The following is a 276,676-nucleotide window of genomic DNA, read 5'->3' as shown; positions in this document are numbered from 1 at the left end:
CTTCCAATCCTTTCTCTCCCTTTTACCCAGGCTCTTTTGCTTACATTATACTTCCAAACAGCTTAGGGATATTTATCAGTCACCAATATTTTTATTCTAGCTTCTTCTATTGTATGAAGCCAATATGGATACACAGAAATAAATCCCCACGTGGAAACACACTTCTGGGAAAAGGGGATTTTTGATTTCTAATCCACAGTGGTAAAATAAAAAACAAACAAACAAACAAAAAAAACCCAAACCAAAACAAAACAAAACAAAAAAAACCCACCAAAACCAAACCTTCATCCTGGAGTAAGACCCTGTCTAGGGGTACGTGGTTGTAATCATATGCAGTGCCATGTCAGCACATGCTGGTGCAGCTCTTCTACCAAAAAGAGCTGCTGCATGGTTAGAAGTGCTGCTCCTGAGACTCCAGGAGGGTGAATTCCTGTGCCTGCCAGTGAAGTGGAATGGGTACGGCACTTGAGGAGTGCAGACTGGGCATCCACATTCCTGTCTGTCCACAGGCTGCACAGAAGGACCATTTCTGGGAACAGATGGAGGTTTGAGACTAAATTGCCTCCAGTAAGAAAAATGATAGCTCTGATGGAGATTTTTCTAATGGGAGTATCTACTGCCTCCAAAGTGGGATGATGTTAGCAGCTCATTTAATGCAGATCATAACGTAGCTACCTAATCTGCCTTTAGATGGTGGCCTGCCCGGTTTTGTGTTGCAGTACCATTTCCCAATTCCCTTCTGTTCTGTAAAACAAGCAGTATTAGAGCTGTAACTGAAGCTACCAATTGTGGGGTGGCCTCTTATCTTTTTAATAAACACCATAGACTATTTGCTCAGCTTACAACTGACATTTTTTCACTGCAATCCTTTTAAACATCACCTGTATTCTGGAAAGCCAGGCTGGCTTTTTGCAGTGTGTGCACATCAGTAGCTGAAAGATAGAAGGCAGCATTCAGTTTTCCTGAGGATGCAAAGGGCAGACAGAATCTGCTGCTCTCCTCTTGTGCTCTGCCTTTGTGGGGCTGGCAGATGAAGCTTTTTTGGGTAGGAAAAGTGGCTGGGTAAATCAGGAGAGATCATGTACATGCAGAATGAAAGTGCCATTTCATGAGGTTTTTTATCTTAATGGAATTTTTAAAATTACAGTTGGTTTAATCTTCTATATTGCTTTTGCTTGAAAACTGAGGGGTTACTAGTTAGATTATGGAAAACATGCACTCTCATGAGATGGTTTTCTAAGACATTCTCAGAGCTATTAGAGAAAAATACCCTTTTCTCTCAGCATCATAAGTATAGTCTGCTGTCATCTCCTGTGATCTTCAGAATGGTTACTATTTAATTATTGATGTTTACAACATGGCAGTAGTTAAATGTGGCTGCTGTTCCGAAGGTAATCTTCATATGCCTACATTCAGCTAGAAAAATATTTGTATTATGATGAGTCACAGGAACTGATTTAAAATGCTGCATGTAAACATCTAGACAACCTCTATCTGCAGCCTGAAATTCTTGGCGTAAGCAGCGGGTGCTGACTGAAGTCTGCAGGGTTTAACGTGGCTGTTGTTTCCCTTTGCTGACACGCAGGGAACTGTGTGCTTGCTCCTGCCTCTCCTTGTCTGGCAGTGGCTGTGCCTGGATCAGTGCAGCAGGGGAGCCCCTTGGCACCTCCCCTGCAGCCAAACCCTCCTGCTGCCTTCACCAGATGCATGAGACACTCCTTATGGTTGCCAAACCCACTTTGCTTTTCTGCCTCCAGATTTTGGTGTGGCTTCCCTGAGGGATTTGCTTGCAGAAAAGCTCTCTGCAGTGACAGGAAAGGCACTGCTTTCCTCCTGAAAGGCATCCCCAGCCCTGGCCTTTGCTGCTGGGATTTCTCAGGGTGCTTGTACTTCCTCTATCATGGGCATTAGCAGCAGTGCTGGAGAACAGCAGCTGAAGGCACCAAGGACAGACATGTTGCTGGATGGGGCACACATCTGGGGAAATATCAGTGGCAGCAGCTCAGCCACTGCCTCTCTTCAGAGCCAGGTGGCTCCAGCAGCAGGCACTGGGGTGAGGATGATTTTGCCCTCCCTTCTGCTGGAAGCATTCTGGCTCTGGCTGCTGACAGCTGACATTCCTCCAGTTGACATTCCTTCTCCCTGCCCATCCAGCTGGTTTAGCTTTCAGTAAAAATCAGACCAAGAGACCAATTAAACAATCTCACATTAGGGCTCAGCGGTCTGTGTAGTCCCACAGGCAGGTTAGTGATGCCAGGTTTTTACACTGGTGGATGGAAGGGGACTCATTCCCTAAAACTGCCCTGGGTACCAGTGCACAGTGGTTCATGCTCTGGAAAGAGTGGGCTGTTGTTCAGAGCCTGGTGACCTCTGCTGATTCACTGCTCTGGGGACAGGCTGATGAGGATTAATTCATCCATCTGGGGCCACCAGCTTTTTCAGCTGGTTGCCACTTCCAGAGAAACGGTATTTTCTTTCCTATCAGACTTGACTAATTGAAAGCCTTTAAAAATGGCACTTCTAAAATAGAGGGACCTGCTGAGTGAGTTATTAGTCATCCTTATCTGGGAGGGAAGCAATGGCTGCTGCAAGAGCTTCTTTATCTCCGCAGCACCATGTTCTCCAGAGAGGGGGCTGTGGGACACCAGGTGCAGGGAGCTGCCAGACACCTTCCTTCAAGGGGAACAAAGGATAGAACAATCTGTTTCTGAAGGGCTTTCTCTGCACTCTCCAGATCATGGCTTTGCTTTTAAAAGCTGCTTATTTTTAACAGATTGTAATTAATAAAGCCACCTGTATTTTTCTGTTGTGTCTGACACAGGTTGGGTTTGGGGGTTTTTTATGCAAGTAGAGGAAGCTCAGTGGATGGATGATCCAGCTCTGTGTCTCAGAGCTTGCAGCAGACTCTGAATGTCTGACTGGGAATATTCTCCCTCTGCAGAAGTGTGATGCTCTGTTTGCAGGCACAATGGAGCCCAGAACACATTCTGAAGAATGCTGTGATTGAATTCACTTTGGTACGTCCTCTGATGCCCTTCCTCTTGGGTTTAAAATGGTTTCTCACATACTTTCCAAGCTTGACTGTGTTGTGACTCCTTTTCTGTGCTGATGAAGAAGTCTCCAGAAAGCATATTGAGCATGTTATATACTACTCATATGTGCAATCCACTGCTGGGAGATGGTTAGGGCTGTACCAAACTGGTCTTGTCCTAAATGAGAATGTGAGAGCATCACTTGTGTCTTCTCTCTTTAATCCCCATATGTCTCAAGAAAGAAGAAAAGAGCCTTGTTCAAAACCTCTCAGCTATGCCCCCTCACCCTGTCCCTCCCACAGCAGCCCCAAGGAACCCCGAAGAACACTGCCACCACAGCCATTCAGTGTTACTGGGAGATGCCTTCAATGGAAGTTTTGAGTTTGGTCTGTGATTCAGAGGTTCAGTCACTGGCATTTCCTATCAATTAGCAAAATAGTTGTTCTCCAGAAAAACTGGGCAGTGATCTGCCTGTCTGAAGTAACTGAATTGCTGTCAAACTGTCTCTTCCCTCCTTTGCATAATGCACTGTGATACAGAGCCTGTTTAATACAGCAGCACTGCCTAAGAAATGACATTTGGCTTTTGCCTTGACAGGGCTTTGACAGTATCTCATCTTTCCCATTATTTTCCCATTACAAGTTTTATTCCTAATGAGGCTGAGAGCAGGGGCTGCTTTGCTTTTCTCACAGAGATTGGCACAAATGAATTTACCCCCAGTCTCTTGGAAGGATCCATCAGCACCCAGTTCACCGATTAGGCTCTGGGAGTCTAATCAGCAAATTCCTCTGGTGCAGCACAGAGATGTGTCTCTGCCAAGCCTCGGCTTCTGCAGGATGAGGAGCTGCTCTGCTGTTTTCATTAGCTGTGATATCCACATAGGCATTAATGGGTCAGGTTTTGCTCCTTATCTGTGACCTTCAGTCCTGTTTGTTAGGACACTTTTTTGTTAAAGGAGTGCACCTCCCAGGTCGATAACATGGTTTGTTTTTCATGAGACATGTACTTGCATACCAAATACACAGTATTACTTGAAAAAAATTAAAATAATTATAAATTTAGTATCTCTCTTGTGTTTAAAACATTCCAGGCAAACTCTGTATAAAAAGTATTCACAATTTCTGTTTCAGAAATTTTCTTTTTTCTTCTTCCATCAGCAGAATTGACCTCATCTGGGCACACAAAGGGGACGATGTCATTGTCACAGGCTAAGGTTAGCATAAGGCTCCTCAGGCTGTCATCCTGTATGCTCACTTTCTACTGAAAGAAAAAAAATGCATTAAACTGGTTTAAAAATCTAATATCTAATCCAATCCCTTCAAGCCCCTCACTACAAGAAAAACGTTGAAGTGCTGGAGCGAGTCCAGAGAACAGCAGAAAAGCTGTGAAGGGTCTGGAGCACAAGTCTGATCAGGAGCAGCTGAGGGAGCTGGGATGCTCAGTCTGGAGAAAAAGAGGCTCAAGGAGGACCTTACTGTTCTCTACAAGTAACTGAAAGGAGGTTGAAGCAAGTTGGGAACCAATGTCTTATCCCAGGTAACAAGAAGAAAGAGGCTCAAGTTGTTCCAGGGAAGGTTCAGACTGGATATTAGAAAAAAATTTCTTCCCCAAAAGGGCTGTCAAGCACTGGAGCAGGCCACCCAGGAAGGTCATGCAGTTACCATCCTGGAAGAATTTAGATCTCATGTAGAAGTGGCACTGAGAGACACATTTGACTGGTGACTTAGGCAGTGCTGGTTACTGGTTGGACTGGATGAAGCTGAAGGTCTCTGACAACCTAAACCATTCTATGATTCTATGAAAACTCTTCTAATTCAGAATACACCACCCACTTATTGATCATGCTACAGAGTTTATTAATTTCCATACGTTGCAAAAGGTTGTGAATAACTGATGATATAATAAATTTTGCTTCAGCACATGCTTCTGGTTAAAGTCTTATATGAAAATGCTCACAGTTTCCATTATGGTTTACAAAACAGGACAAAATGTTTAATGGAAAATTTAGAGCACTTTGCTCAGAATTTAGCTAGCTTAAGAAGTTGCTGAAAAAATACCTTTTTCATTTATACACATATAAATTCAGAGAGATTTCCATTTTAATGATAGACCAGATATGTGTCATCACAGTGACAGCTAGCTAAGTCCCCTGGCTGATACAATACTGTTTGTCAAACAAATGGCAAGGAGAGCAGGTTGCAGGAGCCCCTCTGCCAAGGAAATGCCTCCTGCCAGCACTGTAGGTGGCTGATGGACAGCTCCTTCCAAAGAGGGACAGTTATGTAATAATAACTCCACTCTGTGTCAGTGGTGATGCTAATGTAGGCAAATACTGCTATAACGAATCCAATCAGATTTCTCTGTATACAGAAATATGCCAGACTACCTGTATCTGATATCATGATAAGGAGAGAGAAGGGGACTTCAGCCCTGGGGACATCACCCCTGTCTCTGCTCCTGGAGCTGCTCTGCACTGGGTTGGGATCCTGGTACACAGCAAAACCCCCAGCTCCTGCTGAGTCCTGGTGGCTGCTGCAGCTGCCTGGGAAAAGAGGCATTGCAGCTGAGGGGATGCAGGGGCTGGCATTGCCCTCTTCACCAGGCTGCAGCAGGTTCAGAGGTACAGCTGGTGAAGGCCAACAGAGTAACAGAAACCTGTGGAGCCTGATCACCTGCTTTATATTTTCAGGACCTTGTATTTACTTCTGTTACAGAATCATAGAAGAGCCCATGCTGGAAGCAGCCACGAAAGATCTTCTGGTCCAACCACTTATGGGAAAAGGAACCCTATCTAGCACCCTGGGACTGGCCCAACTTGAAAACCTCCCGTGGTGGGGACACTACCATATCCTTGGAAAGGTTGTTCCAGTGTAAAAAATGTCTTTATTCTATCATGGATTTGTTATTGCTTTCTCTTGGTTTCATGATAAATCTCTTTGAGTGTTTCCAGCATAGTGAACAGACTGCTGTGCCAGGAGGCTGGAGGGGAAGCTGTTGGCTCAGTAGTCATGAATGAGACACTTCCAGACTTCATGAAAGAGAGGTTGTTATTTATTAAGGAAAATTTTCTTTAGGGCCTCCTGCATACTTCCTATGTTCTGGTTCCTGCTGACCAATGTTGCTGTTGTCCTGATTAATCAACTGATCTTGTGAAGAGTTTTAATCAGCTTCAATGTTCCAGGAACCAGCCCCACTTCAAGGGAAGGAAACATGACTGTCAGCAGCTGACAGGACACACAGCTGCTCATTGGGTCTGGGGTTGGATGCTTGGCATGGTACAAAGGCAGATTCTGGGAGAAGGTAAAAAGGTGTTGTGAAAGACAAGAAGAAAAAAAGGACAGGTAAAACCCCAGGAGACCATTGCTGTGAGCTGCGACTGTGGACAAGGCACTGGCACCATGAGCATGGCAACATGCAGGTAGCCAGAGGGCTGTCCAGTGAGAATATCTACTGCTTGGATTTTTAGGTCATGCAGTGAAAATGGAGCAAACACTGCATGGACTTAATTTAGCTGTATTTATGCCATTGGCCCTGATCCCTAGAGGACAGATTCACTTAAAATCACAAGATTCTCTATGTAATATATTTGTATTCCTTTTTGTTTGTTTTACAAGCTGTGGATTCACCCAAACTCATATGCTAATATTTTCCCCTTGTGATGACAGGAGCCACAGCCACAAGCACTGTGCATGTGTGAGTTTGTCCAGCTGTTCTAAATTCAGTGAACCCGTGGGCACCGCCTCAGAGAGCCAGAACATGCTGCTGCAGGCATCTGGGCAGGGCAGCTGGCTCAGAGGTGGCAGTCAGTGAGCTGTGGCCATGCTGTGCCACACAGGCCAAAGCAGTTGTGGGGCACCCAGCTGAATGCAGCCTGTGCCCCTTTAGACGGGCACTGCTTCAGTGCTTCATGTCACATTCCTGCTCCCCGTTCCCCCAACACAGACATCAGGCTCCATCTAAAAGACCTGTTAGTTTCCCTGCTCAAATGGAGGGCAACATAAACGGGATCAGGTTACCCAGGTCCGAGCTGCACCGAGCTGCTGGAAATATTTGCTCTGATCCCCACAGGTGCAGGGTTTCTGCAGCGCTTCAGGGCATGCTGGAGCTGTTCCCCTGCACTCCCACACCCACTGGAGGTTCTCACCCCATCCACTGATCCTGTCCTAGCACTGATGCTGACCTGATGGGTGCATTTGACAATAAGATTTACCTTCTTTGTGCTGGCAGAGCAAATCCACCTGGTCTGGCTGCAGCTTTCAAGGCACAGACTGTCTGCCTCACACATCTCTTCCCAGAACTTTAACTACTGGGTGGTTAAGTTTGTCTTTCAGGGTCAATGCATTTGCATCTCTGGCTGCTGGGTACCAGCCAAGGAGGTGAAGTGGTTTCTTCTCACCCTCCTGAGTAAAAAAATGCCCCTCCCAGGGCATTCTCCCCATAGGGCTGACTCCCCATACAGCCACCAGTGACAATGAATGCTGGTCACCATTAGCACTGCTCTCCCACCATCACAGGCAGCTGTGCTGGAGCCTGCCCTAAAGCCACATCTTTCTAGGACCAAACTCCCTCTGCTTTCCTGCCTTCAGCCTGGCACAGAGTTGCAGTGTAGATTTCTTACCCTGATGAGAGCAGGAAACTGATCAGCCATGAGGTGCAGCCAAGGTTCATCCCTTCTACAATCCAGTTCCCAATACATTTTTATGATTTTTCATATTCCTAAAATGCATTTTTCTAATTACTTAATTATATTATCTGTATGCTAAATATGTTCTAAGTGGGGTCCTATTGTTTACAGCTGTTGATCTGTAAACATGAGCCAAAAGGAAGGAAGTATAGGAATGCCCTCCACAGAAACATTACACTCAGAGTTGCAGATGGAAAACAGTAGAAAAAAAATTATCTGCAACTGCTAAAACAAAAGACCTTCTATAAGGCTTCAGTACTAAATTTCTGATAACAGGCCCAGGAGTGAGACTTACAGCCAGAGGTTCTGAGCCTTACCTTCAAGATCATTCACTGATAAAGAGGCCAGTTCTCAGGCAGGGGAGAATTCTTACTAGAATTTACCTGAGCTCTGAGGAAGCTCTGAAGCAGTTTGATGATAGGAATCTTCACTTGAACACGAGCTGAGATATGGGTTGATTCCTTCCTTTTACGGCTTACCTCTAATAAGAAATTATCTCTCTTTTTAAGGCCAGCAGATATCCCTCCTTGCTGTTTGCAGTCCAGCTTCTTTCTGTTAATCTGGCAGATAGGATGTCATGGCTTACCGCTCACATCTGACACTCTTTGCCTCTAATGCCTTCCTGTTAATTTATTTCCCATTAACATTAATTAGAATGATCAAAGTCAGGCTGAGGCTTGTGGTATCATTCACTCAAATTCTTCTACCTCTCCTTCTTTAAACTGCATCTAGATTGCTTACTATGACTTAACAAACCAAGGCCCACAATAATGTTGAATATTGAAATATATTGAATAATTAATATTATCATGCTGCACATCTTTTAATGCCACACGTAACCATTTCCTGGTTTGTGTGTCCTGCTCAGTGCTCATGTGCCACAGTTGGCACACCTCAGCCTCTGCCAGCTCTTTGAGGGATCACAGACAGGCACAACACCTGGGGACTGACCTGCCCCATGCTCGAGCACACCACTGCCTCAGTGGCACACGTGCAACAACAAAGCTTCACAGATTTAGGGCTTTGAGGTTTCACTTTAGCTGATCATGTAACCCTTGACCAAGGCCACCAGATGTTTCAAGTCACCACAGTGTTGAGTAGACACTAGCTAGTTTTACTCACCTGGCCACATTCTCTGCTGGAGAAGGTTTCCTTTTGAGTAGGAGGTACATAAGGCTTTAGCAAATTTGGAATTTGCCTTTTGTCATTAATGTTGGCATCTGCTCCCCAGCAGAACTGGAAGGACAGTGGCAAGAAAGGCACATTAACCTCACAAACTGAAGTTTGTGATTAAATATGTAGTTGCCACTGCATACATACTGTGGATTAATATGTACTGCCACTGCATGAGGGTTTGTAATAGAAGTTTTTAATTGAGAATAATGAATTGCTGATAGACAGATTTCCAAAACTATTTAACTTACCATCAATCTGCCAGCGTAAATGACTGACAAGGTACACAGTTGGTATAAAATTCCTTCTTATATCCCTTTTATCAGGCTTAGCTACACAATTCTGTCCATTTTCCACAGAAAATCAATAGCAATAAATAGTTGTCACATTAGGGCCATCACAGTGTCACTAATACAGATTCTTTGCAGGGTCAAAACATTGGCTGCCCTATTTTTTCTTTCACAGAGACCATGTAGGGATTTAGAAACACCAGAAATGAGAGAATTGTTCAAATTGCTTTTGGAAGATTTCTTCAAAAGAAGTCACGGCCTTTATGAGGAGCTGGGCTAATCTTCCAGAGAACAGTCCAGCAGATCAGCATCTGGTTTTGTGCAGAAATAATTTTCTATCTAGAGTCTGGCATTTCAATTATCTTGAGATTTGCCAAGAAAATTGATGATAAAATTAAATACATTAATTTTCCTGTTTTATCTATTAAATACTCAGGCTCTATAGCTAGGCTTCTTATAAACTAAAAAACATCAAAACAAGCCTTTCTTCTCTATGCCCAGTTGGGCTGTGTGGAAAAGCCCGTGGGTAGGACTGTGCATCTTGAACGTTTCAGCTATCCCTGTTCCTTGGTGGGGAATTAACCTCCCTTTGGGCCCTGGTGCTGTGGAAGCCCCATGTTGTGGCACTGCCTTCCCTCAGTGCCTCCTGTCCCAGGTCCATGGGGTGTCTGTCTGTCCTTGGAGAAAGTTGCTGCGCAGGGCTGGTTGAGCCATGAGGTGCCTGCAGCACCCTGGTACCGCCTGCTCTCGCGGTCAGCAGCTGCCACCAAGGCAGGATTTGACTTCATTTCAGTGGTGCCCCAGGAGGATCAGTGAAGGACCTGTTCTGAGCAGGAGTGTCCTGGCACCGCTCCACCGACCTGACACAGACCTGGAAAGTGTTCTGGCTCAGAGGGCTGAGAGGTTTTGTGTGGAGACAAGGAGATAAGCCAAGCAGCCGAGAAGTAAACAGTTTTCTGGAAGGAGTTGCTGTCAATTAAATTCAGATCTAAGAATAAAACCTAGAAGTAATTACAATTGTTTTGAAAAGGCTCTTTTTCAAAAGGATACTGCAGTTTTTAAGTTGGGTGATTTAAAGGCTCTCTGGAAGGCTGCACTGGAGCTACCAAAGGGTTAAAAATGAACAGTCCTCCTGGGAGACTCAGTCATATCCTCCCAAAGATCAGCTTGCTTCTAAGTGCCATTAACATGAGGCTGGTCCTGAACACCACATTAGAGAGGTCAGTGTTGAAAGATCTACAATAAAGAAATCACATATTATTGTTAGTTTTTTAAAATGCTCCTGCCCTTTTTAGAGAGCTGGCAGCAGGCAGAGAACAAAATAGGCCTTTGGCCAAGGTCATCCAGAAAAGCATCCTGACAGTGGACTGGGCAGAAGAACCATGCCTTGCCACCTCAGTCTGAGCCCTGCAAGTGCCCTCAGCTTCCACAGGGCTGGAGAGGTCTAACTACACCAACTGCCTGAATTTCACTGACACAATGAACCTCAGCATCCTAACTCCAAGCACACAAATCTTTTCTCCTTTTCCTGTTCCTTTATGTGTAGGCAGAACCACACTACAGGGTGGTTTTGATTGTGTTCATTTGACTCCATTTGATCCCTGTAAGTCTATTTTATATTCCTCAAGTAAAGCACTGTAAGGCAAGAACAGCTTTTTGTCATTTATCACCTTGCTCTTTTATAAACAGACTCTGTGTTAGTGCTAAGTGGAATAGGAACAGCTCAGGAGAAACATCTATTTTCATGAGGGATGAATCTGAGATTCTTCTAGACAGGGTCATTGGAAAGCCCAGAAGTCCCTGCCTCAGTGCAGAGATGTGCTGTGTAGACATTTAATCTCCCAACATTTCCAACTTGTGCTGCCTGTCAGTGATGCTGATGCTTCCAACTTTCCCACAAGTGTGCAAACTGCTCAAGCTATTTAATAACTGCTGCATTTCCACCCCATACTGGCTTGTATCTGTGGTGACAGGGATATTTCCTAGGACTATAAGCCTGTGATGTATTTTTGTGCCTGTGGGTCAAGGGCAGAGGTTTCAAACTGACTCTGGCTACTGATAAAGAAGGGCTCCCAGAGACACTGCCTCCTCCTTTTCCCCAGCAGCTCATAAGCACAAATTACACAAACCAAACAGATTTCCTGGGAAAATGAATGCAGGAATATCTCACTTTGCTGTCTGCCTCTCCAGCTCCTGTCCACCTTCTTAAGGGATATGGACTCTGCAGAAGAGTCTTAGTCTGTGACTTCTGCAAGGACAACAGAACTGGAGGGGAGTGAAACTCCTGGAACAGATTATGGAGAAGCAGCACATCCGTGTGGCTGTCCCTCGACTGCACTGCTCTCTCATTGCTGTGCAGATGCTACAGGACATTGGTGGTGGCCTTGCTTGTCTTGTTCCTGCCTTGTCCTTGGGAAGAAAAGAGATAAGACCTGTTTGTATGGAGCAGGAAGAAAGGATAGGAGGCTGTGAGGAGAAACTCACTGACTGCAGTGTACTGTGGAGGAGTGACCAGACATGGAACACTTTCACACTTTACAGACCAGGCAATAATTGGTAAAGCTTCTGTGGATCCTTCAGTGCCAAGGTGCCAACAAATGAGTCAAGACTACAGGTGGTGAAAATAATTAGGAAGGCAAGACACCTCACTTTGATAATCTCATTTAATAACAACAACAACCTCCATTTCATCCTAAGAGCTCTGAGGCTAATCCAGCAGTTTTATTTCTGAGCACTCTTGAGTGCGACTTTTAAAATCTCTTCTTTTAAAATTCACTGCCTTCTATTTGTGGAAAAGCCTTGTGAGGTGCTGCTAATGAAGACAAATGAAGGAAAAGGAACTTGACCCCAGAGTATGACATTTTGCTCATTAACTTGCACTTCCAGTTAGCTGATTGATATTACTTGGATATAGATGGAGTAATTAATGACAGGAAGTAATGCAGGAGGATATGAGTTGTGCAGAATGCATCTCACTAAATCTACCTTTTATTATGTCTTGCCTTATTTATGTGCAATGTATTTGTTGTGCCACTGCCTGATGTAGTTACCACCTTCATTTGGAATTTCCTTAACTTAATGGTTTTCTTCATTCTTTTATGCTATTTTGGGAAATTTTTTTGTTTATGTTTCTGTAAGTAAGAATTTCCTAGTCTGTTTTTAGTAGCATGAGGATGCATTTTCATGGTCATATGGAACATTTCAGCATGTGAAACACTTCTTACAATAGGAATTGCTATTGAGATGAACTATACTTCCTTCCTTCTTCACTGGACAGGCTATTGGGATTGCCAGTAAATTAATGGTCACAAATCTCCTGTGTACTCTCATTCACATTATTTCTCTACCCCAAAAGGAAATGAGCTAAATATTAAATTTTTAACATTTTTGAGGAGGGTGGAGGGTGAAAGAACTTTTTTTCAATGACACATTCTCCTGGGAAGAAAATTGTCTTATGGTTTAAGCCAAAGGCTTTAAAACCTGTAAAATACCACCATAGTTTTGATTTAGCTTTTTGATGTATGAACAATATATATCACCAAAGAAAAAGATGAGCTTAGAACAGTGAATGATGTGAAATGACCTCTGGTAAAGCTCTGTAAGTATTTATGCATGGGAATAATTTTACATAAATTTACTGGGGTGATAAGAGAATCTACCCCAAAAATCTAGTTGACTTTATTTTTGTCTGAATGATCAGGCTGTTGTTATGAGCATTTTAACCCAGATTTCTCAAAGGATACTATGTTTTGTATGTTTGTCTGTCCACATGTCTTTTACCACCCCAAACTGTTTTGAGTCCTTTGACATAAACCTGGTACTTCCACTTGAGATCACACAATGAAACCTTTTACATAATGAATAGCTCATAAAATTTAAAAAATTGAACAAAAATTAACATTCTTTTATGCAAGATGCATAGCAGAAGATGGAAAAAAGTGCGTGGACAGATTAAGAATCTGAAATTAAGAATTAGTGCATGTGTAAGTAGAGGTTGTATGGTCATTCAGAACATATCAGCAGAGATTCTTAGGAGACAAAACGGGAGTTAGATCTTGGGGCTACACAGCAATTGTTTGAGCCTGCCTCTGGATTAAGGGGACTGAGACTGCTTATCTGGAGCTGAAGAGGGAAAAATGACTCACACGTCCTGTCCTGCAAGGAAGAACATTCAGATGAGCAATCATCAGACAATAGCTGACACTCTGGAATTTCCTCTAGTAACAATAACTTGATTGCTTGTATATTCTCACAGGCACTGGGTAGACAGGCAGGGAGAACCAGGTACTCCAACTACTTTAGTAGTCCCCATGATTTTATTTAGGACACATTGAGATAAAAAGTTGGAAGTGGTGTTCTAGAATTGCATTTCTGCTGAGTCTGGCCGTGTGGTTCGGGTCTGTGCTGCTTTTAAATTACAAAAGTATCTTCCTCCGTGCCAGATATGCCGTGCTCCATCCTGCTCACTTAAAACATGGACATCTAGATGTCCGTGGATGATGAGCATCATCACCGACATAAAACTGAGATCTTTCCCCCTGAAGACACCCACTGTTGTATCTAGGTACAGTCCTGTACCTAGATATGGCATTTGCTTGTCATTTTGGATTATTATGCAGTGAAGGTAGTGCAAAGTTTGCATTTCACCCCAGAATTGTCTGCATTCCTCATCCTCACTTTCTATAAATTAAACACATTAGGAAGAAAAATCCCTCTTTGAAATTACTTTATTTATTGGAACATGCTCAGAATAGTTCAAGTATAGGCTCGGTAAGTGATCTTAAAGTGATCTTGTTCTTTAGTATGCTTCAAAGAACTAATTACACCTTTACAGTTCATAATAAAACATCCTAATAATGAATATTAATCCATGAGGGCTATTTTTATGACATAGTAACAATCTGAAGTGAAAGTTCATCTTGCTGGAAATATGTAACATGGCCAAGAGAAAAAAAAGCGCTCACCATCTCCAGTGAGAACTGCAGAAAGGAAAAAGCAGGCTTCTATCATTCAAAAATTACTGAAAACATGTTGAATGTTTATTTGAATTGAGAGGAATGGCCAGCCAGCTGGCAGCCTTCTGAAAGTCTGTGTGTCTCCTCTCAGCAGATGGTGCACACAGAACCCAAACACAAAGCCTCCTCCTTTTGTCTGAGGTGCTTCAAACGCGCTTCAAGGCAGAGCTGTGGGCTGCTGTGCGACCTCTGCTGCTGTCTGCAGGGGATCGTGAGGGTAGGAAGCATTTAAAGCTGAGTAAAAGACCATTTAGTGTAGAGCATCTAATTGTTTTCCTGTTGAAATAGCTTAGAGTTGGTCTTTTTGTCCCATTAAAAAAAAAAAAAAAAAAAAAAGGAACAGAGACTTAATAATTCTTCTGTGTAATACTAGCAGTCAATTGCACAGTTTGTCTCTTCCAGTCTCTCCTCCATTTCCTTCGAACATCCATCTTTGCCCTTCCACACAGCTGCTCTGCTGTGATCTGCCCACATTCATTCTCTGTAACTCAAATTCATTCCAACTCCTTTGAATCAGAACTTTTACTTTTTCTCAATTTCTTCTCTAATGATTATTTATGAAATAAATTATGCACATTACAGCTTGTATGAAAATAATAAATGTTCTTGCATAATTACTATAGTAAACTGTCTGGGTAACAAGCCCCGAAAATTGCAGGGAAAATGCCAAAACATTTCATTGTATAAGCGCCACAACCTGGGAGCGTGAAGTGCCCATGCCTAATAATTGGTCTCATTAACTAATCCGGTGGTGGATGTAAAGACAGTAATTAACTCTGCAGCATTTCTGACTTTTCAGTCAGAAGTGGTGAAACCACCGTTGGTAATTAGTCACTTTGAGGGGTGGGATTAGCTGGCGGTCAGTTTTCCTCGCAAGAAAACACCTGCAGTGAACCTGACCCTGCCGCTGAGCAGCACTCGCTGTCCTGCAGGGCGCCCGAGGTGGCCCGGATAGACGGAGCCCGACCCGCCCGCAGGCCGGCTCTGCCCTCAGCCCGGTTCCGCCTTCAGCCCTCGGCCCGGCTCCGCCCGCGGCCCGGTTCCGCCCGTAGCCCGGCCCTGCCCTCGGCCCGGCCCTGCCCTCGGCCCGGCCCTGCCCTCGGCCCGGCCCTGCCCTCGGCCCGGCCCTGCCCTCAGCCCCGCTCCGCCCGCAGCCCCGCTCTCCCCGCGCAGCGCTCCCGGCCGGGCGGGAGGAGGGCACGGAGCTCCCCCTAATGTTGTTTCCATATCCTACAGCCCGCGCTCTGCCCGCCGCTCCGCCTCTAGGGGGGGATGCTCGGGGTACTAAACCCGAACCGGGAGCCCTTCCTGGCACGCCCCAAAGGTGTTTGCTGGCTGCAGTCTTAAGACTGGGCCATATTAGTTTAATCACAGAATCATCGAGTGGTTTCTGTTGGAAGGCACCTTCCAAAAGCCATCTAATCCAACCCTCCTGCCAGGGGCAGGGACACCTTCAACTAAATCAGGTTGCTCAGAACGCCATCCAGCTTGACCTAGAACACTTCTAGGGATTTGCCTCTCTGGGCAATTAATTAATTAATTACTTGACTATTCTTGCTGGTAAACATCCTCGAAAAGCTCTTCATAGCCAAGCAGGTTGCTAACACTGAAGCAGGAACAAAGTGAAAACAAAATTTCTAGTTTAAGGATTAAAAGCAAACTCCATTGACATGTCAGAGGATTGCCATTTACTTTTGTGGGTCACCAACATTTTCTGGGCCCAGCCATCAGGATAGGTTCTACCCAGCAAAACTACTGAAAGGAGGGAAATGGACAAGTTTTAGAAAGACTTATTTGACCTTGTGTGACTTAAGAGCAAAACTTACAGATGAAGGAATTTTAAGTGGTGTTGCTCATTCTCTTGGATTTATCTGTCCCAAAAGTGGTATTTCAGATTTTCCAGTTCTCTCAGAGTAATGTCTAAACTAATTTTAAGAAGTGGAATAAACTCTCTGTTGAGATTTGCAAAAAACATAAGTGGAAAAGTTCACATTGTGACCTTAACCTACTCTGGTGTGTGTCTGTGGGTGGACATTCACCTCCAACAGCCCCTACCTATCACTCAGAGCAAATTCTTACAATTTATTTTACTGTGTTGCCCTTCAGGCTATCCTCATTTTCTACAGCACCCATCATGACCCACAAAGTTATTGTAGGGAAATTACAGGTTTAACATTAGCTGCAACCTTTGTCACAATAAGTTAGACAGGACTCTCAGAAAAATCTACCACAGGCAGCCAGCACCTCATTAGAGGAAAAATCTGTCCAAATGTGGATTTTTATATGAGCAGTTTGAGCACTTTGCCCTGAGGATAAATGCAAAAGGTGTGAATAAATCAAGGGGTAAAGTAACTGCTATAAAATCTTTTCTTGAAAACATTACACCAGGGATCCCAGATATTACTTTTCCCTACGCTTATATTTTTCATCCATCAGAGTTTTTCCAATGTGATCTAATTCTGCAAATCCTGAAAGGTCACCACTTGTAGGTGGATTTATATACTTCTGTTATTTCAAATAGAAATACAGCACTGAACTTTGTGTGTTTGGCCCTTTATATGTCTTCAGGAAATTCTAGAAATGAAATACTGATGGATAACATAAATCCCTGCCACTAACCCCTAACACCCCTGCCATTTTAGGAAAAAGAAAACTGCTAGTGAAAATGAAATGAGCTTCTCAGCAGTAAAGTCTTGCAGACTAGAGGAATAGACAGTGAAACCAAGGGTGCTCTCAGTCCAAAGTCACTGCTAAGAGAATTAAGAGTTAGGAAAAAGCAACATTCCTTTGCTGAAAGGGTGGCTGAGGAGTGAAGGAAGCATGTGCTACATGATATCAGAATGATTCCAAACGGTCCAAAATGTTTTAACAAGAATGAACTTATGTTCAGATCATATATACAAACCACAGATCTGAACATTGAGACTTCCTCTCTAATAGAGGTAGGGAGTACAACATTTACTGGGGAATGGGCAGACTAAGAGAGAGGCAAAGGCTTCTCTTCAGTAAAGCAGTGTTAGTATGTTGGTGGCAGGAATCTGACAGGACAAGAGATCCTCAGGGACCTGAGGAGAGAGCACAAGAGTGGTCAGAGCTCTAGAAAATATGACAAAAGAAGAAGATTGAAGTCCCTGTGGTAGCTCAATCCAGAGAAAAGAAACCTCGAAGTGGATGTGTGCAAAATCTAAATGGTACCTGCAAAGAGGGAGGAATGAATAGTTCACCATATCCACTGTGTTGGCACAAGAAAAATAGACTGACATTGCAGCAGGGATAAGCAAGGACAGGGAGCAAGGTTACTGGGGCAGGCATCTGGTTGCCAGGGAAGGCTGTGGAAACTCCACCACTAAGGAATTTTGAGAAATTATTTAATCCTAAAACAAGAACTATGCTTTCAGTTGCACTTTAGTGGCAAAAGTGAGTGAGTGAGAACAGTGGTGCAAAAGCTTTATGGGAATAACCCTTTTCAAAACTGGCATAAAGGTACAGACATGGAAAAAGAGAGAAACTGAGGGCCAAAACCTCTGAGCTAGAGGAAACTGATTGGCACTAACCCCAAGGATGAATGAGAACTCTTAGGGCACAAACCTTTCTCCAGTGCTCTAACTCGTCAGGATCTGGAGAGCTGTGTGCTAAATTTAACAGTGTTTGCAATCTGGTATTCTCTAAAAGAAAATGTTGAGAGAAAATTTCCTATGGAACAGAACTAGCTAACAAGGCCCTTCTGCCTCTGGGATAAAAAGGAAGGGAGTCACAGTACAGAGCAGATAAAAATGATCTGGGGAAAGCCATGAAAGACACCAGGAAAAATAGCTGAAAACTAGACTGTGCAAGTGCAGACCAGATACAAATTGAGAAGCTGGGGCACAAGAGATGACAGGTGTTGCACTGAGATTAACAGTTCCTGCAAAGATTAAGAGTGGCTGCTGCCTCTGAAAAAGAAGGGAAAAACTCCAAAGCTTGCAAAGCTGCAGAGGGAATAGCAGGGTGCTGGCGAGCTCTAAAAATGTGGGAAAGGAAAATGAAATAGCTTGGAAAGAAAGTCAATGGAGAAGATAACCAAAGAAAAAGGAATGAGGGAGGAATAAAAGAACTGTGAGATTTAAAACCTTTACCATCACATATTTTCACTTTACAATAAAATATGCCATTACAAGGATTCTGCCACCATAATCAACAGGAAAAAAATGAGAAGAAGGGTAAAAGCAAAGTAGGAAGTGTACTCTCCCTGGAAGAGTATCAGGGATTTACAAATTATTTAAAGGAAAGTGTTCAAATGACAAGAAATGGAAGATGGTAAGAGGTGGTCAACTGGCCAAACCAAACACAGGAAAGAGATCAATAAGGCAACATCGAAGGGCTGGCTGCAAGTGAGGATGCAGAGCAGGGAGGGATAAAAAGACAGAAGTATCCTATATAAAGGGGTACAGCTAAGCTTGAAATGGTTGAATTTATGGAGTGAAAATAGGAAAGACAAGAGCAAATTCAGACGAGAGTTATAGGCTGTCTCACACTACGAAACAGTCAGGGACCACTTGGAGACTGACTGGCCCAGTGCAGATTGCACCTATAGAGCTAAATAGACCAGAATGGGATGGATGTGACCAGAAAGCCTGTTGAAAATGTTCCCAGGTTGGCATTAATGCCCTAAAACTGCCATGGAAGGAGTGCTGGGGAAGGCCAGCACCCTCCCAGGGTCTGCACTACCTGTGCAAGCTGGATGGTGCTGCTCAGGCATGTGCCCTCGCTCCTCCTGTCACAGATGACTCCCACAGGGGCCAACATTTCAAGAGAGATGAAAGTTTAGGAGTCTACAGAGGGTGTTTTACCATTGCTACTGATAGGACCACACAAATTTCATTATCAAAACCAAGGTGGCTCAAACCAGAAAATACTAGGCAGCTGATAAGTATCACAAGTTAAAAGGCCTGTTCAGGTAAATACAGCATCATCATGTCCCTGCCAGAAACAAAGGTAATCATTTCAGCTGACAGGAAGATGCAGAATTGAGTCCAACTGGCATAAATGTAAAATGTATGCATAATGCATATTCTTGGAGTAGCAGAAATGAAAATAGGCTTGGTATCATTCCATTTTGATAAACATGGAGCTTATCTTCTGTTTGCAATAGGAATTTATCAAGTCTGATGGCCTAGAGCAAAGTGACAGGGGAACATCTGCAGTGTAGTGAAAAGCAGTGGAAAGCACAGCAGGAGTGGCTGCACACCTTTGTGGAGAAAAAAATAAAAGTTCTGCAAGCTTCAGTCAGAGGTTGTGCCCTGGAATTTAGCTGATTTAACCCTTGCCTCTCATCACTGCAGTCTTTGTTAGGTGCTAATCTGGACATAATAGGAATGCTGGAAGGGCTTTTCCTCCTCTCTTGCCCCTTGCTCCTTCCCAGCTGTGTGAGATGCTGCACATTCCTCTTCCTGTCCTTGAAAACACTGGCTCTGACATTGCCTCAGCTGAGCAACCGAGTGTCTCAGGGCTGAAAATGTAGATGGGGGTGTAAAGGGAACATGGTTAGGACAATCCATAGGGTTTAAAGAATGTGAATGTGCGTGTGTGTGTGTGTACATACATAGTTGAATATATAAGAGTGCAACAGAAGAGACAAAAACAGAGAACATTTGTATCAGAGAATCAGAGGATCAAAGCTATTCACCAGAACAAGAGGGCAAGGGAAGGAATTTTTCCCCCAGTTTTGGACTTTTTTTGCAGCACTTGGTCATTTAGTGGAGATACCTGATGTATTTGGTATGTGAAAGTTCACCAGCACAAAACCATTGCCATTCTCAGCAAAAACAAAAGCAATAGCAGACACATCTGCAGCAGCACTCCCAGACACCAAAGCTGAGCTTGTATCACACTGAATGGTGCTGCCTCCTCCTCCTTTAACTGTGCCTGGTTTCAGGCAGACCTTGGTGAACCCCAGGCAAGAATACACAATTCTGTGCTGGCATCAGGGTGGGGCTGCTGGGATACACACTCCTGGAGGATGGGTCCCACTGAGAGGTGGAAAGGCCACCTTGACATTGGAACACTGATCTGCAGAGAGAGGATCTGATGCACTTCAAGCAGATGATGTGAATTTTACCCAACAGGTACATCGCAATGTCAAGAGAAAATTTTTCATTTGGGCAGAAGTTGGGAAAGGAGAGTCCTCCTACCTTGAATGGCAGAGATGGAGGGACCCAATGCAGCTGCCAGGCACTGAGCTTCCCAGCATAAGCTACAGTACTGCACAGGCTCTGAAGGCACACTTCCCTTCTCTTCCCACCTTTAATGGCTTTAATGGAGCCCTAAAGCCAGCTGGTCTTCATTCTTTTGATGCCTTGTAAGGCTGACCTAGAACAGAAGCTAGACAGAGGTAAAGAATAAAGTAGGTATTTATTAGAAGGCCTCAATGGATACACCTTGGGCAGTACAAGAGCCCATCCAGGGCTACACCCCAAGATGAACCCAAAATGGTCACAAAATGGACAACCAGTCACAGGGTCTCTCACTTTTGTAAGCTCTGGTCCATTTGCATATTGGAGTTAATTGTCCAGTTTTAGTTTTAGCTTATGAAGTCCCATCCTTCTTGTTTTTTCTCTCTTTAGTCCACGTTATTTATGCTCTTGGACCTGAAATTTGGGTGGTTGTCCTCGGTCCCCAGTTAGGAAAGGAATTGTTTTGTCTACCTATTCTGTGAATAGAGCTTACCACCCCTTATTATGAAGCTCAGAACTACACACTAAAGCAGCACAGAATATGAAAAATATAAAAGCTAAAACCTTTGATCTTCATTTGTGGTGGTTATTTCTATGCAGACTTTGTGGAGATTTCAGAGCCAAAGTCATAGAATATTTTTTTGAAGAGTTAGAAGGAAAGTTATTACAGCTGCTTTTACTTTTAGGGAAAGCATGAACTCACCAAATATTGCAGCTGATTTTTATAGAGAAATGTTTTTACACAAACTAATTTAGCATATTTAATTTAAAAAAGCATGAAACCCCCTTAAGTACAATATTTCTGTCTTAAATGAAATTGCAGGAAGTCAAATGGAATGGCTGGAAGAGGAAAAAATTATCTAGTCTCATATTTGATTTCCCTGACTGCTTCTTGTTGGCTCACTGAGCACATTCACTTTTTCATCAAAATGGTCACCAAAATTTTGTTCTGCTCTGTTTGTTGCAGAGGAACACAGATCTTAGGAAAAAAAATCTATTTTCCCTCCTTCTCCCAATGTGTTTAACTGCCATCTTGTAAAATGAACTAACCTTGCAATTTGGTACTAAAATAAACTTCTATGCAAGTCATTTTTACAGCAGGATCAAAATTTAAGCAATGAATGCTGATACACCTACACAAATACACATACATGCACACACACCCACACACAGTCATCCAAAGTGAAGACTCAGTTCCAGCCTCTGTATAAATTTGATCTGGGTTGTGCTCATTTCGGATGTGGAAATCTGCAGGTTTTGTGGAAAATGCCTTGGAACAGTGTGCAGGGCAGGGATAACACATTTGAAGAAGGGCAGTATAAATAGCAGATCTGAGGTAAGATGGATGATAAGTTCTGGCTTATCAGACAGAAGATGCCTCTCCAGCTTGTGGAAGAGAATGGATGATTTACATATCTCTTAATATAATTCTTTGATATCTTTTAGGAAAAGAAAGTAGAATGTTGTGAATTTTCCAAACCTACAGAGTCCAAGTCTCACTTTCCAAAATGATTTTTAACTAAAACATTGTGATTCAGAAGAATCAGCAGTACAGAGGCTGCTTACACTTGATGAAATTATTAGCTACAAATGACTGATGCTGAAAGAAAAGCTGAAGGTTATTTATGTTCTAATCACAGCAGGATAAAATCAAACCAGATGACATTCTTTTGCAAGTAAGTGAAAAAAAGACATTGACCTGAATTGTCCTCAGCAGAGCTATCTGTGAAGGGAGGCCCCTTTCCACAAATCCTGTCCAGCAGCATGGGATTAGATGTACTTGATCTGTCTCTTATCTAGCTGCTGTTTCAAACTTTGGAACATGCACCAAGGTTGGACAGAATGAGGGATTTATAGTGTCAAAAGCTACATTAATCCATATCTGCCATTAAGTGTCTGCAAGGCACAGCATCAGTCCAGTACAAAACTTGATGGTGCCTCTCCTTTGTCAATGTAGGCTAAAATACTGACTCTGGCAAAATCTGTGAGTGGTTTACTATTGATTGCAGTGTAAATAGATTTTAGCCTTCACATCTATTTGAAAATGAAGATGGAGTTTAGACAGACCAACTGTTTAAGTTAAAAATGGTAATATTGAATAGGGAAGTAGCACTAACAACAGTGCACTTGTCAAAACAGGTCCCTGGATTATCTTACTACCATCAGTACTTTTACTGCTCTGAAAGCTGTAATTTGTTTCAATGAAATACCTAGAGCTGGCTGGCTTCTCTTACAGCTACTGGAATTCTATTTTATGTGAAGAATTGCATGTCCTTATGTAGGTTACTCAGAATCTGTAAATTTACTGTATCTCAGTAAAGGAAAAAGAAACTTATGCTTGGTGAAAATATTGTCTGTCTATGAAAACTGTCAGACTCAGTCCTGTTACTTATGCTACAATCACAGTGGGCCACAACTTACACTCTTGGAAAAGGAGGCACTGATGTGACTTCCTTGCCTTTAGGCATTTGGTGCAGCTGAGTCAGAAGAGACACTGGTTTAACAAGTGACCTAGCTCATCATTCTCTTTCTGGAGCACAGTGGGGATCAAGAAGCACACTAATCCTGGAGAGAGCTAGCATTTGAGCCTGCACTGGCAAAAGAGAGGCATCCAGCCTGCACTGGACTGTCCCTTGCAAACACTAAATTAAAGAGAGGGGAAGGTAAAGAGCAAAGCTCTTGACACTGTAAGTCTCAAGTCCCCCCCTCTGTCTGCTTTTGGTGTGTGTTCCATAGATTGAAACAACAGCTGGATAATACTGCCAAGATAACTCAAGTACACCCATCCCACACTGTTGGACAGGATTTGTGAAAAATAGGCACTTTGCAAAATTATGATTTCTAGTAAGCAAGTATCAACAGTCTATTAGATGAAAACTGGATATGAACAAGTCCTTGAAGCTACAATTTAATGTGTAACTGACATACCTTTGTTTTGATTTTACTATTTGAAAGCCTTTAAAAAGTAATTGAGATAATCAATGCAAAAACTAAACCATTAGCTATGTTATGACTTAGAGAGAGGAATTGCAGGATGAGGTTAGATGCAGAAAAAGTTATCCTTCTTTTCTATTGCTGCAAAGTAGTTTGAATTCTTTTCATAGGAAATCATCACTCTCTCTAGAGAAGGTAAATGGAAATGTTCCTCTGAAATAGCTTTCCTCCTGACAATAATGGCTGAATCCTCCCTCTATCTCATCAGTATTAGCTTTCAATCTTTTCAGTAGCCTCTGATTTCTAGAATCAGTGGGGAACAAGCAGTTTCTGCTGAATGTCATCCTTGCTCAGTTGAAACATAGATTCAAGTCTCCCCAGTTTTACAGACATGTACAAAAATTCCCTTCTGCTCTTGAACTGACATTAATTTTGAAGATAATTCTAGAGGAAAGCTGGATTGGCTGAAGAGATTATTTCTTCTATAGGGATTTTTTTCTGAGTTCAAAGACCAAAAGCTCTTAGCCCCACAAGACCTCTTTACCATCTCTATGAATGATGTAGCTCTGTGCATCTTTATTCACTACAGGTCCCAGTGATCAGGGATCCACATCAGGAAATATGAACACCACAGCTGCAAATAAAGGGCATTGGTGGTGAGAGATCTGAAAGTGAATTTGTCAGTCTGCTCCTACCCACTGTCTGCCTTATTTCTTCATGCCATGCCTCCCTCCTCAAAGCCAGAGGACTGTCCAGATCAACCTTACAGAATTCCCACCCCAACAACTGTCTCATCTCTCATCTGCTGTCCCGGCTTTATAGGGTTTGTATGACTTGTGAAGGTTTGGCCCAAAGCTTATCTGGCCTTTGCCTTCTTGTCTATTAAAACTGCTTTCCTAAGTCAAAAACTTGGCTGTTCTGGAGCCTTGGATATAGGACAAAAGGCTGTATCATTATTTTTTTTTTCTCTCTGTACAATCTCCAACACCTTACCTTTCTCCTCCAGAGTGAAGTCTGTCTGACCTACAGTAAAGCAGAGCCTCTCTTTTTACAAGTTATGAAAAAAAGATCAGAAAAATGAAATTTCTTTGCCTTCGCTTTTCCCTTCCATCTATGGTATCACTGATATGTCCCTCTCATTCATTGTTTAAAAAAAAAAAATCTACTCCATCTCACCTCTTGTTTTTCTGTTAAATGTGGAATGGGGCAGATGGAAAGGGGTAGAGAGAGGATAGTCTGGTTTTCTTCCACAAATCTTGTTTCTTCCAAGAAGAAAGAGAAAAAGCAGCATTTTAACTGAGGGTTTATTTTGAATATTTTGTCAGCATGAAATCAAGGGCTGCCTCAAACCTCAAGGTCCATGATCAGTGGCTTCTGCTATTTGCTTCTGATTTCAAGTGGACAGCTCTACATGAAACAGCAAAGCTGTTAAAAGACCCACTTAACAACACAGCATAAAGCAACTAAACAGAACTTATTTTGAGATTGTGATTTAGCTCCCAATTAATTCAAATTATTCCTCCCTTTGAAGTTTATTTCCATTAGCTGACATCTGCAAATTCTTAGAACAAAATGTAACAGGATGTAGGTTTTTGTAACATTTTAATGGGAATTCTATATTCTTCCTTCTGTATATGAGGTGAGTGGGCAAATACTTTTCTATATAAATTTATATAATATAATTGGCTTCAGTAAAGATATGCTAATCTAAATCAGATTTGTTGTTTTATGTAACAGAGAAAAGGCAAAATGATTCTTTAAAATATTTGGGGAAAAAAAAGTAATTGGTGTAATAATTGGGAGGGAGAATACTTCATCTAGACATAGAGTTAAATCCAAAGTAGTTACCATGCCATCATATTGTGGGTTACATCTTTGAAAGTTCAAAAAATATTTTTAATGCCGTAAATCCCTAAAGCAGCAAGGAAGAAAACAACAGCCAGCAATTTACTGCTGTACACACTGGATCAGGATTGTATGCATTCAAGGTTTATTGTTTGATAACAAAATTAATTTTTCTTCAGATATTGTTGGAAGTACTATGAATGTTATTCTTGTTGTAAGAGAACAAATAAGACCACCTTGCCTGTGCTCTTCTCTCAGTGATTATTCTTCCCTGATAGTTCTTGTTAAAAAGCACTGTATTAATTTGAATGCTCATTGTAATCAACTAGTTCATTACTGAAGCCAAGGTGCTCAGAAGAAATTTAGCTACTTCATATAACATGGCCTAGTAGAGATGTTATTTTCTGATGCTTATAATGATTTTTAAGCTTTCTTTTTCAGGTGATTCTTCCTTTATCTCATCTTAGTGCATTTATCTCTCATTCATTTCTAGCCTGCTTCATTCTGACTCTGACAAGGTGCTGGATGGCTGTTGGGCTGTCTCCTCAAAGCTGTGGGTTTGAAGTTCTTGTTGAGAAGAGTCTCTACCTCTCACTAGCCATAGCAATGTTCTAGGCCCTGGCTATTAATCCAAAGATAAGCACTTCTACCACCTCTGCCTGTGCTTCAGCAGACATCCATTAATCTGTACTCAAATGCGTAAGTTAGGTGGTTAGGGACAATATTTTAAAATATTTAAATATTTTTACCCCTTGAATGAATGCAGCTAAGACAGACTATCAGGGGACTGAGCACTCCTCCTCTCCACGTGTGTTCCTGCTCACCCAGGGATGGCTGAGGCTCTGAGCTCAGCAGCTTCTTTTGCTGCAGGGGCTGGCAGTTCACGTCAGCTTTTAGGCTATGTAAAACAAAGCCAGAAACACTATTGTCTCCTTTTGGATTTAGCAGTGAATCTTCTTTTACCATTATTTGGGGCATTGCCCACTTAATGTCCTTATTTAGCACTGGAAATTAAGGGGAAGTGGGATTTGCTTTTGAAGGCAGCTCAGGTACTATGCCAGTAATTTATTCCCTTTGCTGCACACTGCCTTAATTGACACAGGAGTTTCTGGTTTACATTTGTTTTAATTTCTAATAAAGGATTAGTGGAAACTGGCTCAGGGTTCTGATTGCTTTGGGTATGTGTCCTGAGCTGCAGTGCTGCTCTCAGTGCACGTTACACTGTGTGTCCTTGCCACAGAGGCACCACCAGCTCTCAGTTAATGTGCACAGTGTTTCACAACATTTACATCATGTCTGTAAAGTACAAGCAAAGTGGACTGTAGTTTTATTTGTATTTTATATGGACTATATTTAGCCCTGCATTTCAGCATCCCCCATCTTTTCCCAACTAAGAAATAAGATAAGTGAATAAGCTAACAAAGCTTTTGAATAGTATTTATTTAAACTGTAGAGTCTGCATCTGCATATTAGATACACCTGCATATGAGATGCAAGTTCTCCACAAACAATTAGGCATCGAAGTCATCAATGTGTTTTCTGACATTTTCTCCTAATCTAGAATAACATTCTCTGTTGGATGTGATCTTTCAAGCATATACTGCCACTTGCTATTTCAAGTGTTTGGGGGGGGAGATTCTAAAGTTGGAAAAAACCCCATGCTGTGTATTTTCAGAAAAAGAGATGAGAGAAATTATAAAGAAGCTAATGAAATAGATATCACCAGAAGACTCAAAAAAGAATTATTAAACCGCTTTTTAGTAATCATGTAAAAATAATAAATTGATTAAGATTAGCCATTGTGAGTTTGTCAAGAGAACTGCACATAAAACAAGCTTAATTTTCTTCTTTGACTCATAACTGACCTCAAGGATAGTGACAAAGCAGTAGACATGCTGCATATCTGCATCAGCAGCATTCACTATATATGCATCTTGAGGTTCTCATCAGTAAGCTAAGGAGCTATTGTGTAGGTGATTCATGAGTGGGTAAGAAATTGCTCCTGAACTAATTCTCAAAAGTAAGGATCAGCTGTGTACTATCAAACCAGGAAGATGTTTCTAGTAGGTTCCTAAAAGATACATTCTATAAAATAGGTTAATGGACAGATCAGCTAAGGAAATAAAAGGTCAAATCATAAGCACATGAGTACAAGAAAAAAGGAGATAGTTATAAACATTTTGAAAAATGGAATAAGAACTAAATATAATTTGAAAAAAAGAGGTTGCCTAAAATCACTGGTAAAATTCAGCAAATACAAGTACCAAAAAACTACCCAGAGGTAGCAGAGCTCAAATCCTCAAATAAAAATAGATAATAGATAACTGGGAAGCAATATGTTTTGAAAGGTTATGAGGATTACTCAGCATTACAGACTTGAGTAGTGGTCAATACTGTGATGAAGGTGAAAAAGCAGACAGACCTCAATGTGGCGTGTATTAACAGAGAATTTTACATGTTCTGGAGGTGATGCATAATGGGAGGCCTTGTCTGGGATGCCTAGAGAAACAGAATGGACAGTCAAGAAGAGAACAGCAGGGCTTTGGAAAGCAAAACACAGCTTGTTTTGTAACATAGCCTCTTAAGAAATTTGATTAATTTAGCTCAGATAAAGAAAAAAATGAGGAAGTCAAAGTGGTCTTTTGCAGACAGATACTAGTTTGTGGTGATTGTGCTCTGATAAGAAGGCAAAGAAACAAAGAAAGTAAAGAAGACTATTATGGGGTCCTCTCACCCCACACCTGGTGCTAAGGCAATGAAATGTGAAGAAGGTAGTTAGGGTGGCTCTGGGGTCTACCTGACTGGAATTCTCTGAGAGTAGGCAAGCAAGCCCCTGCCAGAGACAGTTGTGCTGTACATAGTCCTGCTGCACTGCTCTACTAGACAGCCTTTGTCAGAATCCTTCTGTCCCAATGTTTCTAAGAAAATGTCCAGTGGGTTGGAATTCCTCACTGCCAGTGAACAGTAACTGACAGGTAAGTTCAGAGGACACAGTCTCAAGCTGCGCCAAGGGAGATACAGGCTAGAATTAAGGAGGAAGTTTTTCACAGAAAGAGTGGTCAAATACTGGAATCATCTACCCAGGGAGGTGGTGCAGTCACCATCCCTTGACATGTTTAAAAAAAGACTGGATGTGGCACTTGGTGCCATGATCTAGTTGAGGTGTTAGAACATGGGTTGGACTTGATGATCTTAAAGGTCTCTTCCAACCTAGAAATTCTGTGATTCTGTGATTCTTGCTGCTTCTTTTTGTCCACTTCTAAGTAAGAATTTTAGTACTCCACATTTTGACTATTCTCTCCTGACATATTCAGCTGATGGTTTAAATTCATTTGTGAGAGAAAACAAGAGAACTAACAAAGCCTGGTTTCCAGTGGATTTGTGTTCACTCTTTCTCTCACCCTCTGCTGTAATATCAGCATTTCTCCCAGCCCCCATGGACTCTCTGCATTGTTTCCTAAAGTCTCATGGCTCTATGCCCACTGTCAACAGCACCTGCAGCTCCCCCTTGTCTTTTTGAGTTCCACCCCATCAGCCCCCTTGGCTGCTCCCTCCCTGACAGGGAGGCTGTTCCACATGTTCTAGCTGTTTTGGGGGCATATTTATGCTTATTGGCCAATATGAGTGGCCAAAGGAAAGACCAAAGAGACTATTTAACTGTTGAATTCACTCTGAAGCTTTTCCCTCAGCATGAAAATGAACATGGGTTGCTTTATTTGATCCAGCTGTAGAAGCTTGTACGTTTGTAGAAGCTTGTAGATTTCAGTCAAACTTACCTGAAATTAATTAAACAGATCAGAAGTCATTGGCAGACAGACAAAAAATATTGCTGCTAGAATGTTATACGTTTAAGTAATCAAGCTAAAAGTAGGAGTACTTTTAAGAATATTTTGCTTTTCATGTGTTTTAAAATACCAGAAGCAGCAATTTGTCTCTGTTTTTTGTGAGAGAAATACAACAATACAATATTAAAAGTTTTGGCATTTACTCTTGTGTGGATTCTCTGTACACCTCCTAAACAGTTTAGGACAAATACTAAAAAATGAGTCTTTAAATATATTTCACAGCTAAAACAGTCTTTCCTTGCTCCCAACTGGTTTAACAATGCAGTAATTGTGATGCTTTTAGCAGTTCAGACAGTTCAGATAAACCACAATCTTTTTGCATAGGCCATATTTGAAGAAAGTAGGTTACTCTAGTCTGTTAATAACAGCTAACATTTTGCACTACTGTTCTTTCTACACTGTAATTAGATTAATGTAGAGCTGACTTCAGTCCTGATAGGCAATACAGTGAATTGAGATGCTTCATGTACAAGCACATTGAGTGAAGCAATTGCAATAGTTGTAACAACTCAGAGATATTCATGACAGTGGTCAGATGCCTCCTGATTCCTTGCAGTGAATGGCATGATGCAGCACCTCTGGCAGAATTGAAGCAGGAACATAAGAAACATTATTCAGTCACAGCAATCTTGTTTCTCAGGGGTCTCCTGGTCCATTTTCACATTGTCCTGGTCAGAGCTGAACAGATTTCTGACACACTCAACTGATTACATATAAAAGTCCAGAAGTATTAATGCATTTTAATATTAAAATAAAAAAATACAAGGATCACAGGTTTCTACACCTCTCCCAGTCCTTAGTAAATAAAATATTTGGTGGATTTCCTTACTCTAGGAGGATACTTTATTTCCATATTGCCACTTCCCCAGATCTGGGCTATGAATGGTAGGTTTTGGGTCCCACAGCACAGTGTTTATAAAGCTGTAAGAAAATGCACATTTGCAATGGCTTAAAATCTGTTTGTGTTTCATTTTGGAGCTGGCTGTACACAGTAGCTGTTTGGGATCAGCTCTGAACTGACTGCAGAAGGAAGCCCTGCAGAATAAAGGAGGCCTCTTTCCACCCTGTGTGGTACAGGTGTACAAGACTCAGCCATGATCCTGGCACCTGGAATGAGAAAGTCCTCAATAAACCCCTCATCCTCTCCCTCTGACTCAGAAATGCCAGCATAGAGAACAAACACCCAGAGCAGACTGACAGGACAGGAAAAAGAGAGACTTCTAATGCTTGAGATTAAGGGAGACTTCCAGCATCTGGAGGTGTGCACTGACCCATTTGGGTCTTTGCTCCTGGCAAACCTTTGGGTTAAGAACTGCAGCTTCTGGGATGTTAGTGCCATCTGTAGAAGGGTATGAGGAAGGACCATGAGGTGATCAGGAAATACAAGGAACTTACCATACAAGTACATTAAAGGGATAGTTGATTATCCTGACAATGTGTGAATGTGGCCACTGAGCAGGCCTAGTGCAATTCAGACAGGTATTAATAGTCAGGCTAAAGTAGGGAAAGTGAATTTCCAACAGGGAACTAACCTTTCCTTTACAGCAGCCCTTGTCTGTCAATAAAGAGAATCAGCCCAGGCACAACATTTAAAAAATATGTTTATTTATGATGCCAGTGATATCTCTCCCTGTAACAGATCCCACGTTAGTTTAGCTCTGCCCTGAGAGCTGCTGCTCTCTAAAGCCCTAGTTCTCTCTTATCTACAGCAAATGATGCATCTTTAGGTATTTGCTGAGAGCAGACTTGGAAATACAGACTCCCTGTGCTGTGCTAAACTGTAACTATCAGCTTCTCAGTATAAGCGGTTTCTAAATAACCTCACAAACTATGCACTTGAGGGAAAGCTCAGTACAAGGAAATTATTCTTACGTGTTGAATATCCTCTTCAATTGCATGCAGCAAGAGACAAAAATAATTTATAACTTTCTCTCTTAACCAGCAATATTATAATTATTAAAGGTGTCCATAGATAAAGAGAAAATGCATAGCATCACTAGGATATATGGACTGCAAATGTAATTTACATTTAGCTATCTTAGAGTGACTATTCTGTCAAGTGTCATTTCAAATAATTCTAAAATAAGATTATGTTTTAAGGAGCAGATATAACTTGTCAGTGATTTAAAATTAGATAATATATTCTGCATAACTGAAATCTGCTCCTAGGATGTGCATGCACGTGTGTGTGGGGGGGGGAGAAAAGAAAAAAAAAAGGTCCTCTTTTACTACTCTTTTCATCTGCACTTTTGAATTCCAAAAGGGAATTTTATATTAAATGGGAATGGAATGTAGTTAGGAGATTTTGCCATGGACCACCTCCTCCAAAACTCACCCTTTGCTGTCTCCTGTCACAAATCCCTCATCCATTAGTAAGATATTGAGCAGGTGCATAATTCTGCCAAAGAAAATGTACAAAGTTAAACACACGTTGAAATGTTTTACCAAACTAGGTTCTTATTACTAATCATGATGGCTTATCTGGAAAATCCTAACAATGTCTCCTATGCATTTATATTATTCCAAGGGGGTTTCCACAGAGGAGGAAAGCTGAGCGATCAGCCTGTGCTGCTTCAGCTCCACACAGGTGCTCTGAAGGTCAACGTTAAAAGCCACAGGATTAAGGACTTAGTTTTGAAAACAGCGGTAGGAATTAGCACCTTGGAGTTAAAACACCAAGGGAAAAAAAGATCATAGTTACAGAAACACAACGAGGCAGCCACCGTAGCTGCAGGAGAGGGAAGGCGGCTGAGCGCCCGTTCCGGGGAGATGCGCTCCGTGCCCGGGGCCAGTGGGGCAGCCCGGGCGAGGCGCCGGCGGGCGACGGGCCCGGAGATCCCGAAGGCGCAGTTGCTCATTCCCACACAAACGTCGTTCCCTTGGCCAAACTCCTCCCTCCTGGGCAGCCCGGCCGGTCCCACGCGTCCCGGGGGCAGCCAAGGATCAGCTGCGCCCCCTCCACCCACCCGAGAAACGCTGGAAGCGGGAGCGCCTTCCCCCAGCGGCACGCAGCTCTGACAGGCATCAGCCCACGTTGCAGATCTGGCTGAACTGCCTTCCCCCGCAGCGCCGGGCTTCTCCAGCTGCCCGCAGGGAGGGGGCACACGGAGCCGGGCGTTCACGGAGCCGGGCGTTCACGGAGCCGGGCGTTCACGGAGCCGGGCGTTCGGGCCACCGCGCCCCCGCTCCCGCGCTCGCCCCCGCCGCAGAGGTGCCGCCCCACGCCCGGCCACCAGGTGTCGCTGCCACGCGCCGCGGGCGACCCCCGGGCCCGGCGGGGCCCCCGCGGATTCCCCGCCCGCACTCCCGAGCCCCGGGAAAGCGGAGCGGCTCCCACCGGGGCGGGCGCCTGCCCCGCCCTCGTCCTAGGCTGAGCCGGCTGCAGGTGAAGCCAGGTGCCTCGACGCCTCTCCGCGGCGGCAGCGCCGCCTCCCCCAGCATCGCACGGCACCGTTCTCCCGCCCCGTGAGTGGCTGCCGGCTGACTGACAGGCGAGGCGGCCACATAGGGCGGCCGCTGCCTGGCGTACACCTATAAGGGCCGGCGGTGAGCAGCGCCGCGCGGTGTGGGGCTGCCCGTGGCGGAGCCGCCCGGTGACCATCCGTCCTCCCACGGCCGGGCGCCCTCGCTCGCAGAGCCGAGCGCTGGCGGAGGCGGGCGCCTGTCCGCTGGCTCCGCGGCAGCAGCCCCGCCCGCCGATCCCCGCAGCAAGTGGCAGTCCCGCGCCACGGGCCCCCCTCTCCGGCAGCGGCGCTCGAAGGATGCGGAGCGGCGGAGCGCGGGCGGCGGCGGGGCGTCGCGGGGGGACCCGCCGCTGCGCCGGGCGCGGGCGCCGCCGCCCCTGCGCGCTGCGCCGGGCAGGAGCTCAGTGAGCGCGGTGGCCGCGGCGGGAGGAGGCGCAGGAGGGCTCGGCTCTGCTGTCGCCGGAGGGGCTGCGCGCCGCTCCGCGCCGGCGGTGGGGCTGTGCGGAGCCCCGCGCTGGGGAGGTTGCGGGCGGCACCGCCACAGGTGACTCGCGGGCCGGGGGTCGCGTTCCGCCCCGCTGCCGCTCGGCCGCCTCTGCGCGTTCGCACCCCTGCGCCGCGGCCGCCTGCGCGAAGCTCATCTTCAGCCGCCTCGCCGTGCCGGCGCCACCGGCAGCACCGGGGGACATGGCTTTGCTCCGGCTCCTTCTCCTCTTGCTCCTCGCCCAGCGCGGGCTGGGGTCTGCCGGCGACCAAGGGCAGGCAGTGCGCGGCCGGGAGCGAGCGCTCGGAGGGAAGCAGCCTATTTACAACCACATCAAGAGCCGGGAGCCTCTGCCGGCTCCGCGGAGCCGCTCTACAGAGAGCACCATCTTGGCGCAGCGGCTCGCCGAGGAGGTGCCCCAGGACGTGGCCTCGTTCCTCTACACGGGCGACTCCCGGGAGTTGCGGCGAGCCAACTGCTCCGGGCGGTACGAGCTGGCCAGCCTCGCCGGCAAGTCGCGCTTCACCTCGCACCCCTCCCTGCACGGCGCCCTGGGCACCCTCACCCACGCCACCAACTTACTCAACATGATCCTCCAGAGCAATAAGTCGCGGGAGCAGAACTTGCAGGAGGACCTGGAGTGGTACCGCGCCTTGATCAGGAGCCTGGTGGAGGAGGACCCCAACATCTCCCGGGCTGCTATCACTTTCAGCACGGAGCCTTTCTCCTCCACTCCCCAGGTTTTCCTCCAGGCCAGCAGGCACGAGAGCCAGGTCCTCCTGCAGGACTTGTCCTCCACGGCTCACCGCCTGGCTAACGCCTCTGTAGAAACGGAGTGGTTCCACAGCTTGAAGCGCAAGTGGAGGCCGCATCTGCACAGGAAGGTCTTAAACACGGGCCCCAAAACTTTGGAAAACAGTTGGAAGAGGCGGGAGAGCTTCACTGCTGATAAGAACCATATCCGGTGGTCCTCACCATACCTGGAGTGTGAGAATGGGAATTACAAACCCGGCTGGCTTGTGACTCTCTCGGCGGCTTTTTATGGGCTGCGGCCAAACCTCCTGCCCGAGTTCAGGTGAGAGGAGTGTTCCCTTTACTTTCCGTCGAGAAGGGGATGGGGGGAAGCAGGATGGGGGTTTGGTTCTGCCCCCTCCTAGGGAAGGGCATTGTGGTCTCTGGGTGACCTGATCAACCCCAGGCGCACGGGCTGCTGTCACAGCGCAGAGCAGCCTCAGGCCTTTCTGGTGAGCGGTGCCTTCGGGAGCTGTTGCTCCTTAAAAGCATCGCTGTTGTCTCCGTCTGTAAGACAGCGTTTGCTTTGCTCCCATTGGAGCAGGCGTGCATGTGGGTTACGTTCCTGGTGGGCTTGTGGGGAGAGGAGAGCGGCAGCTGCCAGTTGAAGTTTATCTGTGTCTGTAAGAGAAAAATGCTCACTGAGTTATTTCTTATTATACTGCGAAATTGAACCTAGCTAGACCTCAGCTATGCTTTTAACCTGCTGGGAAATAACATTCCCAGTAATTAATGACATTACTAGTGCTGGTAAAGTGCTGTTTCTGGTCTCCAGAGCGCATCCACTGTGGGGTGCTCGAGCCTGGTCAGTGGTAGTACACTTGTAGGTGCTGGTGACTCTTGTTCTGTCATAGTTCATGTGGCTATAAGCTGAAGTGGCAGAAGGAGAGCTTTCCTTTTGCACCTCCAGCTTTATATTTGGTACCTGGCATATGTAAAGGTTTGCTTTTTTTATTGGTTCATTTACTTTTTATTGCTTTTATGTACTTTGCCACTGAGCTGCAACTAACAGAGAGGAAGATAGAGAAAGGCTCTTTCTTGTGTCTTTGTATTTTGACCCCAAAGAGAGATTTGCTTAAATGAGAGCAACCTGTGGAGTGTGAGATGCCAGTTTTCCCCCGGCACTCTTGTAAGGGGTTCACAGGTAGCTCTGTCCAGTGGGGAATGTGCACTGCCCAGAAGCAGCTGGCGTTTCTCAGGATGAGAGAGGAGCACAGGATTTCTTTTGTGCTATCAATTAGTAGCAGGTAAAGATTGATGAGAATGTAGCAGACTCCAAGGAGATCTTGCCACACCTAGGTGGCAAGGCAATAATGTCTGCAAATGCTGTTTCTCTTGGCTTAGTCTGAAATCCAATGTAATCAAAAAGATATGAGTTCAGTAATAAATTCCTGAAAAAAACCAAAATTTGTTGAATGGATAATGGCTGCTTATTTCTCTGTTGAATTACCTTTTGCCCTGAAATTTTCACGCTTATGGGGATGATAGGGTTAAGGTAAAATGAGCTAAGCTGTAGGCTGTTTGTTGCTGAATTCCTCTTGAGACCAAAACCCAGGAATAGGTCTACTGTAGCGCTCTTCTGGACCCTAGGGAGTCCAGAGAAGTCGGGAAGCTCGTCAGAGATCATTGAAATGCAATGTTCAACGTTTGATGAACTTTGGGATGTGGATGAGAGTTAATGTAGGCTGATATTCTCTTGTTGGAGATAGAGTTTGGCAGAGCCACTAGGCTGCAGGTGTGGTGGCAGCCACAAACCAGCTCTCTGAGAATATAAATTTCGATATAAAGTTGAACTCAAAGACGCTTCAATCTTGACTTAATTGAAGAGGAAATAAACCCATGTTTTAAAGGGGAAAAGTCGAAGCTCCAATCCCAGCTCTGTGCCAAGATTCTGTGATGGCAGGAAGCATCTCAGTGGTGTAGCTTTCTGCTGTGGTAGCTTTGGCGTGCAGAACGCACCAGATCTGTTTTGGCACAACCCTGGCCAGCCACGACAACCAGTAGATGTCCTCCTGGATGCAGTACAGAGCACTGCCTTCCCTCCCTGCCTCATCTTCCCAGCCTCTGCTTGCCACCTGGGGGTCACTGCCAGGGAAGAAATGGAATAACCTGTTATGTCTCTGACACTTCAAGGGGCATTCTGAGCTCATCTGAGCTTGGAGAACCACTTCATATTTACAAGGTCATGAGATGGAGTATGCTGTGCAAGTTCAAAGTGTTGTGTTGCTGTTATACTGAACAGTTAGGGCAAAACTAACAAAGATTTGTTGTATCAACAGAGATGAGTTTGTAAGCATTTCTAAAAAAGGGGTTATGTTATTTTGCCAAACTATTAAAGAGGCAGGTAGAAGAAGTAAAATTATAAATACATACATGTTCTGGCAAGGCTGAAGGATAGTTCCTGTGTTCCTGATTTGAGGTATGCTGGATGAAAGATGGGCTTTAATACAAGGTTATGACTTGGGATATTGAGAAAGTAACTTCTCAGCGACACAGAAAATGGTATACACAAAATATGCTTCCAAGACTTGTAGTTTGTTTCAATATTTACACGATGTTTTCATTACTTAATAGGTACACAGCCTCAATGTGAATTTTTAAGAGAAAAAATGGCTTAAAGCATGAGCACATGAAAAATGTGACATCTAGTGTGGTTACTGGAAAATTAGTTGTGTGAATTACTATAAGATGCCTCTTGAAGTAAGCTTACTTCCTCTCACTGTCAGTCTTTCAGTGACACAATATTTTGACTTTAAATTCTTATTTAAAGTCCATATGAAAAAACAGTGTTCACTACTCTCCATCTTTTGGGGCAGCTATGTTGGTTCTCCCAAAAAGATATCTTTGAACTATGTGTTAGAAACTTTTTAATGAATCAGTTACCATGCTCCTCCCATTTAGTAGTCTGGTGTGATATCATTAATGGTATTTTAGTGTATGCCTCTTTAATATTATTTTAACAGTTTTTGTACTTTCTTTCCTCCCATTAGGTTTAAGGCATGGTACTTTAGGGTGGGATACATTCCAGGAGCATGCCATATCCATGAGAGAGAGCTCTTTCACATTACAGAAGGAAAAGCCCATTGCTCCTTCTTGGTATCTCTTCTGTGGCAGTAGCAGAAGGGTTTGTTCATGTGGCATGGCAATGGGAAGAGGTTAATGAGGGCAATAGTGATACTGAATAATGAAGGCAATAATGGTAACTACTGCTGGCTGTGTTCAGTGCATGCTGCTGCTGCAGTGCTGTTGTCAGTGATGCTCCCAAAGTGCAGCACAAAGCAGCAAAGTTTTCTTCTTAACATTGTGAAGAGTTACAGTGCTTTTGGCCTGAGGATGGTAGTGTTACAGGCCAGGGGGCTCCTGCCAGCAGCTCATCTGTCTTCAATTTCACCTGTCCCCTTCCCAAAAGATTGCTGCCAAACTGCCCTAAGTGAAGACCAAGGGGAGAATGTGGTTGTCTTGCCATGACCAACGCTGTAGATAAATAGTGAGATGAAGTGGAGAAACCAAAGGCAACTTGATTGTACTGATAAGTGTGCCAGAAGCTGTTCAGGGCCACATTAGCCTAGTACAATGCCAAGCTAGCAGTGCTGGCTCTCTGCAGCTCTTTGCAGTGCTTGCTCATATTGTGTTGTCTCTGTTTGCTGGTCTTTCCACCCAAAATGCATGCAGAGAGCGTTACTGTTTATAAGGTGCTGTGTAGGCTCCCGTTCAGAAATCAGGATCCACAGAGACTCAAAGTAATCACTTGATGTTACCCATCCCTCCTGTCTAAACTGATGCCATTTGCAGCTGAAATTCACAACCTAATGTGTCTAATCCCTCTACTGCTGTAGTGCTGCAGGGGGTAGAGCACAGGAGCATCTGTCACAGGTCTTCTGTGCCCCTCCTCTGCCACTCCCTATCACATGGTCAGAATGAACCATATTTTATGGCATGTGATGACCCAACTGTCCTCCTTGCAGCCCCACTGAGAAAGTGGAAAAGTTTGAGAAGTTGCATGTGGTAAATACAATTCCTTTTCTAAAAATATTTCCTTGGTGCCTGGAGGAAGAAATGAGAGGTCTTTGTTGCTTTAGCAGTCCAGGAGACAAGTGGGAAAGGTCATATCTTAATCTAGAAGAAAGATGACTAAATAGTCAGCTAATAGGAACACACAAGTTAAAAAATGTCCTCCTGGGTCACTGAGTCAGTCTTCTGCTGTCACAAGCCCACTTAATGTCATCAGTTGACAAATCTCCATCTTTTAAGTAGGTGGGTTTCCCTCTTGACTCTTCAGTCCACTGGCATGCTGGACCTAAGGGTTGGACAACTTCTCCTGATTTCTGATCTGAATTTATTCACTTGCAGTCAGTTCTCATGCATTTGTTCTGGTCCAGAACTGTCTTCCATCTGACTTAGCACCCTCAGCTGGTGTTTACTGCCCTGATTTTATAGGCAGTGGCCCCTTCACCACCTTTGTTTACTAGACTACACAAACTGGCTTTCTTAGTCTGCCATGAGCTCTCTGTTGCCATGGTCCCTCTTCTCAGGTCCTGTTCCAGAATTTCCTGAGCATGGTTAGTCAGATTCATGTGCGCTGTTTCAGGCTTGTGCAATGACATCAATTATCCCCAAACTCTGATGAATGAGTTGCTGCTTTTGCAGTTCAAAATGTTCCCTTGTGTGCTGTTCTCATTTTCTTTAACATTGTGTTGAAATACATCTACATTTTGGGAACTGGTCATTGGTCTTTCATGATTTCTCATTGTGGAGGTCAGATTTTCTTCAGGATATGAAGCACTGACTTTCTTTCCCCCTCCCACCATATTCCAGCTGGTTTTTTTGCCAAATTCAGCACAGCATTTACTATCTTTTTAAAAGGTTTTAAGGGAGAATCCAATGCAATAATGTCTGTTTTGGCAGAAAGGTACTCAATCAGCAAGCTGAGTAAGTTGGAGGTGGCTGGGGTTTTTTGTTGTTGTTTTTGTTTTGGGTTTTGGGTTTTAATTTAATTTTATTTTTGAATGGAGTCTTGTTCTGGATCATTTACAGGTGACTTGATTCTTAAGTTTGGCCAGATTTTGCCATATCTTAATATTTTCTGCCTCCCAGAGGTTTGCTCCTTCTCTCAGTTATTGGAAAGATATCCCTTGATGCAAAGATAATCTTTACTGCACAGTTAAATTGAGCTGTTTCTTCCCTAAAGGCAGGATAATGTAGTGATTTCTGCTGTACCATTAACAATTACTTGGACCACTCCAGTGTTGGACTATGATGGGACTCTTAGTTAAAGAAACATTACTAAAGGCAGATTAAACCATGGAGGTAGAAGTACTTATGACAAATAAATAATTTCTTAGGGATTGTATATGATTTATTATTCTGCTAACTATTTCACTGCTATTAAAATACTTGGTAAAAAAATCCAAACAAATGTAGACATGAAAAAAAGAATTTTAAAATTGGGTAATCTTTTTTCTTTTAGACATGGTTTAATTTCTTCCTTTACCCCCTTTTTTAGTTTCCCCCAATCTCTCTTTAGTCTGGGTACCGAGCTAAGAGAAAATTAATTTTAATTGTTTAAGGAGTCTTTTAAATTTTTTGTGCCATTGTGAAATGATGTTAGTTGTATAATGCAGAAAGTATTTTTAAATTGAGGTTGACATTTTTTATAACATGTCTTGGCCCTTGATTGAAGGTGTGGGTGGATTTAGAACAGGTTTCAAAAATGAAAAGGAATAATTTATTTTCTAGAATTTCTGAAAGTCTTGGGTTTGTGTTCCTGAAAAGAAGTTAAAGTCTCTTATTATGCTGTCTCTTTGTGGAAACCCTCAGGATATTTTAAGTATTTTCTAGGCAATTAATTATGTCCCTGCCAGCATTTTTCATATGAGGTCATGGAGAGGGATAGAAAACTGGATGTTGATGAAACATAGGAAGGGAACAATAAATATGGATTTCTCTTTCAGAACCATGATTCAGCTTCCTTCAGTATTGGAGAAACAGGAGTGGGTCTTGGAAGAAAGTTAAATATGGCCATGACAGGATTGAAACACATACTGCATTCATGTCCACAATTACCTAGCACATGCTAAGTTGCAATAAAAGCAATTTTTGGTTTTTTGGGTCAAACTTCTGTTTCCAACTCCTGTGTTTTCCACCCCCATCGCCCTTGGGCCACACTTCCAGCACAGCAGGTTATGAAAGCACTTTTGAAGGGGATGGGCATGTGGCAGTCCTTACTATCTGGGATTCAGCTCCAGGACTGTCATCTATTCTGTTTGTGAGCATGGGCTGAGATAGAAATGTTCCTGAATGTAAGAAAAAATGTATTGCTCTGTTATGTCAAATAAAAGGTTCCATGGCCCTTGCTCCAAAAGCAGCTTCTGGCAGGTACTAAAAGAAAATTGTCAAGTTCTTCTGTCCTGGTTATGTCCAATTTACCAATGATAAGCAACAAAAAGAAATTGTTTTCTTTCAGATTTCACCTGAATGACTGGATAGTAAGTATTCATGATTCCTTCATGAATACTTCCTTCATGATTCTTATCCATGTTTTAACACATTTTTGTCTTCTACTATGTAGTTTAGCATTGTTTTCCGTAATACATTTATATGTTCCATTATAGCCATCTATTCTGCGTTCCATAGTTTTCTATTTTAAACTCACTTCATGAATCTAAACTCATTGGGAGATCCCAGATTCTTGAATTAATACTTTCCAAAGTGTTTTACTGCATCTTTTCTACCTCAGCCAGGTTTAGTTGTAGGTTACATTAAACATTTTTATCACTTGCAGACTTTGTTATGGCCACTCATTTGTGAAGTCCAACTTGCTAACTTCCCTGCATGTGAAACCTGATTTTTGCTGAATTGATTCTTTCAAGATAGATGAAAAGAATTCATTTTTGTCAGAATCTGTCTCGGCTCTGAGCAATTTTTGTATCTTGGTTGTGTATTGTGTTAGAGATTCTACTTCAGCCTTCCACTTTCTGAGGTGTTTGAAATGGTTTTGGTAGAGCCTATCCTTTTAACATGTGGTTTCTAAAAATATCTTGATATCTTGGTTTTGTCTTACATTCTTGTAATTTGTATGTTCCTCCTTGCCCAGGTTTATGCCTTTCAATTTTTTTTTTTTTTTTTTTTTTTTTTTTTTGAGGTTGGCTTCCACTTTTGAGTTTTAAAATGACCTTGTTACCTTTAAGTAAATTTTCAGGGTCACATAATTTAGTATAGTTAGGCTGCAACCATCCATCCTATGTAGGATTCTTCTATTTCAAAAGCTCTTAAAAGCTCTTTGTGTTCCTAATGTATTTTCTTCTGTTGTGCTCTGTTCCTTGAGACTCTTTCTTTCCACCTGCCTGTTTGACCCCATGGATGGTAATGAAAACATTAAAAGAAAAACAGCCTGAATTTGGCTCCAAGACCTAATTTCATAGGTATAATCTAATGTAAGTGGTACTTTACCATCAATGACACCTGGCATTCCTATACAAGGTGATGCTTTGTGACAGAGTTAAGATGCTAGCAGCCACTTGAGCATCCTCAAGTGGAAAAAAACCCCAAACAAGCCCAAACTATCCCCACTCCTCAGAGTATCTAACAAACTCTCTGACTAAACTGCAAGGGTGTCCTCAGTGAGGCAGCCCTGCATGCCATAAATATGAAGGCAGATTTAATTTGAAAATATTCTTCAGACAATAGAATTCAGCTTTAAGTATTCTGCCCTTGCAGTACTGTTTCAATTTACTGTCTCTCAAAAGAGAGACTTTCTAAGCAGGTGAATCCTAATTTATGTGCCTTACTGTACCTTACTGTTCAGTTTATTTTTAGTGGAAGCTGGTTCTCCTGTGAAAATGTGTGTTGAAAAGCAGCAGTCTGCATGCTATGGCTGAGGAATTAGGGAAGTGTCTGTCCTATTAGAAAGGAGTTGGTGGTGACTCTGTGACCAGGCCAAACTCGTGTCTCGTGTCCCAGCAGCCTTTTGTGAGTCTGGCTGGTTGTGCATGGTAACAACCTTAACAATGTCCACGTGATGCAGAATCCTAAACCTTAACTTTCAAAGGCAAGCTGAACCTGCTGTTTGTCAGTAAGACTTATGGCTGAAATTCACTTGTGAATTTGACACCAGGGTTATTTTTGGGTGCTGAGTTGATGGCGCATGGGAGGAGCCTCAGGTGTCAGGTACTATGCAATATTTGAAGATTAATATTCTTGAAAGTGGCAACCTCCAAAACGAGAGTGGTCAGAAAAGTCATCTGCCCTGAAAACATTTGCTATGCAAAATACAGTGTGTATTTGTCTAGAGGAGTGGGCATTTGCAGATTTCTGATGTCTGTAGAGAACTTTTTTCTTATCTTCTTGTTTTCTGGTAAAGAGGACTCATGAAGGACAGCATGGAGGGCTGAATGAATGTGACAGCAAGTATCCAAGCAGCTGCTTAGATGTGGATGATGACTTCAGTGTGTGATAACCATCCCTTATACTTTAACTATGAATGCTCACAATGCTTACGGGCACAAAAGTGAGTGTACAAACTTAGAGGGCAAACTGTGTTTAGCTGAGCTGTGATGACCTCTGTGCCAAAAAAGCTTTTTAAGATCTAGAGCACAAGGATTTTAAGATGTAACAGTAGAGGCAAAAAAAATATTTTGTAGATAGGCTTTACAACCTGTTGTTACAATGAAATATTATAACTACTGAAACTATCAAGATAGCTAGTAGTTTGGGAAAATAAGCTTAAATCAATTTCTGGCACAGATTTCAAGGCAAGCAGCATGCCAACAAACAGTAGTACTGGAAATACAGACAGGCATTAAAGCCTCTTAAATCAAACGTCTGAACTGACAGAAAATCCTTGATGACATCATTCTTCAGTGATTATCTTATATATAATTCAACTAATTCTTTCTTAACTGCATGTTTAACATGGACATGCAATCCTTAGATATCTCTTTTGTGTTTGTAAGGACTGTAAAATTGTCTCAGGAAACAAATATCTATTGTTTCAAGGAGATTAACAAAATATACTTACCTGCCAGATGGTCCACAATTACCAGTAATATTGTTATTAACTTATGGCTGTGGCTTGTGTTGAGCCAGGCAGCATTGCTGGTGTGGATGAATGTGTTACTCTGACAAGCTGAGTCTACTCTTACACCCTTGGTATTTGTCTTGATTGTTTACACCAAGATAGCAACACTGCAATTATTCCCAATTAGTTCGATAAATATAACACAGGGAGTTGGTCCATATACATTCTAGGAGGATGTGTTCTTTCATATGTTCCATTTTCTGAATGCTGAATCAAAAATAACTGGAAATGTGGGTGGCTAAACAGGCTGTGCCAGCTACTGTATTAATCACAGATGAATTTCAGAAATCTATCGTGTACATATATTAGTGTGCTGTGTGTAATTGTAGTGGGGTACAAGTCTGAGGTGGTGTTTTAAAATGGATCTCAAATGAACTCATGGAACTCTTGTACCATCATGACACCTTTTATAAATGCCACATATATGCTTCAAGAAACTTTGCTTTTGAAGACACTGTATCCTCAGGTAGTTTCAGACCCTGCAACTACTTCAGAACTATGATGTTACAATGAAACATGTATTGCAGAGATCTAGTGAAAAAGTAATAATAATGTGCATCATGGGGGCAACAGTTCAAATCATGTGGCAGCTTGTAACTGTAAGGAGAGATTGCTTTCCTGCTCCTGCACTGTCCTCTTTCTTCTTACTGTAGATTTTCACCCCAGAAACTCACAAAGCTCTGAGTAAAGGGAAAACCAGAACAACTTAGCCATGTCAAAAGTTCATGTTGTGCTACAGAAGAACTGCAGGTGGGAGAAGAGTGTAGGTAAAAAAGTTTGCATTGAGTTCATGAAGATTGAGTTTTGTGAAAGACAAACATTCTTGTAAGAAAAACTTTAGTATGAGAGAAGCAAAAGGAACATGTGTTTAGTTTGAAATGAAAGAATTTTGTAGTATTTCTGGAAGAGGTATTGTGAAAATATTTTTGAGCTTGGATGGCTGAACTGTGATTCTGACAAAACTGAAGCATAAATTGAAAGTGCAGGTGGAAGACGACCAGATAACCTGGGAGGAATATGGAGACTCTGTCTGAGCATGACTGTGATCATGAGTATCTTGCATCAGCAATAGTGTGGCCAGCAGGACCAGGGAAGTGATCATTCCCCTGGTGAGGTACTGGTGAGGCTGTACCTCAAATCCTATGTTCAGTTTTGGGCCCCTCACTTTAGGAAAGCCATTAAAAGGGCTGGAGCAAGTCCAGGGAAGGGCAGTGGAGCTGGTGAAGATTCTGGAGCACAAGTCCTATGAGGAGGGAGCTGGGGGAGTTTAGTCCAGAGAAAAGGAGACTCGGGGGAGATCTTGCTGCTCTCTACAACTGCCTGAAAGGAGGCTGGGGGGAGGTGGAGGTTGGTCTCTTCTCCCAAGTGACAGCAGAAGAGGAAGTGTCTTCAAGTTGTGCCAGAGGAGTTTTTCATTGGATATTAGGAAAAATCACTTAACTGAAAGGATTGTCAGGCATCAGACCAGGGTTGAGTAACCATCCCTGGAGGTATTTCGAAGATGTGGCACTTAGGGATGCAGTTTAGTGGTGACTTTGGCAGTGTTTGGGTAATGGCTGGGATTCAATGACCTTGAAGGTCTTTTACAGGGTCTTTGGAATGCAAGCTGCTAAATGGAAAAGTGTACTTTGTGACAAAAGATGTTGGAAAGTCCAAGAATGGCAGGCTGATCAGTCTCACCTCATTCCCTTGGAATGTGATGGAGCAAATCATTGTGGAAACCTCTTCTGGAACACATGAAGAGGAAGAATGTGATTTGGAGTAGTCAGCATGGATTTCTGAGGGGGAAATAGTGTTTTACCAACTCAGTGGCCTTCTGTGTATAGATAGCTGGTGACCATCTGGAGGTCAGTCACTTCTGATGCACTCCTGGTGGCACTGGTTTGACACGAATCACCAATGTGTGCTTGTGGCAGAGAGAGCCAACAGCTTTCTGGCTGGTGAGAGGAAGTTTTGCTGATGGGTTGAGGGAAGTGATCCTCCCTCTTTCTCCAGCCTGGTGCCCCATTAAGAGTGCCATGTCCACTTGTGGGCTCCTCAGCACAGGAGATAAGGATGTACTGAAGCAAACCTAGTGCAAACCTGGCCACACAGACAGTTAAAGGTTGGAGCATCTGATCTACAAGGACTGAGTGAGCTGGCGCTGTTCAGCTTGGAGAAGAAAAGGCTCCAGGGGCATTTTGTATGTAAGTACCTGGTGAAAAATTATGAAGGAGAGAGAGACAGACCTTTCTCAGCCTTATTCGATGAAAGGATGGAAAGGCCAAGAGGCACAAACTGAAATACAAGAAATTTCATTTAAACATCAGAAATCTTTTGTATGGACACTGTGAGTTTGGTCAGTGACTAGATTGGATTTCCCAGAGATGGTGAGCTCTCCATTATTGAAAGTATAAAAAACCCCAGCTTAAGAGCCTACTTTGAGCTGATTGGATTCATCACAAGAGGCTTCTTCCAATGATAGTTGCTGTATGAATCTGATTTTCACATCTATTTTTGACAAAGTAATTGTATTAAAGAGCTTTCAAAGGATGTAAGTTCTTTAATCAATTCTGATGTGAGAAGCCCAGAAGTATATTCCTTTCTTTCCAGTACATGGCTCTGAGTGTTAGGATGCTCCCCTGCTTTCTGATGCTTGTTCCACTGGAATATGCCATGAATTCTCCAAATTGCAGCACTTCTGGTACAAGACCATACTGAAATGCCTTCTCAGTCTACTTAATGACCCTAATTTCTCTGGCTTGTGTGTGTTGTCTTTCTCATAAGTAACCTCTAGGTAAGTTTTCTTTGGAAAATATTTATATCTTTTTTTTACTGGCACTCTGCTTCTACAAGACTTTCTTGTGATACAGCAAACTCTTAAAGCTGTTTCCTTCTCTTTAGGCAGTGATTAGTTTGTCCTATATTTGAAATCTGTACTTCTCTTTGCAGAAATGTTTGAGGAGGGAAAGGTGAGTTTCCTCTCCTACTAGTTAAAAACAAAATGTACACAGGGGAAAAACTTCCCATGCAAAGGAAATGAAACCTCCTTCCATCAGGTGCTTCAGGTGAATGGGTGCATTTCCATCCAAGTTGAATCATCACTGCTTTTCCTACTGTATAAACTGATTTCTCTGGAGTAGTCAGGATGATGCTAATCCTTGGTATTTTTGCCAATGTCACTGGTGTATAACATGAATTAGGAGAGCAAGGAGTAGTGTTGGTCCTGGTCCTGCTGCCTGCTTTGTGCTTGTTTGCAGCCATGGGGAGAGTATTCATTTGCAGAACAGGTCCTGTCCTCAGCCCACACACTAATATTTGTATTAGCTCAAAAAGGTCCAGAAAATATTAGAAACATACCTGGTGGGATCTACACATGACCAGATGAGTGATCTGTTGTCTCTACTGCCATGGGCATCTGAATCAGGCGCCTTCTTGCCAGGTTAAATTTGTAATCCACTGACATCATCATTTTAAAGAGAGAATCTGTGCAGTATGACAGTTTTTCTTCTTGAGGTTATTGCTCACCCAGAACAAGGAAAAACAGTTCCTTGGGGTAGAAACATGGTTTGAGCAGGTGAAACTCCCTGGTGAAACTGCTGTTCAAAACAAGTGTACAAAGGCAAAAACTAAAAATATATCAGAATATTCCAGAAGTGTGGTGTGTGCTATTTTAAATTTAACTTGCTAGAACCAGCACTTAAGTATTTCAAGCAATTTCTAAATGTGCCCAGCATTATATTGTTTAGATTCTAGTCAGGAGACTGAGTGGGATTGAGTGCTCCTGTACTGTCTGACTTCCTACTGTTTGTTTTATGTAATTTTCTCATGCATTCTTCTGACCACTTACATGATGTAGTTGTGTTTTTCCATTTACTGTACAGCATACCTGAAGATGAATGTCCAAATTTAGCTGTGGACTCTTGCTGTACTGGGGTCAGATATGAGGGAACAGCATTGTCCTGGTTTTGATCAAGCTCACTCTTATGTTCTAATTTTGCTTGTACATATCCTCTCAAATACATGGCTCTGTAGCTGTCTTGTTGCAATTATTGTGTTATGAGCATTAATTAAAAGAGGGAACACACTTTGAGGTGAATGAGGTGCTTCTGAGATAGAGGCTGGGCCATGCCCTTGTTTGTTCAGTCTGGAAGAAGGGAGATGGTGGTGTTTGTAAAGTTGTGGAAGTCCAGACTGTAGAAATAAAAACATCTGTCCCAAGTGGCTGAAATGATTGACTTGAAAGGGATGGTATTCTGGATGTAAGAAATTAGCACAGAGCATTCATCCACTATGAATGAGTTTGTGTAATGATTTAGTAACTAGAAGTTGCATATTGACATTTTTGTCAAGTCTGGACTACAGCAAAGCAGTCATAGGTGACATGCTCTGACAAAATGATGCTATAAATGTCCTAGGTAATTCTGAAGAATATGTAAATCTTGAAAGGTTTTTTAAAAAAATAAAAAGATATAGAACTACAGTCTTTTACTTTCTTTCTTCTGATAATTTTCAAGTTTTTTATGCAACAGAGTGTCAGCTTTGAAGTTGGCTTATTAGCTTTTCTTTCAAAAGCATTTTTGAGGTAAACTGTTGATAATGAAACCTAGAGACTTCTTGGTATAGGACTTACACAATTTGGATGGTCCTTCAGGACATGTGAGTGTAGGAAACTTTTTTCCCTTCACAGACATCAGTGATCTATTGGTGGCTTGTGCAGCTTTCTGATGTTGCATCAGGTTTTATTGCAGGGCCAGATGGCAGAGGTGTGGGGAGAGGGCTTGGGTGCTTGCAGGAGGAGGATGTTGAGCTGCAGAAAAGAGGCCTGAATGTCTCTGGAGGCTGGGTTGTCTCCAGGGAGGGTGCAAAAAAGGCTTTTGCCAGTTGTTTTGGCAAATAGGGTTCCCTGGAGCAAAGGGGAGAATGTAGTTTTTGCTGGATGTGGGGTGAGGTGCAGTGTCTGGTACCTTGCACTCAAAACTGCCTAGGAAGGTTGTTAGCTTCAGAAAAAGTAGTGCAGCTCTTTCACTGTATTTATTTTGGGTCTTTGCTGCACAATAAAATGTAAGGGCATGACATTGTTTGAACATACAACTTGCTCTTAACTGCCACCCTAGTCTTAATGTGTTAGATTTACTGACCTCTTGTCCATAGTACATCTCAGTAAAGTCTAAAATAAGAATATTTCTTTGACCATGCTCTGGGAGCACAAAACTTTTCTGGTTTTAGACATTTTATCAAATTCCATATTTAGAAGAAAGAGGTTGTTCTGCTTTTCAGGCTACAGCATCACAAAAAAAGCTTAACCTATTTCTGCAGTTGTGTTCAAGGCTGTTTCCTCTCTGCTTTCAGAGGTGTTGTCAAAGTGGACATCAATCTACAGAAGGTGGACATTGACCAGTGCTCGAGCGAGGGATGGTTCTCAGGGACACACAGGTGTCATCTCAACAATTCTGAGGTATGTCTGTCCCTAAGGGACCTCACTTCAGTAACAAATATCTACACTTAGCACTGTTCTGCAGTATAAATGTTATGTGTTTTACTGACATTGAATGTGGTTTGTGGGGCTGAAGGAATCTTTCTGTGTGAGGTGTTATGGGATTCATGAGTTTCAGGAGTGCCTGCATTTCAGAACCATTGATGTTGAAACAGAAGCAAAGTTATTGTGAAGAGATAACAGTTACAGGGGAAAAGATTACCAATGAAATAATTTATGAGGTTCTGCTGTGCAAGTCAAACAATTATTTTGTGCTCAAAATCAAAATAGGATTTTAATGTCAGTGTCACTTTTGCTTGGATAACTTTGCAAAATCTAGTAGCTGAAACGCTAATGGTAATTATTCAGAAGTACATGGTCATTTGATAGAGTGATACAGAATAACAGGCAGAATTGGATACTGTAATTCCTTCTTAGTAGAAATGCCAACATTTTGACAGAGCTGACTAAAATGTTTGTGCTCAGCTCCTTCCTGCTTCCTCTTTCTTCTGAAGGTCTGTGTCTGGTTCCATCTGTCAGCAAATCATGGATCCTTCGGCCTGGCCTGTCTTATGTATTCAATGAAACTTCTAAACAAAATACATTTTGATTTTTCTTTTCATTCTCCTGTGTAAAGGTGATTTCAAAGGCACTCATTTGTTTTCTGTGAGAGTAGGTATCTTATGCACTTCTGTACTTTTGGAAAGGACAATTAAAATGTAGGGGAAATTGACATTTGTCTACCAGAAGTCAGGAAATGCTTGCCTAATTTTCTGTAAAATGCCAATTTATCAAAGCCAAGTCTAAATTTAGAGAAGTTGTTGGTTTTGATGAATTCAGCTGCTAACATTTTTGAGCAAGAAGAACTCAGATTTTTTGTAAGCATCTTTTTTTTTTTTGTATTTTTCTCTGTGATTTTTTTCATGAAATAAACTTGAAATGCAAAATCAAGTCTTTGATAAATACTAATTTAAGTCTAAATATTTCTGCAAGTGAAAAAATGTATTTCTCGGCTACTTTTTGACTTCTGAATTGTGAAGAGAATGCTTTTGAAGTTGCTCCTGTTTCTTCCTAGAAGAAAATACTGTTTCCCATGTGATCTGGTAAACCTTGTTTTTTAAATAAATTCTAGTTATCCCAAATGTGATAATATACTTTGGCAAGTGCTCCTCCTTCTCCTAATGTCTTATGAGCAAAACATGTCAGCAGAGGGGTGGGATTGTAAACTGCAACCCAGAATAAAAGGGGAAGAATCCAGTCCTGGGTCTCTTGTGGCTTCCTCCCAGCTGGCAGCTAAGTCCCAGGCAGTCATTCCTTCATTTCCCCTGTCCCCACTGCCATGGGGTGGAGAACTGGGGAAAAAAGATAAAGCTGGTGGGCTAAGAACAGTTCAATAATGGAAACAAAGCAATATGGTAATAACAGTGATAATAAAAGGTACTGTTGCTATAATGATGGGGAAAAAAAGGAAAATTAAACCAGAGAACAACCAGTGATGCACAATATCACCTGCTGACCCATGCCTGTCCTGTCCTCCAGCAGCAATTGAATCCTGCTGCCCAGCTCTTCCCAGCTTATATCCATGCCACCAGGCAGGATGTTCCATGGTGTGAGGTATCCCTTTGGCCAGCTCGGGTCAGCTGTCCTGGCTCTGCTTGCTTCTTGTGCGGAGCTTGGGAAACTGGAAAGCCCTTGACTTAATGCAGGCATTGCTTAGCACACTGGTGTTTTGAATGTTGATATCTCACAGAAAATCCTAAACACAGCTCTGTACCAGCTACTGAGCAGAAACTACCACAGCTGAACCCAGGAGAAGCTCCCATGTGCTGCTTTCCATACTTGTTTTGTTGGAACCCACTCTGTGCAATAAGGGTGACTTACATAGTTGTGCAGCCATATTTTCCACACAGTTTTGATTATAAATGCCAATGAAATAACATTCCTTGTGCTCTCTTATCTACCCAGGGGCAGTTAAACAAATACCTGCTGATGGTTGAATGCTCTGCCCCTATTTACAAAGTCTGCCTCCAGCAGAGTAGGAGGGGAATCCAGGAGATCTCTGGATTTCCAGTTCTGCTCTAGTTAGACCCTCCTTGCTCACTTCAGTTTTGTTAGGTGACTTGAGTATTTACTGCAGCATGGCCTCTGTGCAGATAAGCCTTGGCCATAGTGAATTTCTGATTTGGCTCTGAGATGTTTACTTCATAGCCCATACCATGGGTTCAGGCCTCCAATATTACTAAACCAAAGGCATGGAGCTCAGTATTTCAGGATATTTAAAAATTTTGGAAATACAGCTCCCTTCTTTCCTAATGCTATGAAAATAGAGAATGACTTTGTGCAAGAATGGGAGGAAAAGACTAGAGTTATGGATTCATCAAAATGCTTTTATAGTGGCTAAAACCTACTAGACACATGGCAGACAAATTCTCCTACTTTCTGTGCTGTTTGAAGCGTTTATTTTCTAAATTAAAATCAGTTGAAATGAGGGAGATGGAGGTGCATGGAAACATATGGTAAGCCAGTGGTCTGTATGTGCTAGACAGAAAAAAGGGAAGGCATGGATGGGATCCAATTTCTTCCAGAAAACAGAGACTGTTGTTGAAAGTCCTGTATTGCCTCCACATAGTCTGGCACAGCAGTGCTAGGTGATGATGCTAACGGTGGCACTGGGATTTGTCTTTGGAAGGTCAATCTAGAACAACCTGATTGTGATGGAATAGTTGTAGTGTTAGTCCTTGCTTGGAAAAAAACAAACCAGTGTCAGGTTGAGTGATTTAGGAATATTATGATTCAAATAAGCAAAATGTTGAGACATACGAATCTTCCTTAAACTTCCATCTGTCCTTAGATTTAGGTGTTCCTTAGGATTGGTGGATCTTGCTTTATGTATGGTGCCCTCAAGTACAAAAAAAAACAGGAAAAAACCAACCACTAAGAACTTTGAATTCCCCATTTTTAATTCAACTAATCAAATTTCTAATATGTGTACTTGGCCTTTGCAGTACAGAACATCCCAGCTTTCCTCTCCTTTCTCCAAATCCTTCTCAGGATGCTGCAAGAAATCAGTGGCTGGGATTTTTTCCTGATTTGCTCTCTTTTGTGGGCAGTACACATACATCCCTGATTTGTAGCAGCCTAGATGAACAAGAGTGCCCTTGTTAAACCACAGGGTAACTGGACACTGCTCAACCTAATTAAGCAGGAAGTTAAATGATACTTAACACAGGAAAGCCAAATTGCAGCCATGGCTAAAGTCTATTTCAGTTGTTATCCTTTTCTCCTTTTAATAACTTGATCAGCCAAAAAGAGGTTGATGGTCAGGTGGCTTTTGTGAGAGCTGCATTCTGCTTCCTGCCTTCTACCTCGACTCCCAAATAGGCAATGGCTTCCCCAAAAGCTATTGGGCAAGATATTTGGATTCTCTGGGGCTGCAACAAATGTGACAAGTAATATCTGCAGAGTTAGAAATAATTAAGTTGGGTAGATCATAAAATGATGCAGACAAGTCTGATATTTACAAACAGAAAAAGTGTAGTTACCCAATAACAAATGCAAAGTAATTTCATTGTACAGGCAGTGCTGTACAATGTACAGTCAAGGCAGGTAATGGGAGTAAGAAAACATGCACTTTTACCCTGTTGGAAACCCCTAAAGACTTTTACTATATTGTATTTCTTCTCCATAAATGCTGACAGCAGCTGCTGGCGCTTTTAGTAACAACTTTAGAGTCCTTGTGGAGCCAGCAGCAATAATGTCAGGGCTGAGGAGCATCTGAAGAAATCAGCTGGTGTGGCCCCCTGAGCGCCCGGGTCCTTCCAGCCAGCAGTGTCAGCCTGTGAGCAGTGGCAGCAGACTCCACACTGCTCCCCTGACCTTAATGAGCCTGCCAACAGCTTGCAGTGTGAGGCAGGCTCAGCTGACATCCCTCTGGGTTTCAGCAGTATTCCACAAATGACAGCGTGCAAAAATATCTGGAGGAAATGAGGGAAGCAAAGTAAACAAGAAGGCTGCAGTGCTGTCTGTGTACAGTGGCTGCATATCCCTGTTTGTAGAAGGATGCATAGGCCTACTGTGTGTTTATTTATTGTGCACAAACACAAAACCAACTGAGAAGGCAAAACAAATGAGCAGTGCAGCAAAAAAACTTTTTTCCATTGTTTAGCAAAACATTTTGGTCCATCATATTTTATTACACTGTATGCAAGGTTACAAGCAACTGAAGAATGAGGAGGTGGGGGCTGGTTAAAAATAGAATTGTAATGGGAGTGGGTTTGGGGGGGTGGGGGGATCCCAGTGCTTTCCAGGTTTTTCAAGCAAGTGCTTTTCAGTGCCCTTGTCAGACTGGGAAAAGGCTATTAATGTGCACAGTCTGTGGGAGGGGAGCTGTGGTAAGAGATTAGCATCTGAAGTCATAACCCACTGGGTCAAAGTCAGTGTCATTGATTTTGCTTTTTACTTGCATGTGTTTTCTGTCCTATCCATTAGGGAAAGTGCAGTCAGAATTAGAAGAATTTGAAATCAAAACTGTTTGGTGATTCAGTCTGAGTGAATAGGTTTATGGACTATAGTTAGCTTCTAATTTGGAAATAATGATAATCATTCTTGAAGCTCCAGATTGCATTCAACGCAGGATAAGAGCAGTACCCCACCAGAGCAGAGAGCATGTCAGGATATATTTTGTCTTAGAACAACTTTATTAGTGGTAGCAAACAAATACTAAATGCTATATCACATCCTGGACTGAAGGGGGAAACTAAGGCAGAAAGGGCAGTGGCTCATTCAGTGTGCAGGTAAAGAAAACATAGCCAGCACGTCTTGGATTCAGAAGCAGACATGTTCTCTCCAGCAGCTCAGGGTATTTGAAGAGCATGTAGTAGACACAAAAAAACCCATTTTGGATGCTATTTTAAAAATAACTTTTGCATCATCTGCATTCATGGGAAAACTCCCCTTATGACAGTAAACCAGATCTAATCTGGCACTCCACCAGACACTGTTACATAAAATAAGGTGGAGGTTTGTTGGAGTTCTCAGTGATAAACAAGGTACTGTGAAAACCAGCTTTCAGTTTAAGGAAGAGCCAGGTTGCTTAGCTACAGCATCTTTGCTTTAAAGACAAAAAATTTAAATGAGTCTGTGTTTTGCAGGAGCTAATCTTGGTTATCGATGTTTTCTTCAAAGAAGAAAACCTTTGCAAAAATTTCTTTCATCCTAGCTAGCAGTCTTAACTTGAGCATTTAAATTCATCTGGGTCAGTTCTATTTGCTTCTGTTTTTCCTTCCCCCAGAGTTAAAACATGAAAAGAGGTAAATGGTTGGCTGAATGATGTTGTCTGTCAAACTAAAATAGCTGGGAGATTTTTGGTTTATCTTGCATATGACAGGTGATGTAGCATTACATCAGTTTCCAGTTCTTTCAGATCTGTGGCTGCAGTTTTTGCATCTTTCTCTGCTGAGCAGAGAAGTTCAGTCAGGCAATGCTGATTAGCTGTGCTAGTGCTTCTTCTCTTTGTGTTTGGGAAGGAAAGAGGTGAGGCCCAGAATTTTAGTTGGCTGGTGGAACATGAGAAAAATGTATGTGGTGGGAGCAAAGGGGAAGTTGCAGAGAGGGGGTTGGATGCAGGGAAGAGAGAGACTGAAAAACTGTGCCTGGGGCAAGAGAAGGAGGATCAGGGTGTATTGGGAGGCACAAAAAACCTTTCAGTGAGGAGCGTGGGGACTGGAGCCAGACTGCACCATCCTCATGGCAGGCTGGCTGTGAAATGCCTTTCCCAGAGCAAAGGGCAGAAGCTGTAGCAAACCCAGGCATAAACAGAGCACAGCTTCATTAGAGTCCTCAATTGTTATCACTGTGTCCAGAGGCCTGTGCAATGTCTGAAAAATGCCTCTAGCAGCATTAAGCACAATTAGATACATGCAATTAGATAAATATGCAGCATTTTGGTTTCAAAGCATCTGGTCCAGTCTGTGAGAGATTTGACAGGCTTATCTTGTGAGGTGATACAAAAACTATTACCCCCATTTTATAGCTGGCCCACAGGCAAAATTATTATCTCAAAACTGATAGACTGGAATTGAAGAGTGATCTCCAGGTGTGTGAATTACCTTGTCCAGAGTTTGATTTCTGCAGAGAGGTGGGCCAGCCATGTGTGCTGAGATGTGCTCCAGCCAGGGCTCAGGCTGGATCATCTTCAGAATGGGGTTTGGGGTGCATCACAGCATGTACCTACACCATGATCCAGATACTTCCAGCAAAACTTGAGCATCCTGATATATTTCTGAAACCTGTGTCTGATGAGCTTCATAGTTTTCTTAGTGATCTTGACTTGTGATAGAATTCTGGTCAAAAATTAAATCACCCAAACTCCTCTTAGATAAACACGCTGTGGCTGTCATTGCAAAGGACACAACTTCTTACGAACTGTGCAGACTCTGTTCTTGAGTTAACCGTCAGTTTACTCGGGTAATATATTGCAGAGGGTTTTTTCATAGTTAAAATAGGAAAATTCTGCTCATACATACATACTGCAGTTAATTTTTTCTTTGAAAAAAAAAATTTTTTTCAGGGCTTGAGAAAGTTAATTAAAAAAAAAAAAACTTGTCTGCCTTACTTTAAAAAAAGCTTTTATCAACTATAGTAACTATTTTTCCTGCTTTTTTCATAGTTCATCATACCTACACAAGAGGCAAGTTTAATTTAGCCTGGAGACTAAAGGTCATTTGTTTTTCTATAAAAAATTAAAGTTATCTTGAAAACATATTAAAGCTCTCATGAAGAAAAACTGGAGACAATAGCTGCTGAATCTTTATATTCAAAACAATGTACTGAATCATAGTAATAACCTTAATGGAAAAAAAACTAATTTAGCTTTATTTTTAGGCACAGTTTTATAACGCTAGACATTCAAATACAGTCACTTTTGTTGGTGACTTCTGTTAAGAGGTAAATGCTTTTTTGCAAATGAAAGTGACTGCTTTTGGGTTATCTATGCTTTTGTTTAAATCTCAGTAATTTGTATGACTTTTTATTCTGGTTTCTATTTGCCAGTACCATAAATTTAATGGCTATCAAGGACTGGTGTCTTGGAAATTTCTTAGGTTTTTTGTGCTTCTTTAATACTTTTTTGTCAATTGCTGTTTGAGATTATGAATGTACTAAGCATCAGTACTAATATGGGAATGCAGAACATTTGATTTTTGATCTTCAGGTTTTTGAGTATTGCTGCCTTTTTGTGTTTTGACTATTTTGTAAGCTGAGCTTCATCCTGCTGCATTTCATTATTATTCATCTATAAGGATTTTATTCTTTTTTCTATCACTGAAAAAGTAGTGAAAAGAAACACACTTCTTCCAAACATCCTATGTATATAAAATTCCTTAGATAAGTAAGATATTTATTGTCTTTGATTATTCCTTAACTTATAAAAGATGGTGAGGGAAAGTAGATATTGCTTACAGACCAATCAGACAATATTTGTTATATTGTTTTCTTCTTGCTGCAGGATCAGAATCCCTCTGAAGTTAAATTTGGTCCCCAGATTTACCACAACTATTCTGAAGGCAATCAGTTTTCATTTACTTGCATGAAATATGTAGTAGGATTTGCTTACTGAACTCTACTCTTTTTGTCAGAATGTAATAGCTACTTTTTTTCCACCACCAATTCCATCTAAACATTTTAATAATTTTTCATCTTTCAAATATGGTTGGCTACAGAAAAGAAGTATTCATGAAGAGGTATAACCGTGCATTCTAATTTAAGCAAAGTGAGTCCCATATTGTTCACTTTAACCAGATAGTCTTACTGGTACATTTTAAAGTGAAACTAACTCAGCTGGCTTGACCTGAGAAACAAATTGAACTTTCTCTAGCTAATAAACTGAAATATTTGCAACCCTCAAATATTTTTCTATGTGTTTATATTAATTTATATGTATTTACAGTTAACTTATGTGTGCACATGTGTGAACATTATATAAATGTGTGTATCTGAACATCTGTAGATACATGTATTTGGAGCTGTGAAATTGCTTGGTCCTTTGCATAGAGGCATCCTGCCAGAGCAGCTTTGTGCTGAGATGTTACAGAGGCTGGTGGGGGGACACTGGTCCTTGTTTTGCTCCTCAGCCCATGCACCAGCACAGGCTGCATTTCCGTGGGGGATGGAGCAGCTGGGAAGCAGCTTTGTGCAAGAGGTTCAGGGGGTGCTGGTGGGCACCACGTTGACCATGAGCCAGCAGGGTGCTCTTGCAAGGCTTGCACAGCCTCTGGGGCTGTGTTAGGCAGAGCTTTGCCAGCTGCTCAAGGCCTCCTCTGCTGGGCTGTGCCCACCTCTGGGCTCCTCAGTTCAGGGGACATGGATGCTCTGCAGGAGTTCAGCCAAGGGCACCACAATCATCAGGTGTTTGGGGCACTGCTTGAGTGAGGAGAGGCTGAGCAAGCTGGGACTGTGCAGTGTAGAGAAGAGAAGTTTTGGGGATTTTCTCTATGTAGAGGAGAGGCAGACTCCTCTCAGGGATAGTCAGTGACAAGACAGGAGGTAGGGCTTCAGACTGAAACAGTAAAAAAACCCTTTTTGATTACATTGTGAGGGTAGTCAGGCAGCAAAGCAGGTTGTCCATGGATGTGGTGGAGTGACCACCATTGGTGATGTTCAGATATGTGGGGCCCTGGGCAACCTGGTTTAGCTGAGCCTGCTCTGAGTAGAACTTGGGACTGGATGATTTTCAGAGGTGCCTTCCAGGCTCAGCTGCTGTGATTCTGTGGTCAGCTGCTCTTTCATCCTTTGTAGATTCATTTTTCCTGTCTGATTTAGTGCAGAAAACATGGCATCCTTTCTGAGCTTTGCATTTCCACTCTGCTTTATTTATACTTGTGTCAAGACTCTCTTCCATTGCCAGCTGCTTTTGCTAATCACTTTTTTTCTATTAAACTTCCAATAAGTGTGTGAGGATGTGCATGTAAGTTTTTTGAGAAATCATTTGCTTTAGATGCTTTTTCTATAACAAGCTCAACATTTCTTTCTTCTACTACAATAGAAGAAAGGGAATCAATATTTCCAGATTCTTATTTTCTTAGATGATAGCTGTAAGCATCTCAACTTACTTTTAAAACTTCTCTGAAATTAATTTAGAAGAGATAACATTAAATTTTGGATTGTGCTGGCTTGCTGCTTGCACAAGGTTTTAAATATTTTTATCCCTTCATATATTATCTAAGTATCTAATGGTTAAATCTTTGAGTGGATGGAAGATCTAAAATATAGATTTGGTGGTGCATTTAATTGGGCTACAAATGCTGCATTGTAAATTGGGAGTTTTCCAAACAGACTACAATGGAATACTGTCCTAGAATTAGAGGATTCTGAGGGCTGTTTAGTAAATTGTTATAGGTTCTTTTGAAATTTAGACATTCTGTTACCTGTTTTCATCTGAAATGCAGTGAAGCAATATGAGCAGTGCATTTTCCTGAATGAATGTTTTTAATAAATGTAATTTTGAAATATAAAAACGTGTTTCAGGTAGTTTCTCTTGGAAATTGTATAATTTGAAAGACTGGTAAAACTTGATTGAAAATGTGCATTAATCTTAATCCTTTCTTGTGGAGAGAAAATGTAAAAAGGACACTTGGAGAGGGTGCTGCTCCATAGTAATGGCTGATGGCTTTGTAATACATATTGAGCATTTCTAGAAACCTATCCTCCAGTCAAAGCCCCACCAAATGCATGTCTTTTTTTTTCCTCTTGAAAATTTAGGAACTTTAATACCATTTGTCCCGTTCCATCTCTAATCATATCTGTCTTATGATGTTGGATAGTCATGGTGATATTTTAGCTCAGCCAAAGCATCTTATCTCTCTTCCAAGAAAGGAAGTCAAAGAAAGCAGCACTCCAGAACTTGTAGACTTCTACCAGCCATGATAAGACATCATTACCTTCCAATATATACAAGACATGGCACAAATTGGTTTTAAGCACATGAGAGCAAATATTTGCTCTGTAGAGCTTAAACTCTGTAATTCACGTTGTTTCACTGCCCTTCAAAGTAAATAAACTGGCTGAAGGAGGCATTTATTGGTTGCTTAGTTATACAGAATTTTTATATGGAAAACTAATATATGATGCTTGTTTAAAATAAATGTCTAAATAAAATGCTACTGTCATCCTGATATGAATATTTGGGAATATTTTTGTGAAAAATGGTAAGACTGATATTTTTTCTTTTTCTTGGTAGTAGAATGAGTTTTAATTTTTAAATTTGGGTTTTCTCTGCAATAATGATTGCTTTCTAAGGGACCACTTTATTGCTACATAGACTATGAATAAAAAGCAATTCTCATGAAGTATTATTCAGTGAGCTACTTAAGGAAGAAATATTTTTGCATATTTAATGCACATTTCAGCTATGTTTCATTTCCATAGGTGGTTGAGTGTTGCTTTTAATTATGCATAAGTGGATTATTCTAACTGCTTTCTAACATTGTTTTTAAAAAATGGTACATTATAGCAGTCATTTTTGTTACAAGTGTGACCTGAAAATATTTTCTTTGGTGATTACATGATGATATGGAGAGACATTTTGCATGTTTGTCATACTGCAGCAAATTTAAAAGTTTTCCTATTTGTCTATCTTTGTTGTAACACTGCTAAATGGTGAAAATGTTGAAATACATGTAATAATTGAGATCTGTCAACTTTGAAGTCCTTGCTTCTCACTGAGTTTTCCATAGGCTTTACATTAACTGTGTTTGAATTTGTATGTGTGTAGCGCAAGAAATGCCTGCCATGGGTCACAGATGTGGGAAGGAAAAGGAGGCTGGTGTGTGTGGGAAGCACTGTGTACATCACTGAGGCTGCAGGAGCTGTCCCCATAAACTGGGGCCACAACCTTCACAGCCCTGTCCAGGAGAGAGTGATGAGGAAGAAGAGGGCTTGAAAAGCATGAATTCCATACAACAGCTGTGCACTCACCTTTTTAGTAAGAGTTACATGAAATGATAACATTATTATAAGGAAAGAATACCATTGTAAACTCACTTGTCCATTGTAAACATCAAGCATTTGACAGTGCTCTTGCTCCACTCCATTTGTTTTCTCCAAAGATACAAACTCTGTTACAAAGAACAGTCCTTGTGTTTTGTGAGGGATTTTTTTTCCCCTATTATTTCTTGCCTTGGGTAAGTTCCAAATAATTTTGGGTTGCAGATGTGAGAATGTTTGTAATTATCCATTCAGATCATCCATAGCTGTATGGCTTTACAGCAGTAGCTTTACATTAGGAATTGGTCTTTCAGTCTGTAGCATGCAGACACTTGTCACTAATATAATGTGAATCCTTGTTGATGCTGAGGAACAGAGGCAGTAATCTGTGATCTCAGCACAGAGGAGTGGAGCTGCTGACCTGTTGTGTTGGTCCTCAGAACTCCAGTTGGGCTTTGTTCTGTGACCAGCATTTTTGAGTGCATCCCCTGTAGAAAGACATTTTAGATCCTGGAGGGAGAGGAAGGCAGATAGAATATGTTCTTCCCTCTTGCACCAAGGCTAATCATTCAGGGGATCATTCTCTCTATCACCTTTCCAGGTGCTATTGATCTTTATGTTCAGTTTACCATGAGTACAAGCAACGTGCTCTTAGTAAATTCAATTCTGTGGACATGATCCAAATTGTTAAGATCAGTCTGGTTTCTGGCAGACCTTAATTTTGACTTCTGGAGTACCCTTGTACAGGTTAAAAGGAGTCTTTCTCTGCTTCCTCTTTTGAAAAGGATGTTACCAATATTTTTTTTTTTTTTTGCCTTTTGATACAGTGTCATAACTGGGACAATCAGACTCTTTTCTTTTTACCTTCTCCCCCTGTCAAATCCCACACCACATGTTGCCTTTTTGGAAAAAAAAACCAACCCCAAACAACTGTAAAAATTTTTCTTAAGTCTGAATTCTTTTTTTAATTTGCATTCTCAGCTTAGCTTTGGGTTTAGGTTGAATTCCTTGTTTTGGGAAGTATGCAGATGTAAATGCTGCAACCTGTGTGCCACTCTGCCTGGAATCTGGTTTTGTTTTTCTCCTCTCTAGATTGACTACCCACTGGAAGGCTTCAGAGTTGCAGCTTTTCCAAGATTATTTATTTTGTCTTGGTGACTCTGAGTGCAAATATCTAGCGATGCTCGGGATATTTGCATTGTTAGCCAGGAAAATCAAGTACAAATATGGCCCAAGTTCTCTCTCTTGGATTTAAATGCAGACCAGATACCTTCCTGGAAAACCCTTGTTAGCCATTCCCATGCCACTGGAATCCAGACAGAGGTATTTTATTTGAATCCGTGTGGTCTGTTGTTGTAGGTGGTCATATTCTATCATGTAACACTTGCTTTTGTCTTAAAATATACAATGAAGTCTCAGAAGTGATGAATAATTTTATCATAGGTATCTTTGGTCCTGTGCTCCTCCTGGGGAGCTCCACTGGACTGGTCACATCTCTTCCTGAAAATAGTCTGTAAGAAGAAAAACAGCAGCTAGATTTTGGATGCCTGCCTGAGGCTGGCATTTTGGCTTTTACAGAGGAAATGCTACAGGCGTGAACTGAGTGAATCTTCTTCAGGACAGATGAATGAAACGTCCCAGCTTTTTAAAAGCAGCTTGTACAGTTTGCTCATTCACCTCAAGTCACCATGGCCATCTGTAAGGAAAAAGTTCAGAGTCAGAACAGTGAGCATTAGACTAAATTTTCTTTTTTGCTATTTTTACTTGTAGGAGGTAGGTTCTGTCTTAAACTACTATTAGCACTGATCCTCTGAGAGTTGACTCAAGAAACTGCTCTAAGTGACAGAAAAAGGTTATGTACTGGAAGGTTGGTGAGCTGTGAAAACACCTAAAGATATTTAAATTGCTTCAGAAGTGACTGGCAAGTACAACCTCCTTTTTAAATTACTGTCCTTATACAAGAATTAAGTTAATGGCATACCTTTCAGGGACAGAGGCTGACAGGGTAGTTCAACTACTATTAGCTGTATTAATAAATATTTTCACTGAAGGCATGAGACAGAGCAGTTACTTTCCAAGCTTCCTATCCCTTTTCCTCAGCTTGACTACATTATACTTGGTTACCTTGTCTAGTCTGATTTACAATTACTTTTAGGGGCACTTTACTCTGGTGACAATAAATGTGTCTGGATTCCTTATGTCTGTAATGTAAAACCCATCACACTGTTTCCCAGTAAAAGTGGGCTTTTTAGGCAAGAGTTCTTAATATTTGTTTCCACAGCTTCACAGAACTAGAGCAAATCTGGCACATTGCAAAATATATTCTCATTATCATTTCTCCTGCAGAAGCAGTGCCAGGGGCCCTTCCTGTGGAGATCAGATTGTGCCTCAACGTTCAGGACCATCAGAACTGAAAGCTCAGTTAATGGCATTCTGACAGAGACAAACAATTCTTTGGGAGAAAGAGGAATAGATAAAACCACTATTTTGAAGGTGTGATGAAAAAACCCCTCATTTTGGAATGTACATTGAAAGCACTGATGCCCAGTTTGTCAATACACCCAAGCAAATTCTGACGGAGAAGCCATTTACTATTGCTTTGTCCAACACAGCTACGAATCTTCTAGGGGACAATGAGAAGATGCTTTCTTAAGGAAAATAAACCCTAGAACTCAAAATTTACAGTAGTAAGTAAAAGGTGCTTTCATATATAGAAATAATGAGGAAAAGAGATTAGCTAAAAAAATTAGTATAATGGAAGATAAATGATAGGAGCCTTTTACTTGTAGATTATTTGAGAGAGCATATAGTGATGATATTAACTAAATAAATCAGATGGGGAAAAAAGCCATTTTATTAAGTTGCCAATATGTAAACTGAAAAAAATGCAATTGTGTTAATGTAATTGTTTTTATTGAGACAAATGAACCATTTTTATTCAGTAGAGCACTCTGTAGAAAGTTATTACATGCAGGTTAGAACTAACTTATATTTTAGACTAAATTTAGACTTGTATATAAATCTCTATCAGGCAGTATTTTTTATTGGTGATTCCCTGGATTTAATTTTAATTTTATATTAGCTAGAAGGAAAGTAATGCTGAAATTGTCCTGTAACAAGAATTTTTTTACCCAATAAATATAGTTCTGCCATTACAGGAGACAAGGATTCGTCAGCAATTTTCAGATAAAGCAGAAAAAGAAGTAGTTCCCATTGCAATGCTGATGAGCACCTGTAAAGTTGGTTTGTCCACACATAATCTCAGGGATTTCAATGCTGCCATGTGCCTGCACCCCGAAATCCTACATGAAAGTCACTGTAACAGTCTGGGCAGGCCAGGCAGCCCAGCTCAGCTGCTGGACCAAACCTCTGAGTTCTGTTGTACTGACTTCAAGCACTGTTTGTAGGAACACAGAAATTTGGCAACTGATAAATTATGTTTTGAGATGAAATGAGGGGGGAAATTATGCTATGGTTGAGGCATTATGTCTTAGTTTACCTCTTTGTCACTGATTTTTGGCTGTAATTTTTTATGACAACAGAATAGCTTCAGTTGAGAAGCAGAATATTCCTTCCCTACTGCAAAATGTCCTAGCAGAAAATTAATGCAGAGAAGCCACAGAGGAAGTATGTATTTGGGTTTTGAGGTGAATGTCATCCTTTCAAGGGCAGTTTAAAATATTAAGAAAGGAAAAAAAGAAAAATAAAAAAGATGGGCAGTACTATGTGTACCTGCACAGGTAAAGCTGACAGAAGCTGGTCTGGTCAGGTGTTTAACTTTTCCTCATTGGAAAATGCAGCCCTTGACTTCAGCTTTGGACTGAACCTTTCACTACAGAACTTTACTGTTCAAAGGATTGAACATTATCAGCCTTTGAATTAATATAGTAGTGACAATGACATTTGAAAGCATTTAGAAGTTTCCAGAGCTTTCTAAAACACTTGGAGAGAAATTGCTGTACTAAAAGTTCACAAAAGTATATGTTGTTTGTGGGTAAAAAGACCCTAAACCTGTTAAAGTAACCCCTCTGAAATACCTTTGTTCTTCTTTCACCTGTGCAAATTTTCTCTGCCATCTGAGCACAGATGGACCCTTGTCTGCCACCTCCTGCCTGGGTGCTTGAGCTTCACTCATTGAATCAGGCAGAGGTGCCCAGTGATTGGTGTCTTCCCTGGGGAAAATCACCTGTGCTATTTAACAGGCATGCCTACAACACCTGGGAGCTCATTAGTGTTCTATAGCATCCTGTGGCCCTTCAAAGGGCAGGAGTTTCTGAGGACTTTCTTGGAAGAAGGTGGGAAAACCATTATGTTTTGGTTTTGCTCTGCCTGAGAAGTCAAAGTAGATCAAATAACTCCATTATGCAAACAAGTAATGGATGCATTATTCATCTCTGTTGCTCCCATTTCATGCATTTTGTATATGATCTATTTCCTTCCATTTAATGAAGAAGATAAAACCCCCTTGGTCTGCACTAAGTAGCTCTTTTTTTCTTCTTCTCTTCTTCCCCCCCCCCCCCCCCCCCCCCCTTTTTATTTTGACAATGTTCTTGCCAGTGCTGTGTGGTAAGAATGTCAAATCAGGGTCAGGGTCAGTTTACCCAAAGTGAAAATGCTGGACCTACTTTTAATTCAGACCTCCAGCAGCAGATTTGTTTTACTGCTGCAGTCAGTAATGGATACATAATTGCATGCCTGGATGGAATGAGAAAGACTTGATTTGGGAATTAGGCATTCTAAGAAAGAACCCAACTACATTTCTTTGTGGCAGCAAGCATATCTTGCAGCTTGTTTCACACCTCACTCCTACCTTGATGGGAGGAATGATATTCTGCCATGAACAATTATACTGATAGGCTGATAAAGGGTTACATTTTCCCCTTGCTTACACAGGGTTTACTTGAATGTGACTGCACAGATTCCATGAACTGCTGCTGAGTTAGGCTCTGAATTCATCACCAAGTCTTATGTTCCTGGGCAATTTTACCTGAGGCATTGTTCTAGCAACTGGCATGTGTAAGGTGATTAGTTCCCCCAAAAGTTTCAAAACATGACTCAGAGATTTTTAAAATCATTGCTTCTTCCCTTCCTTGCTGTTTTATATCTGCGCCTACTACCTAATTTCCGTGTTCATGATTTTTTTCATATTTTCTACACTCTTAACTTCTACCCATCCAAACTCAAGATCTCAAAATTAGTCTGTGTTCTGGCTTCTTTATATGAGAAAAAAAACAGGTTTATGTTTGTCCAGCCATATTAGTGTATTGTATAGATACCAAGGGTTGAATTCAGAAATAAGAATTAAATTCATTTATCCACCTGAAAGTAAGTTATTTTGTCTTTAAGGTACTTAAAGAGCATTTTTCTATGAGGTTATATGTGCATTGCTGCTAAACTTAGGGAGAAAGTTCAGGAAATCTTTCTTCATATCCAGGTCTATTGCAGGACCAAACTTAAGAATAATTTGAACAATTCAGTATTGTTTAACACTGAGTATTAACTGCAGCTATGTGTCTCAGCATTTTCCAGTCCAGTGTTTTAATGTTCCAGGTTTTGTTTTGAACTTGCTTTTCCCAAGTATTTTTATGCACTTTACCTACAGTATTTGTCAATTAATCACTAGGTAGCAATAACAATTAATCACTAGGTAGCAGTAAAGAAAGGTAAGCAAACTAATATGTACATGTAGTCTGTGAAGAGGCCACCAGGGCTTACCCTATGTGCTGACTGTACCAAGATGGAACTTTTATTTGTGAACCATTACTATAATGAAGATCCTTTCTTTTTTTTTTAAAGTTTGTGTATTCCCACCAGAAAATGAGAAAAGGAGGTCAGAAAGCATAACTAGAAATACACAAACTGGTTTTGGAAGCAGAGCTTAGCCCTTTGAGACTTTGAAAGTTCGGTTCCTTTGTGACAGATAGGTGCTGAGCAGTCTATATTCTTTTTCTGTGAATGTAGTAAAAAATTAAGGAATTGCTTTTCTTGGGGATATAATTACAATTATCTTTGTTGTCTTTAGTGGCTGTAGGGTAGTAAGACCTTAATGACCTTATTTTAAAAAATCCCACCATGATGAAGCAATCCTTGTTTCAGTATAACAGTGCAAACAACAGTAGGAGAAGCAGCAATAAAGGAGCCAACAATGAGGTTGGCTTTCACCCTCAAATGAAGACTCCGACCTTGAATCTTTTCTCAGATTGGTTCAAGGTCCTAGGTCAGACCTTTTCTGCCCAGAGAAGTTGTGGATGTCCCATCCCTGGAAATGTCCAAGGCCAGGTTGAATGAGGCCCTGAGAAGCCTGGTCTAGTGAAAGTGTCCCTGCCTGTGGCAGCAGGGCTGGAACAAGATGATCTTTCAGGTTCCTTCCAGCCCAAAGCCATTCTATGATTCCATGATCAGGAACACATTAGGAATAGGATAGAAGGACTTAAACCTCAATGGTATTGAAATGCCACCTTAATTTTCAACACAAGCTTAGGTGCATTCTTGATATGGAGTCTGGCTTGGGAGTGACTGTAGAAATGAGTTCAGCACACTGTAAAACTCGTCTTCAATAAGAGAAGTATACAAGAGCATCTCTTTGGATTTGTGGACTACCTGTCTTTGTAGTGAATTTTTTATATGCCTCCAGGAGGAGACTTGTAATCCTGACAAGGTTTGTTTGATAGGAAGAGATATTTTTGCACTTCACTAAAGATAAAAGTGACAAAAGTTCATCCGTAAGACAACTTTCATCTGCCTAGACCAGTTAGCAGTGGTAGCGAAGAAAGATGGATAACATGGAATTGGGGGCAGTTTACACCAATTCACACAGCTCTGTGTGCTGCCTGGTTAGGTATAGGCAGCTGAGTTGTTCCTGGACATTGTGAAGTTATGATTTCCTGAGTGTTGCATAAATACAGGACAACACATTGTAGAAGGATTTTTAGCAGAACAAGGCCATGCTATTCTCCTACGGGAATTGGACAACCCTGGCCTGCAGATTGCAGGGTTACTTTGAAGACCATGTACTGTCCTCAGAACAAGACAGACCATGTACTGTCCTTGGATGGATACAACAGGGAAGAATGAGCATTGTGCCAAGACGAGACCAGATGCCAAGCACGTTGTGGGAACTGCTAATTTGGCAAACCTTAGCAAAAGATGCTTATAGTGTGACAGCCAATCAGTAATTAACATGTATGTATGAATATAGCTACTTAACCAATGAACATTAACCCTTAGTGGCATGAGACAGTGTGTAGAGAAGGATAAATCTGCCAAAGTTGCTTAATAAAGTGAGAATGGCATGTAGCCACATTGGTGTGATTGGTGTTACTCGGCTGACTCTCTGATTGGGACCCTTTTCACCACATCTCATAATTAATGTCCAAAAAGCATGAACAATATCAAGAGGAAAAAGCCTGAGGAAAATACCCCAACGGATGGCATAGCCTTGTCTGTGGTAATCAAATGGATTTGTCAGCATTTGTCTCACTAATTGAACACTAAGTGATTTAATTATGTTTGACAGACACAAAGCAAGGCATTTTTATTTGAAGACTGATAAAGGCATACAAAGAATGCTGTGAGTGCTTATATATCATCTCTTGAGCTTGGTGGGACTCCTCAGTAAAGGAAAACCATGTTTTGAATTTGTTTCACGATGAGGACATGGAGGAAATCAGAGATCAGTTGAGCCCTGTGGCTCTCATTTGCTATCAACTGAGAATATGTTCAGTCTTTCTTCTCTGGCAAAAAATGATATCCTCCCTACTGAGTAAAAGTCACATTTTTTTTGACTTGTCAGCCTTGTCACAGTAGTAGAACTGAGTATGAGTTTTAGTAGACCAGAAAGAAATACTAGAATTTCCTTACTGATGTGGGTTACTCTCTCTACTATTGCTTGGTAGAAATATGGAAAATAGGAAATATGGAAAGCTTTTTAAATACTCAGAATGATGTGTAAATTGTATCATAGCTTTGTTGTTAGAAGCACGATGAATACAAATTTAATGAAACAAAGGACAATTTCCATTGCAGTTTCTGAGAAAAATGCTGATTGCCCTGCTCTACCTTAGTTACACCTCAGTTCACAAGCTAATGGGTATAGCAAGGTGATATTAGAAAAAAGTGCTGCATTTTAAAACATCAGTTTTTATTTAATGAGAAATTATTGAAAGCTATTTTCAAGCTTTTTTTTTCCCTTTTATCCTTCCACCTTCAGTCTCACATTTTGGCAGTCTTCAGGTTTCTTAAAATATAGAAACATTTCAGGCTGAACAGTACTTTTTTGCAAGATCTGGTATTAATTGATTCCAAGGGACTCCTTGCTGAAAAAGGAAAGAGGAATATTTACTGGGTGGTTAACACAGATAAGATCTATTGCCCTCTGCATCCACAGCTTGTTCTCATTAAGATCAGTTGGCTTGGATTGGATAAAGATTAATTGGATAAAGATTAATTTTTCATTAAGGCTTCATCAGGGCAAGAAAAATATCTAGTTTTATGAGTGTCTTTTTGGCTTCTAAAAATTTTGTTTCTTTTTTTTTTTTTTTCTTTTAGTGAATAGTGATGCTGATTTATTTCTTAGGAGGAATTATTCTTATTGTCACCCTAGCCACAGCTAGCCTTACCAATCATGAACATTAAAAAGAGACTTATATTTTTAAGTCAAAAACCCCTAAGGGATTCTGTTATCCATTTTTACAGAAGGAATAGCCACATTCCATCAGTCTGCTGTTACTTTTATTTCAGATTGTTTTTCTCTCGCTCTCAGGAAAGTTTTCATGGTTGTGTATTATTGTAATAGACTGCAGCTGCTCTTTCACAGTCTCCTACTTTGCAGGACACAAAGAATGCAAGTATTTCAAGGTGAAACAAACACAAATCAAAGGCACCAACTGAATTACTGAGAGAATTAAAAATCATGGAGTGGTAGCAGGCATAGGGACTGAACAGGAACCATTCTCATGTTATGACTGAAAAGAGTACCTCAGGCTTTTTTTGCTACATGTTTTATGAAACAGTTCAGTGCAGTCTTTTCCTGAGAAAAAAAGCCAAAACCCAAAACTCACTTCTGCAGCACAGAATCACAGAACATGCAGAGTTGGAAGGGACCTGCAAGGATCATTGACTCCGACTTTTTGAGCAAGGAATCCCTTGGAATCAGCTAATACCAGGCCTTGCAAAAAGTACAATTCAGCCTAAAATGCTTCTTTATTTAAAGAAACCTGAAGACTGCCAAGATGTGAGACTGAAGGTAGAAGGATAAAAGATAAAAGGCTTGAAAATAGCTTTCAATAATTTCTCATTAAGTAAAGGGACCCAAGAGTCTCACCATGTTCCTGAGAGGGAAATCTTCTTTTAATTTTGGGTTTCAATTGGAAAATGAAGTGTTTGGTGGCATGGTATGTTTTTCAGCAAAAAAAAAGGTCTCTCATTCTGTATCTCCTTTACTGTTGGCTAACTTGTGCTATCAATACTTGGAAATCAAATGAAGTTTTTTTGTGAAAATGTGTTTAAATCTAAACTATTCAGCCTTTTTTTATCATGAAGTAAGTCTTGAAAAGCCCACTTTCTGGTGTTCAGCTCATTTTTGTGGGTCTTTCTCTGGATTTACTCTAGTGTGTACCACTGATCTGTCACAAAATGTATACATCAAGAATGGGCACACATCCCAGAATGTGCTTCACCATGGCTGGATTCAGAGATGATGTAATATCCCTACTTCTCTATTTGGTGTTTTTTGTGGTGTTGTAGTCAAAGATTATGTTATCTATTAGTACATCAGGTGACTGGAATGTTTGCCTTTTAGGTTTTTTACATAGTTTGACTTGAAAGTAGATCAAAACTTATGAAAGCGAAAACTCTAAAAATTGATTGGTATCCTTGAATGGAGCCTTTAGTGAAATAGGAAGTGGATTTCATAAGTTCTCTATGCATTGATATTTTAACTCAGCTTTTTGCTTCTCTTGAGAAATTAGAATATGAATTACTGCAAGTATTGTATTTGTATATCTGTAACTGATACGAAAAAGTGAAATAAATGGAAATTTGAAGTGAACTGCACTTTCAGATCCATAATGCTCCAGTATTTAGCTAGGATGCTTCCCTGAGCAGGTGGAATCTCCTTGAACCAGCTGTGATTATTTTTTTGATTGGCCTGTCACTGGTATGTCTGTTACATTGTGCAGCGCTTAAAAAGTATCACTGAAAATAGCAGGTGGAATAATACCAAATGATTTTACTTAAAATCCTTCTGGGGCAATATTTAACAATATAAGTTGCCTAAGTATCCCTTTTCCTTAAAACTTTCCAAATGTTCTTAATTCAGATTGAACTGGATCTTGTCAGCTACAATGTGTTACTCAGAGTCACTGTGCAAGTGCTTCATGTCTGGTGTATTGAAGTGAATCTTGGATAAATTGCCTGAAATCAATGAAGTTGCCTTCATGCACTTGAATTTTGAAACTTGGGAGTGAGAGGAACCACTGGTTTTGTATCACTTCAGTTAAAAAACTTCATTTGTCTGTACAGCACGTTTGTAATTACTCATTTAGTTTCAATAAGGTTTCTTTAAAGGTTCTTGGTCATGGTTGAATTTCTTAAGAGTCATCTCTTTCCAATTACAGGGGGAAAGAGGTTGTTTCAAAAGTCTCTAGCTGGCAAAAGTAATAAACTTATTTACATTTTGAGCTTATGTAACTTCAATTTCTAGTAATTGAAATGATTCAGAACATTTTGTTGGATAAAACAACCAGTAATAGAAGTCTGTCTGGCAGAAAAGTATTTTTGAAAATAATTGATTGCACCTTTTTTTTTTTATAAATTAGATTAACATTATCTCCCAGCCTTTAACTCATTCCTGTAGCAGTTTTTGACTTCTTTTATTTGTCCTTATCTTTTCTAATACTTGGATGCTAAGACAAGATGCTACCTTTTAATTATGGCTTCATGAATGCCATAATATGATATGAATGTTGTCTCTTCACTCTTGCAGTATTCCCATCTTGATATATGTCAGGATTAACTCTGCTGTGATAGCAGTCAAGAGTAATTGGTGATTATTTTTGATCACTGATTTCTAATCATCCAAAAGTCCTTCAGTGTTTCCTTTTGCTGATTTCAAGTTCAGCAGTGAGCAGATTCCTGTGGATTTTCTGAAGCTGGAACTTCAGTCATGTTCTGTGTAACTGCTTTCTCTGACACTCTTTCATCTGTTTTAGCTCCTTTAGGTGTAAAATTCAGATTGCATGCTCTGTGAACCTCCTTAACTGGCTATGAAATCCCTGTTTTTCCTAAGTAGTCTTGGTAGCACTTTTTCTTGATTATGCCTTCCTTTTAGACAGTGGTTTTCCAAGTTTGACTCTACATTTCCTAGAACATCAGGAGGAGTTTCCTGTATGTTCCTCTTTGTGAAAGCTTTTTTATATTAACTACTTATGTATTTGCAGCTAGGGGAAGAAGGTGACTGAATTTTTTCATTCAAATTAGGTGTCCTCAATATATACTGAGCTGCCTATCCAAAGTCCAGTTTTCATTTAAATATCAGAAGACTTGAGTAATGCTACCCAGACTGCTGGCCCTGGATTTCTTGCTTCTAGGAGTTAATGCTTGTTATTCTTCACAACTGAGGAAATTTTAGTCATCGCTTTGGTTAAAATTTTGTCCTGCTCATCAAGGTGGGAAATGTTTGCAGAAGTTTCTGTAGCAGAAGGGCAGCGTAGCCTATTGGACAGGTACTCTTCCCTTTGTAGTTTCAGCAGTGGCCTGGCAGCACCAGGCAGCTGTGGCACAGATGGAGCTTCATATCTGTGGTAGTTACAGGTCTAGACATCCATGTCTGGCTATTTTGAAAACAGAATATCCTGGCATCCTAATGGAAATGGTCAGGATGGTTTTGTGCTGTTTCTCAGGGCATGAGATTTTCTTTCTGCAAACTACCTCCCTCCCCTCCCTCCAGCTGCAGCTGTAGGAATTCAGTGGTTTCTGGGGCTTGAATGTGAAATGTAATCACTGCATTGGGTTATGGAACCTGACACTGAACAGGTCTCTGTCACATCCACTAAGTGGCCATAAGGAATACAGGAAAAAAATGTAAAAAAATTGAAACAGAAAAAGAAAAAGCACATGTGTTTAGTAACAGAAGACATGACTTTATATTTCTAAGGTTCTTCACTGAATGTTTGAATTGCCTCTAAATATTAGCTGTTGCTGTTCATTATAAATCTTTCTTGATAAAATGGATTATTGCATGTTCTGTGGCCTTTTAAAATTGACAGCATTTAATTTTGAAGACCTACAAATTAATAAGGTCCAGCCAAATGAATGAGTCACTAAAGAGATGCAGCATCCTGTTCCTGTCTGCTCTGTGGCCAAATCATCACCCTTTTCTTCTGTGTTAGAGATATCCATACATACTTTTTCTTTGGTCAGTAATGTGAGGGATAGAGATCACTGTAAGGGAACAATTGAACAGTTTAAGATCAGCTGTGGGAACAATTCACAGGCTGGTTAGGACTAAATATTTTCTAATTACTTTTCTAGATATCTTGGCCCACACTCCAAACAAGAGTAGTTGGCTCTCCATTATCCTGGAGATGCTGACCTGCTTCTGCCCTGGGCTGCTTCTGTCATCCAAATGCTTCTCTCTCTCTCCTCTGTGATACAGTTAAATATTTCCAAAAGGCTAACCTGGGGGTTCAAAATAAATCTGGTCCTAAACATAAATTGAAAGCTTTATGAAAAATGGTGAATCCTTTATAGTCTGTATAGTTAGGACAGTTCTTCATCCTGATGTAACTGTTGGCCTGGGAGAAGCAGATCTGCCTCTGTTGGCACAGAAAGGGTAGATCTATGATCTTCAAAAATATTCTCAGCTTTTTCAACCAAGTGCTGAGAGTTTATTCATGTATAATAATATGTGTAATATATTTTGCTTTTAATTAGTGACCATTGCCTATGTAGAACTAGCATTTGCTGCAAAATGGATGTTTTCTATGACTGTATTTTTTGGTTATATCTGGAAACTTGCTTATTGATATTTTTAGCCTTTTCTTGTCTCTGCACATTTCTGATTTTTGCTCTATTTTCTTGCCTGTGTCTGCACAGTTTTGTTATTTCCTGCTGGCTAATAGCTTCTAGTAGGAATGACTGCTGCTGTAGTAATGGGTTTTGATAGGCACATTTCAAAACTTCAGGAAAGCAAATATGACCTGCTTAGTTGTCTCTAATGTAACAGAAGAAAGATAACTTTGTAGAACAAATGAAGGCCTTTGGTCTTATGAAATTTTGTTTTCCTAGAGCTGATACTCTGCTATGCTGAGAACAGCAAAACAGCTAACTTTATATATTAATATTCTTGTCTGTGATTTCTCTGTGAAAATTGACACACACAAAATCCTTCAAAACTGATCAGAGTTCAGTGCTGATTTGACTGGGGTAAAAAGTCTTAGGTCCTCATCTCTGCTTGGTATAGTACATCTTGTGGGGGAAAAATTAGTTTTCTTCTGCCTCCAGCTGTGTTATAAAAAATTGTGAATTGCCCCTCCCTGTTCACTTGCTTGGGTCTGGCATTTTGAAAGCATCAATAATACCTCTAATACCTCAATAATACCTCTAGTGAAGCAGGACTTTGCCAAGCTGGAGAATCAGTGAAAACACTACTTGGAATATGTCTGGTATGGTAAACACCAGCAGAACCCACTGGATAATGTTTGAAAAGAAGAATGCACAATTTCTCATCAAGCATCGTTCCCAAATTTAATCAGCTACCAAAAAAATAAACAGACAATAATTGAAACTAAATCAAATGGGAGTAAAATCAGAATGAAAAATCTAAAGTTGTTCTTGTTATGAATGTCTGGTTCTTTTAACTATTTAAGCATTAAATTTAATTTCATGACGAAGAAACACATAGTTGAGATGCTTATGAAATGAACAGCCAACTGAGATGGTGAGTAACTAGAAAAGGGAAGAGATTTTGGATTCCCTGGTGAACATATCTCTGTTCTTGTTTTGTATTAGTGAAAACAGCACAATTTTTCATTAGATGGATAGAGTGTTGAAAATTGCCTTGGGAATGTGCCTGATTTTGAGTGAGGGCTGTCTTTAAAACAGTGGATGTGAAAAGGCATGGCTCTGACTGTGTATATGTGTGCACATAACAGAGCTGTTGAAGATTTGCATTTCATTTTGGAGAAGCAGTTGTTTAAAGAAACATTACCAGAAAAGGATATTTATTCCTTTCTCCAAATAACAAAACAGAAAAATGCAAAAACATTAAAATTTAAAACATGATATGCAGCAAAATCAAACTGGAGCTTTATTTTTGAAATAGGTGAATATCTCTTAAGTTCAGAGATTTTTTAAAAACAGTTCTGTATAATATGGACTGGGTGTCTACAGGGAATTTTGTGTGTGGTGTGCAAGAAGTGCAGGGCTGCATTCCTTGTTGGAATAGGGGAGGAGTGCTCATGGTGGATGACATCTGCCTCAAAGCCCAAAGCGTGCTGTTCCCAAAGTGTGCTGTGCCTAAAGTGTGCTGCTCCCAAAGTGTGCTGCTCCCAAAGTGTGCTGTTCCCCAAGTGTGCTGTTCCCCAAGTGTGCTGTTCCCCAAGTGTGCTATTCCCAAAGGGTGCTGTTCCCAAAGTGTGCTGTTCCCAAAGTGTGCTATTCCCAAAGTGTGCTATTCCCAAAGTGTGCTATTCCCAAAGTGTGCTGTTCCCCAAAGTGTGCTGTTCCCAAAGTGTGCTGTTCCCAAAGTGTGCTATTCCCAAAGTGTGCTATTCCCAAAGTGTGCTGTTCCCCAAGTGTGCTGTTCCCCAAGTGTGCTATTCCCAAAGTGTGCTGTTCCCAAAGTGTGCTGTTCCCAAAGTGTGCTGTTCCCAAAGTGTGCTATTCCCAAAGTGTGCTATTCCCAAAGTGTGCTATTCCCAAAGTGTGCTGTTCCCAAAGTGTGCTATTCCCAAAGTGTGCTATTCCCAAGGTGTGCTGTTCCCCAAGTGTGCTGTGCCCAAAGTGTGCTGTGCCCAAATTGTGCTGTTCCCCAAGTGTGCCATCAGACTGTGCCTTTCCTGGGCTCTCAGGTACAGGCCAGCTCTGCTCCCTGTGTATTCATAGCAGTGGTTATTTTTAAGCAGAATCCGCTGTCTGTCTCCCAGGATGATATGACATTAGTGGATGCCTGTGGTGACAAAAAGCTCTGCACCTTTTCTTCTTTTTGTAGAGTGGTTATTTTCTCATTACTTTCAGCTCCCTTCCTTGGTATTAGCTCTTTATTAGTTAAATTTTCTTAGTCTGTGCTTATTGACCCTCACATATTTATTTAATTGCCTGCCATGTTCACCTGAGAAATGCAGTTAGAAGGAGATTTCTTGTGAAAATATGTTGAGCATTTGTGTTTCTCCTGGGAATATTTATTCTTTCTGCATTTATGTAAAATTCTTGTTAAGTGGCTGGATATAAATACACATTGGAGCATGCACATAGCTCCTTGGAATGGAAGAAATTTTGTTGATTTGTCTCTTGAGTGTATATAATGTTGTCTCCCATCACTGCCAAGGAGGCTGAGAGACCCAGAAACAATTCAGGTTCCTCTTTGGGTGTGACACTTGTGGCAATGCCTTGACCTTCTTACAAGGGCCAGGCAGGCAGAGCCCTGCAGTATCTGCTACTGACCACAATCACAACTACTAGCTTTAATTGTTTGCTGCAGCCTTTTGCATACAGCTCTGTCCCTATTTTTTCAGGCTGTTAGGATCTATCTTACTTTTTTTGTTTCTTCCCCCACAAGTAGAGAATAAGTACTAGAGATACTTTCTCTTTCCATAATAGTGGCACTCTGGGAAGGAAGGTACCAAAGGCATCAAGCAGGTGGCAAAAAGAAGAGAGGGTTCCTTTGCTTGCTGAATAGTTCTGCACTGAAATTCCTTGACAGGGAGCACTGTGGAGGCTAAAAGTTCTTATATGTTCAAAAACTGGACATGAAGGGAAGCAGAATAAAATGGGGAATAAATCAAGGGGGACTATGAAATTCAGTAACATGGCCTCTTCCCCCTCAGCTGGCAGTTGTAGCGGAGTATCACTGTATATTAATATATTAATCCAGACCTTACGGGCTTTCCTACATTTCCTCCTAACCATGGGACCAGACTGGATGCTAAGTGTTTTGTTGGTCTGATGTAATGTGGCTGTCCTGTTCTCTTGACAATTTTCTTTAAAGGATACTCATAATAACAGCAGATGAGGTCTCTGGCTGCATGGAACAGAAAGTAGGAGAATTGTTGGCATGGTGTGGCTCTCTGGAGAATGAGAAGGGTTAAAAACAGTAGTGAATTTCTCTCCTTTGCTTAATTTTCTGAAGTGTCCCCTTGTTCTCTATCACCCTACCTTACTGAATCCTAAACATGTGTTGTTTTTTTAAAGAGATCCTCTTAAAAGCAAATTTTGGACAGGACACACACAACTGTACAGGGAGGTCTTAGAAGTAGAAACTGTATAAAAATTCATATTAGCATTGAAAACCCACACTACAAATTGCACAAAAATACATGGGCAGATTAAGAAATTTTATCCTTCTGCTGAGTACAGTTGTATTTTATTTTTCTGCTAAGTCTGCTGCATATGTGGTTATCTTTTGATTGTCAATGGCTAATAGCTTCTTGAGTTCTGCTGCAGACAACTTGTGCTGTCCCTCAAGCCTGGAGTGGTTCCTGATGCATGCCTGGCCCACTGCTCTGCTCCTGTGGGGCTGTGCTGCAGGTGCTACAGGCTTTTCCACACAACCTGGGTTTTCAGGATGAAAAAATGGAGTAGATGACCATTTCTTCTATTCTCTGCAGCTCTTTGAGCTGCCTGTCCTACCAGCAAGAGACCTTAGTGGCCTGTCTGCAGCCCTCACAGTGTGCAGGTACTCTGCTCTGGAGCTGAGCAGCTCCTCTGCGTGGTGCAGCTTTCCATGGCGAGCTGGGAGCCTGCTCTGGCCTTTTAGCCTCTACGATTTCAGGACCATGAACATTATCCAACAGCAGAATTCCCCCACAGATGCAGCACCTCCAGGAGCCCACACAGGTTCAGCTGTGCTATCCAACATCTTGATTTGTAGCTCTTTTCTTACCCAGTACACCTCCCCATGTATCACGTCAGGCAATTGTGACTTTTTACACTCCATGTGTCTATTTGTGCCCAGTGCAAAAGTATGGCACAATTTCTCCTTTTATTCTTTCATATCTTGTGTACACCTGAAGTCTGTAGCTATTTCAAATTATTATGGTATGCAAAAAATATATACTATCATTCCAGATCTAGTTATTTTCAGCTAAAGCAACGTGTACAGCAGTTTAATTGAAAGCATTCTATTTTTTGTTAGCTTTGCTAGATCTACCTGCTTGCTCAGCCCTGTCTGCACTATTGGGATCATCATTATTATTTTAACTTATCTATGGGTTTCTGCAATTAGCATAGTCTCCTCAGTGTACAGCAGTTTTGCCTGTTGGCATGTGCACTATATGTTATTTCAGTGTATGAAATATTGAACTGAGACCTTGCTGAGCTGTCATAATAACACAGCCAAAAATCTCACTGCCCATATGCTCATCTGGCAACATCCCTCAGACACTTGAAGTGGTTTCTTTGGATGAAAATGGTCAAGAGACCATAAGACCTTTGATGATCCTTGCAGTAATGCCAAAGTGGTGACAAATCCCTTCACTGGTGTGGAGAGATGCTCTGGGTTCTCCGCTGATCTTGGGTTTGCACTGTATTTGAATGAAGACTTGGGCATGGTTTCTCACAGAAGCTTGGATTGGACAGTAACATTACAAAATTCAGAATATCATTCTAAACCACCATTGGAACAGGATAAGATTGTTAAGATCAAAGTATTAAATAAAAAATTCTTGGTTTTTTGTTTTGTTGTTTTTTTTTTTTTTTTAATCTCTGTGTAGGTACTGAAGAAATAGAGACTTCAAGTTTCATGGGTAGTGGGATCACTGAAGATTGCTACAACTTCTGTATTGTTTCTATAAATTTTTAAAAGAGATTCTAATCTTTCTTTTGGTCAATTTTGAGAATCCTTTAGAGTGAGACAGAAAGTAGGGCAATTTTATTTAACTGCACAGATTTAAATTTCCTCTAGATTAGACCTGAATAGAGCCTTATATTTGTCCCCTTTTGCTGCCACTGGAGTGTGATATCACAGAAGGACTGAGTGTGGTCCCTGTTTACTTGCCTTGGTCAAATTTAACCTTAATGACATTTTTTTTCATTACAGTGGTTACTGCACTGTAAAAGCAATGAGATAATGAGTGTATTGCAGTTGGTTACAAAGTGCTTTATGGTGCGGCTACAGAAAGAGCTTTCAGGGTATGCTTGGAAATTCTTATGTAGCCTTTGCCAGGGTATTTACTTGCTGTGAATTGTGAGACGTGACCCTTTGATATCTGCTTCTAATCTTGCCTCCTCACAGTTCAAATATAACCTAAGGATCCCATATATAACAATTTTTCTAAAGAATTAAAGGGAAGGTTAATGCTTCATAGCCTTTGAAATGTTTTTAAGCTATTTTTGGCTAGTACAAGGATCTGATTTCTATTTCTGGCTGCACTTGAATTATTGGTTGCTAATATTGCATCCAATTGAAATAAGGGGAAAGGAAAGTAAAAATGTTATAAAAATGAAGTTATGTGATTTTAATGTCTGCTGTTGTGCCACTTGCCAGGAATAGAATAAAATGCTTTCTACCATTAGGTAATTGAGAATTGCTGTGTTCCATTAGCACAGCCAATGTTCTGCTGCTGCTGGCCCATGAGATATTAACTTTCCCAGCCTTGAACGATTTTCTGTGGGGAGCTGTGGAAATTTGAGTTCACCGAATCTTGCAGTGTAACATTTAATCTTTGAGTTCTTCAAAGGCATAAACCTAATATGCTAAAGATTACAAAATCACTTAGTATTCCTCTGTCTCAAAATAATTGCAGGTTAATAGTTACAAAAATGAATGTATTAAGGTTATTGAAAGAAAATATGGGTGGGTTTTGTTTTCTTTTCCCCCATGCAATCTAAACCTGTTTGTTAATTTTACTTTAGGGCTATGGCTTGTGCATACATGAAGTGTTTCCTAAGTTTGGACTTGGATTAAACCAAAACTGAGAAACATGTTCCTGTGCAAGAATAATGGGTGTTGAGATCAGTCAGGACCTGGTAACTTGATGAAGTGTGCCACCTTAAAATTGTTCAGGATGGAGACCAGTCTGTGAAGTGAAATATTAGTTTGGAAAGTCTAGGTCACATCAAATCACATATCATGGCCTCAGCTGTGGCTCACCAGTTTCAAGGCCACAAAGAGAAAATACAAATAACTTGTCTGATCACCTGCATAATTCAAAGCACAAAATGTCACTCAGTAATTCCTGTTGGGGAGGAAATTCATCTATTCCAAGATGTAAGTAAAAGCTGTCAAGTCTGATAAATTGTAACTGAGCTCAGTATCTTTGAGAGAAACCTGCCATCTGAAATTGAAGATTAATCATTGAGAGATTCCTTAGTTCCTTTGGTAATCACTTTGTTACTCATGCTGTGACTAGCTCATACTCTGCTGTTGGCCTGAACGAAGGAATTATTTGAATGGATTAAATGTATGCAAATGCTGTCCTTTGTCCATTTCTGCCTTTTTCCTACTGCACTTTTTTCAAGCTGTAATTCTCAACTTGGTGAAAAATGCTCACAGTAATCTTAAATGGCTAAATCATAGTAGACTGAAGACTAGCAGGAAATAAAATTAGCAGAGAAAAGACAATGAAAGGAGAGAATATCAACCAAGGAAAGCACCTCATCCTGTAATATAGTGAATGTTGCAACTTCTTTGCCAATGGGCGCATCAACTGTAATAATTATGTGGTGGTGTTGAAATCACCAAAGTTTGATTGAGAATACAGTTTGGCCACTTACAATCCATTTTTAGCATATTACTCATATAAAAACACAAAGATGGGTTTAGTTTTCTGAACAGATGTTCTTGATGTTCATTTGAGCAGTCCCATCCAGATGTTCTGGGACTTCTGCTCATCATGCAGGGTATTTCTTGAAGCTCTAATTGCAAAACTCTTGGATAGGGAGAGGGATGTTAGGTCTTGTAATGCAAGTGTGAATTTAAGACTGCACAACCAACCTGTATTTTGAACTGGGAATTGTGCACAAGGTGATAGGAAGTTATCTTGCTTATCTCTTTATTGATTCAGGAAGGCTTAGCAAGGCAGGATCTTGAAAGACACATCTCTGAGTTTTGAATTTAGCAGGATTCTTCCTTGTCTGCTGTGCTTAGTTATTTTTACTTTTTCTCTAATTCTCACCTGACCTTCTGGTAAGTCTTCTGTTAATTTCTGGATACTGAGCTTGAGAATGTTTTGCAATAGAAAATACTTTGTGAGGGGTTGTTTTTCCTAATGTCACCCATCTCTCTTACAGTTCTCTCTCTCTGAAAATCTGATTGCGAATGAATGATCATGCTGTAATTCCAGCCTGCAATATGGTGACACCATTTTTGGTACAGTCACCTACTTTGTCAGAATTCATAAACTGTGAAGTGGTTTTATAGAGATAACTTCTGAATAGGACATCCTGCAGGTTTCCATAGATTCTTCCAGTTGCAGCGCAGCCCAACATCTAGGATATGAAAGATCTAGTCAAATATGCTCCTTTGTCCACATACCTTTACATTATGTTCCAGCTGGCTGTCTAAACAAGAAAAATCACAATATAATCTAATACTGCATATTTTGTAGTAAGGAACATTTTATAAAAAGTATTACTTGTAATTTTCTTCAGAACATGTTTACAATTGTCTGTGTGTTATGTATATAACCAGTGTATGTACCGTTGTATTCTGAGCTGCGTTCTTAAGCAGTGAAAACTATTTACAATTTCCTTTTCTGTCCAATTTAATATGACACTGATCTAGTGCCCTAAGGTAGAGACAGATGTCTCTAGCAGTATTTATTTATTTATTTATATTCAAACATAATGCCAACAGTTGTGAGTTTAGTTTTGTCAGCAATGTTGTTTTGGAGAATTTAGATGGGTTATCCTGATCTCTGAATGCAAGGGAGATCTTTAGCATCCATGTGCTCAGCAGCCAGGGATGGGCAGAAGGGACTTAGTTTTATCCTCTTATCAAGGCTATAAATAGGTTTATAATTAAAACATACAGCCTTTGTGAGTTGAGGTTCTGAAGTAATTTCAGTGTTGAATAGTATTGATGCCTTATCATTAGATACACAGTCTGCTAATTATGTCTGATTTGAGCTGTGCCTGGAGTGTCCTGTAAGTGAGGACCATGAATTTTGGCCTTGGTTTCACGGAGGTTGTGGATTAATAGAGGCATTAGCAATGCTGTGCAGCAGCTCCTATTTCTGTTGTTGATATAACTTAGCATCTTATCAATTGCCTGCAGAGGCAGCTTGTAAAGGTGGGGTGTGATGCAGGGGATAAGAAGTGTTCACTCTTCACTCGGCATCTTTGAGTGAGTTTTTGCAGAGGGAATGACAAGAGCTAAGGGAAGAGCAAAGTTTCTTGCACTGGGAGACTGGAGGGCTCACAGATTGAGCCAAGAGCCTAATCCAGATTTTAGCTCCTGGAGCTGCTGAAGTTCTTTTTATAAGTTCTCCTTGAGAATATGTGTAAACTTGCTGAGGTGTAAGTGTGTTTTCTAAGCTACAGTGACTCCATTCAGTTCTCCATCCCAGCCTTACTTTGCAGTGGATCTGGAAGTTTCATATAAGTTATTCTGGCTAGTGGGAGAAATAATAGCAGGGGGACACTGAAGATGCTTAAATATAAAAAAGCATCCAAATTAGGGGAGAGCCACTCTGGCTCAGGAAACTTGTGCTTTCTTGGAGCAGCCTGGAGTTCAGTCCTGTGCTTGCCTGACTGCTCTGCAGAGAGCATGGGCAGGCAGCTCTGCCTCTGCTACTGCTTGACCCTTTTCCACATGTTTTGCACACTGGCTGAGAACAGCACCATTGCAACCTGTGTCAGCATGCCCCCATCACACTGACTGTGACTTCAGCACTACAGTCAGGGAACCAGGAATTAATGGAAAAAAGGGTTTGAAAGTCTTAAGGAGTTAGCATGCCATCCTGGGTGGATGTGCTGGTCCAGACTGGTGCTTTGTGCTGCTGCGGCAGCCCTGTTTGCCAGCCTGTTTGGAGATGGTATCTGTGTGCTGCACTGCGTCCTGCAGCATCAACACCCACTGCCTCCCGCTGCTTGGCTCCTCCTGTGCTCAGGGAAATAGCCCTTCTACAAATATAAACACACTTGTGTCAGAGGATTTTGTGGATCTCTAGTCAATTGTTTCTCTTTCTGCAGACAGCCCTCAAGTCACTGATTCTAGTAATGTATATAAGAAAAAGTAGCAGTATCATGCAGTCACATATATACACAGATTAGCAAGTCACTTCGGCTTGTTTTGCACTTCTGTTTTATACTTTTTCTTCTAAGCTGCAAAGGCAGCTTCGAGATAAGTGCTTTGTGGTGTGACCTCAAGCTTGTTTCTAAGAGGTAACCAAAAAGTATGGAAAACTGAGAGATCTGAAGGGCAGTATGTCTGTGTCAACTGAAGTACAAAACCTGCAAGAAGATGGTCCGAAAATTTCTATTAGGCAGTGGAAATTTTGCTGTGTCACGCCTGCCACAGATCTCCTAATGAAGAAGAGTCAGGGAGACAGATTGAATGTTTTTCCTGTGCAGAGGGACCAGGGGGTTCAGCTTCCTCCCCATGACCTGCTTCTGGGCAGAGCTGGCACTTGGTCTGTTTGTTAACAGGGCTTTTTCAAGCACTGAGCTGAGGCACCCTGGAATCAGAGCACACACAAGAACTGCTGTAGAAAATGTTACCAAGATCGACAAATGCCTTTGTGGGAGCAATAGAAATGTCAGAGTGGAGCATTACTCCACCTGCATCCATAGGAAGACAAACAATTATCTGAATTTAAGTTCAGGGAATTGGCAGATATTTCCTAGCAAAGCTTTGTAGGGTAGACTGAAGCACTGCTACCCCCAGCCTTCTGTATGTCTGTGCTGTGAGAGATCCACACTGATGCCACAGGGTGCTGCCAAGAGATTGTGGCAGGTCCATTACCTGCATCAATTTTCGATCCTGAGCTTTAATGCAAACCCACCTTTACCAGGTGATGGTGTTTAGAACATCAGTAATTCAGCTGTGTCTGAGGCAGAACAAACATCCAGGGCAGCAATGGCAGTGGCAGCTGGAGTCAGCCCTGCCGACTGTCAGGCTAAATATTCAACATAATTAACAAGATAGATTCTCCAGGGAATATCTGCAAGACCTGTCTGTTTAGCATGTTTATGTACCCCCTTTCCTTGGGAAATATCTGAACACTGCCAGCCTTTTGCACAGCCCTCTGTGACTGCTTTAGGCATGTGCTGTGAGCTGTGCCTTCAAATGTGGGTGTGGTCTCAGAAAAATGTCAAAATTATGTTGGGGTAACAGACTGCTGCTTTTTATTGTGACTATCAATCTGATAGACTCCCAGAGTGATTCAGACTGGAAGGCCCTCAGCAGTTCTTTTAGATATTCCTGGTCTTCCCAAGTGAAATGTATTAGCTTTAACCTTTTTGCTGAGGTTTTAAGTGAAGCTGCATTGCTTCATAACTTTTAAGTCAAGTATGAGGAATTGAAACATAAAAAGAAATTTAGGAGAATGGGAAACAGGTGGAAGAGAAGGGATTTAGAGACAGCCATTGATTAGTCTAGTCTATGAGACAGTGTGCCTAAAGGACATTGCCAGAAGAGCCGTGGGTATGATGGTTAATTTGAAGGAAGAAAAATCTGATTTCTAGTGCCAAATGTGGCAACAAGGGCTGAATCTCAAAGAATAGAGTGATTCTAACACTGGAAGAACTCAAAAGGGCGGTTTAATAAACAGTGCAGACCCTGTGGGCAACAGTAAAAAAATGAATGAGACCATCTTCACATTGTTTAGAAAAGGAAACTGTTGCACATTGTGGTTCACCGTCTGCATCACATATGATCCATAGAAGGGAATTAGCAGGACTTCTGCCATCACATTTGAGTTGTGACTTTAGATCTTGGCAGTTTCTGATAAGCAGACATATCATTTCTCATTTATAGGTAAATTATGATAAGCAGACATATAAGTTCATGCTGTTTCAGATCATCCTGATACTTTTACTACCATTGTGTGAAGCACAGTGAATGCCCAACTATGTTTACATCTAAAACCATTGGAATTCATTACTCAATGTGTCATATTTATCCACTTCTGCTGACAGCTTTAATGAACTGCAGGTCTTAGAAGTTTTATTTGCCCTGTGGTCACTCATGAAGTCATTATTGAAGGGCCAATGGAATCAGACTACCAAGCACTTCAACAGAAAACCTAACTCCATTTAATTTCCCATAACAAGAAAAGGACGAAGCTATGTAATAAATGGAAGATCTAATAAAATATGACAAATCACCATGTAGCTGGTGGGTTTCTTTTCTTTCAATAATATACATGCTGTCTATTTACTTTTTGATGATATAAACACTCATCACTCCTTGCTCCACCCCTCCCCCTGATTCAATCTGCCCCTGTGGGAAGCTCCTCTCTAAGTTATATATTTGGGAAAGTAGGACAATTTCAATTCTTCCTCTCAGAAAGGTGCCTTCTTCTCAGGCTTCTGAGTCATCATGGCTGTGACTCACATGGCTTGCTTTCATGAAGATGAGTCACCCCAAATTTTCTGGCATTAAGACTGTCCCACTCTCTATCAGTGTGTATCTGCTGTACACTGGAAATGTTCTGAAGCACAGAGTTTAAAGTAAGCAATAGGGAGGGGTAACAAATGAGAGGGAAAATTTTCAAGTGATAGTTTGATTTATCTTCTTGGGGGAGACAGGAGGTGGAAGAAGATGATGGTGATAAAGTATAGATTATTCTGGTGACATTAGCTGATGTTCTTCCTTGGACTGCTGAGTTCCATGGACAGGAGTTCTGGAGACTGTTAAAGAGAAATTCTTTGCAAGTTAACAGTGAGAAAGATAGAAAAAATCTTTAAGAGGCTGAAATTTTCAAACATCAAACACTGATGTTTGAAAATAAGAAGCCTTTCTACCTTTCAATAGCTGTAGGAAGCATGTCAGCAGGTATAACAAAAGCCATAGTGGGATAAGGATCACGTGCTGTATAAACTACAGGAGTAAATATTTACCATTTTTGTGAGATTGTATTTCTTCTCTTCAAAGGACCTAGAGGAGAGTGGTAACAGCAAAAATGGGTTTTGCTTTGATAATATGACCACAGACATGCACTCTGAAAAGGCTCCCCAAATGCTGGGCTGGTTGTCTATTTCAATTTTCCCCCACTCGGCTTTTTCTCTCCTCTGTCCTTGAATGTGCTGAAGAGCTTCAGGAGCCTGCAAGGCAATCTGAAGTAAGGTGGGGAGTCTTGGGTGGCTGAGCTCTACTCCAGCACTGGAAATTGGGAGCTCAGAAGATGCAGCAGAAAGGGCACTGGGTTAGGAGGCAGATACAGATTCAGTTCCCTGTTGTGTGACTTCTGGCAAGTCACTGAAGGCAGCAAAGAGGTTTCTTTCTGTCATGCTGAGCCCCCCTGCATTATGGGCTGTCTTTTTTGTGTTTTCCTATGGAACCTCACCATGTCCCACTCTTTTAATTTAAAACACAGCTGGAGGAACAGTTCCAGCTAGTTTCCTTGTGCTGGAATAGCTCAGTAATTAAAGCTCTCAGACAAGAAGGAGACCAGGTTCCAATTCTTTCTGAGTTAATATAAAACCACTAGATCAGAGGAGTAGCATGCCACCTGGCTAGTGCTGTTCTTAGGAGGGACACTAACCTCGACTTGTTCCTTTTTAACCAAGGAACCAAGATGGATCGGATGGGAGAAAAGGGTTGTGGAAAGCTCTGTTCTGGAGCCAGAGAGCACACTAGATCAGGAGGAAACTTGTCCTCTTCCTCCTGAAAATGTAATTTCTGGGTCTCATAAAATGAATCTTTGTCTTTAATACTACTTCAGCTACATGGTTGAGGAGCACTCTTACCTCCTCCTGCCCTTCATCTCCTGATGTGTGCAGAGTGTGGTGATTTGTGTTTTTTCTTGGGATTTATATGGTGAGGGTTGGACCACGTGAACATGGTTTGACCATGAGGGACCAGAGGGACCCAGATCTATGTCTTACTGTGTCCTGTGCAGCTGCTCTACTCCAAAACCAGCTGGAAGAATGGTGGAGGGTGGCAGGATGCTCAACTAGGCAAGGGCAGCAGCTGCCTTGGGTGGGGACCTGTCAGCACCAATGTACCTGCCAGGTACAGCTGCAGTAGGGTGAGGAGTACCTGAGTTCTGCACCTTCCTCAGGTGTCAGCATCTGTTCAAAGAGTGTCAAACCTGGTGAGCTCTTGTTAAGGGACACTGTCAACAGACCAAGGGCCTTCGGTACTCTGTGACCCAAGTTCTGACTTTTTTTGTAGGGGATGGGTGAGTGGGTCATTCTTTGGGTTAGTAATGGAGTGAGTGTTAAGGATTGAAGTCAACCTCCTATTTTTGGGTGTTGTCCTGAGTGGACTGAGGTAATGGATACCCAGAGCTGAAGGCTGGAGAAGGTCATGTCACTCAGACCAAGAAGTTTTCAGATTTAAACATCTCTGAGCTTTCCTGCAGTATTATCTTTTCTTTAGAGCAATCTCTTCAGAAAATAGCACCAATGGAGCAAAGAAAGATCTTTGTTTGGGAATGTTTGTGCAAAAAAAGCAAAACATTTAAGGTAAAGCATGACATCATTTTGATTATGTAACACAGTTTGCGTAGTTCTTTCTACTATGTACTTGTTTTGTCATAGTCATGTTTTGGAAGGGGCTTCACAGCATTATGGAAGGTAATTTGAAAGAATTCAGTTTATTCTCAATTAAAGTTATTTGTTGCAACATGCATTTTTGTAGTTATTAGGCTTAACAGCCAACAGTTCCAAGCATATGTTGAATTTGAGTCAAACCAGTTGATAGTGTCTCTTTAAATTTATTGCAGTGCTTTAATCAAGCTAACTAGCGCAATAGTCAGTGCCATGAAGAAGCTTAAAACATGCATATTTTATAAGTGTTTCAGAGAACCGCTACACAAAAAGAGAAGTAGGCTATGTCTACAGCACTATCACTTCACCTATTCTAACCTTCTCAGGGTTTTTTTTTAGATAAAAGGAAAACTGCAGTGTATGATCACTGCAGAGCAGGGTCAGAGATCATAAAAAGTGGGAGGAAAACAATTACTTGTGTCTGAGGGCACTTACTTCTTGTCACCTTGGTGTGTGCCATGTAATCATCAAACTGTTCAGAGCTTCATTCAAAGGTAGCATTGGAGTCATTAAGAACATATGAACACCCAACGCTTGCTTCTGGGTTTTGGGGTTTTTCCCCTAAGTGGTTTGAAATGTTGGCTGGATGTTTACTGTTTTTTGTTAACTCTGAAGGCTTGTGACAGCTGGAAACCACACAGGATTCATAAGATATATATAGCATCCTTTACTCAGTTTCAATGAAGCCCTGTGAAAACAGCTTTTCCCTTTAATGAGAATGAAGGGAAAGGCTTGCTACAATGAAATGCAGTAGTTGCCTGTTTAAAAATAAACCAGCAGAGTGTGCATCCTAGAATATTTACAGGTTAATTCAGCTATAAAACACCACTAGGAATAGTAGTTTAGATCTAGCATTGGGTAAGTAAAACCAAGTGTGCAACACACCTTGCGTTTGCTAGGCCATGCAGAAATATGTGGAGCAGTGCTGTTGCATATAAATATGTAGGAAGAACTGCAGCTGTTTCTATCTGTTGGCAAAGGCAGCAGCCAGGGACAGGGGTGACCTCCACACATGATGTAGCTGGTGTGTGCAGAGAGCTTTGGGACTGGGTGGCTGTGCAGGGAAGCCAGCAGAGCTTGTTCCTGCTGCTGGGGCTGAGTGTGTCAGGGCCTGTGTGGCTGGGAGGGTGAATGAGCTCCTGGCCAGCCCATGAGGATGGTGCTCCATGGGCAGGATGCTCCTAGTCTGTGAAAAGCTGCAGGCTGCTGAGCACTCTTGGCTAACATTTATTTCAGATTTCTCATGAGGTGACCTTTGAAGGACTGTTTACACAGAAGTTTTAGAGGCACTATTAAGATAGCTCTCCCTGGAATTATTTTCCTTTGTTTGTATGCCATCTTTTCTTGTTCATGCTCCTGTCTGGCTGATCATACCATGTGTGATTATCAGACTGCCTCAGCTGGCTTCCCTCATAGCAGCAAAAAATGTGTGATTCCAATGGCATCTGTGGGCACTTGTTTCTTTCTTCTGATCTCTGCTGCTTGGTTTAACCAAAATTATTTGTGCCCGGGCTTTAGCAGATCTCTACCTCTTGGAAAACTCTTGTTTTCCACACCTTGATAGGATAGCTGCCAGGAGGGTTCAGGAGGAGTGCCCTCAGCTGCACACCTTCCTGGCAGCAGCTGTTGGGACAGGGCAGGAACTGTGGAGCCATCCCTGACTGTGATGGGGTTCAACCACACAGACCTCAGTAAAAGTAACGTTCTTAATACTTCACCATACTGACATCGGACCCTTACATGCAGCCAAGAGCCTGACTTCCTGCACAGGGCATGTGAGCCTGGGCTTTGTGCTCTGGACGTGCAGAGTCTTGGCTCAGCTCACTGGCAGGGTGAGCTCCATTCTGCCAGAGTGACTGCAGTACCCTTCACAGCACGGGCTGGAACGGGAGCTTGATCTTCATAGTGATCTGAACCATGAAATCCTCCTGCAAACCCTCTCTATGGATTGCCTCATTTTCAGTGTCCTGCTCAGCTACAGCAGCAAACAAAACTAAGGAATCAGAAGGCAGGCACTGTCAGCACTGAGATTTGTCCCAAATACAGGTCTACCCTGTGTCCTGAATGAAGAAGAGGCAGCAGCCTTGGACTTGTACAATTACAGACACTATTGTGTGATTCTTTTGCTTATCTCAATGTTTTCTGGGCCATCCTAAATTTCTCTCATTGCTTCTGCTGTGAGATAAATCAGTCATATAAGGGCTACAGAAATATGAATTTCAGGACTGTGGGGTGGAGGTAGAAGATGTGGTCAGACAGGCCATACTAGAAAGTCTGTGCTATGTGAAAAAAAAATTTTAAAAAGTATAGATAATTTAGTTTGAAATGGCAACACGATACTGCTGGATGGGACTTGTAATGGAACAATCAGTCATGGAATTCAGAGCAGGTAGATGTGTGATGTTTATGGTTTATAACTTGAGAAAATAACTTATAACTTGGTTTATAACTTGAGGAAAAGGAGCCAGTGCAGAGCATTCAGAAATGCAGCTGATGGCAGGGCTGTGAAAGGACAGTCCAGGGAGTCTGCAATGGAGACCAAGGCTGGCATGTCCCCAGGAGTGTCACCAGGTGGTCACTAGGAATGGTCCTCACTTGCTGGCATGGTGTACATCTTGGTGGGCTGTGTTGGAAAAATCAGAAAACAAGGGGAATCACAAGAGGGAAGTGATTCAGGAGGAATCACTTCTTCAGGAGGAATCACAGTTTACTCCCCCCAGCTTTCCCAGGAGCAACCTTTCTGTCTGATGTTCCCCTAGGAAGGAACTGTGACTGAGCAAGGGACTCCTGGGAGCCATGGAAGAGGCAGGGCTGGGGCTGAAAACACCCAGTGAGTACCTGCTCCTTCCCATGGGTCAGAAGCTGTGGCAGAGCTGGTCAGAGCTGGGGACAAACTGTTCACAGCTCACACTGTAGTCCCTTGAAGTGTCAGCTACATCCTGTGTTTGAGACAGACTCATGCCTTCTGCAAGTAAAACATTCTAAGTATGGGAAGATGATTTTTTTGGTCTAGAAGTAATGGCAGAGAGACCAATGATGTCTCATGTTTCTGTGGCCTGGTTTCCATGCTCTGGGATCACTGGCTCATAAACATAAACATACTCTTGGCAATTCTACAGTTGGTAGAATTATGTGTAATGCATCTATTGCTTTGCATCATTTGAATGAGCAGAGTTTCTCTGAAAACTTTCTAAGGAGGTGGTCTTGTTGCTGCCACAAATTGTTCAAATGGCAGGAGACAAAGCCCAGCATAACTGTGAAGCATTGAAGAGGTAATACTGCATTTCACTTTTATGGTGAATAACAGGATGGATAACAGCTTCTAATGGGAATGAGTAGCCAATAATGACAGAAATGATCCTGGGGCAGATTGAAATCATTCCCAAATGGTCTGGGAAAGATTTGTGATATCTATAAATATGCAATTAATCTTGTGAGGGAAGGAAAAAAGAAAAATGAAAGAAGGAAACTACCACTACTTGAGTAACCTTAATCTAGCAGTCTAAGGTAGTGATTAAATGGGAAGGGAGTAAACAACAAACAGCAAAGATGTAATGCAACCAATTGTCTAGTAAGAAAAAAAGAAAACAGGATGCTATGAACTATTTTTCTGTAGAAATCTGTAGTGTCTTCATGTTGATATTGGTTTAAAGCATGTTTCAAATGCTGTAATAAGACAAGAGGGGTTTTATTACTAATTTTTTTTGTTGTTGTTCTTTTATTTCATCCATACTAGTTAACTGAAAAAAAAACCTGAAAAACATACAGGTTTGTTTTAGAAATTGACTTTGTAGATATCTTTTTTTCTTGGTTTTCTCCACAATGTAATATTCCAAATTCAAGCAATCGCTGTTGGTTTTCTTGGAACATATTTGTCTCATATGTTCTGTACTCTTATTTATCTAACAAATATCCAGCTATTAGGCATTTGTCATTTGGTTTTCATTGTTTGCACCATTATTTATTTTGGTAAACTGTTTAGCTGTTTATGTGTGGGAGTTTAAATAATGGGAGATTCATTGAAGCTTTTAATCATTCCACAGTATTATGTGAAAAATATTATGAAAAGGAATCAAATTTCCATTTAATGATTTATAAACATTCTTACGAGTGATAAAGATAATGTATATTTGGAATAATAGCTATTTATTTTGATAGAGAGTTAAAGAAAGCATGACTTACTTATGAGAGCCGTACCAGGGTGCTAATATAAGCACTTTATTCTAAATAAGTGCTTTTTTTGAACTGTACAACCAAAAATGAAGAAGATATATAAAATTGAAATCATCTCAATGATAGTCACTTCTAGAGAAGTATCAGCATTCTGTGCTTTCAGTCCACATCCACTGAGAAATTAAATGAAAAACCCTGTCATTCCCAGACAAAAAAAAAATTCCTTAATTTAGCTGAAAGTGTAAATACATATCTGCTGATTAAAAATCATATTAGAGTGTTATTGGAATTTCTCAATACAACAAAAGGCAAATCTTAAGTTCAAATAGAGAGCTAAGCACAAATGCAATTGCATTACCCTCATCTTCACTGGAAGGAGTAGCAGCACATAAATCAAAGACATTTCTATCTGTCAGTAAGGATAATGGCAAAACCCAATAGTGATCTAGTCAACCTCAAACTTTATTTTACTTTTTAATTTATAAAATTACCTTAGTGAATTGACACTTCAATTCCTATGTTTTCTTGCTATTCATGTGTTTCTGTTCTGACATTGAAACTCTTCCTTAGTGAAGGCATCTAATAATTGTTAAAACCCTGGAGACTTACTAAGAGGAAAAAGAAAATAGATGTTGCCGTGTCCTAGACTCTGACTTCTATTTCTCCTAGAAATCTTTTGACACTGTTGTTGCTTTGCTTGGGGAACAGCAAAACAATGTTCTTCATATGTGGGAGAAAGAATGCAGGTTCCTTGCTGTGTGCCTGTTTTTAAACATAGCAAACCAGAATGTCTTGCATTGAATCCATCAGGAAAACAAGACCAGAAAGTATATTTTTTTTGTTCATAAGCATTTCTCTGTAATCCATTCTCATATTATATCTGTGAAGTTGCATCTGCAGCCTTGGTAAGATTCAGGACAGTCTGATTAACAAGGTCTGTCTCAACAAGGTGCAGCAGCCCCCCAGCTGTAAGGAAATTTCCAGTGATTCTCAAATTTCCAGTGATTCTCAAATTGATATGATGCAGGTCAAAGCTGCTCAGTTTGCTGTAAGGCTACAAAGGTGGCAGATGAAGGATCAAATGCTGATGTGTTTTTTGGCTGGGAGTAGGGCAGTGGTACTTACCAAACTGTTTAGGCTGCTTTGTATTATCTTTGGACACTTGGATTTTAGGAGAGATTCTTTTATGCTGCAGATTAGTGAGCTCCCTGGTTGGGAAGGGTTCATGAGGAAACAGTTATGGCAATTATTAATGTTTTTGGGGTTTTGTTCAGAGGGAAGGATAGAGTATCTGGTTGGATAAATTTTGCTCAGGAAGCTGGTTTCTGCTGCTGATAATCAAATTAATTAACAACCAATAAGCAATTTGGATTGTATAATGATCCTTGCTTCATTGCTGCTTTGAAATGGTTGGAAATTATATTATGATCCCCTTGCTCAGAAAGCACATTTTAGGCAGTTCTCTGTCTTTTCAAGATGCTATCAATCAGTAGGTGCCCATCTTTCTGTTGTTGGCTGCTTGCAGAGCTATCAGTGTGCTAATGTAATGACTTTTATCTGATGTACTTCACTCAAATGGGGGTGCTGGACAAAGGACACATGCTCTTGATTGGCTGCAGTGAGGTGACCCAGTCTTCAGCCAGGGCAGTGCTTCTACAGAATGTGGAAGCTATGGCAGAGATTCTAAGAAAGAGAATAGGTTTTTTTCCTTATGATTTCTTTAAACTGATAAAATGTCAAACATATATGAAACTTCCATATTTCTACAGTCACTTTTCTATCCAGGTTACACAGTTGAAGTCGTGATTCCAGAAATCTACAAGCTCAACAGTAAAGAAAAGCAGAAATAGAGCTCTCTTTAATCATCTTCAGTGCACCCTGGGATAAAGAGAATCAGTCCATGTCAAATTTGTCAACACATTCCAATATCACAATTTTACTAAACTGGAGGTTGGCTTGGAAGTGTTTCAGAGGTCAGCCATGCAGGTTGAGTTGGGACATCTCATAGCTCAGTGGATAATAAGCACAACAACCTAGGTCTGTGAGTGACAGGAGCTGGGGGAGACTGTGTTACTGTTGGATGTATTTCTATTGTAATTTTAGTCTGGATTCCCATGGAAAAGATGTATTCACCAGCCATGTTGTGTCATCTCACAGAAAATTTTGAGCCATTTGTCAGTGTGACAGTGAAGGCACAAATATGTTCTGGTCTTGAGTGATTTTTGAAGAGAAAGGAGTGGAGGAAAGGGGAAGCTCTCCATGAGGTGAAAGATGTGGGGTGACTTCATGTGTTTCAGGCAGGAGAAGCTGTCAGAGTCCCAGCATGTGGGGTGATTGAAGTGGAGCTCACAGTAAAAGATGAGGTACATCTGTTAAGAAACCAGACTACAGAGATTTTTTTTTAGATGGTAACAAAGGCTCCTAGAGTATCAGGATAGATGTTAAATCCTATTGCCAAGCACCCTTTTATAGTCTAAGGTCTAAAAGCAGGGACTTTATATTCTGTCTGTACTATAAAGCACTGCACAACCTGGACAGGCATTTTTCAGCAAAATGATTCCTAACAAAATTCAAGGGACAAAGCTCTGTGCCAGCCCATGAGCTTGCTGAATTCTTTCCTGCTAACCACAGAGGGTACCTCTGCAGATTGCTCTGATGGAGCTCTGTTCCTCTGGGGCCTTTTGACGATTTGCTATCCCTATAGCACACAAATGGGTAGCAAAGTGTTACACAAAGCAGCATTTCACTTGTCAGCTGCACCCCTGCTGTTGATGCTTCCCTCCAGGGAGCCATTGAGTTAAATGCTGCATCGTCAGCTGGATGTATTTTTCTTCTCTGCCATGCAATGACTTCACCTCATTACCTCCCAGGTGTAACAGGATCTGTCTGCATCAGCAACCTGCTTCTGATTTCAAAGAATGAGTTAGAATTTATGACTGTTGTCTGTGTGAGACAGGGACATTGGAGCACTAGCCTGTTTTAAATCTATTAGACCAACTTTCTGCTGCAATCACTGCTTCTGGAATTAATTGTTGGGCTTTCTTAGTCAGTATTGTTTTCAATTTCCACAGTAAAAAGTTGAAAAACATAGGAAAAGAATGGAGGGCAGCACTACAGAAGAAAATTTAAACTTTTCCCTGTGACTCCTGAGAAATGGTGCAGTATTCTTAGATGTAATGTTCAAATAGTTCTTCATTTATCAGTTTAAAAAGTGTATTGCTAAAAATGGAAATATGCAGAACATAAAAATGCATTAGGAAAAGAATAGATTTATACTGGTTTGTTTGTTTCTCTGCTCTAGCAGCTAAAGCATTCAGCTTAAACAGGCTGAATGCTTTAAATTGCCTTTGTAAGATATGTTTGAAAATTCTAAAGCAATTATTTAAAAATATGTAAAACCTTTCATTTCTATGGAGATGAGCAGTAACAAATAACAACAAGTAAAAACATATAACAAATCATAAGAAGTAACAACACGTGTAAGCTAGGATGCAGTGTATCTGAAGTTAAAAGCCTGTGCTCTCCCAGGGTGTCTGCATTTCCAGAGTGCCCAAATCCAGGCTGTCCAGTGTGATATTCCTTGGAATTCATCTCCTAGTAGGCTAATCCTACTCTGACAGCTTTTAAGAAGAAATCTTTTTTGGTTATTCTCCCTCAGCATTCAACATAACCTACTTAATGCAGAGGCAACAGCTAAAATAAAAAATAACACACTCAGCTGGTTCTGTTACTCTAAAAGCCAGTCTGGAAACTGAAGAAGTTGGAGCAATTTCACATGGATTAACAGCAGCTGCAAGCAAAGAATGAGTGGACTGAAAAAACATTCTCAAATTCTGTCCCCAGGTGTTGTTTCTTCCTTCTGCATGTGGTGCTATTTGCAGCACTGTTTCTTACAGAGCCCAGGTGGGAGAGCACTTCCCACAGAGCCCTTGGGAGCACTCAGTGTGGTGCTGCTCTACCAGCCTGCATGCCTTGTTTCTGTTTCCCTTGGAGCTCACCAGCTCTCCATTAGCAGCTGCTCTGGTGACACAAAAATGCTCTGAGAGTGACACAGATCTCTGGAGACAAAGTGCCTGGGGACATGGACAGAAGTTGTGTGGGGTTGTAGGGAGCTGGTTCATCCTGCTGGAGGATGCCCAACTTCCCCAGCCAATGTCAAGATGCCTTCTGAGCTGCTGTTCTTTTTAGATTGTGTAGTTTCTTTGCAAAATAGCTCACATAAACCTCTGCTTGATGACTTCTTAACTCTTGAGCAATTCATGTGACCTGTGTTATTGGGAAGAGCTGTGTGTTTGAGTTTGTCCTTCATTCATTAATCAAAAGTGGTAATCATATCAAACTGATCTAACAATAGAATTGAAAAGAAGGGGAAATTCAGAAGCAGAAAAATAATCTGAAGGAAATTAAAAACTGGAAAAGGTCAGCAGAGTGATTTCTGCAGATGCAGCTCAGGACTGTGAAGATGCCTCTTTCTGAAAGGCAAGTGCTCTAGGAGGCAGAGAGGAGAGGATGCAGCACTAAGTGAATTCCCAGGCAAAAGCCTGAGAAGGGCATATCCCAGAGCTCAGAAATGCTGACACTGAGTGCTTCTGCTGTCCTGCTGCCTTTCCCTGCCTGCTTCTCCAGGCTCTGAGTTCCTTGGGCAGGGATCATGTGTCTCTGCCATCCAGTGCTCTCGTGAGTGCTATAAAATATTTCAGTGGTCTGGTGAAACATGAAAACTGAGAGGGCACCTTGAGGAGGGAAGTGTGTGATAAAAAATGTAACAGGGCTTTTGGTGTGAGGAAATGGGACACTTCAACTATACCCTACTGAGTGTCACTTAATAAATTACTTAGAGTGCTGCCATGAGGCGTGGAAGCACCAAGGAGGTGTGAATGGATTTGCTGCCTGGTAGCTAAAGGGTGCATGTGAGAGATGAGATGCTTTTTCTAAGGCACATTTAGACACTTGAACTAAAATGCCCAGAGGTCATTATTTTACATTGAATCTGAGACAAACTACTTCCAGAATAATTCTGAGTCCTGGAGCAGTCTCTGGGGAAGGGAGATGCAAATTTGGGTCCTTCAACACAAGAGGAGGACCTGTACTTGTGATGCCTACAGTTCAATGGTAGGTGCAGGCTCTCCTGGTTTTTCAGTGCCCAGTTGGAAACGACCAGTTCTGCAGCCATTATTGAATTGGTGTTTTAATCATACAAAATTTAAGCTCTCCCTCTCCTCAGCAGTATTTTTTCACTGGAGTGGATTCAGACAGTTAAATAATTTAAATATGACCCAGACAATTCTTATTTTGCAAATAATAGTTGAAAAGTATTTGCTCAGCCCTGACCTGAAGTAGTGCTAGAGCTTTTCTTCAGCCCATATCTCATAGCTCTAAGTTAGCAAAAATAGGAACAGCCCTCATATTTCAGTGGTGGCCCTGGTTCTGCTCTCCTCAGTTGGTACAATTCAAGTATTTGTGATACATCTCTCACATGACATAGGTTTGTTAGGAAGAGTTGGTGTCACAGCTGCGTTGCTGCCACCAGCACTTGCAGGCAGATCGGGTGCACATCCATGGGATAGGGCATGAAAACAGCTGAGCGTGACAGGAGGTGTGGGAAGGGTCTTCAGTTTGATCTGCTGATGAGGATGACTGCAGGAAATGTGTGTGGATAGCTGTGATGGTTCTTTCCTCCTGAGGAAGGATGGCTGCAGGTCAGCAGGGACCCCAGACAGGCAGCTGGGTGTGAGGACAGGTTCCCAACCCTCTGTCAGGCAGGAGGGGACAGGGAGCACAGGGAGGTCAGGAACATGTGTACTCTTGGCTTCCCATGTACAGGCTTAAATTCTCTTTGGAACTGAACATTTTCCCATTGCTCTTGTTGAAATAAATAATACTCACATCCCCCAGGCATGCTTTTTAGGCAGGATTCTGTCTGGTTAAACTGGGGAGGACCATGGACAACAGCCTTTGCCACTGGGTGGGACTGATGCCTCCAGACCACTTACTACCTCCTTGTGATCCACATTAAATAGGGCAGAAAGTAACATAGTGCTGTGCTAGGTATTTTTGTCAGAAAAATTGTGATTTGCTGATGGCCTTTCCCCAGTTAAATGCTGTTCAGCTGCATTCTTGTAATTAATATTTCATCAGACACTAATAGTACTTTATGCAGAATTCAGATGTGCTGGTGAGACCTTGCTGCATCTCAGAGCTTAGAGCTGTGCTGCTTAGAGAACAGTTGTGTCTATATTTTAAAATGGTACATTGAAAGATAGCTCAGCTTGCATCTCTGCAGTCAGTATAGAGGAAATGTATTGTAACCTAGGTAAACATAAATGCAGTTTGCTTTGGTGTATGAAACTTACCAACACTGACAGAAAAGTAAGAGCTCTGGGGGGGGCTACAGTTCCTTCAGAACACTGGACAGTATATTTAGAAAAATATAATGACTAATGGAGTAGAACCAGCATTTACTGTTTTGTTTGGTTTGTTTGCTGTTCTGAAACTTTTACCTACAAAATTGAAAGTTAATAAAAATTACAGTAAATTTTCTTTTCTTCCAATTCCATTCTGACCATCAGATCTCTTAACTGTGCTATTGTGCAATGTCTCGATCTCTTTCTTTCCTGAGAATAAAACTTTGGACTGCACTGCTATACAGAAAACCTCAAAGTCAAGCTATGATTAGAATAGTCAGTGAAATCAAACTGAAAGCTACCTGTGTACAATTAAGAGAAATAATGGGGAAAATCAATCTTCCTGGTGAAGCGAGTGTTGACATAGCAGACTCTGCCTTTCAGGTTTGAATGAGACTGCTTAAAATGTTTTTCTTCGGTTGTCATTCAAGGCAATGTTAATTACACTGTGGGGTTTCCCCAATGACATGTTTGTTGAGCTCTGTGTAAGTGACAAGATGATTATGTCTAAATGATTGGTAAATATTTTGGCTTTGAGGGCTTAAATATTTGTATAAATGATTCCTCCAAATCTGAGAAATGCTTGACATCTTCGCAGGATAACAGCTTTGTTATGCACCTTCTTTTAGGGCTATATTTTATTTGTCTTGCTCTTTTTGGTAGTTTCTTACACCAGCAAAGCAGCCATGAGAATCCCAGGGCTTATTCCGGAATAAGAAGTAAATCAGGATAGGGAAGGTGGCAGACTCTCCCATGCAAAGAAGGAATTTCTCTTGTAGCCAAAAGACATATGCAGTTATGACACCTACTTGTCTTAGAGCAAATGAGGAGAAAATCTATCTGAAGTTAGTGTCTTCAAGTACAGAGTGCTTCCTACCTCTGTGAAAGGGTCTAATAGAATTTTGCACAGTTATTTTAAAGGATGATATATTGAATCCTGACTGAAATGTGAAATGTGATCCTAATAGGGAGAATATGCCCATGATTTTCATTTCTAAGGAGCTGCTGACACATCCAGTTAAGGAGATGTGTAAGGAATATGAATTCCAGGGTGGTTGCCTAAAAATGTTTAGTGATTTTCCCCAGTTTTTGTATAAATTAAGAAGCATGTCTTGGACTGAATTGAAAAGTGTAACAAAGGACTATGTGAAGTGGGAAGGAGAAAGTTTTAACTGGCACAATTTCAGCTTGTGAAGGTAGGGAAACCTCCCAAGGCAGCAAACGGGCTGCAGACAGGAGGGGGAGAGGGCAAACCCATCCTGTGCTTGGGGGCATTTCCATTTCCAGTCCAGCAGGTAGCTCTCATGAAAAATGAGTGAGGGCATGAAAAGCACAGTGCATTTACACAGAGAAGGGTGAGGATGCTCTCTGTAGGGAACTCTGGGTGATGACTGAAATGGGAAATTCTCACAGCTCAGGTGAGTGTTACTGCTGTGTAAAAAACAGCTAATTTGCTGACAGGGAAAGGGTCTGGGCTGTCAGTTCTGCCAGTGAAACTGCCTTTTTCAGACACAGGATTTTGCAACTTTATAGCTGTTTTGGTTGTCTAATAAAATGGGAGCCAGGCAGAGCACAAAAGGCAACAACTAGAAACTGATGTGCAGAAAGTTCCACCTGAATATGAGAACATTTTTGCTGTGTGATGGCCATGCACTGGAACAGGCTGCCCAGAGAGGGTGTGGAGTCTCCCCCACTGGAGATACCCAAAACCATCTGGTCAGAGCCCCAGTTAATGGGAAACCTCTAGGGGAACCTGCTTCAGCAGGACCAGAGAGTCTGTGCTTGGACCAGAGACTTCCAGTGGCCCCTTCCAGCCTTAACTATTCTGTGATTGTATTCTGAGCCAGCTTTTACTGTAATCTCAAGTGATTCTATAAGTAAATATTCCAAAGGGTCTTTGGTTTTCATGGAAAGCACTCACAGAATTGTAGAACTCTCCTCATCCCTCAAAGATCCCAAAATCCACTTTTTGAGTTCAAGAATAGCTCAGAGATTTTTTTTCCCACCTGCTATCACTGAAATCCAGCTGTTTTGATAAGACTTGGCAATTGGTGGTCACCTCAAGGCGTGTTTGTATTTTACAGCAAGGAGAGGGGCTTGCTCAAGCTGTGGATTGAAAAGGAAGATTTTGGCATTCAAAAGTTTTAGGAAAATATTCATTGATAAAGCTGGAAATTGGTGGGGACCTGAGAATCACAGAATCACAGAAATTCTAGGTTGGAAGACACCTTTAAGATCATCGAGTCCAACCCATGTTCTAACACCTCAACTAGATCATGGCACCAAGTGCCACATCCAGTCTTTTTTTAAACTCTTCGAGGGATGGTGACTCTACCACCTCCCTTGGTAGATGATTCCAGTATTTGACCACTCTTTCTGTAAAATACTTCCTCCTTAATTCTAGCCGGTAACTATCTTGGCGCAGCTTGAGACTGTGTCCTCTTGTTCTGTCTGTTGTTGCCCGGAGAAAGAGACTGACCCCCAGCTCACCACAGCCACCCTTCAGGAAGCTGAAGAGAGTGATAAGGTCACCCCTGAGTCTCCTTTTCTCCAGGCTAAACAACCCCAGCTCCCCCAGTCGTTCTTCACACAGCTTGTGCTCCAAGCCCCTCACCAGCCTCGTTGCTCTCCTCTGGACACCCTCAAGCATCTCAATGTCCCTCCTAAAGTGAGGGACCCAGAACTGGATGCAATACTCCAGGTGAGGCCTCACCAGTGCCGAGTACAGGGGAAGAATGACCTCCCTGCTCCTGCTGGCCACACCATTCCTGATACTGGCCAGGATGCCATTGGCCTTCTTGGCCACCTGGGCACACTGCTGGCTCATGTTCAGCCGACATGTGGCTTAATGAGTGTTATTTGCTAATTGGCAGTAGTAGCAGGGCTGCCCTACTTTCTCATCCTTCTAGAATCTGCTGGAAGTTGGTGCCAAAGGTGGCACTTAATGCTGAGGTGATCTTCATTCTTTAGGTTTTATAACTTCTTAATAGCTTCAACAAATGAATTTATGTTAAAGAAATTGAATATAAATGAAAGTATAAAAGCAGAAGGAGACAAAGTGGGTTTGATTCAAGCATCATTATCCAGTAATTTCAGTGAGGTGACTGGAAGCACTGGAGTCACTGGAATTTTAGTTTATTTAAAATAAGGGCAAATGAGAATAGAATTAGATCCTTCTCATTTTGTCTTTCAAGTCTCTGTCACAATAAACCTCATGTGACAAAGACTGTATGTGTCTTTTGTTCTGTGCTGCTCTATGCATATTGTTGTGGTTCTAAAAATAGCTACTAATCATTTCCTGAAGAATTGTCCTTTTCAATGAACTGCTGTGTGTTTTCAGCTGCTTTTGATATGCCACTGAAAGCTGGTTTGCCTTTCAGATATGTTTCCTCAGTTCTAGTTTGGTGTTCAGCAGCACAGGATAAAAGGCTTTGTTGGGAAGATTTAGAGATTACAAGAAGTATGAGGAAGATACTGGATGGGTTCCTTTTTATATTAACTTTATATGGTTGGTAATCATGTGGATTTATATAATTCATATTTATTATTGTAAATTAACAGTAGTATTTACTTTTATTGATAAGAGATTAGTAGAAGAGGAGGTTTTTATTCACTCTCTGTGTATTTATTTTGGATTTTTATAATAGAAGCTAGGAGATGTGACTGAGGAGCCCGTGGTGTGTTTCTAGAGAGAAAGACAGTTTTAAGGATATTAATATTTTGTAAGGATACCTGGGTAAAATTTTGTAAAGTGCTGCAGAGTGCAGATGAAGGTAGTTTCTGTGTTAAATCACCTGCCTTGTAGCTGTGGGAACTGTGAGAGAAGAAGCCTGGTGGGTGCAGTGCATCCAGGCCCACCCTTCCCCTCTCACCTGGGGCAGCTGGGGGCAATGAAGGGGCGCTGGCACTGCCCTGGCTGCTGCTGGAGGGCTTTGTTCTGTATGTGGGGGTGTTTAATTCCCCACTCCTTGCTTTCCATTTGGTTCTTACACAGGGAACTTCATCAAAACTAATCACTCTACCTCAAGCCTATAAAAATGGTGCATTGTAAGTTAAAAAGGAGCCAAATGCTGAGTGCATCCCAACACATTTCCCAAATTTGCTTTAGTTTCAATAGAATTAATTTTAGTGTCTGTAACTTGCTCTGTCACTACCAGCATCACTACCAACATTAACTGTTTGGGGTTTTTTTTTACAAGTAAGAGTAATTATAAGCAGCATAACAGTCTCAAAAGATGGGAAAACCCAAGTACAATTTAGCTTGTTAAGTGGCTTTCTGTATGTCACAGGAATACTTTAAAAATATTTACATTAGAGTGAGCAAGTTACTGCTTTTAGAGCAAGAAACCTCCTTTTTTTCTATATTTCTTTATGGGTATGATGCTGACTAAACAACCTGGTATATATAACTACTTCACCAAAACATTTCTTATGGTGCAAGGTTGTATGAAATACCTAATTTTGAGGTGTCTTGAGAATTTGAAAGTGGGATCAATCTTGAGATGTCTTAAGAACTTGAAAGTGGGATCAAGAAAGAAAGTTCCCCACCCCAGCGAAGTGTATAGATAAGGAAAAGGTGTATCATCTACAAGACAAGTGAGAAAGAAATAAGTAAATAAGAAATAAGTAAATAAGTAAAGGAAACCTTTTCCTGGTGAGAGGTGAGTAAGGATTGTTAGTAGCTAGGTCCCACTGGCAGTCTGTGGGAGCGTTTGTCCTGGACTGCCCATGCCTGTGAACTCCTGAACATTTTGAGCATAGCCAAGAACCTCCAAATTTGACCTGGAATCTTGCAGGCTCTGCAGGGCTGCCAATAGAGAGTGCTTTGCTTTTCCCTCTGATGCTCCTGAATTTTTTGAGCTTTCAAAGCCTTGCCTCTGGGTTTGAGGGTTTTCATTACATATTCTGCAGCTGACGCACTTGAAAGGTTGATGTAAGAGAGAGTAAGATTTCACCATGAGCTTCTGCTGTGGTCCATTCATGCAGTTTTGTAATTCTATAATACAGTGAATGCAATCCTATGATAAGATAACTAAGATTGAACTTTTGGATATAGTTATCATGTTATGGGATTGTATTCACTGTATTATAGAATTACAACATTAGCTTATATAATTCAGAAGCTTCCTGGAATCTGTGAAACAATGACAATATATTTTGAGAGTTTGCTCAGACTCAGGAAAATTCAATAGAAACTCTTGTCTACAAACTTCACTGGTTTATAATTTGCTTACCATACAGAACCATGTTAAAACAATTTACCTGGTGGTTTGTGTTTGTTTGTGTTTGTTTCTTTTAATAAAGTAAATGGTTGAGATGGAATTTTTCAAGTCTCAGGATAGAAATCTGGAAGACCCAGTTTGTGTCCTATTTGCACTTTTAGAAGATTGGCAAAAATACAGGTCAATGTATTTGAACTGGAAAGGCTCTGCAGACTCAATGGGCTGGTTCCTGGACTCGTGTCTTTCTTCATGAGTGTTTGAAATAGGAGTCTGTTGGAGTGAGGCAGTGCAGAGCCTGTGCTGTTCCTGGGGATGAGGGGGGAGGCTTTTCTGGGCAGCTGGGTCACAAGTCCCCTGCCCTTTGTGATGTGTTGCATTTTCCAGAATGAGAGATGAAAGGACAGAGAGGGGAAAGCAATAACAGAGAACATAGTAGTAAGGTAATTTTACAAGCCTCTGTGCTATAATATTGTTGTTCTGGAATTGTAAACCCAGGAAACTGTGAGCAATATTTATTTATAAATGTGAAACAAAATCTGATGCCTTTAAAGTGCAGGTTAATGAAGTTACTAACCAGAAATTTTCTGTCTTAACCTGTAAGTTGTTTCCTCTTCCATTGTGAACTTTACAACACCTGCATGCTACCAACTAAAATCTATGGTTGTGGGAAAGGACTTGGTTCTGCCTTGATTTGTCCCAGCTGTAGCTCCACGGGTCTCCAGGATTTTGCTAGTGGATAGAAGTAGTAACTGTTGCCACATCTTCAAGTTCTTTCAAAATGAGAGTTAAAAAGTAATGATGGAGAGCTGGGATGGATGCCTGTGTGCACAAGCCAGTGTCACATTAAGGCTGGCTGGTCTTTGGTGCTATTTCTGTAGTGGCTTCCAATAAAAATGGATTTGCTCTGTCACATGGAAAGTAAACTTGACATTTTGTTCAGTCTGAGGCAAACTCTTCCAAACATCCTATTGTCTGCTGAGGTTTATTTGTCTACAGTGCACTGCTACCAGATGCTGTTTCACCATTTCTGAGAGCTCTGAAAACAAGAGGGACATTTCTATAATTAATAATGGAAAACAATTTCACTTTTAATTTTAATGATGTCAGAAAAGATCCAGTCCATCATGCTTTGTGAATCAGCTCCTGGCAGCTGCTGAATAATAGAGAGAAAACTCCAGCTTGCTTTCTCTTTAGATGATGTACCATGTTACTTGGTGTTCATTAAGCCCTGTTTTCATGCAAGTTCATTAAATAGAATTGGTGAGTGATAGGTACTGTACTGCCTGAAGGCTGTTTTGATTCCTGAGTTTTAGTGTTACTCTTCTACCACTCTTCTTGCCAGTGCTTGAGGAAGACATAATTACTGTGCAAGAAACTTGCTGAATGTTCTGGCATTCTTAATGATTTCTAGGAAAAGGGCTTCCAAATTTGCAGTAATGTGTGTTTCAAATAGTGTTATCAGTAGTTACCCTGTCAGGAGAAGGAATACAAAGTTCCAGAGTTTCTGGTTCCAGAGACTGTTTGATGCTTTGCTTTAGCTTTGTGCTGCAAGCTGGAACATCATTGTATATCTCTGTGGTGTGGCCATCTGCTGTTTGGGTTAGCAGGGAACTCATTTTGGAATTGGGCAATTTGTCCCAAGGTTTGGGACCCTGGCTCAAAAACAGGGCATTGCTAAACCAAGGAAAAACAGCATACTGAACAAATTGGAAAAAAAAAAAAATTCATCCTTCCAGCCTACATTTGAACTTAACCATCTCTTTGGAATGTGTAGTGCTATACATCTCAGAAGGTTGATTAAATGTGGCTGCACTTCTGTGGTGAAGATTAGTTATACTATGGATTCATACAAGAAGAAAGCTGTCCTGGTTGGAGCTCTCACAATGCAGAAATCTGTACTTCATGTTTCTACAAGAAGAAAGCTGTCCTGCTTAAACATCTCGAAACAGAGGAGGGCTGCTACCAAGATTTTAAGCCACCTTGGCATACTTGGGAGTCTGGGCTGTTCCATGGATTCCCTGCCCTGAGAGTGTCCCAAAGCTGCTGCAGGGCTCTTGGACCAGCTGAGCTGTGGGTGATGTGCTCCAGCAGACATCACCTTAGAATTCCTGCGGGTGTGAGAGGACTCTGTGGCACAGGGACTCCCTGTTGGAGACAGGACAATTTATTGATATCTGGACACAACCCTTATTCTTCATCTCCTTGCAGGGCTGTATCAAAGCTCATGTGACACTGTGACCTTCAGAGAATGGCTTTATAGTGTGTGGCTTCCCTGATGTTAAATGGTAGAAGGTTGTACAAGGTAGCTTTGTATGAAGGAGGAGCTCAGCTTGAGCAGGAAATGGCAGTCAAGAACAGGGAGAAGTGTCTTTTAATCACCAGGGCACAGGAATAACCTTGTTGGAATAAGTGCAAACCTGAAGGAAAAACAAAGATGGACAGAAGGAAGCATCATTAAGTATCAAAACCAGCCATTTAGAATGAAACTTCTGAGGAATTTACATCCATGGCCAAACCCCCGAGCTCCAGAAGGCAATGGAGGAGTGAGATATGAGTCATCAAGGCTATATTGGCTTTGGAAAAAAGTAACAATCTAGATTTGAAATAAGTGAAGCAGGAGAATAGAGGAAATATTTTCAAGGTGTCTGTCTAGAATATGATGGCTTCATATATGGGCCTTGATCACCAACCCTCTAGCTAGCTTTAGACCTAGAAGTGGGGACTTGCCTATGGAACAGTTGCTACTCAAAGTTAGGACATTTTTCATCAAATCTGAAAAAGGTTGCAGGAAAAAAGCAAGTATTCAGAGCAAAAAGCAGGATTTCATTTTCCTGGCTGATCTCTGAGGTGTCCCAGATGAGAAGGAGTAAGCAACTAGACAGATATTAATTTATCAAGCGTGCTGCTGTTTCATAGTAGATTATTATAACATTTTGTTTCTAATTTGTTGCCCAAAAGTTTAACTGTCTTTCCCACAGCATTTTTAAAAACTCCTGTGCTTGCCTAGTGCTGAAGAAGAGGTGGAATGAGCTATCAAGCGGGTGCTCTGTTTTCATGGTGCTAGTGGGACATGCAGCACCTCTGTGGGACTTGTGCCTCATCATGAGTGAGCTCCAGGCTGTGGAGAGCAGTGTGAAGGTGTTGCTGTCAAGTAGTGGGATTTGGAGAGGATCTTTTTCTGACAGCAACAATATGGTGCTTCTTCTCACTGTGGGATTGAAAGAAATCGAGAATAATCTGTAATTCAACAGAGCTCAGATCGTGGTTAAACCCAGTAACTGTGCTTTGAACTTTAATTCTGAGGAACATTCCAACCCTGAGAATGGGAGAATTGTGCCTGAACATGGAAATATATTTGACAAGTAGAAAAACTCATATTGTGATAGTGTCTTGTAAGTAACTTTAACTTTCCCAATGAGTTGACACATTGTCAAACTGTAGAGGCTACAGTCCAGAATGAAGCAAAATTAATGAGAGACTATTGATCAAATTGTGGACAGAGCAAGCACTCTGATGCAGGATTTGGCTGTCTTAAATTAAAGAAATGTGCTTTTAAAATGCATGCTGCTGATGGACAGAACATAGCAGAGAGTTTAGTTTTACCAATGACCAGCAAATGGACAGAAAGACTCATGCAATTAATTATATCAGATTCTGTTTTGTAGTAGAAGATGCTGTGTCTTCATTCAAGTACTAGTGAGGTGGCTATTTTCCTTCCATTTCTGTCTAATGTGACACCATTATAAAAGGGAAAAATTACAAAATATATTAAAATTAGAGCCTTTATATAGCTGTATTCTCAATCAGGTTTCACACAAAATCCTCAAGTAGAATTTCAGTAAGAATTAATTTTGTAACTAGGAACATAACTTATTCAACTTTGCCCAGTTGGACTTATCTCAAGACTCCAGGAAGTCTTGAGTAGTCAAAGCCTCTGGAAAAGTAGACTGGGTCCTAAAGATGGGCTGAATACCAAGGAACAGGAACATCAGATTATTGTAGCCTGGTTTCCTAATACATTTTCTTATCACAGATCACAGAATGGGTCAGGTTGGAAGGGACCACAATGAATTATCCAAACTCTCTGCTCAAGTCAGGTTATTCTAGAGCACATTTCACAGGATTGAGTCCAGATGATTCTTGAGGACCTGCCCTTGTTGAGTTTCAGGCTGTTCTTCTCTGTCCATCTCTCCAACCTGTCAGGGCCCCTCTGAAGGGTTGCCCAGCCCTCTGGGGTATGGGCCACTCCTGCCACCTTTGTGAACTTGGAACAGAAGAGGCCTCTGCCCCTTCATCCAAGCCATTAATGAATCAGTTAAACAATACTGGGCCTGGTATTGAACCCTAGGGGACCCCACTAGTGACAGGCCTTCAGCTTCACCCTGTGCCACTGATTATCACCTCTGGGACCTGCCATTCAGCCTATTCTCAATCCACCTCTCTGTCCTCTCATCCAGTCCACACTTCCTGAGTTTGTCTATGAGGATGTTCTGCTGCTCACTGATGGCACCGGTGCCAGATAAAGCTTTCCTTGTGACTGTGGACTGTTCAAAGACCATTCTCTGGTGTCTAATAAAAGGTGTGTCCTCATGATGTAGTGTATCCCTCAGCAGGGACACTCAGAGGGTATCTCTTCTCTAGCAGGATGCGGTTTTCATGAAGCTTGTGGGAGCTTAGCAAGTTTCTGACTCCTGCTGGACTGTGTGGAACCAGGCAGTAAGTCCAGAAAGTGACTGTGGGCTGTGAAAACAGACACAAAAGCATTGCAGATCTTTGTAATGTGGTTATGTATGTCTTGCTAGTGTGTGGAATCAGCCTAAAAATAATGTTTTAGGAATAAAGAAGTAATTACATGAATAGTTGCTAGGAAATGCAATAGAAATGACAGATACATCTGCTGGCTAGAAAATGTTGGTTGAGCAATGTTGTCCATGTTGACTTATTAAGATACCATGCACTGTTTTCCACCATTTTATTCCCCTCCTTGAATTATGTGTCTAAATGGCCTACTGATTATAGCCGCTATTTGTTAGCTTTTGGATGAACCATAGGAATTTTTTTCCCTTTCCTGCTAGCAGGGCCAGCAGGCTGTCCATGCTGGAAGCACTTCAACAGTCAGACTCCTTCCAAAGGACAGTGCAGGCTCCTGGATGTTTGGCTGTGCCCTTCTGTGGGATGAGCTGTGCAATTCCTGTGCACCCCCACCCCCTGCTACTCTTTCCTATTCCAAATAAGTTTTCTGTGCTTAAGCACCACAATTGTTTTGATGAGTTACTGGGTTTGATTGGCTATTCTAGTATTTCCTGTTGACCTTTGGAAGAAAATATGAAAGTCTGATTTTAGTACTGTAAATAAATATTTTTAATAAAATTTATAAATGTGTAAAATGGATTTCAGAATGGAACTAGTTTGCATTGTCATAGGGCCACTAATTGCATTTATTGGCAGAGATGGGCCAGCTGAAAATTTGATTAAAAATTTTCATCGGTAAGGAATACAAAGTTAGGGGTTTCTGCATTTCTTAAAACACTGCATCTTTTGTAGGGATCGGGAATAGATACAGCTTTCCTCCCTGCCCCACAATGATTTCGGAAATGACTCACATTCTTGCAGATTTTGGCAAGCTTTCCTAATCCCCTGTCTCACCGTGTGGCTCATCTTCAGGCAAACTTTGCAGCAGTTGCTGCCAAGCTACAGATGAATGCAGAACTAGCTGGCAGAACCAGACATGCAGAGGTAAAGGACCTCTGTGTGATTTGGCATTTTACTTGACAGCTTCTGGAACTGCAGATAATGGTAGATATTTCCAGTATTGCCCATGTCTAGAGCCTGGAATTACCCTAGTGACAGGAAGGAAGGGTTGTAGAGATAGTATGAGGAGAATTCTCTCTTAATTAAGACCCTGAGGAAGTGAACTAAACTTTGCCCTAAATGAAGTTTAACCTGTGCTAATGGTGAAAAATGTCTTAACTCATCTTCAAAGCCAAGGATGTCTGGCCCTGAGAAAGTGCCTTTGAATTAATTACACTGCATTATTTAATGGCTATAAAATTCTCAGTCCCTTTGGTGTCTGTTAACAGGTTCCCCTGTAATTGCAGTGCAGTTTTCTAGGAGAGGAGACATTGTAATTTTATTGTTTAATATGTTAATCAAAAGCAAAGTTTAATGTGTTCCAAAATAATATTCAGGTTATCAAAGTCAATTCCAGACTATCAAATCAAGAGATTTTTATTTTTGAAGTAGTCTGATAGTAGATTGCACAGATATTTTCAGCAGCAATGAAAAATCTGTTTTAAAAAATATCACTGCTGAGAACCTATGAGTGTCCAAGCCACCCATCCTCTGTAATTGTTGTTCTTTGATCTGTCTGTAAATGATCCTGACTGTGGGAAGATGTTTGTAGCTGGCCTTGGGTTCTGCATGTGCATGGAAACAGCTGTTGATGAGTTTTCTGCTCCTTAGCCCCACCATGATCCCCATGTAACCAGCTTTCAACACTGCTCAGTTAAACTTACTCCCCTTTCACCATCTTCCAAGAAGGTTTGTACATATTTCTGATCTCCTCTCTTCATTTCTTTGCCAAATGCTCCCCTTCCACCATTATTTTTTTGGCTACTGCTTGCATATTTGTAGTGTTTGTCTACAGTGGGCTGATAACATCATCATGGCTGAAGTGAAGACAAGAAGAACCAGAAAGGAGTCAGTCCTTTGTGTCCTCAAACACAAGCTTGATCAGCCAACTGAGTCACATTTCAAAAGAGGTTAATTAGATATTAAAAACTCTACAGCCCCTTGCATTTACATGATGAATGACATTAACTTTTCTGCTCATGGTTTGTCAGTAGTCATGTGCCACTTGTCATTATTTGTGTGAATGAGCTGAGGCTCCTGTCCATCTCTATTTATTCTCATCCTACGTTTAACAAAAGCAGAATAATGAAAAATCAAATTAAAAAGCACTGAAGAATTTTTAGCAAAGCATCAAACTATAAAGGCAGATATTGTCCTGACAACTACCTTTGCTCTAAAGTGAATCAGATTAGCTGTTGCTGTGCTTTGACTGACTCAGATTTAAACAAATCAATATTATTCTAAGTCTCCTGTTGCTGGAAAACACATTTTTAACTTTAATATAAAAAGTAATTACCTCCACCAATGCCAGAAGGGAGGAGAAGATCCACAGGGGCCTGAGTAACCCTGCAGTAAAAGTATAGAGTGGCCAACCGTGTCCTGTCTCTTTGTACCAAAATGTAGTGTTTGAATAGAAAAGCTAATGAGCAGTGTGGTTGGCAAGCTGGCTGCCTCCCAGGCTGTCTGGAGGCAAGCAGGGCCTTCCAGGTGATGCACAAGGTTCTGGGATGTGTGGATGTGCTCACTGCTCACCTGTGAGGCTGCAAACACACTATAACACAACACTCTGGTCTTGAAGGGTAGATGAAGTGAGAAAAGACAATGGGTAAAGCCTTTTCAGTGACAGAGCTGTCACTGTCTTAGGCAAAAAGGCTTTGGCTTTTATTTATTTTTTATTTTTTATTTATTCTTTATTTTTTAATTTTTTTATTTCTTGTTGTAGGAGAGTTTGCTTGTTTTGGTGGTTTTTGGTTTTTTTGGGTTTTTTTTTGGTTTTTTTTTTTTTTTTTAGGAGTGAATGTGCATCACTTGAGTGGTAAACAGTATTAAAAAAAACATCCTCCTGGGGTTTTGCAGGACACCAACATGCTCCAGTTGCTATTGAGTGCCAGGTACAAAATTACTCTATACATTTCATTTTCTAGAAATCCCTTATGTGCTGCCCCTAACCAGAGCAAAGAAACATGGGCTTACTTGTATTATCTTTGTTAAGCTTTATCTGTCATGATATTGCTCTTACTACATGCTTTGAACAAGGAGTTGATTTTAGCAAAGGGAGACATTGCTGTATGTATGTGGAAATACAGATTTTGGAAGCTGCTCTTTGAAAAACTTGAAGTACCGAACTCAAGGCTGGCTGTATTTTTAGTCTTTTTTTTTTTTTTTCTTATATCGTAAAATTGCTGGTTTGCCCCCTCTGCTCCAGAATGCCACTGTATGGATTTGTTTCATCCTTTATCTGAATTTCTAAATTACATGTAGGACATGGTGCCACATGCTTTCTCTGAAGCTACTTGTTTGTTTTTGCCCTGTTCTCCCCCTCTGGATGTCTCACCTGCTTTGTGTGTCTGCTGAATACTTCCTCACTGGTTTCTGACTAATCACATCTGGTGAAGGGCTTTGTCTCTCTTGTGCCAGAAGATTTGGCTCAGACTTCAAATTACACAGGTTATTTGAAGGGTTTTTTCCTTTTCTTTCCAACAGAGATAATCTTTATCACATTAGATTTTACCAACTTCATCCTTTACAACAAGCAGCATAAAATTAAACCTATACAGACTTTTTAAAAACTGGTTTAGATGTTGTGTTTAAATGTGTTAGAATTTTGTGTTGATTTAGGAGTTATTTGTTCATAAATAATCTCAAGATAAATATTCATGGAATATCTAAGTTTTTTTTTGAGCTGAACATATGATTTAAACCTTACTATAAAAAGATTTGGAGTTATTACATTATACTAATACTGTAAAGCTGAAAATATAATACCAGGGAGCAGACAAATGGAATAAATGCACTCTGTGAATTCTACAGACACCTATTACTCTCTCTTTAGCAAACATGATGATAAAGCTGATCTTAATTGTAACCAAGCCATCTGTAGGAACTGGAAGTTAAAGCAATACAAATTCAGTTTGGGAGTGTGGTGTCCTGAAGGGCATGTCAGTGAAGGATCACTCAGCAGCCACTTGAGCTTTCACTGTTTGCCCCAACACTGGCTGCTGGCACACAGGAGGTGTGATACAAGCCTAAATGGAGCTTCTGATCCAGCCTAAGGTAGCTGCTTTTTTAAATTGATTGAAGTATGATTTTTTGGCAAAAGGTGCAAGGAGAGATGGTGCCATAGTGGCCTCCCTAACATCAGGCAGAATTATGACACAAAGCTGAGATTTGAGATAATAAGAAACTCTTAGCTTTTTTTTTTTTCTTGAGTTTTTCTAGAGTGTCTACAGTACAGACTGTCCTCTCTTGTGTACATTTGATTTTTCTATACTCAGGTATTTTTTACTGAGCCTTGCCCTCTGCATCTTCCTCCTAGTCACAGGCAGATATTGAAGCATATCCTAAAGTCACAGACAGTCACAAAGAAGTGAAAAATATGGAGCTGAGAGGACAGAGGATAATTAAGTTAAATCATTCAATTGGTCATTGGGGTACTGCTAGTGTCTAGTTCATATTCATGGTACACCTATACTCATGGGAAAGGCATCTAGTCTGGTAGTATACTTTCATCTGATGAAGTGAAATGAACTGTACTGGGAATCATCATTTTACAAGTGTTTCTACTTTTGTGTTGCTGGACTGATTCTTCCCTCTATACTAGGCAAAGTCCATCTGATGTACAGAAATTGTCTGACAGTAGATGTTCTGTCATAGTAATGCATTTTCTGTGGCTGACCTGATGTCAAAACCAAGCAAGAGTGAAGCTGAGTTTAAACAAAACTTGATTCACATATTGTTAAAAGATATTTTAAAAGTACGGGGCTCCTGTTGGCATAGATTTATTCTCTTTCAGATTTAGGTCTGCAGCCATTTTCTCTAACAAGTAGTTGTCTTTTTCTTAGCTGGGCTAGCTCTACTTTGCTGTTTTTGTGGAGGCACCAGCATGTGCTGCCAGCAGAAGGTTTGGGCTGCAGGTGTTCATGTTCTTCCTCACATAGTGTGAGTTCCAGCTGTCTGAAACCCACCTGCTGTGCTGGGGAAAAGTGCTGGAAACCCTTCAGAAAAGAAGCCACAGCTGTCTAATGTCCTGCCTAGATCAAATGTGCAAGAGTCAAATTTGTCACTTGGTCAGTTTATCAGTGGGACAGGCTTGATTATAGCTGTGTTTGCTGTTTGTTGGAGATGAACAGCAAGGCAAAAAAGCTGGAGTGATATATGACTGTGGGAAAAGCTGCTGAAGAAATACTGTCAGTCTGGAAGGAGTGCCTATTTGTTCTTGGAAGACTGTGCAGAGTATCTTGTAATGTTTTCATGCTTGAATGTACATCTGAGTATACAGTTGTGTGATCATCTGCATGACTTTCCTTTTTTTTCCTTTCTCACAGTGCATGCCAATTAAAGGCCTTGGATTTGTGCTTGGAGCCTACAAATGTATTTGCAAGGCTGGATTCTATCATCCCAACATCTTCTCAGTGAACAGCTTTCAGAGTAAGTGCCTTTGCTTGAGTTAAAAAAAAAAAAAACCACAGAGCTAGCATTAATAATGCAGGGCTGCTTTTTATCCTCGTCAGGGTTATACAGTAAAATCCCAGTGGTTGGCAAGTCTCAGATTATATAATCACTTAAGGAGTTCTAGCCCTTTTGTTTGTCATTCACAATACTCTTGAGGATCCTGTAAAACATACCCACTTGAAGAATATTTGATTTGTAAATAAATTAAAAAACATGAAAAGCAGCCTTGCTAAGGGGAAATAGAGATTTCTGGCATCTGTGCTCATGCACAAGTATTCTGAAAATTAATCTACTCATTTTCTGTTTAGCCAGAGGAAATTAGAATGCCCTAGCCTCTGGCTTTGTGCAGGCTTTAATTGTTTTCATTTTACTTCATTTGCAAAGGAGAACTCAAAGGAGCATCCAAACTCTAATACATGCTGATGAGGTAATAGAGATGCCTCAAGCCTGGGAATCTGGCTGGATGTATGGATAACATGTCCAGGACACACATTGTATGGTTCTTAGGCTGAATTGCCCACAACAGGAGAAAACAACTTGGGTGATGTTAGGGAAGACAGACAAACTGCATGCCCAAAGGTGATGTCTGCTACTGTCATCATGTGACCAAATCTCTGTATGGATTTTGTGCTGCAGTTGTTGCAGTTGTACTGGTAGAGCTCAGGCTGCAGTCACAGGTGCAAAGCTGCTGCTTGGAGGTGTAACAGGCATCCTTCTCTGCCTCCTGCTTTCAGGTTCATTCATGGCCAGCTTCTTTGCACTGTCCTTTAGCCAGAGGTTCATGTCATCAGCTCTCACTGTGAGATCAGGGAATGGCAGTGAGTGACTTTGACTGAGCTTGGTCCAGGACTGTGTCTGTTATCTCCTGCCTTGTGTGAAAACAGCTGATTCTGTTTCCCAAGAGAAATACCTCTACTACTAATCATCATTTAATGTAAATATATATATATCTGGGATATAATGTCTCCTATGCATATTTGTAGAATCAATAGCACAGTTTGCTCAACAATTTATCTGCTGAGTGTTTCCATTGTCTTTTCATATGGTAAAGAGTTGCAGAAGGCAGCCTTGTGATAGTGCTGTTTCTCTGGGCTGTGTGAATCTGTTGCTAGAGTAAGGAGGATGTTTGGTTCTTCCTGAAGTGCAATGAGTTCTGGTGGAGTAGGATTTAATTCCATGAGACAGCATATAAAGAAGACTTCGTACCAAATGCCATAGAACACATGCAAAAAATGTGGCTAGAGATCAAAACAACATTGATAATTAGGGATGAGATTATCTTTATTTCCTGTCAGTTGTGCAAAATATATATGCTTGGTATGTATTAGTCACCTAGGTTTGAAGTGTTGTCAGTATCAAGTGCATGGCTCCCCTGGACAGTAATTTGTGTTTAGATGGAAAACAATACCTCCATCTTCTCTCCATCTGCTATAGAATGAAGAGCCTTAAAATGGCTGTTTAGCTCCTAATAAAGTGAAATTTGTCTAAAATAAGTTTGTAAATGCTGATATTGTAGGATGTAGGGGGGCCAGTTTGATTTGAACCTTTGTTGCTGTGAGGTAACCCAAGTTTTGAAACTGTAATGAAGAACTTTTTAAATTAATCCAGATGCAGCTCCATCTGCCAAGTTGTATAGATGATTTCAAAAAATTAACAGTGAGACTGGAAATGACTAAAGTAATGAGAAAAGCCTATAGTTCAAAGGAAACTTGGTCTTGTCACACAGCTGCATTCTGTAAAAAGAAAAGAGGAAAAAATGACGTGGCTAAAATGGCTGTAGTATGTGTTTGGTGGTTCAAAGTGATGTTAACATAGGAATTCTAGATACAAATTCTGCAAGCAATTTTGACAAAAACTGTCTGACCTGGAGATCTCTTTGTGGAGCTAGGTTGGTGAAATCTGAGGATGAAAGAGATGAAACTGAATAGAAATGTTAATCATTTAGTGGAAAGAAATAAAGAGGCAGCAAAGATTTGCAGGTCTCAAGATACCAGAAAGGAGATAGATAGAAAAAAAAAGACCAGCTTTGTACTTCACTCAGTTGAAAAATTGGATTGTATTGTGTCCTGAAATGGGAGCATGACTCAGTGATGCTGGGATTTTGTGCCACAGCAAAACGTGGATAACTGCAGTTTCACATTGTGCCTGAAGTATTCTGGTTTTGGGTGGGGGAAAGGTTCTGCCTTCAGCCCAGATTAGTGTTTTGGTTTGAGTCTGAAAGATAACTATGAAACAGCTTTGCAGAGATGTTGAACACTCCACACAGTTCTCTGGGAACCTGCAACATGATGTAAACTGTAGTAAAACAAGACAACCCCAACAAAGGGGAGAATGATGCATCTGACTCCACTGATATCAGAAGGCTAATTAATTACTTCATTGTACTATATTATTCTATACTATATTACATTATATTACACTTAATCTGCCAAGCACTCAATTCCACTGAACTGAACTGAACTGAACCTTGTGACTGTCAGCTGACAGTCCCAACACACACACGTGGATTCAATTGGTCAGTGAATCAAAACACTCACACCAGAATCCAATCACCAATTCCTTTCAGGTAAACAATCTTCCACAACGCATTCCACTTGTTCCAAAACACAGGCGCAGTAAATGAGATAAGAATTGTTTTTTCTTTCTCTGAGGTTCGGAGAATGGGAATCCCAGAAAATCCTTGGGAAGTTGTGCCTTGCTTTTCTCTGTGAAGAGAAATGTGGCCACAATAAGCAGTGTCCTGTGTAGGAAAAGTTCTGCAAATCACAAGATTCTGCAAATTGCTTTCCTGTCTTAAACAGCATGGTGTTGCTGCTCCCAGGAAGGCTGCACATGTTGCAGGTTCCCAAAGAGTGTGTGGGACAGGGCCACAGCTGGAATTCAGGCTGTTCTCTTACTGAATAAGAAGCCAGGTAGGAGAGCATTTCCCTCCCAAGTCTGTGTTCATTCTTCAGAACTGACAGTGCCAAAATATGCAAAACCTCTCTATTTTTTTTTGCATGTGTTAATGAGGACCTAGAAGGGAACAAAGTTATTACCATGCTTCCAGGGTGTCTTTTGAGGTTGGAAATTTATTTTAGAAAAAAACACATTTCATTTACATAGATTGTATTAATCTGTAAGTACTTGAGTACGTGGTTATGCACTTTCTCCTAATGGCTCATTTTTAGGTAGCACTATTAGTATAGATAGAATAACTAACTGATGATTACTTATATTTTAACATTCCTGTAACGGCCTTCTCTAAAGCACTTCTGTTCTCTGCCTTGTGGGGTAATCAGGTTTGCATTGAAAAGTCTTTAGCAGAGCAGTGGTGCTTTGCTCAGCCTTGAAGTTTGCCCTTTAGCAATGCATCTTCCATATACTGCAGAAATTCCCAGCTCTTGCTGTTTGGATGTGGAACCTGCCTTGCTTGCAATAGAAGTGGCTCTTTTGTCTGATTATGGGCCTTTGCTGTCTCTAACACTGCCATGATCACATAAAAAATTCCAAGAGGAGTTTCCAGTTCAACAGGAATTTTCATTTTTTGCACCTGCCCTTTGGCTTTGTTTCTTCAACAGAACCTGCACGTGCAGATATTTGCACCTATGAAGGTTGTCACTGACTTCAGTGATCCCTTTCTGGGGTGAGGCTTATGACCATGGCTGATGACCAGGTTTTTGTTCCGAGTTAGATTCTCACCAAGTTACTGCAATGTCCCTGATGCGACTGGAGTGTTTCTAATTTACTCTATTATAGAACAGGAGCAAAATCACTCTTTTGTTCAGCTCAGTGCTCAGCATGCACTGTGCTTTCTGTGTTCATGTGCTGAGCTCTGACTGGAGCGCGGGATGATTTGGTTTGGGACAAGGCAGTCCCTGCCCTGGCTCTCAGCAGCCTGTGGTGCCGCTCTCACTCTGCAGGAAGGTCTCAGCTGGCACTGTCACAGCTGCTGAGCACCCCCTGCGTGGCAAAGTGTCCTTAGGAGAACTGAAGCTGATGAGGAGTTACCCTCAGGAGAACATTTCAAAAACAGATGGGCCAATCAGATAGAAAAATAAGACTGGGATAGAAGAGGGAAGAGCTAGGAAAAATATGGTGGATTGGAAATAGCTGAAACATTTAAGCTTTTTGTTTTATTTTATTATACTTCATTTTAGTTTGTGTCCCTATTCCCACTTTCCTCCTAATTTGCTTGGTTCTTTTCTCCTTCCTTTTTATCCTTTTTATTTTTTGGTTACCATGTTTTATTTCTGTTCTTCCTTTCTTTTTTTACACCTTCCTCATTTTCAGCTTTAACTTCTGCAGCACAGTGTTTGCTTCCATCTCATTTGTGACAGTGCTGAAACTGCTACTGCCTGACACAAAGCAGACATTACTTCTTGTCCATCTACTTTACTGTCTCTAGAATCTTCTGTCATCTTTTGAGGAGGAAAAATTGTTTTTATTCACTGCAGGAAACATGTAATCCCAAAGAACTGCTGAGATAGGACAAGGCACAATTAAACATCTAGCAGTTCTGTTAGAGGCACTCCAGGCTTGGCCTTGGGCTGTCTGTGTCTTGAATTGATGTTACATTGACTCTGGTGAGGGGACAGGAGCAGACAAAAAGGGCAGAAATGTTCAGCTGTGCATTGGGCAGCTGTGTCCTGAGAAATACAGTTATGGCAAGGGTGTGGGTGGACAAGATCCATGTCAGTGGTATATATAATGAACAGTTCTTCCCCAGTAATATATATCAGAAGGGCTGAAAAAAGTTATTTCTTTGTGTCAAGAAGGAAAAAAGTAAAAAAACTCCAAACACACAGGAATTGTTAATTGTTCCTCATTGCGTTATGGGAAATTTATTGTAGATCAAATTTTTTTGATCTTTTTTTATTAGCTATAAGGGGCAATTACATGGCATCACGGAATCCAGTAGTTTGGAAAAGACCTCTAAGATCACCAGGTCCAACCTGTGAGCAATTCCCACCTTGCTAACCAGACCAGAGCACTGAGTGCCACATCCAATTGCTCCTCAGACACCTCCACCTCCATCTGATTGTCAAAAGATACAGAAAAATCAGTCCTGGCTGGCAGTGCAGCCAGTGCAGAAGATGTGCATCAGTGATCTTCCTTTGTATATAACACACCATACCACAGAGACAAAAGATTGGAAAAGCCCTCTGAGATCTTTGTGTCCACCCAAGACCAAACACTGCCATAGGCTAGACCATGGCACCGAGTGCCACATCCAGGCTTTCCTTAAACTCCTCCAGGGATGGTGACTCCAGCACCTCCCCGTGCAGCCCACCCCAGTCTCTAAACATGACATCAGGCACAGCTAAACAAAAGTTTTCTGTTTGTTATAAAGTCATATCTGTGGGATATTCACTTCAACATGCAACTGTTTATTTACTGTTATCCCTGTCGTGTGTGATGAGCATCCACATGAAGACACTCCCACATATGATTCTGATAAGAAACTGCTTGATAAAATGGAATATACTGTATTTGCAATGACTTTCAAGGTTCAACATTTCAGAAATAAAGTAAGTGCATCAAGTTTAGAATCATGCTAAATTATCAAGCCATATTCATATCATATTTGTGACAAGTGGTCTCATAGCTGTGAGTCTTGAACTATATTTTTCTGTGCGTAAGTTTTTATACTGCAAATAATTTATTTAGTTGACACAATAAAAATATATTACCAAATGGCTTACGGGGCTCAGAAATGTGAGTTTTTAAAGAGATGGGCTAATTGAAGGGTAACTATAGAAATTATAAAGGAACAGATACGTGATGGAAAAGGTGACTTGACCTTAAACGTTGAAGAAATGAATGTGAAAACATGGACAGTAGGGAATGCACTCTTGGTTTGGATATGGAATTGAGATGTGGGAGACTGTGACTTCTGTCTCTGGCAGAGGACAGTGTGGGTCTGTTGCTCTGTCTGTAATTAAGAAAGCAGGGATCTGATGTTAGATTTGGAGAAAGTGGTTTCTGCTAAAGCTCTTGGAATGATGATGGGCTGAGGTCCATGGGTGTGGGCTCTGAAGAGAATTTCCAGTTTTAGAATATCCTCAACATTAGTGTTCCTTAGAGGTTCTCCATCTGCTTGGTATGCCCAAGCATGGGTATTTTCCAAGATTTGCATTCCAGCTTCACGCAGTCTGGGTCAAAAAAGCACAAGATCTCTTCTTGCTGACTCTGTGTCTAGAAAACTGACTTGCAACATGAGTCAGCACTACTCTGCTATATTCAGGTTTCTGACATCTTAGTTCAGAATGAAGCTCCAAGGGGAAATTCATGAACTGCATGAGAAATACCATCCTGTTCTCTCCTCACTCTGGGATGTGGGAGGGAAGCATGCTACGCTCAGGACAAGGAGTGTGGCCTCTGTCCCTTTCCCAGGCTCTGCCTGGCAGCACCTGTGTGTTCATGCACATTTGGACACGGATTTGAGAAAGCAAGAAGTTATTACCCTTGTAGAAAACCTTCTGCTTCAATTGCCTCAAGCTAAAATTCTGAGAAGAGTTGCATAAGCCCATGTGTATGTGCAGCATAGGTGGGATAGGATATCTCTTGAAGGACTCAGCAATGCATGATTTACTACTTTCCCTGACAAAGAAGGAGAACTTTTATCAAAGCAATTGAAGCAGTTCTGTAGAACTGTAAAAAGTGAGAGGAGTTATCACACATTATAGCACAACCATTGATTTGGCTTCAGCCACATTTTGTTTTTTCTGTGAGCTCCTAAGGCTGTCTTGCCTGTAACAAACATTTTCAACAAATTTTTTTTTCCTTTTATTTAACAATATTCTTTTTCTCTCCCCCATTTCTCTGTCGCCTTTTAATTCTATTCATGGCCTGTAGAGTAAGCAGCCTTACAAAGGTTTATGGGCAAGTGTCATAGATCAGAAAAATTAGGAATCCTTCTGTGTGCGCTCTTGATGAGTTCACATTGATGGATGAGATGTCAGTTCAAGAGTAATTGATTTTCCTAGACAAAATAGGTGTGTCTAGGTGTGCTTCTGTGAACAATGGAAAACCATACTTAGACTAAGTGCACTGGTTTTGCTGTGGGGACAGAGTAGTGCAAAAATGCAACAGCCTGTTGAGTAAATGTTAATTAAGAAGGTTTTAATCTAATTTGAAGCTCATTAATTCACTCAATAGCATTTTTATAAAATTGAGGAACAATCTGAAATGAGATCTGAACTTGCACTATGAACATTAGGTAGTTAATGGGTCTGCCCTTCATCCGTCTGTGTAAAATCCATTCCCTATTCCCAAATATTTAATGTAATTTTTTTCCCCATTCAAAATTCTTCATAGAATTTCCCGTGCCAATTTAGCCCACTTTAAATGTAACAGGAAAGCATTTGATATTTAAAAAGCTCACTTTCCCTCATTGGTCTGCGTTTTCTGAATGTTACAAAGGATGGTTCAGTGAGAAAAGCAGCACTGGGCGAGCTATTTTGTAACCTATTGAGAAAGCATGGGAGGGAAAGGAAGCCCAGCAGCGGACTGGTGATGAACTCCCCATCCCCTGCAACTAAAGGTGTCTCCCCTTGTGCTTCTGACACTTTCAGGAAAGGACGCAGAAAATCGCTTTTCTGGTGGTGAACTGTCAGAGGAAGTCTACACCTGCCTGCCCTGCAGAGAAGGATGCTCTTTCTGCACAGATGACACTCCCTGCTATGCACAGGAGGACAAGTATCTGCGGCTGGCCATCATCTCCTTCCAGACGCTCTGCATGCTGCTGGACTTCATCAGCATGCTGGTGGTCTACCATTTCCGCAAGGCCAAGGTAAACCCCCGGGTTCTGTTTGGGTGTCCTCCTCCTCACTGTGCGGGGCACGCTCGTTCATCGTGGCTCTACAGCTTCCCATTTTGAGGGTCCCTTGTGGTGGTGTTTGCAGGGGTCCCAGGATGAGGGAAGAGACGAGAATCTTGACTCCATGTTTCAGAAGGCTGATTTATTATTTAAGATTTATTATTTTATGATATATATTATACTAAAAGAAAATGATATATTAAAACTATACTAAAAGAATAGAAGAAAGGATTTCATCAGAAGGCTAACAAGGAATAGAAAAGAAAGAATGATAATAAAATCTTGTTACTGACCAGAGTCTGAGACAGCTGGACTGTGATTGGCCATTAATTAAAAACAACCACATGAGACCAATCACAGATGCACCTGTTGCATTCCACAGCAGCAGATAATTATTGTTGACATTTTGTTTCTGAGGCCTCTCAGCTTCTCAGGAGAAAAATCCTAGCAAAAGTATTTTTCAGAAAATATGTCTGCGACAGTTTCTCAGGCAAGAAGTGCAGCTCAAGGGGAGGATGGGATTTCCAAACAGGAGTGTTTTCCTGAATAGTTTATGTGGTTTGGGGGAAGAAGAAGAAGAAAAAAAAAAAAAAAGCTGAGCAATTTGTGTCTTCCAGTGAAATATGCTTGCATTTATAGATGTTCAGCAAAAATCAAGGAAACTATTTAGTAATTTTGGAAAATCAGGTCTGTTAAATATGCACATATATAAAGGGACATGGGGTTTTTAGAAACTTGGGATCATGAAAGTCTCTGCATTACCACTACTGGGAATGATGTTTGATTTCAATATATTTGAGTGAGTAGCTGGAAAATGATTATGGCAAAGAGAAATCTTTCTGAATAATTCTAGTTCCTATAGAGTTTAAATGTGATTCTCTGGTTAAAGATTATTATTTTTGCACTACAGCAAGAGCATACTAAGGAGTATCTGTAAATTGCTGATGCAGCATTTATGTACTAAGCTAATGAACTTTCTGCTTTTACCTCACTGAAAGTCTGGTAACATCTCAGAATCTCACTGTTGCCTCAGTAAATGCAGAAAATTCTCTGAAACTTCAAATTTATTTAAAAGAAATTAACTGAAGATGGCATATATTCACTACCTACATTTGGGAAATGTAGGTGTGCACACAGCATGCTACATTATTGAAATTAATAGCTTCATCCACTTTCTATACCTAGATAAGTATTCCATTTTGGTTTTTGGAACACTTGATCCCACAGTCTACCTGATCCTGCAGTGTCTGTGTTACAAATACATGGCTCATTTTGAAAGATTTTAATATCCTGCCAGGAAATCACAGAACAAGCAGTAACATTCCTTTTTTTATCTCTTCTGTTTCTGACAGTGTCTTTGTATTTAATGATATTATAGTAAATAATTCAAATTACAGACTTAATTGTATTCATAAAGTTTTTTTGTTATGAAAAGTTTGTTGTAGGCATCTGTTTAGTTGCTTGACATAAACTTCGCAGAAGAACTTCATTCTGATTTTGTGAGGTTTTAATCTGTTAATGTTACTCACTTTTAATGTCATAAACAACATCATGACAGGCATTTCTTGTAAGTAAAAACTATTTCTAGACTTAGAAAGTGATATGCAGCTATTGCAAACTGGGCTTCACTTCTTTTTTACACACCACAATATTGATTGTTTTATAGGAAATATTCATATTTTCTCACAAACAAGTTGAGAAATAGTATTCACTCTTTCACTTGTACACTTGCATATGTTCTGATAGAGATATCTGCTACAGTAAGACACAACACAGAAATCTTGTGTTTCACAAAACCTGCTAGTGATGAATAGTACATTTTTACATTTGTGTTGGTTAGTTAGTTCTCCAAAGTAGTCTAAGAATGAAGAAACACATGGAATCTGAATCTTTAATGCCAAAGCAATACTAAAGCAGCATATACACATCTTTTGTTGTCTCTGAAGTGCTTCTCAGTCATTAGGAAAAAGTTTGTGCTTTTGTTTTTCCAGATTCCCTCTTACCATTGGTAGTCATGACATATGAATGAGTGAGAATCAGTCATAAAACAAAGCATTCTTTTTCCCTGGAATAAAAAAATATGCCTTTGAGACATTGCCCTTCATTCAGTTGACCAGAGATGGATTCAGTTACAGTTTTGATACCTTACAGGAAATTTAACATTTCTCTAAATGTGTATCTCACAAGGACAAGGGAAGGAAAGGTGAGACAAAAGAAATAATATGGTGATTAACAAACCTTTCCATTATGATTGATGTTTTCAAGGAATAGAAACTGATAGATTTTTCATTGCTTTTCATGTCATTCAGTTGAGTTTTTCTTGGATATTCCTTTAGTGTTTTTTATCTTCTTGGTACAGCATGAAAAAGATCTTGTGTGTTTACCATGACATGAGAAGTTGTATGAAGGGCAAACATACTGAGAACAATGATTATTTTTTATAATAAAACTGCTGGTTACATTGGGAAATGACAGAAATTTGGAGTGAAGGAAGAAAACTAGTGGCTTACTATGTACTCTCTGCCAAGGAGGTAAAATCAGGAAAAGGAAAGAACACATATTGAAGTATATTCAAAATTTCTGCCCTTTTGAGAATTTCCAACTGTTAGTGAAGCAAACCACAATTAGGTTAGTATATATGTCTGTGATTAAAGTTGCTGTGTTAAACTGCTCATTTCCATTGTGCTGTGTGGGAGGCGGGGAACAGCATTTCTTTCGATTCTCTCCCACGTGTAGCACTACAATATTCACATGGTTGCAAAAAATAGTTTTTAATGCAACATTTTAACAGAAAGAACAGCATAATGCTACTATATCAAGAAGCAAACTTTAAAGTGTTTAAGGGAGCCAAAGATGGGAGTTGAAAATAAAAGATGTTAAATTAAGGCCATTTCAGTGCTGAAAGGAATGGAGAGTAGATACATGACATTTTGATCTGTCTGTTGATCAGTAAAATCAGAAGGTAAAGGGGATAAGCTGCCTCTTTAGTAAGAGTGACTGCAGAAGGCTTCTCAATGCTTGTGCTGCATGGGGGCTCCTGGTAATTACTGCCTTCAAAAAACTAAGGTCCTGAAATTAAAGGTCTGCCGACAGAAAGCACTTGGGAAGAAACACCCCAGGCACCTTGGCAGTGATATATAATAATCCACAAAAAGAATGATAAAGGTCCATAAGCATCCTTCAGTTCGTGATGGAGGTGACAGGACATTTTTTTGTCTTAAAAAGGATCAACGTATCAGTAAGAGCAGAGAGAGATCATAAGTAGTTTAGGGAAGTGAAGAAATACCTCAGCTATTCAGATCACACTGGTTGTGCTTTTTATGACCAAGCAGTACTTAGAGTGGAAAATTGCCACAGCCTGGTTTTGTCAACAGTGTGCAATATATGGGAGATCCAGGGCAGTTGCTGAAAGCCCAACCATGGGTGAAATTGGAGCCCTGCACTGCCACAGAGCACAGCCATGAGAACAGAGACCTTTTTGACAATTACTGCCAAAGTGTTACTGATAGAATGTGATGATACAACTTTCATTTTGACAGATCATTGTTACTCACCTAGGCCATAATAAAACTCTACAGAGAACCTGGTAAATACCAGCTTGTGAGTTCCCACTCAGATCTTGACAAAATGAATGGTAATGAATAGGCAAAGCCTATAGCAAGCCAGGAGACTGGCTTTTAAAAGCCAGGCTTCTCTTTGGAGGGACTTCTACAAATCTCTGAAGTTTTAAGTCTCATATTCTAGAACTTCTTAATGTTCCTCTGAAGAATCCTCTTCAGACTTCTATCCAGAAAACTGCCAAACTATTTATTCTGTAATAAGTTTACAATAATAACAGTAGAGGAGCAATGGAAGGTAGGAAATATGACATCTGTATTTATAAAGACTCCTTATAATAGTGACAAGAACTAAAGATCAGTAGGTCCAACTTTCACACTTGGAAATTCAAAGTAATGGTAACAAATAACAAAACTTCTGGGTCCACGGGCAAATGTGGGAAGTGGTCTTTTGTGAGAATGTGATGCCCTACAAACATATTTGTAGCTCTGTGAAGGGGGATTATGACCATGTGGATATGAGAGTACTTCTTACAAGGTCTGCCATCAAAAGCTCTTAAAGTTTTGGTCTCAAGGGTCTAGGTGAGCTGCACTATTTGTAGGTAACCAAGGGGTGGCAGAGGAAAAGACAGAGCAGGAAATACAGTATAAAATCATGTACAGTAGTGAGATGTTGATGTGCAAACATAGATATCTATTCATGGTTCTTCTTAGGGTATCACTAGAGGGTTTAAGGATCAAGGGATCTCTCAAATGTTCAAAGACTCTCTCAAATGTCTTTTAAAAAAGAAGTAGTTGCATTACAAAACTTTTAAAGTTGCTTTATGTCACTCACTGCCAAAGAATGTTACAGATCCCAAACTATAAAGCAATTCAGATAGGAAGGAATCATGGAGGATATTTCTCTCTCTCTCTCTCTCTCTCTCTCTCTATATATATATATATCTTTCTATATATGTTTCTATATTTTTGGATGTTTAAACACAGTGGTTTTGGTGAAATATCTGGTGCTTAAGGTCATTAATTTTATTGTTGGAAACTTGGAGGATAGATCAGGAAGGATCACTGTGTGCTTCTTTAATTATGCAGCACAGACCATGAAGTGAGGTAGCACACTAGAGTCTAAACCAGAATATCTTTTGTTCTCTTGGCAAAAAATCATTAAGTTAGATTTCATGTCTCTTCTTGAAAACCTGGTAGTTATTCATGTAGACTTGCATATTTGATAGGTGACAGAACAAAATTTAGCTTGTTCTTCCAAAATACAGTTGATCCAAACTACTGGTACCACTGACCAGTCTGACCATTGCCAACCTGTAAATGTAAGTGCACAATAGTGACTTCAACAGTTGCTGGAATTGGCCAGAAGAGCTGAATGGAATAGCAAAAAGATACTGTGACAAAGCTCTGATCAGTGCTGTGGAATTCTTTTGAGGCTTTGTCAAACACAGGTGAAAGTGACTCAGCAGCCCTGAGATCAGCTCAGCAGTAATGTTATTTAACTGCAGGAGTCATAACTGGAGAAAGTCACAGGCAGAAAATGTGGCCCATTGCCAAGAAAAGGAAGAACTCCAAAATGATAGAACACAAAAAAATCTGGAAGAAGGCACAGAAGGAGTAGCAGAAGCTAAACTACTAGTGAAAAGATTTGTAGGGAAACACAGAAAAAGATGAAAAATATAATAGATAAAGAGGAGATGCTACTGCTATAGTGGGAAAAGGCGAAGCATTTCAGCAGGAGAGCAAATGGGGGAAATGTGCCAAGCAAAGAGAAAAGAGGAAAAATTATTCATAGCTAATACAGAAGGGAAATCAGATGTGTGGATCACTTCAAAGACATCTTTCCTGTGGGCAGCCCTTGTGCCAATCAGTAGTGAAAGCTGGAAGCCATGAACCTGGTATTGACACAAGGTGCAAGAGGCTCAAAAACTCAAGGGAGATGAAAATTTGTGAAATTCCATCAGAAAAGCTGACAGCACCAGTTTAATGCCACTGAGGGAATTGTGTGATGAAGCCTGGGAAAAAGAGATCTTTCCTCAATAGTGAAAGTGTTGAAATTCTATTTTGATTTGTCTGACAGAGTGATTTTTCTGAATATGACCTTGGGAGATGGTGAGGCTTCTGCAGTGTCAGAGAAGGAAAGGGACTCTGGATGCAAAACAAGGAGCAGGCTCAGTGCTGTTGATATTTGTGTTATGTGTCTTAGAGGAGTTTTACAGACTTAGAATCTCCTTACAGAGGAGTCTGTAAAGGGACAGGCTCCTCTTATTCCCTTGGTTGTCAAAGGCTTTGATAGTGTTTGAGTATGAGGATCTTGCAGAACAACTTTCAGCCTTACTCATGGCTGCATACAGAGGTGCAAAACATTCTCTAAGTTGAAAAACTTAGGAACAAAACAGCTCAAGGTGATGCTCACAAACATCTTTATGTGCTGTGGCATTAGTATTGATTTAATAATGCAAACATCACTACAAAAAACAGGTCCAAAAAGTATGAGGCTAAGCTAACAAAAGTAGCTGTTTAGACGGGGACAGAAATCATATTAAAACAAATATTCTCAAAAATGAGAAGCTGAACAGTGATTTTGTAAGAAAAAGCATCAACAACAAAGTAGAATTCATCTGTGCAAGCAGTGATGTGTGGACCAAGGGAGAGCACAAACAGGGAATGACCAACTGCAGCACTGATTACATACAGCGTAAGGGTAGCAAAGCTGCTGGCAAGAAACTGAACATTTAAATAACTATGAATGAAAATCAGATTTTTTTTTTTTTATTTTAGACTATACATAGGGATAGAAATCCACCAGAGCCTTAGAGAAAACCAGCTGTGTTTTAATCATGTTTTTGTTAAAGTACTTGACTGTGGAAGGACATTACCTGCAAAGAACCTAAAAGGCTCATCTGTTATAAGGCTGCCTTTTCAAATGAATGGAAAGAAGAGCTGAAAATAACTGACCTTTGCACAGCAGCCTTCCACCTCAAACAGGGAGCTTTGGGTAGACTACAGCTGCTGTGAGGAATTTTAAGTGCCCTTAAGAAATGCCAAGAACCTCTGCTGGCACAGAGAACACAGAGGTTGATCTCAGCCATGGAGTGGAAGACATTAATTGCTACTTTGTGATGAAGGAGAGAAATGTGCTGCCAGGCTTGACTCATGCTAGACCTTTTCAGAAGGGTCTTGTTTGCTGGGAATTCTCATTCAGATCAATGCTAAAGGCTTCAAAGTGGTTGCACTAAAGCCAAACTACTTTGCCCTCATCTCACCACCTTGTGGTGCTGCCAGGGTCTGGAAAGAGGGGAACAGAGAGCGAGCATGGGGGTCTGGGCTTTCCATCTTCCTGCTGCACCTGTGCCCAGCGTCTCTGGATGTAAATCCAGCATTTCAAGGTAAAATTGGTAGTAGTGAGGACACTTGGAGGAGGTTGTTTTCAGCTCTGAAAAATAGTGGAAGAAATGCTTAGAATTCAACAGGGTAATTTGGAATGGTGTTATCATATGGCTTTAACAATGATGGACTGTAATAGAACCCATTGGAATGAAGGGCTTTGCGCTGTTCAAGACCATTTCCAATCTCAAATATTGGAAATCTTTAACTAAATGATGTTTTATTTTACTAGTTTTCTCCACCTCTGCCCTCCCCAACCCCCCTTTTATGAACATTAGGGAACTGATGGAAGTATAGAAATATAAATAATTTTAATGAGAGGAAGAAAATATACATCTTGAACACCAATCAAGGTAAATACAGTTAACAGGACCATATATGTCTAATCATTAACAGGACCATATGTCTAATCATCAACAGGAATAAATAATTCTCCCTCTCTTGAGGGCAATGTGGCAAATAAGAGCTACAGACTGTTTTAATATGGTTTTTATTCTGTCAAATACAGATTTTCATTTTGGAGTTCAGGGTGGCTAGATACACTCTGCCACCACTACCCCATTTTTTAATTTAGTGTAAATATATTTAAGTGTTCTGCTAAATATGATTTCAAAACTGTGAAGATATTCCCTAAGCAGTGCAATTTTAAATACTGCACAGAACTGCACATAGATGGAAAGGCAACATGGAAATTTATGCTGTAGTTCCCCTTTCTAATATTGAGAAATCAAGAATGTCTTTTCTCCGTTACTGCAGCCGCAATAGGATACAGTAATTCAGAATGAGGTAATCACAGGCTATTGATGTGTGATACATCTTTAAATATTAAAGCATACTGGCTTTGCAAACATACCTCTTTTTCTAATGTAAATCAGCCAATCCTTTTTCCTTGGTTTTTTACTTCACAGTGGCATCTTGATGTGCTTATGCCTGGATGGTTTTCATCTTTGGTGCACATTCTGCTTTTTTCTCCCTAGACAACAATTTCTGACATTTCAGCTGAAGTGGAAACTTGATAGAGGGAAGATTTTGCACAGATGGAGCAGCTGCCTTTACATGCTGTGCTGGTGGGCATACCTGATAGTTCACTCAGCATATACACATTCTGTGCAGTGCATTAGACACCCTTTCTTCATCCTGTCCTAGAGCGAGAACCTCGTTTCTTGTGATTTCTCAGGAAATTTATTGTAGTCTTCAGGCTGCAAGTTTAAATGCATTGCCGATGTTGTTTTCAAAACTGTTGTTTTTAGTGGAATTCTCATTTCCTTTATTTGCATGTCCCTTCCCATTTTTCTGTGTAGTTTAGATGTGCCTTTAGGGGTGCTGTGCTTTCTTAATTCCCACGTAAGTAACTTAAGAGTGCCATATTGGCAAGATAAGAAGTGCAGGGGCCATTAGCCTGCAGCAGCAGTTGAGTCTCAGGGAGGATGTACTGGCTGCTGGAGCTCCCAAAAACAGTAGGCATGGCTGCAGTGTTTGCAGGGTATTGTGTGTGTATTCACTTCATAAGGCCTAAGGTTTCACATGAATATGAATTTGCATTTAATTCAAATGTTTAGAGGCATCAAGTACTTGTGAATAGAAAAATAAATTACAGACACTGTGAAAACTAATGAAAACTGAAGTGTGAAGAAACTAAAGATCTAGATATGAAATATGTTCATTGATTTCAGTTCAGGCTTTATAAGGAAGAGCTAATGAGAAAAGCAGGATGGTAGGAAGCAAAAAAAAAAAAAAAAGTGCTCTAGATAGAGTCTACTCCTAATGGACAAGGTAGGTCATAAAATGGCTTTTCATCAATGCTCAGACATAACTCTAAGGATTCAAAAGCTGCAGTCTTCTCTGTATAGCTTTATATTAAGCCAGTGCTTGTCTCTACAAAGTTGAATTCCACAGCATCTTAGGGGGCCCAAAGGAAAACATTCATGGTTTTTCAAGGATTGTACTGCCTTCAAAGCGATGTCAATCAGCCATGGATTGTGATACAGTTGCTCCAGTTTGACACTGAAACAGGTTCCTTGCCATTGCTTTCTTAATGTTTTGCTGCATAAGACCCTGTGGACTGTGAATCATTGCTACCTTCTGTTCTACCAGTATTCAACAAAACTCTTCAGCACAGAGCCCCAAATTCAAATGAATGGAGCTGGTAGTGCACTTTCGGTCTAGGGTGCTGGCAAGGATATCACTGTCAACAAAGAAAAAGCTGTAGCAGCCTTGAAGGCCTACGTTCTTGTAAGTCTATTACACTTTGATTTCACTTTAAAAATAAATTATGAAAAATTAAGTAATTGAATGCTTGAATTCCAGCAAATATTTTCCAACAATGACAACTATTACCTTATAGAATAATTTTTCCAAGGTTGTTACAGAGTCATCAATTAAACTGAGCAAACTGCTCAGATTTTTGCTTGTCTGTTACTCTCTGATTCCTGCTAAGTCTCATATTTATAGCCCTTATAGAGTGTCTGAGTAGACTGAATGGCCTGTCACATGGTAATAAGCTTTCCCCACTGATTCTTTGATGCAGTAACTTCAGGACAGTTGCATTTATCTGGAGTTTCATTTGGGCTCCTGAATGGGCATTTACAGATTTGCTGGGAAGAGATTTCCTATCATGTCAGCAGAATAACAGCAACATTATTTATTTATCCTGCTATTTGTCTTGGAGTTGTATTCTGCTGTGAACCTTCCTTGTACAATCAATAGCAATAGCAAAGTCCCTGGTGGCTTGCATGAGGTCTTTGGCCTGCCTCCCTCTCCAAGAGCAGACCGATGTCTGAAGCAGACCTTGCTTTTTGTTTTAAGGGTCTAGTAGTAAGACCCCATTTTGATGTTGAAAAACCAGTTTAACTAAGAAGAAGCTCTGATGAAGATGAGAAAGTAGGGTTTTTTAGAAGTTTTACCCAGAGAGGAGGAAGAAGTAATGTAAGTTAAGAAGCAGGGAAAGAAAAAAACAGAAAAAAAATGTAACATGAGAACTTTCAAATAGTAGAAATAAAACTGTATCATTATTCCAGGAAAAGTCTTGCATTTTTTTACTGTATATTTGTAACTGCAAAACTTGTAGTTTATGGTAGACTGTTCAGAGAAACTTTATGCTGTTTTTAATATTTTGGTTGTTTGGTTGATTTTGGCTATATCGTGTGGTACGAGCTGAACAGAGATCACTGAGACTAAAAAATATTCCTGTTCTTCATTCTTTTCTTCACTTCTTTGGGTAAAAGTTGAAGGCTTTTAGGAGCAGGCTCATGCTGTCAACTTCTCATTAGAACTTTGTGCTATGAACACAGTCACATTGCTGTTGCCTTCCTTGTCACAGCCATGCCTCCCCCTGTCTGGAATAAAATCATGACATTTTTCTCTGCCATCTTCTCATCAACTTCAATATAGCAGAGAAGAAACCTTGATCTCCTCCTGCTTCCCCCTAGGACATCCCAGCTACTCCTTTCATAGTTACTGTAGCAACCTGCTTGTTACCAAAGGTCATTTTGAACTCTGGAGGTCTCTGTGTCTCTGGCTGTGTCTGAGCTGAACTCCTTCTGAGCTGAACTCCTTCTGGGCTCCCTTTTAATAAATGTTTTCTGCCAGTCTGCAGCCCTGTTTGTTGTCTCAGCTTGGTGTTTTGTGTCTTGACTATTGCCATGTCCTTTCAGCTGGCAGATGCAGTCACAGCTCCTGTCTGTTCCAAATGATGCTGCCCATGATTTACTGCTCTGCCACTTTCTGCTGTCCTCTTTGCATCTCCCTCTTGACACCATACATGCGCTGTGTATCTCTGGTTTTTTCAGCTCCCATATGTGCCTTTTTCTGTCTCCTAATTGAAAAGAAATGTCTGCTATTCCTTTGATGCAGAAGTGTCAACACCAGCCTGATCTTTTTACCTTTTCCAAAAAACATCCCTTGTTACCTTTTCCAAAAAGCACCCCTTGTTACCTTTTCCAAAAAACGCCCCTTGTTCCCTTCATGCTTTCCTCATGCTTGGTGGAAGCTTTTTGAGAGCATCCCCTGCTCTCCATGGCATGTCTTCAGATTCAAGTGCTGACAAAGTATTTAACTTAGAGAGGGATAATGATAGGCTGGGACTAACTACTAATTGCTAGTTCTGCAATGTGACACTGCCTTGTTGTTCCATTGCTCTTCTCATCTGCCGTGATCCATATGCTGTCCCGTGTCTTAACTTTGTGCAGACAGCACAGCCATTTTCACTAATTCCTTGTGCAGGGTCTGCACTAACATGAGGCTTCCCCAGGGCTGGGCCTTTCAGCAAAACATTGGAAGGAAGAATAATTAAGTTATGCATAACAGCATTTCTTTCAAAAACAAATGTGCTTTTATTTCAGTGAAACATAAATTCTGTGGTCTAAACTTAATGAAGGATTACTTAATAAATTCTGAAGAGCTGAAAAATCTCACCCTTTTTGGGATTAGGATTTCTCAGATGCAATCATAAAGTATTCATTTGCAGTGGTTTAGCAGTTGGCTCTTGTGAAGTAAAAGTGAATAAAATAAACTGGAGTTGGATTAAAAACCTTCCAAAGTACGAGGTTTTGACTGATCTGAAATTATTATAATGATTTTCATCTATAGTTAACTGGCCTTCTAAGTCATGAAAATAATGAGAATTTTTTTGACCTCAATCAGATTTATTCTAACGCTTCTCACATCATTTTCAGTTTGTTTCCTCTGAGATGTTATGAATCTTGAACTTTGCAGTCAGGTTGATTTTTTTTTCCTTTTACCATAAACTGTTTATTTCTGTGTGATTGAACTACAATTTATACAGGTGATTTTATTGAGCTGTGGTTTATCTTCTGTAATAGGTGAGGCCATGTTGCATAAGAAAGCTGAAATTTAGTTCAGGTATTCTGAAGCTATTTGTAACCTAACAGAGGAACATACTGAGCCCTGCCTCCTGCAATTTGGTTTCCTATTTCATCAGATTTTTTGTGTATTCAATTTAATCTCTTGGTGATTCAGTGATTAATCAATATTAAAGTGCACTTTATTCTTGAAAGTAATGTATTTGGATCTTCATTTAATTTCTCTGTTAATTGAATGCAAATCTAGTGAAACAGACACTTTAGGTGATCAAGATTTTGGATGATTGTCATTGTACATATTCATCTTTTGAATTAACCATAGATCTGTGGATAGACTGAAATTGAACTTAGGTGTTCACCTCATCACTGATTTTCTTTGATGTATATATTCACCACTATTTGAGGAGAAGCAGGTGTGTTGATCTAAGCAATATGTGCCCAAGGAAGGAATTTCTGCCCTTATAAGAAAAGATGTCCCTGGGACATTAACCATTTTTATTGTGAGGGTTCTTCACTAGCAAATACTGTTTTCTCAAATGTCTGTCTTGTAAGTGGTGTAGTGCAACTTAGATTCAGCAATGCCCATATTTCTAAATGCAGAACACCTTCCCTTCATCATGATTTATCTCAACAGATTTCGTTACTCGTATAACAGAAAGGATCAAGAGCCGCATGAATTGAAAAATTAAATATTTGGGGATTTCTTGGATGCCTGAAATCTTTTGTACTTGTAATGAAATTGCTTTTTGATTGATGGTCTTTGCGTTTCCTGATTTTTTTTTCAAGTAAAAAGTAAATATAATAATTATATTCTGTTTGAGCTCACCTATAACTAGTAATAGAAAAAAAATTGACCTTCATGTAAGTCTTTTTCAAAGGCTTGAAAGGGAAAGGAGAGAAGATGAGGATTATATTTATTTGGTTTAGGAGTACCGCACAAAACCTGCAAATGCCAGAAAATTCTGACAATTTATCAGTACAATTTAAGTGGCAGCCTGTAACTGCCACTAACCAATTTTGGAAAATTGGTCTGTGCTGTGAATATTTCTCTACTTGAAATCTTTATTCTGTTAGGAGGCTATGATTCAAATAGGTCAAAAATATTTGTTAGTGTGATCAAAGGTTGAGCAGGAGACACAATTTTCTCTTCATTATTTTACAGAGAAATTTTCAAAAGAGATTTCACTTTTTCCCCTTGAATTTTTTTTCCTGTAGTTAACTGGGAATGATTTGTTTGAATTTTGTACCGCAACCAACAATAATAAAATTAAAGCAAAGCCTTGTTAAGGAATTTGACATTTATGTTTTCATGGGGAGTGATCCTAATCAGCCCTGAATTTATTATCAAGACAATAAATAACTTATGACACTACTGTTATAGGGTACTAACTGAGGATTTAGAGGACTCCTTCCAGTTGTTTTCATGCCCATTCTTTGGTCCCCAGTACTCTTCCAGGTGTGAGCAGTATTAGGTTGCCCACCACAATGAAATGTAATTCCACTCTTTTCTGCAGCTCCTGATATCAGTGTCTGGGAGCTGGAAGTCCAACTTCTGTTTCTTAACAGAGGAGCCAAACATCTTGCTACTGCTCAGCCTTGGGGACAGAAAGAAGAATCTGTGCATTCTATTTCTTAAAAGTGAACTTTAATTGATATAAAATTCCTGAAATTTAGTTTTTCCACACAGCTCTTTCACTTAGAAAGATGAGTGTCTTTGTGTTTGGGAAAAGGTATATGGGATAAGACAGAGGGAAAGGTTCAATGGGCTTTAGAAAAACAGCTCATGGAAATCAAGACAAAAATATAGTCATACTGGAAAAAATTTATTTATTGGGAAGGTGTATTTTAGTAAGAGAAGCAACTGGTAATAAAACATTTCTGATCATGTATTTTCAACTTGACAAAAATCTCTTCTCAATTCTTTAATTTGATAGAAATAAAGAACCCCCTGTACCAGGAATAAAAATAATTTGAACAGGAAGGGTTTTCAGAGAAGTGAGAGACAGATTTGGGAATACAGGCCTGTAAGGTCCCATCACATCTCCCATTTCCTCATGTGCAGAGTGGGATGGATCTGCCAGACCTGCGCCACCAGTGTCTCCTGGAGCACTGCAGAGCGAGCACATTGCCCTCACATCTACCTTTAGCTGCACTTTGTATTGCTCTTCTTTTGAGACAATTTACATAGTAATTTTTCCAATCACCTCAAATATTTCTCTATATTTCCTTGCTTCTCTGTCATTCTGTCCTGTATCCATATGTGCTTACACATGGAGTGTAGATACACTTTCCAGTTTAATAAATATGAAGGTATTCAAAGTTGAGATTAAAGAAGAAGTGTATCTGTTTGTTTTTTTTTCCTCTAATGGTTTCTGATATACTTTATTTAACTGAAAGGCAAGCTCACATTCTGGTGAAACCACCTTTGTAAAAGGAAATTTTCTGTAAGTCACAGCCCTCTTTGGTCATTTGTTTTATTACAGAAGTGGCAAAACTGTTTAACAAAAGTGAAAAAAATCAAAATATGCCAACCTTTTCCCCTCACTAGGTTTCCATGGTACCACGCTCATATAATACACAGTGACATGTGGCCCTGGAGGAACCTGCAGTCTTCCTGGACTGACACCAAAAGACTACAGTTAATTCAGTTCAGTTAATTCAGTATTACACAATGTAACCAATACAGGATGACTTTAATTATATTTTGGCTTTTTTTTTTTTTTCTCCACTATGAAAATACTCTGACACTCATATCACTGATTTATGTGATGACATTCAGGAATTCAGTGATAATTAATGCTGTGTATTTCCTGGATTGTATTTCCTGGATTGCCTAGGACCACAGACAGTTGAAATGCAATCTCTTCTGTGCTTGTTTATACATGAATTCAGCTTTTATTTTGTTATGCTTGATGCAACTTGGGCAGCTACACTTTTTAAAATTTACCTCGTGTAGATAATTATTTAACATTTATTTATGACCCTTTAGCAGTGGCCAAGAGTCATGTATGACTTTCCTTTCTTAATGGGATTTTTCACAGAAATGGTGTTACTTTCTGAGTTTCAAGGATAAGGAATGACTGTTTATCCCAAAGGCTGCTAATATGGCCTGTATAGAATGGGTGAAAGCATGAATCAGACCTTCACAAACAGTACTCTTTGCAGACCTAGGTAAGTGCATGGTATAGGTAGCTAAGTATGAAAGTTAGAATGAAGCTAGAAACAAAATAAATTGCAGTATTAATTAGGTGTCAGCAATGTGTAACCATTGAGCGAGACAAGGAAATCCAGAAAGGACAGTTCTACTGACACAAATAAGTAAAGATAGAAATGAAGCCCTGAATGGGAGATGAACACACAGACAAAGTGGCAATAAACACAAGATGAACAGCCAGAGAAAGAAATAAATAAAATCAAAATAAGTGCCAACAAGCAAGACAGATGCAAAACACTCCAAGCAGCTGTTAAAAAAGAAAAGAAAAAATAAAAAAGAAAAAGAAGACAAGTATTACATCCAAGTGGAAGAAATTCCCAGTGCATGAAATTTCAGGGCTGTGTCCTTGAATGCCCTAATTTCTGTGAATTCCATTGGAGAATTTTGCTTGTGCAGCCTGTATAGGTGGACAGTGGCTGGTGGAGACTTTAGACAATCATCAATTTCCTTCATTAATTTTCTTAAAGGAGGAAGGAGCAAAGGCTTTTTTTCCTGAGGTGTGTGGGCATATTCACTGCTGTGTATGTTGCAGATGCCCATAAAGTGCATTTGTGATCCTGCCCCCAGCTGTGCCTTAGGGACCCATATTTGCAAAGTCTGTACAGTGCAAGATTCAGTTTTTGGTGGAAACACTGTTACTCACAGACTTCTGGAAATACCTGTATATCTAAAAAATATTTTTAATAAATTAATTTTGAAACTTTATGCTTTAGTTTGGTTCTCTTCTCTTTAGTTAATCCCTGTTTTTAAAGTTTTAGTGCTGGATAATTTTTTCTTCCTGGACTTCTTGGGCTGTAGTGGTCATTATGGAAGAAATAAAAATACTTTAAAATCAACTGTTAAAATAGCTCTTTTTCTTTGCAGTGAAGAAAGCCAACCAGTTCAAAAATGTAGTTTAGGAGAATTCTTATACTTCAGTTTATAACCATTTTTAAAAATTTTCTCTACACTTATGTAAAAATGTTTGTACTATTTTGTGTTGGAGGTTTTGAGCTTTTCTTCATCATTGTGGATAGCATTCATCTCTGCTAGTATGTATATTCCATTTGCCAAGGAATCCTGTTTAGAAGAGCAGTCATATCTGTAAACATTAGGTGAAACCCCCTGCTCTCCTTGTACCAAAGACTGAGGTGAAAGTATAGACAAAACCTGGATTCAAGCCCATTTTGAATTCCAGCATTGCTCTGTAAGCCACACTTCTTTTGGGGCAGGAAGCAGAAGCACATAGATAACATTCACAGAGAATGGTCCCTACCAGAGCACAGGTGAGAAAAAATCATGGGATAATTTATTATTATGGAAGAACTGGAAATGCTGAAGTTCTTTGTCCCAGCAGGTTATCTTATGATCATACTGCCCAGAAACAAGCTTGATAAGAAAAGACTGATCAGGATGTGAAAGACTTGTTTAGAAAGGAATGTCTACATGGGAGTTAAATGGATTTTAGATGGTTTATTTAATTTCCATCTTCTCTATAATGAATCTCATTTCAGTTGCTTTGTTGGTCATTCTGGTGTATAGGGATGCTTCGTACATAATAAGAAAAGAAAACATTTTTTAGTGGTTTGAGTATTTTTCAGTCCCATGAGCTCACTGACCTCTGCCTTGTATGATGTTGGAGCCACTCGTGGAAGGGAGGGCACTGGCATGATAAACAGCATTATCCCACCTCTCAGGATCTGCTTCTCATTGGCCTCTTCCCTTATGTGACTCAAACCCAGCTTCTTGCTAAACTAAGGCTGATTTGTCCTGGTCATCCTCTGGTGCTCACAGCCTCTGCACCTGGGCTGAGCCTCACACGTATCAGCAGAGCACTCCTGCTCTTGCAGTGCTTGATTCTGAGTCATTAACCCTCAACATTTCAGTTTCTCACAAGTGTTGATGTTTTGTCTCTAAGATAAGGCGCGGTTGCACTGTACGTAAATCATCAAACTTATTGGAATACACTTAAGTATTAGGAAAAATAATGGATTTTTTTAAATTTTAAGATCTAAGAAAACCATGTTGGTTTTCTTAACCAACAAGTGGTGAGGAAATGGCATAGTATTTTACAATCCTGACAAGTTAATGAATCAACGTCTTTGTGCAAAAATTTCAGGAAAAGTAGATACGCTTGCAGGCTAAGAGCACACTCTATATTCAGTAAAATTGTAGATTATTCATACTTATTATGGAAGCTAAGTCATTAAATGAGCAAAAATATTCTAGGGACTTACTGAAATTTAAACAATGCAGAACAAATTCTACAATTAAATTCATGTATCTAATTCCCATGATCCCTAAATCTTGACACTTGAGAACAAATTTAGCAATTTCAAATCATATCCAGGTGCAATACAACATCCAGGTAGTGTCTGTTGAATAGTATTTAACATAGGAAAAAGATATTTTAAATTTAACTTTGTAAAACACAACCATTGTAATGGATGTGTGATTTAAAGAGTGTGGAGCATGCAAGCATGGCAGACAGCTTAATAAACATTACTGTGGAAGTGTTACAAAAGTGAAGGTACCTTTATGAAAATGACACACAGAGAGAATTTTCTAATATTTTGTCTTTTGTTGGTTTTTGTCTTCTAGAGTATCAGGGCTTCAGGGCTGGTGCTGCTGGAAACCATTCTTTTTGGATCACTTCTTCTGTACTTCCCAGTAAGTCAAAATATTACTTAAAAAAATTATACCCTTGCCAATGTTTTAAAACACTTTATGAATGACTCTGGTAAAAATATAAATGTAAAAAATATTTATTAATTATTAGTTGAATCTGACTACAGAATGTGCTGTGCTCTTAAAATATTCTTAAAAACACTCAAATGTTTTACTGTATTTGTAATAATTCTTCATTTTCAATTTGGTAAAAATTTCCAGTGGTTTAATTGGAAGTTTTTGGGTGTTCTGGGTTAAGATGAGATTTTGCTTTGAAAGACAATACCTCTCTGATCTATGGTATGGGGGGAAAAAAGCAAGGTATGTAAAAGGAAGACACTGATTATACCAAATATTTCCCTGGAATGTAGTATAAATGAGATTAATTATTTCAGTGCATTACTGGCATGTATTTTGATGTTTCTGAAGATATGTGGCATCTTCAACACCCTATCTTGGGAAAGTAGATGGCATTACCCTTACCCTGTAAGTGGAAAAAAAGTAATTTCATAAATATACCACAAAACTCATATAAATACGTGTCCATTCTCTTTTCAAAAGTCCCAGGAAAGCTGAGCTTGTAATTTCCACATAAACCCAAAATAATGACTAGATAAAGCAAGACATTAAAGTGTATATTGAAGAAATTTGGTAGAAAGCATGCAGGTTGGGAGACAATCAAAGATGGAGTTCTGGACTATTTTAAAATATGTTTATGTTCTCTTTCCCTCAGTAGTCAGAATTTTTTGTGCTTTTATAGACCATCATGTAGTTACTGAAAGATGAGCTGGATAACAAAACTCTTCAGTAGCTGTAGAACAAGTAGGAAATAAACTGCAGTGAAATGTGTGAAGAATACTATAAGTAAACACAAACCCTAGTGGAATTTTTATACATTCTTTCTTGAATCGTTTTCAAGTTCTAAAGAAAAGGTGTGTGCATTTTCTAGGATAGTTTTATGTACTTTTTCATCCTTCACTTTCCAGAAGTCAGGGAAATTAAAGGTTTTGGTTTTTTCATGTTGGACAAAAGTTTTTTGCAACTTGCAATAAATACATCTCCCATGGGTTTTCAGAGCTTCTTTCATATTTCTTTTCAGTGAACAGAACAGAAAGCCCATGCACTGCTTCCTCAGCTGGTGCTGTGGAGCGTTGGCAGAAATTCATGGCATTGAGCATTATGCAAGGGGTTTCCTTTCATGGCTGTCTCCTCTTTGCTTTCTCAGAGAGCCCTGGGCCAGGCTGGCCTCCCCAGGCAGGGGCTCAGTTAGAACCAGTCAGTGACTGTACAGCCCCAGCTCCAAAGTGTGAGGAGCCTCACCATAGCCCATCAGAATCGTGTCTGCAGTCTGCTCACCTGTCACCCACCCTTCAGTTCATTTCCCAGTTCTTGTCTTGATCCTCCATTTGTTGTGATTCATGAAGGACAAGCATCCTTTGGTGACTGGCTGCTTCAGGTGCTCAGCACCTGGGACACTGGGATATTGCTGTGGAAAAAGGCTTCTCTCAGCAGGTGACTTGAAGGACCATGGTGTTGGATGCAAGAGCTGGTGACCATCCACAATCTTTAAATGCAGAGGGAGAAGAAAGGAAGTGATCCTGGGAGGGAGCAGTTCAAGAACCCAAGCATCCCCTCAGCTCTTCACTGACTTTTAAGCCTCTTTTTTTTTTTCACTGACATTAGGATATTTAATATACAATGAGTGCAAAATGAGAGTTTGACATATTACGTGGAAAAAAATTTTTGCTGGAGATTGCTGAGTAGCCCATCCCAGATGGGATGTAGATACTTGACCAGAGTTTATCTTTCTCTGCGGAGCTCAAGCTCCCCCTGTATAAAACTGACCACTGAGAACACATCCTATTGGAAATTAATAGGTAGAGTGTAAGACTTGGCTTCTCTCTTCTAGCAGTTTTATGTTCCCACGCTCTTTGCTGGGGCACTCTTCTTTCTTATACAGGGAATTACTAATCAGGCTGTTACTCCTACAGACTCAGGGAAAAGAAAGAGAGCAATTTTATCATTTCTATTTTGAGGGTTTTAGGGGAGGGATGTAGCAAATGTGATAGTGGGAGGTCCTTTGCATTTTCAGACAGAGAAATTAATCCTGATTTCACCAACCAGAAAAGTATGGTTTTGTAAAATCAAAGAAGATTGGAAAGTTCAGCTTTCCAATATCTCTGTCCCTCAATTAACTGCAAGGAATTTTTCATCAATTTCTGATGCAGGGCAAGACAGTGAAACAGTAGATGTGTGAAAGCTATAAGGCATAGTCTTTTTAAGAAAGAAAAGCTGCAAGGTGTGAATTATGAGGGGTGGGTCCTTGGAATGTGAACTGTTGATGTTTTGCTGTACATGGACAGAATCTAAATGTGCTCACCTGCTTATTGTCTGGGAAAGGAGCACAAAGCAGAGAAGAATGACACAAGAAAGAAAACCCAAGCTTTGAAAGAGTCTTGTTTTCACCAGCTGACATTCACACACATTCATTCATAGCAGGATGTAGAGCATATATTATCAATATACATGTTGGTCATAAGTCATGGACCTGCAAAGCAGATTTTATTTTTACTGGGTTATATTTATTTACCCCTTCATGTTATTTGGTGTTTTTATTTGCTTCCAAGAAGAATGGGGAATATTCTGTGACTTAGAGATGTGGTTAAAGACATAGTAATATGTGCCCAGAGGTCATTGTTTCAGCTGTTTGATTTGGTCTTCATTTTATGCTAGAGGAGTACAATAGAACTCTAAGACTAGTTAATATAGATCTCACATCTTATACACCCAAACTAGGCTGTGTTTTCCACGCATAGTAGGAAATGTGACTTAATGTATGGAATGGAGTTCATAAGCACCACTGCAGTAGGGTGTTGTCTTCTAACATAAGGCTGTTTTCCTTTGGTATCACCTCTTCTTCTGTTGTGATTTGGAATGTAAAATTAAAAAGCTTTGCTTTCACAGTCAACCAAGTGTGGAATTACACAGCTTGGCTTAGTGCATGTAACAATGTAAAGATACTTAGGGGTGGCATTTCAGTTCTAAATAACTGAAATCTCTATTCATTTGAGGATTCAGTGCAAAATTACACTCTTGTTTAAAAAACAAAATCCACTTAGATTTTCTCTGCTCTGCTTGAAGTCCTTGGCATCTTTGTTCTCCACTCTTCTACACTTCCCTAATTCTTTCTTTCTAGATCTGTTTACTCAGTCTGGCTTGGATTGTTTTGAGAGCCTTCAGCATACAAATTTCACTGGGTCTAGAAGGGGTTTATTCCATCTCTGACTTTCCCTACCCTCCAATTAAATGAAAACCAAAACTTACTTTGTTACATTGCTGAATTTCTTTCACTAATTGTTGTTGTTTTCATGCCTACATGCAGTAATCTATTCATAGTGTAACATCATTAATTGAAAAATAATATCACCAGTCAGCTGCTTTTGGTGAGAGAAACAGCTGTTACAATGCCCTTCTAACCAAATGGGAAGTGCAAATGATGGCCTCCACCTAAATTTATTATTCAAGTTCTGCTATACTCATAACAACACTGATCTTTCCTGAATTATAAGCAGGCAGATGAGCTTCATCTATTGCAAATGCATGGATTTTACTCAGAAGTTGCTGGGCAGCTCACATTTCTGAAGCTCTCATTTCTTATATTTTCTGCAATCTCATAGTAACATCTCTAATTTCCCTTAACTTAGTCTTTCCAATTATCAATGGATCTCCTCCAAATGAACACTAATTGATTTCTAATTGATTTTGTTTATATTTCTTTTTTCTTAGATTTTGAACAGAAAGCCAAAACCCAACCATCTTATGGATGAGTCCCTTAATTTCTGTACTTGGCATCTGAGGGGAGGAATCCCATTAATTTCCTTGTCCAGAAACACTATTTTGAAACCTTTAGACCTTTCTTGACTCCCTGTCTTGCTAATGCTTGGAACACACATTTCAAAGTTTCACACAAGTTTAAAAACTCTTTGGTTGCTACAAAGACCTTCAAGTAAAGTGAGCAGTAGCACGATGTTGTAAGAGAGTAGCCTGTTAATTGCATTGTAAGGGTGAGAACTCAGGTGATTTTAGACATCTGTGATGGACACAAGTTGAAAAATAGGAGATTCTGTTAAGATATCAAGAAACTTTTTAAACTGCTTGAATTGTCAATTACCAAAACTCTTTGTCAGAGTTTCTGAAATTTGCAGATGTCCGAACTTGACTGGGCCCAGGTCTGAGCAACGTGGCCTAGTTTTGGGCAGGGGCTGGACAAGATGACCTGCAAAGCTCCCTTGCAAATGAAATTCTGTGAGTCTGTGTTTCTGATGTGTGCATCCATAGCTGAGACAGCCACCCTCTGCTTACCAAATCCTGGAGAGGAACTGGGCCTTTTATGACTTGTTTTAGACTTGGGACTTGAGGATGAGGTGCATCATGGCCAACACTTCAGGGACTATAAATTAGATACTTGCCTCAAATAGTGATGAATTCCACCGTAGGCAGCTTGGATTATCTGCTATATTAAATAGTTCCCATACTGCTCATCTACATTGACTGAAACTCCAAAATACATACAATGGATTGCATGATATAATGATATAAAAGAATTTCTACAGTCAGTGATTAAAGTTAAGTGAGTATGATGATGCAAAGGCCAAGGGAATAATTTCTTCCCCATCTCGTCTCAATAATTTCTTCTCTTCCTCTGTTGATATAGTAGATAAGAAGTACTAAATTTAAATTCTAGCAAGTGAAAGTTTTTAGACAGAGGCTGAATCTTGTAACAGTGATGTCAGCTAGCTGATAAGATGGACTGGCTTTGGAGGCTGCAGAGTATCTTTTTAAACACTTACAGTTTTTTCTTTCACTCTTCTCTTCCCTTCCTTTGGCTAAAAAAAATAAATCCAAATTCATTACAGCTTTCCTCTATTTTTCCAAGCTGCAAATTATAAAAAGGCAATATTGTTATCAGTTTAGAGAAATGGAGCTGTGGGTTGGGGGGCATTGACTTCCTAATGCTCATGAAATAGTTGAGTAGTGAATCCTGGAGAAAACTTTGTGCTCAGACATCTTGTTGCATGTGTTAGGAGTTAAGATCTGTTTCTAGAGTTGTCTTACTCCCTCTTTCACACTCAAGCTAAAATCACCTACCTTTTTGTGTTATGAGAAATAATAGAAATTGGGGAGTCATGGAGCTTAGATATGGATATGCTTTTTTTTCCCCTCAAACGATCTGTACGTGCATTAGCATGGAAGAAATGAGCTGTGAAGTTTGGGAGCATAAGACTATGATAGGTCCATTAGTGATAACAGTCCTGAGCAGAACAAGGTCACTGGAAAGCTCTGGTTTTGACATTAATGAATGTGAAAATAGAACACTGTGAAATATTCTTATGCATTTGTCCCTCAAATAAGGGGTGTGTTACAAAAGCACAGTCACTGTTTATTCCATACATATTGATGTGCTCTGAGGCCAACTGAAAAATTTGCTTTTTCCTACACATTTAGCACTGCAAGTCTGCTCTGATATCCCAGATGTTTCAGACTAATTCTTTGTCAGGATATAACCACATTGCCTTTAGTCACAAAAGAGTGTTTAAGGTTTTTAGAATGAACACTCATCATTGTTCAGGTGAAGAACAGACCTGTCTTTGGTGTTCATGTCACTGAAGTCCAAGGACACGGTGTAAATATCTGCTCTAAAATAATCACTACAGATTTCCACAGTACCTTAGGAAGATTTTTTAAAATTTTATTTGCATCACAGTGGATTAGATATCCAGCAAATGCAAAAGTCAGGTTTTAAATACCATGGTGCAGAGATTTTATATGTACATTGTATGCTTGGCATAGAGGTGAGGGAACCAGGCAGAAGATGATGCAGTAGTTAGTCTCTCTTGGTCAATGTCCTGGTCAGATGAACATACTTTTTGGAGTTAACATGCAACCAGTAAACCAGTACCTTTTTTTTGAGAGCCAGCTTGCTTTAAATGCAAAAACCAGAAGTCAGCTGGTGTAGCCTCTGCATTAGAGGCTACAAAATACAGAAACCTCATAGGTACTGGAAACGCTTGTGTTCTTGCCCTGAACCATGCTAAGAAAAATGTTTATGACTGCTTTGACTGATAAGAAGCAAGCACTGAATATTTTCTGCTTTTTGAATACGTTTATTTAAAATGTCAGAAAAATAAGAATCATGGGATATTTCTTCATGGTTCTGTTGTCACTAATCTACATAGCTATACTAAAAAATTTTGGCAGGGAGGTAACTAGAGGCTGGTGTATATGTGATTATCCACATTAAGAACTGTGATTAGGCAGAGCTATATGTCATCTGATTTTAGTTACATATTGGCATCTCTGTGTATATGACAAAAGTTTAAAGTAGTGGAAACTCAGTCGAACTCTGCTAGAGCATAGTAGAGCTTTGACATCATAAATTCTAAGAGATTATACAGGTGGAATTTGGTGAGGAGTGTTTGTGTATGTTCTCTGTGTTTGGGTGTGTCTGTGTGCTGTGTTCCCAGGTTACCTTAAGTTGGGAGGGACCTCAAGAGGCCTCTACTCCAACTTCTGCACAAAGGTCAGCTGTAGGACTTCATACAAGACAAGGTTACTGAGGCTTTATTTTTATAGGTCTTAAAAACCTTCAGGGATGGAGACTACCCAATCAGGCGGTGTGCAGGCATGCAGTAAAGTCCCATGGTTGTAGTTTTTTTGGATAGTGATAAAATATGGGATGTTGCTGGACCATGTCATGGGACCTATACATGGCAGGCTGAAGATAGGTCAGTGAAGGTGCAGGTACTGATTTTACTATTCTTTCACATCTTGCTCATCCTTGTGGCATTACTTGTGATACAGTGACAAAACTCAATCTTCCCCTTCTGTGGATTTGAAGGTGCAGTAGGTATTGTAGGAGGGCATTGCTGGGTTTGTTACTCTGAGAGCTTTTTTTGAGAAGTTCAAAGGGCACATTTTTCAGAGTCTGGGTTTACTGAATAGCCAAGTATGTGTGTGAAGGGCTTGAGAGTAGGAGAGAAAAGGACAGCAGCCAGTGACCTTAGCCAACTGCTGCGTTGGGTTTTTGTTGACCCTTTTATTTTAAATTAATATCTTGCACTGCCAGCTTGTAGGCACTTATGTGGTACAGTCTTGCCAGCCCTTCATTCAGAGAAATTAATCTTGTAGAGAGGGAAGCAGAGAAAGATCTTGTGGTGTTTCCTCTTTACTTATAATTCCACTGAAGTAACTTGCATGAGTAAACTTATACATACAAGAATCCGTAGATAAAACTCTATATTAATACACTCTTTTCAAAGAAGTGATGTAAAACCAGACTGCAGTCCTGAAAAATATTGCACAATTTTTAGTCAGGGGATGTAAAATTTTTTTGATACAGCTTGAGTAGTAATGAATGCGTAAGTTAAAAATGTGCTACATTTGAAAAATGAAAGTGTGGGTAACTCTTTTCTGATCATAAAAAGCTTTGAAACACAAAAATTATCAGAGGGTAAAATGTGGGTGCATTCAAATGGAGGAAAATAGTGCTGGGACATATTCATAGTATGTTCCTTACTAAAGCCTAGAACCATGTTCTAATAATCCATCCTCATTGCTCTGCTCTCCAGAGCTGAACCTTTGGTGCTTGGCAAGCACTCGAGCAGGAGACCACAGCAGAGCCACTTCCATGCCAAAGAAATTCTGAGGAGCACCTGATTGAAAAAGTTTAATCAGTGAGAGTCTTCATTTGGCCCACTGTTTCTGCTGAATTGGAGTTAGAGAAGAGGAAGAAAGTCTTTTATATAACACTTCTATGTTTAGTCTTTTATATATCTATTACATAATTCCTGTTGGGTCTCAGGGCATATAAACTAGAAAGGAATGACTTTCTCAGCCAAACATTTTGATGACCTCATTGATCACTTGGCAAGTGAACTGAGTCAATAGCAAGATGCTTAGAATATGTTTGAATTTTTCTCTAGTGACTTAAATTTATGAAAAAATTGACACATGAAAAAAAGACACTCTCAGGTATTAGTTCAAAATCAGTGAAAAAACTTTTACAAGAAAGATATTGAAAGACACAATATTACATTTTTGTAAATTATAAAACCAAAGAGGCAAGTGGTTTTGATAGTATAGATGAGCCATGATTGAGCTGTGCCAGAAAGGAAAATATTAAAAATATTAGTCACCACATACATACTTTCAGTAGGGCATAGCCCTTGCATCAGTGGTTTTCCTTCTGTCATTAATTTAGTACCTGTGAGACTGCATGTTGGTGGGAGATAATTGTCAGTCATTCTTTTTCACTTATCCAAGTGTCTTTCATGAAAGTTGGGGACATGTTCCTTTTTTCCTATAAAATGCCTTTTCTCTTTGTTTACTCATGCTTTCATACCCAAGACCCAAGGAGCAACACCTATGGTCAAGTGAAAGGCCTCTAGGTTGTCTTTAATCTTGCTGAACTTGCTAGATTCAGCTATTACCTGCATTGTGGTTCTTGTGATCTGCATCAACAAGAATCTGAAGCAAAATGAAAGCAGAACCAATTAATGCTTGAGCAAGACTTGATAAGCTTAGATAAGCTGGTACTACCATGCTGTTTCTGGTATGAAATTGGGTGCACTTGTAAACCAATGCTGTCAGGGGGAAACTGGCAGTATGATAACTCACCATGCCTTGGAAAATGAGGTTGAAATAAGACATTGACCAGTATAATAGGCACAGGTGAGTAACAAAACATTATATCCTGCCTATTATCTTCCTTGTCACTTCACAGACTACTCTGCATCAACACAGACCAAAAGGTAAAGACAGAGTTTCCATCTCAAAGCCTGTTCCCTGTGAATAATACATATTCAGGATAATACAGGAACTGAATTATGGGGTTTTTCCTCCTTTGGTTTTTCTCCTCAGTCTCTCTTCTATGTATGAATGCATTAGGTATTTCCTAAGCATCTACTCAGATTTTAAGTGTTTCACCATGAAGGGTGATTAATGGTTAATGATTAGGAGAGATAAGAAATTCAATACTCAATGGAGAAGGAGAAGAGTTGATGTTTTTGGAAGAGATCCTTAAGAAAGGAGTTTTTATCCATCAGAGATGAGTCAGCCCATAGTCATTCTACAAGCTGAGAACTGAGAAGATTCAGGCAATGGTGTCTTTCTGGTTTATAATATCAACTGCTAGAAGTTGAGAGTTTGCAGTTTGCAGGCAAAAGTATATGAGAACTAGTGAAATCTTTGCACTGGAAAAATTTTACAGAATTATAATACTGATAGTACAAAGTTTTTATTACTGTGCATATGGCTGAATCATTAAAAGCAATGTAAAGAGAAAAGGAAAACAATGATAGTGAGAAAATAGAATAGAGAACTTTCCCCTGAGAATTAAAATACAGCAAAAAGTCAAGTATAGGAACTGGAAAATTAATCCAAAATTGAGCAACCAAACAGTATAGAAATGAAAACAAGACACAAATGGCATCTTGTACCTTAATACAGTCAGGACTCTTATTGTCACGACTACGTGTTATAGAAGATATTTATAAAACCACAGATTGTACATTCAGTACTTGTTCTTTGCTTGCCTACAGTTATTTCTCACTACTCCTTGCAAGATTTCTTCTCCTCTCCTAAAACACCACTTACGTAATTGTGGAATATAAATCTTTTATTCTTTCCTTTTGCTTCCTCTGTATTGATGTGCGGTTTCTCATCTCATATTTAAATTATGAACCCTTTGGTACAGGGATGTTTGGCATTGCTGCACTGTGCACAGCAGGGTCCTGATCAATGAGTAAGAATCACATTACAAATGACTGTTACTAATAATAACAGTGAAAGTATTTAAAAATATTTTTTTAAGGGTGTGAGCAAGGACACAGCTAATGGTGAATTTCTCATATCTTCAGAGGACTGGTAGCATACAACTGTTTTTATACTTCTAGAGAGTATAGGTACTTTATGAGAATTATCTGAGAATATTTGAGTTATGCTTGAAAAGATAAAAATACTGATAGAAAAAAGCCTAATACTGGTTCCATGTGAAACTGCTCTGCTAATTTATAATTTCTGCTAATTACTTACCCCTTGGAAAGTAATGATTACTGGGTTGCCTGTCAGGTTTGCTCTTATATATTGCAGACAGTAGAGGGTCCTTGCTGTATATGTCCCATGTGAGATTGACTCAAGGCTGGTGAGAAAGGCAGTGAGGCAAAAACCAGACAAAAATAAATCTAAGCATTTCCTTGGAATACCTGGAAACTTTATCAATGTAACAGTAATTTGTTAAAGTAATCTGAAAGGGTCAAATGCATTGGGAAATGCTAACCATAGTCATAGCATACACACACATAAATTCTAACATATTCTGAGTGTGTTGCACTGGTGCACGTGGGCAGATCCACCACAAAGGCTGAGTGTGCTCCTTGGGTGTGCTGCAATCTTGGTGCTTTGTGGTGGCATACACATGTGTTAGGAATTTCTGTCAGGAGAGCATTCCCTATGCTGCTGCCATGGCTGGCTGCCATTCCAGCAGCAGCGCTTCATCTCTGACAGCGTTTGCCCACCGAGAGGTTGTTACAAAGAGGTTTGGCTCTACTTTGTGGTGTGTACAAAATTTGGATAAGAAATAATTTTTCAGAGAGGCATCTTAATAGTTCTTTATTTAACTTATTTTTTTCTATTAAATTTATATTGATACAGTTTTCCGGTATGATCCAAACATTTTTGATCATTTTTACTGAAAGAAATACTTAAACCTGTTACATGTGTATCACACAGGGACACTATACAAAGTATAGTATCCCTGTGGGACAGTATACAAAGTATGCTGGTACTTATGCAGACTGTGATGAAGTTACTACAAGAAATATAAAAAGATAAGATAAAAAAAGATAAGAAATATATTGAACTATTAGTGAGTGTCCAAAGGAGGGCAATGAGGATGGTGAAGGGTCTTGAAGGGAAGCCATATGAGGAGTGACTGAGTTAATTTGGTTTGTTCAGCCTGGAAAAGAGGAGGCTGAGGGGAGACCTCACTGCAGCTACAACTTCCTTGTGAGGAGAAGAGGAGGGGCAGGCACTGATCTCTTCACTCTGGTGACCAGTGGCAGGACCCGAGGGAATGGCCTGAAGTTGTGTGAGGTTTAGGTTGGATGTTGAAAAAGGTTCTTCCCCCAGAGGGTGGTTGAGCACTGGAGCAGCTCCCCAGGGCATGGTCACAGCAGCAGCCTGGCAGAGTTCCAGAGGCATTTGGACAATGCTCTCAGGCACAGGGTGTGATTCTTGGGGCTGTCCTGTGCAGGGCCAGGAGCTGGACTCAGTAATCCTTGTGGATCCCTTCCAAATCAGCAGATTCTGTGGTTCTGTGATTCTATGACTTTTAGGAAAAAAGGTAAAGGAGGTTATGTTGGCATAAGGAAGTCCTTTCCACACTTCATTCAAGCATTGTATTTTTTTTGAACTTTGATCTTCCTTTTAAATTTTGTAATTTTCTAGAGGAAATTTGTTCTGAGTAAGCGCAGTTTTAAAAACATGGATCTATGATTTAACCTCCAGATCTCTTCTTCTATGTCAATCCAAGTGTATAAATTGTCACATTAGTCAGAGTAAAAAGACTGTATATATTCCAGCAGTATGTTGTCGAATGTATAAATCTTGCTTAATTTGTTAACAACCTAATCCCCAGCACATACTGGAATGCTATATACAGAACAAGTATTCTTAATGTCCAACTCTCTCTCTCTTAAATTCTTAATCTGGCATCACCACGTGCTGAACACTTGAAATGTGGGGTTTTTAAAAAATTTGACAGGGCTTGCTGGCCCCTAGAGTCAGCTCATCCTTTTTTCTTCCTTTATTGGTGGCATTGCCTTGACATCTGCAGAGAACTGATCTATAAAATCTGAGTGGTGGGTTATTTAGTCAGCTATTTATATCCATATTTATTAAACTTGTATCTACTTTCCAAGCCTTAAGGCATTTTTACATCTTTGAAATCATAATCAAAATAAGTTACTGCCATAGTGGCAGGCACTCTGTGTTCAAGTAATCACCAATTGTTGCTACAAGAAGGCAAAATGCTGTCATAACAAGTATTTTAAAACCCTAAGGAACATTTTTATTAACCATTAATTCAATGTAAGGCTCTGTTAGAATCACAAGCTCAGTTGTTTGAAGACCCAGGAATTTTGAAACACAGCTGAATCAGAAACATACTCTAAATGCTTAGCATATAAGACTTAAGCAAGATTAATAAGTTAATTTTTGGCAACAATAAGATACCTGCCAATTTCAGATAAAGAAAGAATACATAAAACCCAAGAATACATAAAAAATTAAAATTTTCTATTTTAGCTGCTCTTCATGTAACTTTTCTGGAACCAAAACACATTCCAAGTTACTAGATTTGCAGGATAAGAAATCTGATCTATCTTGAGCCCGAGCTGAGATGTTTTTATATGGGCTGTAATTACTGCTGTTGGTTGTGGGATTAACAAATGATAAGGAGCACCTCTTTTCTCAGGCAGAATATTTTGTCTGTTTAGGAAAAGGGACATCAGTGCTCACTACATTTGAAAAGGAAACCTATAGTATATTGTATTTTTCACAAGTGTTTGTAAACTGGGCTAACCTGTTAACATCAAAAGCCTTTCGTATCAAATGATGTAGTTGTGAAATTTCTGGTTTGACTCTCCAGTGTGCATAGCAGGCACCAGATGTGATCAAGAACTTGCAAATGTGAAATTGATAACTAATTATATTTGATACCATAATTAGTATGTGGTACTGTTAATAGTTATAATAATAATAATGGATCAAATTAAACAAAGAAGTTGACAAAATGAATTCTTGAGACAACAGTAAAGGACAGAAAAATTCTCAGTTACTTTCAACAAATGCAAGACATTTGGGACCTTGATCTAACTTCAAGTAATATTTAGTCTTAAATCATTGAGAAATAAGTTAGAGAACAGAAAGAAGTTGAAAAAAGTTGAAAGCATTCAATGTGAAAGAGAGAAAACTATATTGAGCACAGAGAAGTCCCTGTTGCTAAACACTGAGTGCTCTACTGGTCTAGAGAGCACAGCAGACATTCTTGGGATTTTGAGTTATCTTGAGTTATCTAAGCAAGCTCAAAGAAATGTTCTTTTTTTACCCTCCATGTATATCTTTCATAAAGTAGATGACATTTTGTAGCATGATACACTGAATCTGCTAGGTTTATTTCCTTAGACTGTTTAAAGTAATGCATTTTTCTCAGACATGTCACAAGCAATCCTGTCACAGTCTGCCTGAATGGATTTGTTTTAAATCATAAATACTTGTGTTATATATAGCAAATGTTCAACAACCTTGAAGAAAAAGAAGGTCATGGCCTTCTGAGTACTCACAGCTCCACAACTAAATATGAGTCTTGAAATACTTGTTTTGGGCAGTTTCACATATGGGGTCTCACCACTTGGTTGGTTTATCTGATTGCTATTTCTCTGTCTTAGCGGCCTGACTTCTCTTTTAAAAAATTGCTGTGTTTCTCTCCCTGGCCCCCTGGAGTCCAGTTATTTTTGGTTTCTCTTTGCTATCTCATTCTTAGTTCTGGTGACAACTGTTAATTTTGCTCTTAAATATTTTGCCCTTCTGCTTTTATGCTCTTTTTATTGTACAGTTGTTTATTCAACACCGCAAGCGTCTTGGTGGGGAGGGTGAAGAAGGAAGTTCATATAAATAAATAATTTCAGTTAAATGCAGAGGTCTCCCTAGCAACAAAATGCAGTGGAATATGTTTCTCCTGCTAGAAGGTGGGTCTTTTCTTTGATAAATCAGTGAAATGTTTGGAGGACTCCCCCTGTGCTCAGGAAAGAGTGGAACATTTGAAGAAAGCCTCCTTCTGCTGTTTTGTTATCTGTTAATGAATGCATTTTGTGGACTGTGCAAGTGAGCTGTGCCAGGAATGTAAATAAAGAATCTTATTTGGCTAGGCTGCTATTTCTAATGACTTATTTTTGCAGCTGCAGCAACAGGAGGGAACCAGTAGGTTAATTATAGGTATTTTTTTGTTGGTGTCTCTCAAGGGAGGAGACCAAAGATGCTTGAATAGTTTAGCCATTAGTAGGGAACATGTTTCCTCATGCACCTTCAATTTTAATTATGGCAAGTCTTTTAAGCACTCAGCTTGCCATTGGGTAAGAGTTGCAATCACAGATTGCAGTGCTCAGTTTTGGTGCCCTGAGGTCAAGTGAGGTACTCTTTACTTGAGAGGGCTGTGTGCTCAGTCAGGGGCACAGACAGCAGCACGCCTGCTCTGCTTGCTTAGGAATGTCCTGGAGAGAGAAGGATTTGTGTTCATCATCTCCCTAGTTTTTCTGCATGGGAAGACCTCTTCCTTCACCAGGGCTGCAGACTTGAACTCTTTCCTCAAGTACACCATGCAATCTTCACTTTCGGTGGTAAAACCCCCAGCCTATGGACAGCATTTTTGTTCAATATTCCACTTGTTAATGCTTTCCTTCTGGATGTGCCACTTGGGCCTTGTTCCCCTCTCTAGTTCAGAAGACACAAACTTGTACGACCTTGAGGAAAGTTTTACTGATTTGTCTCTAGGATGCCATAGCATGGGAGGTGTTCAGCCTCTTCTGCTGATGTTGTTCCATTTCACATTGCTCCATTAAGCAGCAGTAAATGGATGTAAGCACAAGTGTTAATCCAACTGCAGAGCAGTAGGGAAGGTGTTGTACCCATTGGTTAGATTATGTATTGGTTAAAATGGGGTGACCTGCCTTTGTAACTGCTTCAGGGAATGGTTAAGTTATTTTTAGGTGTGAGCAGAAAGTGGCATATGGGCCTCATCTGTTGTCAATGAGAAAACATAGCTTGAATTTGGTTGTTCTCCAGGTTAAATCATTCACTGTCAAGAGCTTTCCTCAGAAACCTGCTAATTGTTGCACTGCAGACGGGTGTGTTGTTTTGTCTCATCCCACTGATTTTTCAAAACAGTAAAAAAATTGCTCCTCTGATGTTTTTTTCCTTATGCAAAATAAATTTCTTTATAGTTAATGTTCATGTTTGAAATAAATGGCAGTTACAATCACATTAAACTAACCCTAAGTTACAGAGGTAGCATAATGCAGCAAAACAAACTAGAAATCCTAGGGTTGTTCTGAGTGTCTGAGCTCAAATTTCTAGGTGCTGAAAAGATTTGATACCATGTGAGGAAAATTAATCAAGTTTTTAATGATAACTGGAAAAGACATTAAATATCAAAGATATGCTTGTCTAATGCAACCTTATATCTTAAATGTTTTTGTGGTATCTCTTTCTTTTTGAAAAAGAAATTGCCCATGTCAAACAATTAAGAATTCATCAATAAGTGCATCTGGTAATGCAGTTTTCTGGAAAACCTGAATGTATGCAAAGGCTAGAAAATGCAATATGAAAATGCAATGTTTGGAGATGTTCCTGTTATTCCTAAGGGATTTTACTGGTGCCGATTGTTCAGGTCATGAGCAGCCATACATATCGTGGAGGTGTCATGAGGCTTTTGTTTCCAAGAGGAGGAGAGTTTACTACCCTTAGTTTTTCCCAGTTAATAATTTCACATTGTGCACCCTTATTCCTCTCTTTCCTGCATCATTGTACTTCAGACTTCTGATCAGCTGTGCAGTGACCTCCACAGACTCCTTAAAGTTTTTTGAGTCTACACTCAACTTCCTGAAAATCTGCTTCAAGATTCATGTCTCTTACTTTCCCCTTCCATGCAGTGTTTCCAAGGGGAGATTTCTGTTCTGAGTTGTTCTGTTTAGTTGGTTGCCACCTACACGTGTTGAAGCTTTTGAAGACTGCTCTTTCAGAGTTGAGTATGTTGTTCTCAAACTCTTAAAGAAATATTCTTCTGAGGTCTGTAATGAATAGTTCTTCTCAAGCTCCTCTCAGTCCATCCAGCTGTGATGCTGATAATTGCTTGAGATTGTTCCATGGCAGTTTGTATGCCTAATCTTGAGATCAGTGATTTCCATTTTAGGACTTTTTAATTTTTCTTCTGTAATGGAAATGTCACCTGTCCATTAAGAACATGGCCCTCAATTTACTAATGTCTCTATTACTTTCTATACCATCTTATTTCTGTGTTTCTGCGTTTTTCAAGAGTTGCCTTAAAGTCCATGAAGTATAATTTTTGTTCTAGGTCCATTTCATTCCAAATCAGTTCGGTGTTCTAAAGTTCTTTTCTTCCTTTGAGACACCCAGCTTAATATAGCAATAAATATTAAATTAAGCTAAATAGTTCTGAAGGTTTTTCCAGCTTGTTCTCTTCTCTAGTATATCAGAGTTGATGGATGGGCTTTACATGGTCTGACAGGTTACTGGGTGCTGCCTGCACTTGAGAAAGAGGGAGTGCTGAGAAGTCTGAGTAAAACTTTGGAGTGGTTATTTGCAGTGCAGGGATTTTTAAAAATTATTATTATTACTTTGTTTAAAATAAATTTTAACTCTGAACATCACATTTAACCATACACTGCCTTTAGCCTGTGGAGGGAAGTAGGCACCTCTGGAGGACAGCACTCAGGTGCATGTAGAAGGATGATGTGGTTTGGCCTCTGCCTACAGTGCTCCCCATTGAACACCGAGGGAGCTTGGGCTGTCTTGGAATTTAGTGATTCACTTGTATTTCCTGGCTCAGGTGTAGAACATCTGCCCCAGATTCCTAGTCCCAATAAAAATAGCTGGATTATAATATCAAAACACCCTCTTTGAATGTGGTGAGGAGAGTGAATCCAGAGAGTAAGACTTTCTCACATGCTGTGTGAAAGAGTATTTTATGGCTCATGTAGATACCCTGTGAATTGTTCTGCAATAAAGTGTATTTCAGGGCTGCTTAGGATTGCAGGAGACTGATACTGATCTGTGTTGCTTTTCATAAAGCAGAAAACATTGGCACAGATACACTTAAATTATGCTACTTTGGAATCCATGCACTATAAATCAGTGTGCATGAAAAGTAACTAACTTTTGAAAGGGAATAATGATTTTACACGCAAAAAAGAAATCAAAACAAATGCACCAAATCTATTTCTGTATTTAAGTGTATCTGGATTCAAATATTTATACAAGCATGTGATTAATTTTATGATGTTTTCAAAAATCACCTGGGTGGCAGATGTGACTGAAAAAAAATGACAGAAGAATCTGATAATATTGAATATAGAAATTTATTTTGCTAAATTTGTTTTAATTTATCAGTTATAATAATTTTTCAATATCTTCTCAACACTGTATAAATACTTTTCGTGCATAGATTTCTATTAAACATTTTTTTCTCTTTTGACTAGACAAAAAATGTATGAACACTCTGGCCCTCTTAACCAAGCAAACTGTCCAAACAATTTTTTTGGAAGGTAAAAATGTTCATATCCATGTGATTTAAGAACTAAGAGTATGTCTTCCTACTGGGAAGAAAAATAGTGTTTCATTCCTATTTCCATAGTTTCTACTGTGGAGTGCATTTTGAGTTTGCAGATGTGGCTGGCTTCTTCTGGACTTCATTAATTACCCATAATGAATTAATTATGTTAATAACATAATTTGCTTGATATGATTAGTGTAGACTGAAGATTAATGTAGATCATGCCAGCAGAGTATGTCACTCATTTTTGCAATTCATCCAATTACCGGTAGCTTCAGTTTACCTAAAGCAGATTTATCAGACAGACATCCAGCCTTCGGCAGGGAACATTAGGAGCTGGAGTGTTCCCAGCACTTCTTCTGGAGGCTGGTCACGCTGTGGTCTCTGCCTTGTGCCCACTGCTGTTGTTGCTTCAGGTGCACAAGCTGAAAATGAAAAGTCAATAGTTCCAGCAGAGATGTCTGCAGTAAACTAATCAGCACCGGCTGGATTGAGATGTCCGGCTGGTATTTTAGTGGAGAGAGTTTTTCTAAATTGCTTGTTGTCAAAATAAATACCAACAAAAATTGTCCTGAGGAGGATAGCAGACAGTTCTGTCCTGCTCTTTGCTCTGGTTTAGCAGGATATTTCAAAGTCCTGCTCTGTCCCCATTACCTTTTCCAAATAACCATCTCAATAGTTGATGTCAATAAAATTCTACCTTGACTCTTGAATCTGCCAAGATGTAGTTCAGGGAGAGCATGTGTAGCAAGGAAGGAGGTATTTCTGAAGAACCTAAACCATCAGACAGCTTTTTCCCCCCAAAGTTTGTGTTAAATACTTCTCTGGCTTTGTTAGATTAAGACAAGGAGATAAGTATTTTTGGAACTCTAAATACTGCATGTTTTCTTTTCCCCAGGTTTGACTTCCAAAAGGAGTCACTTTTTGGAAACACTCAACATCCCTCCCCCCCACCTTACACTGTATATTTGTAGGGATTTCATCTATAGTGTAACAAGATATAAAAGTCTTTGTGAGTCTGTTTTATGACCTGTGTCTTGCTTTAAGTATACTTGACAAATTGCTCTGAATAATTTAATCTATTATGTCTTGATTTAGCTGCAGCTCTTGCAAGATTTATTTTAATATAGACTAGTTTACCATTATGTTTTTAAAGGATTCCTTTTTCCTAAAATCACAGATGTGGTCTTAAAATTAATTGTTAGATTTTACTTGATTTTAATAATATAATGAAAATATATAACCTTAAAACTATTATTAAAATGTGTCAATGTTTTGACAAATGAATGGGCTGAAGAGATGTCAGGGTTTTTTCTTTAGATATGGTTCAGTTTGGTAAAATGTTTCTCTTTCTGCCTCTTTGGTTGCCACGTTTCTTTTCAGAAAAGAGGACCATAATGCACCCAGTAAGTAAGTTTAGGTTTTTGTTTTTTTTCATATATGAAGTAGGACGTTCAGTTGACTTGTGATTTACCCAAGTGGTGTGTCACATGGAAGAAAATGTATCTGAACAAATGAAAGAAGCAATTGGATTATAAAAGTTAACTGGCAGAAGAAGCAAGTATTTTAGAAGATATTTTCACTTTGCAGCTTCCTTTGAATTTCCACTTTTAAATTTTGCGTCAGCGTGAACAATTTTTGGTGTGCTTACACATTGCTGAGATAAAGCATCCTGATGAAATTATTTCTATTAATTTAGAATTATGTGTTTTGAATGTAATACAAACTATGAAAATAGAAGCTTTGAATGATTAAGGAGCTCAGCTTCTCTGTATTTCACTTGTTCTTCTCTTCTCAGCCTTAGTGTGCGTGAGCCTGGAACCCTGAATGCCCCATCTGCTCATCTCTGATTTTAGTTGCTGCTGGCAGATCACGTTTAATAATCTTCACTTAAAACGTGGCCAGTTGCTTGATCAGGAAACCCACATTTTCATGTATCTTTCAGTATTTAACTGGAAAGTAATTGAAGACCTTTTCATATAAGTTTAAAAAACATCAAATGAAAGAGTGCAGAGCATCAGTGCTCTTAGCATACACTGCTCTTAGCACTCTTTCAGAAGACAGATATTTTTAAAATATTTGAGTAGTTGCTTTTCAGTGAAGTCAACAACTCTGAATCTCTTACTAGCCCCTAAGTATCTTTAAAGTCAGATCACTTACTATGCATTAATTTTGTACTTTCAGGCTGTGGCTGGTGACCTACATGGGTCAGGAAAAGCATTTTGCTCTGTACGCAATTAGCTAGGTAGATTCTGGTAGGCTTTAAATTTTCAAACACAACAGTTATTGTTGCTTTTGAAGGATCTTGTTTAATCTTCTTTAAACACATTTTAAACTTTCTGAGGCAGTGTCTTGATTTCAGTGGGAACTCCAGACATCCATCTAAGTCCACATCTGGCTAGTTCAAGTGTCTGAATTGCTGAGATGAGCCAACTCTCAAGTCCTCAGTCCTGACTTCTGAGGCTTCAGGCACCTTTTAGGGTAACTGTATTAAAGACTGTGAGGCTGTCAGGAGGGAGCAAACACATGTGTGAGGGATAGACATCTGCCAAAGACACAGAAATAGCTGGCACATCAAAGCAGATGGGTAAGAAGGTCACTTGGGCCAACCAAGCTCATTAGTTTTTGGACTCCCTGAAAAGCATTTATTTGCTTCTTTTGCTTTATGGTACTGGTTAGTTAGAAGTACATTTGAGTGAGAACAGGGAAAGCATGGTGTGCAATGCAGACTTTATTTTCTCTTCTGCCTTTTATGGGACATGATTAAAACGAATAGATTTCTTTTCAGCCTGGATTTTTCAGTATTAGGTAATTTGTTCATTGTGCTACACTTAGGCATGGTCTCAGTGGAACTTCTGAGCCTCAGGCCTTATCCCTGTCTTGTTCTGCTTCTACAGAAACATCCAGTAACCAGCAGTGGTCAAGAAAACACCTTTCTTGGACAAACATTTGCCCCTAAGCTACTGGGCTTTCCACTTCCAGCACCTCAGTGCCTATAGCCCCTTAGACTGGGAGACCTCATGCTTCCCATATGATCATATTCTACCTGTTCATCACCACTCCCTGGGCCAGGACCATTGAAATCTCTCCTTGTATTTGAGAAGTTTGCAGCTGAAGTTAAATACTTTATTCTATTACACTGAAAAGCCAAGCATGATCTCTGTGTTTGGAAATAGATGCAGAGAACATACATGATAATCCAGTGTTTCAAGGTGATTTCTGTTTCTCCTCAGTTCCTCAGAGGGTTCCCACAGCAGTCTGGGGTAGAGGTCCAGTCCTCTTGGTAATACTTGTTTTTATGCTTTGTTTTTCCCCAGAGAGGGTGTAGACCTGGTGTGCTCTCTTTCTTTGCATCTCTTTTTTCCTGTTAGTTGTGAATTGACACTTGGAGCGCCCTTCAACTCTTAGCATTTATAACCAGTTCAGCCAGGGCATCCATTGAAGTCTCTCATAAGCTAATGAATTGTTTTGTGACAAAATTTTATCCTGTATTAGGAAAAAGTCTTGGATTACTCTTCTGTGCTGTGTGGGCCTTGTTGGGCATAAACATTTTTTTGTTGTGATCAGATCTGTCTACAGACTGCAAGCATCTCTCTTTTAAAGCCTTTGTGGATTACATGTTATTTTTTTATTATTTGATTTTAGAATATTATTCATTAGGCCAAAGGAAATAGGAACAGTGAAGCCGAATCATTAGTAAGGCTTAAGCAAAGGCTAGAATTTATTTTAGTACATTTTCAGGCCATGTGTTCAAGTCATTTATAAATAAATATTTCCAGAGCTGGTAGGATCTGTGACATACCACTTTTTCTCTTTAAATTGGAGGAAATACATGACAACATCTTGGAAATCACATGGATGTTTATATTCCTCAAAATAACCTATTGAGGGTGTCTTGTCAATAATTAATTGAGATCTCCCTTATGAACACCGGAAGGAAAAAAAAAGAGGGAAAATAATTGAAGATATATCTGTAAAAAGACGTTCTAAGTGTGCAGTCTTTTGTCAAACCAATGATCTTGAAGGTTCTGTTTTCTTAATCTCCTGTCAAATCTCTCAAGGGGCTAAATGAGCCCCACTGTAAATTACGTATTCTGTAAAGAACTTTAGAGATCTGTTGTTACTGCCTGATGGAGATGAATCCAAAGTGTAATAAACCGTAGTGATAGCACAGCATTCTGATGAATGAAGTTCTAGAGTCTGCCCTTTTATTTTACACTGGGGATGGTAGTTATGTGCTTATACTGGGTCTTCTAAAAGACTTTTCAGGCAAGACATGTCTTTGCTGAAACACAGACAGGGGTTTAATATGGATTAATAGATATTATACAATAGGCAATGAAAGAAACACCAATATCTACAGTTGAAAGTATAGTGGGAGGGAAAGGAGGATTTCAGTAGGCAGAATTTCAAGCTGGACTTTGTGTGGGTGATGAAGAAAAAATTGTCATCTTTTATGAAGAAACCTAGAAGATCTTACTGAAATGGCTGCAAGGATTTTGCTTGTGTCATACATCTTATCTGAAATGCATTGCCCCCAGAAACAAAGTGCTTCCAGTGCTGTGTACTGGGAGCTTGATTAAGTTCCAATTCAGAGGCAGGAATAAAACCTACTGAGTAGTTACTGTGGCTTTGTGCAGCAAATGTGTGCTTTACAGAGGCATTTGAGCTAATGATCCATGCAGTTCTGCTTTAAAATGGTGAGATTTGCAAGGATAGCAGGGTTTGATGGTACTGTGTGCTCACAGGCCTATTATAGTAAGATGTGATGTCTTAAAAAGGACATGTGGCTTAAAAAAATGGGATGGAAATGGAAGGAAATGTTCTTGCATGGTTAGGCTAAGTGTATATTTACTGTTATCCTACCTCTAAGATGTTGTGTGTAGCTGCACTGGCAATGTTTGTGGCTGGCTCAGGGCTGGGTAAGGAGCTGTGCCCTCGCTAATATTGAAGCAGATGATCCAAGCTGTGAGTCATGTTTCCAGCAGTGGTGCCCAGAGTGTGCACAGGCTCATGAATGCCTTCACTCATCCCATCTGTTGAGATGGCTCTGTGCCCGCAGAGAGGGGATGGGGCCCTTTCCTAGCAAGTGTAGTGCCAGACTGTTATCAGTTTGGATGGCAAGCTTATCTAACATTGCAAACAGCATCTCTGCTGCAGGAAATCCCTTCTCATGTTAGGACTGAGGCATTAATAGGTGACTTGATGTAACCTGGAGGATATTTGATGTGTTGGAAGAAACTGCTGAAAGATGGCAGAAGGAGGAAGGCTGCCCGTCCCTGAGCACGGCAGGACACTGAGAGGAAGTGTCTGATGGCTTGTTGCATGGCAGAATTGCCTAGAGACAGCCCTGGGCAGCTGTTGCAGTCAGGCAAGGACAGATGGTGTTGGGCAGTGGAACAGATCATATGGATCTCTTCACAGTATCTCCTAGATGCTTGTTAATGGAATTAGCCCAAAAGGCATTATCTTGTATGGCTTGTCCTGCATTGACCTGTGCTGAGTACTTGCAGAAAATTCTGAAGTTCAATTAAAAAAAATATATAGTTTCCTGTAAAGTTCTTTGGTTTAAGTGAGCACAATTTTAAGATGAAATTGATTATTTGCAAATGAGAAAAAAAAATATTTTGCATCATTTTTGTCTAAAGTGGGTGACTTGCACCTCAGATCCATGAGCAGATGATGTTGGTACTCAAATTCTAAGCTGAATTTCATTTCCATCAATATAACGTGGATAACATCTCTGTCCACAGCACTAGGAACTAGATTAAAGGTCTATTCCAACCTAAACCTTAGTATGGTTCTACAACCAAGCGCAAAAAAACAAAGAAGAGTTGAGAATTTTTGAACATTTAAGGGTTTTTGGAGTTAAGGTCCTGCTCAATTTTTTTCCTGTTTAGTTTTAGGATTTTTAGCATTGGCAGTACATGTATTCTTTTTATCTCTTTGGCTTCTGGTCTGTTGAGACATTATGGTGTTGCCCATTTCCTCTCAACATGAAGTATAGCAATTTGATGATTGTAGAGGAAGATGAGTTTTTGATCTATTCGTGGGACCTCTATGGCTTAAGAATTGAAGTAAAAATGACTTGTCTTAAATACATTACAAAATTGTTACAGCTGGCTATAAAGTGCTTGGCTTAGTCCTCCTAATACAGATTATTAATTGACATATAGTGAAGCAAATTCCCTAAAATAAATGCTGTAGTGCCTTTCCAGTCAATGGAAATGTGTACTTGAAGCCTTTAGGCCAAGCTCCTGTCCAAGTAGCTGAAGCTGAACTTTCTCAAGGTACTTGTTTTTATCCCTGGGTTATCTGTGGGACTTGCATTAGTAGGCCTGACTTACTAGACCTCCTAAAACAGTGTAAGAAGAAATTAATGTTTGATTTAGGCAGACTGAATCCCAGTCACTGCACCTTGGGGAAGTGCACAGTATTAAAGTGGTTTTGCCTGGATCTGGTGCCAAGGTGAAGGGCATAATTAACCATCTTTTAATGTGCACAGTAAAGTTAATCTGAAAGACAAAAGAGCATTTTGAGATGCACAGTTTTGCTCACTATTATGTAATATGCTCACTATATAATAATGGTTGGTTTTTGTTGGTTTTTTTTTAAGAATCTTTTAAAATGCTGTTTATCTTCTAAGAAGCAATGGCATTGAGCCTATAAAACTCATTAATTCCCTTTTTTACTTTTGTGTGGACAAACTCTGTTATGTTTTTGAATGTTCAGTTGTTCTGTGTTAGTTCTCTTTGCACTTTTACTTTCCTACCTGTCCCAATAAGGAAAATTTGCTGTGATGTGTGAGGTGCTTTTATTGACCTCAGCTGTTGTCTTTGGAGTCTGTGTGTCTGTTCATCATGTCGGATGAATAACTGAGCTGGCTGATTGCTGTGTCAGCAGGCTAAGCCCCTCTTCCGTGTCCGTAATTCCCCAGCTCTAAACACACTTGACAGTTAGCTGGTGACCTTAGGAAGTCTTTTCATCTCTGACTCCACAAGTGGTGCGTGACTACTGGAACAATGTTTTGGCAAGGACAGTAATAGCTTAAACCACGCTGAGTTGAAAAGCAAACATCCAAACGCATTTGTCCAAATGACAAAGACGAGTCACAGTTCAGGAAGTCTCACGCACAGCTGCAGTAACTGGGACATGAGCAGCCACTGTTTGGCTTGTCCTCTTCTGATTTCCAAATAATTTTCCCCAGATCTTTTTGTTTAAGTAGCAGAAACTGATGTCTAGTATTTAGGTGGATGCCAGGAGCTGGCAAAACTGCGGATAACACATTTCTTTATGTACAGTAAAGAGGTTTTATTCCATCCATCAGCAAAACCTCCCAGCATTTTTAAGAAGATTGTGGTCTATTGCATTGTAAATGCAAAAAGAGAAGATGAAATATTGTCAGATTTTTGGTGGGCAGGGTAGTCTTTTAGAACTGAGGGATTCCCTTGTTCTGCTGAGAGCAGCGTGGATGGTGGGTGAATCTGGTGCTCATCCTAAGCTCCTCACTTGCAGCTCAGCAACCTTTTGCTGCACATTTGTCATTTGAAGAAGACTTTGCTCTGGGGATAACAGTAAGAAATGGGGATTTTGATAAGGTAGAAGAGGCTGATACAAAACAAACCCAAGACTTCTCTGTGTTATGTTCCTCCTTTTTTTGGCTTCGTTTGGTTTAGTTGTTGGTTTTTTTGGATTTTGGGTTTTTTGGTTGGTTGGTTTTTTGTTTTATTTTGGGTTTTGGTTTATTTTGTTGGGGTTTTTCTGGATTTTTTTTTTTTTTTTTTTTTGTGCTAGGGAGAGTGAAGGTTGGAGTGCATCAGTCATACTTTGGACCAGGTTCTTTGCAAGAATTGTATTCCACTTGCATTGGAAAATTGAGCAAGGCTTCCAAGGCACTGTTTCTGTAGCCCATTGGCTCCAATCCATTAAAGATTTTTCCTTTTAAAAATTGTGCCTCTAAAATTCATGGTGCTTATAAGAGATGTAATTCTGACAAGAGCTTGGAGAGGGAAGTCATCTGAACATCCTGGTGAGCCCTGATGGGAATGGGAATGACATATGCTTAGAATAGCCTTCTGCAATGCCTAAGAAGAAAGCAAAATATAAATATAGTAATTCTGACTCTTCAAAGCCTGGGTCCATGACAGAACATGTGCAGGAATAGGAAGGGACACTGGCCCTTGTGAAGGCACTCTTACAATTCTCCATCATATGAACACAGGAAGATCCAAAAGAGACTCAAGCTTGGCTGAAGTCTTATTTCTGCAGTATCCTTCACCACAGGGTGAAGGAGCAGTTAAAATTTGTATATTTCAAATGGGAAAATGAGAACAATTTTCTCCAACAGAGCCTTGCCTCTGCAGCTTTCATGGTGAGCTGTGACGCTAGCTCACACCAGGCTGCATTTGAAGTGGTGGTTTCTTGGTTGATATCCAGCCAAAAGCCTCAGCTGCTCATACAAATGATTCAATGCAAATCAATGAGATTTTCTAGACACATGCAGTTAATGTTTCAACAAGCAGCAGCAGATGAAATTGCTGTGTCAGATTGCATGGCAAAGAGAGCTGTTGCCCTTGTTCAGAAAATTCTATGCCTGGAGAGTTTTCAGACCTTCCCATTTCAATTATCTGAAAAATTCTGCTTTCAAATCAACTTTGAAATGTTCAGAGTCTCTGTATGCCAGTCTTTTTTTGACATTGATTTCCCTGTTTTGAAGAATCAAAGATGAAACATGGTGTTTTCTACCCCCCAGCAAACCTCAGGAGACAAGTTACTGCTACAGACCTTGCTCAGGCTCTGCAACTGTCCTAATCTATAAAACTGTATATTAGGATAAGAGGTCATTGCTGCCATTCAGGTCTTTCTGAGAAACTTTTTGCTGGATGCTCTGTTTGTCCAAGCATGGTCATGCATATGTGGATACATTTTGGTTTTCCAGCTGATTTCCCAAGGGAAAAGGCTGCTGCTTTTCCTCCATGGATGATTTCTCAGAATCCCAGAAAATGTCTACATTGAAGCATGTCAAATCAGGGTAGAGTTTTTCACCCAAAGGATGGTTGGGCAGTGGAACAGGCTCCCCAGGGCAGTGGTTACAGCACTAGCCTGAGTTCAAGAAGCATTTGGACAATATCTCAGGCACATGGTGTGTTTCTTGGGGTGTCCTATGCATCAAGGAGTTGGACTTGATGATCTTTGTGGGTCCCTTATAACTCAGTATATTCTGTGATTCTCTGTCAGTCCAATAACAGTGAAAAAAGCAGATTAAATTTGCAGCTCAGTTTTATTCAACAAATCATATTTTTAAAAGGAATAGTTTGATTCTGCTGCATAAAAAGGCATTCCAGTGAAGCACAGCAGCTTCCATCTCTCTCAGCCCACATCTGCCATTTGTGCCCCCACTCTTCTAAAGAAGTCTATGTCACCCAAAGGATGTAGTCCTGGGCTTTTGGCCAATATCCTGAACTTGAATTCCCACGCAGAAGAGCATTTACTTAGGAAAATAATATGTGGCAGCCAGTAGGCATAATACTATCTCTGCTGCCAGAATGTACTGACTGTAAATGAAGCTGTGACAGATGGCCTGAAATGTTTCAGTGCTTTCTTTCTCTAGACCAGGATTACCTAAATAATTTTTACTATGGTGCATTGGGTTGTTTTACCAGGTTCTGGTCTGACACATTGAATGCATGGGATCCAAGTTTGCTGGACTAAGCAGGGTCTACATGTGGGGTAGGGGCAGTTTTCCAACAAATCCCTGGGACAGCAGGCTCCTGGTGGGACCAGATGAGTGAGAAGAAATATGGGATCAACCCTCAGGACATCAGGGACAATGTCTGCTGGAATGAGAAGAAATGGACTCCTGATTCAGACTGTGACTGAGTTTACTGAGCAACTCAGTTTTAGAGAAGTGCTTTACTTGATAGTGAAGCTTCTTTCTGCACTATACCTACAGAAGTAGCTTTGTTTTACTGCTTATGGAGTGTTGTTCTTGTGCATGGTCCTTGGTAGACAGGGCAAAAGGCTGGTAGGACATTTTTTTATTGTGGTCAGAGAAATGCATAGGTGAGCAAAAGGGTTATTTTCCTTAAGAAAGTGGTGATGCATAGGGAGATTTGATATAGCTTAGGTGAAATATATGAGGAAGAAAGAGTTAAGTATGTCATTAAATATTTTATATTTTGGATAGAAAGAGGTCAGTGCAATCATTTTTAGTTTGGCAGGGATAAATGAGCAGCTATCATTTTGCTAGGTTTATTAGGAGTGACTTTGAAGTGTAACCTAGTAAATACAGCCTATCAAACCAGAATTAAGCCAGCTGCATATTACTTGAATTGCTCAAGGAAAAAGTCCTTTTCTGTTCTATCCTCCTCTCTGGGTACATGTTTTCACTCAGTTAGGAAAAGTCAGTGAAATTGCATTTAAAAGTGTTGTCACTTCACAGTCTGTCACAGGGCTTTTGCCAGCTCCCTTCAAAAAGGAGTTGGTGCCCAGAACTGTGCCAGCTGGTTGATCTGATCGTCCCGATGCTTTACTAGAAAATCTAAATATACAGCAGTACGAGCTGAAATGTGTCTGCTGTCCTGTTTTGCAACTATTCTGCATTTGAATGAAGAACTACTTTCTCATGAAAGCAGTACTGAAGCTCTCTCTATCTTTCTGTTCTATAGGTTGTCATTTTGTATTTTGAGCCAAGTATATTTCGCTGTGTTCTCCTAAGATGGGTTCGTCTTCTGGGCTTTGCTACTGTTTATGGAACTGTGACACTCAAGCTGCACAGGTATTTCACATATTAATTTCCATCTCTGTGGGAGTATGTGCAATCTGTGTGGGTACTTAGATGGAAGAGCTGCAAATATTATCATAAACAAGTGCCATTTCTGATTTTAAACCCACCGAGTATTTCTCCTCAATTTTCCTGCTCAAACTATATGCTACTAATCTGAGTTGAGAGCTATGGATGCTGACAGGATTTGACGAAAAATATATATACGTTAACTGTTAAATTGTGCAAGAACCCCTTTTCACAGGAGGTGAATGTGTTTTCCTTGAATATAAAAAATACAGAAGTATTCATAGAGTGTTTAAAAGTTTCCCTGTGAAGTGTTCACAGAGAGATGCCTTTGGAGTGTTTAGACACAGCAATGGTGGGTAAAGCAACAGACTATGGTGTGTGTACTTACTGTGTTTTCTTCAGGCAGTCATAGCAGACAAGCTGCACACTCACAAACATCTGCACCTGTCAGCAAAAATATGAGGCAGATTCTGGGTTCCACGGGGTTGGCAGTGCATTCACATGTGACTCAAAGATTTAAGATTTAGAGGCCCAACTTAAATTCCCACTTCTACAGTCCCCTTAAAAATTGAAGCCTTTTCTGTGTATGCTGGATAAAATCCCTCTTTAAACTTTAATGAAAAAATTACTGATACATTCTGTAAGTATCTTTATTCAAGCAAAGAGATAAGCAGTATATTGATACTTGAACATATTGGGTGAAGTATGGTCACTTTTCTTTTTATCTTAGTTTTATTACTGTGTTGGCATGTTAGATAGAGGAGGTTTGATATTATGCTCATAAGCTGAATGAGAACTAAAAATATCTTGTGTTTCATGATGCATTATTGACTTGTCACATTTTAGGTGGAAACCCCTGTTTTCCCATTAAAACTGAGCTCCTTCTTGCAGCTCCCTTTGATTTATGTCCCTGGTTACAAGTGCTAGCTTAGGCTAGTAAACTGCAATTGTAAAATGCTGTGTCTGGCCACATCTTTGCATTGAAAATGACCAAGAAATTCCCACACCCCCATAGTATTTTCTGGGATGAACAATTTCTGATGCAAAAAGTTAAACAAGTAGAGCAGTAGCGAAGAGGGAGCTGGTGACTTTGCTTGGATGCTTTGTTATCTATAGCTCAGACAGATAAAAAGCCTGAGGCTGTGTGTGGCTCATGTTGTCATTGCAGTTCTGCTCTCCTAACAGGTTCTTTCTATGATTGTACATGATGGGAGGAAGCAGCTATCCTGACAGGACAGTTGATCTTCCATCCATATTAAGTGAGGATGGGCTGCAAAATTGGGCAGAAAGTCTTCTGCTTTGCCCATTCAGCTGTCTGGTGTTACTTGGCACCTCTGCTGACAGGGTCAGCAAACAAGACAAAATTGAATAAGAAGCCAAGAATGTACTACATGCTCATCCCTGGTCATCACAAAGCAAGGAAGGATAACAGCAGACTGGACTTTATCAATGGGACAGTGGCCTGAAGGCTGAGGGAAGTGATAATTCTCCTTTCTCAGACCATATCTGCAATGATATGTCCAGATGTCAGCAAACTCAGATGAGTTCATTGAAAGGCCATCAAAGTGGTCGGGGCTTGGAGCAGTGATCCTGCAAAGAGAGGTGGAGATAGCAGGGCTTGCTCAGCATGAAGAAAATGTAGCATTGGAGGGACCTAACATGAGTTATCCAGCACCTACGGGGAGGTGAAGCTGGGTTCTTTACAGCAGCAGTGTGTAGCAGGAGAGCAAAAGGCACTGACAAATGGAAATGGGAGATTTCAACTTTATACAACATGAATGAATATCAGGGTCGATGTTATATGAGGAAAGTTATATGGTTGATTAAGCAGTGCAGCTGGCTGCTCATGGGGTTATGAATTTCCATACTTGGACGTTTTCAAGACCCAACAGGATAAAGCCCTGAGCAACCTGGTCTGGATTCACTGTTAACCCTGCTGTGAGCACTGGCTGCCCTTCTGAATAATTCTGTATTTCTTTGTGTGACACAAAGAGGGGAAAAACCTATTTAGTATGTTAATCTACAATCACTTTGTCTATGAGTCATCTTTTGTTTTCCACCCAGATATCCTGACCATTCCTTGCCTATATTAGTGATATTGTGGTCTTTTTTGGTTTTGAATATCTCAGTCCCGGAGTGTGCCTTGCAAAAGACTGAGTCAAGTTAGATATATATTTTATTACACACATTCACAGCAGTTATGCTGTTAGGAACAATGTGATGTTAATAGAGAATTTTGGCAGATCTAATTCAATCCACAGCTCTTACAAGGCTGAGGAATGGCTTATTGCAGGCAGCACTGATACTCCTGTGTGACAAGCACAGGTTCCCTCCTGCAGCTAGGCTGTGTCCTGCCTGGGGGAAGAACCAATTGCCAGAAAGGAACTTGTGATTTTTCTGAGTTAAATGGGAAAACCAATATTGTGTAAAGGTAGCTGTTAATGAGAAAGTCTAATGCTGTAGCTCTCAACAAATGAGATGCTTTGAGAAGCATTGGAGTGTGAAGGTTAACCAAGGCCAGGCAGGAGTCACTGGACAAACCTGGGGTTTTTGTAGCTTTTTAAATTTTCCTGTAGCTCCTCACTTCCTAAGGAGGTTCTTAGAGGTTTTATTAGGGTCAAGCATCAAGGGGAAATCAGAAAAGAAGTCAAAAGCAGATGCTTAAGGAATAGTAAAAGAACAGAGAAGTGATGTACGGATTCATTCTTTGAACACCTGTCACAGCCAATTTCTACAGCGCCTCATCCTTAATTGCCTCTTTCTTATTCACTGTGCATTTTTAAAATAACGAGCTGATGTTTGTGGGGGTGGAAGGATAGGGGCATGGAAATGAGCTTAAATTAAGAAATCTAGCTGAAGAGCTATGAACTTAAAATACAATACTTTCTGTAACAATGAATTTTTCAAAATAATTCTCTCAAGAAATAATAATGTTTCAAATTTAACCTTTTGGGTTTAAAGGAGCTGATGTTGCACCTTTCCATATATTTCTGTAACTGAAGACTCTCTGTGTCCTCTTTCAAGCCCTGTGTTTTATGAACAGGTTATCTCATTATTTTTAGTATTTTGTGAACTTCTGTCACTTTCGTGTCAGGATTAATACAGAATCCTTAATTCTGGACTAAAGCATAAGAATGAAACAAAGACGTATAGACAAATACATATAGACATATGAATGCACTTGTGTGTGTATATATAGGTTAGCTTTCAGATATCTTAGGAAAAGGAAACCCAGGAATGGGGTCTCTAGTTTATGGGAATCTCCATTTCTGATATTAGTAAGAGAAAGAAAGGAGAGTGGGAAAATGAGGAGAATGAGAAGGTGTGGGGAAGGTGATGTTTCAGGTATGAGAAACATGACAATGACATAATCCCCACTTTTTTGTAGCAGTGATGGTGGGAGGGAGTGCTAGTGGGAGAACACGATGTTAACACTATGATGCAATTCTGCATTTCATCTAAATGCTGTGCTAAGATTATACTGCTGTGCTTTGCCATCTGGTACAGTTGGAGCAAGTAGTGGACCTTCCTACAAGTTTTGGAGGTGGTAAAGAAAGGAGTAGAAAAGCTGTGTGGGTTGTGTGCAGGTGTTTAGAGGCATGTTTTGGTGGGGGATATGGATTTGTGGCTCATTTGGCAGTGTTAGATTTATTGTTATGATCTTAAGGGTCTTTTCCAGTGTAAACAATTCAATGATTCTGTGGTTGTCTGGATTCTGATTCCATATCTTACTAAAGAGGAGACTCGTGCCAGCAGAGAACCCAAAGATGTCAGTTTGCTTCTTGAAGCATCAGTGGTGAGGACAAGGCATCCTGTTCCAGCCAGGACCCCGGGGTTATTGGATATCACCTCACACCACGTGCAGGGGGGACCAAGGGTGGAGGGTGGGTGGCACATGGGGACCACTCACCAGTGAATTGTTTGCCTAATTTGTAACTCTGCTGTTAGTATTGCTTGTTGTTGCTGTTTCTTTTCCTATTTCATTGCTGTTTTGCTAAATCGTTCTTATCCTGTCATCTTTACCCTTTTGTACTTCAATTTCTTCTCTTCATCCTGCCACGGGGGGAGGTGGAGGGAAGTGAGCAAGCAGCATGTGGTCTGGGGTCTTGCACTGAATTTGGGAATGCCATTCCTAACCACAACACGTGGAAATATGACCTCCCCTAGGTCAGCTGGGGCTGGGAAAGAGGATACAAATGACCTTGGCTAAAAGTGTCTGGTGGGAATGTGGTGCAGAAAGGGGCAGAAGGTTCCAACCTTGGCAGTCGGAACCTGTATGGCTGGATTATTGCATGGCCAATATTTCACAGGCCAGTAGGTGACACTTCCATAGTGCCAATACACCACTACCCAGTGGTTCCATGAAATGGGACTCTAGGGATGTAGCAGTGCAGAGAGAAGTTTTGTCTGGGAGAAGTGGTTATTGTGTAACTCAGCTTAAATTGGCAAGCAAAGTGAGATGAGCATGGTCTGTAGTGTTAAACCACCCTGATTTTTTGAAATGAGTCAGGCCCTCCTTGCTCGGTTGGTTAAACACTCAAAAAAGGTGGAGGGTTTACTTCCTATTGAATTATCCTGTTTTCCTGTGGAAGGTGAGAGTGAAAAGCCTTTAGACAGATGCATTCACTGTTGTATTTTGCCACTGGATGTGGTCCATAGTAATTTCTGTAGTTGTTATCTCACATGAAACAAAAGGAGGAAAAGTCGTTTTCAAGGCAGATGTTACTGTTGCAGAAATGGAGTGTACAGAGTGCTGGTCTGATACTGCTGTGTTGAATTGCCATTGCTTGGGTTTTTACTGCTTCAACTTGACTCACAGGATCTCAGTGTATTTGCAATACAGGAAAAGAAGTGGTTTGGTCAAGCTGTAGAGGTTTTTACACTGTAGGGGCTTTCTATAACTATTCCAGCCATTTGTCTGTCTCTTCCCTAGAAGTGGCATGTTTTGGCACCTGATGTTGTATGAAATGAGTCCTGTGAAGCTTTGTGAAAAACAGTTTTGAGGCAGAAAACAGACCTTATGCATGCTTCCACAGAACAGAGGCTGAAAGCCACAGCACCAGCAGGTCCTTCTTTGCCTGGTCTGCCCTGGGTGGTCGGTGGACACACTGTGCTGGTGGCTCCCACACTGTGCCTCAGGCCTGGCTGCTGGAGTAAATAGCAGAGAAACGAGGATTTTAGGGACTGGGTACAGAGTGAAAAGCTGGGGGATGCAGGTTAGGGAGGGAAGAAGCTGGGCTTGCTGAAAAAGTGTCTGCTCGTACAGTAGGAGTCCATAAGGAATGAAGTTTCACTAATTAGACCAGTCATGGAAAAATCTGTTTTCTTGTTAGCATGCCTTAACCTAATTAATTAATTTCATGAGTATAATTCATGCCTCATGCCTGCTGCAAACCTTTGCTACTTTGTTTACTTGTTTTTATGGTATACAACAAAACAGAGCTTTAGACAGTAAACTCCATATAGCATTCTTGCATGGTGCACATTCAAGATGAAATTCTTATTGTTGCAGTTCTTCTAGATGAAATGAGTCATATTGTTGTGCTGTGGTTTTTTTTCTCAATAAAACCTACATTATTAAAATCCTATTTCCCTCTTTTCTATCCCTGCCATTCTCATGCAATAACTAGCCTTCACTAGACAGTATAATGGTTCAGTTTCATATTTATGAATAAAATATCTATTTTCTTATGTATAAACTAGGAAAATGTAGAGCACAGCTGTTAAAAAACAGTGTAGAATTAATTTTGATAGAGCACCATGTATAAGTGGGACTAATAAACATTATCTTAAAGCAAGAAAATCATCAGCATAGAATGTGTTTAAGATTAATAGGGCACTGGGATCCTGGAAAATATTCTCATACATATTCCTATTAATATTTAATTTGTATAAATTACTGTAGATACAGCTGTACAGTTCCATGGGCTGGTGTTTTAATCACCTTAATGTAGCAAACATTCTGCTATATCATAGCAGACTGAGTTTGGCTAGGAAAGTTCAAAGAGAAGATAAAGAAATTATCTGGTGTTTTAATATTCAATTACATTATCATGGTTAGAAAAAAAACAGCAGTGTGTTAGAAGGCACTTTGTAATGATCCACAGGTATCACAAGACCTCTCAGATGTCTTTTGATGGCATGCAAGAGCACGCTGGCAGATACTGTGAGAAAAGACTGGTTTTGCACATTAGGTTAACATGATAGCAGAAGGGCTTCAGAGCTGGAACTGGAATCTGTCCTTTCCAAGGATATCCAAGTCCAGGACCTCCTCAGGTGGCAAAACTCTGTGCTGTGAGGCAATACCTTCCAGGTAGATGTGCATTTGTGCATGTGTTTGCAATGCCAGTAATAACAGGTCTGCAGACTGGGTTTTCTCATAACATGGGAAGGATGGAATTGTCAGTGGAACAAGGTATTTCTCCTGGGTGGGATTATTGCATAAAAGAAAATCCAGGCATTACACTACAACACTTGAGTTACAGCTATTTGTGGAGGAGAGGGATGAGGGTGTGAAGGATGTGACTCACAGACAGGCTGATCACAGTGGAAGCAGAGATTTGCAGATCACATCCACTGATTGTAGGTGAAGAACTATGACTGGAGAGGAGGCTTCTGGTGGGCTACTGTGAAGGATCAGGAGTAAACCTGATACTATTTAGCATTTTCAGTTGCAATGAACTACCAAGAACAAAATCATTATTCACAAAATTTGTGGATAATGAAGCTTGGTGAAGTAGTAAATTCTGTTTCAGAAAGTCTAGTAATGAAAAGTGTTTTTTACTAGAATCATAGAATATCTTGAGTTGGAAGGGATCCACAAGATTCATCTAAGTCCAACTCCTGCCCCACCCAGGAATCCCACCTGAGCCTGAAGAATTGTCCAAACCCTTTTTGGGCATAGACGGGCTTGGTGCCATCACCACTGGCCTGGAGATACTGTTCCAGTGCCCAACCACCCTCTGGGTAAAGAAAGTTTTCCTAATATCCAGCCTAAACCTCCCTGACTCAAACTCAGGCTATTCTCTTGGATCCTGCCTCTGGTCACCGCAGAGAAATATATATATTTTATATATATATATATAAAATATATATAAAATATATACATAAACAGAGATCAGTGTCTGCCCCTCCTCTTCCCTCACAGGGAAGTTGTAATGCTGTCTCCTCTCAGTCTCAGACCCAGGAGCCAGCTGCTCACCCCTCACATGATGTGTTTATCCAGCTGTGAGCTGGACATCTTGTGCAGAAGGGCTCTGTGAGAGACAGCATTGAAAGCTTTACTGAAGTCCAGAAAGATTATATCTACTGTCTTTCCTTGATCAACTAGATGAGTTACCTTTTCATAAAAGGAAGTTAGGTTTGACAAGCAGGATTTTCCCCTCATGAAGCTGTGTTGGCTCTGACCCATGACAGTGTTGTCCTTCTGGTGTCTTTCAATAACTTGCAGAATAATCTTCTCCTGATTTCTACCAGTCACTGAAGAGATACTAAAAGGCCTGCAGTTTCCTTATTGGGACTTTGCGATGACATTAGCCATTTTCCAATCAACTGGGACCTCCCCAGATTCCTAAGACTGTTCAAAAAGCATTACAAGAGGCCTTGCAATGAATGATCCAGCTCTTTGAGCGTCCTTGGATGAATCCCATCAGGCCCCATAGACTTAGAGGGATCCAGCTGAAACAGCAGATCCTGTAGAAGTTCAGAGCCAACTGGGAGTTTTTCATTCTCACAGCCATGGTTCTGCAGCTCAAGGCACTGGGACCCTCTTACCCATCATCAGTGTTGCAGACAGAGGCAGTGAAAGCATTAAACGTCTCTGCCATGTCCATGGTGTGATTGTCTGAGTCCTAGAGATGCATCTGAGTGCAGCCAAAAGGCAAATTATGACTAGGATCTATTTAAAGACAAAAAATTATGAGAATAGGAGGTTAATCAACAGGGAATTGGTTTTACAACAGGAGACAACATCTTTGAAAGTCATATAAATGCAGTATGTTCCATTCTTGAGATTCATTTTTAAAGGAGGTACACAATAGGTAGTTGTGGTTCAGAAAGTTTTGGAGAGGTAGGAAAATTCTTGATACTGTGGAACCTAATCTGGTTTTTAGATCCACAAGAAGATTGAGAGATGACTTCTTCTGTGGTGTGTAAATGAGCAGGGAGAGGAAAAGTAGTCACAAAGGACTCTTTAATCTATTGGACTGAGGTTTAATGGACGCCAGAGCCAGAGAAACTCAAATGAGCAATCTGGCATACATTTTCCTTAGAAGGGTGTTTAGCTATCAAAAAATCCAAATAGATTAGACGTGCAAGGAGAATTTTTTGTGCTGCTTTCAGTTCTAGACTGATTCCTCTCTTGGAAGATTCTGTAGTTAAGTACTACTACAAATGGCAGGAATTTCAATAGAAAAATATAATGGTCTATGTTATACAACTGATCAAATTGTATAATTTAGTAGTTAGTCCAATACTTGGCCTTTATTTTACAAACATGCAATTAAAAAAACCATTCTTTCTAGTATAGATCTACTAGGATATGAAGCATATTTATAGACTGAAATGACAGATAGTGGTACTGTTTGTTGGAGTGCATCAGCTGCTTTGATATTCATTATTCCTCATCACTTATTCTAATGTAGATTTTAAGTACTGGGGAAAGCACTCCCTTAACCAATATTCTCACATATTAGTTGCTCTTTTCTGGATTACTATGGAGGCAAAAAATTGCCATTATGTTCTTGAAGAATTGAGTATCTGATCAGTGGCAACCAACCACTGGTGACATAAAATGCTGTGTTGCTCTGCTGTAACATACACAGGGGTAAAGCTCATTTTGCTCATTTAGCATTGTACTGCACATTGGTGACTTATCCTCATAGATGCTTTTCTGGAAGAGGCACTAGATACTCTAAGAATTTCACATGCAATATATCAGATCCATGATCTGAGCTGGAAAGATCAAGATAATATTGACTTGATTGCTTGAAGCTTGGGAATGCATACACAGTAGGTCCTGTAGAAAACTTCAGTATTAATTCAGTTGTAAGTATTAAGCTATTCCTTTTAGAGCTATTCTGTAACATTTCACTTAATATTCACTACCAAAAAAAATGTATTAAAAATTAAAACAGTTTTTCTGCTCTAGAGTATTACAGCACAGGACAGGTTTTGGATGTTCCTGAGTCCTGCTTCCTCCCTGTGCACACTGTGAGCCTCTGTTCATACTTGCATTTACTACATATGGTTCAAGCTGGAGCCTCTTTTTTCTGGCAAGTCTAAAATTCTAGCTGTAATAATCAGTGTAAAATTTTGAGCGCCTCTTTCCAATGTGTGAATTAAGTTAGCTGGGAGTTCTAATGCCGAGCTCCATTACTCAGGGGTCTCTGAGTCTCTTCCCAGCCATCAGCAGTGCTCTGTTGGTTCAGGGCAACACAGCTCTCCTGGTGGAGCCATGTTCTGCTCTTGGCTCTGCTACAGCAATGTCTGCTCTTCTTCTGAGAGCTTCCTGAGCAGAAAATCCTTCTCCCCCTTGCTGGGCTTTTGGGGAGATGCTGGCTGTTGCTCCCAGGTGTGCCTTGGGGAGGTTACAGTTCTGTGTGCGTGCAGGGCTGCTCTCAGCAGGCTGTGCCTCAAGCACTGGCTTGCACAGAGTTGTTGGGAAGTGGAAGCCACTCCCGTGACCACAAACCTTACTAAGCTTTTTGTTTCTCCTTGCCTGCCTTTTTATACAACCATTAAACCTCTCTGACTGGTACCAGTCCTCACCAGTGCACCTGTTCTTATTTTCACAATTCTGTTCTAAAATATGTCAGGTATTGGCAACCAGGGTTTCACTGGTTTTGCCTTGTTGCTGTATGTGGATCAGGGCCTTTGTCATAGATGTTTTTCAGCATTTCTTTGATATTATTTTCTACTGTTCACTTGTGAATAATGCAAATAGGCATTACGTGTCTGAAATCATACTTCAGTTCTAACTACATAAATTCATGGCCTCTAAACAAAGAGGAATGTCAGAAGGTATTTCGGCAATTTCACCAGGGCTAGTAACAAGGAAGTTGATATGTATAAGCATGTATGGTACCATTGTCTCACTAAAACAGGACTAAAAATCTAAGAACTGTTTAGTTCCAGATGTTACAATCAAACTTGTTAGCACATTTTTGCAGATCTTCTGTTCTTCTCCTTGACTTGCTTTTCTAGTTTTTGCATGTGACAAGCTTTTAGAACTTCTTTCATGCTACTGTTTTGTGAAGTTATGTTTTAAAACTTGATATATTAAATTATTTTTCTTAAATCATGTATTTTCTAGCTCCCCTATGGTTTCCTTCAGTCTGTAAATGATCATCATATATTCCTGAGATATTCCTCTAGCACCTCAGAAATGACTCTCTTATTTTGAACAAAACTCTATATAGTGCTGAGAGGCTTGAAACTGATAAAAGAGCTGGAATTACACTGTCCCAGCCATCCCTTAGTAAAAGCCTTAATTGCTTTATGCAGGATCTTGCCTCAGCAATAAGTCTGCCTTCTATCTTAGACTGGACAGACTTTTTTTTTTCCTTTTAAATCGGATTAACATAATCCAGCTCTGGACTTTGCTCCTCTGTACTTTTTCAGATTCTTTGGAGAATGTGGCTGCAATGACCAAATCTCAGTTCTGAGCTTCTATTCACTTTGTAAATGATGCTTTGCTAGTTGAGAAAATGTCCTGTGTGTTGCTCTGGGATCCTTGTAGGGCGTGATTGTCAAACTTGTGTTCAAGTAGCAATTGATGGCTTCTGGTGAGTGTCAGCTGCCATTGGCCTGTGAGGAGCAAAAGCCCATTTTTGTTGTTTGGTAAACCAAGACACTGTTGTACCCAGGAAAAAGAGTCATTAACTGGTTTGCCATGTATGAATGTATGAAAATGGAGGAGTTTGCCAGAACATACACTAAGTAATGTCCAGTTTTTTCTCTGGGTCAGTCTCTTGTAATGAAATTTTGCCAGTGCATATCCTCAGAAATACTGGCTGATGCTCAGTTTGTTTGCTTCCTATGATGTTGCCTCAGGTCTGGAAGCCCAATCAACAAACTCCTACTATTTTTTGCATTTTTTATTGAGATTTGCACTCACGTGTGCTGCACAGCTGTACCATCAGAACCACAGATGTGAGCAAGGCACAAAATCCGTGCTGACCATTCTGTGTGTTTTCATGCTCTTTTTAATTTGGGTGGCAAACATGATGGTCATGCCCACTGATTATTTATACTTGTCTTTGAACTTTGTTTCTGTGCTTGCTGTTGCTCTCATGTGGCATTTTAGTATTTGTTTATCTTCGCTCACAACTCTTAGGTCTCATCAGAGATTCTCAGGATCTTGGACAATTATTATAACTGCCCTGGAGTTCTTCCTGAATGGTTTCTGTGCTAATAAATGGCTTTTATGTTTCTGGCTGAAAATTTTGTTTTGCCAAAGATAAACTGTCTTGCCCAAAGAAGAATGTATGTGCCATGCATAGAAGCATGGGGGAGGTCTACGCAAGCAAACGCTATCACTTGATTTTTTTTCCACAAGATACAACATTGTGTGGGTACCTAAAAGCCATAGAAACCTGCAGCTGTGTGCCAAACACAGAATCATAGAATAATTTAGGTTGAAAAATACCTTTAAGATCGTTGAGACCAAGCATAAACTTAACACTGACAGGATCACCACTAAACTGTGTTCCTGCATGCCGCACTCACGCATCTTTTAAATACCTCTGGGGTGGGTGACTCAACCACCTCCCTGGGCAGCCTGTTCCAATGCCTGACAATCCTTTCCAGGAAGAAATTTTTCCTAATATTCAACCTAAACCTCCTTTGGCACAACTTGAGGCCAAACTGAAGAAAAAACCTAACTCTTAACAAATAGCTCAGGTGTGCATCTCACTAACATAGGAATGTTGCTTCCAGTCCTGATACTCGTGTGCTTTTAGCTAATCCAGCAATTCTGTGCCATACCCATAATGTCTCTTGAAGATGAGAGTATTGCACAGTTGCCTTAGCATTGGCCTAGTCCATGTCCTCCAGGTTTTCCCTTTTTAAGGCACCCAAATATTTCTTTCAAATTCATATTTGTATTTAGCCTTACAGAGGCCAGGTTGCATACTTAGCTGTCTTTATTTCCCTTCTGAAGAATCAGAACTACCTACTTCCTTGCTTGTTTGTCAGAGCACCAAGTGGTTCTCTCCATTTAAGCTGTTGCCCTGTGGCCAGCAGCATAAATCACCATAAAACTACAGGTCATTTGCACTCTTATGAATGTGCTGTGTTCTGCCAGGATGTTCCTCAGTTCTTTGTTCCTTGCCTCTCCAAAGCTGAGCAAGACCAAGAATGAGGCATGCTATTATCCTCTTAATTCATACATATTTTTGTTGGTAAAAGCTATAAACTGAATAATGTCCAATTATCTATTTATCTATATGTATATTTAACTTGCCAGCTAACAGGATGTTTGATCACTAATTAACTCTGAAACTACACTTATTTTACATTAGCTGTGCATTTACTTTGAACACTAGGCAATCTTTCAGCTGCCATTTTGACTCGTGAGCCCTAAATCACCTTAAGCTTAATCTTATGATACTTTGTTGGTTCATTCATCACTCCTGTGAGCCAGCAGCATTCCTGGTTTAGTCCTGTGCAGAGTGTAAGAGCAGGCAGGCTTGTGTCACTCCTCAGCCTTCCTTCAAACAGGCATAGCTCTGGGTAAGGCATCTTTTTCTTGAAACACTGTCACTGGTGTTTGAAGAATATAGATGTCTTGTCTAGCACCATCAGATGCAGTACATTTTTATAGATTTCTTCACATGCCTTTTTTCCCCACAGGTCTTCTGATCCCAAGTTCTGTTTGGATAGTTTAATTGCTGGACAAATTCTAGTGGCTGTTTGAAGGGCTGATTCTGGGATCCCAGTAATTCCTTCCTGAGCTTGTTTCAATTGGATGTCAGCCACAAACCAGGTCTGTTGCTCAGTTTCTCCACCTCAAAGGACAATGACCTTTCTCATAGGTACATTACAACCTCTCTTGTTCCCTCCTTTGTTTGAAATACCACTGCTGCGAAGGAAGCCCTGCACTTTGAAATGTCAGTGCAGCAGCTCCTGAGCTTGCTGCCACTGTCTGTGCCTGCTGCCCATGCCTCAGTGCTCCTGCTTGCCCAGGCACAGCTTGCCTGGTGTAACTCCAGCACTGGGAAGCACTAAAGCTGCTGCTTGAGCTGGGAAGGGTAGATTGACCACAGAGAACTGAGAGTTGTCTGCATTTCATTTGTTTTCCTTCTGCAGTGCTCAGAAGTCATGCAGAGCCAAAGTCTGCTTTCCCAGTGGGCACAGTCAGTGTTGTGTGGCAGGAGGAGCACAGCACCAGCTGCAGCAGCTCTGCCACACCTCCCTAAAGATGCAGATCCCCTCAGGTGCCAAACAGCTTCTTGACCAGAGTCACAGGGCAGCCAGCATGTCCTGGCTGTGACATCTGCAGTCACAGGCCTCCTGAGCAGAACCAAGCAAAAAACCCAGCCCAAAGCCCTTGAGAATTCAGATGTGAGGCTTTTTAGGAAGAAAAAAGGTGACATTTATAAATCAAGTCAGTGAACTGTGTAGTTGTTTTCTGCACCTTTTTACTAGAAGCGTAGTGACAGTGACGTAGTAAAGTCACTGACAGAGGTCATTCTGCAAACCCAAACAATACTATTTATCCCAAATCCCAGAAGGGTGGGCTCATCAGTTTCTGGAATAAACACAAGACTGACAAGAACAGCAAAACTGAGTTCCCTGAAAGATATTGGAAATCAAAACCAGCAAGACAGGCTGTGTAGCTGTCTCCTCAGAGTGCAGTGAGCACTGAAGCTTTAGCTGTGCCCCAGCCTCGCAGCCTGGATCAGCCCCCACAGGCTGGGTGGGTGAGGAGCTGGCAGCACACCCTGCCCTGGGCAGCCTCAGGTCTGTCATCATGCAGCATTAGCATGAAGAGTCAGGGGCATCAATGTCCTTTGCAAGACTTATCAGATAGAATACAGAAACCAAATTATGTATCAAGACTATTTTCAGTGAAAACAAAGTGTGTGTTCTGTTCCTTTTTGTCTCCATGCTCAGTTAGACCAGGCTTATTTGTTTCATTTTCATCTTCATGCTACATGAAACACCACATTTAAGCTGTTTGTTATATTCAAGAGTCCAAGTCTGTTTCTTGTGTTGCGTGGATGTCACCAAGTCTGAATTGGAGTCAATGTCTGACTATTTATTCAAAGGGAGTCTTAATAATTCCCCCCCTTTTCCTCCTGTTTTCTTCCTTGGGTTATTTGTTCTGAAGCAAGGTCATTGCCACTGCATTTCTTAGCACCATTTGATGTCTATCTAATTGCAATATTTATTTTTAAACAACTAGTCTCTAAAAAGCAGCTTGGCTATCAACACTTCTAATGTGTATGTGACCACAAAGGGAAGATGAGACTCTGCCCTTATTATCTTTGCAGATATTAAGGGGTTTCAAGTTTATTGCATTTTACTCCCATTCTGTTCAGTCCATGTTGTTGGCAATAGGGTCCCATTACTCTAAATTGCCTGTGGGTAGATTGCCTGTGTCTGTATTTTTTTACATCTTTTACATTTGATTTCAGTGAGAATACAGGAGTGTTTTATCTATCTCATAGCAATCAACTGTTGCTCTTTTGTCCTGAAAATTGTGGCATTTAGATTAGCTCTCATTATTCTTGTTTTTCTTGACAACTAAACCTTTGACTGCAATTTAAATTTTAAGTTCTTTCATTATTTTATGGTGAAAACAGAAAACAACAGTTTGTGGAATTCAGCATGTCAGATGATGCTGTTTCTTCCTCTGTGAGGCAAAACACGGAAGATGAGAGTTAGTATTTCTTGCAGTTGGCTTTTGTAACTTGAGTATTTTATTGCAGAGTGACAAATAAAGAGAATGTTTCATTTATTTATTGAAGTTGTATGTTGCAGGGATGTATATAACCATGCAGAGGAGTCTGAGTAATTTCATCTCCCTCTTCATTAAAATGGGTGACAGTACTGTATAGTAATAAATTTGAAAATAAAAATGAAAATGTGTACTTTAGTGGGCCCCTGAGAACATAATTTGTGATGCTTGGTAGAATATTCAGTCAAAGCTCAGAAGAAGATCATAGAACAAGTTATACAAAAGTGCTTCTACTGCTGAGTTTTTAGTACTAATACAGTTCTAAAGCATATTAAATTTTAAGATTTAAGGCCTGATTAAAAAGCTTGTTACAGAAAGCATACCAAGAAATTATAGTTTCTTCCATCTATATGCCTGTGTATCAACTGCACAAAGCTTACAGAGTCACAGAAAAGCTGAGGTTGGGATGGAACTTCTGGAGATCACAAAGCCCAACTCACCTGCTCAGAGCAGGCTCAGCCAGACCAGAGTGCTCTGAGACGTGTACAGTCGGATTCTGAATTCCTCCAAGATTTTTCTTATGTTTACATGGATTTTCCAGTTTGTGCCCATTGTCTCTTATGTGACATGGGGCACCACTCAGAAGTGTCTGGCTCAATCATCTTTACTCGCTCCCCTCAGGTGTTTATATACATATTTTCTCCCTGAGCCTTCCCCAGGCTGAACAGTCCCAGCCTCAGCTTCTCCCCTTTGCAAGGTGATCAAGTCCTTCAGTCACCTTTGTGGCCCTCCACAGGGCTTTTCTCCATGATGCCCACGTCTCTCTGGTACAGGGGAGCCTGGAGCTGGGCACAGCTCTGGTCCCACCGAGGTGAGCAAAGCACAGGATCACCCCCTCAGCCTGCTGAACGTGCTCTGCCTGGCATGGTCCAGAAGGCTGGTGGCTTCTTTGCCACAAGGCTGCACTGCTGGCTCATGGTCAGTTTGATGTTCACCAGGATGCCCAAGTCACCCTCTGCAAAGCTGCTTTCCAGCCAGTCAGCCCCAAAATGTGCTGCTTCATGGGATTGCTCTTGCCCAGCAAGTAATTATCAAGACATGTGACTTCAATTATTTTCACAAAATTTAAATTCAGACAGACATTCAGAAACCAGTTTCCAAGAAACCGTAGCTTCCTCAGAAGTACTCATGATAAACCTAATTCGCATTTTTTTCTGATTGCCACACATTGCTGAGAGTAAGCATAGTTGATTGAGCATTTACCTGGCAATAGATCATGGAAGCTTATCAAAGAATTTATTTCAATCAGGTATTGCTGACACTGTACAATGATTCCAGGCTACTCTTCTTTAAATTTCTTATAACTGTATGTTTTATTTTATATGCCAAAACAGGTTTCTTTTGTACTGCTGTGTACTCTGCTGCTTGCACAAGTCAAGATGAAGCTAATCCAAGCACAGGAATCTATAGGGATGCATTTTATCAGGTGTCAGTTTTATACAACTGTGGCTTTTTGACTGCTGGTTTTTCTAGTTATTTGTCTTGTTACTATGGTATTATAAACTGAAGAAGTGCATTCTTCTCTTTCTTCTGCTTTTGACTTTGTTCTGACCAGAATTTGTTTTCTACTTTAGCTGAAAAACTGTTTTGCACATACTGATGTTCACTGTCTTACACAGGCACTTGTTCTTCCATCAGGAGAGGTGTTTGGCACACTAAAGTACCTTTAAAATCCTATTTTTGTCTGCTTACTTTTACTGTAGATTTCTTTTTCTAAATTTCTTTGTGAAGGAAACAAGTAAGTTGGGCAATTTGTCAGGGAATTGATGTGGCTCTCAGCTTGGTTATGAACTAATGTCTGTTGTCCTCTGTGTCATCTGTATTTAGAAGAAAAGACAGGAGTTTGGAGTAGTGAAGGCTTGGAACCTTTGTTGTTGTTGCTTTTGAGAGTGGAGAATGTAAAATAAGATGACTACCAAAGCAGGGGAGGTCGTGGTAGTACAGCAGTCTCTAACAGCCATATCTGCACCTCTATATTGAGAGATTAGAGGCATATTTTTATATGATATTTTTCCTTCATGTCAGGTATCTCCTGAGAGCTTGGAACTTGCAGTGGAAGACATGAAGCTTCTGTGGAAATGTTTGCTATTTAACTTCATGCTAGACTTTCTGTTCTACAGAGGGTCACTGCTCCTCCATGCCAGCAGCTGGCCTCTTGCTTTCCCCTGTGTAGGAGATGCTTGACACAGTCTGTTAACTCACAGCCCAACTGCACAAGGTCCTCAGGAACCTGCTGTCATTGCTCTGGCTTGGATCAGGGCTGTGTCCCTGATCCCCAAGAGAATTTCTCAATTTCTCTCTTCCAACCTTGGCTATCCTGTGAATTGGTGAACCAGAGATGTAGTAACTCCCCAGATGCTTGATGAGCTTTAATTCCCTTGCCAGCATTTTCATTCCATCCCACGTAAGCTACTCCAGGTGCACATTTACAGAGGAATATTTTAATAATAACAATATTTCATAACATGGAAATTTTACTCAATGAAGTTAAAATTGTTTATGGTTTCAATTTCTATTGGTGTTGACACTGCTGTATCTTGTGACAGGTGGAGATGTTCCTGATTTTATCTGTTATAAAAGTGGTTTGAATCTTATCTTCTGCAGGCAAGCTGAAGAATAAACTTTCCTTTCAAATATCCATGAAGGCCTTAGCCATGATACCTGCAAGCACAACCACGAGATAAAGTTAATATTTATTCCACAAGTGGAAGGAGAACACAATGCTGATAAAGAGCTTCTTTTGCAGTAGAGTTGATACAAAACACTGCTGCCTTTCAATCACATTATAAATTGGCAAACATTTGTTTTATTAAAATGGGCACAAAACTAGCAAAAAATATTATAACTAAATAATGCAGTTACATGTCTTTCTGTACCACATTTCATTAACTCCTGTCAGCTTAGCATCATATAATAAAGGTGTTGGGAACCCAGCACCTCTTCTGAGCTCTGTTAAGTACAGCAGTCCGCACTGTGGATCTGAGGGAAGGATTGTATCCAGTGGGTGTGATTATTACTCTTTCTCACACCTAAAGGAAGTAAAACAGTCCAGACAAGCTCTTTCTGCTACATCTGAGCTGTTTAATTATCTGGCATGGCAATGTATCTAAGTGAGAGCACAACCCATCAAAGACTGGACCTTTCAGTGTATCCTCCTCTGTCCTCATGGTTCAAAAGAAATGCATATTTATGATTATCAATGAAGTGATAAGATTAGGGGGATAATGTGTTAAAAAGTGAAAATTTTGATGGCTTCATTTGCATATGTAAAGATGTACATTCTTCTGGTCATTCAAAATGGAAGCAATTTAGCCAGTTCACAGTAACTTCCAGCACTGAAACACTCTGACGGAAGTGAAAGGACAAAAATACACTCCAAAAGATATAAGGGCATAAAAATGGTGGCTTTTTGCAGTGTATAAAGACAGGCTCCTGTCTCTTCAACTGCTGATGTTTGCTTCCTGCATCTTTAATAATGAATTGCCATTTTAAAGCAGTGTGTAAGAACCACATTGCACAGCAGAAAAGGAAGTAAGTGCTTGCAAGTAAATCTGTGAGGAGACAGTTTAGTGTGAAAAGATTTTGTGTGTAGTGCTTTAGTCAGTGCTTCACAGATACAGGTCTTTTCCTATTCTCCTGCTTTTTACTGGATTTTTTTCAATGCAGTATACTTAAACCAGTTTATTTTGAAAAATACTTCTCTTGAACATCCTCTGGAAATGCAGCTGGACCCACAGTCAGTGACACCTTTGCACTGTGTGCAGCTGCTCCTGCAGGATCCTCCTCTGGAAAGACAAAAGAGAAAACTCAGAAAATCTGATTGATGAGTTAATCAGGTGATTTATTTTAATAATGGAAAACCTCAAAGCAATGAGATACATCAGACCAGAAATAGCAGTGCTTGTGCCTAATTCTTGATTCGTGTTCCATGCTCTTGCCAGGTGGTCTTGATTTGATCCAGTTACATGAATTTTACATCAAATTCTCCACAATCTTCTCTGTTTCTTGGAAATTTTGTTTCCAGATTCCTGCATCTGCTCCAGGGCTCCTGCTGTTACCTGCTGCTGTCTCCCAGATCTGAGCTTGCTCAGCAGTCTGTAGATAGGCAGAGAAACAGCACTTCCATCAGAAAAGTCTACGGACCCCATTGTTTCTTAAAAAGTTGTATCTTTAATGTCTTACAAATATAGATAATGTTGTCATACGGATTTTGAAGAACCACAAGAAAATCTCCTCATCATGAGAAACTTTATAAAGGAAACACAATTTGACTTCCAAGGAGAAATCAATTTTCCTGCTTTTCATCTCCTTCAAGTGGAATATTTGAAAAAAACCACTAGGTCACTGAAGCTTCTGTGATGACAAATCCAAACCCAGACTCTGTGTTTAGGTCTTGTAAATCAAGGTGTTTGTTCCTTCAGAGCAGGGTTGGGAAGCTCTCCTTGCTGGGGATGTGGCGAGCACACAAACACCTGCACTGGTCTGTGTGTTAGTGGGGTCCCAGGGATGCCAGCCTTGGTGGAAGGAAGGGCCACATCTGCCCTGCAAGCTGCAGGCCTCAGATGCTCTAGAAAATTCAGTAGCATAGTTGTATGATATTATTGGAACACTATTAAATAGTTTTTCATTTTGTTAAAACAGCTAATAAGACAAAAGGAATCACATAGAAGCACATTTCATTTTATTCTGCTTTAGTGTAGAAATTTGCCATGTAATTAGAACTAAAAATAAGTAAAGGAGGAGATATTTTTAATGAAAGCTTTTCATCTTGTTCAAATCCACAATGTAGCACACCCAAACTAACTGTTACAGTGTTACATTAACAACTAGTGAAGTAGGATACAAAGGGTAAAACAACATGGTATCTATCTGTGAACATGAAAACAAATAATTTATCTGTGAAATTATGATTGTTTTCCTTCAGCTGCCCACTACTGTTTAGTGCCATTCTCATAAAACAAAGTTTAGTGATCTGTAAATATGCTATGGATATATTGTTCAGTCCTCAATAAATGACTGCTAGCAGAGTGAATTATAATTCAGTCAAGTCCACTACATTTTTATTCACTACTTTTTTATCCAGTGAAAAGCCTTAGATTCTTCTTACATGGTACCTGAATAAATTATTATTGTAATACATTTATAGAAGTGGTGAAAAACACAGTACAGCTGCAGTGAATTGCTACATTAAAGCAGCAACTTTTTACATCATGCAAATGCACCAGAATATTTACCATCTTTAGATTAAAAGGAGTGGGGTATTTTGGTTTTCTCGCCACATTAAAAATGCTGGAAAAGTACTGTCTTTTTTTAAGTGGGGCTTATCATTCTCTGATCAGAAGTTCAATGCTAGTCAGTGCACCTAAGGAGGAGAAGAAAGGAAAGAAAATCACAGAACATTCTGAGCTGGAAGGGACCTACAAGGATCATCCAGTCCAGCTCTCAAGTGAATGGCCCATGAAGGGAACAAACCCCGTCCTTGGTGTTATTGGCACCATGATCTGCCTACATCAATATAAATAGCCACTCTCAAATTTAGTTTGGTTTGGGTTTGAGTTTTATCCATTTCAAGACTTTCCCTGTTTGTAGTATGACTATGTTAAGAATAAAAGTACAAGCTTTGGCATGAGGTTTTGCCCAGCTACCTTACTGATGTTGCTAGAAAATGCCTCTGAAAATTGGAAAGGTTGTTGAAATTGTCTGTGAATGTTTACAGTGGTAGAGGAGCAGTGTTAGAGCAGCACTAACTAGGAGGGGATTTTTTCGTTCCAGCTGGTTTTACTCATCGGCCTTTGTTAAATGAAACATTGTGAGCCAGTTTCACAAGGGGAGCTGCCTTTTGTACACAGAGCTGCACAACAGTCTGTGAAGAAAATTTTAGAATGAAAGCCTTGGAAATGTTCTTAACTGTTGTAGGAGAAGATTACCAGGAGGCAGTTCTTGCATCTGTTTTCACAGTGTAAGCTTCCTGATAAATATTGACCTTGAGATCTTTTTTACTGCCTGTTCTGGAAGTCTTTGATAAGGGTAAAGAACTCAATGGCTTTCAATTTGCAAACAAGATACTAATCACCTGATGAATTTAAAAAAGCAAATAATTAACTTAGCCAGACCTTATATAGGCTGAATTTTTGGACCTAACTACTAGTGGCAGGAGTCTTGAGAATCTCTGAAGTAAAGTTTTTGTCACAAAATCACTACAAATTTGAATGAAGGAAAGACTTCAACAAGATTGGTTTGCTTATGGAGAAAATTGTCTGAGGAGCTGACCTCATTTTTCCCTGAGTGAGGGATGTGGTTATTTAAACATATCTGTCAGCAGGAAAGTATTGCAATGGCTGTTAACCATTCAATGGCAGACTTGGAAAGAGATGGCTTTGTGCCTATCCCAAGGACCTGGGATTTTCAGAACTTTAGGCATCCCCTTCTGTGGTTGTGAGCTCTGTGTGATGCAACCTTAAGCCCAGGTAGGTGACAAAGAGGAGACATTAAAGCGTTCAGGGCCAGCTTGGATGGGGCTTTGAGCAACCTGGTCTAGTGGAAGGTGTCCCTGCCCATGTCACCAGGGTGGAATGAGATAATCTCTAAGGTCCCTTCCAAACCTAACCATTCTGTGATATGTCACTGCTGGTTGTCTGGGGAGAGATTGATGGGCTTTTTATTTGTGGGTTTATGGTGTGCTCTGTAGCAGCTCTGCCTCAGCAGAGTTTGACAGCGGAGTGTCAGACATTTCACTGGCACTCTGTAGTTCTGCTAATCTCAGCAGGATTCGTGGGGGTATTAGTGCAGTAAGTGGTTTATTAGAAGAGATAATTAGCACAAAGCAGATGAGGATTTAATAAATAAGGAGACTTGGTCTGCATCACTGAAACCTAGTTACGTGACATGGAAAGTCCCCTTGTTGAGCCTTCTTACCTCTCAGCTCCCCAGTGCTTAATGCATCCATCAGCACACATTCAGGATGGGCAAATCCTGCTGAGGAGTGCCCATTTCTGATGAGACCTACCTGGATGATATGGTGATGTGAACTTCAAAAAGCAACTCACACACAGAGGCAGAAGCTTCCATATCTCCTGCAGTGGGAGCTGGAACAGATGCAGGCAGCAGGGCAGTGAGCTGGGAGCAAGGAGGCACTGGGGAAAAGCAAAGCTCAGCTGGTCTGTCTAAAGGCTCCAGCTGCAGTTCTTGGAACTGGCTGCAGGCAGAGAAAGCTTTTTGTTCTATAATCCACCAGGAAATTGAGCTTTTCCCAGGTGGGAATTCAGACTTGCAGGTGAAAGGAGAAAATGAAACGTATGCCTAGCATGGAAAATGTCAGAATCCTTGGCTATATTTAAAGGAATAACATTGTTTGCTCACTACAGATTGGCTTACCTATAGATTGGCAGACAAAAGCTACTTCAAATAAATAAATTTTCATCAAAACAAGTAATATTTTTAGACCTTTTCCATGTTATTAAATATGCAAGAAAATGTTAGTCCAGTGCTGCTCACATGGGAGTGAGTGAGTGAGTGAATGTTTCTCATTGCAGTGGAAAATCTATTGTTGTTCTCTTGCCTCCCAATACCCAGAGCCTTTCCTTGAACTGCATGTGATTTCCCTCCCAACTTTCTCAGTCTGCTCAAACTCCTGGAAATTATGTCAGTGTTTATCCAGAAAGGGAACTTTCATTCAAGCACTGTAGGATTACCTTCATATGTGTAGCATTAAAATTATCTAGGAAACTTCTGTGCAGAGTAAGTTAGCATTAAGTCATGACACGTCTCTTTGCTTACTAGAGGTAGATTTTACCAGGCACTGAGGTAAAATGCATTTTCAAAGCTTGTTATTCTAGCTATACATTATAAATTTGCATTGCATTTATTTCCCACAATAGGAAATCACTGTAAAGCTCAAGGGAAGATGTCAAGGAAACTCTGCTTTCAGAATCACATTTTTGAAAGTAACTACAATTTGTTGCAGAAAATGTTTCTGCAGCAGAAACATTGCAGAAAATGTTTCAGAAGCAGCATTGCTTCTCCCATTACTCAATACACAAAATTATCTGATTGGGAATTTTTACTGTACCATTAAGATATCCTCACATAGTAATATTGCTGTTTATTAAACTCAGACCCCCAGGTAAGGATTTGAAATCAGGTACACTTCCAGGACAAAGGGAACAATCCTGCAGCATGATCTCCCTCCCTGTACTTCCAGGACTATTGGCACCTGTAGTTTACCTTGTGGCTGTGGAGCAAGCCTATGGTAGCATTGGTGGGCTCAGTGTGCAGAGCAGCCTTCACAGAATCAAGGGTGGGTCAGGCTGGAAGAGACCACAGTGGGCATCTGGCTCAGCCTCCCTGTTCCAGCAGGGTCATCCCAGAGCACATGGCACAGGATTGCATCCTGTGGTTCTTGGATAGCTCCAGTGAGGGAGACTCCACAGCCTCTCTGGGCCACCTGATCTGTAGTGTGATCACCTGAACAGTGAAAAGTTTCTTATTGTATTCAGGTGGAACTTCCTGTGCATCAGTTTCTGTTCATTGCCTCTTGTCCTGTTGGTTGGCACTACTGAGGAGAGTCTGGATCCATCCTCTGACACTTTCCCTTCAGATACTGATAGACCCCAATGAGGCCCCTTCCTCTCAAGGCTGAGCAGGCCCAGCTCCTTCAGCCTTTCCTCATAAAATAGATGCTCCAGTCCCTCAGTCATCTTTGCCACCCTCAGCTGGACCCACTCCCAGAGCTCAGTGTGTCTCTGTACTGAGGAGCCCAGAACTGGACATGGCACCCCAGATGTGGCCTCACCAGGGCTGAGCAGAGGGGCAGGGTCACCTCCCTCAACCTGCTGGCAAGCTCTTCTTACGCACCCCGGGACACCCATGGCATTCTTGGCCACAAAGGCACACTTGTGCTCTGTTACCCAGTACAAAATCCAGTGCATTTGGATGGGTTAGTCAATTCCTCCAAGCATTTTTTGTCTTTCATAGCGGTGTTCTTGACATGTATTGGCTATTAAAAAAATCTTTTCTGAAATAAAAAATGTGGGAGATTTCCTGTTGTTTGTACTGTAAGATGTTCCATGCATAGTGTGAAGGAAATAAGATAAGCTGATGGCTCTCAGTGATATGTGGCCAAGTTTGCTGGCTACACACAAGATGGGGGCTCTCAGAAGTATCCATACACCCACATAATTGCCCAAACTTACTTTTCTAGTTGTTATATATTTTCACTGGACAAGACATGATGCATGTGATGCGGGTCCTGCCCCGCTGCTGTTGTGCTGCTGACGTGGCCTCTCAGTCCAGGTTTGCTCAGGTTCAGTGTGGTCAGAATCAATAAAGCAAAAGATTGTCCCCTAAGAGTATTCTCTTCAATGGTGCACTTCTAGTTTGTTCTGTGCTGAGGTCTTGAGAAATCACTTAGGAAGCAGAAAATTACTAATTTGAACACTTTCAGCTGGGAGGTTGTTTAGAAAGCTGTTCATTTCAGTTGGGTTTTATTGTTTCCAGTGAAAACCAGTAACTCATGGTATGAGTCTATCTAAATATGATTTCTGAGGTCTTGGGCCTTAAGTGTTGATATTTTTTATTCAGTCATCTTTCCTGATGTGGGAATTATACCTGCATTCAGTATTTGTGTATGTGTGTGTGTCTGTGTGTCAAGTGTGAAGAGTAGGCACTCTTTTGTGTCAACATGATGCCATGCATGTCCCACTGGTACCTTTCACTTTTGGTAGAATCACATCAGTTTATTAACTCAAAGTAACTAGTGGCATATTCACTGTTAGCCCAGGAAAGTAGGTAAGACATAATCCCTGCACTGTAGGAGGGCTGTATACTTCTGAAGGGCTTGACCCATTATCTTCTGATGTAGCTTTTGTATCATACTAAAAATCACCAGTCTGGAACAAGCAGTTTGACAGAATGACTCAGTTGAGTCACAAAATGACAGATGCTAGAAATAAAAAATAAACAAACTGTGCCAGGTCATTGCTGTCAAAGCAGGATCCTTCACCTGTAGTTCCTGCTGTTTATGCAGTCAGTGGTAGTTTGGGGACCATCTTTTTGTTGATATGACATGAAAATTTCATATGGTTTTACTTATTTTCTAAGGTTACACATTGCATCTTAGGATATAACTACAGCAGCAGCCATGTGCTTCACTTGATGTTTCCAAGCTGCTGATCCCAGCCAGTCCTGTGAACCTGAGCTCTGTCCCTCTGCTTCAGATCCACCTGCAGCATCACTTCCCTTCCCAGCTGCTGGGCTTCCCTTGGCTCTGTGCTTGCAACCAAGCCCTCCCCTCCTCCATTTATATGGAGCCAGGCACCCCAAAGAAAATCCTCAGACCATGTAGTTTAATTCTCCCCAGACTCGGTGGTGCCGCAGCAGAGTTGGGAGTTACGAGCTGTGGTCCAGGCAGTTCATTCAGCCTGAACTGCACCCTCTGTTTACTCTGTGAAGGGAATGGCCATTGCATCTCAGCTTTAATCCTGGCTGCAGCTGTCTGTGAGTCAAAGCTTTGCTCAAAGGCAGCTGTGTCTTCCAGAAAAGCAGGTAAAACACATTGCAGTGTTCTGTCTGATCTGCCTGTAAACAGAGCTGATGACATGTCACTGGAAATGATTGTTCAATTATCCAACACAGTGCAGAAAAGTGGATTGCATATGCTGAGAGGATTTAGGTGGGAGTATAGCCAGAAGATGCTGAGGGACATGGTTAAGTTTTCTGTTTTAGATCAGAGACCATATGTCTCAGACAGACCCCTGAGCTTCTACCAGGGCACTGACTGGCACTGCCAGTAATTTTGGCTGTAGATAGGACAGGAGGAGTCATCTATTCAGTTTGCCTTACTTGATACTCATAATTAAACATTAATTTGCTCAGGAACTTCAATCTGCTACATCTATATCCATAAATTAAGTAGCATCTGAGAACATTCCCTGGCACTGGGACTCCATCCTCTGTCCTGCTGAATTGTAATGCTGAAGATAATGTATGTTCTCTGCCAGTTGGCTTCAGTGCTAGGGATGACCCAGGGCATACTTGATTTCCTAGCAGCAATGCAGCCCACCAGCCCCACTTCTTGCCTCCCTGTAAGAATTCTCTTTTATTTGTTCAGTAGCTAGTTTGACCCAATATAGAGATTTTGAACTGAGTGGAAAAGGGGAGCTTGACCATTATCTCCCTGGAAATCAGGGCAGGGATTTGAATGAAGAATTCCCCTGTGTTCTGACAGAGGGTACCAGTAATCCAACCCCAAGTGTTTGCTGAGGCAGTCTGGTCTCACACTACAGCAATTCACCTTTTTACAGTGAACTTGGATTGCACGAGTCAGAGGTACAGGCAAGATAATGACCCTCCAGTCTGGGGAGATGAAGAGGGGAGAGAGGCTCTCCCCTTGGGAGAGGAACTCCTGGGCAGTTGTCTCTGCCTTGATACAGGTTCAATAATACACAGAAGATGAGAGCAGACAGAGCATGTAAGTCAGTGATGAGGTGGTGAGCAATGAGGCTTTGGATTCACATTGTGGCAGGAGAATGAGGGAATTGCAGCTTGGGAGCTTGTGTTCTGCTTGACAGCTTTTATACCACAGCCTCTGAAAAGGAGATTTTCAACATTACTGAGCTAATGCAACTTTCTTTACAGCTTTTCAGAAAAAGAATGTTTGAAAAAAGAAGTGTAAGGGTTGGCCTACATGTAAGCCTACGAGTCCAAGGTAGAAATTATTGTGTTGGGGGATGCTTATTTTTATGAAAAAGAGGAGGGAAAAAAAAAGAAATGTGATTTGATCCTAATTGGATGAGGTTTGACTGCTGTATTGCAAAATATTTGTTTCACTGTGCTTAGGTAAATAATGTAGCAGCAGCCCACACCTCTCCCTTAGCAAGCTGTCTCACAGGCAGCAGTTAATGAACTAGTAATGAAAAAAATCAAATGGGTTCTGCCTTATTATGCCCAAAATAGGCTCACATGTTGACTTTCAGCAGAATCATCAAGAATTTACTTTGGAACCAAAATGCAAAAAGTTTCTAATAGTTCTCAGCTGGTTTGTGTGATTTCTCTAATAATTCAACATTCATAAAAATGTATGATGAGATTTTTCTCAAATGACAAATTATAGCTGTGAAATTTTCCAGTTCATTACGAAAATAATAAATTTTTCTTCCCTTCAGAGAAGCTAACTATTGGCCCGCATTCACAACAGGTAGAAGGGAAGCCTTTTCTTCCTGATTTTAGAAACAATTAGGAATTTGGTGTTTAGAAAATGAGGGTTCACCAGTGCTGCCCTGGAACAGCAGTGCTGTGGCTGAGCAGTGCAGGGGGAAACAGCCTGGTTTTCCTCTGCGGAGTTTTCTGTCTCTCCTGGATGAAGTCTTTGGGAGTCTGCCTCCAACATAAGGCACTCAGCATCTGCAAAGGGAGAGCAGAACATCCATCAAACATGGAAAGATCAAAAACTGTGACTCCCTGTGGAGGGACTGTTGGGAGGGAAACAGCTGAATAATGTTGAACATATGCAGATCTCTGACTTCACCTAATGCACACTGTGCAGGCTGTGTTTGTAGTCAAATGCTGATTCATTGTTATGGATGTTGAAAACGAGAAAACCTTTTGTGCTTCTGCCTTTAAGACACTGCTCCATTAGTTGTTTGAGAGGCAACACTGCTTCTGCCTCCTCTCAGACAAATACAGCATAAATGTGAATCTGAGGTGTGATTTTGTATTGCTGAAAAGGCAGGCCTGGCTGTCGAATGTCTTGGGAGGTGGTTTGATGCTTGGTACACTGAAATAACTTAAGAGCTGACAAGGGCATTTAAAAAATCAGCTTTAGGGAAAAAATAATCATGATATGGAAACCTCAATGATAATTTGTCTCTTCGTGGATATCAAGACTGGACATATTCATGCCCAGGAGTCAGGAACCACTGTGGTTTTGAGGACAAAATCACTGAAACAGTTGAACTCTTCACTTTGAAAGACTCCTCACCCCAGTGTCTGAAACAGCCTTTAAACTTCAGCTCATCTGCTTCTAATGGTCTGGGTACATAAAACCTTCCATGATAGCCTTTCCTCAGTGCTCATCCTTGCCAGCTTAGCAGGGCCAAGGCAGGAGCTCTGCAATGCTCCCAGAAGATGCTTCTGGAAGATCCCATGGTGCAGGCAGCACAGAGAGATATTTTGTGCTACATGAAGAGTCAAACTGCTCCTTCTTCCCAAGGGGACTTCCTCAAATTTTGGTTGTTTTCATGCTCCTAGGAGGAACTTTTTCTGCATTAGCAGGTGGCGATGGATAGAAAAAGCAGGTGCTATTTCCTTGAACAGTTCTTGTGGGAGTAAATTCATCCTGATAATAAGTGCAATTATTTTTAAAGTGTTATGTTTCAATAGCTGTTATGTGGTATAACTGTTTGATGTGTGGTGTGGCTTTTCTTATGTTGGTTCTGTCCTAGCTCAAAAAACATGTTGTTGACTCTAAAGAAATCAAACCCCATTTAATTAGCAAAGTGCCTTCCATAGTTATTTCTATGATGAGTAGGTTATTTTCTCAGCAGCATCAAACTCAGTGGGAAAAAAATCTAAGAAGTGTTAATTTGTTCTCTGGAAATAGCAGGATTGGAGATGAGCAGACAGCCTCAAAACAGAATAAAATCTCACATACATGGTTGCTGGTTTATGGAAATGACCTTTCATCTTTCAAAGACAGAAGTCTTCCACTGGGAGAGGGAATGCACAAAACAGCTTGACAAGACAGCCTGTAAATGTGTGTCTCTAACATAGGCATAGCTAATATTTTCTATTATTGCTATGTAACACTCTCTGGGCAGCAATCAGTTCCATTTAAATATGATTAATATGAAAGTAATAACGTTCCAAACTTCATTCTTTTACATACTGTCAGAGGAAAGACTGCTGATTTGTTTTTTAAATAATCTGGTACTGAAATAAAATGAAAGTCTAATTCCTGTGACACTGCTACTGCTCTTCTCAATTCTGCCCTGTCTGAATTTTCCAGGGTGTTGAAGGTGTTCCTGTCCCGCACGGCTCAGCGCATTCCCTACATGACAGGTGGGAGAGTGATGAGGATGCTGTCTGTTATTCTCCTGGTAGTCTTTTGGTTTCTCATTGGCTGGACTTCTGCAATAACCCAAAATTTGGAGAGAAACATTCCACTCATTGGTCAAGGGCAAACATCTGACCATCTGATCTTCAATATGTGCCTCATAGACCGCTGGGATTACATGATGGCTGTTGGTATGTTGATTTTTTAGCTTATTTTTCATTTCTATAATGAAGCTTGATTGCCTTTAAATTTTTCTTTTTTTAGAATATCGTAAAGCTTTGTCAGACTGCCTAATATGTGAGAACTACAGCAGTAAAATATCAGCATATAGGTTTTTTAAATGGGCTGAGAAGTAAAACAAAATATGCTGACACTTTATGACTTTCAAAGGTTTGTAACTTGGATTGTAGTAACAAAGTGATGGGTGCTCAAGACATTTCATCTTTGAAGGCAGAAGGAAGAAGTAGCTGTTCTGCTATTGAAGCTCTTCAGTGGTTCTTCTGCTACTGAAGTGAGGAATTGTAACTAGTTTAATGAAGGCTTTTTGATTTTTCACCACAGAACTGGTCAGAGTTCTTGTGTGAGGAGGGAAAGAGTTTCCACCACCACTCATTCATAACCTTCCAGAAATTGGTATCAAAGTACAGGGAATAGGAAATGAACATCAAATGTGCCAACTTGATGCATTTGTTAGGTGTGCATGGAAAAGGCAGAAGCTAAAAATGACACTCTGCAGAAGTCAAATAAAGCAGAGAAAGGATTAGTTTTTGTTTCCTGAACTCTGTAAGAAGCAGTGGGTTCCCTGTGCCAGGGTTCAGCTGAGCAGGGTGATGTGCTTTCCCCCACGCAGTGCCTCCACCTCCAGCCAGTGTTGCTTGTACAGCCCAGGCTAGCCACCCACTGTCTCAAATACTTCAGTGCTTGAAATCTGAAATAAATTCCTACTTTTCTGCCCTTTCCCTGCTTCTCCCATGGACATCCCACTGACAGAGCTCTGCTACTGAGGGTTAGGGAGAGGTAATGGTGGCTCCTCCACACAAGAGCACAGATGAGGTGGATAGAGGTGGTTTCTCTCAAACTGGCATACAGAAACTCAGTGTATGACACAACACTGCTGCCAGCTTCACAGAGGAGCTTCCATGGCTCCAAGGTGTCCCTGTGCTCTGCTTTCCTCTCCTTTCTGTAAGATCTCAGAGGCAGTCAGGCACAGGGGTACCCTATCTGTCAATATGCTCACTGGCAAACCATGCAGAGAAGAGTAGAAAGGAGCATGTTTTGAGATGCCTCTCTATTTGGATGCTTTTGGGGGATGTACTTTGCAGTAATAAAATAGAAGTATTGGCAGAGATGTTGTAAAATTAACAAAAAAGAATTAAATGTGCAACACTTGATGGTGTCATCTGCGCTATTTTGGATCAAAATTTTGGTGTATTTGACACTGTATTTTTATTAATATTTTGATAGTGGCGGTTTTTGAATAATGACAGCAAATGTTTTTAGTCTCTGGGTTTTATAATTCTGGTGATGTAGTGATTAACAATTCAGATCTTAATACCCAATTCTGATCAATTGTCTATTTTGGCAAAAAATTAACTAAGTTGCTGTCTGCCAAGTATTGAAAAAAACTAAGGATTGTTTTTTAAGGTATGTTTACATTTAGAGGAATTTTTAATGTTTTTCAAAATACACTCAGGGGTACTAGAAGCAAAGTGAGCTCTCAAGCCTGGAAAATAGGGCAGAATTTCTTTTGTTCAGTCATTTTGTCTTCTTTCCCACACTACCTCATAAACAGAGTTATGCAACTCTTCAGTAAACTATGCAGTCATATTAGTGGTACCAAGGGATGTGCACCTACAAGACTGTAGTAACGTGTGTGGTATATATATACATATATATATATATATGTGTGTGTGTGTGTGTGTGTGTGCATGTGACTTCAAGATTTTTATTGCTAATAGCAGCCTCAAAAGCTTGCAGTCAGTAGGAACTAGTCCCAAACTTAGATACTTCATCTCAGAAATGGGTCAGAAGCAATATCCTTAACACAGAATTCCTTTTATTCCTATGTTAGCAGCCTTGCAAAATATAATATATAATAAATTAATTGATAGATCCTGCTATTTGATTTCAAATGCTGAAATAAAAATGGTGGATGGTAGTTGATTAAAGACTTGTTATTTAATTTAATTTTTTCAGGCACAGTATTTTATATAAATCTAGTGAGTGTTTTACAATATATTCTGTCACTTGTAGCCCTTGCTGGAACACTTCCCTATTTCACTCGGCTGTCAACACTTCACTGAAATGCAGACAGGAAATTTTCAAGGTCACAGATTAGTGAAGTGAGAATTAACAAGGCTCTGCTAGAAAGTCATAATGAGATGAATCCTTTATGCTACCAGAGATTATTGGAATTGGGATTTATGAGGCATTTTTCATACTAATCATGCTACTTAGACTCTATCTCTGGAGACTTTTATTACAGTGAATGTTTTATATTTACATTTCCATTAAGTCTAAGAGGATGGTCTCTGTGAGAGATGTAGGGACTTACACACAATGGTTATCACTGATTCTAGCATTGCCTCTGTACTCTGTGATATGCTGATGAGAAAAATTAGCATTCAGTAAATCTTACTTTATCTACATAATGTAATGTAAGTTAATGTGTATTTTCTTTTGAGTTTGTAAGTTAGTGTGTATTTGCCTTAGGGTTGGATACTTGTGAGTAGCTTATTTGTTACTCGCCTTATTGTTTTATTTCCTGTGTGTTAGTTTCTGCATCCCTTTCAAGGTCAGGGCATCAGTCTCATTGAAAATCCATGGCAGGTTGACAGTCTGAGATTGCAGAGAAAGACCTGAGGCCTTGAAAATACTCACCCACAAAGCCTTTTTCTTATGGCCTGAATATATTCTATACCTCTACCTGTCACTGTCAGATTTTGACTTAGAAAACAACTCCAAGTGATAAACTTCTGCTACCTATGGGCTTGCAGTGTCACAAATCAAACTACTGTTCTTTATCCTGAGGGGAAAACATCCTATAAGTGTAACAGATATTGTTCCAGGATTTAAGAGAGCTTCCCAGAAACTGGAAAGAGAGACAATATAATAAGTTTAATGAACAAAGCCCCAGGGAGGAGACAAAAGCAGGCAGAGAGAAAAACATGCATGCACAAGCACAAACAAAAGGCAGAGGTGAAATCTTGAGAGGTGAATGTTCCTGACTTCAGCAGGGCCAGTTTCACTCCAAATGGAAAGGCAGGTTTTTAAAAATCCCCCATACATTCTGTGTGGTTTTCAGTTTTTATTTAGACAGAAGTGAATGACAGGTATTAACTAAGCACAGGGAGATGTTTTTCCCCTGCACTGTTTGATTTCTGGCTGGCAGGAGCAGCGCTGCTCCTCTGTGCTGGGCTAGTGCCATGGCCCTCACATCTGTAGCTCATGCTTTGAGTCTTGGGCATCAGGAAGGTTTCAAATATGAAACTTCCTCATAATTACTGCATGCTTTCAGTAATTAAGCCAGGAAAAGGAACAAAATGAGTATTTTTGGACCGTTCCAGGAAGAACAGTCCACTACTACTGTTCATTTGTTGATACTTGACATACATAATCTTTGTGTCTAACGAGGGCATGAGGTGCCAGGACAGGCTCTGACAAACTGGGCATCAAGACTGCCTGTACAGTTTTGATCTAGGGCATTGTAATACATCCTTATGAGGCCCTTTTATTAAATTTTCTACAGGCCCTCTGCTGCATTCAGTGAATGAGTGATTATTATTTCTTTTTGTTATTCCCACTTGATGTGGCCCTATGCCATATTTGGGGTGTGTTGCTCAGAGCATGCAATGAATAAAGAACTGTTCATTTCCAAATGGGCATTTTAAAACATGCTCCCCTTAACATCAATGTACAAAGATTAAAGCCAACCATTTTCAGTGTCTGTCTTGAGACATGGAGGGACTGGTTTTCCAAAGTACTGTTCCTAGCCTCCTCTGTGGAAAGCACAAACAGGAGGTGCTTAGAATTCAGCACTGGTGTGGATCTGGCTTCATTTCTCACATTAGATACTCAAAAAATATATCATGTAAAAATAGTAATCACTTGTGAAAAGCTTATTCTAAGTGATAAAACCAGGGATGTATAAAATGTTTACAGCAGAAATAGAAAAAGAACAGTGTTTTACAAAGTACCTTCAGCTCTGTCTCTTTTCTGCTTGTAAACCTCTCCTCCTGGCACCCTGCACCCCTCTTCAGCAGCCCTTCCACAGTCCACAGCACCACACCGTGTGCAGTTTTATGGCACTCATCTCTAGGATAAGGTAAATCTGGAAGAGGATGAGGGACAGCACCAAAGATGGGGAGTGCTGCTGGAGCCCCCAGGTTCAGCGGTCTGGGTTGCATTAACATGTGCAGAAGCATTGCTTTCTCTTGTTACCTGTTATATGTGAAATCCCATATCCTTTACTTAGGCATGATTCATACAAAGTATTTCTGCCCAGGAAACCATGTTTGTGTTGCCTGGGCCACGCATTTATGTGTTGCTGAATGCCATATTTAGTTGCTTCTGCAAGTCCCCTGTGGTTTGGGAGAGGCTGGAAGGTGTTCTGACTTCCCCTTGTCTTTGCACCACTCTTTTTGGAGTCCACTACTGGTACTGCTCCAGATATTTCCACACTTTAGGTACTTTGGATGCCATTGGCATTTGCTTGCATCCTCTTTAAGATGTGAGAGAAGAGGCCCCACATTCAGCCAGTTTTCAGCTGATCCTGTTCTCCCTCCTTCATCCACACACAAGCAAAGAGGTTGATGGGGCACGTGGAGGCAAGAAGAGTGTCCAGCTGACTTTAGTGAAAACAGTGAGGTGTGGAAGTCATGAGGCAGGACAGCCTTAATTCTAGAGGAATTAAGAAAATGCTTGACTATAAGGGCTAAAAGAAGTGCAAAAATTAGAGGAGCTCCTAGAGACCCGAGAATGGCAGTGAGACTCCTAGGTCTGTTGCTCACACTCAAGTCAGTGGATATGTCTCCACTGCTAGCAAAAGCCATCTTTAGGGTACCCTGAAGCCGTGGGACCCGCAGACCATGGTCTGCACGGCCCTTGCATCACTTTGAGTAGACCTGCAAGGCAGTCTTGTGATGATTTGGGGGACAGAGTATGCTGTGCCTCCCACCAGCCCAAGGGCCCCACTCTTCTCTCTCAGCCTTCACAGCCACAGGCCTTGGAAGTTCTGTGAGGAAAAAAAGTCTGAATCTGGCACCATCAATTCTTATACCACAAATAGCTGTCTTTATTGCTGTGCATAGCTAATTAAAATGATGATGAGATATGGTGGGAGAGACAGATAAACCTCTGGTAATTTATAATTTGCTAGGAATAACTCAACACTAAAGACTTGTAATCACAGTTCATTGAAATATATGAAAATCCTTTCAGTTGAAGAAAAAAGCTTCTCCTATGACATGGTGCAACTCTCCAGGTGGGAGATTGGACACAGCCATGCAGAAAGAGATTGCGTTGGCTGGCAGCACAGGAGCAATTGAGGACACAATTTTTTTCCGGTTTTAAAATGGTGCATGCTCAGCTCCAGCTGGCACCCTGAGTGAATGAACGGATGGAAGAGCTGTGCTTCCAGATCCATAGCTCCCTTCATCTCAGTAAATGGGATTTTAAATGTAGTGAAGTGTGGTGGAGAAATAGATGAGTTGTCGTAGCTGTGTTATGGATCTAAGTAGGGTGGTAATCAGTAATTAGAGTTTAAAACATGGGAAAAAAATTGTTGGAACAGTACTATTTTACCAAGAGTGTGGAGTTCAGAATACCAATTGAACTTAGGCAAGTCCCAGCTTTAATGTCACCATCCCTGGGGAGCAGTGGCCTGGTTTTGGCCTGTGGTTGTGCTTTTTAAACAAGTAAGTGTGGTCAGACATAAAGCTTCATACAGAGCCATGAAAATGGGTTTTAATCTTTCAGGGCTGTCTTTTTGCAAGTAGCTTCTGGACAGCAGAGTGCAAGTGAGCACAGGAATGGTTGTCCTGGCTCCAGAGAGCCCACAGCCATCTTCACTGAGGGGCTGGCATGAAGAAGGGAATGAAGAGAAAGGCATTTCTGCCAGGCTAGGAGGGCTGAGAAGCAGCCAGAGCAATCTGAAATAATTCACATTCCTCTCCTGACCATGTCAGGAAGGAAGCCCACAGTTTAGGACTTAAGCTTTTCACAAATATGGATAAATTTATTTCCACTCTTGTCCTGAATGGCAGGGTGGCATTATCCCCATTTTACACAGGCAGGGCTGAGGCATAGTGAAATTAGGGTTATATGGTCCATTTAATATGGTTGTCCATGTTGCAATGCCTTTGGCTCAGTTACAGAGCTTAGTCAAATATATTTGCAACATTTGTGTGGTCTCACTGGCTACAAATACAGCCCTGCATGCTTATTTTTGCTGCAAATCGCAGCAAAATGTGTGTTTGGCACCCAAATAGCAAGAAAAATGCTCCCACTTCTGTAAAAAATGCAAACTATGCAAAGTTTGGACTGAATGAGGACCTCAAGTGCATTTTTTTTCCATATTCATAGAATATGAGAATATGAGCCTGAGGCACAGGCAGAGTTAGAAGTCAGTTGTGCATGTGTGCTAGACCACTTTCCCCCCTGCAGTCTTTCCTGTTGTTCACTAGACATCCAAATGTCATTTGCAACAAATTGCAGAGCCTTCTTCATTAGGCAGCCTTGATTAGGTGGAGTACAGACATCTGCATAGCAGGAGTGACAGCAGCAATGGATTAACATGGGGATTTGCTTCTTCTCGCAGCAACACAGACCACTGCATGTTTAGCAAAACTAGAAAATATTTTACCCCAGATCTTTTGAGAAAGTTTGATTAAGTCAGTAATAACAACCCTGTGTCCATCCTTTTCTGTAAAGCAGATACATACCACGAACTATGGATATATAGCATTGTTCTTCATTATCAGAAAATGCAGAATATGAGCAGTGGCCTGAAAAGATCTCAAGTGAGTGGAGATGGCTCACTCTGCATTGTAACAGGTACTGGGCAAGTCTGGCCCAGTGTGTTGGGTGATCAAGCTAAGTGCTCCCAATTGCTTCCTTTTCCAAAACCATAATCAGCATCATGAAGACAAGGAAGAATCCTGATTTTTAAGCACCAATAATTATACTAAGCAGGTTGATCAGATAATGCAAAGACCAGATAAAAGGTTCTGTGGATAAGAAGTAGGTAGTGACTAAGAAGAGAGATTTAAAGACTAATTCATTTGTGCACATGACATATTGAGGTCACTTTACATTTTCATCTCCTACCTTCCATTCATGTCTGCATCCATTTATGCCTTTAAAGCAACTGTGCCTTTTCTTAATCTCTTATCTATCAGAGTTTTTCTCCTAAGTCTTAATTCCTGTTTTGGACCATTATTGGGTAACTGCTGCAAGGTGTTTTTTCAGAGCTCTTTTATGTTTTATTGTTTTGACTCTGCATTTTCTGTCCAGAGAACAGCTGACAGCTCTCTCTCCTAGGAGTTTCCATAATTTTTTCAGAAGGGAAAAGGAAGGAGTTTTAGGTTTTGTGCTTAATACATGAAATGGGATCATTTATAAGCCTTGTGCTAAATCTGTGCTAAATCACAGAAACAAGATGAGGTGTTTTGAGCTTTGAGTTTTCTCTGGACAGGTACGCAGTATGCTAAGATATTTCTTTAGATAGAAAGTCACTTTTCTATACCAGACTTTTAGTGGAAAATTATTCAGCAAGCCAAATAGGAATTTCATATCACATTTCATAGATTTTGACCATTAAAGATGTTTGGTGCAAAGCAGTCACTAGTGTCCCATAAACAATCTAAGAGAGTGAATTGTACATTAGAACCTTGCTGCATGGTGGCCAGATATACTCAATTATCTATCTATCTATCTATTTATCTATCTATCTATCTATCTATCTATCTATCTATCTATCATCTCTCTATCTATCAGTTATATCTTTGTTATTCATTGCAGTAATAAATACATTAATATGTTACCTTACTTTATGTTGCAAATGTAAAAAGGCCATGTAGGAAAAAAATACAGCAAAAATATTTAACACCTTCAGATTTTTGTTGCAAATTGCACTAACCATCTGTAGCTAATTATAGGAGTTTGACTTCTCCCCCAAACACAGCTTTTACATCATACATTTAATCTGTTTAATTAATGGTTGAGATAATAAATTGGTTTTCTATCAGTCTGTTTTGTCATTGCTGATGAAATTATTGTAATGTTGGACTTAACAAGTAAAGGAACTCTGTTATTTTACCTTATGTTTTAAGAGCTCTTCTGTATTTGTGTTCCATACCAGATGTCACAGTAATTATTATCTGCAGACAGGAATGCCAACTCTGCTCTAAATGTAAAGCTTTTCTAAAAGTATTATGCAGTGAATGGTACAAACTGCTGTTATGCTCCAGTATATTAATACTTTGAAATTGCTTCTTGTCTTAAGAACTCCTTGCAACTATGATTGTGAAACTGAAAACTGAAATTTTCAGAATTAATCAGATCTGCAGATCAGATGTTTCCTGCATTCCTACTTAGCCTAGCTAATTAAAATGCTTGGGTTGTGAGGGTTTTGTTGTTGTTTTTTTTTAAATGGAAGTATGACTTTTTCATTTTTACTTGCTCTGTATGCAAAAAAAAGAAAACCACAAAAAAGCCAACCAAAAACCACTAATTCAAAATTACAGCAGTTTTATTTTTTCTTCTAAAAGTAAGCAAAATTTGGCCCTCACTCTTTAGTTCAAGTAAGAATACCTTCAGCAAATGAAATTTTACATTTTTTTTTTATTTCTTTGAAAGCCAAACCTTTTCACACTCTCAGCCTCTGTTAGCACTTATAACTGATCTTTTTAGTTACAAACAGACTTGGGGCTCTTCTCACTTCAGCTGAGAAAGAGGAAGAAGAACAGACCATGGGTAGTTTTGTGGAGTGTGCCTGTTATTCACAATTAGCTCATCTATTCAGTTCTGCTGCTCATGTTGAGGAGCAGGGAAAGTTTGAATGAAAGGCAAAATGTGAGGAAATAGGCATTGTCTGGCATGTTAGAGGAGCCCTGCTGAACAGTGTTAGCATGAAGGGTTTCCATAGAGGACAGGACAGTAAAATACAGTGATCTGGCTTTAGCAGCCTAATTCCAACAATTTTCTGCTTTTCAATTTATTCTAAATAACTATGGAGCAATGAAAGCAATAAATTACAGTCATTTGAGGAGCAATACATTCCAGTGCCATTATTCTGCATATGTGAGGCAACTACCTAAAGAAAAAACCCCAAACGCTAAGATTTGTAAAAAAACTTTATTCTTATTTTATTGAAGCCAAATTTGTATTCCAATTTTGTTCAGGAAAGACTTCAGGATCAAGATGGCTTTGTAAGTAATTTTGTGCAGGAGTTTTTAAGAAACCAGAATGATAGACTTCATTTATAGCATAGCTAATTTTCTAGAAATGAAGTGGAAGTTACAGCCAGTTTGCCCAAATGTATGAGTAATTTGGGAGAAACATACCTGCATGTGTTTTTGCTGAGCTCAAAACAGACTGGGACACAGAGTCTCAGAATATTCATACTTTTTTTTTCATTTTGACACTCAGTAAGGCTTCAAATCATACTATTACTTGGTCAAAAGATCAAAAAGTTTATTACTGTTAGGATTTGGTGAGGAAGATCACAAAACCAGCAGTATGGATGGATTATGCCCCTTCAGATGTTTGGGTTTATGTAACTACTGTGTCTATGAAGGCTGTGTTCTAGTAGAAATAGGATCTTGGAGATAGGACATGTATTTTTCATTAAGAAATGTGCAAAGTGTTGTTCAGAGTTCAAACTGAGCTCTTGTCATAGCACAGAGATCCGTGTAACTGAATTAATTTTATCCAGATTTGTCTCTTATTGATTTTAGCTGGAATTAATAGCAATATTTGAAGTTTCAAAATGGTATAACAATGTATTATAGATAAGTTACAGCAGTCATGGACTACTAAAAGTGGAGGAATCTGGAGGGTGTGTTCTAATGATATATCCAGTGCTGACATAATATTTTTGTCTGCTGGTAATGGTGGGGTTTACAAGCATTTGTGTTATTATTGAAACCAGACCAGTAATTATTTGCTGACCAGTTCCACAGGGTGATACCACTGATCACCAGGTTTAGTTACAGTATAGAAAAATTACTGCCAAAAAGAAGTCTGAAAAATAATTTATTTTCTATTATACTGCATTTAAGTGTAGTTTCTATTGCAAAAATCCAACAAGACAAAATCAGTGTATGAGTAACAGTGGGATCACAGTTTCTGAAGCTTTTCTGGAGTTGTGCTGTCATTGCAGGGGTCTAACAGGACCTGCACATTACTGGGTGACACTCAAACACTTCCAGCCACTGGCAACCCAGACTGCAAGGGCCTGGCACCAGCTCTATTCCCTACAGCATGACAGAGCTGTAGGGTGTTTTTCTGGGAGTTTTTTTGAGGTGGTTAGGAAATCACCTCGTTTGTATCAAGGTCAAAACAATGTCGCATCAGGCTGTCCACTGGAAGCTGAAGTCAGTGTACTGCTGGGTGCAGATGAGCTGTCTCTATCTGAATTGTTTAGGCTGATCCAGACACCCTACTTTTTCTCCTTTCTTCCTTTACTCATTTTTCTCCTAAAAGAAACACATCATTGCTTTAGGTGCATTAGACCCTCAGAAGTGACTTGTCATATTATGGGTACCAGGAGAATTAACTGTCTTGAAAAGAGGAATTTTTTAAACACAAAATGTCTTGTTTTATCTAAGTTATAAACCTTTGAAATGAAAGTGTTGTCTTAAAAAGCATATAGTCTGGTAGTAGCACTGTATCTGCCTCTGTAACAAGAACCAGTGCTACAATTAAAAGTACTTGTTATTTGAAGTGATGTCAGACTCCTGTAGTACTGATTATGAAATCAAGCAAGACATTTTTAGATATTGTCTCAAAGTTTGTCAATTGGTAAACTGAAATACCATGAATGCAAGGGTTCCTGATGTGGAAAAAGATGTGTAAAATTAAAACCAAATATATCATGTACAGTGACAATATCCAAAAGAGTTTGACTGCCTATGTGTGTACTTATATACATGTGTATTGTCTTTGCATAGATACTCACACATACAGAAGATACTGTAGTGCTTCAAATTTCCTTCCATCTATAAAACTAATTGCAAATTATTTCTTTTTGTTCTTCTCACAGCTGAATTTTTATTCCTCTTGTGGGGTGTTTATCTCTGCTATGCAGTGCGGACAGTCCCATCAGCATTTCATGAGCCACGTTATATGGCTGTTGCAGTTCACAATGAGCTCATTATCTCTGCTATATTCCATACAATTAGGCAAGTGATCTGTAGATCTAGTAATTAACCATTTATCTTTCAGGTTTCCTATGTTACAACTTAGAGTGGGTGAATGGGATAGGATGCATAATGGAAGGTCTTATAAATATTTGTTTCTGCAAATTAAGTGCTTACTAAACTTAAAACTATTCCCATGGGATCCAAGAATATGAAATTTTATAATTAGGGGGTTTTTCAGTATAGTTAGGTGATATTTTCTTAGATCAAAGTTCAGTATATATGATAAATTAGGTGTAGCAATGCCACTGTCTGTCTTCAGTCATCTACATACCACTCACTGTTTTGTATCCCTAGAAAAACAGCAGGTAAGAATGTTGGTTTGTATGAACTTTGCTGATGTGTAACAGATTGGTGAGCTGCAGCTATGTGTTAAGATTATTGTACTGGTTTGGGCATGAAGCATAGTGTCTTATATGCTGACATAAAAAAGTTGTTACACATATAATGCTGTATCAGTAATATAAAGCCCATGTTTCTTCTGAAGTCTGTGATGAGCTCTGCATTTCATACTTGTAAATTATTTGGGTAGTAACAAATAAATAAGGGTCTTTGCTAGAGCTACATGAAAATTTACTGAATCTGGCTTTTACAGGCTTTCCTACCGAGTACCCTGTAAAAATGAATTGGTCCCAGGAAATGCAAAAGAGGAAGATAACATGAGTTTCATCTCATCCTGTAAAAACTCTTAAGACTTTCTTCTAACATTTTCACACCTTCTTTTACCTCCTAACAGATTTTATCTACTAAGTTGTTTGGGGTTTTTTTACATTACTTCATTGACAGTCTTCAAATACTCTTCTCTGTTCCTTGATCTGTCTTGGCACTAACATTTCTCCTTGTCTTCTTTATTTTGCTTTCATGTTTTTTTCTGACTAAACATCAGCAAAGCAAATCCTTCATCTCTGTTCCTTTCTGGTGCTCTTTTCTCTTATCATTGTTATACAGTTCACTGCATTTTTCAGACGTGCCATTTCTTTCCCTTCCCCTTCTCCTAACCCTGTATTTCAACACCCACATACACTCAAAATCTATACTCCCTAATACAAACATCTGCAAAGTTATTGTTTAAAATCTTTATTTGATGGCAGCATTTTCCTTTTCATTCCTGATAGATGTAAAATTCACTTACAATACTTTTGAGTTTATTATTACCAATATTACAATACATACAATACAATTACATTACCAATATGATGGCTTCTCAGTCAATTTTTCCCCCATTAATATACATTCCTAAACTGTGTGTTGAGCCATGTTAGAAGATACTGTTCAGAGGTATTTTTGTAGGCTCCAAGTTTCTTTTAACAATAGAACAGGAGGCAAGTAACCTTGGATGAAAGAAAGAGGAAAAGGAGAAAATGTGGCATTTTAATACATCCCTTATGAAGGAGATACAAAGGGATTAAGTCTTTCAGTTTGTCTTACTGACAGTCCTGTGCCTGCAGCCTAAGGTCTCTAAGGTGTGCTGATCCCATTCTTCCTTCTTTCCCTCTTTTCTTTTTTTTTTTTAATGTACATTTTGTATTGATTCTTTCCCATCTGTCTAATATATATACTGGTTTGTTGAAGAAATATTGTGTAGTGTTTATAGATAAGACTGAAAAAAATGTACACAGTCCCTCCTGAGATTATGTCCATTTCTGCATGCCCAACTCTTAATCCCTTTCCTTTTTTTTTTTGCTTCTAACTTCCCTGCCAAGTTCTGGATGCAACTGAAAGGGCGGAAATGTAAAACTTAGATTTATATGACATACCTGAATTGTCATGAAGTTGAAAGTACTGACTGGAGCCTTGAAGGACACTTACAAGGCAGCCATCCAGTCTGAAAACTCCCAAAGCTCATGGAAGATTGATATGAGCACTAAATAAAACCTTGAACTGTTTGCATTTTGTTTTTGTTTGAAAGTATTCTCATTTCAGAGACAAAGGACTCTGGATTATCTTCAGATAATCATAGTTTATTGTTGCATAATGCAATTCCTGCATTGCTCATTCTCTTATATTACTGAGAAAACCAAAATTTATATGTAAAAAATCTCATTCAAATAGAAATCCCATCTTTGCTAGGGCTGAATGGCTACTACAAATGTGGTTTTGCATTCAGAGGCATGGTATGACATGGATACCTTAATCAGTCAACGTCTCCAGCATAAAGGAAGCAAAAAAGCCTTCATAGAATCTGAGGATTAGATCTGTTAAAGGTTAAGCAAAAGTAGTGGCCATCAAGATGTGGGTGCTTTCTCCCATGTGTCTGATGGATCTGGCTGCTGCTAGCTCCATTGCAGGTTGAGCAGATCCCCCCTGGGGCAGTCACACAGACCTGGCTGCCCACAGGGGCCAGTGCAGGTCCCACACACAGCCTGGTCCTGTTCCTCCTCTGCAGCTGGGCCTGGGATGACACTTTGGGTCTTCCCAGGGGCCACCCACGTGCTGCCTGAGGCTTGTTCATCAGTTGCACACAGGCACCATGCAGAGAGTGGTATCACACATAGCAAGGATTTAATGAGAAGATGGGAGATACGTCAGGTACCGAGCTCAGTGACAACTTGCTTACACGTCACTAACCATTTTATCCCCCCTTCTTTCCATGCTTTTTCCCTCCTACCTTATCATCTACCTATCCCAATTCTTGTCTTCCAAATAAACAACCAACCCTCATTATTTTTTTCCTATTGGTCACAGTTTTCCTGCATCTGTCTTCAAATTTGTCAATTGTGATGCCGTTATCTAGGTAATCATGATCTTATTTTCTGTTGCTGATATGGTTACACCAGTGCCACTGACCTTGCAAGTTCTGCTCCCTCAAAGGTCCTTCAATTACCTGTGAAGTTTGCCCATCTTTCAAATTACTCCCTATTAACTACCTGTGAAATCTTGCTATCCCTTATAGCACCGTCTGTAACTTTTGTTCACCTTTTGTTCTTTATTTGTTGCATCCATCAATTTCTCATGTCATCTTCATCAGTGCAGTTGTGTTCAGTTTGCTAAATCTCAGGCCTAAGCCTCCTCACGTTCTCTCGCACCCCAAAGCAATAGGAACTCTCTAGGAATTAGTTAATTGGGATATTTTGTTGTGTTCATAAAACATTGCATTTATGAAGTATTAAACAAGTAATTATGACTGTATTATTACAGCATGTAAGCCAGTGTTTCATGCCAGACTATTTCTGTTAACAAAAGCTTCTTCAAAATGCATCTGTGAATTTGGATAAGTTGCAAATGTCATTTCTATCTGAATGCTTTTTGCTAACCTGGAAATTGCAAGCCAGCAGTACATCCGCTCATCCGTTGCACTGCTCACTGCTCCTGGCTTTGGGAGCTCACTAAGGCAGACAAGCCAAGCATGCCTCAGCTTTAACTGCACTGCTTCTTCTACCACTCCTTTAGAAAGCTCAGCAAGGGACTGTTTTGTTTGACAAGTTCAGCCACTCATTTCCAAGCATTCACAGGCTCTTGGATCCCACTGCAGTGAGCTGGGCAGTCCTGCTATAAAGATCATTTCTCTGCTCCCTGCTAAGATGCATTTCAGTTCAGTTCTCCCTTGGATGGCTTATCAGCTGTACTCAATAGCTGTGATCTGTGGACATCCTGTGTTTATAAAGTGCACTGCAATTCATCATAGTACATGTGCTTAACCTAAAACCATCCCTTCAGCTCCTTAATGTATGTAAGCTGCCATAACTCAGGGCAAAGAAACTGTGACATTATAAACAAAACAAAAAGCTCAGTAGAGTGAGAAATATGGAATAAGCAGTATAATTTAAAGTCTGTTTCTTTTTATATTTTGGTTTGTTGGTTGTTTTTTTTCAGAGTTGTTTTGAAATTTTAGCATAGGGAAAGTGTGTAGATGTAATTTTTAGTCTGTAGAAAGCAGTACAGAACAAAACCAGTTGTGTTTGGCCATTCAGTGAAAAGAAACCTAAGGAATAATACAGATATTAAATCTAATGCACTGGAAAAATGCAGTGAACTGCAATCCTGAATTCTATTTTCAGATTCATTCTTTCTTCAAGACTTCAGTCTGACTGGATGCTGATGCTGTTCTTTGCACACACACATTTGACTGTGACAGTCACTGTTGGGCTACTTCTGATCCCTAAGGTATTTGAGTCTGCTCTCTGTTTTCTTTTGCCAAGTCTGAGGAAGATAAATGTTGTCATGCAGAAGCATTTCTGTGTAAATGTAGCAGCAACTGATAGAAAAGGAGGATGTAAAATTTGGCTGTTTTTCCTTGAAAGCTGTATTGTTTTTATTTTTAAAAAGTGTACATTTTCAAAGTTTCTTTCAGCTTTCAAAATTCTAGGAGTTTAAAGTACTTAAAATGTTGATATGATAAATAGAAGAAGGAAATAATCCTGCCTAATTGTGCTTTTTTTTTTTAGGTATTTGTATGACCATGCTGCTGCTAGAGTTAGCTGAGAACAGACAAAATTTAGGCAAGGGTGTAGAACCACTGGGATCAGGAGGCTGGACTAGCCATGAGATGGGGAGGTAGGGATTTAAACCAGGCAGTTACAGGCTGAAAAAGGAGAACCCTTTGCAAGTCAGAGCCTGGACAGGATCAGGGAAGGGCAGAGAAATCCCCTGAGCTGCAGCCCAGACACCTCCTGGAAGCTCCAGTGTCATCTCACCAGGGGCAGGAGATGTGCAAGTGGCTCCCCCTGTCCCTAGCAACAGTGCCCAGGAATGGAGTGGAACTTCCTCCTGAGGACAGTACCCCAGCAAAAGGAATGACTTTCTAATGGGTTTCAAAATGACTAAACTTATTAATCAAAAGCTCAAGAGTCAAAATAGCAGTAAAGGTGAAAGCTACATATGAAGAAAGAGCATTAAGCAGTTCAGGTTGATAGAATTTTCAGGTTAATGAAGCTGCTATTCCTGCCTTTTTCCTGTGTGTCAGAACAGGGTATGCTGATGACTGTCAAATATATGTACATTGAACAGTCATAACTAAGGACCCATTGATGCAGCCTTAATACTGCATAACCTTGTTTTATTTTAAATTACTTTTCTGGTCTTTAGCAATAATCTTATATTTTCTATTTTATATTCATGCACTTTATTATATATCTTCAGAGATATTACACATCTTTAGACGTGTCTTTTTAAACTAGCCTAGAAAATTTGTTGACCTTTCTGAAGCTGACTCAGAACTACTGATCAGCATTTTCATTTTTAGCTTATTATCTGTGTTTCACCGCACAGACTTTTCTTCCAACACACGAAAGAATTCAGAGAATTAAGATTCACAAGGTTTAGTTCTATTCATAAAGTCCTGAAGACAGATGACTATGTGGACAATAGTAAATTCAGATGAGTGAATCAAGATGACCAAAACAATAATGACAACCTCACTCCAACTCCTGATTCAAGGACCTGGTGAAACATAGAAGAAAAAAAGTTGTTTACTTTTTCATTAGTTTCTTTCTTTTTTTCCCCCTTTTTTGTGGTTTTTTTTTTCCTCACCTTATGTCTTCCTTTTCAGGATTAGGATCTAAAATAGGAGAATTGCTTTCTGCAGGATTATTAAGATGTATATTGTATAAAATAGTGACTTACTGGTTTAACAGCCTTATTGGAAATAATGTCTGAAAGTCTGTTTTCATGCCAGCCTAATTAAAATGCCATTTAAAGAGGTTCAAACAAATACCAAAATAAGTAGGGACTTTTTTTTTTCTTATGCAAATTTCTAAGATTTATCATGTTAAGCCATCATAAATAAGAGTTCCTTCCATACAATACTGAGTGAGACTCTGTGGGACACTACTTAAACCAATGAAGCTTAAGTAATATTTTGAGTTTGAGAATCACATCAAATCTGTACAAGGGTCCTTGTACCGTAAAAATTGTTGTAAGCTCTTGCACTGATGTTGAAGTAAATTTTTGCACTCATGGCATTTTTTTTTTGTGAATACTTATTGCAGTTTTCACATTCAAGCAATAACCCAAGAGATGATATAGCTACAGAAGCTTATGAAGATGAGCTTGATATGGGTCGGTCTGGATCCTATCTGAACAGCAGTATCAACTCAGCATGGAGTGAACACAGTTTGGATCCTGAAGATATTCGGGTACATAGAACTCATTTAAATAGCATTCCTTTTCAAGAACACTTTTTCCTAGAAGGAAACTCCAACTTGCATGCATTTGTTTGTCTTTGCAGATACCAGCTGGAAAATGCCAGCTTAGATCTTTTAGGAATGTGGTATCAGGTCATGTAAACTCTCATGTAGTATTTGCTAGTGTGAAGAGATGCTGCATCACTAGTTGTAGTAAAAGTCATAGTGGTGGCTAATGAGGAAGAATCATCCTCAGCAAGAGTTGTTACTCAGTTTACATAGATTCTTTGACTTATTTTGAAGTGCAAACAGCTTTTGGTTTCAGTTTAATTAGTTATTTGTACGTAACACATACATAAGCATACGTAACTATAAAGATAAAAATTTTAAAAGTTGAATAATGGAGAAAATTACTTTCTTCTTACTTTACATGGTTAAAGGCCTTATATTCTCAGAACAAAAAGCAGCTATAGAGTTCAGCAGGAAAGCACACACTATAGCATTGTGAAATCTGAAACAGCATAAATGAGTATGAAGTGTGCATGCTATGGAAAGTAACATGTTTGTGCATGAGAGTTGAACATTTTTAAAGTGGAAAATAAATGGGATTCAAGTTGATGGAGAAATCGCATATTCAAGAATTAGAAAAGACAGTGAAATGAGTTTAATGCCCTTTCTAGAGCAATAAGTCTTGCATTCGTCAGTCTGCTTGTTTGACTGTAGTCACTCTGTAAACACTAGTTTTGCCATTCACTTTGCTTTGCAGGATGAGTTGAAGAAACTATATGCTCAGCTTGAAATCTATAAAAGGAAAAAGATGATTGCTAATAATCCACATCTCCAGAAAAAAAGGTGCTCTAAAAAGGGCTTGGGGCGCTCGATAATGCGGCGTATCACAGAAATCCCTGAGACAGTCACCAGGCAGTGCTCCAGGGACGAGAAGGACCTGATGGAGCACAGTGCTGTGAAGAACTTGGCCACACTGAAGAAAAACCCACCAGATTCCACAAGTTCTTCAAAGCCAAAAGAAGATACTTTGAAAAACAGAGTCTTTTCCTTAAAAAAGTCCCACAGCACTTACGATCATGTTAGGGATCAAACAGAAGAACCAAATGGCTTAACTACAGAAAGTGCAGAAGTCATAGCTTCTGAGAAAACACTTCTGGACTCCTTGAATGATAACAAATTAACCAAAAATGCTCCTGAAAAGGTTGAAGCTGTCTCTACTGAATCGGTCCCTTTGGTGTGCAAATCAGCAAGTGCACATAATTTAAGTGCCGATAAGAAGCCTCTGCACCCAAGAACATCTGTGTTACAAAAATCCCTCAGTGTTATTGCTAGTGCCAAGGAAAAGACTCTGGGACTAACGGGTAAAACACAAAGTCTAGAAGAAAGCACTAAATCTCATAAATCTCAGCAGAAGGGTAAGGAGGCCACCAAAAAGCATTCAGCCTCCGATAAAGGGGAACATAAGGATTCCCACCGGAAAAACTCTACCCAGTCTGAGGAAACAAAGAAAACACATAAATCTGGAATTATTAAACAGCAAAAGGTCAGTCAAACACCTGCAAATCCAGACACAGGGCCAGGTAAGTCTCTACACAAGGAGAATTTTGACATAGGAGAAGTTTGTCCTTGGGAGATATATGACCAAGTTCCTGGTCCTGTGCCTTTTGACTCTAAAGCTCAAAAACATGTGTCTATTGCTTCCTCAGAGCCAGAGAAAAACCACCCTTCCCAGCCAAAGGGGAAGACTCATCATAAGCTGAAGACACCTGAGGGGCACCAACAGTCAAATCAAAAGAGTTCAGAGAAGGTGGAAGCCACTCAGGAGACACAAGAGAAGCAGATCTTTGAAAATGAGAAAAATCAGTCAAATTCCAAGTCCCAGGTGTCTCCTGGGCTGAAGTGTGAGAATGTTAATAGGTATACACCTAATACCCATCCTGGAGAGCGGGAAGAGCTGCCCCAGAAAACAGCAGAAAAGGAAAACCTCAATAAATTGGCTGAACAGAAAAAAATTACCTCTTCTGAGGGAAACATGCTTTCATCTAACTCCCATAAGCCAAGTAGTTACGTACAGCAACCTTTAGCATCTCGAGCTGAAGTCTGCCCTTGGGAGTATGATACAGCAGATTTACCAAAAGCAGAAAGAAGTGTAGCTTTATTGAACACCTCTGCTATAAGTGCAAATAAAACAGCAGCACCTCGAAAATAAGAGGCTTTTGGACTGAGGAGAGTAGCAACATTGAGAAGAGAGACAACAAGAAAGACAGAGGGGACTTAGGCCAAAAGGATCTGAAAATTCCTAAGGAGCATCACTTAAATCAAGGGAATCAGCACTACAAATATGTAGGAGTTAAGCAAAGTAAATTATTGTTATTGTTGTTATTATTTATATGTTGAGTGCCAACAATGTGATTAGCAGTGCCCAGAATATGGTCCCTGCTCCAAGGATTTTACTGTGTCAATGAAAGAAATCTGCCTTTGTGAAATCAATTTTTCTTTTAAAAGAAAAAATAATAAGATGATAACAAACGCACAGTATAGATCTTAACCAAATTATTTCTGGATGCTGTAACTGGCTGTAACTTGCCCTTGGGACTTTAAAGATCCAGCAGAAGTGGGACACAGAAAATGTCCTGATGGCAAAAAGGGGTACCAAAAAGCAGCTTATTAAAGTGATGACTTTTCACTTTTCATATTTAATCTAAATAGCACTGCTAACTCAATGCATCCCAAGAATATTTTATAAAATGATTGCTTTCATTTTCTTATTACTGTGTGTTTAAGTACATTGTTGTGTCTCATATTAAAGCATTCCAGATTGTATAATTTTTGCAAATAACTTTGATATTATGTGACACAACAACATATTTATGCAATCTGCAGATACTGTCTTCTAATTGCAAGTTAAAATACCTGCTGTAGACCTTTTTGTTTATATGTAGAATTGCAGTAGTCTTTCACTGGCTGTGGAAGCCATAATTCATATTGGGAAATTCTTTTGGGCTTTGGAGATTATTTGTTTTTTCTTTCCTGTAATTTATATAGTCTTTTATGTTTTGTTTACTCTCTGTTATTTATATTTATAGTTTGATACTGTATTATTCAGGGGTTTTATATGCAGTAAGTTATGCACTTCCCTCTTAATGCTAATAGACTTTGTCAATAGTGCAAATTCAGTTGTCTTAGCTGCATATACTGGTAGGACAACTTATCTGGGTTTTTTGTTATTAATTGGAAAATATCTAAGAGACAAAAAATCTTACTTTAAACATCGATGATGATAATCTTGTTCAGTATTTCATACTGAACCTATCCTGTTAAATAAGACAAGCAAGAATGACAATGAATATACCCCAGAAATGATTGTGTTTTACTAACACCAGACAGCTCTGGGAGATATTTTATTTATGGAACAACACTTTACTGTTTACCCCTGTTGGCAAACCTCAAAAATTGGCTCTTGGAGTGAGAACTCCAAAATATTACTCTTCCCCCACATATGCAAATGTAAGCGATACTGGGAACGGAAATGATGGCATCTCTCTCCAACTGTCCAAAATGCTTTGACTTTTTTTAAATTTATATGTACATTTACAGTAAAAGTTGGTGTTTGATACAGTGCTACTTTTCAGCAATAGCTACAGTCCTCATCGTGCATATGAGCTTAATTCATAGGTGGCCCATTCACAACTATGAGTCTTAGTGACAGTTCACCATCAGGGCCTGAGGACTTGTTGAACTCCTCTGAGGAGTGTCAGCAGTAATTAAACAGCCCGAGCCATCTCAATGCAGTACCAGTAAAGTGCTGTTCACAGGAATTGGCTGTACCTGGTGTACTCCAAAACAAAGACAGCTCAGTCCTAAAGAACTTGTGCAATTTGAGAGAAGTGATGGGATTCGGTGGAACATGAAATGTGGATGACTGAAAAGAATGTGTTGTTTAATATATATAATATATATAAAAATAGATATTTATATATGTTTAATATATATATATATAAATGTCATATCTAATACACACATGCACATACACGTATGTAGTATAAACTGATTTTTGTGGCATCATAGAAAAAGTGGCTTAAGATAAAATGCAATGAGCAGAGGGACTTAAGACAACCTGGGCATGAGGATTTTTCTGTCCTTTAAAAAGGAGAGGAGTCTATGGGCATGTCTAGACTGACAGATCAAGATGGATCTGATTTTCCTACTGCCACTGCTAAGCCCAGACCTGACATGTGCCAACATCTGAGCCAGCTAGGGACAAGTTGACTCAGGTCTTGGTGCTGTCTAAACATGTTACCTCACTAATAAATTCTGCTTATTAGCTCCAGATTAAGTGACTGAACTGCCCCAGCCAACCTGGTTATCCAGGATAGTGCTCAGTTCCACCATGGGGATGTGCTGACTTAGGTCTTTACTACCCTGGGCTTGTCTGACTCTCCCATCCCTCTTTTGTAGGGCATAATTATGGTCTAGGGGATCTGACTGGGACCCTTCAACCCAGAATCCCTGTTCCACCCATGAAAGGGAGTCAGGCATATGAGTCTGGGTGCTTTGGACATCATGCACCCACTTTGCACACACAGGGCCACTGGCATCCTATGTGCAGCCCAAATCCACCTCTGTCCTTGGTGTGGAAAAGAGTTGAGGTTAGACCTGGTGCGCTCAGATTCTCCCTTCCCAGTCCTAGACACTCATGGGATTGGTCTGTAACTTGTCTTGTCAGCTTCAGTGGGACTTGGTCAGCTTTTCTGAGAGAAAATAACCCTGAATTTCCATGGGAAGAAGTCTCTCCTAGGAACAGAGCTTTTTGGGAGACCTCCAGGAGCACACTGACCCTGTGTGTGGAGAAATACACGATTTTAAACGTGCTGAAATGGTGACAATCTTACATCTCTCCTATCCTTGAAGGGAAGTTCTGCAGTCTCAGCAGTGGTTTTTGGGATTGGGACAGGGGGACAGCTTATGGCAGGCTGCCCTGGCTCATTTACCGGAGCTCGACTGTGAGGTTAGAAGCGACATCCACGGAGGGATGGGGGAAGGAGATCTCTGTATGTACTCACTGCCTCTTGGAGACAGATGGTTGCAAGGAGCAGGTACCAGCCTCGTGCCCTTGCTCATCTGGCCCTCCATCCTTTATCTCAGAGCTGAGCAAGGCCACACTGCCCATGCCCTGCTCTGCAGGAGCCCTGTAGGGGTGCATCGAGCACCGAGGACGGGGGACTCACATTGGCAAAGTGTCCACACTGCACCACTGCCCCTTGCAGTCCTGGCAGGATCGAGCCCGTCGTGCATGACTGTGTCCGTGCCACCGCTGTATATCTGTACTTGCTTGGTTTCCTTTCCCTTTCTTTCTGTTTGGAAAGATAACTTCATTAGAAACACAGAAACAAAGGCCACTCCTTGGCTGGTGTAAAACAGCCCAGCTGCACAGAAAGCAAAAAGCAATGGCTGGTTAACCAGGGAAGGCATTGGCTTGTATATTCTTGTTTGGTTTAGATTTCTTTCGTCTTGACCCTTTCCCTCACTTCTTAAAAACTGTCTGTTGTGGTTCTTTAGGCTCATTGTAGTCACATCCCCTAAGACTGACACAATTGGAAAACTTTCCTTTAGAAAACAAAAAAGCTTTCCCCAATTTATTAAGCAACTGATCTTTGGGCTACAGATTCAATTGGGACTTAAATTATTTCACTTTTAAGAAAATGAGGGGCCAAACTTCACTCAACTATCCTATCGCACTATGATGCTGCTAGAAGCATTGCTTAATGAAGACATACTAAGTTAGACATAAATAATGTTTTGTGTTTCATAGGTTTTTCTCCACCAGCATATATTGACTAGATTGCTTAGATGTCTTTTTCTGGAATTTCATTGTCATTGTTTAGCCAAGAGAAGTGCAACTCTAGAGTAAAGATGTTATAAAGATGTTCTCTAGCAGATCTGTTAAGAGAAAAGACAATAAATATGAAGGTCACAAACATTTGCTAGGTTGTCCTTCTAAATGCATGTGCAAGCTGCATTTCTCCTTCATTTCTAAGCCATGGTTTATAAGTAATTAGATTTATACCAATCTTATTAGACTTGTATAATTTATGCAAGATTATGCGCTTTAAAATATAAATCAGTGCACACCTATCATCAGCTTTGGTGGCATCATAGACCTGAAACCAGACAAGACATTTATATTTGCTCTCCTTAGGCTTTTGCATGCATATGACAACAGGCAGGCCTGAGCAAACACTGCCTTTGACTTTTAAAATTTTAGCTACTCCAAGTTGTAGAGTATATAAAGCTGTAAGTCTCTTCACTTTATAATGTGGTTCTTATGACAATGTTATCTGGCAACCAACAGCATCCACCATGAAATACTTGATAGATTTATGTTGTAATGTGTTGCAGCATGTAAATAATGTAACTTCTCTGCAATAAAGCACATTTATATTAAATCTGTCTGCAGGCTTTTGTGTTGTGATTTTCGGAAGTCATTATTGATCCAAACTTTACGGGTTTCCCATCAAACTTGTAAAGTTTTACAGCTTCTTTGATCCGATCATGGCATTATCATTTTCTGGATTTTTCCTTATATTTTCATTTTTCCTTATATTTTCATTTATATTTTCATTAGAGTAGATATGCACTATGTTCAGGATTTTATGTTAGGGAAGTAGCTCTGTTTGCTCAGTGGTTGCAATTTTGAGGTCAAAATTGTAGAGTCCATTCTATATTCTTTTGAATTTAATGGTAACTACAATGTTAGAAAACAAGGGGAAATAAATAGACCACATTTTACTATGTCATTGTAAAATCCTATAGCTCCTCTGTACTATGTGTGCACATGCCTGAGTTTCTCATCTCAAATGTCTGTCTGACAGGTATAGAAAAGATACAAAGAATGGGAATAAAAAAGATGAGAGGCAGAGAATGGCAGCTGTGTAAGTGCAACTTGTTTACCTTGGGAGAGAGATGACTCAGAAAGAGGGATGAGACCTATAAAAATTGTGAATGATTCAAAGGTAATTAGGAGTCTGGAATTTGCTGGATTTTGTTGTGCAGGAACTATAGAACACCCAGGGTGGCCATCATGCACCAGCTTAAAATAAATGAATTTTTCCTCTGCATATGTCATGAATGAATTGTGGAGCTCATTTTAATAGATTGCTGTGCATATCATGGGTTCACAAAGCATTGGAGGGCTCATGGAAGATAAATCCATCAAGATCCCTGAACATGGTGGATAGAAAATTCTTAAATCCCTAACCTCTAGATGGCTGATAAGTAGTATAATTCTCTTTGCATAATCACCCAGTTCTCTCACCTTAATCACCCACTGCTCAATATGGTGCTACATGAACATTTCATCCAGCACAACCTCTGTGCATTCTTATGTCTGCATGAATACAGATAGTTTAGGCTCACTTAGTTTATTTTCAGTTGTTAGCCTGGTGGTTTTTAATGACTGATTATTGATGTGCAAGCCCAGGTAGGTTCCTGCATGGGCATATGTGTGTGTTCACATGTACCTGTCCCAGGGTCTCCTCGGTTGGAAAGCTGCCATTTGGGGAACAGTCTGAGTCAAGCTGTCAGGTGTCATGGAAACATGAGATGGAAAGAAGGGAAGGGAATTACTTATGTTCTTTAAATGAACTGTGTACAAGTGCTTCGAAAGCAAGAAGTCCAGATACCAAAAAATTAAGGCCTGGAGATTTTTCACTGTGCTACCTCAGGATGTTCAGCTCAAACTGAGGGCAGCTTTGCTCTTTCAAGTGATGGGTGCCTTTTGAGCACCACTTCTAAAGTTTTCGCTGGTTTTAAGAAGTAAGGAAATTATTTCCACAGTTTTGTGGCTTTGGAAATCATCCAGAGATGTATTTGCACACACCCTCTTGCTTCTCCTGTTATATTTCATGAGAGGAAAGTGTGTCTGCACCTGCACAGCCATGAGAGCCTGGGGTGGGGTGTCCCTCTGTCAGCCTGGCACCCAGGGGCAGGGGATGGAGAGGACAGATGGACACTGCACGGTGGGAGGAAGAGAGACAGGCTTGAACAAGAGGCTCAGAATGAATACTCAGAAAACTTTTTCACCATGAGAAGTCAAACAGTGGAGAAGGTTACTCAAAGGTCGTGCCATTCCCATCCTCTGAGCTTTTCTTGGACAAAGCCCTGATCTTGTAGCTTTGGGCAGCAGGTTGGATTGGAGAGCTCCTGAATGATCTCACCATCCTGCAAAGAGTGTTCCCTGCCAGAACTTACTCTTCCCATCATCCTCTGGAAAGCCTGTGGGCAGATTCCAGGCAGCTCCAGCTCCTGCCCAGGAGCACAGGACACACATTCATTTATAGCATACATACCTCTGGGCAAGCCCTCCCAACAAACACCAGCTGCTGAGATAAAAAGGCATTTGGCTTTTCCTCTGACCCCACAGCCCAGAGTTACCATGGTAACAAAGGGACCAGGAAAATAATTTTGTTTAGAGCTGGTTGGGAAGAAGTTTTCCTGCCTGTGTTTAGTGAGTACTTGAGCTGGTGCGCAGCTGAAAGAAACCCTATAAAAATTGTAATGTTTTTCCCTAACAAACTGAGGATTTTTTTAATGTCAGTGCTGGATTGGATTCTGACGGAATCATTAAAGTAATTCTAAACTTTGGGGAATTTGGTAAATGCAATTCTTCAAAAAGGCAGTTTATTTGATCCAGGGTTACAGGGTTTCAGGGTCTCTGCCTGTCTGCAGAGAAGTTATTTCAAGCTGAATCTGGTTTTTTACAATAAAACAGGATTTCTGACAGGCTGAAGCCAACTTTTCCAATTCTGTAGGACCTTTTTCATCAACTTGGAAATTAATTTTAGCAATGCTTAAAATTTAGTAAAACATACTGATTATTTCACTTGGTTGGCAGGCTGTCATCATGTTGCAATGTTCAATCTTCTCATTCTTTTAACTCCTGGAAGATTATACATTGTCTCTCCATTTATGCAGATGATTTTTCTTTTTTTTCTGTTTCATTTATTTATGAGTTAGCTCTTTTAGTCACTGAAAGCATACAAACAAATCAAACCCTGGACATTTTACCATGAAATTACTGGATTTTAGATTTCTGGATATGTATGAATTAGGTTGAATTTTGCATTGTATCAAAGCGTGAAAAGACATTACATTGTACCCAAAATAGCCATATATATTTTTGAAATGTGCATTTATGATTTTCTGTATAATATAGATGTACATATCATATATATATAAGGCACAGAATCATTCCTGCAGCCTTGTAGCTGCAGAAGGCAAGGTTTTCCAGTAGACAAGTATCTGCTTTTAGAAGCAATTAAAAGAGAAAATTGCTAAGCCTGCATAATGGGAGTCTTTTAATGAAATGCAAACTGCTGGGTGTCTTGGATCTATGGGTATAAAATGTGTGTGAAGTTAGGGCTTGCCTGTGCCTTTGCTTCGTGGCTGCTGGGGAGATGTTCAGAGGAAGAGCAAATGCAGATGTGTCTCTGGTCCCACCACAGCGTGGGGTGCCATGCCACATGTGTGACCTCTCCTGCTTACTGTTCACCTGCTGTGCCCTTTGCTAATGATGCTGAATCGTGGAGTAGACTTTAAAACCTGGTTTTGGCTGAACACCCAGCCCTCCCTGCAGTGCCTCTTCCCCTGCTGCTCTGCAGAGGTGACAAGAGGTGGGTTTGGACACTGCAGGGTTGCCAAAGTGGGGCAGGGTGGAGGCTGCCTGACTCAGTTTCAGCACCATTAGTTGTACTGCTTGACAGATGATGTTGGCAGGGAGTTTAGACTGGCTGCAGTACTACAGATAAAAACCAGACTGGTTTGACATAATTCAGTGCTAAAAATAGTATCATATAATGATGTCTTTGTCATGGAAGTTTTTTCTGAGCTGCAGGGGGGTAAGAACTGTGTAGTTCCAAAGCAGTCATCTTGGAGACATCATCAAAGGAAAATCACAGCAGCGCTGGAGAAGCCACCTGTCCAGCTCTGTTCCCACATCATGTTGGCAAATGCACAGCATTTGTGTAAGCCAGCAAAATTGGCTACTGCTACTCTGTATGCAATGTATTGTATGTTTATATTCACTTTAATGCTTTTGGTTCACAACATTTAGGTTTCACTTTGTTTATAGCTTTGTTATCACTGTGATAATTTTTTTATTCTTTTACAGGAACTTGCTAACAAACTTGATTTGCATCTTAGTGGCTCCATTGCAAGGCCAGCATTATCCCCACAAATTTTTTTGTGTTTGAAGTCAGAAAGAATAGTTTCACAATTCATAGAATTTTCCTTCAGAAATAGTTAAATATTTTAAAATATAGATTTCATTATTTTTATTCTAATTAATTATTTATTCTATTTTCATGACCAACAAACTTGCAGTAAGTAAGAATTGCTAACATTAAGCTACATTCTTTACTTTCTAGGTATCATTTAGATGCATTTTTCCTTCTAGGATTTCAGATGAATTGTAGATTGCCATTGTGCATTGCATGACCTTCCCATGCAACTGCTTGTTGTCTGCATTACAGCTAGAATTGCAAAGTCATTACAAACAATCATTGCTTAGGTAGGGATTGGTTTTTTTGGATTTGCCATCCCATTCATATATGACAATAATTTACAAACAAGCTAAACTGCTTGCTTTGGTGTTTTATTCATTGCCTTGTAAATGTAGGTAGTATTCTTAATTCCTTGGGAACAACATTATAATTCAATATAATGGGCAGGCAAATAACAAGCAAAAATTGATGAGATAAAACTGCATAGTCTTTATTTTGATAAAAATGTGAGCATGAAAATCTGAAAACCTTGGTCTCTCTGAGTAAGAAAACAGAATAAAACAATGAGGATTTTATTTATTACTTTCACATTTGGAACCAATTATTGTAGTACTAAGGAGCTTAGAGAAAATTTGTATATTTCTGATGATTGATCAAATACTGCTCTGTACATTCCATCTACTTAAAATACTTGTGATTTCAGCTGAAACAAGTATGCATCTTGTAGTTTTTACCCCAAACTCAATTTTTACTAAGGATAAAAATTACCCAGTGGGGATGGATGTCAACAAAGGATGCAGAAACCACATGTGTGTGTGTGTGTATATATATATATATATATATATATAAGTTCCATGCCTGCTTGTGATTTTTGGGCTTTATGCATCATTTTATGCTGTTCCTGCTTTTACCTTACAGAAAATTGCCTTTTTCTGGAAGTAAATAAAGTAAATTATTTGGATATTGTTTCTTCAAAAGTATGTGCATGTTTGAAGTGTCAAGCAGGTAGGTTATAAACGGAAATACATTTACATAAAACAAACACTGCAGCATTTTAGGGGCTGCTTAGTCAGAGCTCCCACTTTTCTCTGTTTATTTGTTGTCTCCTCACATGGAAAACATATTTTCTACTGCAACTTAATATGACCCAAAAGAAGACCTAGGAGACAAAGAGATTATCAGTTACTGAATAAGAGCTAAACTAAAAGTTAATTCTTAGCACAGAAATTACTGATTTTCAAAGCCACCAGAGAAGGAATTTAGTCCCCAGTTCTCTCTGAATTCAATAACTTCTTTGAAAACTCCAGTCTGACAGACTGGATTATTGGTTTGGATGCCGTGCTGAATCTACAAATGGCAATACCAAATCTGCAAAGTCAGCAGTAGAGTCCATTCCCTTGTACAACCCCTTGGAGAAACAAGCTGATGGGAAGCCAGGTGGGCTCTTGGCATGGGAAACTGCTGGTAACAACACACGGGACCATGCATTAATATCCAGAATTAATTTTGCATTACCAGGAATGAGTTATTAGAGGCAACCAGGAAAGAAAACTTTTGACAGCATAAACACCTTTTCAGCCAGACAGGGATGGAGAGTCCACAGGCTCATACAAACTAGGCCAGTGAATAAGCTGGCCTGTGTTAAGTCAGGATCTGGTTCATATTCATACCAGGGAACCAGAAACCTGCTGTCAGCAATCCACCTGATACAAAACTCTTAAGGAACAGAAAAGCATCATTCATCATTCCAAGAGCTGCCAGTGCCCCTTCACTTCCCTGCTTTCCAGCTGGTGGTCCCACCAGGTGCTTACTGCCCTTTGTCCCCTGCAGGTAGTACAAAAGGTTTGTCTTTTCATTGGAAATGTCGCAGCGGCTTATGCTTGCTTCTGCTTGCTTCTGCTCTCTTTTCAGCCCGAGGCCAGAAGCATTGTGCTGCAAGTAAAGCTCTTTTCAGCTTTTTCTCCTGGCTCTTCAGCTCCCTTCAGCTCCCTTTAATCACTTTCCCCAGCTCAAGTCCTGGGCAGATAGCAGCACTATTATCCTCATCTCCTTCAAACATTCCTCTTTATTTTTAAAAAATCATGCTACCATACAGACTAAGGCCATCCTTGTGAAATACTTCACCCCTGTCCCAGACCAGGACAAAGCCACATACATCCACTTTTCTGCCCAGCTGTAAATTCCCAATGTAATATTTTGTTAACCATTAAGGGGCACATTTTTTACATTGGTACTGGTCTGGCTCCCAGACTCCCTGTGCCTTGATTTTCTCTCTTTGTGTGAGGAAGACCTGACTGCTTCCTACCGATGGGAAAAAGGATGCAGATAAAATCTTACTGTCTTCAGGTACTTTTGATAGCATTAAGAAACCCATGTATGATGCTGCTCCTCACCTTCTTCATGAGAAAGGAATATATAGCATTGAATGACAGCAAAAGGTGATTCACAAAGTAGGTTATTATCAACTTTCAAGTTATGGAAGCTTGGTTATTGAAAGCCATTTTACACTGCGAAATTTCTTCTTGGGTCTTTAATAATTTGCATTTTTTCTTAGCAAAATAGATAAAACCTAGATGAGCTCAAAGCTGAGGTGACTCGACCTTTTCCTATATGAAAATTAATACAGTCATCCTGCTTAGATGTGGGAAATGAATACTTGTTGGTTTTAGTACCAGTGCAGGAGTTTTCCAGAATTCCCCCTGCCCACCTGCACAGCTTGCTGGTGCTATTGCAGCATTCCTGTGTACACATGAAGAGCAAATTAAAAATACTCCTTGCTTCTTCAAATGCTATCCAAATGTCACAGGAAGAATCTTGGGTATTTGTGTCTCTGGTACATCGGGTACAGTCTGATATGTCTGTTTAATTTCAGCAGGTCTTCACCTCTGTTCAGTTCCATGGAGCCAGGTAAACTCAAATAAATTATATCAAAGGCTGTTCCTCTTTACATCCTTAACTAAAATAGCTGGGCTGTGTTAAACAGAGCTGACTCTGCTCAGAAGAAAAGCAAGTTGTGACACAATGTGGGGATCAAATCTGTTATAAGCAGCCAGTTAGTTTGTTTTTAATGTCACTATGACAGCTTTCATGCATAGTAAGTCAGCTCTTGAAGAAAGCTTTAGGTGCATTTCCTGATCCTCCTTTCTAGTGTTCTCTACTGATCTTCCTCAAGGGCTGCATTTTCTCCCCCTTTTCTCTTCCAAAGAGTGATCACAACAAGCTCATGTACCAACACTGGCTCAGATGCACTGATGTCTCCTGGACTTGCATATTTCTTTTGTAACCCCTTTAACATGCCTGATGTCCAGCTCTTGCTCGGCCTGACTGGAGCTCTTCTCCTTCAGGGGGATTTGTCAGCTCAACATTTGTTGCTTCCAAGTAGGACACTTAAAACAAGAGAAAATTAAAAACCCTAAGAATTTAGGTGTTCTCAAAAATCTTATTTACCTCATCTGTTCCGCATGATTTTATTCTCAGCTTTTCCATCAGACACAGAAACTTTGTGTTATCGTTTTCCTCTGCCTTTTCCACTAGGTCTGTGCTTGTGCCTTTGATAAAGCCCCTTATTTTTTTCTGTTCTTTCAGCTTCAAAATAATTTCCACCAGCGAAAACCATGTGCTCCATTCTGACATCCCAAATATTCATCACCTCTCACCTTGGCATTTGCTCTGAATTCTCTTCTCCCCATGGACACTGCTGCTCACCTGAGCAAACCCCCTCTGCCTCATCCTCCCCAGCCTTTCTGAATTCCCTGAGCAGCACAGGCAGGAGTGACAGCATCATTGCATACATTTAGGTTGTGCTGGGAACTGTACAAAAATGCACATGCCAAATTAAGTGTCATTTTTATTCTTTTTTTAGTCTTTGCAGCCTACGATTATGGGAAGACAAAGACAAAAGCAGAAGAGGAAGGGGGATGACTATCACGTGAGTATAATGAACACATCACTGACACTAAAAAAACATATTCTGCATTTTTTCAGCTATATTTGTCTATTAAGATATTAAAGATCCATAAAAGGTATTTTTCAGGGATAAGTAGAATGCAAAAGAGATAAAAATAATTTTAAATTATTAAAATAATTCTGTTGATGAAACTAAATTCTTCATGTATCCGTACTGATTCATGAACCAGGAACTCTACAATAATGTAGGAAGGCTCCATACTTGTTTACTTCATAAACGACAGATTCATAAAAGAATTTCGTATTGACAGATTTTTGTATTGATTTTGGATTGAATTCCTTTTTCTAAATGCTTTGTTGACAGTAATGCAGCCATGTGCACAGACTACTACTTCTTTCAGGTCCAGCTCCCAAACCCACGATTTTCCTTTCCTTGGACTATGCTGGATTAGGATTTGCTTTGTTTAGAAAAAGCTGTTTCAGTGGCAGCTGGCTGCAGCAGGGGCTGTAGTTCTGGTAAATTAATCATGCTGAAGGACAAAATCTCTGCTGCTGTTCAGCTGTACCTTCCAGATACATCCTTTGAGTGTCTTGGATTTAGTATTGAATGCTCCTTTGTTGCTATTACTACCAGGAGGAGGAGTCCTTTTACCTTGCTGCTGTTGTCCCTCTGCTGTGTGATGTTCTGATGACACTGTTCACACACTCTGCTCTTCCCAGACTTCTCTGCCTTGTTGCTCCTATCCAGATCAGCTTTCAGGATGAGGTACTGCCTGTTTCCTGCTACTTTGCAGTGAATTTAATGCCTTGCTCTTTGGAGTCAGTAGACACCTTTTATACATGTCATGTAAGTGTGGTTGTGGTTAGCAAACTGTCCATTTAACTGAACATTTTCTCTTGCATGCAGCCCTACACAGGGTTTCAACATGGACTGCAGTGTACAGTCTACTCATTGAAGGGTTTTGTGCTTCCTCGGTGTCTGTGGCAGATTCAGCTTCCTCAGGGGTGAATTACCATGGTTTGGCATTGCCAAGGAGGGATTCTGCCCATTTTGGTGGCATTGTGTACTGCCAACTTTATGTTTCCCTTGCCTTGTGGTACCCAGCAGCAGATGCCTTTTGGGTGTTTGGGACTGCCTTGAATGTATCTCCCCATGTAGAAACTTACATGTAGATGATTCTACTTTGGGCCCTTGTATGGTCAATGGAGACTTATTCAGTATATTCCATGCACTCACTGGTGCAATTCCTTTCACACTAAAGGCAGTGCCTACAGGAGGTAGTTGCCATCTATCCATTTTCTGAGGGAGATTAGGATGACTATCTCAGATTTAGAGGTATCCAAGATGTCTCATACTAGGTGAGATGTGGGATCCCACATAGGATGTGATTCATCCTGTATTGTATATATTGGCACTGCCAATGCCTTAGACTTCTTTCCAGCCTCCCAACTTTTCATCAGGCAAGGATAATTCAAATGCCTGATCTTACATCACTGGTGACTGTCTGAGTAAGGCAGACTAGACACAGGCCAGAAAAAATCCTTCACCTTTAAACAGAACCCATTGTACCTGATAGTATTCAGTATGGAGTGGTCATGTACACAGAAATAATGCATTTCTTATCATTAAAAAGGAGTTCTGTTTTTTGTGATCTCTCCCAGGAGCTGAATAGGGTTTTCATTAAATTGAAGTCTGTCCATTTTGGTACTGCTCACTCTGTTTATTGCACACTTTGTATGGTTGCATGTTGTATGTATACTCTCATTTGGTCCCTTGTGCCCAGCGAGTGGACACCAGCCTACCCTTGGGGATCACCAAACCCCCCAACAAGTTCAAACAGTGATTATTCCCCTCTTTCTGCAGCAGGGAAAATGTTGTGCTTTCTGCAGTAAGACTTTTCTGAAGGAATAAAATGTAATTACAGTTCCACCTAGAGCTTGGTCAAGCTCCATCTGTCTTGCTGAGATGAACGTTGCTGGTAAAGACTGCCAGGAGCTGATGTGTAGGAGTCTGCCTGAGTTACCAGCCTGTTGTCTGCTCCTTTCATGAGTGTGCTTCTGTTATTTAGTGGCACTCTGATAGAAGCCCAGCAAAGCCACAGGCAGTTTTTCCACTGACTTAAGTAGGTTTAAATTAGGCCCCACAGTAAAAATTCTCTCTTTAGAAAACAGGATATAACAGAATGGTGAGGAGCTGTGAGTGGCTTAATCATTACATTTACTCAGCTTTATGACTAATGCCTGTGTCAGTTAACAAGTTTTATTAACAATACAGTGACCTTGAAAACTCTGTACATCTGACTAACTCATTCTCTTTTATGACTAAATGCTCTCTGTATTGATCAAGGATGTAATTGAAATGATGTCATGTAAAGTGACTGGAAGCTTAAAATTCTTTAAATAATATATGGATTGCAATTTCACTTGAAATTGATATAGTTTTTAAACATTGGAATAACAGTCTAAATTACTCAAATTAAGGGAGTCAGCATACTATCAGTATCAAGTAAAAGGTATGTGTATAGTGAGATGAATATTAAGGCTATTAATCATAGGTATGAAGTGTTAGGTAGTACAGTATTATTCCAGCACTGGAAACCATTAAATGTGGATATAATGAATTAGGGGTCTATAATTTGCCACAGTTGAAAATCTGTAGTGAAAATGGACATCCATGAAGTGTATGGATTATAATGCTGATTTTGTGGCAGGTCATGCTTAATATGAGGTGAGGCTTTAAAGATGCTCCATGCACAAACAAGTGCAGAAAGCTGGACAGTTACTGTGAAGTTATGAGGAGCAGCTGAGATTCACTGTATCAATGGTGAGGGTAAAAATTGTACATCATACTCCAACCCACTCAGACATGCAACCCCTTTGTTCTGCCCCTGAAATGTCACTTATCACTGAGGTAAACCAGCACATCTACTTAGCCATTTCAGTTCTTTCTCTTCCTCAGAAACTTATATGCCATAGCACAAGTGTGATATATGCAGTGTGATCACACCTCCCAAGATGCATAGCTGGTCTGCTTGCTGTTGAAGCCAATCCTCTACACCACTCAACAAAATAACATTCTTTCTTTGAGGAATGAATATCCATACATTTCTGTGTGCATGAATGCTGTGGTTTGCCCTGCATTATAGCTGCAGTCCATAGCAACCATCAGTGTAGTAAACTATTTGCATCAGGAATGCGCTGTGGTGGAGCACCATGATTCCATGTAACCCCAATGACCTCACTGACTCAAGAAACAGACATCAGAGCCATCACACACAGATGAGACCTGACCTCCTTCCAAACACTTTCTTACTAAACCCTCTATTTAACCCTGCTTAAATGTGCAAGGACAGCTCTCCTGTGCCAATGCCTTCATTCAGGAGTACAGTAATGGCTCCAAATGTTTCTGAATGGCAGCAGGACTCCACAGCTTGGGGTGTGCTCTGTCATCACAGTGCACAGAGAGGCTCCTCTCACCTCTTTAGCACATTTAATGTGGGCTTGGCATCATGAACTGGTGAAGGGGCTGAGCCCACTGCAGGCAGGTGAAATGGAGCTTTCTGTCAAACCTGCTGTACAGATTGCAATGGGTCACTGAGAAAACCACTTTTCACACCACATTCCAGCAAATCTGTGCTGGGAACCAATGAGCAAGATGGAGAACTCCACCATGAAAGATGTGTGGGAGGGATGAGGGAGGGAACTGGGAAGTATCATCAACTTACTTTGCAAAGACTCACCAAAATAGTATCCGTTGAGTAAGAGCCAGCATCTCTGTGTCTCCCTGGGTCCCCTTTACAGACATAGAATTGATAAAGTTGATCGAATCTGGGACACAATCAGTCTCCTCTTAAACTCCATATCTAAGACATCAAATAAAACACCCCCCAAAATTTCTTGTGAAGCATTGAAACAGTCTGCCCAGAGAAGTGGTTGAGTCACCATTCCTGGAGGTTTTTAAAAGATGTGTAGGTGTGGTGCTTAGGGACAGGGTTTAATGGTGGGCTTGGCAGTGTTGGGTCAACAGCTGGACTTGATCCTAAGGATCTTTCCCAACCTAAATGATTCTGTGATGGGATTAGTTTCTCTCTTGCATATGAAGGATGCCAAGGTCCAAGTTCAAACTTGAATGCTTGACAATGCTGACGATGCACAAGTCTAAAGGCTAATTGGGATGAAAGCCCCACTGTTGTGTTTACTTAGAATGCCATATTTTCTTCCCTGAATGCTGTTAAGCAGGAATGAGGGTAAAAACTCCTTTGTGTGTCCGGTTGTCAATAACTGTAATTGCTAAGTTTCATTGAACTTTAGCAGGTATGCTGTATTCTTTTCCCCAATATTCCAGAATGATAATTATTCGTTTTAATCTTATTTAGAATATACTTGAAATGCTCCATAGAAGTTTGTGGGAGTCTCAACTTTGCACCAATGCAATTAGGTTGCTATCAGTAGGTGAGTGAAGCCCTTATTCTTTGTGCTGTCCCTGTGCCTGCAGTCCCTCACCACCTGCCCCCTGGCCACCCCAGGCTCTTCACTGTGCTGTGCTTTCCTGCCCCATGAAGGCTGCTTTGATTTCAGCCAGATTCCATCTGGGAGGATTGACAGTAGGTGGCCAGCATTGGATCACAGCTCTCTGCCTAGAGTCTTCAAGCTCTCTCTTGTTTCTCTCATGCTTGCATGAATAGCCAACCAAAATGCTCAGCAATTTATGTGGAAAAATAGATTGTGCATGTGTTTATATGTATATATACATGTATGTATATGTCTATATGAGGTGTGTATATATATATATATATATATGCATTTAAATACACACATAGGCAGACATAGAATCACACACAACTATATCCAGCTCTCCCTGATTTATCTCCTAGGTGCTGCCTAAAGACCCTGACATGTAACAGCAGTTATTTTTTAAAATTCCAACCAAAAGCTCTAAAAGCAGGAGGCTGGTACTGCATGGTAACTTTCTTGTTATGCAGATGTATCCGTCATCACTGTAGCTGCAAATCCATCAGGCTGCACCTTTCTTCAGAGATGTTTACGCAATGCTCCAGAATTAATTGATCAAGTAAGATGACAGTCAGTCCATGTACATTGAATAAATGCTACTTTGGAAAACTGTGACTCAGAATGAAGTGCTGTTGGGGAGGTTTTCTATCCACTAAAGTGAGTCACTATGGAGTGAACTGCTGCTTTTTGCAGGCAGACCTTTAGACAAGAGACTGAAATATCAGAAGCTCTGAAACACCAGCCTTGTTCTAGAAATCCTTTAATGTAAAAAGAAGCCTATCAACTCCAATGTACTCTGGCATGAGATGCTAATCCAAGTGGGCTTCTGGCTCAGTTTATTTGGTCATACCTGGCAGCGTTTTTTCCAGAGTACAAGGTTCTGATGGTGTTAATCTTCCCATTCAGATGTTACCAGTGTACAAAATGAATGCACATTTGTACAAGATTATTGTAGATGAGTTTGGTATTGCAGCTCTAGTCTTGATTGATGCTGGCAATACACTCTATTCTTAGGATTGTACTGAACATGGTTAAGGTTCATCATATGTGGCAGCAGCCTGAAGAGAACTAAAATATTTAAGTTACAAGAAAACCTGTGACAACTTATGAATCCAGCCTGTTTTTGAAATCTAAAACATGAACATTTTTGAAAGTAAAGCAATGCATAGCTAAAATACCTTGGAAACCCCAGCTCTGCCCCTCTAGCAACAGCAATCCGACTTCCTTCTTTCTGACAGAGCTTCTCCAAGATATCTGACTTTGAGTGGACACACTGTGTGTTGCCATTAGGGATGGACTAAGGAGAGCTGCAGAAATAAAAACTCTATTCTATGGGAAGTGTCTTTATTGCTTATTTGTTTGGTTTTTTTTCAAGCTTAATTTAAAAAATCTGGGAAGAATGATTGCAGCTTGGAAATCATGGCAACATCCTGGAGCATTGCCATCTCTTGTTTGACCACGTGTACATTATGAATTCAAGAAGCTCCTGCTGGGGAAAGGTACAGCAGTACATTGTCATCAAAACATTCAATGGGATGGCATTTTCCAGCAGCAGTATGAAAGGCCTCATGAAAAATAAACCTTAACCATCTCAAGTGAGGGTGTCCGTGCTATTGTCCTGGCACAATGAGCATCCTCTGTAGCTTAGCTTTTACCCTTTGATATGCTGCTTTCAGAAAGGCATAAAAAAGCTTCCTGTAGCTTTTGCTGCCATCTCCCACTAAGCCACATCTCTGTGTGGCATTACTTCTCTTCCTCAAACTTAGTGCTGAGGAAGTCAACAATGCTGAGAAAGTCAACAATAAGATGAAAAAGTGATCTTAAAACTGTGTCCAAGAACCATTGTTTGCTAGGGAGGGAGCTGGAGGGGCAGCTTCACTTAGGTTTTGCACCTCTGTGTTTGAATCAGAGAGAAATGCATTCCTTCCCTCTCCTCCTCCTCCTACACCCTTAAGTAATAATGCAGGAAGACATTTGAAATAAATAGTTCCTTCATAGAAATGTGTATCTTTAATTTCCTTACTTAAATGAAGGGATTTATTAATTGGAAAAAGATCGACTTTTGTTTACATGAATTTGTATGAAATAAATAGCTGCAAGGAGGACCATAAAACCATGAATCCTAAAGGCTCAAACATCAGAGGCAATTAAAACTTTAAGCTTTGCACATACAGAAAGAAAGAGTGGCTATACAAAAATAACTTTGAGGAGGATATTTCCACGACAGAAAAGCAGCTAACTCCTACATGCAGCAACACATAGATACAGCCTACTTTTTGTCAGGAATGGATTCCAGGGTCCCAGGGGTCCTGTGTGAATATTGTCACTCTGCATTCACAGCTTCACACACAAGAAAATCTACTGCAATGTGCCCTTAATCCTTTACAGGAGCCTGGGAAACTCAGCCTGGACTTTGCTACATTTCAGAAATCTTCTTACAAATCTATGTCCATCCCACTGCAGGTTTCAGAAGGACTCCTTCACTGCACAGGTGAGTTAATTCTTCTCATCTCCTCCTCCTTTTCCAGTAGCACTGGTCTCTGGGAAGTAACAATTCAGTAGTAACTGAAAAAATCTTTCTTTCATGCAGTGTTGGATATACCTGGGTGAGTATCTAGGCCACCTAACAATATGAAACTGCACTGCTCCAGCCCTTTCCCACACAGCTGGGGCATCACTGATGTTAGCTGCTGAGTTTTCAGCATCTCTAAAATACTCTTTTTACATTCTTTCAGGAAGAAAACCACAATAAACACTTCAGATTCCTAGTCTGATTAAAGTATTCATTGAACTCTATTTAAATCAGGTGCAAAACAACAATATCTCCAACACCAGCGACTATATCAATTAGTAAAAGATGATATTTTAAGCAGAATTCTCTGTGGGAGGCTCCATTTTCCCATTAGAAACTTCCTGATCCTTGATTATTTCTCCGTCATCACTGGTGTTTATAATTCTCCTCATTTGCTGAGAACATCATTAATATTATGCACCAGATAGGTAACAAAGTGACTTTTAAGAAAGGGTAAACTAATTCACAGTAGGAAGCCAGAAGTGTACCAGGCTGTGGATAAATCTGTAAAAAGGATCTCCAATCATGAGGCCAGCACCTCACAGCTATGTATATGGATGTGTACTTACAGCTGTCTCTTAGTAATTTATTTATTCTTTCTCTGAGCCTCAACTAATGTTACCTCCCTGTGAGGCTGTGAATGCATTCATATGTGAATGCATGAAGAGTGGGCATAAACTAGGGAAAAAAGTTGTCCCAGCATGTTTCCATCCAAAGATGTGAAAAACTGATTATTCATTAGGCAAGAAAGAGCAATAATAAAATCCCTTTTCTTGTACTAAAATTAAAACAGAAATGCAGGAAAGAGCAGCTTGCCACCAGCCTGATTGTTCCAAGGGCTGCAGTTTAGGCCAACTCTGAAGCAAGTGTATTTTTAAATGATTTGTAATTTTAAAAATAATGTAATTATTTACCTTATTCTGATGGGAGACTATCAATCCCTCAGGGCTTGAGAAGCCAGCCTCCTCTCCACTGTGTTTTCTTTATTTCTCTGTAAGTTTTTTACATCCAAGTTTGAATCTGAAATTTTTTTCTGTATGGGGTTTGCGTATATTTCAGGTTGTTTTGTTAAATGAATCTTCCTGGAGCACCACAATACAAACCACCATGTTACAAAGAAGCACTTGATGCTCTTGGAAATTTGGGGTAAAAATAGATCCTTCTTATCCTTGGGCTTTCCATTTGGCTGTTATTGCTTCCTTCCTCCCCTTCAATAGGGAGCACCAAAATTCTGTGAATACCATGTTTGGGTCACTTGCTGAAGAAAGACAACCTGGAAATGCAATTTCTCTCTTTACTATGGCAATTACTGTAAGTCAAAACATGACTGGTAAAAGATGTGAGACCATTTACTCACTCAAGACAAATGTATTGTTAATAAAGAAAAAGTTTTTACAGACTTTTTTATTTTACAGAATAAAAATATAGTGTATCTCTGATTTGCAGTTTTCTCTTTTAAATCCTCCTAAATAAAGCATCTGTATAGACAAATTATATTGCACACATAAAATCAGTGAAAATATCCAAAGGAGATTGATGAAATTCCTTCTATTTTGTGACTCCAACAGTTAATATGGATATTATCTTCAGAAAATAGAACACAAGATATACCAGTCAAAACTATAATAGGGGTTGGAATAATGATGTTTAACGTGAGTGAACCTTAATATAGAAACATAAATCCACCTCTGACTGAAAGTTCTCAGGGAGGAACCAAGTGGGGAATCCTAGAGGGAGAACACAAACAGGTCATCACTGCTTTCATGGGGCATTACAGAATGAGCAGCCTGGCAGCAGGCAGCCCCCACTCACAATATCTGTATCTGACAGTCACTCTCCTGTTGTTAAATCCTGCTTTGTTGTGGGGACCAGATTTTAATTTTTCTGGTCACAGACTGACGATTTGTGATCTGCAAAAACAAACTCCCAGAGCAATCTGTTATGCCATTTTCTTTTCCATTCTATGATTCTTCCTACTCTAATTCTCCCTGCTGCCACTGCATGCTGAGCTGTAGGGAAGCCAGTGCCAGGCTTGGGGTCCTGCCTGTGCTGGGAGGTTGTGGAGCCTGGAAGGCCCCTCAGGGAGCAAAGCAGAGCAGCTGCCACAGCCCACTCATGGTCCCCCTCAAGCTCCTGGACTGAAAACCTAGTTTTTAACTGGCACAACTAATTCAGATTAACACAAACTCCAGTTACTCCTGCCAACCACCACTCTCTGCAAGGCACGTCCCACCTCATTGCTCACCCAATTTTGCTGCAGTAAGGCTTCCCGAACTGTTCTCCATTTCTTATATTTTAATGTAAATATTTTTGGAGGGCAGTGTTATCTGCAAATGATCTCATTTTATTGTACTTTTCTCACATTACTTAGTAAGCAGATTACATACCATTCCTGTAGAGAATATTGTAGGTTTGCCTTGTGCCTGGCTGAAAAGATATGTATTCTGATTGTTTCATTAACTGCAAATTATTCTGGTGGAAAAAGAAACAAAAACAAAAACAAATCACAAACACAAAACCCAAACCACAAAAATCCAACAAACTTTTGTAAGAGAATCACAGTTATTCTTCATCAAAGTGCTGGCAAGAACCTCCTGATACCATGACTACCTAACAGTTTCACCATTTCACATTTAAAATGATTGTTACAGTGAGTTATATAACTCTGAAAATAACCCTGGGTGATGTATGTTTCTCCTGAGTGATCCCTATTTGTTAATAATAAGGACAGACACCTGTGGCTGTCTGTTTCCCTACCACAGCCATTGCATTTCAGGAGCTGAAAAAAGCCAAGTGGGAAGTGGGAGATCCTGACAGCACGGAGGTGTTCAAGCCCACTGCAGCTGGGCTGTGTCCAAAGTGAGACTGTGAGCAGACATGGTGCAGACAATGATTCAGATCCTGCTGGTGTAGGACACAGGGCTGAGCATAACATAAGGCTATAAGGGAAACAGGTAACGCCCTACCCCTACTAAATACAGTACGAGGGATACAAAATTTAACCATTAAGTGTATAGTGGTGACACTTGACTGAAAACATGCAAGATATACAAACCAGGACATTTTTGTCAGTCTATTTGTTCTGCATTTTTTGCTATCTGAATAAAGCAAGCCTGAGGGGATATCCTGTATGAAAAACACTGCTTGCCTTGAAAGTTCAGTTCATTAAATCAAATTCTGACCTTTCAGAGTTTACGCTAGCTGAGCCTTTCTGGTCCCTGGATAGCAAAACTGTTGGTTCACAGATCTGACTTTTTATCAAACATTCCTCACTTTCCTGACCATTAAATAACCCTCCTTGTTCTTGAAGTGTTTTCTGATGCATCAAAATGCATACAACTAAAGGGCATCTATGAAGCAACTGTTGAAACAACATGGCTTCAGTTCTAAATGAACTTCACAAAGTAAAATTGTTCCTACAATCACAAATTTCCTAATCAGCACAAATGCATAATTTTTGCATACATTTATAGGCACACATGTACTATATAAAATATATATGTAGCCATGTGCACACTGAAGCAGAAAAGACATGCTTTAGCTGGCTGTGTGGCTGTACTGGGGCCCTCACCTGAATGTATCCTGTACCTTTAACTCCAGCCCAAGATTAACGGATTGCTGCCTGAATGGAGCCTTTTTATAGCGCTAGTCCATGGGGAAATTCTTCAAAAATGCTTTTCTGATCACATTTGCAATTCATATATTCTAAGAACAGGATTCTATTAATTGAACACTGAAAAACATTCCTAATTATTGCATATATTATTAACAACCTTCATGCTTCTACAATAAGCAAACCAGCAATGTTCAGTACCAATGTATGTCCTGAGAGTTTTCTCACTGTGGATTCTGTGCAACTGCTCCTCAAATGGTTATTTTTTCCTAAGGATTTCTACATTTACATGACAAATCAAGCTTCTCTAATCGCCAAATTGTATCTGCTCCTTCACCAAGAGACACCTTACAGAGTTTCTGAGTCAGAGTAACCAGGCAACCCTAAGCCTCTAGACTAGGAGGCAAAGGAAAACGTGTACTCCTACAGCAAGCAGAAAAATTATCATTTCAATCTCTATTCAAAAATTTGTCATAATAGAAATAATGTTTGCTGTGACTCAAACATTTCAAAGGGTGATATAAATCCTCAAGCTCAAGATGTCCCAGTTAGAAGCTGAGGAGTTTCTTTACAGTTCTCCCAATGCTGCTGAGCAAACTGGAATCCTGGCAAGAGCTGGTCAGACAGCTCTGGGCCTCTGAGCTCCAGAATGGTAATTTCTTTTGATTCCTGTTAACTATGTAAAGTCATACCAGGGAGATAATGAATGCCAATCTGTTGTTTTTCCTGGGGAGAAATCCCCTGATGGTCCAGTCAAAGCCAAGTCTTTACAGTGCAAATTTCTGCTAATCCCAATCATGACTGATGGGAATTGAACTTCCACCAAGGTGGGGTGGGCTTTGTAACCCTAGCTTTGCCCTGACTCCCTGAGGCTTATCGAATGACCTGGCAGAGACCACAAAATCATATTTATAACAAAAAAACTCCAACCTTTAAAATAACTAAATATGCATATATATGTGCATCTTGGAAGAAGAAGCCAGAGGAAAGGACCATCAGCACTGGTCAGAGTTCAAAAGGTGGCTAAACTGAGAAGCCAGGGCATTTTTTCTGGTGCTCCCCCTTTGTGGGAAATGCAAAGAACAGTGCTGCCATGGCTTCAGCAAGGAAAGCAGTAGTCTGGAGGGTCACATATCCCATGGTGATTGTGTGCATGTCCCTCTCTCAGAGCATCTCCCACAGCTGGGAGACCTAGATGAGATCCACTTTCCACAGAAGCAGCAGTTAGGCCATCAAACCACTGTCCTGATTGCTTCTGATCAGCTTGGCTGCTGGATGCAGAGTGCTAAAATAGCAAAGTGACAGATACTCCTCTCCCCAGCTCTCCAACCTTCCCTTCTCTGCAAGGATGTGTGTGCTTGCTGATGCCCAGCCTCCTCCCTGCTCCCTCTGGGGAGCTTTTCCCCCAGTTGTGGCTGTCAGTGAGGTCTAGTAAGTCTCTTTTGCATTGGCGGCTGTGTTTTAAAGCCTTTCATTGCAGCCTAAAGAAATGCTCTTCTGCGTTTATAAAGCTGACACAACACCCCCAGATTATTCAACAGTACTTAGGCACCACAGTGTGCCTCAGGTTCAGGAACACAAGACCATGAAATGTCTCAGCTACACTTCAGACAATTCCCAGGGTGCAATGATTTGTGCAAGTGAACATCAGACTTCCTTTACCTAAAAATGGAAATGAAAACTAAACACTGGAATTATCTTTGCATATATGTGTTGCATTTAGTCTCCTGTTTTCAGTGCTGAAGAGTTACCTTATGGCAAAGACTTACAACAAAATCCTCTGAGACTATTACTCCTTGCACCTGTTTGAAGGTCTGTTCTCTCCCTGGGGGCTGCAGGACGGAGAAACAGACTATGGTGGTCCCTCTGGTATCCTCTGACAAGGCTCTTGGAAGATATTCATGGGTCTAGCTCCTCTCCCCTCCCCTTCCCTCCCCGCTTTTTTTTTTTTTTTTTTTTTTTTTTTTTTTTTTTTTTTATTTTCCCTTTTTTCTCCACTCCTCACCCTGTATCTCCTCTCTTTTTTTCTTTCTCACACAGATCCATCATTTTCTTCCAGTCACTTGCACGCTGGGCACTGGCCCAGGGGCTGACACTGGTGCCTCTGCCACAGAATTCAACCTCACAAAGAAAAATTCTGCTCAGAGCATTTCCCCTCATGGCCCCATGAGGTGAGGAGGAAGAGGAAGAGGCCAGGGCCTCAGTCCTGGATAGTAACCAGCTGCATGGTTAACCTCAGCCATGGGCCTAGCTCCACTGGTTTAAAATTATTTGCCACAGGTAAAGGTATACAGATATTTGTAAAAATGCATAAATCAAGGCCTTAATTGACCATTTGTTTTAAGTAAGGCTGTTCCTGGATTTGGAGGCATACAGGGATGTGACTGGGCCTCACACTGAGTAATTTTTGATTCCTGCCGCTGTTAAAAGCGTATTGGATTACTGTGTTGGAGCGTTGGGGAAAAAAATCACAGCATGAGGAACGCTGTGACCTTGGTGCCCGAGAAATGCTGTGACCCTGGTGCCTGGCTGGGCAACCTGGCCAGGCCTGGACCATGGGCGAAAGGCACGGGGGCAGCGCAGGGCTCCCGCAGCCGGGCCGGGCACGGGAGCGGGGAAGGCGGGAGTGACGGGCAGGGGAAGGGCTGCCGGTGACACGGAGGGGAAGGGCCGCCGGTGAGGGGCAGGGGAAGGGCTGCCGGGGATACGGCAGGGGAAGGAAGTGCTGCCGGTGATGGGCAGGGGAAGGGGTGCCGGGGACAGGCACGGGGCATTTCCCTGCAAACACCCCAGTGCCATGTAGCACCGAGCATCGAGCTCGGAGGCCCTTCCTGGAGGCCTCCGGATCTCGCAGGAGGCGCGGTCCCACCCGACAGGCGGAATTTCGGGAATTTCGGGATTTTCGGGAGCGTTTCCAGGCTGGCCGCGGGGCAGCGCGCCCCCTGGTGGCGCCGCGGCGACGGCTCCGGCCCTCCCGCTCGCACCGTGTGCCCAGGAGGGCCCGAACTCTTCAATAAAGGAGTTTAAATAAAGGAATTGTGAGCGGGAAAATCCACGCAAGATCTACACTGGTTTGTGCCCAATAATTTCTATCGTGACATTACCCTAACTGTTCATTTTGCAACTAAATAGTATTTCCCCATTTGTGTAGGTGCCGATGCAGTTCAAGACTTTAAAAGAGGTCTTTCAGTGCTAGTACAATGCTTAATTAGGCACTCACTCAAAAGCAAACTTTCCCAAACTATGCGATCAGAGTAACAAATCTAAAGAATGGTTTATCTGCAAATGTCCTAAGTATTTGCCATTTCTAAGTGAAATCTGCTGTGAATAAAAATCTGCTGAATATCTTCTGTAATATGCAGTGATCATAAAAGCAGCTGAGTCAGATCAGTACGTATTTTTGATAATTTACCTGTAATTAACTGCAACGGGAAAAGTTCCCCCCAAGTGGTTTCCAAGTCTATTGCAGCATAAATTAAAAGACTCAGATGGCAGTGGAAGGAAAAAATCCTTTATTTATATGATGGTTACAAAACAACAGGAAAGAAAAAGACAAGGTAAGTAAGTGAAGATATAATGATGCCACACAGTATTTATGCTTCTCTTTGCTGTATTGCCCAGTTATTTCCAGGAGACATTTTGGTAATCAGAATAAAAGGAACTGCCTGTGCTTCCAGGACAGGTGTTTTACGCCTTGGTTTTGGGCAATGAGAGTGCAAGGGGAGCACCCTCCCCAAGGGCTGTCCTTAGCCCAGGCTGCAGAGGGCAGGCACAGGCACTGAGAGCAGCTCTGGTGCAGAGAATTGTGTGGCAGCACTGTCACAACCATGGGGAGCCCCCTCTGAGCAGGCATGGCATGGGAAGAGCAAGCCACCCCAGCATATTTCTGTGTTTGCAAGCACTGGACAACAAAGGGTAAAAAGCAGGGCAAAAAACTAAGGTGGGGGCTTAAAATACTCTTCTTCTCCTGTGAGCAGCTCTGTGGACTCCTTGGGCTCTGATTGGGTGCAAGGCGTGTGAGGTTCAAGGGACTTCATACAAAACAAAACCACAGCATCTGCAGCTCATGTTCTGGGGCTTTCTGAGACCCTGCAAGTAAAGAATGACAGCAAAAAAAGTTTAAAATTCAGGGTAATGTGTCTGCAAACAGACATAAAGTCACATTGGTTGTAGGCAGTGGGAGGATGGGACTGTTAAACCAAGTCTGTCTAAGGTATGGGCTAACAAGCACCACACTTTCCACCCCCATAAAATCATCTTCTCAAACAAGAGTGGATGCAGAGGGAATAGGAACAATATCTGCCTGAGCACGATGTGCTGCTCTGGGGGCTCTCATCATAAAAGCAGAAGCTGGTCTTGTCAAAATGCACAGGGTAAAGGAACAAAAAGGAGAGCAGAGACAGTGGGGGTGTAACAGCTGGGACACAACAGTCCCTTATTACTTCCAGACTCATCTTCTTACTCCAAGAAGGCATTTAACCTGCAGGTTAGTGAGCACAAATTTAGGATTGAAAAATAGGGGATTTAAATTTTAATAAATAGCTGAAGTTTTGATGCCAGGATGCTGATGGCACTGAGGTGCCAGGCCTTGCTGGGGCCCCCATAATTCTCGCAGGTCATACAGGTGGCCATTCCTTACCCTTGCTGCAGGAATGGCAGATGAGCAGGAGACAAAATAAAAACTGCAAATGGAAAATGGCCCCGCCCCTGAATCAGTGAGAAAAACTTCTCAGAGTCCTAAAAAACTTCAGCCCAATTCCTGATAGCAGCCAAAGAGGAAAATTAAATATTCAGGAATTAACACTGGGAGAGTAGTAACTAAAAGAGGCAATGCCACATGCTACAGGGTAAATAGTGTAAAATTTGGAGCCACCTTCTTTCCCTTTTCTCCATAAAAGCATAAAATAGGCCTAAAAAGGTATTCTTTAAGATGATCAGTGTATGTAGCAGCTACGGTTTGAAGAGAATATCACTGAAAACATTATGATCAAAGGAAGAATCACTAGAACATTTTATAAGTGACAGCTTTTACAAAGTGAGCAGTTATTCAGCAGGGCTCCACCTACAACAGCTGGGAGTCACTCTGCAAAATTTCTACACGAGAAACTTTAAACAAAAGGAAGTCTTTTAAATTTTTTTATTCACCCTCAGTGGGAATGACAGCACAGGAGAATGGAGCAGCAGCCATTGCACCTCCCCATGGCCAAAACCCTTGGAGTCACACATATTTTCTTCATGTTTGAAATTCAACCTGTGGGTTTGGCACCATGTGTTTCACAGTGGCAGCTGTTTCTCTCATAGCTATTACATCCTCTTTCTGCCTCAGTTTGAAAACATGCACTTACTATGAAATTAGCAAAATGAGAATGTTTTTGAGGCTGTATAAAATGGAGATGGGCAGGTTTGGGTGGCAGAGCTGTAGGGCTGCTGTTGGCTGAGCTGTGCACTAAAGGAGGAACTAAAACTCATTATGAGTGGGCGTGGTGTGTGGGGTGACAGGGAAGCCCACAACATTTGCAGTGTGAGTTTTGGCCCCTCCAGGAAGGCAAAAGGAGCCAGAGAGTTCAGTGAGGTTCCAGATGATCAGGAGATGGTATTTCTCAGAGCTCCAAGTTTTTATCTTTGTGCAAAGAGCATGAGACAATGTGCATTTCAGTCATGCTTTGAGGGAGAGAAGTGGGCTTTGGACAAGTTCGTGCAGTCACCTCTGAAGTTGGGTTTCCACAGAAGATTTGTGAGGAATATTAATTTTCCTTCAGTCTGCCCTCACAGTAATACTCCAGATCTGCTTTGTTGCAAAGTCAATTTTTCTAAGCATACTAATTCTTCCTCCTTCAGTCAATGTGCCTCCCTATGAAAAATTGCCCCCTGACCTTGAGTTGTTGTAAACCGTATCATGAAAAAGAGGCACCAAAATGTGGTTAAAATTGCATCAGTTATTTTCTTGTGGTCAGGAAAGAGCAATGGAAATATCAATATCAATAATAATAATATGTTTGTTTCTGGGAAGGAAGAAATGAGATACTGAGTGGCAAAGGTCTCTAAATTTTCCATGCACATGTAATTTAGAAGGCAATATAGTTGTAAAATAAATATAAAAATACTTACTAGATTTAATTTCAATATACAAAAAAGGAAAGATAATAAGCATCCTTCCCCCTTTTTCATAAAGAACACCTCTATTTACTCAGAAAAAGAGATGCATAAATCTTTTATGTAACTAGAATAAAGATTTTCAGATATTTTATTCAAGGAAAGATCTATAGAAAGAAACTAGAAAGCATTGACATACTCTAAAAGGACATGTTTAACAAATGTCCTCATTATGAGTAATTCAGTTCAAGCTGCAGAGCTGTGCATCGAAGTCTGTGCTTGAACAGCCACAAAATCAGAGCCTCATTTAGGCTGGAAGGGACCTTCAGAAGTCCAATGTGTGGTGGCAGGAGGGCTGGAGTGAGCAAATGTCAGACACTTACAGCACAGGAATGGAAATCACAGCACAGCTGTTGATCTTGTTCTTGGCATTCTAATAAGATGTTGCCAGGGCAGATCACAGCATCTTTCAGTGAGTTGAAAGAAATCTTTCACTCAGAGAAATTCAGCTGAGAGCTCAGTAAGAGGCCAGACTGAGATTAGTCCAAACCCCAATTTCTTAACCTCATATTTCACCCTTATAAATTTGGATACTTTTCAAGAATACTTGTGATATAACAATTTTAAAAGGCCACTAAACCTGCACAACATAAGAGCTATACAGAAAAGCAGTTATGTGACAGGGCAAGCACTGTGACTGCTCAGGAGAGTGTGAGGTGTTCCCTAAAACCAGTCTCCATTGGTCCATGGGGAGAGAAGTGAGTAAAACAAGTTGTGCTCTAACACATGTGCTGGGTACCTGGTGCCCAGTGCAGGCTTTCCCTCTGCTCTGACATGGGAGAGCATCACAGAGCATCTGCCAGGGGAAGGGATGTGCGTGCCAGGGCAGGCTCTGCTTTGGCAGCTGCAGCATCTCCCTGATGCCTCTCTAGTTTAAATTTGAAATGTGAAATATCTCTACTCTGGATCTGGGGAAAATCATGACACAGTTATGTGCCATCTTCTGCTCCTTCCCATTTCAGTGGTGGGGACAAAACAGCATTCAAACAGCAAAAAAATTCTAGTTTAGAAGGTAAATTCTGGCAGATCTGACATGGTTTTGTCATAATAACATGTGAACTTACCTCATTCACTCCTGTCATCTCAGGTGAACGTCACTCTCTAAGGGGATGACAATGTGTTTTGGTAGCACATCTTCCCCCTTTCTTCCTCCCTGAGGGAGTGTTACTTCTCCTCCTGCTGCTGTGGTTGAAACATTTTAAATGACAAAGCATCTGCCAGGTCCGCAGACTTGCTGTGACTTTGGGCTCACACCCCAAGGTGGCCTTGCAGCCATGGGGCTCCCAGTAGTCAAAAGACAGCACTGGGAAAGCCTGCCTCCCTCCTGTTCTCCCCAGAGCCATTCTTAGGGAACTAAAACATGGGTGAAAATTTTCTTTTTCTTTCTTTCTTTCTTTCTTTCTTTCTTTCTTTCTTTCTTTCTTTCTTTCTTTCTTTCTTTCTTTCTTTCTTTCTTTCTTTCTTTCTTTCTTTCTTTCTTTCTTTCTTTCTTTCTTTCTTTCTTTCTTTCTTTCTTTCTTTCTTTCTTTCTTTCTTTCTTTCTTTCTTTCTTTTCTTTCTTTCTTTCTTTCTTTTCTTTCTTTCTTTTCTTTTTTTCAGGGGGAGAATGTTTTCCTTTCCCATGGGTCAGCAGAGAAAGCTGTGGAGAGAGGGAACCTCATCAGGACAGAGAGTGGCACCTCAAAACAGAACAGAAAACCTCTGTGGTGAGGGGCTAGCTACCTGTGCTATGCAAATGCCTGCCATGGGTGGGAGTGAATTCTTAAGGACTGTCTTAAGCCACTGATTTTTCACTGAGGTAATTATTTCAGCTGAAATATTTGCATTTTAACTTTCCTAAATTAGACAAGAGAAATCTCAGGCACAGACAGAGAACAGCACAGACACAGACATGGACATGGCAGAAATACCAAGGATGACTGGACAGATGCAGACAACAGCTTAAAGTTCAAGACTCTAGAATATGTCTTGTCTTTCTCTAATATAACTTAAAGCAGGCTACAGTATTTACAGTAGTCCTGTAACAATAGCAGTGCAGGAATACTCTTTACTGACACTGGCTCTATTTTACTTCTATCTTTTTAATTTCTGAAAAGAATTACATGAGGCCCATCAGAAACCAGACTTTCTCAAAAAGATACAATCGTTCACGTTTTGATCCACTCTTGTTTTGATCCATCTTAATGTTGAGAAAACACAAATAATCCTGCGTCCAAGAGGCAGGGGCAGAGTGAGGAGGGAAGGAAGGGGAGCCTGTGTGGCTGTGGAAGGGGACAGGGCTCTGGCCATTCCTCCTGCTGTGTCTGCCCACGTTGCCAATTCACAGAGCCAGTCCTGCCAGGGAATTGAAGGAAAACAGCCAGTTCTGTGTTTTCTGCAACACCCATCAAATCCAACTCCCTGGCTTTTTCACAGGAGATAACAAACTGGTGACAATGTAAAGAAATGTCTTTGACGCTGCAAAGAAATGACTTTGAAAGACACAGAAACAAGTAGATCACCATGTGTCCACAAGCCACTGTACAAACCTTGTGTGGCATTGCTGCTTAACCTCGCTTAATACCAGCACAGAAATCCATGCAGCACCCACTGTTGTCAGCAGGGTTAAAGAGCTCAAACTTCTATGCATTTTCTGATTTAATCTTTTTGAGGTGTAGATGTGGAAGGAGATGAAAAGTTTTGCTTTTGCTTTGTTTGAAAAACAGACCCTTGTGAGTGCATTCTTCTGAGATACAGAGAACATATTTTTCTTTTTTTTATCAGAGCAGCAATTCCTGCACCTAGTTCCTCCATCCCAGAGTCAAAATTTCTCATTTCCAGGAAATCAAGGCTCCATCACACATAATGGTTATTTGGGAAGGCAAGCACAAAATATCCCTCCTTTCTTCTTTTTTACGTCCAAATTTTATTGCTGAGGACCACTTAATTCACTATGAGATACCCCTCTGGTCAGTTGGGGTCAGGTCTGTCCCTGCCCAGCACCTTGGCCACTGTCAGCATATTTACTGAGGGAGGAGCATGACAAAAAGAACAGGTATAGAAGGTATGCATTTTTGCAAGCACTATTAAGAAACAACCAAAACATTGGTGTATTTCAACACTGTTTTGGTCATAAATCCAAAGCACAGTCCACAAATCTGGAATGCTACACAGGAAATAAACTCCATCCCAGAAAAAAAACAGTACACAAGGAGAGGGCATTTGTGATACCTACAGTCCCTATTTATGGATGATCATTTGCACTTCTATTGCCATCACTCAGCACAAATTACAATTTGCAGGTTGCCCTCCTGTGGCATTCTGTAATAGACAAGCAATGAAATTGCTCCACTGGTTGATCCCCTAATCCAAAACTGGAATTTAGTAAATTGCTACAGTACAAGCCCCTCTCATAATAGTCAATGACAGCATTATATAGACATTTTGCTTCCTTTGAAAACTTAATGTGGCCCCTGAGAAATTAACAGCACCACATCTTCCTACATTGACTGCTCTGAACAGTCACAAACTGAGAGGTAATATATGGATCTAGATTTGTCCTGCAGAAAGCCAGTCTAGCCAGCTCAGCATTACTTCCTCAGGAGTGCAGGCAAATTTACTGATAGAATAAAGCAAATTAGCTAGAAGGCTAGCTAGTCTGGTAATAGATATAAATTGCCCTGACAGCTGACACTCAATCCCAGGTATAAGGTCATGCATATTGGAAGCTGCCTGTTACCAGGTACAATTCACAGAGCCTTTTTGGAGAAAACATTCCTGCTTTATATGACTTCTCAGAGCCAGACAGGTATTTGTGCCATCAGAGCACACCAGTACCACAGATCTCTGGTGGGAGGGGATGGCTGGTGCTCCTTGGGTGAGCAGCAGCAGGCCCAGGTGGCCCAGCAAATGCACAGCCAGTCCAGCTGTGCGCACACTGGGAGCCCTGTGCTGGTGGGTGAGCACCACCGTTCTTCTGTGACACATGGGCAGGGCACTGCAGGCTTCCCTGGGGACCAGATGGAGTCTTAAACTGGTATCAATTGAGTACTATCAGTTGGAGTACTTAGAAATTGAGTCCAGGCCACTTCACTGCCAGGTGGTTACTGACAAAAGAGCTAAACAAATGTCAGGGAAACAGAAAACAATGTTAATTACACAGTTTTTGAAGGTTCCTAAAAGAATATAGTGTTCTACAAAAGCCAGCAGGCAGAGGGGTGACTCCTTGTGAAAGCACCACAGTAGATGGCAAAGTCCAGTAAAAGACTGAAAATTATATTATTTTGCTTAAGCAGCATTTTCTCTGCTTAATATTTAAATCATCCTACTAACCAGTTATTTTCAGCATAAGATTTTGCTTGCTAAATGGTGAAGCTACTCAGCTGATCATGTACATGCTGATTTTAAAGATAACTGCACTTGGGGCTCAGATGCAGCTTCAGGCAAGCACAAAGCCTTCATTTAACCAGTGCAGTGCCAGAAGCCCCCCTGAGCCAGGGAAGTTAGCAGGGATGTGCAGGAGTGTCTTGGCCCTTGGGGGATGCTGGTCAGGTAAAGCCCCAGGTGGATGCACAACAGGACAGTGTTTGTAAAATCCAGGCCCTGGAAGGTTTCCAGAGAGGGGGAACATCATCCAGAGTGGGATTCTGCTTTTGTCTGAGACATTGAAATGTAGATGTAGCCAGTGAGATCTGGGCTCCACTAATTTCAGCTGCATCAGGATGAGGGAGAGCAGAGGTGCCTGACCCAGTCCCATGGCCAGATTCCCAACCAGCCAACCAACATGGCTGTGGGCAGGCTGGCTCCTGGAGCCTGAGAGGGATGAAGCCCACTCTAACAGGGACACCAAATCTGTGACAGCCTCACTCACACCCTAGACTTCACCAACATTATTGACTTCTGCTGCTGCAATGTGGGTTACATGCTTAGCTCACAGACATGTGAATATAGATGTGGATTACTCTTGTGCTGAATTCAACCACACACAAACACCCAGGTAGTGAAAGACAGCCAAGCCACTGAATTCCAGCTTAATTATAAAGCTTGTAAATTTAGGAAAGGATAACTGGAACAGCTTAATGTAACAACATCATAAAAGATGGGGAAGCTCCTCTTAGAGCTGTGAGGCTTCTTTATTTTCCCCTCAAACTAAGAATAAATAAAGCAGTTTCTTTCTGCATTGAGGAATTCTAGAGGACTATGCCATGTGTTTTCTCCCTTGCACATCACAAGTCTGATCATGGTTGTTTCATCCAGCATTGGGATATCATGCACACAGTGCATATTAACCTGCTCCCTATGGTGTGTGACTGTCAGAAGACAACAGGATGAGCCCTTCTCCTTGGCTGACCTTCTCCTTGATGCACCTGCACCCACAACCCAAATTGCAATTGGTTTCCTCATCAAAAGGCTGCAGAAAAAAATGAAATGAAGGCAGGCTGCTACACTGAGGAGATGCCAGCATGGCCATAACACTGTTGCCAAGTGAGTGTAAGTGATCCCAGCTGCAAAACAGACTAGCTGGATGTTAGATCATATTTTTAAAGTACCCCCCCCAAGTTATTAAATTCTATCTCATATCTTAAATATGTTTTGTGCTACCACCACGATGGAGCCAGCCTTGTTAGCTTTCCTTTTGACAGGCTGTGTCAAAGCCCCAAACACAAATACTGTCTGTTGTGCTGTGCCTCATTTAAAAATAATTATAAAAAAAGCTCCACCTTAAATGTTTGTTCCTAAAATTGGTGCATCTCTGTACAAATGCAAAGTAGGTGACTAAATGTTCTAGGACATGTGGCATGGTGACAGTCTAAATCAGGTTCTGTAATCACCAATTTGCTTATCCTTACGGGTATCCAATCTGAGCAATTCAGCATCCTGAACTGTGCCAGCTGTGAGCATGGGTGCCTTGCAACTCTACAGCACAGATCTATGATGCATTTTGGTTTCCTTCTTGTACTCCACCAGCAGGAGTATAATCAGTGCCCTTGCTGTGTGCTGTCACTCTTCTGATGGCACTTACCCATTTACTCTTTGGCTGAAGGTGTGTCACAGCAAACCTGTCAGAGCTCGGTCACATTATGCACGTGCTTTTGGATTCTTGAGTAGAGAAACTGGTGATAATCACACAAAGCTCAACAAACTTCCTCTTCTTAAACTAGGCAGCGTCTGCCGATATTTAAGCAGCATCTACCCATCCACCATATGCAGGGCATTTTGCTTCAGGCTTATGGATGCAAAGGGAGGAAAGCAGAGCCAACTGCAGTTATAACCACTCATGAAGGTGCCAATTTTCCTTCCCCTCAGGCTTGGGAAGAGATGTGAACTGTGAGGTTTGAAAGACCATTTGCACCTGCTGCAGCACCCAGCAGAGCTGTCAGAGTGACACTGCCCTACAAGCCATGGGCATGTCCCTGGGGCAAGGGCAGCACTGCCTCTGAACAGCTGTGAGACCATCCGGCCAGCACAGGGGCACTTTACTCACAGTTACCTAAAAATACAGGTTTTATAATACAGGTTGTGGATTTTCATTCAGCTACTTCTACAGGCTAGTCATGATTTACTGAAAACTTCATTTCACTCTGAGTAAGAAATAAAAATTGTAAATTATTGGTGTACTTGAGGGTACTCTCAGGCTTATAATCTTCATTCAAATGCTGACTGGACTTAATGGATGCTTTCCAAATGAACAGAACTTTAGGATAATTAAAGTTTCCAAAGAAGGGAAAGTTACCATTGGTGTCGTAGTTACTCAGTACAGAATAGTAAGAAATAGACTAACACTTGCACAAGGCTGTATATGCCATCCAGAACATAAAACTCATACTTGGCATTTAAGTCACAATATTTGAGCATTTCAGTCCTTTCTGTAGCATCAATAAATATTTTGAAAGTTAGGTGTAGAAACAGATGGTGTCATCCTCCAAATTATGAGAATGGAGCTCAAATACTGTGGTTGAGGATTTTAGAAATTATTTTTGGCCTAAATTTATAAAATAAAGCAGAAACTGAAATGCTAAGGATGCCCCTTATGTCCAGGAACTGAGACTTTAGAAAAACACAAAATATTAAAGGAAAGCTGAAAACTTGTGAGAGTTGGCACAGGTAGAACACTACATAAACAGGTAAAATAGTACTAACTCTGCCAGGCTGAGCAAAATGCTGTTTTGCACAAAGCAGTTGGATTTCTTTTCTTTAAGGCTGCCATATCCATCTCCTGTAAAATGAGGTCATCTATTAGCTCACCATTCACTGTGATGTCAGTTCACAGTTCCTGCCACCAGCTCAAGCATCCCACACATCTCCTGTCAGCATTTTACTGCCCTCCAACACTTAACAACCTTTCTTGTTAAGAGTCTATCTATTACATAGCTGCCATGGAAATTTGTGGTGAAATATCTGTTTATGCTTGAAGAGACTGAGGCTTCAGTTTGTTCCCCTGCTCTGCAGTGCCTGGTAGCTTCCACAGGGACCTCCCAGGATCAGGCACTGCCAAAGCCAAGGACTTTGTGGAGGTAAAGCTGCCTGGATAACATGGCATTTCCCTCTGGGGAGCTTCCTTCTGGTCAGCAGTGTAAAGGAAAGTTCTTCTTGTGTCATTCCAGCTGGCATGTCATTTGGGCATCAGTTGAATGGATTTGTAAAGTCACAAGAGCAGTTTCTGTGTGACTTGAGGCAGGCAGCCAGAGAAGAGGAGCTCCCACGCTGGGGGCTGGAATCTGTGAGCAGTAACAGCAGCACATCCCCTCTGTTGTATGTCTGTGTGAGGAGGAGAGCTGGTACCTCACATTAATTAAAGTCAAAGTCCCAGACGACTTAAGCTGCAATGTCTGACCCACTTTTCTTCTGACAGCTCTAAAGGATTGCTTGATGCTCACTTGCACTGGGCCTGCCCTGTGCCTGCAGCCATAGCTCTGCAAGGAAATCCCCCAGCCGCTCTATTTTCCCCAGCAGGTAATTTGTAAAGTGAATATCAGAGGTGGGACACACAGAGGCAGCATCCTCACCAAGTTATGTCTCTTTGGAAGTAGAGAGGCCACTCATGTGGTCTCTGACGAAGAAGTCATGCTGATGAGTCCCCAGATTCCCAAGGCTGGCTTTCCTACCAGGGGTCATTTCTAGAAACACTCAGGAGATGGTGGAGCAAACATGTGCAGGGATGGAAAAGAGCTGAACTAGGATGTGACTTTGGTGTCAGGGTGTGCACTGCCCAGCCTCCCACCTGCTCGTGATTCCCTGTTCTTCACCAGGCGTGCTGGCCTGGGGGAGTACACAGTGAAGCTTGGAGCACCCTCCCAACCCAAACATGCTATGCATAATGGTTGAACAGATTTTGGCTGGAGGATATTGGATGAAATTATTTTGTTTTCTACTGATAAAATATTGACATGCGTTTGGAAGGAACTGCCTTTCAATCATCTCTTTGAAATGTTTGGGAGAGGTGTGATCCATGTAGAACCCCTTCCTTAGGACTATGTGTCATGGCAGGAGCAGTCCCATGGCTGTTTACCATGACATGCTTCTACCACTCTTGGAGATGTAGGGTTGATAAATCCCAGCTTTCACCTGTTAAAAAATAACTGCAGCTGTGAAGACAGACATAAAAACACAAAGCAAGAGCAGTCTGTAGGTACAAAATTGAAAATACCCATCATGCTTCCACTGTAAAGGGAATCAGTTCATTTTCATTTTTGTCTGTTAATGAGATGGTTCAGAAACATTTTCAGGCTCAGAACGACTGGGAGGGGACTCTGTTCCAGAAAAGCTTGGGCTGCTGAAGTGAAGCCAGTGAAGTCAGTGGCACTAATGAAAGTGAAGGCTTGCAAAATAAAACTTTTTAAAATGCACATAAGAAAAACAAATGAGATTTGTTCATCCTTTCAGGGTCTCTCTAAATAATTGCCTTTTCTGCAGTGACTGTCATCTTCCATGCAATGAGGCAATGCTGCCAATGTAAGCAACCACCTGCATCCACCATGACTACAAATCCAGATTCTCAGAAATTTCACCTGTATGAAATAGTGGCATCAGTTTGGGGACCAAGCCTGCCCTGGGACTGCACATGACAACAGCCCCAGCATTGTTGTTCTCTGGTTGAGTGCAGAAATGCACTTTCTAGGTACTTTATGGCACCAAATGTCATCTTGACTACATTGAGATGAAGATTATGGACTACTTCTATTAATTGACTGCACATACAAAGACTTGTGATGCAGAGCAGTAGGTAGGTGTCCGGCATATGAAGGTGTGGAGCTCCTATTTTCAGCAGGAGTGCCCACCCTGTGCAGCCAGCCCTGCCCACCCCCATTGCAGGAGTCCAGGTCTCCACACACCCTCTGAGGCCAATGCAGTTGTAACTTTGGCTCACCCTGTACTTACAGCTCTTACTTAGGAGAAAATTATTTTGCTTTTTTAGCAACTGGTTTTGAGGCAAGTCTTTTACATTTCCATGATATAAACAATTCTCAGTTGTTTGTTTCTAATGCAGAACCCATTTATATTCATGAAAAGGAATGTGTCAGAAAGTACCAGCAAATTATACCAAGGAAATCTCAAGATGGTTTCACAAGTCATTATTATCATCCTGTGAGGTCAGGAGGAAACTGGTTTGTTTAGTGACACATTGTTTGATTTAGCAGCTGAGTGACTCACACCAAATTGAAGATTTGTTGCTACATTGAATGCTTAATTGCAAAGATAAGCTGTGCTGTTAGTTCAAAGATAGTGTGTAGGCTGAGATGAGCAGATGCCAAAATTGTGAAGACAATTGCTGAAGTTTAAATTATGAAGTCTGAATTGAAAGCTGTGATTAAATAAGGACTGTTCTTCATTAATCACTATTTAGGTTTTCCCCTCTTTGTTTCATTCTTCACTTCAGCAGAAGCAACACTATAGAGAGGACCTGAAGCAGAGCTAAATATCAATGACTGATTTGAATCTTGCTTATATGGATCCTCCATTTCCACCATGTAATTAACACCAGTAAAGTTACCCAGGTGCAAAAGTAATCAGAATTTTGGCTTTATTCGTTCATTTATTCTGAGATGGGTTGACAGCACACAGACCCCTCCCATCACCTCTGTGTCCTGTGCTTGTCCGAAAAGCCATATGTGTGAGCATCATGTGAACTCTTCCATGTAATTATTGAAGCTCACTCCTTCCTCACTTGCTGTCTGCTGCAAACAGGAGCAGCTCAGCTGAGCACCCAATATGAGCACTCACTGCTGGCAGAGAGTCAGCAGGGTCATGGAAAAACTGGGATGCTGAGTTGGGTGAGAGCCCTCCTGCTGGGGTTGCCCCCGGCTGGGCAGGAGGACAACAGGGAGGGGAAAGAGCCATTTCTCTTAAGAGTCAGTTTTAAAAGTGCTGGCAGAGGCAACCCTGTTTCTTACCTGGGAACTGAAAGTCTTGTCTCTGTGTCCTGATGTCCTTGGGGATTCAAAAGGGAAGTGACAGAGATGAAGCTCTCTCTGGAGAATCAACTATGTATGTTTAATCTTAACTTTTCAACTGGTAAATCCAGGAATGACATAAACCTTGGGGGCAGAAAAGTGTGTTTGGTTTCGAGCAGCAGGTGGAGGCAGAGGGATTCGCCACAGTGGGTTGGCAGGACGAGGCTCCCAGTACCCTTGGGGAGCCTCGGGCACCAGAAATGGCCGAGACATCCCTGTCCATGGCAGGGGGAATGCAGAAAATCCCCCTCGTTGCTGCGAGCTTCTTGCTTTGCTCACCAGCAGATGGGGTAATGTCTGACACCAGCAGCAGCTCTAGGTATAAAACAGGAAAAGCTTAACTATCCATGAAGGAGAGCCCGGATGCTCCCCGCTCCCCCTCCGCCCCCAGTTTGAGGGTTTGAGGGCTCGCTGCCGGCTGCCGCCCGCTCGGGTGCAGACGAGCGCATCCGCTGTCTAAATCAGGTGCTGTAATGTCGCAAAGATAAAACTGCGGGGCGGTGATGCCGCGGCTCCCGCGGACGCCAGCACGCCGAGTTTGCAGGGGCGCGGCTGGTGCTCATTGCCGACCCACGGAGCGCGGCCAGGGCCGCCAGATCCGCACTCGCGGGGCAGATCCGCAGCCAGGGCCGCCAGATCCGCACTCAGTGGCGGCAGATCCGCAGCACAGGGCGGCGGACCCGCAGCCAGGGGGGACAGATCCGCACTCAGTGGCGGCAGATCCGCAGCCAGGGCCGGCAGCTCGGCAGCCAGGGGGGACAGATCCGCACTCAGTGGCGGCAGATCCGCAGCACAGGGCGGCAGATCCGCACCAGGCGCCTCCGTCACGCCGCGTCCTTGGGTGGCGGGGCGGGATCACCCCGTCCTGCGCATCGGGAATCGTGTCTGCCACAGCACTGCCCGTTTTTTCGCCAAGACACCGGCTTAAAAATGCCCTCTGCGTTTCCCGCAGCCCGGGGGAGAAGGAACACGCTGTTTGCTCATTGCCGCTGCAGCGCGGCCGTCTGGCTGCTGTCGGCGGCGTGGCTCGGCTCGGATGCTCGCCCCGCAGCACGAGTTTGGCTCGGGGGAAACTAGGGGAGGTGTTTGAGCAGGGTAAGCACACAGTGAAAGCTGAAAACAGAAATAATCGATAAATAAACCCCAAAGCTGTTGGCTGAAATCCCGTTAAATGGGCGCCAGGAAAGGCGCAGGCGTAGGTTTGCGATGCTGGCGGCACGACACTGCGTGGTTCGTGCCATAGATCGGGACAGCACCCCAAGGGAACGCGACGCGGTTCTCAGTGTGGTGACAGTCTGTGGTGACCGTCCCTGAGTGTCACCACAAACCCAAACCTGAGCGGAGATGGCAGCGCCCTTCATCTGCAGGGGGCACCCCAAGCACACCCCGTTGCTCTCATCACACCCCGCATCAGAACTCAACACTATCGTAGTTCTATGGAAGTTACAGGAAATAGTATTTATTATCAACCCCAAGCAAACAGTTTCCCATTGCCTTGGAGAAGATTAAATAAGAACCCATGAGTGGGATGTAAAGAAGCAAAGCGATGATTTGATTCAGAAATCATGGGTCTGGGGGGCAAATTTCAAAGCAAAGCTTTTCCTTTTTCTAAGCGGGGGTACGACAACACCGAGTGAATCATCACTCCCAGAGGAAAAATGGGAGGGTGAAAACCCTCCTACCTCTCCTGTGGAAGCGCTGTCTGTGCCCAGTTGTTCCCTTGAAATCACAATATTGGCTGCCGGGCTTGTTCTCCCTTGCAAATAGATTAGGCTGCTGCGGTTTAAGCTTATTGAAGATATTGCCCTCAACTCCCAGGATTACCTTATCAGCAGCAACCAGATGGAGTGTATCAGTCATTCCACACCTGTTGATCCTACATGGGAGCCAAAAAATTAATTGCTTAGAAATGTAAAAGTAAAAACCTAAAATCATGGCTGGCGGGGGGGGGGGGGGGGGTGGGGGGGGGGAGGGAGGGGGGGAGAAAGAGAAAAAAAAGAAGATTAAAGGGAAAAAGTAGGGAGGGATGGGAACTTCTTGCCTGATACTGGTATGAGTGTCAGCACATTTTGGAGGATGTCTTATGCGGCATCTGATGCAGTTTGCAAACGCGAGAGGATGGGGACCCCACAGAGCAGGTATTTTTGGCAAGAAATACCTATTTAGCTGCTACCAGCCGTGCTTAATTTGCATACATATGACTCGCGGAGATAACAGCAAATGCAAAACGCTTTCTAAATGGATGCCGCGCAGGGATGCTGTCAGCTTCCCGCTCCCGGGGTGCCGCTTCCCCGCCCCGAAGCGCTCCCGGCGGGAATGGGGCTCCCCGTTCGGGGCCGCGAGGAGGAGCTCCCGCCTCGGCCGAGTCTCTCCGGGTCTGATCCCGGCCTCCCCGTGCTGCGGAGCGTGGGGGAACAAAGGCTCCCAGCCCGTGACGATCTCCAGGTGCCCGAGCCACGAGCGTGAAGCAGATTAGGTCTCCACGGCTGCCACGGGAACGTGTACCATGAAACAGCTTGGGAAGCAAACACATCAGAGATCTGGCTTGTTCCGTCTTCTATTAATCACTGGTCGGATTTTGAGTGATGGGAATAATGGCACCAGATTTGGGCAAAATTCATACAATGACGAATATAGAAAACCTAATTTTAGTGTTGCCCTCTGTCCTGAGGAGCCCCGGGGCTGGGGACGAAGTGGGGATGCAGGGATGTTACTCAGCTCCCCGCACCCGTGGGGCAGCATGCGACCGCCGCAGCCCGGGAGGAGGCAGCGGGGTGGGATTTCACCGTGCCCCACACCTCGCACGTCTCTCCGGGCACCTCTCACCGTGCCCCACACCTCGCACCTCTCTCTGGGCACCTCTCACCGTGCCCCACACCTCGCACGTCTCTCTGGGCACCTCTCACCCTGCCCCACACCTCGCACGTCTCTCCGGGCACCTCTCACCCTGCCCCACACCTCGCACCTCTCTCTGGGCACCTCGCACCCTGCCCCACACCTCGCACCTCTCTCTGGGCACCTCTCACCGTGCCCCACACCTCGCACGTCTCTCTGGGCGCCTCTCACCGTGCCCCACACCTCGCACGTCTCTCCGGGCACCTCTCACCCTGCCCCACACCTCGCACGTCTCTCTGGGCACCTCTCACCCTGCCCCACACCTCGCACCTCTCTCTGGGCACCTCGCACCCTGCCCCACACCTCGCACCTCTCTCTGGGCACCTCTCACCGTGCCCCACACCTCGCACGTCTCTCTGGGCGCCTCTCACCGTGCCCCACACCTCGCACGTCTCTCCGGGCGCTCTGCAGACTGTGCTCCATTCCATGCAATGGTGTGGCTGCGGTGCCTGCCAGGTTGGCGGGCTGTGGCCGGCGGGCAGCGCAGCAGCCTCGGCTCCTGGGCAGCCCCGATGGCGAGCGGGGCGCGCTGGAAGCCCGGCTCGCCCGCGGCCCTGGGGAGCATGGGCTGGATTCCCGGGGCACTGAGCACCTCCACGGAGGGCCCGAGGCTGCCCGGCAGGTACAAACCTCCCGGTGGCCATCAAAATAACACCTAGAAAATGCAGCTAGCGTGCGTGTGCACACACCGGGGAGACAAGTTATCTGCCTTTGTCACCGTAGGTAGCAGTAGCTCAAAGACGCAGGAGGTGGCAGAGGTTTGTGCCGTGGAGAAGTGGAGGAATTGCCTATCATATCCCAGGGGAGCCCCACTCTGAGCAGTTACTCTATAAAGCCTTATTTTTAGAAATGTCTTATCATTTCAATTCCCTGAAACTAACTTTGCATGATTCAGACATTTTCCTGTGCTGTGTTAAATGACAGCAGTCTTTCCACACTCCTTTATTTATAGATAGGAAATTAAAAGAGTGCTGCTAGAAACAGCTGGCGCTTAAGAGTCTCCTGATCAATTTGCACAGCACACATTATTCCTCCTTGTTGATTTAGCATAATTTTTAATTAAAATTGGCAAATCTCTTATGCCAGTCTGCATTCATGACCTTTAGCCCCAAATATGTTAACTCCTCACTGGAATAATTGGGCATTTATTCTCAATCTTTGTCTCTTCTTTTAATTTTCTCCCATTAACTGATTTCTGACAGTGGAAAGTGCCAGAAATTTCTTATTCTCCTTATTTACCCTATTTAGACTTGCATGACCTCTTAAGAGCTCCTTAAGAGGAGCTGGACTCTCACATTTTGCTTCTATACAGAAGTTCACAGTTGCTGTGTCATTGCATGGACCAGTAATGCTGGGGAAGGTCAGTGTTGTCTTAAAGCGTGCTATAACACTGTTATAGTGTTATATCTAGTTATACACTGTTATAGTGTTATATCTAGTTAAATACTGTTATATCTAGTTAAATACTGTTACATCTAGTTATACAGTGTTATAGTGTTGTATCTAGTTATATACTGTTATATCTAGTTATACACTATTATAGTGTTATATCTATAACACTGTTGCTTGAGAGGGAGAACAGTTTACAGAGCTGAGCTATTTTCATGCAAATAGAGGAGCACTTTCTCAGCATTGCATTTCATGTCCTGTCATATGTAACAACAGTTTTGTGTACCAGATAAACCTCTGGGAGCTGGGGGCTGAAACAGAAGTCTGTGTAGCTGCCACCAACAGATTTTTTTTTCCCCTTAAGCTGCAGCACTGATTATGAAATAGCACCAGAAGCTTTGCTGGGCACAGCAGTGCCCTGTCCATAGTGCCAAATTGTTGGATTAGCTCCTGGTGTGTTTCAGTAGGGCTGTTGAGGGCTCTCCTGATCCATTCTCAGTCCCTGGATGGAGAGAGCAGAGCTCCTGATGGGCAGTTCAGGGTGAGTCACTGGGCATCGTGAGCCCTTTCTGGCATGTACAGCATTAGGAAAATGTGTAGAAGGTCACCTCAAAGATGATTAATAATGAAGTGGAGATTATGTAGGAAAGGTCTGCCTGCTGGTTCACAAAAAGCCTGCTGTAGAAGTGCTTATACCAGGAAAAATGTGTAGGAATCTTCTTGTGTGACTGGTCACTGAAGGTTTCTGCAGTGTTACGTGGCAGAAATAGATGCCTAAAAGCCTTTATCTACCTCACCTGTCTGTTACAAGTGCTCTTTCAGATGGGATGAATCACTTTCCTGGAATTGCCCGTTCCTCTTCACTGGCTCTAAAGAAAGTTATTTGTCTTCATTTGGCCAGCTAAATACAACCCCAGGCAACCAAAGGGGAAGAAAAAAGAGCTTTTTCCTCTGTAAGCAATAGGGTCTGAGTTTCTCACTGACTCTCAGCCCAGGAGATTTAGGGTCAGTCTCTGCACACTCTGTAGCAGTGGAGGGAAGCAGACACCTCCAGGGTAATCCTGATTTATGGGCAGCACTGCCCTGGCAGTGCCCAGCTCTCTGGGCTCACACAGACAGCACCAGAATCTGCTGCTCACACCTCTGCCCCAACACTGCTGCACTCAGTCCAGCCAAGGTGAGTTGAAATAATTCCCTAGAAATAAAACAAATGGAAAAAAAGAAACCCCAAAACAACTGAAATATATTGTGGCATCTCTGCCACACTCTACATCTACCAGAGCAGAAAGCGATCTTTTATGGAAGAGATGCCTCTTGGAGTGCTACAAAAGGACCCATAAACACAGTCTCTATAAAAATAGTCATCAAAAATGTGAGTGAGAGCCACGAGGCTGCACAGACTTTCTGTAATTTCAGTCCTTTTGCAGAAATTTGTGGGAAAGAGACTATAAATACATGTATATATTTATGTACTAAACATTATCTGTCAAAAAGATCACAGTAAGATTTTAGTCTTTTATGAAACAACAGTGACATCCAGTGGTGCTGTAGGTGTAGCCAAGGAAAGGTAAAGCTTTCCCCCTTGTGGGAGGCTCCCTGCCCCTCGTGGGAGGCTGGCAGGAGGCAGGCAGCTCCAGCTGCCCGCTGCCTTGAGCAGCTCCTCTGTAAGCGATGAACCTGCAAAGGAAAAGAGAAAGAGGAAAAAATGGTATTTTTCAGAGCACGGAGGGAGGATGCATGCATTTCAGAGGCTTTGTAACAGCACACACAGGTAAAAAAAGCAGCTAGTTTTCAGAAAAACAACATCTTCATGTCAATTAAAGTCTGCTTCCATGTAAACAGATGCATCCTATAAAAACCTACTCCCAGGCACTTAATTTCACTTACTTTAAGACATAATTAAAATTGCCTTTTCCCTTTCTTTAATTTCTCTCCTATCTTCTGTTTTGTGTACTAATTTGTAATTTTCTTTAAAAAAATTATTCCTTGGGCTCTCTCTCTAATCTCTTCCAATTACCCCTTATTTTTCTTTTAGAAAAATTTCTTCATTTAGATTTGGATTGGCTCAATCAAATTTTCTTTTCTACTTCTGACTGGTTCTCTTGAATAAGCTCTCAGGGAGCGTCTGCCTCTTTCTGCTGTCATTTTGTCTTGCTCGCTTATCGCTTCCCATCGATTTTCCTGTAGGATTTCATTTTAATCCAATTTACAGTGTCAGTAATCTGGGTCGTTTCTTTTAGTTAGATTTAGATTCCAACTAATTTCCTTTCCATTGACAACTGTCCAACTCGCTCCATTTAAATCATTGTACTCACTCAGTCTCGGCCACGCTGTTCCCTTTCCAGCTGGGGCTTGCTGGCTCTCCCTGCTGCTGGCTGGGAAGGGAGGGAAGGGCTGGATGGCTGCGAGATCAGGTGGCAGGAGGCAGGGCGTCAGAGGCAGACACCCTCCCCAGCCTTGCTCCAGTTATTTACTTGTGCAAGTGGTGGGAGTGCAAATCTTCCCTCTGTGCCAGAATCCCCAACAGTATCGATGCTGGGTCCTGCTGGGTGCAGGAGCGCAGTGCCAGAGACATTGGATCCAGCATCCCCATGGACACAGCCCCAGCATCCCAGGGACACAGCCCCAGCATCCCCATGGACACAGCCCCAGCATCCCAAGGGACACCAGCCCCAGCATCCAAGGGACACCAGCCCCAGCATCCCAGGGACAGCAGCCCCAGAATCCCCAGGGACACCAGCCCCAGCATCCCAGGGACAGCAGCCCAGTATCCCCAGGGACAGCAGCCCCAACACCCTGAAGGACAGCAGCTCCAACATCCCCAGGGACAGCATCCCCAGCATCCCCAGGGACAGCAGCCCCAGCCTCCCATGGACACTGATGGGAGCCAGGCTCTGTCTGCATGGGTCTGCCACTCCTCGGCTTTGTCGAGCAAGAGTTATTTGCCAGGCCACATCTAAAGAGCCATTAAGTGGTGTGAAGCCAATACTCAGTAACAAAAGCATTTGAAACCCTCCCCCTCATCCCTGAACCATAATGTGTTCCCAGAGTAAAATGGTCAAAATTTGTTTGTCAGGCATGAAGGTACAGTGAGCTGTGAATGCTCTTCTTTCCAGGGTAACTCCAGGAGGTATTTGTAGCTCTATTATGGTCCTCTCACTTTTGATTTCTTTCTTTTTCTTCTGTCTTATTTTCTTTTCTTGCATAATTCACCCACCCAATTCCTTCCTTGAAATGTAAATGAAGAAGCTGTTTCATCAGATCTGTATGGAAAATCATAAATACTCTTATCTCTAACAGCCTAACCACACATTTGGGAAAAAAACCCCCCACTATAACATTTTTTTTCTCTCAGAAGTACTTCTTTATAATATTTAATTAAAGATATAAAAATAGTCTCTCCAGCTATTTTCCAATAGATCTGTCTTGGCTTTCTTCTGTGAAAATATTAGGAAAATTCTTAAAAAGGAATTAAAGAGTAGCTATGCTTGGAAGCAAAGCTGCAGTTTGCAGCTTACATTGAATATCACCACCACAAACCTCAGCTGTGTCTATTAGAAAATATTATGTGCTCTTTTCCTGCCATGCACCCATCTTTTGTCCAGTTGCCAACTGGCTTAATCTTTTATCAGCAAATAATTTTCACTTAATGAGAATTTACTCTTAAGTGCCTTTTCCCTCAGGAACACACATTTCCCCTTCATCCAGCATGAGCCTTCCTATGCAGATTGCAGCGGTTATTGGAGCATGATGAGCCTTATTACAGATATTGATTTGTCTTAGGCTGCTGCCTGGACAACTATTAGCACTGAACCACCACGCACAAAGATCTGCCTTCATTTTTCAGTGGCTGCTTGTTTTCCTGGTGGGGGCATAGGCAGGCTCACCCTGGTCAGCTCCAGTGATCCTGCTCTGTGCCTTGTGAGGACACACTGAGCAAAGGCAAGGTGGAGGCTGCAATGGGCTCTCACCTCTCACAGACGGTGCAGCGTTATTTTTAGAGCTGCACATCAGACACAGATTTGACTGATGGGAGCTTGCTTTCAGCTGCTCTGCCTCTCAATGAGTTTTTGAAGTAGCTCTGTGCTGCTCCCCACCATGACTGCTCTGGGTTTCCACTCTTCAGAGCCAAGAGAGCAATGACTGCCTGAGCGCTGCAGGAGGAGACTGGAGAGAGATAAGAGGACAGCAAGGGTAGCACCTTATTGTAAACATGGGCAGGGTGAAAGTCATTGTAAATATCTTCAAGATGTCCTGAAGTGTTCTTACCATGACATGGGCCCACTTCTTGCTGCAATCCATGCATTTGCTTAACTTTTATCAAGTGGCAAGTCCAACCAGGATCTAATAACATTCAAAACCACTTTAAGGAAGCTGGACAAGCAATATCCTATTATGCATTGATACTTGTTGTGTGGCATATTAAATGTGTAAACACTCGCTCTCAAGGTATGCCTCACTTGTGAGGAAACTGCTGCAATTACAGCCTGTATGCAATTCTGGGCACAACTTTCTGAGGAGCAATTAGCAAACAAAAAGAAAGTAATTTTCTTCCAAAAAAATTCTCTGAGAGAGATGAATCCTGTTTCTTAACTGTCTCTAACATCAGACTGGATCTGCTGTTCATGTACATGGAGGTCTTTACTGAAGTGCTGTTCAGTACATCTGTCCAGTGTTTGTGCCTTCATTTTTTTTTTTAAGGCCTACAGTGTTATTTGCAGTCTCCACTTTTCTTCTTTCAAAGGGGAAAAATGACCATATTGTCTTGTCTGGAAAAGATGAAAGCAGGCTTCTAGAACAAGTTTACAGTCATGAGGCTGTTTCTCTTTAACAAGGTGTGTTGTAGCTGTGCTTTACCCCCTGCTCACCTCTGCTGGAGCTCTGGTCTCAGCTTCCCAGAGTCCATGGTCCCCTGAATGAGTGAGAGGCATGCCAGGCTGGGAGCAGGGAGCAGCTGCCTGCTCTGCAGCCTCTTTGGGCTGCACCGTGGTCCCTCAGGCCTCCCCAAGCCATCCATGCAGGGAGGGAGGCTCTCACAGGGGCTGGGACAGGTCTTTACCTACAGCCCCTTTCTCCATGGGATACAGAAGCTGGGAGAGCCAACAATCCCTGCCCTAGATTTCTGGGGACACAGCAGCCAAATTAAACTCCTAAAGTGAAGATAGGTCTACCTCACACATGCCCTAGAAACCCAGAGCTGCCAGATACCCTTCCCTTCTCTGCTTTCACCATTTTATTGAGTTAGGACATTAGGCATAATTAGTTTTACTGCTGCATTTGCAATCAATTTAAAATTAGCAACTTCAGTCTGTTTGTTTGTTATCAATGAAACTATCCAAGGGTCTAAAAGTAAGTGCAAATTAAGAAATAATTGCAGAGGTTTATAGTTCAAGTCAGGCAATCTCCTTAGGGATTTGGGGCTGTTTAAAAGATACCTGTTTTCAATTACCACTGAACCCTAATCCCACCAGCCCCTGCATAAACACAGTCAGCAGCTTACATTTTCAGAAATGATTAATTGAATTGTTTTTCAAGTTTAATATGAAGGAATTGCTATCTGCCTGCACACACCTACTCTGGTGCCTGAAATCAGACCTCAGACATGCAGACTTGTGAGGCCATTGGCTGCTTGGCCAATACAGGGCAAAGTGTGTCTGCTGTTTTCTGATTTAGCGTACAGATTTAGCTCCTTGTATTTAATGAGTAGTATGCAAAGTAGAGTAATAGAGCCATGAGTAAATCTAAGATGAAGAAATAGGTATCTGGGTGCTCAACCCTGAGTAAAGGAGGTGTTTTCAAAGAAATTTTCAATTTTAACTGACATCATTTCTATGCATGCTCCCTTTAAAATTTTATACTGAAGGGAAATTATCTGGAGAAAGAATCCTGTTGGTCATTAGGGCAACACCAACGATGGGGAGAAACAATGCATTTGACTCTATTGATATCAGAAGGTTAATGAATTACTTTATTATACTATATTGTTCTATACTATATTACAAAATATTTTATTACATTTAAACTGAATCTGCACAGAGCACTTAACTCAACTCAACTGCTCAGAATTTTGTGACTGCCTGCTGACCGACAATCTGCACACAGGCTTGGCCCTGATAGGCCAAGGAAACAAAACACCATCACTATGGGTAAACAATCTCTATATTGCATTCTACTTTGGCACAACACAGGAGCAGTAAATGAGACAAGAATTGTTTTGATCATTCTTTTCTCTGCTTCTCTCACTGCTTCTCTCAGGTTCAGAGAATGTGAATCCCACACGATCCTGCACTGACACAGGAACAAAGGGAGAGATTTGAGGATCAAATCTTGGAAGGACAGTGGCTCCAGCAGGGGAGCTGGATGGGAGCAGAGCTGCTTCAGTGCAGCTCACAGGGTGCGCAGCTCTGTTACCATAGCACCAGCCTCTCCTGCAGCACATCTTCCAGCAAGTGCTGGTTAAGATCTTTCTTCCTAAATCCAAGAATCCAAAGCAAGTGACATGTTAATGGAATGTCTTCAAAAGAAAGTATACACTCTGATAATATTATATTGTAATAAAGATGCTGAATCTGCAAGTTTCCCTTTGATTTTTCTCTCTCCTCTCTCTCCAGATTTTGAATCATCTTCCATCAATATACTATAATTTCCACTAGCTGGAATGGAAATTTGCCATGAACAATGGAAAATGGATAAGAGAATAAATATTGGTGCTCCATCTTAGCACAGCACTCTGGATTTTGTTTCTTATAATGGCATATATTACAGATACTGAACAAACTGATGTTTGTAAGGGCAAATCCCTATCCAGTCTTGGTTCAAGACCAAATTCAACATATAAAATAACATATTCAACATATAAAGGAATTTTATTAATATATATTCAGTATATTCAACATATAAAGGACTTACATTAAAATATATTCACTATATTCAACATACAAAAGAATGGCAACATGGCAGTAATGCCTCCTTATATTTTCAGCCTATGGCTTGGATTTAGGAGCTTCAGGTATTTTTGTGCATTGTAAAAAATAGAAGCCTCATCACCCTGGATCCCTCAGTCCTGAATAAAGAAATAGTCACCTTCAGAGCACTTCTGATCTCATTGCACCAAGAGACAGCCCAGGATGTTGATGGTCAGCAGGGTGTTATAATTAAATAGGATCATTTCAGCCCCATGTTTACAGTTTTTAAGCAGGGAGAGATTTTAAAAAGTGTTCGGTTTGTGTCTCTAAGTCCAGGAAGCAGCTAATCATTTACAAATATCTAAAAGCATATTTTTTTAGCTCCACCAAAAAGGTTTTGACTCAATCTATAAATTTTTATTGGATTCTCTGCTCTCATAAATCAGTTTGTTCCAAATAAGCATCAGGAAGGTGCATCACTGCTGTCTTCCCATAAATTTAGTACCTTTTAATCAAAGAAGGAAGCTTTGTATTGTGGCAGGCAGCTTATAAAGTGGCTTTTACCAAGCTGAGCCACTTATTTGTAAGCCTGTCTATTAGGGAGTTACAGATAAGCCGTTTGAGAGCTGAGCAAGGGCTGATGGCTGGAGACCAGGTGTGGTTTCCGGTGATACTGATGCAGATTTGGAACAACTGCCCTGGAGTTAATAGCTGGATGGATAAAAGATGAAAAGTCCTCCAGCCACATCCTCATCATCCTCAATGTGCAGGTGTTTCTTCTCCAGAGCTGCCTGCTGCTATGGAATATTTTGTTCAGAGGGAAACAGGAACACCACTTTGTTTTTCAGCACCCTTTTAATCTTGCAGCAGGATTAAAATGCTTTTTGGTTTAATGCTAATCATATGCCCCCTGATTTCAGAGTGGCCTGGAGTTCCTCTGAATGGTTTGTGTGGTGTGACGAGGCTGCTTCTGAGAGGATTAGAGAATTGTGCATGTCATTTAAGGTCAAAAAGGCCTCCCTTTCATTTTCAAAATAACAAAACTTCTTTTCCTAAAAATTCTGTCTCCCTGTAAATATAATAATAACAATAACAATAATAATGATGATGATGATGATGATGATGATATTATTGTAAAGTATATTTTGTCCACTTCAGAGGCCTGGCTGGTAAGGAAGGCGCCCCCCATGTGGTCAGCAGTGATTGCTGTGTGCTCTCACTGCCAGAGGGGATGCCCTGAGGAACCCCCAGCCGTTGTTCCTGGGTGATGATCCCCTTTGGCACCCAGGTGTCACCAGCAGGGCATGTCCCAGGCATGGGGCTGGCTTCTTAGGAGACTTCTCCTTTCACCAAGTTGGGATAGTGGCATTTCTTTCATCTATTCCTATTTCCGCTACCTTGGTTTTCCCCTCAGGCAAGGCCACCTGGAAACTTGGGTTCAGGGTGGTGCAAACATGAATTAAAATCTCTTTAAGGACCAAAACATCTGTCTGCAGATCTACTGCACGTTTTGAAAAGAGCTATTTTGCTGACATAGCCTGCTAATTTCTTAGACACAGTCATGAAAGATAGACTAAATCACCTTGGAGAATGAAATTATTTTCTTATAAATTAGCCCTTGCCACTTTTCTCGTTGAAAAATTTAGCAAAATTTTCAATATCTATTTTTAACCATCTTTTACATTTAATTTTAGTTCATTCAATATAGCATGATGCAAGAAATCTGAATGTTTGGAGTCCTTGTCAGCAGAAATGACTGGCAGCCTGAAGCAAAATAACTCATTATAATGGGAAATATATAGAATAGATTAATTTCTTTTTGCATTCAAATTATTTTGGGGAGGGAATTTTCTATGCAAGGTTGAACTCCTACTCCCTTTCCTCCTGCCTCCTCTCACTTCTCCCACACATATTTAGGTGGTTCCTGCTGATATTTTTACTGCTTCTTTATTGTAATATATATATTTTCAAATATTTGAGTGTTTTAATTTGTCCCAAGAGCAAAGGATCAAACAGTGAAAATAATTTTACCTATCTCAGTGCAATCTGAACTGATCTCCATCTTAAAATAGATATTCTTCTGAGGCATATTAGCTTTATTTAAAAACATTTCATTACATTCCTTGATTTGCAAATTAGTAATTTAACATTCAAATCTTGTCTGTGGGAATATGTTCCATATAAGATCAGATTAAAATTCCTGACTTGGGAAAGAGACATATAGAGAAGGTGAAAAGGTAGTGACTGTTTCTCACTGAAAAGCAAATAAAGGACATTAAATGGCATTTCCAGCAAGTCTCAAAAGATGAAGCAATTTCCTACAAAATTCATAATAGAACTGTGGAATCAGTTGCTGCCACAAAATGCCAAATGTGGATCCTTAGGCAATGCTGGGCACTGGAGATATGGCAATGAGCTCACTTGGGCTTTTGTCCAGCTCAGCCTGTTGGGTCTTACACTCTCAGGTTCCTGTTGTGTTTCTTACCCTAGATCTAGAAAATTAATCTAGTTTCAGATTAATAGATAACAAGTTCATGCTAATCCATGGATGTAGTGGGAATTCTTCCTGTAGATGCTGAAGGCATAATTCCCTCTCTCCATAGGGTCGGGACACATAAGGCTCAGACCTATTCCCAGTCCTATCCTCATGGCCCATTCAGCAGGCAAAACAGATTCACCTTTTTGTTTCTTAGCACTCAAGGAGACTGATTACACTCAGATGGTAGATGGCTTTTTGAAAATAAGAAAACAGAAGTTGAATAGACATGCACCAACACTTTGGCAGGGAAAAATGTTTCCTTTCTGTGCCAGTCCTTCATTGCCCTATCAGGTAGGTAGACTGCCTGCCAAGGAGATCTACTCTCTGCACATAGACAGAAATGTGCAAATCTTCCACTGGGCTCCAGAGGAGGCAATAGGAATGAAGCAACCTGGGCTTGAAAAATCTAATCATGGTCAGACTTCAGATTCATGGTTTTCTCCTCCCTTTAAAAAAGAAAGAATACATCTGTGTTTCTTGCAAAGTTGTGCCTGAAAGCTGCTGGCAGTAAGAGTTTTGCATCATCCACTGTCACGAGCAAGCCCAAGCCCTGGTGAGGGGAGGGTGGAACAGCCCCAGGATGTGGCTCAGCAGAGGAGCCCAGCTCAGGGCTGCTCCTCCCTGAGCTCTCTGCTAACCCAGCTCGACCATGGGGGTCAGGTCAGGGCCATGCAGGAGCTCAGCTTGACCATGAGCTCAGGTCAGATCGCTGGAGTTCATGACTATGGAGTTCAGGTCATGTCCTCAGTTTAGGACATGACCTGAACTCCATGGTCATGTTTAATCCACAGTTTACAAAAGAAAAAGAGGGCACAGAGCTTCCTGAGGGGCCTTTCATAGCTGATCCCCAAGAACAGGCAGTGATTGATGCATCCAAGTTTTTCCAAAAAGTGCTGTCTGATAACATCACAAATGCTCCTACCCCCCAAAGAACTAGAGCAAAGATAAACAGAATTTTCTTTACTCCAAGGGAAATCATGTGGCTTGGCAGCCTGTTATAAGAGAAATAAAAATTTGATCTCTTTGATTCCTTGTACCCTAATGACTTAGAATCAGACTTTCCAGGTGGGTCTCACTTCCTTAGGAGTCAGAGTGTGCTGTGATTCTCTCCTCCCTCCCAATTACAGCAGAGCTTATAAGTAGTATTGATGGCTTTTTATATATATAGCTTATTTGTGCATTTTTTTTGCCAAGTTAGAAGAGTATTTGACAGCACACAGGAGGAAGTACCTCTGTCTTTCTGTGGCTGCCCATGATGCCAGTGACCATTTGCTCACCAAACAGACAGGATTGCCTCTTGTAGAAAAGAAAGTCAGACAGTGCAGTGTAGAAAGAAGCTCCAGAGCATTTCCCCAGCACTTTGGCCTTTAGGACTCCCTGAAGGATCAGTACACATCCATTTGTTGTAACACTGGGGAAGATACAATCCTGCTTTATGGTCATCCTAATGCTGTTTTTCTAGGCTGATGCACTGTGTCAAAGTCAGGCAGCCTCATATGGCAGCGCTTTGACTCCTTCTGATTGAGGTTTTTGTCCCCTCTGTCTTGGCAGCTCAAAAAATCAGCTCCATTTAATTTGAAATAAAGACAATGGATGTCAGCACTGAAAATTTCCAGTCTTTGAGAGGAGAAGAAGGAGTCAAGCAGCTGCCTCGTGCACAAGGCTTCTGTGAGGGCTTTTCTCAGACTCAGCAGGGAAAATGAGATTCGGGCAGACTGTGTAATCAGTGATTCTTTCCAGCTCCTGAAAAAGGGAAATAGACTTAAACATCCAAAATAAAACATGCAGCTGAACGGGCCATGAAATACAGTACCTACAAAACTAGCCTGGTTTGAGCTGTGGTCTTTGCAGAGAATGTGGCTCCTGTGCATGAATAGCTGTGAGGAGAAAAGAAAGAAAACAGAAGACAGCTGTTCAAAATAAATATTACTTTACTTCTGTTTTAAGAATAAGATATCTCTAGGCTCATCTAGAGCTCATCTCTAGAGTTTGTAATAGAGGGGTATTATTTTTTGTAAATGAAAATGTCAGAAGTCCAATGTACAGATTTGTGAGTTTAATAGAAATGGTTTCTGTTGTGATGATAAGCTTTATATTCTAGCCACGATGCATCAGCAGTTTATTCTGGAGTTCATTCTCAGGAGGTAATGACTAGGAAAATGACAAAGAAAACTGTTACTGACCATTAGTGAGCAATCACTCTGTCATATTACCAAGATAATTTAGATAAATACGGGGTTTAGCTGTCTCCAAGGGAGACGGGATGCTGATATCTTAGATAGTGCTGCTTTTTAAAGCTTTTCCATTTGATGAATATATATTTTCGCCTCAAAGACACAGACTAGTTCCCCATATCTTCCTGATGGAAATAGTAATAGCTCATTTCAGTGCTGTCATCTTTGCTCAGTTGTGTAAAGCATGAAGCTACCGAGTTTTGCAGCAAATATGGAAAGCTCTGTTTGGAAACATAAGGTATTTAATAAATGAATGTAGAGTATACCATGTTTTTCTTCAATTGGCTTCCATTATTTTAGCAGCTGCTAATTATGCAGTGTTGATATTTAGAGAAAGAGTAACAGATTTATCTGTTCCATCTGGATAATCAGGCTTTTAGAGCATGTCCTTCTACCAACATCGGACCTAACTCTTCTTGTTTCTTTTTTGGATCCTGAGGCCATATCAGGTTAAATTAAAAGGTGGAAATTTCAGTTGAAATAACTAGACATTTTTGTTCTAGTTTTTAAAATAGTTTCACTGTAGCCATCACTGGCATAAGATGACTTAGAAGGAGCTGCATTGGATCAGGTGGATATTAAGATTTGGATTAATAATACACAGTCCAAAGACTTCCAAGATCCATCTGCCAACACTAGGTTTAAGCAACCCATATAATATGAGGTTTTCCATGTTGTACATCAAATATCACATTTTTCTCCAAAAATATATAGTTTTGCAGAAAGGTTTTGCAGCAGCCAGATGGCTGCTAAGGTCTAAAATCAGATATTCAGGTGCAGGGGACACAGAAAAGCAGCATTTGCTCTTTTTACATGCAGCTGCACTATACATGCACAAGGCAATCCTGCCTAGCGTTTGGAAGTGCTGTAAAGCCACTGCTGTAAAGAATTCAGTCCCCATTGCCCCCACAATCTCCCTATGTCCGTGAACAGCCCCAAAATGGATGTGCTACACATCATCCGTGGCACCAGCCACTCAGCTCCTGTTCTGTAATCTGAGCTTTCATCTTTAAATTGATTCCACGTTCTTGAGCATTGTCAATGTGATGAGGTCTACCTGGAGTGGAAAATGTCCAGAGCCAGGACAGAAGGATGTGCAAATCAACCTGATTCACCTGCAAGGACAGTAACTCTCCAGGCACAAATGACAATTTGTATCTTCAACTTCAGTAATCTTTTAACAAGGGATCTAAACAAAAGAAGGGCTCAAGAGTCCCAAGAATTGATGTTGCAATAGACTCAGGATCAGACCCTGCTACTCCTGAACTTGTGGTCAATTTTTTCCTTGCAGCATGATGCTTTTGCATCAGTTGAAGTGGCACAGCTGTTGAATAATAGAAGGTCAAAATTAGGTCAATGGATGGGATGTGATGGAGCTGAAAGGACAGAACTGTCACAGAGGGGTTGTCAGATGGGTGGGCTGGAGATGCAGCCTGCCATGTCTTGGAGTTTGATGGGACAGAAAAGATATCTGTACAGTGCACCTGATTTAATTTGGGATGTGGAAAAACTGCTACAGGCTTTCTGTGGGGCTGAGACCTTATGGGGCCCTGCCACTCCATGGGAATAATCAGTAGCGCTGGCTGCAGTCCCCATTCACACAGTCCCCTGGAGCAGGGAGCCTTTGCTCTCCAAAAACTACATTGTTTTTGCAGACTGTAGTCCTGATTTCCCAACCCTTAGTGTCAGCACTGCTGAGTGAGAGCAGATACAACCACTCCAACTAAACATATACTCAGCAAAATAATGAACTCATTTTGGGTACTTGGGGGCTAGTAATTCCTCTCTGTTGCACCCACCCTGCCTGGTGGGAGGCAGTTCCTCTGATGAGCCAATGAAAGTACAATTAATAAAGGCTAATTTTCACCATTAATGTATCATTGATGTAATTCACTCAGTTTGCTTACTCTGTTGTTTTATTTTACTCAGTCCAGACTTTCCTGTTTTTTCAACCTATTTTTAGCCCAGCAGAAGTCATACTGGATGCCATGGCTATTTCCATAGCAACAGGCTGTTCTAAATCTTGATTAGGATTTCTTGGCAGTGCTGTTTTCTCCATGTCTGTTTTTTGAAGAAGGAAGCTTTAGTCAACCACAAACCTTTAAAGAAGACATATGCTAAGAAAACAACTGTAAGTGGATTTAATTATTTTCTGGGAAAAGACACCAGAATTTAGTAGGATGTGTTTTTGTAGGATTTTTGAATGTAGAACTGTGAGATAATATATATGCTAAATACACCACACAGTATGAGGTTCCGGGAGATGACTAAAAATATCAGCCTCAGGATGGGGCTTTTTTCTTCATATTTAATCCACACACTTTTCTCCAAAATGGTGTGTCACAATCCTTTGTCTTTCTGTACAATGTATTTTTCCAGTGTTCAGGTTCCACTTTTCAGTCAGATGTGTGTTCACCAAGGCTGTCTGGCCTTTAACCAGGACCAAAGTGAGATTATATGCTTCTGAAGTCACTAAGCAGGCACTCAATTTTGGTTGCTTTCTTTTCCCCCCATCTCTACTTTTCTGAATCTTTCTGCCTCTATTTTAATTCACTGGAAGTACAGTTCTCAAAGGGGTTAGTGGAAGATTTTATATCTGTTATGCAGTCAAAAAACTTGTGACTAAAGTTGCTGATGAACTGGCATGATCTCTGTAACACTGTGTAAATGTTTCAGGAGCTTTCAGATTAATCTGAATTAATTCTAAGAAATAACAGAAGAATAACAAAGCCCCAGTGCACTTTCTGCAAACAGTAGCATAAAGGCCAGCAATTATTTAATTTGGTTATCTTACACAAGCAAATTTTTTTTCATTTATCCTAGCTGGTAAATTAATATGAGCTTGATGGTCTTCCAGGTTCCAATCAGTTCTGTGCTGGAAGAGAAGAGCTGCAGAGTTGGGTCAGTTATAAAATACCAGTATTGACCTCTTTGTCAGGCTGAACTCTGCAGGTTAACTTCAAAGAAAGTCCCTGTTTGGTCTGTCTGGACATTGGTCAAAAGTTCAAGTCTACCACAGATGGAGAAAACACAGATATGTATCTCCCAGACAGACCCTAGTGGGACAGCAGCTACCAAAGGATCCACATGGTAAGACATTTGTCACTTTACTACTTTTTCCAATTATTTTCTTATATTTGTAGTTAAATAATTACTGAAAAACGTGGGAAAGTGTCTTCATTGTTCAACACTTTTCTGACAAGAGTGGTAGCAGTGGCCAGATCACAACCACAGGCAGCCCAGAGCCTTGCCCTGAGCAGTACCCAGCAGCTGGAGAGCAGTAAAAGCACAGGGCAAGCTTGGAATGAGCTCTACCATTCCAGCCTCTGAAAAAATACACCTCTGACACTTTTTGAGCCAGAAACAAATATATATTTCACTTTTGTCAGGGGATTTTTCTTCGTGGACTTATCTCATTGGTCCTGTGGAAATGACACTTAGAAGACATAATTCTGCAGCAAGGAATAGCAGTTTTACTCTGCATCATGGGGGGAAAACCCCCTTATTTGATTTGCTTTGGGCCTATGAATTTTTCATCTGAAGTCCATCTACTCTTTCCTCACTGTTATGTTCATCTTGTCCAGGACACTTGTGCTCTTAGAGAGTAACTCTGCTTTAATTTTAAGCAAATGCATTCCAGTGTAATTAATGGAAGTTGCATTATATCCATAACCATCCAATTTCCCTTCCTCTAAACTTCTTCCAGCTCCATTATGTTCTCTGTGGGCAGAAATCTGTGGACCAGGGCTACCTAAATAAGTGAAATTCAAATACATCTTGCATTGCTACAGAGGCACAACCATGTTCACTGGTTTGTTCTTTGTTCCTTTCTTGTGATTCCTCATGTTTGGTGCATTTCTTTGACTGCTGAACTTTGAGCTTGCAATTTTAATTGATACGTAAAGCCCAAGTTTTTGCTTGTCAGGTCAAACAAGTGTTCATTGTGCTTGATGTTTATCTGAATTCAATGTCCTAATGTCCTAATTTTTTTTTTTTTTTTTTTTTTTGCACAGTCCAACATCACTTTCAGGTTCTTCTGCTGCTCTTAACAACCAGCCCTGGTTTTTTTCTTTCTGCATAACTCTGTGTCATCAGCAGACCACATCACCTCCCTGCTCATTCCATTTCCAGGTTGTCTATGATTATGCTGCACCATTCACCCTGCTCGTAATCACCTCTACTATTAAAACTGGTCATTTATTCTCTTTTTTGTACCTTGAAACCAATGAACATGTTCAGGCCAGAGCCATCTTTCTTCCTCCCTTGCAGCTGAACTACTTTGACAAGCCCATGGTCCAGTAGTCATCCAAGAACTTTTGGGCGTATAAATTCACAACCCCATGTATGTCAATGTCTAGATCTCTTGATGATGGGTGGAAATTATCTGATCTTATCAAGTTGTTGCAGTTTGCTTTGTCCATATTTGCTCCATTAACTTTGCTTCTGGCAAACTCATGTTTTGGCACGTGTGTTTAACTAAATGTCACTGGCACAGCCCGATGTCTCACAGCCGGGATGGGAGCACAGGTGGGTTGGGGCACATGCTGTGCAGGAGCACTGAAGGTAAAACAACTGAGCATTACCAGGGCTCTCATTTCACACCTTTCCCATTTTTGAAAGTGCTTCTAACACTTGTGCTTCCATGAACAATATGGATACAGTTTTAATACACACTTGTTCGTTGTTGATACTGGATAAGTGATTTAATGAACACGGTAACTGGCGTGTTGGAAAAAGGAAAAAGGTGTCATGTTTGTAGACATCCCCAAAGGCACCATTGCAGCCCCCCCTGCAGACACCCTTACAGACAGCCCTGGTGTGCCCCAGCCTCCCCACAGACACACAGAGCTGAACAGACAGTGTGTTTTAATATGGGAGGAAGGAAAACACAGACTGAAACAGCAACAAGCACTGCCAGTCAAATCACCCTCCAAGCTGTTATACTTCCCTGAAATGGTGATGCTTTTACACAGCCTAGGGAGATTTTTAAATTGGTGTTTCTCACAATACCTTTATTCAGGTTGTGGATACCTCATAGCAGAGAGGCACAGACTGTACTGATGCAAAATGTGGGCTGTCCACCTGCAGCTGGGGAGAGACATAACACAGAGTTACAAGTTAAAAAGCACAGTCTTTAGTTTCTTCTATTTTTAATGGAGAAAACAATTTGATGTTAAGTGACACTACAATATTATTTTTGTTTTCTGTCAACACACATTTCCCCCACAAAGTCTTTATTTTACAAAAAACAGAAGGAAAAAAGTCAGCCTTCTGTCACAGTTTTCTAACATTTTGCAGTCAGCTGCACCATTACATGCCAGCCCTTTTTTGAGCAGGGATTTTGGTATATCATGGCCAGTGTTTATATTTTTGCATTGGGGATAGAAAATCTGTGCAGGATATATGAAGTAAAGGATCTGTGGGAAGTAAATGTGTTCCCATTCTTGTTGAATCATGCATAAGAGAAGGTCACAACAAGACAAAATAGGGTCACTTTAAGATAAAATATATGTAATAACATCAGCAGAGGTTTTCTTTGATTAAAGATATCTTCTAGAGGAATTAAGTGATGTTATGAAAGTGATTTCCAAATATACTTGCAAGATAACCTTTACTGCATTGCTTTTATGGCTGTCAATTAAAATACATATCCCCATGAAATTTAATATGTCAGCTGTAATAGCTTTGTAAATCTTAATGTTCTTCCATCTGTAGTTCAAGAGGTAAATTCATGGCAAAAAAGAGGACATATTCTTTTCTGCAAGGGAGTATCTGGTACTAGACAGGCATGCCAGGTGTAAATAAACATAAGCTTTTACACATACTATGTACACATATGCATGCAAATACACGAAAATAAGTTAATAAAAGCCTTGTTTTTCTTTTAAATATGCTGCTTCCATGGTGCTTTTGTTGAATTACAGGATTAGTGTTGTTATTTGGGGGAATATGGTTTCCTGATCATATTTTCCTTTGGCCATAAGTTCAGCATAAACTAGACAGGCATGGATTCTTGGTATCTAGTGCACTTCAAACAAGAGAGAGAAATTAATAAATAAATAAGTGTCATTATTTGCTTAGGTTTATGCTCAAAAGAGAGAGTCGTGAGCAAACCAAGCTATTGTTTTTGGAGGATTGCTCAGTGCCCAACGTGGTTTTGATGGTTTTGGTCCCTCATTTTCTTTTGCCTACCCTGGGCATTTCATTCCCTAGGGGTTAAGTGTGGCCTTAGCCCCACACATTTCAGATGGGGCTGGCCTACATCTGCCTTGCCAGAGCTGCTTCTGTCCACTGTGCTCGCTGATAAGAGAGCCAGGTGATGTGGTGCTGTGCTCCTGTGCTGTCTTAATAAGTCCCCCTTTCTCAGTCTACCCAAGGAAATTGGCATTGATTTTCCCAAGCTGTCAAAAGGTAGTCCTAAAAAGGATCTCTGTGGCAAAACTTTAGGAAAATTCAGCATACACCAGATAATATCCTTTGTGAGGCAGACACAATGTAGCAAGCCTGGCTATATTGCTTTGCTCACCACTAAACTTTTATTATTGTGTTATGGTAACCTGGTGTGCTGGTTTGGAATGGGGTGAAGTTAATTTTCTTCACAGCAGCTGGCACAGGGCTGTGTTTTAGATTTGTGCTGAACACAGAGTTGATAATACAGAGATGGTTTTGTTATTGCTGAGCAGGGCTTACACAGAGCCAAGGCCTTTTCTGCTTTTACTGTGGGCACTCTGGCAAGGAAGTTAGGGGTGAATGGAAAGATGGAAGAAGACACAGCTGGGACAGGTGACCAAAACTGACCAAAGGGATACTCCAATGGCATCATACTCAGTATATAAAGCTGTTGGGAAGAAGGAGGAAGACGGGAATA

At 40.9% G+C, this 276,676-nt stretch overlaps 1 protein-coding gene across 1 annotated transcript; it reads left to right on the top strand.

Moving 5' to 3' along the window:
* The first annotated feature begins 33,181 nt into the window (after positions 1–33,181).
* On the top strand, positions 33,182–218,750 carry GPR158 (G protein-coupled receptor 158). The gene is made up of 11 exons (XM_058809567.1): positions 33,182–34,053; positions 48,178–48,283; positions 112,130–112,232; positions 119,813–120,030; positions 137,616–137,684; positions 165,753–165,862; positions 194,842–195,080; positions 206,153–206,291; positions 210,308–210,413; positions 212,237–212,383; positions 213,138–218,750. The coding sequence occupies exons 1-11, from the start codon at positions 33,182–33,184 to the stop codon at positions 214,587–214,589; spliced, it is 3,561 nt and encodes a 1,186-aa protein (XP_058665550.1). The 3' UTR covers positions 214,590–218,750.
* Positions 218,751–276,676: the final 57,926 nt, after the last annotated feature.

This window comes from Ammospiza caudacuta, chromosome 1 (genome assembly GCF_027887145.1).
Source record: "Ammospiza caudacuta isolate bAmmCau1 chromosome 1, bAmmCau1.pri, whole genome shotgun sequence".
In the NCBI taxonomy this organism is placed as follows: domain Eukaryota; kingdom Metazoa; phylum Chordata; class Aves; order Passeriformes; family Passerellidae; genus Ammospiza; species Ammospiza caudacuta.
The sequence above is the reverse complement of the archived record's forward strand: the minus strand, read 5'-3'. Positions and strand labels throughout refer to the sequence as shown.

Coding starts and splice junctions, on each gene's coding strand:
- GPR158 (XM_058809567.1), top strand. CDS start 33,182: ATGGCTTTGCTCCGGCTCCTTCTCCTCTTGCTCCTCGCCCAGCGCGGG. Junction 48,284..112,129: donor GTCATCTCAACAATTCTGAG/GTATGTCTGTCC, acceptor CCTTTCTCACAG/TGCATGCCAATTAAAGGCCT. Junction 206,292..210,307: donor GCTATATTCCATACAATTAG/GCAAGTGATCTG, acceptor TTCTATTTTCAG/ATTCATTCTTTCTTCAAGAC.